The sequence below is a fragment of the Salarias fasciatus genome, chromosome 7 (assembly GCF_902148845.1).
Source record: "Salarias fasciatus chromosome 7, fSalaFa1.1, whole genome shotgun sequence".
NCBI lineage: Eukaryota > Metazoa > Chordata > Actinopteri > Blenniiformes > Blenniidae > Salarias > Salarias fasciatus.
In genome coordinates this window covers 27,686,089-27,969,511 of record NC_043751.1, presented here as the reverse complement: position 1 = coordinate 27,969,511, position 283,423 = coordinate 27,686,089, and the positions used below count along the sequence as shown (strand labels likewise).

The 283,423-nt window shown below is 44.0% G+C and overlaps 15 protein-coding genes across 26 annotated transcripts in view; 7 read left to right on the top strand and 8 right to left on the bottom strand.

Annotated features, from left to right (window-relative positions):
- Positions 1 to 2,371, top strand: part of LOC115392183 (probable polypeptide N-acetylgalactosaminyltransferase 8) — a 6,932-nt gene extending 4,561 nt beyond the window's left edge. The window contains exons 5-11 of the mRNA XM_030096720.1: positions 701 to 898; positions 990 to 1,104; positions 1,309 to 1,494; positions 1,562 to 1,699; positions 1,795 to 1,887; positions 1,978 to 2,148; positions 2,229 to 2,371. Of these exons, the coding sequence (XP_029952580.1) occupies positions 701 to 898; positions 990 to 1,104; positions 1,309 to 1,494; positions 1,562 to 1,699; positions 1,795 to 1,887; positions 1,978 to 2,148; positions 2,229 to 2,348 (1,021 nt within the window). The 3' untranslated portion in view covers positions 2,349 to 2,371. The remainder of the gene's footprint in view (positions 1 to 700; positions 899 to 989; positions 1,105 to 1,308; positions 1,495 to 1,561; positions 1,700 to 1,794; positions 1,888 to 1,977; positions 2,149 to 2,228) is intronic.
- Positions 2,372 to 3,720: 1,349 nt separating this feature from the next.
- On the top strand, positions 3,721 to 5,837 carry LOC115392185 (RIB43A-like with coiled-coils protein 2). The gene is made up of 6 exons (XM_030096725.1): positions 3,721 to 3,858; positions 4,027 to 4,347; positions 4,430 to 4,548; positions 4,622 to 4,810; positions 4,911 to 5,077; positions 5,157 to 5,837. Exons 1-6 carry the CDS (start codon positions 3,798 to 3,800, stop codon positions 5,224 to 5,226), a joined length of 927 nt encoding a protein of 308 aa, XP_029952585.1. The 5' UTR covers positions 3,721 to 3,797; the 3' UTR covers positions 5,227 to 5,837.
- Positions 5,292 to 9,726, bottom strand: LOC115392184 (adenosine deaminase 2-A-like). 3 transcript variants are annotated; one of them, XM_030096723.1, is made up of 10 exons: positions 9,495 to 9,726; positions 8,884 to 9,210; positions 8,474 to 8,693; positions 7,685 to 7,898; positions 7,464 to 7,591; positions 7,265 to 7,355; positions 6,575 to 6,683; positions 6,306 to 6,463; positions 6,029 to 6,231; positions 5,292 to 5,941 (listed from the first exon to the last, which is right to left on the bottom strand). In XM_030096723.1, the coding sequence occupies exons 2-10, from the start codon at positions 9,185 to 9,187 to the stop codon at positions 5,851 to 5,853; spliced, it is 1,518 nt and encodes a 505-aa protein (XP_029952583.1). In that variant the 5' UTR covers positions 9,188 to 9,210; positions 9,495 to 9,726; the 3' UTR covers positions 5,292 to 5,850. The 3 variants fall into 3 exon arrangements, with proteins under 3 accessions (XP_029952583.1, XP_029952581.1, XP_029952584.1); XM_030096721.1 differs by having other exon boundaries at positions 8,884 to 9,726; XM_030096724.1 differs by lacking the exon at positions 5,292 to 5,941 and having other exon boundaries at positions 6,575 to 6,679; positions 8,884 to 9,726.
- A 1,327-nt stretch (positions 9,727 to 11,053) lies between these two features.
- On the bottom strand, positions 11,054 to 47,971 carry LOC115391428 (cat eye syndrome critical region protein 2-like). 2 transcript variants are annotated; one of them, XM_030095679.1, is made up of 19 exons: positions 47,714 to 47,971; positions 28,929 to 29,023; positions 26,442 to 26,625; positions 25,948 to 26,069; positions 25,661 to 25,747; positions 25,298 to 25,365; positions 24,975 to 25,189; positions 21,464 to 21,553; positions 21,050 to 21,200; positions 19,978 to 20,107; positions 19,863 to 19,900; positions 19,682 to 19,773; positions 19,435 to 19,561; positions 18,352 to 18,731; positions 18,055 to 18,195; positions 17,078 to 17,870; positions 14,540 to 16,562; positions 14,254 to 14,317; positions 11,054 to 14,093 (listed from the first exon to the last, which is right to left on the bottom strand). In XM_030095679.1, exons 1-18 carry the CDS (start codon positions 47,831 to 47,833, stop codon positions 14,266 to 14,268), a joined length of 4,908 nt encoding a protein of 1,635 aa, XP_029951539.1. In that variant the 5' UTR covers positions 47,834 to 47,971; the 3' UTR covers positions 11,054 to 14,093; positions 14,254 to 14,265. The 2 variants fall into 2 exon arrangements, with proteins under 2 accessions (XP_029951539.1, XP_029951540.1); XM_030095680.1 differs by having other exon boundaries at positions 24,975 to 25,174.
- Positions 47,972 to 50,547: 2,576 nt separating this feature from the next.
- LOC115391429 (mitochondrial glutamate carrier 1-like) lies at positions 50,548 to 57,461 on the top strand. 2 transcript variants are annotated; one of them, XM_030095682.1, is made up of 10 exons: positions 50,548 to 50,680; positions 51,749 to 52,102; positions 52,285 to 52,407; positions 53,223 to 53,278; positions 53,520 to 53,610; positions 53,700 to 53,815; positions 54,433 to 54,622; positions 55,014 to 55,186; positions 55,874 to 55,949; positions 56,058 to 57,461. In XM_030095682.1, exons 2-10 carry the CDS (start codon positions 52,083 to 52,085, stop codon positions 56,197 to 56,199), a joined length of 987 nt encoding a protein of 328 aa, XP_029951542.1. In that variant the 5' UTR covers positions 50,548 to 50,680; positions 51,749 to 52,082; the 3' UTR covers positions 56,200 to 57,461. The 2 variants fall into 2 exon arrangements, with proteins under 2 accessions (XP_029951542.1, XP_029951543.1); XM_030095683.1 differs by lacking the exons at positions 50,548 to 50,680; positions 51,749 to 52,102 and adding an exon at positions 52,157 to 52,176.
- Positions 57,462 to 57,482: 21 nt separating this feature from the next.
- On the bottom strand, positions 57,483 to 61,571 carry LOC115391430 (V-type proton ATPase subunit E 1-like). Its single transcript, XM_030095684.1, has 9 exons — positions 61,392 to 61,571; positions 61,074 to 61,139; positions 60,880 to 60,989; positions 59,880 to 59,946; positions 59,462 to 59,551; positions 59,303 to 59,371; positions 59,099 to 59,193; positions 58,872 to 58,959; positions 57,483 to 57,868 (listed from the first exon to the last, which is right to left on the bottom strand). The coding sequence occupies exons 1-9, from the start codon at positions 61,422 to 61,424 to the stop codon at positions 57,806 to 57,808; spliced, it is 681 nt and encodes a 226-aa protein (XP_029951544.1). The 5' UTR covers positions 61,425 to 61,571; the 3' UTR covers positions 57,483 to 57,805.
- Positions 61,572 to 67,644: 6,073 nt separating this feature from the next.
- On the top strand, positions 67,645 to 80,885 carry LOC115391702 (bcl-2-like protein 13). Of its 2 annotated transcripts, none has more exons than XM_030096033.1 (7): positions 67,645 to 67,769; positions 69,092 to 69,296; positions 70,975 to 71,061; positions 71,419 to 71,575; positions 72,287 to 72,359; positions 72,447 to 72,575; positions 78,027 to 80,885. In XM_030096033.1, the coding sequence occupies exons 2-7, from the start codon at positions 69,155 to 69,157 to the stop codon at positions 79,041 to 79,043; spliced, it is 1,605 nt and encodes a 534-aa protein (XP_029951893.1). In that variant the 5' UTR covers positions 67,645 to 67,769; positions 69,092 to 69,154; the 3' UTR covers positions 79,044 to 80,885. The 2 variants fall into 2 exon arrangements, with proteins under 2 accessions (XP_029951893.1, XP_029951892.1); XM_030096032.1 differs by having other exon boundaries at positions 70,972 to 71,061.
- A 3,837-nt stretch (positions 80,886 to 84,722) lies between these two features.
- On the bottom strand, positions 84,723 to 91,048 carry LOC115392350 (wee1-like protein kinase 2). The gene is made up of 12 exons (XM_030096945.1): positions 90,971 to 91,048; positions 88,386 to 88,676; positions 88,043 to 88,251; positions 87,518 to 87,575; positions 86,969 to 87,138; positions 86,738 to 86,859; positions 86,503 to 86,649; positions 86,330 to 86,431; positions 85,971 to 86,056; positions 85,703 to 85,873; positions 85,457 to 85,605; positions 84,723 to 85,039 (listed from the first exon to the last, which is right to left on the bottom strand). The coding sequence occupies exons 1-12, from the start codon at positions 91,046 to 91,048 to the stop codon at positions 84,874 to 84,876; spliced, it is 1,749 nt and encodes a 582-aa protein (XP_029952805.1). The 3' UTR covers positions 84,723 to 84,873.
- LOC115391703 (protein LCHN-like) lies at positions 90,842 to 97,264 on the top strand. The gene is made up of 9 exons (XM_030096034.1): positions 90,842 to 91,440; positions 92,510 to 92,609; positions 92,705 to 92,863; positions 93,646 to 93,799; positions 93,903 to 94,041; positions 94,214 to 94,345; positions 94,435 to 94,585; positions 94,717 to 94,785; positions 94,938 to 97,264. Exons 1-9 carry the CDS (start codon positions 91,047 to 91,049, stop codon positions 95,131 to 95,133), a joined length of 1,494 nt encoding a protein of 497 aa, XP_029951894.1. The 5' UTR covers positions 90,842 to 91,046; the 3' UTR covers positions 95,134 to 97,264.
- A 645-nt stretch (positions 97,265 to 97,909) lies between these two features.
- On the bottom strand, positions 97,910 to 102,476 carry LOC115391761 (acylglycerol kinase, mitochondrial-like). Its single transcript, XM_030096103.1, has 14 exons — positions 102,250 to 102,476; positions 102,126 to 102,165; positions 101,970 to 102,049; positions 101,812 to 101,887; positions 101,602 to 101,727; positions 101,291 to 101,385; positions 101,105 to 101,174; positions 100,760 to 100,839; positions 100,614 to 100,671; positions 99,641 to 99,788; positions 99,460 to 99,557; positions 99,312 to 99,382; positions 99,129 to 99,213; positions 97,910 to 98,976 (listed from the first exon to the last, which is right to left on the bottom strand). Exons 1-14 carry the CDS (start codon positions 102,357 to 102,359, stop codon positions 98,842 to 98,844), a joined length of 1,272 nt encoding a protein of 423 aa, XP_029951963.1. The 5' UTR covers positions 102,360 to 102,476; the 3' UTR covers positions 97,910 to 98,841.
- Positions 102,477 to 102,777: 301 nt separating this feature from the next.
- Positions 102,778 to 115,833, top strand: LOC115391970 (nuclear pore complex protein Nup205-like). Its single transcript, XM_030096405.1, has 42 exons — positions 102,778 to 102,966; positions 103,505 to 103,647; positions 103,813 to 103,984; positions 104,124 to 104,268; positions 104,406 to 104,565; positions 104,673 to 104,901; positions 105,007 to 105,171; positions 105,300 to 105,475; positions 105,577 to 105,693; positions 105,836 to 105,973; positions 106,094 to 106,244; positions 106,871 to 107,076; positions 107,163 to 107,345; positions 107,770 to 107,820; positions 108,246 to 108,455; positions 108,539 to 108,776; positions 108,865 to 109,054; positions 109,165 to 109,285; positions 109,366 to 109,447; positions 109,554 to 109,718; positions 109,797 to 109,921; positions 110,001 to 110,115; positions 110,339 to 110,488; positions 110,628 to 110,702; positions 110,849 to 111,006; positions 111,116 to 111,196; positions 111,273 to 111,464; positions 111,594 to 111,795; positions 111,885 to 111,983; positions 112,222 to 112,367; positions 112,531 to 112,722; positions 112,818 to 112,939; positions 113,055 to 113,187; positions 113,379 to 113,505; positions 113,628 to 113,701; positions 113,801 to 113,929; positions 114,069 to 114,195; positions 114,419 to 114,591; positions 114,787 to 114,916; positions 115,056 to 115,184; positions 115,255 to 115,331; positions 115,418 to 115,833. Exons 1-42 carry the CDS (start codon positions 102,939 to 102,941, stop codon positions 115,568 to 115,570), a joined length of 5,979 nt encoding a protein of 1,992 aa, XP_029952265.1. The 5' UTR covers positions 102,778 to 102,938; the 3' UTR covers positions 115,571 to 115,833.
- Positions 115,834 to 119,298: 3,465 nt separating this feature from the next.
- On the bottom strand, positions 119,299 to 166,071 carry LOC115391826 (FYVE, RhoGEF and PH domain-containing protein 4-like). 3 transcript variants are annotated; one of them, XM_030096192.1, is made up of 18 exons: positions 143,522 to 143,676; positions 139,160 to 139,243; positions 131,167 to 131,319; positions 130,322 to 130,538; positions 127,615 to 127,993; positions 124,683 to 124,772; positions 124,450 to 124,595; positions 124,205 to 124,361; positions 123,936 to 124,074; positions 123,796 to 123,854; positions 123,569 to 123,715; positions 123,037 to 123,209; positions 122,890 to 122,920; positions 122,728 to 122,808; positions 122,521 to 122,646; positions 121,260 to 121,397; positions 121,025 to 121,165; positions 119,299 to 120,943 (listed from the first exon to the last, which is right to left on the bottom strand). In XM_030096192.1, exons 1-18 carry the CDS (start codon positions 143,673 to 143,675, stop codon positions 120,674 to 120,676), a joined length of 2,685 nt encoding a protein of 894 aa, XP_029952052.1. In that variant the 5' UTR covers position 143,676; the 3' UTR covers positions 119,299 to 120,673. The 3 variants fall into 3 exon arrangements, with proteins under 3 accessions (XP_029952052.1, XP_029952054.1, XP_029952055.1); XM_030096194.1 differs by lacking the exon at positions 143,522 to 143,676 and adding an exon at positions 165,729 to 166,071 and having other exon boundaries at positions 120,674 to 120,943; XM_030096195.1 differs by lacking the exon at positions 143,522 to 143,676 and adding an exon at positions 161,343 to 161,401 and having other exon boundaries at positions 120,674 to 120,943.
- A 3,682-nt stretch (positions 166,072 to 169,753) lies between these two features.
- Positions 169,754 to 199,186, bottom strand: bicd1a (bicaudal D homolog 1a). Of its 5 annotated transcripts, none has more exons than XM_030096432.1 (10): positions 198,945 to 199,186; positions 180,132 to 180,344; positions 176,586 to 176,738; positions 175,968 to 176,459; positions 173,742 to 174,134; positions 172,691 to 173,452; positions 172,457 to 172,608; positions 172,156 to 172,366; positions 170,958 to 171,043; positions 169,754 to 169,893 (listed from the first exon to the last, which is right to left on the bottom strand). In XM_030096432.1, the coding sequence occupies exons 1-10, from the start codon at positions 199,158 to 199,160 to the stop codon at positions 169,770 to 169,772; spliced, it is 2,802 nt and encodes a 933-aa protein (XP_029952292.1). In that variant the 5' UTR covers positions 199,161 to 199,186; the 3' UTR covers positions 169,754 to 169,769. The 5 variants fall into 5 exon arrangements, with proteins under 5 accessions (XP_029952292.1, XP_029952293.1, XP_029952295.1 ...); XM_030096433.1 differs by having other exon boundaries at positions 172,691 to 173,449; XM_030096434.1 differs by having other exon boundaries at positions 169,803 to 169,893; positions 170,958 to 171,033.
- Positions 199,187 to 212,012: 12,826 nt separating this feature from the next.
- On the top strand, positions 212,013 to 220,491 carry slc23a4 (solute carrier family 23 member 4). The gene is made up of 11 exons (XM_030096332.1): positions 212,013 to 212,126; positions 213,297 to 213,454; positions 214,734 to 214,893; positions 216,268 to 216,449; positions 216,795 to 216,915; positions 217,003 to 217,159; positions 218,008 to 218,261; positions 218,868 to 219,032; positions 219,123 to 219,231; positions 219,321 to 219,416; positions 220,070 to 220,491. Exons 1-11 carry the CDS (start codon positions 212,013 to 212,015, stop codon positions 220,336 to 220,338), a joined length of 1,785 nt encoding a protein of 594 aa, XP_029952192.1. The 3' UTR covers positions 220,339 to 220,491.
- Positions 220,492 to 220,763: 272 nt separating this feature from the next.
- LOC115392266 (protein FAM180A-like) lies at positions 220,764 to 223,662 on the bottom strand. Its single transcript, XM_030096834.1, has 3 exons — positions 223,510 to 223,662; positions 221,458 to 221,555; positions 220,764 to 221,378 (listed from the first exon to the last, which is right to left on the bottom strand). The coding sequence occupies exons 1-3, from the start codon at positions 223,586 to 223,588 to the stop codon at positions 221,052 to 221,054; spliced, it is 504 nt and encodes a 167-aa protein (XP_029952694.1). The 5' UTR covers positions 223,589 to 223,662; the 3' UTR covers positions 220,764 to 221,051.
- Positions 223,663 to 283,423: the final 59,761 nt, after the last annotated feature.

Below are 283,423 nucleotides of genomic sequence, written 5' to 3'. Positions count from 1 at the left end.
TGAAGCAGTGAGGCAAGCTGACTTGGAAAATCTTAAAACGCATTAACAAGCTGGCTGATCCTGTTGCATTTGTGTTGACTGAATTTGTCCAAACTCTAAAGATATTTCGTGAAACTGACTCCAGACAGAAATGCAGAGACAGAAAAATGAGGATCTATTCATCTAATTCATCACTGTCGAGGACAGTCTTTAACATTTAGCTTGAAAAATGTTTCAAGATGAACAATAACAACAATAGTGTTCTCCAGAGTGTCATGACCGTTGGTCCATATTCTCCTCAGATTTGGTTGTCTTATAGTTGAGTCTCCTCTAATGGCAGTTCAGCTTGGTCGTCTGTCCATACCAATGTCTGTGAACTCGGCATTATCATTTATGTCCTCTGCATGTGTGTGGGGTTTCATTGCAAAACCAAACAGGGCCATCTACTGGTCCAACATAAAAACTACACTGCTTTAAGTGTTTCTGCCATTGCCATGTAAACACAAAACCTTCGTGAAATGAAAACACAAAAGCAATGCCTTTTGAAAGTTGAATTGCTGTCATGTAAGCAGGGTCGAAGTCCCTCAGATTCATACGTACTGATGCGGAAACTCTTGTGTTGTCTCTGTTTTATTACATTCGGTAAAGTTGATTTATGTTGTGATTATTTGGCTCATACACTGAAAGATCTGAATCGAACTTCCTGTTTCCGCTCTCGCAGGGCAGAACCGCTGCTGACTCAGATCCAGGCCGACCGGACAGTGGTGGTCTCGCCCGTGTTTGACAAAGTCAACTTCGACGATCTGGAAATCGTTCAGTACTTCCCTGCAGCTCACGCCTTCGACTGGGCTCTGTGGTGCATGTATGAGAGTTTCAGCCCAGAGTATTATCTGAAGAACGACGGGTCGCTACCCGGGAAGTGAGTTCAGTTGACATCAACAAGGACTGCTGGCAGTAAAACAGTAGAGGGGGACGTTAAATGTGTCTGTGGTCGCTGCTGTCATCTTCAGGAGTCCGTCCGTCATGGGGATCCTAGTTGCCAACAGGGAGTTTCTTGGAGAAATTGGAGTCCTGGACGAAGGAATGAAGGTGTACGGCGGAGAAAATGTTGAACTGGGAATTCGTGTGAGTGAAGCTCCAAATTCATACTTTCAGATCTTAGAAATCATCACAACCTTGGTAAAACTAGTAAATTATCCAAAATACTGCAGAAACTCCTTCAATTTCTGCAGTTAAGGTTCATTTTAAGAATTCTTGCTGTAAGTCGACTCTAATTTTCCTGCCAATACAAAGTAACAAAGTTAAACGTGTGCATTATTGCTGGTGTAGGTGTGGACATGCGGCGGCAGTGTCGAGGTCGTTCCCTGCTCCAAGATTGCCCACATTGAGAGGGAGCACAAGCCGTACATGCTGGACCTGAGCAGCGCCATGAAGAGAAATGCCCTGAGGGTCGCGGAAGTCTGGATGGACGAATACAAGCACAACGTCAACCTGGCCTGGAACATCCCTTTTGAGGTAAAGGAGTCAGGAGGTCCAGCAGGAACATAAAACAATGATCGAACTTCTTTTTCTGTCTCCGTAGAATCATGGAATCGATATCGGAGATGTTTCAGAGAGGAAGAAACTGAGAGAAAGATTGAAATGTAAACCTTTCAAATGGTACCTGGAGAACATCTATCCTAAACTGGATCCCTGGCACAACATACTGGCTTTTGGAGGAGTGAGTTTTCTTTAAAAAAAAAAACAAACAAAAAAAACAAAAAACTTAGATATGTTTGATAGAGTGAGAAACACGCCCATGTTTGTTCCTGACAGTTGAAGAATCTTGACTCTGGCTTGTGCGTAGACCAGGGTAGAGTACCCGGGCACACCCCGGTGGCCTACCTGTGCCACTACTACGGACCGCAGGTGAGTGAAGCACCTCCGAGAGCCAAGTGTCACCTGATGGCGTATCTGCTCAGTTTAATTAGCATTTTCTCCTTTCTTTTACCGCTCAAGATGACATATTACAGAGGAAATGGTGAGTTGTACATTGGTGGCATCAAGTCCCACAAATACAACGACAATCGGTGCTTAGCTGATGTGGGCAAAAATACAACCGAGCCCGGCCTGTACGACTGCAAAGAGGCTGCACAGAAAGGAATGGGAATACACTGGAACTTCACTCAGGTATTACATGACAAAGTACTGCGCTCTGAGAAATGATTAGAAATGTTGGTGTTTTTATCCTCTTTGGTTTTCCTTTGCAGGGCCAAGAAATCAGAAACAACAAAACAATGAGATGCCTAGAAATCAATCAAGGGCTACTCTTAATAACTGAATGCTCTGGCCAAAAATGGGAAATCCAAAATATAATCAAACCATTTTAAATAAATATATATTTGAATGTATGTGGTCCTTGAGGTTTGCAATTTTATACTCATAAGGAATGATCAGTGCAGGGGATTTTTGCAGAAGTTTCTTCACCAGTGTGGTCTATTTTTCAATTTTGGAGAAGACAAACCAACAAAATAAAAATATTTATTTTTAAAAAAAATCACTTTTTTCCAGTTTTTTCTGCCTGTACATTGGCTGCCTCTGATTTGCAATCCATATCTCATTGTGTCATGATCATCTTAATTCTTTTATCATTTGCCGCTACACTCTCACACACATACATACGTATATAAACACATTAAAAATGAGTGATATATGACCTACTCTTCTACACGTACGTGCATGACCTCACATATTTATGGACTTATGCACTCATTCACATTTTAGTTAATACAGCCAAAATCCATGAGTAAGTTGCAATATGTTTGTCTTAGAAGGCATTTGAAACGAAGTGTGAACGTTCAACAGACAGTAGAAATATTCATTAGGCTATATCGGTACTTTATATTTAGCCAAAATTGCATTTTTTTAAATTTACTTCTGTAATTGTTTTTGTAAAATCTGGGGTTCAACTCAAGGTTTGAATTTTTGGAGTTTGAATGTTTTGTTTTTATTGTGTCACGTGATGTTATGAACTCGCAGTCTTTTAGCCATCAGGACTCGTCTGATAAAATATTAAATATGGTATTTAATTATTTAAAACTAGGCCTACACCTTAGGTCTTCAGTTAAATCATGGATTTAAAAATAGATGGATTTAAAAATACAAACAAACGTGTATCTCAAACTGATAACACGCGGAAGAGTTTTAGTGGATTTTAGAAGTGTGAAAACGAGCCAATCAGAGTCCTCAAACCATTTTCCCGGAAAAGGCCGACACGTTCCGAAAGCTTACGAACACTCCGGTTTCCTAGCAACCGCTGTGTTTGAAAGTGGTTCGCCTGGGTCTGGGGAGTCAAGTCTCAATTAACTTAATCTGTTAGTCAAAATGTTTAATGCTGAATTGCTGTCGGACCGCCTCGCCCGAGCTAAACTGGAGAGAAGCCGAAACCGAGAGACTGAAAGACAGCAAAGGATTTTTGACTACAAATTCAGAACGATTGGGGTAAGTTTCCTTAGTCTTTTTTTTTCCTGGATGCAATTAACGTAGAAAAATGATACTATTTCAAGCGATTCATCCCGCTTGTTCATAGGTGATGTCTGACCTGGTAGTGAGGTTACATTAAATGCTATGAATAATATAATTAAGCATAAGTTGATTTTAAAACTTAAGACATATCTGATGCAATAATTTCCTCATAAATTGTAATAAATGATGTAGGAGAAAATGATTACATCAAATTGAGTTACTATCTTGTCAAGCGAATATGTATTGTGCTTAAATATTTATATTTTTAACTGCAACGTGTACTTGCTGGCCAGGTTGACAAGGAAGCCCTCGATATGCAAGTCAAGGAGAAAAAGAAAAAAGAAGATGAAGCAAAAAAGGAGCAAAAGGCGTATGGTGAGTGGCTTGAATGTTTTATCTGACTGGGGACCCTTCAGAACAAAAGTGCCACATTGCCTCCGTGTGTACTATAAATAGTTGCACTCTGCTGTACAGTGTAAAACTTTAAGGAAGATGTGGGTAAGATACTGAATGCCATGTGTCCGGCCTGGTTTTTCCTTCCAGATGCTGATGTGCTCCACAACACGAGAGCAGCCTGCATCCTCCACAACAGGCTGGAGAAAGAGAAGCGCGCAGCGGAGAAGGCCATCGTCACGTACAGGCAGCAGCAGCAGCAGCCCTGGCACAGGCGGGAGTATGATCTGAACGACTCAGACCGCTGGAAGAAAACACACCAGGACGACGCCCAGATGATTCTGCCCGGCCTGGTGGGCGAGGACCCCGAGAGTCAGAGCAGACAGCAGAGGCAGAGGCAGCAGCTCCGAGACTGGCTCATCCAGCAGCAGGTTGAGCGAGATGCAGAGAAGCGCCAGCAGGAGCTGGAAGGTACAAGGTCTCGCTTGTCACCACTCAAGTTCACCCCGACAAACACAAGCTCGCTTGTTCATGTTTTTCTCCTGCATTTCAGAGCAGCGCTACAACCAGAGCGTAGAGAAAATGAACAGCGAGGCACTGCGACTTCAAAACCTGGAGACGGAAAGGAAAAAAGCAGCTGCTGTTGCTACTAAAGACTACAATCTGGCGAAGGTACGTCTAACAGAGGTAAACTTCAAATCACTGTTCAGAGTATCGCGACCATTACATTTCTGGGTCTGCAAAGATTGAAGAAAAGCGGCGCCATGAGTTGGAAAACGACAAGGATGAAAACACACAAGGAAAGCAGATGGGCTCAGATCCAGCTGCATGTGTTGGGGTGCCCGGCATGTGTCCCAGCAGTGACAGGAGAGCCCCCCCTGAGAGCCCCCGGCAGGTCACTCAGTTCCAGAAACACCAAATGGAAGAAAGACGGGTAAAAAAAAACAAAAATAAAAAAAAACACTTCCATTATAGATATAGCGATCATCCCCCGTGGATTCCAGCTGCTTGTGACTGTCGTGTGTCGCATGCAGAGGGCTGAATCTGAGCGGAAGCAGGAGGAGGACCACCTGGATCGAGTCCGCCTGCTCTCGGCCCGCACGGCTCTGCTCGCTGAGAGGCAGCAGGCTCGACTGGACAAGCAGCTGAGGAGACGCCTGGACAGCACCAACGCTCAGCTGGCCCGAACACACAAACAACAGTCAGTAACGCTTCCGCAACAAGGCACAGTGGGTTTGTTTTCTCAACAGACTGTAACATATCTGTTTCTGAACTTTCAGGAAGCCAGACATTGAAAAAGGATCGATTGATGAGAGCTTCTTCTCCCAGTTCAACACCTGCAGCAGATGATGGGCGACAGATCATAGGAATGAGTGAAATTAAATGAATTACTGTGACACCACACCAGGTTTTGTTTTTTTTATATGTCAACATTTTCACATTGGGAGTGGTTACAGTTTTAGAAATAGCATTGGTTTGTTTTCCCTGCCTTTTTACATTACACACAAGCCTGCATGTAGATTATTCAATTTCAAGAATCATCCGTGATCAATAAAAATCTTAGTGGCATTCAAGTAGAAACTGTATGAAATCAAACAGCCTGTCTTTGAAAAACATTTAAAAAAACACATTAAAAAAAATACTGTAATAGTTTTCTACAAACCAAAATCAAACCAGAAGCACACTTCACACGCTGCCAATACAAATGCTGCATATCATCCTACAGAAAGAGGCAAAACACAGTCATAAAGTGCAAATGTCTCAAAATTCCTCATTTAAAAAAAAAAGCCTGTTTTGCCTTGGAAATTTGCAGTCTTCGTGTTAGGCAATGTAAACGATATTTATTACGTTAAATGCTGTATTTCCTTTAAAGAGCAACACTGTCAGGCTGAGATCTGAGGCTGTTTTCAAGTCGTTTTGTGTTCCTTGTGAACAATAAAGGCACTGCTCATGTTTGAACGTGCTGACTTCTCTCTAAAAGGCATTTTCAGAGACAAACTTATTCCACTTCGTATTCCACAGAACAAGAGCCTTCTCCTGTTGCACCGGACTCAAAGAGCTGTACCTGAAAGACAAAAGCAACTGTCAGAGCAGTTCGTTCAAAACGAAATACATCAACTTTAACGCAGAATTAACCGCAGCTAAAGCTCACCTGATTGAGTTTATGGCCAGCTGTTTGAGGGAACCTAAACGGGATTTAAAGCCTCCAAATCCGACAAACGCTTCATAGAAGTCAAAAGAAAGGCCGAAAGCGCCGAATACAGCGGGGTCGTCGGAGCTGATGACCATTGGGTGATTTTCCGACAGCAGTACAGCTGCTGGATGGTTTCGCAGGTCTTTCACCAACTTCAACACCTGAAACCAAGTTCAGACGGTTGAGTATACGAAGACATGCGGCGGCGGTTTGGCGCTTTGTGGAGACAGCATACCTGGTTGGAGATGGGACACACTTCCACCGCCACCTTGCTCTTCCTGGACAGATCTTTGGCCACCGGATGGCGAAGGAGGGCAAATCCGTGGCCGATGCGGGACGTGTTGAAGAGAAGAGAGTCCAGCAAGTTCTGATCCACGTCTGTCCCCTCAAGATCTGCGGACAGCAGAGACGAACCAGTGGAAAAGACAAAGCATTTTTAAAAAAGAAGCTGGAATTCTATCATCATCATCATTATCCCTGCAGATGGTGTCATTCACAGCTCACCTGTTTCTCCTGCATGAAAGAAGAAAGGGAGGTTGATGCCTCTCTCCTGAGGCAGCGACAGGGCCTCTCTGAAGTACCACAGCGGTCTGCCCTTATCCTCACGGCCTACCTGTGCAAGCAGAGAGAGAGAGGAGACAAAACACTGTGGACATTTTCTGGACACGTGTATGAAAATCTGCATATACGACATACAATGAGACAAATCACAGTTCAACTGGTTTCATGGTTTTTAGTCAGATTTTTTTTTTTTACTCAAAAAAAATTAAAATGAAATGTTGGCCTTCAAGCCTTCTTGACATGACTTGGTCATTTTTAAATTAAATCTGCAACTTTTGCAGAGTCTGTCAGCTGCTTTTGATCATGTATCTCTGGATCGTCACTGAACAGTTTTAAGATTATAAAACGTACCGGTAATTTTGCTCAACGGTAGTGACAAAAAGCAAAAAATCTTAAATTACAGATTCATAATTAAGTCTACAAATATACAATTTCATAAGTGTCAATGAAAAGACATGAAGCATTTACACTTTGTTACAGCAATTAACAAAATGTGAATTTGACAGAAATTCAATAAATGGCTCATTGCAGACATTACGTTGACTCTTACTTAGTTTCCAGTGTTTGGTTTCGAGGGTTGTTTATACCTTTTGTTATTTTACAGTATTAATAAAAAGCACTGGAGTCTCTCACCATGTCGAAACCAGCCATGATATGTGGGAAGTCTTTCTGTAGCTTCATGGCCTCCTCCACCGCTTCAGTCATCACCGACACATTTACTGCCCTGAAACATCCAGGAACACATGAGAACAGCGATTATATCTGTATCGTCTTCAGCTCTTCACAATCACTAGTGCAATACATATTTTTTTTTTTTTTTTTTTTTTTTTACCTTGGAACAGACGAAATGAATCTCACTCCAAAGAAGTCTGGGTATTTGGCAGTGAACTGCTCAGTGACGTCCTGGTAAACCTTCAGGGTGAAGGTTTTGTCATGAGTGCTGCCGTCCAACTCGTACAGCTGAAAAACAATCAATCATAGACAATAAACAACAGTGCATGTGGGACTTTATTTTATGACTGTTTGCCTTGAAATGGCACGGATGTTCTGTACCTCTGGCAGTAGCACCCGCACTTCCAGATACATGACGTTGTCCGCGTAGAACAGGCCGAGGCCTCTGTAGAAATAATCCCTGAACACGGGAACGTACGTGACCAGACCCCAGACTGCCTGGAAGGTCTGCTCGAACCTGTCCCAGACCACATCCTGACTGGGATACACCGCCTCGGGGTCCTCGTCCGTGAACAGCGTCAGGTTGTTCATGATGCTGGAAGCAAGCAAGACAGGAGGGGAAGGAGTCAAACATGCGTCGACGCCATTTAGCATACTTTCGTCCGTTTGTCGACACTTGTCAGCGAAAAGTGAAGGCGTGAGCACACACACCCAGAGAAAATCACACTTTGAGATGACAAAATTCATTAAAAGCAACTTTTTTTTTTCAAATCTGTCTGTTCAAAACTTATTTTAACAGGGAAGACATAGAGTTTTATTAAAGAATTTAAAATTAAACTGCAAAAGGGATGTCTCCTTTTCTCCTCTATAATCCACCGACTTAAAGCCACTCAGATCTGGTAATAAAATACAGATACTGTTTGAAAGCCTCAGAAGTCTTGGACATAAAATTGTTAAAACTTAAGGGAAAGCCAAACCAGATTGTTATCTGTGCGTTTTCATTTCAAAATAATAAATCAGACATGAACTCAAAGCTTTAGGCGTAAACAGGTGCCAAATATTTGTAGTACAATAGAGTACGGCTAGACACAGCCAGATGAGCCTGGGGGTGTGCTCATATAAAACATTTATCACTTGCGTTTTGTTCTCTGCAGCATTATTTCACGTCACCTGTTGTCGAGCTCGGTGGTGTTCCCCGTCTTGGCTCGGAGGTTTTCCAGCAGGACCCACGGAGAACACTGAGGCCGAGGTTTGGGCCACTGCGATGAGAATATGAATCTGACGGACTGTTTGTCAGTGAAGCACATGTAGCAGTTTGGCCGATACGTCACGTTCTTCACCAGCCACTCCACATCCACGATGGAGAAGTCGTGGAGATGGAGAGCTCCGCCTGCAACAGTGGATGATAGAGTTAGGCTGAAATCAAGAGGAAATCCAGCAGTCATTCCAAACGGTATAATTCTGAAGATAACCAAGACACTCCCAAGAAAGCGGTGATTCTGTGTTCAATGTATTGGTGACTAAATTTGCCTGTTGAATGTATGGCGGTGCAGTGGAGCAGTGAAAAGTGCCCACTGTACCTTTAGGCATCTTCTGCAGCACACTGAAGATGGGGCTGGCCCTGATCAGGTCCCTGGCCTTGAAGAAGTGCATGGCTGGGAGGAAATCCGGCCTCCCCATCTCCTCCTGCTTCATTTTGAAGAGCTGGTCGTCCAGCCGCTTCTCGGCATCTGTCAGCTTTATCTTCCCCCCGGCCTGCATGCCGTCCTCCAGCTGGATGAGGGCCTCTCTCAGCCGGGGGTCCGGGATGGAGAGAGACCCGCTCAGGCAGGACACCAGCAGCAGGAGCACGGCCGCAGGGGGGCGCTGTGGAGACGCCGGCATTGTCCGGAGAAGGAGGGCTGCGACTGGAATAAACATCAACTGTGGTCCGTCTGACACTTTATTTTAAGGAAGCGAAAACTAAAGTATCGGTATCAGTTTACTTAAAATGAGAAAAGTACATTTACAGATCGGTTTTTGTGAACAGCGGTATCACTTCCTCTTAAACTACTTCCACCATGTTTACACGACCTATATGAAGTACAAGGTGGACAACACACAACACACAAATATAAATGTTCGTTATCGTGAAAGGAGAGGGGTTTTTTTTATTTTAAAAAGACAGTAACAAGCATTTTTCTTGACTTACGTTGACAGCTGCCGTCTGTTGAACGTAAAGACTGAATTTTGAGGCACAAAGCTCTGGCGGAGCCCTGACAGCTGACGACGGTTTTCGCAATAACCCGACCGAGATTCCGTTTCAACACGAACTACTGGAAGTATATCTGTGCTTATTGGAAAATAGCACACTTTATTGCAGTTCCGTAAACAAATAAATCGCAGTAAAAACACAGCGCTCGTCAGCGGAACCTGTCAGTGAGGTTTGGGCATGTTTTTGTCAGATGAGCTGCCTCGCAGGCAACTAAGTCCCGCCTTCTTCACTATGATTGGCTGAAAGGGTACAATGGGGACCCGCCTTCTTCAACGATTGGCTAAGGCTTGGTCCCGCCTTCTTCACTCTGACTGGCTGAAACGGTACCTGAGGTCCCGCCTTCTTCGCGTTGATTGGTTAAATCCAAAGGAGAAGAGGAAGAAGAAGAGTGCTGGGACATAAACACAAAATCACATGTGCGATTGAGAACAGTGTCAAACATTAGGTTCGTGGATCAAAACAAGTGTTCTCAAGAGTTTACAATCCGGTCTTGTGCTGAGAAATGACAGCACCATGAGATCAAAAAGAAAGAAAAACAGCTTCAAAACCATTTAATTCTTACCTACTCATGCAACTCACCCATCAGCCTGATTGGCTGCAAGTTGTCATCCAGCTTTATTTCTGTCAATGAATGTTAAATCATTTGAGCAACCACTACAGTGTTTTACAGTGTTGACCACATTAACCCAGTCACACACAAGTGGAAGTGGCTGCCATGTTTGGGGTTCAGTGCCACGCTCAAGGAGACTTCTACATTTATAGATGGCAAATCAAACCTCCAACCACCTTCCAGTAGAGACAACCACTCTTACCAACTGAGTCACCCCACAAACTTTATAAAGCCCCCCGCCCCCCCCCAAAGTTTTTTCACTTTAGCCTTTGTTCTACTGTGGAAAAAAGAATTGTTTACAAGAACTGTATGCCATTTGTTCATATTTACATTTAACACATGTCCCAACTTTTGTGGAATTGAGGTCGTAGTTCCACAACAGCTTGCTGTGCGAGCCTCGAGTATCTTAATTACATGCCTCATCTGCATTTTCCCTCCCAATTTTGCCCTCATTAGCCCTGGACAAAAGAATATATTACTAGTTCATTTACAAGGAGCATCCCCAAAAAGAAGACTGGAAAGAGCCACGCTGCGTCATGTTGGACCGGCGTCACTTCACATCACTGACTCCTGCAAACAGGAGGGGTCAGATGCAGCAGCATTCAGTCCGCAGAGGGGGCCTGTCAAAAGGATCAGCACTAATTGAAGCTGACAACGTGAAGCGCTCCAACAGATTAATGTATTGTCTTGCATTAGGCCTTGCCTTGCTTGTTTACATTTCATTACTTTCAGTCTTTCTGTTTATTTACCAGATTGTAGAGATACAGCATTTAGAAGAAAGTGGTATAATCTTTTTCCCCTCCCATTCAAAACTACTTTACCGATGTGCTATCAAAGCCATTAGGTTCATATTTTCACACAGAAGTGACTCAGAATCATTTGAAAACTTTGTTTCAGAAAAAGTCATTTATTTCTAAGAAATGTACAGTATAGAAAATACTCAGTTCCATTTCCAAAATAATCTATATCAGTCAGATAAGAACTTGTAAACGTCACTTAAAAATGAAAGTAGCAGGGTCTTCTCTTTTCAGTGGCACCACTATACTGAAGTAAAAGTCAACTGCTTAAACACACCAAAAACATCCAGGAGGAATAAAAGAAACACCAAATTTATATTAAAACAAGTCCAAAAATGTACAAAAATTCTTGAAAGAACAAATAAATATGATTCACATTTAATCACGCCTAAATGTTTGTCACTAGTGCAGAGAGATGACAGCAGACGAAAAGTGAGAGTTGAACCCACTTCAAATCATCTCGTGTCCATTCTGCACACCACAAACACACACACACGCACGCGCACACACGTATGTACAACAAGGGACAATATCACAACCTTACACTTTCAAAACAGCCCTGTCCTTCATACATAACACGGCACAAATGAACACACCAATGAATTTAGTGGTTCTAATAGGCTCACTAAATATTGAGACAGTTCCCTATTTCAACAAAACAACAAGACAAGCCATGTGTGACAAATTTACAAAATAGTCTCACAGCTCCAACTTTATATCGACTCCACTTTCACTTCTCAAATTCTTCCTAACAATGCCCTTAGTATCTGTCATGAGGACTTTATGATGCTGCCAAACTCTGCTGCCTTTTACAGATTGTAAACTGTATTCCTGCAGACTGCAGGAACTCACGCAATCTGCACAATTCATGGGGTCAACTTAGGAGTCCCGCTACAAAAGTATGAAGTATATATTGTCCATCAATGCTTCTAACATTAAAACATCGAAACCAACCCCTAAATATTCGCTTCTCCTCTAAGCGGTCAGTCAGTTTCGTGCCTTGTGCACTGAAAACTGACAGTCGTAGAGAGTATTGTTGAGGCCACGCTCAGTTCTGTCATTCAGAAACTCAAAGGTGGTGCTAAAGTGTTCAGCTGGTCATAAAATGTTTACCCACAGGAGTCTGGCAGAGCAAGGGAGCCGAGTGGAGGGGCTTTGTGGAAGCCACAGAATGGCTTGCTGAGGTAGATTCTGTTTATCTTTTTTTTGTTTTTGCTAAACTGCACTAGAGGGGCTCACACACAACACAAAGCCTCCAGAAATTACACCAGCAGTGTGAAAACAGTGTTATCAGAAGGTAAAAGGGAGGGAAAAATACAATTTTGATGGCAAAAATGTTGTCATCAAAATAAGAGGAATGTAGGAAACACGTGAGAACCAACTGGCTTTACACTGATGCCATCAAAGTCAGGCCGGCAGTGTGCTAATCCAATTAAAAGATCCTTAACAGCTTCTTCATGGGAGTTGATTTGCCACAGCTGCAGTCGTATTTCCCCCCAATGCCATTACTCCTTCAAATAAGTCAGAACAATACCCGTATATATAGAAACTGTAAACCCTGAGGAAACACTTGGCATTGACAGGGGAGAAAGGAAGCACTCAAAGAAGCAACCACGCACATGTGGCAGGGCCACCAATTATTACAAGCAACAAACAAGCAGGCGGAATGTAATTTCACTCTGGGAAAAATACAAACGGGAAGGTTTGCGCTCAAGAGACACCATTAACTCCACCTGCACCATCAATTCTGTAACGGCTCCGCCATAAATTCTGTCTTTACCACCGTAAGAACAGTATTGATTGACATCATCTGAGAGTTTTGGATTAAACTGCACTCCAGTTTTTGGTGTTATGGTTGGCAGTGCTGCCGAGGTTGGAGCGCGTCATCATGAGAGGTGTTTGTCATAGAATGACATACAGCTCCGCCCCTCCGCAAACCACAACAATAAATTCATGCCAAAAAACTGAACAGGATCGGCAGCGGAAAGGCAGAATCCAGGGCTCACCTGCTGAGTGTGTGTTTACTTTAAGCATGTGTGCAGATACCGCCATGTTGCTGTGTGAGTAATTTAGATTATCCTCATCTGAGGCGTCTCTGGTGAAGGGCTGCAATTAATATATTTATATATATGTATTTACTTTACTTATACATGTGTTAGGAGCCATTGACTAAAATATGACTATCCAAGGCCACTCAGTTTCTGGATGTCAGGACTAGCAAAGTTCATAGTGCATAATCGGGTACAGTCTGATACATGGAGCACCATCCTTACCAGTCTCTCTCTCTGTTAGTCGAGACATTCTTATCGATGAAGGCAGCTTTGAATGATGCATATACTGTGTGTAACTCCAGATGTAGAGAATTATTGTCAGAGTTGTGGGTGCAAATGGACATTATAGCTCGGCTGGGCGGTTCATTCTTTAAATGGATGGTCGACGTTGTTTGTCCTGTCACATGCAACTACTGTGCTGCACTTATCTACACATTCATTCTTACATTCACAAAGGAAACCAAGGCAATTGCAAGGGGTCTCTGAGTTTGCTGGGTTAGCACGACAGCCTCACAGTACCTCCTTTTCTACACCTGAGTTTAGAGATATGGTCGGAATAGAAAACATTAGTAGAAACAACAGTTCCAAATCTTTTGTCACAGTCTCGTCAGTAGCTCCCATCCAGCCTCGTAGTCAGCGGGCGAGACATATGGGCTATGACCAGTGTTCATTAATCCACAGAGAAGAGTTGGGTCCAGTGTTCTTGAAGGCAGTGTCCCCTACGCTCGTGCAGGCTGGCCTAGTGGTTAAGAAGGTTGTCCTCCTGCTCACGGATCAAAGCTCAAACGTTCGAGTTGGGGAGCAGCAGCTGGACTGAGATGTCAGAGCAAGACGTTCAACCTCTGCCAGCTTCACAGAGCTTTTCTGTGATTGGCCACTTTGAGCTCTGTGGTGGCGGCGGGACGCTGGCAGAGAACTGTTCTCCAGGGCTCAATAACATTTCACATTATACTAATATGAGTAATGCCAGCAGTTTGGATGGACTCCAGTGTAAGAATAGTGTGACTCTGTGTAGCCCCGCATTCACAAATGCACCTGGCTCATTACTTTCTCCAGGCGTTTCTTGATGGTAAAGTTCCTGCAGAAAAAAAACAAGACCAAAATAAAACAATCAGCTGTTAATCACACTAATACGTCTTTCTGGTGGTGGATCCTTGTTTTGAAGACCATAAACCTGAAATAGAAGCAAACACCATACATCAGGATACTGTGAAATTGTAATTGATGGTTATACTTACTTTTATAGAAGGTTACAATCCTTTCTTACTGCCAGGACCACCTGGAGTGGCCATCATCTGCTGCCTGCAAATGTAAAATAGGTCATTTTAACTCTGCTATTTCTCCTTTTGTTGCATTCAGTTTATCTTTTCGTATGTGAAAATCTGATTTTGACAATTGTGGCAGTTAAAAAACAAAAAAAAATGAAGTCATAATTTAAATTTTGACATTCAATCTAACAGAGCAATCAAAACACGCACTGACATGACCAATGAAATATGCTTAAAATTAGCAAAAGCTTTTTACCCTGGATGTAATAAGCGCTCTGATCCAAGGCCTCCTTGCTGGATCATCATGCCCTGGAAGTGCCACCCGGGTCTTGGGTGTCTGTACATGGCCATGCGTGTTTGCCCCGGGGAGTAGGGCAGCTGCTGGGGTCGCTGCAGAGCCTCCATCAGGTGTGGGTGAGGTCTTTGGGCTACGTAGCGCCCTGGGTCTGGGTATCCCTGGCCCGGGTACGGCTGGGAACTCCCAACCCCCCGATTCTGAGACATCATGGGTGGTGGAGGGACACCACCTTGCTGCATGCCTGGGTGCAAAGCTCGAGGGTCGTACATCAGGCCAGAATGCATATGTGCAGCAGAGGGATGTCGCTGTTGAAGCGGCTGGTTGCTGCGATGGCGGGCAGCAGCGTTATGGCTGTCCAGGTCCAGGATTTCTTTGGGGCTGTCAGGTCGCTCTGAGCTGTCATTTTGAGTCTGCCTTGCCTGACTGCTCCCCTGCTCCCTGCTGTCAGACTTCCCGTCCTCTGTGCCTCCAGAATGAGCTCCGACTTCCTGCATGGGGCCAGGGGAAACCAAACTGGCGCTACTGGAGCCTTCCGAGCCCAGCGGTGACATACTGCTTTCCTTTGATTGACCGTTGGCCCTGGCACCCGCTGCTGCTGGGTAGGCACTGGGTGGCATTGGCTGAGGCTGATAATGAGGCCGGTGCCAGTTCTCTGGAGGGTAAGCCCCTTGACCATTGGCTTGGTTGTGAGCCTGAGCTTGGTGGTGAGGCTGAGGATAGTAGGTCTGCTGCTGGTACTGATGGGGTGGGTACATATTGCCGTGGGCCTGAGGGTGCTGTTGACCCGTCATGTGGTAAGAGTACGCAGCCCCTCCCTGCTGGTGGTAGGTGGGCTGGTGAGCAGGATTGTGGAGGACACTGATGGCCTGGTTGTTGTACGAGTGTTGAGCCGATGGAGGCACGGGCCTGCCCATGCTTGCCTGATTGTAGTGTGGATGTGGAGGGTTTCCCATTCCATGAGGACCCATCGCTCCATTGATGTGGCCTTGGGAATGAGGGGGCATGGCGGGATTTTGACCATGTTGTAATGCTCTCTGGGGCTGCACACCCATGTTACTGCCCATCAGTTGGGTTTGATGATGATTAGGGCTAAAAGACGGATGTTTATAAGCATTACTTGGTGGCCCAGATGTCATCATGGTTTGCTGTGGAGAAATGGCAGATCCCTTTGTGTCTGGCCTACTTGGGGGCTCACTTGGCCGCTGATCTCCATGGTCTGCTGGGCTAGGCTGGGAGGGTAATAGCGGGGTCGGGTGACTAGGTGGCAAAGAAGTGAGAGGGGCTGGCTGAGGGCGTCCGGGCTGGGTGCCTTGGATTGCACTTGGTGGCATCCCATGACTGGGGCTGTTCTGGGTGGGGCATTGGGGCAAAGTGTTTTGGGGGGCATGATGAGACGGTAGCAGCTGTTTGTTTTGGGTCAGTGGCTGTGGAAAGCTCTGAGGGAGGCTTTGAGGAGGTGCAATAACGGCCTGAGAGTGTTCCTGTTTTGGGATGTTTTGCTGGGGTTCATCTTGCTGTTGCGCATTCTGCATGTCGTTTAGGCTGATTTCTGACTTGCGCTGACTTGAACTCTGAGATGCTCCATGTGGTGTCAAGTTTTGAGAATCAACTGCAGGACTCTGCGTGTTTTGCTGTGGACTGGTTGGTGTATGCTGAACTGGGTTTGGTGGAGACGCAACAGCTGAGCTGCTGTCACCCGTGCTGACGTTTGGTGAAACGGTGTTGGTGCTGCTGCACCGAGTCAGACATGGATCCCTCTCCTGTTTGTGGCTCCCGGCTTGTGCTAGCCAAGGTTCGGAGGGAGTTTCCTGTGGAAGGCTTACAGAGTCTGGGGGGGACCGCAGTTTATCTTCTCGCCCATTGAAATGTCCTGTGGGGCTCTGGATAGGTGGGTGCTCACGGTTAACTGGAAAAATGCTTTTTTGTGCAGAAGATTCTTCAGAAATGTTACTGGCAGCCATCTTGTTCTCTGAAGTTGCACCTGTTAAGATATAGAGTAATAAAAGAAAGGTTAGCATGAAATAATGCTGTAAATGTAACGAGCCTTAGATGGTGAATAATAGATGAACAGAGCTGTCAAAGTAAATGAATTAAAGGAAAAATATTTATTTTATTCATAGTATTTATCCGAGGAGATCGAGATAAAGAAAAAATTTGAAATGCGGCAACAGAGCCTGTTCTATCTCTTCATGATGGAAAACACATTTAAGAAAAATGACCTGATGGCATGACATCTCATTTATGCCTCAAAGACATCAGTGAATTCAAGTGATGAATATTCAGTTTGCCTCTTACTGTGGCAAATGATTAAAGTCAAATTGTAAAAAGCGCGAGCCAACAGAATAGCAAGGGGGGGGGGGGCGCTGTGCTCAAAAACACATCAAAATACTACAATCTACAAATGTAATTTATGGAGAGAAAGGTTGCATTGTATTTAAGTTCCATCATGCAGAATAAAGAGGCCTGTGACACACTGCAAGAGAAGGTCAGGTCTACCTTTGGGGTGCAAGTCTGTCTGTTGGGAAGGCTGGCTGTCTGGCCCTTTGTCTCTAGCAGGACGGAGCAGCTGAACCTCAGGGGCAGAGGGGGGCTGTTGTGAGGGGTGAGCTGGGATGCTGCCAATTCCTGATGGGGGTCCGGGCTGCTGAAAGTTGCCGATGTGCTGATGAGGGGCACCAGCAGGGGGTCCAGAGGAGGCTGACAGCTGCTGCAGGGCCAGCATCTCTGGGCTTTCTAGCATGGAAGCCAAGCGTGTCCTGCCAGAGGAGTCGGGATGAGGCACTGGGGGACGGGAGGACATGGGTGTCTGGGAGCTGGCTGCTGCAGACATTTGATATTGAGCATTGGGAGGGTGGTGGGGGTATCCAGCAGCTTCCGGCCATGGTTTATGGCCTGCCGGAGGAGGTATTCCACCATAGTTAAAGCTGCGTTGGTTGACCATGTTAGGATCCTGCATGTGCATGCCGTTGGGCCTTTCCATGCCTTGGTGATTCATGCTAGTCCACATGTTCATACCAGGAGGCCTTAAGGCTGGGTGGTTGTGCTGAGGTGGTCCTTCTGGCCCTGAGAATCGATTCCCCATGGGATTCATGGTGTGGCCCTCTGGACGGTGGTGGGTTGGGTACATGCTGGCTTCGTGAGGAGGCCCAGGCTGGAGACCCATTGGACGTGGGCCCAAGGACGGGCCATGAGTTGGGCCCATGTAAGGGTGCTGTTGAGGATGTTGCTGATTAGGATCTGGGCCTAATGGGTATCTGGGGCCCATGTGATGCCCTTCAATCATGCGATGCTGTGGGGAAAAAATGTTTTGAATCAATATAAATGTATGGTAGTTTTACTTGAGTCAAAATGTCAAGAATATGTCAAGAATTAGAAGTCAAAAAGAGCTCTAATTTAAAATACCAGGCACATGGGTAATGATCAAGTTTAAACACAGATTTAGAAAACAGAAACTAGCGGTGAGTGTGACATACCTGCATATTGAAATTGCTAGGCATGTGGTTGAAGTTGGGGTCTCCATGTCTGGGAATGCGAACCTGGTAGGCAAAGCGGGGATCCATGGGCATTCTTTGGCCGTACATATGTGGCCCATGAGGACCAGGAGGACGACAAAGCTGGCGGGACAAGAAGAGAGCAAAGACTTGCAGTAAAATTAAGGAAAAACATCTGGCACAAAAAAAAGATTCAGAGTTGATTGATGATGAATATGACAAATGGATTACATAATGTTTTGGAAATACGGAGACACTTTAAAGAGAAAAGGTGAGTACCTGTTGTCTTGGGTGGTACATGCCTCTGAGGTCCCCGTCGTGGATGGGTTGCTGTCTTGTCGGCAGGCCGTGGGGGTAAGGGGGGCCGTTAGCCCAGTGGGGCGGGGGAGGTGGCCGTGTCAGCTTGCTGTCCTCTTCCTCTGAGAGTACTGTGCCCTTGCCCCCCTGAGAGTTTCTCTTGCGCTGAACTTGCTCAGTCGCCCTCATCAGACTTTCAGGTCCCAAATGTTTATTGCCACGATTGCGCTTTTTGTCCTTGCGCTCCTTGTCTTCTTTGCTGACGTGGAACTCCTCGTCTGTATCGCCATCCTCAGATGGAAAATGTTTCAAAAGGGCTCGGCTAAAGCATCGTTCCAGAGACTCTGCCATGATAGTGTACTCTGGGGACAGACAGAAATCAACATCAGCTCTGCACAAAAACGTTAATTTGATGTGACATTAATTTTTTTTTTTTTTAAATCACACACTTGTAGCACAAAAAAACCTGCTGTAAGCCAGTCACTTCCTCCCCTGTACACAACACCCTCACACATCAGGCAGTAAGCATGCCACATACCCAGATAATACAAAACTGATTCTCTGTTCTCAGCCCAGAGTTAGCTAACTGACCAGGTCAGAGGGCGTAAAATGACCCCTGCTCCTCCAACCTCTCGGCTCTCCTCCTTCTGCTCCACCCCAGGCCTCCTTACCACTCTCCTCCCCCCCTGTCCCCGGGGAGAGCATTCAGTTGGATGGATGGCTCCAGACAGGGGGCTTAGGGGCTGGAATGTTTCTCTGGCACTGCAGGCCTAGGATCCCCCTGAGCACTGGAGCACAACTCAATCACTCCCCATTAATCACTGTCAAGGCTGCCCTGGCCCCGGCCCCAACACAGCACCAAGTCCGGCCCCCCTTTCTTTAGCGGTCTCTCCCACTCCCACCCCCTGCTTCTCACCCTATCAATGCATATGCACACCTCTCTCTCTCTCACAACATACACACAGTACAATCCCAGAATGTTTTGATACAGCAAGACCCAAACACTGAGACCCAAAACATATTGAAAGGTTTTTTGTGATCTGTAATGCCGAAGTGTTAATTTACCACTGTCTTCTCCATTATATTCCATGCAGTTTTCAAACATGAGCTTCACGTCACTGACAAATTCCTCCTTGGTGATATAATCCCCGTCATTGAGCTTCTTCTCGATGGTGGACAGATCCATGGGAGTCTGAGGAGAACGGGGAACCAGTCAGTGAAGCAGGTATGAATGAATCAGCTGGCATGTGAACCACCAACTCCCACACAAGTACAAATTCAATATTACATCAACGGTGACAGCATTTTGTACCTGGATGATCTCGTGGTAATTGGGGGCATACGAGTCGTCAACAGGCTCCAAGAAAGGCCAAGCATCTTTATGGGACTTGAGGGCCTCGAGCACTGGAAATCAGGCATTACCACATCAGGTCATTCATCAAAGCAGACTGCAATAAAGTAACAGGTGTCTGTTCAGCACTGTGTGAGCATACCTTTATATAGAGCAGTGTAGTCGTCATCAATTTCATAACTGAAATGTCAAACATAGATCATGTTAATGTGCCAATTGAAAAGCTCATTTCATGAGGAATGTTAACAGCAACTTACAATTCTTTGTTCTTTCGTGTTCGGTGTACAGGAGAAGAAGGCTCTAGATTCATGAGTTCGGGTGGAAGGTCTTTTCCTTGTGACAACAACCAGGCTTTCTCCTCTCTCATCTTCCGCCTCTTTGCTCGTTCTTTAAAAAGAAAAAAAAAAAAAAAGAATGAGCACAGGAGCAATTAGAAGTACAAACAATAAAAACAGTCCCAGGAGTCTACATTCAAACAATGTTTTCATAGGGATTAGAGTTACAGTTTAAATTGCACTTGCAGCCCACTGAGTCAATGAAAACTAGGATTTAGCTGCCAGGGCCCACAGCAGCCCAGTTAGGCAGAAAGAGAAGGATTCACGGGCCATCTTTTCTTAGGCCCGGCGGATCAAAAGAGCAGAAAAGAGCCCAGCGAGTGCATATGTATCACTGCTTTATCTTTCAACATGAAAGGCAGGGAGGCCTGCCAGCTCTCCTGCTGTGTGGATTAAAGACGTTGGAGGGAGGATTCCACATATGCAATCCACACAGAGCGTAGGCCAGGTCCTGCTGTTCATCTATAATACATTAATGAGGCTCCTCCACTGAAGCACAATCAGCAGTTCATTAACCCTTGACAGATGACATCAGAGGGAGGGAGGAAAAAGAGAAGTGATCCTGTGATTAAAGGCCCTGAACATTCCCTCTCGCAGTCTCTGTGTACCACACATAAATCACACGGCTTGGAGTGCTGCTACGCTACTGCAGATTTCTCAGCCGTCAAGATCCTCAGCGAGGCAATGAAGAGGTGGAAGCCTGCGTCTGGGGTGTCCTTCACAATCCGTTTTGCCCTTGATCGAGCCTCCTACCTGCTGCTGACAGTTCACTGATGAAAGAGTGTGAAATTACTGCTGCTTCTGGATATTTGACTTTTGACACCAGGCTTCATTTATATTTTGTAACGTCTCTCAACATAATACCAGCTTCACAGGAATGTCAGCCCCTGTAAGGCCAACCTCGGGCATATTTTACACATTTCAAAAATAAGTGCTTGTTTTTCACTCAGCTTCTCGATCACACTTCAGCTGTTCAAGTATTTCTCCATCTTACCTTCCACAGCTTTGATTTTCTCCATCTTCTCTCTCTGCCGCTCTTCCTGCAGCAGCCTTTCTTCTTCTCGTCGCTGCTCGGCCAACAGAACCTGCCTGTCGAGCTCTTCATCTTTCCTCTTCTCCTCCTCTGTTAAAGCCTTGAGATGTTCCTGAGTGCACACACACATATCCATTAGTCCTTCCTGTAGGTAGACAAGCCATAAATATGTGCAAGTTTCAAAGCTTAAGAAGTCACAAATGAATGACTTGTGAGCATAAAACAACGACAGAAACAACCGGATCGACTGATGATTGAATTGTTCAAGTGAACACTGAACTCTATAAGACCTGTGGTGATGCTGATTCATTTACTTTTATTTTTTTTTCGCACATAATCTATACTGTATGAAAGCAGACGAAGACATGAACCCACCTCATCATCATGTCTAACGTGATGCTCAGAGAATCGTTGGGACATGCGCACTGGAGCTGGATCCAGTAACTTCTGTTTCTGCTCACGCTCCTATAGAAACAAATCAAGATGAAAATGGAGAGATTGAGTGTTTGTTATACCAACACATACAAAGACAATCCAGAATCCGATTCCAGAGGCCGGTGATTGTTGTGGCAATTAAAGATTTGATCAGAATTGGTCTTAAAATAAAATTATTATTGGCAACTTCTTGAAAATATCTTTATATGAATCAATGTTGATTTAAAAGTCCAATGTTTTGTTTTTAATTTTAGCCTTCTGGGCAGATCCACAATCCTCACACAGAGCCAAACACCCTGACAGGCCCCGAGGTGTTGTGAAAAGGGCGAGAGTATTGAGAGGTCACTGATTCTGCTCTCCCCTCCCCCAAGTCATCCTGCCGACAGGCTCCCAGCACTGCTTGGTCAGTTAGACAAGAAAAGAAATCCGATCAATGAAAGCACACCGTCCACAGACTCTGTTACATAATGCAATAGCCTGCTCAGCCAGTTTCCCTCAATACAGAAGGAATATTTTGATCATCATCCCAATATAATCAACTGTATGCATGAAACGCCATCATTAAGGCCGTTCGGCTGACGTAAAGGGTCGAGGTGCTGCTGACTGTGAACGAGGAAAACACCGGCCAGCCCAAAGCTCTAAGCAGATCCTCTGAAAGCCTGTCTATATCCAGCCTGTGAAGCTCATGTCAGAGTTCATCTGGGAAGCAGGACTGAAGACTAACAGCACGGAGAGGTCGGTCGGCACAGTCGGTCAATATGGACAAACAAAAAAAAATTAAAAAAAAAAGAAAGAGGCCAAATTACAACATCGCTTCAACACCTTCCTTAGCTAATGTTACGATCTCATGGAAGACAGAGAGTTGTAGAGAGAAGACAAGAGCAAAGGAAGATAGATTCACATGATCTAATGTTCGGCAGTGCCCTCCTCAAGTCTTGTGTTCCTCCTTCATCTCTGCCTCGTCAGAGTGGGAAACACTGACACGTCCCCAGGCTCCACGGCTCCTCCATACATTACCACCAGCACATCCCCACCCCACCGTCCAACACACACCCACACCCACACACACACACACAAGATGGAGTGCCTCTGGTGTCACCACTTAGAGAGGTCGACGAAATCCTGCAGCACAGCAGAGCTGTCACTCAAGAGGCTCCATCCTGCCTCAAGGTGAGCTCCTGCCGACTGTCAGCGCCCCACGAGATGGCTGGCGACAGCAGCGCAACACGCACGTGCACACTGATCAGCTCGCTTGAGCAAACACAGAATATCTACAAACACTGAACAAAAAAGCTTGAGAAAAAAAGTCTGAAATGAGCTGTAGGTGCAACACAATGGCAAACAGCTTTGTCACAGAGGAGGTCAAAGGTCAGAAAACTGACCAAGAATGTATTATTACATTGCTACTTATTTATTACATGATTGGTTCTCTAATGAGATGAGATGCTTTTTTTTTTTTTGAGAACTGGTTTTACAATTTTGGTCACAACAGAAAATTTAAATATTTGGGTCTCTGATTCCCTTCATAGCAGGTTGTCACACGAAGAAGTGGATTAAAATAGGTTCAGTCCTTCCTGCAAAAAACAGAAGCATCTTTTATTGTGAAATTCAGAAGTTTTTCCTCCCAGGAAGCAGTTCTCCGATTCTATTTTCTTGCCAATACTAAGAATCTCATTTGCCACGCTGGTAAAACTTGTCTTTGTTTCCTTAATAGAGTCGAGGTGTTTTGATTCTGGAACTAAAAATTAAATCTGCACAAAACCTTTAAGTCTGTTTCCTCAAATAATAGGATTTTCAGATAATGAATTTGTCCCACTGGGAAGTCCTGCTGTGTGCCATCAGTGGCATTAAACTGCATATAAAGAGCACATTAGTGTTAATTTGATTCTTTGAACAAGTGTGAACCAATTGGAGCTTTTCTCACGTTGCGACCATGATTAACCTAGATGAAACCCTTCTGAAAAATATTTGTCTTTTGTGCACAAGCTTTAAGAAATAAAAGCAGATTAATTTCTTACATGCAAATGGTGCACTGAGGAAGCTACACTTTAAATGCCAGATGAAACAGTGCGTGGATATGAGTAGTACATGAGTGCTGAGTGTTTAACAGATGAAGGACGACACTACGTTCATCTACTGGCCATTTGCAATTGGAAAGTGACCCCTCTGCCGACATCCGACTGCCAACAGGATTTTTGACTTCACTGCTGATGATGATGATGGAAACCAGGCTTAGTGGGTTTCCATAGCAACAGCAAGAGCTGGTTATATATGACAGGAGCTGAAAGCCTCCATCTTTGTCCAAACAGGTAGAATGAAAAACCAACACTGGCTTTGTATAGCTGAAGCAATCAGTGACTAACTAGAGGGGAAAAGGAGGCATTTTGGCTTTGACGTGCTTCAACAAGGCGTAAAATATGTGTGTGTAATCTCCCCTTGAGCTACGCAGCGCCAGGTTCTGAGGTTTATATACGATAGACACATGAACATGGCCCACTGCACAGCATACATCAAACAAAACTACACAATTTAGGACTTTATTCTTCAAAACTAGGTTAAAAACACATACTTGCTGGCTCTGTATACGTTTCCAATACAATGTAAACTGTTATATCACCTTTGTTTTGGATCTTTGGCAAGGTTTAAATATCAAATTAGGTTTTTTTGTGAAGTTTTGGTGTGCTGTGCTGTTGTGCAACAAAGGTGTCATGTGATCTTCCCTTCCCTGTTTATATAAAAACAGAGTGCTTGCAAGATTAGAAAAATGTGTTAATGTGGTTGCTGTCAAGGTCCATGTCATTTTCAAAATTACTGCTGGTTGAGGGAAAACTTTCTTATTACATGGTACAACAGTTTGTGTGAAGCAAAGCCAGGCTATAGGCTCTTCAATGCAATTGCATTAGGAGTACAATGAGCATAGTGTCCGTTTCAGAGCTTAATAATATGAGCAGAAACTGGAAAACTGCATCTAATTTCCAGAATGGAGACTGACTGAAAAATGATGAAGCTTTATAAGACAGCTATGATGTCAACAGTGAGCACAAAGGCAAAGAGACACTTAATTTAGAGTAGAAGAGCTTCCTGGTATTAGTCATATTTCCTTTAAACGAGTCGCTCATTCTATTCAAACAATAACTGTCTAATTCAAATGACACAGGTGTACGTCAGTATCCACCTTTACAAAAACATTTCACTGCAGAAAAAGTCATGATGGCCTCTCTCTACCCACATTCACACGATGTTTTTCACAGAACCAAGAAATGATGCCATAAAGCAACGCGAAAAACAGCAACGAGTCTCTCATTCTCAGAGGCAAAACAACTAACAGAAGAACTGTTCAGAGAGAGGTAACCCCATATAAAAACAAACAACTCTTCCACTATCCACACCACAGCAGAACACAGAGGACGTGCAGCAGACTTGACCAACCGCTTTCACTTTGTCGTCTGACCTTGTGCTCGATCATGCTGCTGATCTCCGGCAGGAAGTTCTGGCTGATGACACGGTAGAGGTGGCGGTCCTGCGGGGAGGTTTTGTCCTTGATGCTTTCTGCCAGACTGACCCACTGCTCCTCGGTATCGCACACCAGGGACCAAGCGCCTCGCTGACGGCTCGGCGGAGACAGAGCCGAGCAACATTCGGTCGCAGAGTCTGAGGGGGAGGAAACTGGTGTGAGCAAAACTACTGGTCAGAACATGGATTCAACACGCCTTCAAACATTATTGTCAGTGTGATTCATGTAAAAATGATTGATATCGTAATAGAATACTTTACTTGTGCTTGGGGAAAGGTCTTCATGTCCATTTTCTGTATTTCCATCAGTTACTTCACTTTCTACCTCACTGAAAAAGACAAACAAATTATGAATATCAAATACATTCAGATATTCAGACAAACGTGAGTAAAAAGCTGAGCTTTTAGAATGATGTAGTTGAAAACTTCTAGAATCACGTTTTGGTATTTCTTAAAATTCGTATTTAAAGGCCAGATCACAAACAGAAAAAGCAGCTGCTGTTTGACATTTAAAGACTTCTCTTGGTTTTACAGAATGACACATCTGTGCGACACATGCACAGCTTCACATCAGCAGTGATCCACACTGCTGCGGCGCCGCCAACAAAAGAAATGTGTTTTCACCTCAGCTGAGGGTCTTCATACTTCCTCTTCTTTGGTGGTCTTCCTCTTCTCTTTTTCTCTCGTAATGTCAGGTCAGATGTTTCCCCACTGCAAAAAAAAATAAATAAATAAATGAATTAATAAATAAACAGTGGGTTATCCCAAATGAAGTATACTGATAGTTACCACTGAGGAGTCTATAAACAAGTTTTAAACATGTTAGTTCACTAAGAACGCTCGACTGTATTGATATCAACTTCTTATGAGAACAGCAGAAAGCCGGTAGCACAGAATCCAGCAGTGTTTACCTGAGCCTTCTTCTGTGGCTCGGCTCCTCTTTGTACATGCGAGTGCCGTAAAAGTACCAGTAGAGGGCACCATTTCCGTCTTGCCCCAGAGGTTCTACCCTCAAGCTGTCAGCATCCAGACCCTGCAAGATCAGACGGTACTGTTATCACGTCCCTCTCATGAAACACTGTGTAAACTGTAAAAACAAAAACAAAAACAAACAAACAAACAAACAAACCCTGACCTCATTCAGCAAACTGTGGATGTGAAATTGCAGCCACATAGGACACATTAGATTAAAGATATGTTGTATAATCGATTCTGGACCTTATCAGGTAACAGTTTACATAACTATGGAGATAGAGAGATACACAGAGAGATTCAGTGGCTCCTATTTAAATCTTGTGGAATCCTGAAACTCAGTACTGATTAAAATGCTTAAACTAACTTTGTACAATCTGCCCATAAAGGTACTTCTGCCTTATTCAGCTGCTGATTTCCACAGCAGGTGTACCTTCAGCAGGTCAAAGACATCGGCGGCATCCAGACGGTAGTCACAGAGTCGGTGCAGCAGCTCCACCTGCGTGCGGGGTGGCAGATTCTCAAAGGGCCCCTCGTGGAGTGGGTTGGGCTTCCCTTCCTCCAGCTCCCAGCGGTAGCTGATGATGTCGTCCAGGTAACTGCTGAAGGCCTGGGGGCTGAGAGAGCAGTCCGCCGTCACGAGCAGTTCACGAGTCTCACACCACTCCGACTCCTCAAAGTGTTGTCTCTTTCAGACCCTGCCTGCTACGACACCGTCAGGAGTCAGGGAAAACTTAGGCTTTTTTTTGTTTACAATCTAAAACAGACCTCATAAAGTGTCCATTGATCTTATTTTTAAGGCTCCTGCGTTTGCATGTTCGTTATACTGGGTGTGTCCACAACCATTTCACTTCACTGTAATGTTTTGGTAAGTGAGAGATCAGAGAGGGGGGCTGCAGCATTCTCAGAGCCATCTGGACAGGCTGTGGAGGTGAAGAATGAACGAGGGAACCATCAGTCATGATTCATTTCACATTAAGTCTTCAATGAACAAGTGTTTAAGCTACAGTTTATCTGACAATCTTCTTTCTAACTTAATGAAATTATTAAGACTTAAATTATTACTTGAACATGGTTTCTTTAGTCTACTATTTGTCTTTGTCTGTCCGAATAAATGCACTCTGTTCAATCGCCATGAGATGCGTAAAGCCAGCCCCGCATGTTTCAAAATAAAAGGTGGATACCTTTGTAATACATAGTTTAAAGGAAAAAGCAAAGTTCAAACTACCGTAGCGAGTGGAAAGACACTGGAGGAGGGACTAGGAAAAGAGACCAGTTGCTTTGAATTGGGTTCCGTCTTGCTATGAGTGGTAAATAAATGTTGGTTCCGGTTCAGAATTAATGTGCACCTTTCAGTTCCAGCTCAGATGAACAGAACAAGAGGTTTGGGGCAGGGGTGAGCATCGAGGCAGCAGCACACAGGGGAGAGGGGCTGGGAAAAAAAATGGCTTATCTTGAAAGAGCAGAGTGCACTTTTCACACAGCTGCAGGCTGCCCCCTCCTTACTACCCCATCTCTCTCCTCCTTTCTGTCCCCTATTTTCTACAACATCCTCCCTCCCTCCTTCCCCCTGCTCCGGCAGAGCGTTTAACGCGTGCTGATGAAAAGGGCAGCTCAGTGAAAGGCCGGAGCTGAGCAGCCACCCCCAGGATGCCAGCGCCTGTCCAGTCCAATAAAGCAGGCTGTCCTCCTGTTACCGGCTGCCTGGGTGGAAAAACTGGATCATTCCTGCCTGTGTTCTTATCAGTTTACTGTATTGCTGTGCTACTATACTCCTCTCTAAAGGTGGGCTAACACAGAAGGTGAATAAAAGGGGAAACCCCTGAAAGGAACGAGGACGTGTAGATTTAAATAAATACCCGGCTCTGCTTCAAACTCACTTTCTCCCATCATTAGATCATAGGGCAGAGAGGTTTCTGTGGCTGTGCTGCTGTCATACGTCGCAACAGGAGTAAAGCATGATTTCACCGCACTACCTTTCAGAGCCATAACTCACCATCTAGTGAGGGAGTTCTGACTCCATCCGCCACTGACTCACACTTTCTGTGAGGGTTCCTCGGTCCAATGTCTCACTTCAACAAAATGGAAATACAGCCACAGATCTGGCAAAGTGTTCATTGATCGTTTCCACTGTGGCTCTGATTATTTTGAAACTGTAGGAGATGCTTCCACTTCCTCTTCATGTGATTATATACTAAGCTCTAGATAATAACCACTAAGTCATCACAGTTTTAGTCAGTGAGACGAGGTTATTACGGCTCATAACAAATATTAAAATACCTACACGTAATTCTGATTTTGAATCGACAGTGTTAACACGTCCATAACCCCATTGGTGTTGTCTTTGAACTTTCTCCTCACAGCAGATTTCCCCACTTTGAATCTTCTGAGGCTTTACAGTGCATAGTTTGTTCCGCTTGTGCTCAGATTTTCTGTGATGTTCATTCCACTCAGTAAACAGCATGAGACTGCGGTTAAGAAGTGGCTCAGAACTTCACCCATAAGTCAATGTGTGTATTTGATTGGTTTTTTTTAGAAGTTCTTCTATTGTATTATATCTGCTTTAAAAACCTCAAGACATTGGCCTCCATCTGTTCAATACACATTTATTTTCCACAATGTATAAAACAAGGGCAAGGACTTCCATCATAGTCAGTGGTGCTATTTTTTTACACTCAATCACAGAAAGTTTGTCAGTGAACCCAAGAAGGTTCCTTTCAGTTCCTGACGTACCGATCATGGTGTTGTGATCCCATAATTTTCAAAGAGTTCAGTGTTATATGCCGTTACTTTTGGAATGAAGCTCTGAAGAGTGAATAACAGTAAATTCTACATCAAGGACTTTACATTACATTATTGTTCAATCGATACCATACCAAGGTAGCGTTGCACTCTTACTTGAAATCAAAGTTCCACTTACGTGATGTCGGTGCGCTGATAGCATCCCTGCAAAAGACAGGCAATAAGGTCTCCGAGGAAGTCGAAATCCTGTTCAGACAAGGCTTTCTCCAGTTCCTAGACACAGCAAAAGAAGACACACTTAATGCAAGCATAAAGACCACTCGGCACAGCTGTTTCATGCCCGTGAAGCAGAACTCATTCGATTCAGGGTAGTTTGGTTCATTTTCACTCATACTTTACTGACTGTGCTCTAAATGCTGCTCCGACTGCTAGTTTCCATGAATACTGACGGTGAGGGGTGCCATGTTTACGTGAGGACAGTGGAGTTTCTCTTAAGTATTTTGTGTAGCTCAGAAAACCATCACTCCCCATTTTGTCAAAGAAAACACACACCAGGACACATTGCACACACTATCGTCTTTTATGCTGTGCTCTTGCACAGTGAAACTGAAGCCCTTTCCTAAGAGGAGTTTCAGCTGTTAGCAGGATTTAGCACAGAATAAGTCACAATACTAAACTGCTTGAGCTCTTTTAGTTCAAAGTAGCGAGCACACGAGGCTGGCAGCGTGAACGTGATCAGGGTTTCTTTCACACCACATTCGCACTGCACGTGAGAGTGACTCCAACCGCATCAAGACCGTCTTTCTGAGCTGGTTTTGGTGCAGCTGTTCTGGTTTGCAACAGAGTGTGAGTGTCATGTTCACACCTACAGTGTCACACAATTTCAAATCTCAACTGGGGAGATCTAAAGTTGTCATGTGTCCACTGTTAAACTTCGTCATACATGACAACTTTTCATGTGAAAATGCATAGTTTTTCAAAACCTTGGCATGTAAACGTGAAACTTTACTAAAGCGAAAATGCAAAAAAATGTGTTTGCACAGTAACGGCAAAAACACTGAAAACAACGCAGTTTTAGTGTCCTGTGGGTACTGTTGATTGTTTTTGGTTGAGAAACCACTCAAACATGCATGCAGAGAACAAAACGCTCCAAACATTAATAATAGAGAGTGCGTGGACAGACGACCAAGTTGAACTGCAATTACAGGTGAATCCCACCTATAAAACTACCAAGTCAAATAGGAATATGGACTGGGAGTTACGACACTCTGGGGGTCGCCATTCAGTCGACTCATGCATGTGCACAACTATTTACGACAGCTGTGCTTCACTTGCAGAGTAGCAGCGTTTCCACCGTGCTTGTGCACTCACCATACATTTCAGTGTATGGTAAGCTGGCAGGTATCAGGAAGAAGTGATGATTAATGTTTACAACTTTTAATATGACGTCTTGGTCTGCCAGCGGTTGGTGGGCTGCATATAAGGTTCAAGTTCAGCCATGACCCCTCGCCTGCCTGGCATTGTGTTTCAGCTATTGAGGTTTTATGAAGCGGCAGTAAACGCCAGTGCAAACTCCAAAAGACCTGAAAGCGCAGAGGAAAGATGGCAGGCAGCAGGGGCCGAGAGCTGAGACCAAACCACGGCCCCTCCTTCCCTCTCTCCTGACCAACCGAGACACAGCACCCCACACAGCTTCCCAGCATGCACTGCTCTCCCCAATGATACCCAAAAACTGTGGAGTGGAGAGAAAGCCATAGAGAATGAGAGGCTGATCGGGCAGAAATGCACGTTTTAAGATTTCAATCAACCAGGTGTCCATTACACCTAAATCCTTTCATAAAGGTTGCAAAGTCTGACCAGTCCCTCTTCAAATCAAGAGCACACATGCTTACATCTAACCACTCCCAACCCTTCATGGAGTGGCCATTGTATTCTCATCGTCCACAGATCTAGACATATCCACTTCTGTCAATCTGCCTGTCTCATTCACCATTATTTCACTGGTTTGAGTGATGCAGCCTCATCCCAGATCCAAGCAAAAACAAAAGGGTTCAAAATGATCTCACTGACATCGACGCATGTTTAGCTTCTTTGTGCTCTTCTTTTCTCAGTCCACCTCTCTCTAGAGGAACCTGGCTGGGCCCAGAGTTCACCAAAGGTCAATCTACACACCTCCTGGCCATGGAAGATGACGGAAACCAGGAGCCAACGAGTCAGCACGATGAAAACCAGGAGAGGAGGAGGGGAGCAGGAACAAGGAGGTCCAGAAAGAAGTTGAAAAACAAGATAAGATAAATGGTTCTACTGGAGGTAACAAAAGAAATGGATGAAACCTAACAGCACGCTTCTGTTTCTCACCGTAACGTAACCAGCCAAAGGGCGTTTGCTGACAGAAAAGTACGATGAACGTACAGATCATTGCAGGAATACTGATGGCAAAAACTGTTAGACAGCAAGGATTATACATGAAGGTACATGTGAGTGAGTGACACGCTGCCAAGAGCAGTCAGACATCGAAAATAAAAATTCATTGCTACTGTTGTCATTTACCTGTGATACAGAATGAAAAACAAAAAGAGTTTTGGGTTACTTTTATTGATCACCTTCAGGAAATTATTACTCTGTCTGAATCTAATCCTTCGATTTTACAGTTAACTACCCATACTGAAACTAAAAAGCAGAGGGCTGCTGCACTGAAGCAGCCGGGAAAATGTAGGGGAGCTACGGTGGTAAACTGTCAGCAGTGGGATGTGCACTAGCAAATTTCCAGCTCTAACTTCTAAACCGGGGGGGGGGGGGGTCATGCTGAAATAGTCTATAATGTTGAAAAAACTGAAAAAGTTGAATATTTTAGATAAAGATCAGAGCAATTTCAACATAAGCCAAGTTTACTGTGTACAAAACAGTGATAAGGCACGCCCGCAGTTTGTGACAGTGTGCACTTAAAAAAAACAACAACAAAAATTCACATCCATAGCGTGGTTTTGATAGTAACGCTTCTTCAAGAGGAGTAAGGTAACTTTCAGTACTGCATCACTGATCTCTGCTTCATGCCATGTGAGTTTGCTAATACGGCACTAATATAGTGCAAGCAGCAGTGACTAATTCAGTTGCCTTATTTGTAATTACATGAACTGGAATTGAACGTCTGACAGGGCCAACACTGTCCTGCCAGCAGTTTGACACTCCTGAAACTATCAGACACAACATGGACTTTATCTTTTTCGGGTTGGTCACACTAGGAGCTTTAAATGCATTGAGCATGGGTACATTTTTCTGGGCTGAGGTAACTGAAACCTGGCTGCATCAATGAAGTCTTATTTATGGTAGTGGTCCCATTCAAAAGTACTGACAGGCGCCAAACGAGGACGAGACAATCCACAAAGCAGCGATCAGTCTGCTTCCACACAAACTCTGGTGCCATTTCAGTGAAATTTGATTGAAGTCTAAAGGCAGAATGGACCAAAGCCCTCTAAACAAACCACACACAAGATGATGGGCTTTGGATTTTATATCCGTGAAGCAAATTATGTCAAGAAATTACAATTGTAAATACTGAGTCTTCTGAAAGTTCTAAAAGGTGTTGGTGTTCTTACCAAATGAGAATGCACCAACATCACATCTCCACAAGTTTATTATGGTTCATAGCTCAGTCCATCACGTTGTAGCACAGCTCATGAAGTTACGTCAAATGCTATATTTCACAACAGCTGCACAGCATGCATTCTGTTTTTATAACTTTTTTGTCTGATTTAAAAAATTGCCAGCGAGACCACAAAGTGAACTGAATTATAGAGCAAACTCTATTCTGTTGTCAACTTTGGTCCAAACCAGAGAACTGCAAAATGATGGAAAAAAGTAGCACTCAAACATACATCCACAGTTTATCTGTGACCATAAGAGACACCCTTTGGGTGTTGAAGCCCTACTCCGTTATGCACGAACAATTCAACCTTTCCTACTGATATCAATGAGAAGGGTTTGGCGGTAGTGCCGTCTAATAATCTGTTTTTTTTCCCCCCAACGCCACCACAACATAGATTTAGCAAACAACACTTTACATGCTCTCAGCATACAAGCGTTTGACCTCCCAGGGTAATCTCCAGCTCAGAGTCAGTGGTTCTGATAATCTGATATCTATTTGGTGAAGCGTCACATTTCAGGGAGTGAAATGTTGTTGAGCATGTGGTGGGAAAAAAAGCACTCACAACTCTACAAAGCCAGTATTTCACTTAGCCTTAAAAGTGAGAGAAAAAAAGTATAATCATGCATAATTGCAAATAATACCAACCTGGAGTACACCTATTCTGTTTAATTTTCTAAACAACGCATTCACTAAGTAAACGAAAACGGTGAGTGGGATTGTTAAAGTTTTTTTTGTTTTTTTTTCTAAACCGGATGTGTGGATATGAATGAAGTGAGCCACCTTCATATTTCACTTATAGTAGAAAAAATTGATGTTTATTAGTGAAATAAGTTAACTTGGACTAATCTTGGAACCAAAGTATGAGTATGTATACAGATTAATAAATTATATTATTACTACTTGACCATTTTGTTCTTTGCTCAAATCTATTTTTGAATGTTTGTTTATTTTAATTGCGTATTCATGTAAGCCTGGGGGGAAAGTCGGCATTTATCTCTGAAACTTCAACACAAACATTCTCATGTTTACTGGCATTATCTTCGTCACAACACTGATAAAACAGCACGCTGACAGTAAAGATAGTGGAGGCCTAGTTGATATACCTGCCAATAATGTAACGGTGCTGAGGCCAGTAGTAGTTTGGTCACACCCATGTCTGTCAGACAGCTGAAGATCCTTTCCTCGCCACAAGTTCTGATCACAAAGAGAATGTAATGTCCCTTCGGTGTGTCTCTCTGCTAGCGTACGTGCATATCATGAAAAGAGACTCCATAGCATGTTCTCTTCCCCTTCCAGGTCCCCACCAGGCATCCTCCTGGCCACAGCAAGCCCATCCATCAGAGAAAAACTGCACTTTGATCACACTTTGAAAAACTTGGGGCCACGGCTGGGGAGCGGGAGGAAGGCTGAATATCGCACAGCAGAGCGGTGGGCTCATGCAGCCCCTGGATTAACGGCACCCTTCCCAACTTTGAAGTGAACCACACACCACCTGAGATAGCAAAATAAAGGGGAATTACTGCTACGTGTGGACCCTTTCTTCCATCACGCATCCATCTGCTCGGCCAATCCCTGAGCAGACGGTGCTAAGAACACTCAACTTGATGAAGGTCTGCAGAGAACACCCTGCTGTGATGTTACAACCTTTCCTCTCAATGAATCCCCACATGACACATTTTGAGCTTGAAGGGCCTTTACCATCATCAAAAGTACTTTGGAGAGCGTTAGCCCTTCAGTTTTTTTATTTCTTTATTAATTTTTGCTCCGAGGTGTAACCAGGAATCTTTCGTACACCAAAACTGCAACTTGACAAATTTTATAGTGCCGAGTTTAGAGTATATCTTGTACACTACCTCACAAAATGGGAACTTATGTGGGATGGAATGATTGTGGTAGAAAAGTTGAATAAAGTATTGATTATCACCGTTTATAATCTCACCTGGGATACTAAAAATGTGATTTGCCAACATGGAGAATTCACATCAAAACTTATCACATATCTCATAGACAACATGTAGTATATATATATATATATATATATATATATATATATATATATATATATATATATATATATATATATATATATATATATATTATGAACAAACACCTTTTATTGTTCGATATGTTTGCACATGTCAAGCATTTGAGCACACAGTCAGCTTTCTTATGTGTATCGTGATTGTTGTCTAAGCAGAACACAAAACTTCGGGAATGAAAATGGAAAAAACTTCCAGAGGATTTTCCTCGTGTAGACGGGGCCTGAGAGCAGAAAGAAGTTACATCACTCCGTCTCCCTCCCAGCAAATCCCTGGATGAACGTAATGAGGCCAAAATTCAACAAAAAGAAAGACAAGTCTCTGTAAACATCTCAATAAGCTCTGCTAAACTTGCATCTCATCTTTTTGCATGAAGACAAAAAGATGAGAGAACCTTGACATCTGGATAAATGATGTAATTGTAGGATACTTCCCCTGGAAATGTCCCAGGAACTAACCAGTATTAAGTATATCTGTCACATGGAAAACATCCACAAACTTACTCAAAGACAGACACAAACACACATTTACCAAACACCACTGTGCACGCCTCGGCAGACCAAACAGTGAACTGCAGTACTTTGACTGCCTCAAATTAATGATCAATGGGATTCAAAGATAAGAACGCTGGTTCAGTGATTATCTTTAAAGAATATAAATCTCAGAACTAAACTGTCAGATTTATCACAGAGCTACTGCTGTGAACAAAACAGGCGATTCATTTCACAAACTGGGACAAGGATTGGAGGGTGAGTCAAGGCTTACTCAAAAGGTGTGTCATCACTTCAGTCCCTCTGTGGGCCCGGCTCGCAATCAGCAATTCACCCTGAAGGTATTTGCCACTTCTCTCACCACACTCCCCTGCTGTTTCTCTCTCTCTCTGCATCTCTTGCTGGCTTAACCTCTTATTCCTCTCTCTGCCACACCATTTTCCTCCCCCTGCCTTGCTGCCCAGGGCCTGCGAGGGCCTCAGAGGCATTCTATTATTCCCCTGACAACACCCTTACTTCTCTCTCCACCCCAGTCTTTTCCTTTCTCTGTCTTCCTTATCTCTGCTCTCCCTCCACACATTGTCCCCACTCCACCCGATTGTAGGGTTCACTGTAGCTGTGGACAACAATATGGTGAGGTAGTGATTTTGAACTACTGTTAAGTAGGGAAAAATCTGAAGAAACCAGATTTGGATAGTTCCGTTTGATGTCTCATCTGTCCGTGTGAGAGGCAACACCTGTGGCGACAACGTGTTTTACCACTTGTCCCTTTTCTCTTTTTCACAAGGTCCTGTTATGTACCTTCACAGACATCAGCATCATAAAATGCAAGAACTACTTATGATGGCCGTGGTGCACATGAGCAAAGGCAATGTTTCTGCCATTTACAGTGATGAAGCACAAGATTTTTCAGAAAAGCTGCATTTTCACTCATTCAGTTTTCAAAAATCTGTGTTTCCAGTAGCTCCAAACACCGTTGTTGTGTAAACAGACACCCAAAACACAACAAAAGTTTTTCGTTTTCACTTGAAAATGTTGCCGTTTAAATGAGCCCTGACAGAACTTTCTTCCCCTGGAGTCAACAACTTCTATTGAAATACTGAAAGCTTCCCCTGAATGCTCAGTTCCTCCACAGATAAAACCTGAAATACTCATGACAAAAAGGGACATGCTCACACCTCCAATGCTTTGATCCTCTTCCAGTCAACTCCTAATTCAGACATACATTGTGACAACTTCTGACTGAGTCAACGGGTGTCAGTCAAACTCAAACTGCGACCCCCTGCCAGCCTTTGTTAAACATGGATCACAGGCTGAGCTGAAGTGCCTGGCTTTGATGGCTTACGATTCGCTGTTGGGACTGGAAGTGACTTTGTGATTGACATTTCACTGTCATTTAACTGACCACAAAACGGCAGGGAAATAAAGTAAAGAAAGATAAGCTGGTGAGACAACATGCCCAAGAGGGTAAAACAAAGAAATATGTAACACCGGAGAAGTTAAACCTACTTCATGCTTTGTTTAGTTTAATTACATATTATGCGGTTTGGAAGTAAAACATTTACTGGTACACTGCAGACTGGTGTTGAGGCTAAAGGGAACAACCAGAGATTAAGCATTCACTGCTGTGCTATAAGAAATGTTCCAACAGGGGTTGACTGTGTATTCATTAAACCTGCATCTGCTGTATGGTATGGTTCTTATGATACTATTGGAACAAAACGCACAGTCTATGTTTTCTATGAAAACGACAGTGATAAATATTATGAGACACATTAATCAAGTGAGAAGAGCAAAAGTTTAGAGAGCTGAAGCTTAAAAAATAAGACAACAGACTTCTTGCATGAAGGAGAGCATCTGCAGTAGCAGATAAACATAAATTTTGCTTTCTTAGTGGACACTAATGGGGACATCATGTGACCCAATCCATATCTGCAGAGAGAGAAAAAAATACAAGATAAAACAAAAATTTCGTGTTTGGCTAACACTACTGAGAGAAAGAGACAGAGCGAAAGGGAGAATGCAAATGGACTGCAACCACAAGTGGAGCAGCGATCCTATCAGCAGCTTCAAGGTTGTAGCAGATCCACAGAGCCTGTAGTATCATGGGGTTGGCCTCTATGGCTACCCTCATCGCAGACACTTTCCATACCACTGCCGTTAACAGCCCCTTTGGGGTCTATATCACCAACAGTTGGAGGATGTGTGCATGGATAGCTTGAGGGGGAAGGGAGGCCTGTTTGTTGTGTAAAAGGCTCTTCTCTTCCTCTCATATGCTTCTTTCTTTATTTCTTCCTCCCCCACCCCCTCCCACTTTCAGCTCACACATGGTTCCTCCAGGAGCCATCATCTGACAACACCCTCCACCCCCACACGTAACCACCTCCTGCCACATGACAAACATACACACACAGTCGTAAAACCACAGGAAAACGCCTTCGCATCCTCAGGATGTACGGTTCATCTGATCAGAGGAAAGCATCAGCGTCTCCGACTTGTTGCCAGATGCATCAAAACAAGAACTTGTTGGCTGATTTGCCTGCTCAGTAAGCCCTGATTTACAAACTGTGTGCTGCGGCCACAGTGAAAAGTTGTGTCCTCGACGTCAACGTTCCTACTCTGGCCTTTGGAGGCATTCAAATAAAAGGAGCCTGTAGGCAAAGACAATTTGTTCATGAAAATGTGCAAACAGCAAAAAGACTATAGGTGGTTCCACATAGGCCGAGGCACAATATGAGCTCAGTGACAAACACTAAATATAGCTCATACTCTCCACAAGTGTCAGGTTTGTTTCAACTTTCAGCTCAGTTTTATTGTAGTGTCACAGTCAGGGCCAGGTGGAACAGGTGGCTGGGGAAGAGGAGGAGGTGAGGGATGACCATAGGACAGATCCTTCCGGAGCCAGGCACATCCCAGACAGATGGAGACCCTTTGCCTTGGACTGGCTCATTGACCATGTGGGTGAGGAACATTAAGCACAGGGAGATGGGAGGCCACCCAGCGCAGCAGAGCCTCACACACTTTCACAGTCAGCTTTTAGGAAACTAAATCATCGACTTCCTTGTATAAAGCTGAGCTTCCTGATTCAGCTAACATCCCAGTGGACGCACATAGTCATGCTCATGTTTACACACAGAGGGACTGGAGAGCGTGACTGTAAAAGGCAAGGGAAGTCTGAATTAAAGCTAAACTTACGATTGATGACCCCCCCACCCCCAATCAAATATTTTATAGCCATTGATTATAAATCTAGCATTGTTTTGAAATGTCATATGTAACAAAAGACATCAGGGGACACAGCACCTAACCTCTTTGAAGTCAGCTGGCGGTGTCAAGGTCCTGACATTGTGAAACAACATAGCAATGGCACCCAAGGCACTTTGACCATGTTCACACCAACACTGGCACTTGGATGAGATAACCCAGCCCTCTAATCATTTAAATGCAGCCAGCCTGGAAACAACAGCAGTGAGCAAGGCAGTGGGTGGATTTATGGTTGTTTATGCATGTGGATGGAGCATGTGCATGTGTGGTAGATGACAGTAGGGGGAATAATTAACTGTCAATTAGATGTACAACTGTGTTAAGGTTATTATGTTAAGTGTCACAATATCTTCAGCTTATAATTGGAAACTATTGTAATTGGTGAAACGTGTGCTTTGGTAGTTGACAAGTACTTTTACACACCACTGGCCTTCCTGGATTGTAAATTAATTTTCACTGATTGGATACGCCCAAACTGATGAAACCTGTTGCATTTTTAATAAGGGGTAAAACACTAACCATGTAAAGTTTTACACGGGGGGTTTAAATGCTCAGGCAGAAATCTTAATTTAATTTTTGGCCTCCTGCAATCCATGTTGGTCCGGCCAGAGTGCCAGTTTGCACCTCGGGAAAGCCCACAGATGAAAGTCTATCCCCTCTGTGTTTTTCCTTTTGCCAACTCAGTATTGTCCCAAAAATGTTTTCTGATTTTTGGAAGAAAATCCCTAAAGTTAACATGCACCTTTTATAGTCCATGGTGCTTTCCTCGCCTAGCGTATTTATCACCATTATGTTTCAACCTACACCCTCCATAAAGTTACATCACACTCAATCACTCATAAACACACACACAGCAGCACAACAGAGACTTTCAAGCTACACACATGCATCCCAATGGAATGAATGAGTCCTGTTTTGGTGACGTTCTCATCACGTAGTCTCCTTGTGAATTTTCTCATCCCTGCTTCACAACAACCGCAAGGATACAGAGCAAAAAAAGCAAAACTGAAGGGATGCAGAACCCAGACTGGAGACAGAGAGAAGGAACCATGGGGAGCTTCAACAATGGAGCTGGCAGAAAAAAAACAGTGTATGTGCCCCTCTACCTCCCCCCTGAGCACACACTCCCCATGTGAAACCATCTGATGCATGTACTGCTGCTCTCACTTGTCAATCACAACTGGGGGAGGGGCAGCTGCCTCTTACAAAGCCCCCCTCGCAGTGCATTCTAGAGAGGGCATTAAAAAAGACGTGCAAAAGGGTTCTTGATCTCTGAGTGGTACTCATGGAGTGTGAAAAAGTTTTGAAGGCATTATGTGTCGCCTGATCTGGAAAGGAAAATGTCAGAGGTTGCTGTGTGCAAGGATGTAAGAAGGGCTGAGCTAGGGATGTGCCAGTGGGTGGGACGGGGACTAGAAAGGAAAAGGGATGTGAGGGATAAATCAACGGTATAGATTTGGAGTGAGAATGGATCATTGTTGATTTGTGTGGTGGATGAAATCATCTCCTTGGAAATGACAAAGAAGGAAAATCAGCTTGAGGTTGACAATCAACACTGTCACCAGTCTGTGATCTCTGCTCATGACCACAGCAAAAACACTTCTACTCCTGGAAAAATCCACTATTTTCCTCCTTCATTTGCTTGTTCCAGTGATGTCCTGCCACACTTCAGTCTAAACATGTTTGTCACTAATATACAAGCAGCTCCTTCGATGCCAGATTGGCAACATTATTGGCACACATTTGCAGTTGCACTGTAGAAAAAGTGGAAATCAGGGGGGTGTGCGTCTATCTGAAGTTGGGCCATGATGAAGCGACACTTAAGCCTCCATCCGATCCCCCTCCCCCGTTAATCCATTTGCTTTCAAGACAACAGAAACAAGGACATGCTTACAGGCAGTCTGCTCTCACTTATTTACCAGATCTAATAGGACTAAATCTTGTTTTACAATCACAGTGGGCGCTTTTCAAAAAACACTGGAGCCCCCTCCACAAAACGACTGCGGTGGCAGCAACTAGCACCCAGCCTGAGTGAAGAGCCTCCACCCTCCAGGGGGAACGGAAAGAAAGAACCACCATCTGGGGTTTAGTCATGGTGATGCCAGGGGCTGGGGCGCCGTGACAGGGAGACTACTGGGGCTCGAGAAGGGGATGGGGCAGAGGGGCTGCTGCTGGGTACGTGACAGAGGTACAAGTGATGGCAATCACAAAGGCAGACGTGGAAAGGTGAAGAGACGACAGATGCATAATTGGAGAGGTTGTTATGGCAAGAAGCTGCCTGAAATAAGTAGAGGATGAAATGGATGATAATTCCTAATGAAAAGACAGCAAATCTGAGAGACTGAATTGCAATCAGTCAGTATTTTATCTCATGAAAGAGCAGAATGTACTACAATCAGATCCTTTATGCCACCTCAAAACTTAAAAGCTCATTCACTGAGGACCAGTTCTTCATTTCCAAAAGATTCTCATCATACGAGCAACAAAACTGCTAACATGCGGATTTGTTTGGTACCGCTTAACAGTTTGAACAACACATCCAGGAAAGCAGCAGATAGAACGTTTTTGTGTCCATGCGGGGTGTGTTCAGGGACACGAGGTGACTGTAGGTCACTGCCTTTTGGAAATGCTCAGTGCCCGGTGGCTTCCGTTGTGTATGTAAAATAGAGAAAAATAGACTCAGTGGCTGACAGGTTGGGTTGTGGCTTAACCCATGCAAAAACACCATGAAGAAATGACATGAGCTGAACAATGTGCTCAGATGGAAGTCAGTCTGGCTTTAAGGTGGACGCCAGGATATTAACGTCAAGATGCCTGGGTAGAACACATTTTGATGTCAAGAGTAAAAGGATGAAAGCTTGGTGAGACATTTGATGCACACCCACAGAGGCTATTAAGACATCCATTCACGTCGATGTTAGGTGTGGTCATGTTGGCAAATACGTGATGACATGAACTTCTCAAGCTATTAGCAATAACCGGTGCAACAAAACAAACTGGAAAGCGCGGTAGGTGTACGGTTTGTGCACACCTACATCGGCTTCAAAAGAAATTTAATTTGAAGGGAAAACACCTATGCAGGAAGACTGTAGGCAAGACGGAGTAAAAACGCCAGGTTACACGGAGAAACACAGCAATTTTTAAAGCAAAAAAATACTTTAGATTAATGAAAACAGACATACTGGCAGAGATGGACACATCATAAACAAAAGTGGGTTTATAGCTGTAAACCTCAAACATCAGTGTTTTGCTTATTGTTCAGAAGCTAGAGGTCACAGAGATGGAGGAGAGTCAGAAGTTGAAGTGAGTGTGTCAAGCAAAGCAATTCAAATATAGGCTACCAATGAAAAAAAAAAAAAAAAAAGTACACAGTGCTGCACAACTCTCCAGCTAATCAGGCCCTGAAGTGAGTATGAATGTTGGATCATTGGTTCAATGCACAGACATAACTGGAAGTCGTGAACCCTCTGCCTCCATGCCTTCGCCATGGCAGTCATCATAGAGGCGTGGAGCGAGTGGGTTCTGATGAAATCTACCTACTGAACACAGCACAAGCTTTTTGTGTGTTCGAAAGACAATCAGTAGATGTACTTCAATGAAGCTCTTTGCTTCGAGCCATCATCCAGACAGCAAAACCAAAGAAACGATCAAACTCAAACCATATGGAAACAAAAATAATAATAATAATAATATTATGTCCACTGACACGACAAAGCGGCAGCCTACCTGCACTGGAAGATCTGCAAGGAATACAACATGAAGACAGCTGATAAGTGGTACGAACACCAACCCAACACCGTCACCGAGAACAACGAGATCACCATCCTATGGGACATGCCCATCCAGACAGACAGAGAGATCAAAGCGAATAGGCCAGATATCATCATCAAGCATAAAATGAAGAAGGAATGCATCCTCATAGACATGGCCATACCATCTGAAAGCAACACCTCTGTCAAGGTAACAGAAAAGCTGTCGAAATACAAGGACCTGGAAATCGAGATCAATAGGATGTGGGGAACAAAGACCACAACAATACCAGTGGTCATCGGAGCTCTTGGACTTGTGAAGAAGGTATTAGAGAAATACACCGACAAGATCCCTGGCAACATCAACGTCCAAGAAGTCCAGAAGATAGCCCTCCTCGGAACAGCACACATACTACGGAGGGTTCTATCAATCAAGTAGAAAGTAACAGCTACCCTTTAGCGCCTCAGGACCATTGTTTGGACCCGGCTCTCTAGGATGTAAAGAAGGATGCATAAAGAACATATAATAATAATATTTATAATGAAGCAACACTGTAATCATCATCATTAAAAGCCTATCTGGTTCAAAACAAGTTAAACTAAGTGATATAAAGTATTATTTAAAAAGCTGTAACTGTTGTATACGTGGAACAGCAACCAATACAGCTTGAAGTGTGGGCAATTAAGACAAGGCTGTCAAGTGGTGATAAATTACCCACTTAATGTTTTGATAATATAAATCAATTCATATGACAGGTGAATCTTGCTTGGGTGCTGCACCTCTTTGAATCAGGACAAACAGGTCTACTCTGCAATCTTTTGACACGGTGGCAGAGTATTTCTGCAAAATTGTTCAAATGATTGAACAAAATTTGATTTGGAACATCTAATGCTACAACGTAACCTTTTTCTTTCAATAGTTTCACAATTTAACAAGAATCTAGTGATAGTTACTAAAAATTGGAGATGAAAAGGTACACTAAAACATGTGAGAGTAATTGATTAACTTGGAAGAGCAATACCATGTCATTTATTTTGTACAATGATGGAAAAAAAAACCACAGTATGGAAAATACAAGATCAAATTCATGAATACAGTGACAGGCCACTGATAAAGATACATGAAATAAAGGCATGACAAAGTGCCAAACAGGCTGCCAGCAGAGCACGGACTGACAAGAGAACGAGAACAGAGGTCTTTGGCATGGACGACCATGTCTGGCAATGAGGATGGAGGAACAGAAGCCTGCGGTGTCTGCTGGCTGTAGGATTTCAGGCATCACTTCACAGATACGAAGCCAAGAAACTCGGCATAAGCCACAGAGACAAAAAGCCAGGCAAAGTGGACAGCCATGTTGACCCTGGGCTGCCTTTAGTGCACGTCCTACTAATGCACTTTTGCTTCCACGCCGTCTTGCGCTCCATCTCGAGGACACTTTTCTCTACTTCCCCTCTTTTCCCCTTTTCCCTCCCACTCAAGCTCTCCATCTCTCCCACTCAACTCCCTCGTCCACACACACGTATACACACAGCCTTTTCTTTCCAGCTTGCTTCCTGTAACAGAGGAAAGTGGAAACCAGTGACAGTGAAGTGTATCAGCCCAGGAACAATGCGCAAGGGGCTGTTTTGTAAGGCTAGCCAAGGAAACAGGGGGTAGACTCCATTATCACTGACCAGCACCATAGAAAGAAAAGAGCTGCCACAGCTGAACTGCAGCAGCGCTATCCAAGTGGACCACAGAGTTTGTTAGTATCGGGCGTTTCACAAGGAGCCCACAACACTGAGATTCCATATGTGGGATTTATTACTGAACTATCTACTTTGACCAAAAGAAACAGGTGTTTCAGCAACAGCATAGAGCAGAACTTATGTATCAGGTGTTCGGATAGGGCTGGCTGCATTCATTTTCATAGCATGAGATTCTCACACATTTCACATTCATCAAGTGTTTAGAGGTGAAAGAGTGGAAAGGCTTGACACTGATCTATTCCAGCTCCTAACTAAATATAAAAAAATATGTCACTTTCGATGCTCAAAATCCAATAGTGAGCTGTCAATGAAAGGTCTCCTTGGCATTAACTAATTTGTCAAAAAAAAAAAAAGAAAAACTGATATGAATTCAGAGAGAGAAAACTTCAATTTCCATGCGTTTTCCGGGGGTGTATCCGAGACATAACAAAACCTGTGAAAAATTAAAGTTGTTTCACTATTTTCTTTCTGCGTGTGTTGATCGTCAAAGGCCTGAACAATATTCTGTAAGATGATCACAGACTTTGGATTCTGTACAGCAGTGACCAGTCTTGTCATTCATATTACAAAGAGGCATGAAAGATTTTTTTTCCAAAGGAAATACTTAACAGAGCCACAAAGTGGTGAACTGGTCAAAGCGTGAACGATCCCAGGACAACCTAATTCAAGCCTTGTGCATTTAAATATAGTTAGCAACTCTGGCTTGTAGGTGTGTGTGTGTGTGTGTGTGTGTGTGTGTGTGTGTGTGTGTGTGTGTGTGTGTGTGTGTGTGTGTGTTAAGGGTAAAGAAAATAGATATGGATAACACAGATCTGTCAAGATGGGACGGGCGGATCAATACCTAAAAGCAGTGTCATGCAGAGGTGCTCAGGTCATACTGACCCCTGCTCACTGGAGGCACGCAGTAGCAAAGATGGACACAGGATAACGGCAGCTATGTCCACAGTGAATGACTGATAGGGTTAAGAAAGTAAAGAACGGAATTGAGTAAGCTCACTCAACACACCGCACTCCATCATGTCCGATGACACTGCAGAGACTGGCTGCCCCCTTATTCACCCACCCCTTTAGTACTTGGGTAATTCAACCCTTATATCCAGGGATAGGATCGCAAGTTAAGCTGACTCAGATCACAAAATCAAATGCTCACACGCAGTGAAAAGCGTCACGAAGGAGGGGGGGGGGTCGTTTTTAGATAATTACCCACAATTAGGTTTAATGTTTTGCCAAAAGTCAAATGTAATTGTTATTTATGCAACCATAAGTGGGTCATTAATTTTCAGCACCCCTGACAAAAAAACAAGTCCAGACAGAGGGGAGAGGCAAATGATAATGTGTCCAAATGCCTACATGTGCTGAGAGTGCCCTGGCCAGCTTGTCTTGTTGCTGCAATGTAGCGTTAAGCAAAACAAGCCTGTCTGCATGACAAGTTTCCTCTTATTTCGACAACACAAAGTCCTCAGAGAGCAAACACAGTGGAACCAAAGGTCCAAACAGCAGAAGTCAGTCTGAATATTTCAGTTTGCAGCACCACAGTAGCAAAATAACATGAACCAGCCCGATAAGCAAGGACTGTGCTAATTGAATTTCTAGGGATCTCATCTTCAAAGTGCAGTAACTTTGTAAAGAACCTTTTTGCTAGTATTTCCAACAGTTGAATCGTTTTGATTTAGCCAGAATAATTATTTGTAATTTGTGAAAATGGCATCTACCCATAAGCTCACTTTAAATACTAAATGGTAGGGTGCAAACGGAGGTCAACCTTTACACAAGGCTAAGTGCTCCACAGACTTGAGATGAGCAGCTGTGAGCTTTGAAAAATGCCATGAAAAGATGAAAATAATCACCCACAATGTGAGCACAAATAGGCTAATTCAACAATAAATTCCAAGAAAAACTTCTGATTATATACTACTAACAAGCATTAATTTTAACAGGTTAGAATAGGTGAAGAGTTGTTAAAGATTTTTAATTGTGTATACACTATCAAAATTCAAGCACAACAAATAAACTGTGCATAAAAAATATAACTAGACATTACTCTTTCCATGTGGCTGTCTCAAGATTCAAATAAATAAATAAAAAGTGTAATGATATTCAATATGTGTTCCTAGCTGTAGTTTGTGATAAAGACATTGAGTTCTAAGTAGGTTTTGTTTAATAAACAATCACTAGCTTAAAACACAGAACAAACTGTTGGTGTTTTTGTCAAGTTGAAGATGGGACCCAGCATTCAGAATAACTTCATGTTACAGTAGAATGAACAGGGGTTAGATAAAAAAAGCATCTGACACACACAAGAAGAGAGCACTCAGCAACATGAGGTTTACTTTCAGTTCTCATAATTAAAAAAAAAGTTAATGTTGCAGATTCAGCACACATAATGGTGCTATGTTTTCATTTAAGGACACATACAGTGAACTAGCTTTGAATCCAGAACCAAATATTACCATTCTTATAAATGCATCTGCAGACAATTAGTATGAAATTGTAATCCAAACATTTATTTAAATTGATCTGAGGGGTGTAGCAGGATATCTGAGCTGCTCTGTGGTGTGTTTCAATACAACGACACCATTCACCCAGGGTTACAACAGCACCATCCTCCTGTTCAAGCTGAAAGGCTCGGGCCACGTTTAGTCCGCAGGAGCACTTGTAAAGTTAAAATTAGACGGCTCAACCTGTGAAATCCCTGGATCTACATAACTTCTCGTTAGCTTCGTGGTAATAATGAAACAAACAGCCCCGGTCTCCGGGCGGGCCGAAGGAACAAAGCAAGCAGCAGCACAACATTTTCAACTTTCATGTAAACTGGGCGCAACGCGATCCCCCATCTGGCTCGCACTTCGTTTAACAACAAAGCCCGATGCGTACGTGTTTCTCTCCCCGGAGGGGGTGGGGATGGGCGGCTGGCTGCCTGGATGGCTGACTGATGGAGGCTGTTGATGCGTGATGTTGACCCCACCAGTTTCTTTAAAGTCCCATCATTCCTCGACAAGCTGAGCCATCTTCATCAAACCCGGTGTGGGGTTGATACGGTGGGGCAATATTTGACTTTGCAGTGTTTTCAAACCATAAGAGCCGGCTCGAATCGAGTGATAAAGTTCAATTATGTAATAGTGGTGTAATAAATTTGAGTCGGATATCACGTTGAGGCTGGGTTTCCACCTTGGCGGTGTACTGTAGCCGATTTTCTGTGTAAACAAACGTTTAAATCCTCGTTTTTTGAAGCAATATGGGACTTGGGCGAGCAAACAATGCCTCCACAGCATCTGCGTCCCTATGGCTACCCAAGCCAGATGGCTTTCCAAGACAATAAACTCAAACCTCACGCCGTGAACTTAACTTCATGTGACAGAAAAAACATGAAAAAACATACACGGTGGCACGGCTCACATCAAAACAATATACTACTGCACGACTTCAGCCCAAAAGACTGAATATTAGCCAGTTAAGTGTAATCCAAACAATGTTTTATGGGAATATAAACGCCATTCAATGATGTAATCCGAACAGACTACCTCAGATTAAGTTATTTTTTGAGGGGTGGGCGGAGGGGAGGTAAATAATCTGGCACACAGTCGCTCGCAAACATAAACACGACCCCGGGCAAAATGAAAACAAACGAGAGAGGCACATGGTGGAAGAGGAGCTCCGTTCTAAAGTTACCACGGTTCAAGAGAGCATCACCGCACGCGCAGCAACACGTACAAAATACACCTGGCCGCTCGACCGGCTGGAAGTTTCTATCAGTCAGTTTTAAACTTTTGTCGGAACGGCAATTAGCCCCCACAGCTAACTTTAGCTTAGCTAACGAGCTCGCTGGGTGGTTACCTAACAGGATTGCCTTAGTAACCGTACAGCACGAGAACTTCACGGAACAGCGTTAAGCTGGTTAACCGCATAACTAGTTCCACCGGCTGCGCGAGACACACGCCGCACACGAAAAAGCTGACACAAACAACTTTTCATTTCCGCAAGCAAACACATTCAAGCCACTTTCGAGAGTCGTGATTTTAGTTTACCTCTATTTCAAAGTCGGGAAGGTTGAACGCGGTCCTGAACAGCGAGCAGAAGTGGGCTATGGCGGGGACTTCCCACCAGGACTGGATCTCTTCCACAGAAACTGTACATCCCCGGGACATTTTCGGGCCGGAAGACTTGTGTAGCGTTTTGTTCTCACATTAGAAAGTAGTTTCTTCAGCGACTTATAACGCCTCCGTAACATTACAAAGAGGGAAAAAGTTGTGACCGCAGTCCTGTCGGGATAGTTGCCATTGCGATCCGGGGAGCGTTACAATCTGTTTCAATCAGAGTCTCACCGGAGCTGAACAGATGGGGAGGGTCATACCATTCCGTCACAAAATGGGGTGGCCTAGATTACCTAGCGCGATGTTTAGGGCAATATTTCAATACAAATCATCCATACACTATCAAAATATAATTATTTACACTAATAATAAATAATTCCAGTCGACGCTTGACATTTTTGTTTTATATTTATTGTTTTGGCAAAAGGTATATTTTCAAAATCACCCATCTCCATAACAATGCGCCCGGTGTTTAAAGGGAACTACTGTGACCGATAAATGAGTGAAAACTACAGTAAAAGCAGGCATGAGTCAGGAAAAGTTTGATTTCATCCCGAATTTAGTAATCACTATTTGATACATTTTTTTTCGTTCTTATTGCTGAGTAAAGGGGCGAGTTGCTCATTGCTTAGTTTTATTTTATTTTTTTTCCATCACACTTAATTTACTTTAATGACCATATTTGAAAATCCCCTGAAGTATCACTCAGATCTTTATCAAGAGATACAGTGACCTCCCTGGTGTGTTGATCTCTCGTAAACAACACTACAGTGGTAGTTTAAATAGACAACACTGGGGCTCCCCCCATCGTAATGCTTGAAACAGTGCAGGCGACAGTGTGGGAACACACACTTTTCAGTATACACTGCGCAACCTCTTGCACAACTCAACTTTTTTGAGTTCTTATTTGCTGCAAGAGGAAATGCAGGAAGTGAAATGCTTATCTCACAGCGTCAGCATTTATCAGTATAAGAGATTTTTGAAAAATTTACTCAGAGTGCAAACGTGAAAAAAATTGTCTGCAATGTCGCACTTTGGCCTAAAGATGGTGCAAGAGGAACACTTTGAATTGTCCAATGTTCAGAATGTCCCTAGGTTTGCAGGACCCGTTTGAGGCAGTGTTGAGTGTCCAGGTTTGTTCCTCATCCTGATGCAGAGACACATGCACATATGCATATGACACATAATGCACAGTACACACATCACCTGAATGAATCCCGCTGGGAGGGAAGTCTTGTGCTCCAACTGGGAGGGAAGTCTTTTGCTCCAACTGGGAGGGAAGTCTTTTGCTCCAACACACAAAAACTTTCACTCCGTTATAACATTAAGCTCATCCCCATTGTTTCACAGTACAACCGATGCTGCAATAAATGCTGGAAACAATAAAACTTGGAAAAAAGGTGTTTCTTTGGCAGCATAATTTCAGTGAAACAGTGTAATAGTGTACAGGAAATAATGGCAGGATACAACTACAAATATGTTTGAAATTTTAATCTGTCAAGAACCAAAAGTATTAAGAGCAGGTTTACATCTGGTAACTAAAGACAATTTACAACTTTGAGTCCAGTGCAAACAGCATGAAAATTTGCTGTTGGCAAAAGTCAGACCGAGCAACATTATAAAGATGAAGCTCTACACGGAATGGGACAAAAAATGGCTCGAAATAAATACATCTGCTAATAAAATCTCTGCATGAAAATAGAAATGATTTTTTTTATCATTACAGTGTTTATTTAAACATATATAAACAGACAGTATTACCTTTAATTACAAGACCTGTGACATGTCATACAACCAAAATAGATATTCAACAATTATGCTGGTATCAATACGGTCCATTCGATCACCACAGTGTCACAGCAGTGCAACAAACAAGAAAGCAGTCCCATGACCTCTTAAAGTTCTCAGCATCATTATTGATCTTCGCCAGCACATGTTCACATGATACGATCTCTAATGCTGATTCCATCTAATTCTTAATATCTGGAGTGGATGCACTTTTCCACAGTCTGAAGATCACTCAGGTCGAAGTGATATCTCATATCTTTATCACTGTCAGGTCATATTTTGATATATTGGGAATTTTGAAACAGAATTTTTTTTTTTTAAGTCAGGTTCATGCTACGGCGTCACCAACATCAAGGGCAAAAAGTTTTCCATCCCCATCGCACACAGTGGTAAAGAACTATCTAAAAAAAGTATTAATTATTAACCCATGTAAGAAACTACGATCTGTGCTGATGGTTTTTCACTGCTGACAAGTGAAAGGGTCATTGATGGTAATTGCTTTTCCATCAAGATCAATATATATGTCAATCGATCCCCGTGAAAAACATAGTTTAAGGGTAATGAGTAGTTACTGCAGTGGTCACATGTTCCTTTTGTGTATGTGGATGTCCTTACATAATAGTTTGTACTTCATTTCAATCTTTATATTCTTTCCAAACACAACACTGGATACTCTACTACCAGTAGTAATTGGAAGTCTGAGAACATTTCCGGCATTAAGCGAGTGTGGAGGTATTATGTAATACTAGGGATGTTGAATAGGGAGCTCATTACTGATGGGAGAATTCTTCCTTCTTCTTTTTATAGTATTAAAAAATAAAACACACTGGTCATAACTGTGCAGTATTTGTCATGCATATGCTAGAATTCTCAAGAAAGAGCTGATGCAGAGTTGTTTTAGTGCAGATCTAAGTTGCTGGGGCTGTGTCTACAGAGAGTCACCGGGAGAGGGAGGGACTTAGGCTGCAGGACAATGCTGGTGTTTGTGCAACGGCCCCTGAGTGGCGGCTGGCTCTCTCAGATCGCTCTCGCTTGGCTACCAGTGCTGCATGCATTGTTGAAGTGAAAGGAAAGTGGACAGCTTGATCCTGCCTGTGGGATGCATCGACAGAGGTAAGACTGCTGTTCCCCACCGCTACGTCTCTGTGATGTGTTAAAAGAAATATTTTTTCTCTAAGCCGCCTCATGAGGCTTGTGCTGTGCGAACTCTTATGTGCAGTTTTGGGGGAAGCCGGAGGTGGCTTTGGGGTGAGACACTCTTCTCTGTGTTTTGGCAGGGTCACTACAGTGTGTCAATGGAGCTGAAAGAGAGTTTCTCAGAAAGGGGCTCAGTGAAAGGCATGTGTAGAATGTGTGGTAGGCTCCAGCATTGGAAAAGACAGAGTTTAGAAACAAAAAAATAAAGACACTTTGATATGAAAGTATCCCTAAGGATACAACGTCCAAATCAGAAAGGACGGACAAGGAAAAAAACTGATTGTTTCAGTTACAGTCAACGGGGAAGACAGGCAAGGACAGAGTGAAGCTTTACAGTGGTAAAAATAGAGACGAGAATGGAGGTGGAGAGATTAAGAGAGAGATTAATTAGGGAGCTGAGGGAAGAGGGAAGTCAGGAAGGGAAAAGGCAGGAAAAGAAAGGACAAAACAGGACATAGTCACGGAAAACAGGAGCTCAATGTTTGTGGACCGTTTCTGGGAAAAATTGCATCATCTTTTATACTTCTTGATACAAACTGCTATAAGTCCAGAATCAAAGGAAATTCATCAGAGGGTTTTTCATCCCTCTTTCAGTTCTCTTTATCAATTCTTAGTAATTGCTGGATAGAAAATGCATAAAAAGAACACAGATAAGCTCCTAATTTTCAGTTCGGCCCTCCTTGCTAGATCAAATGCTCTTATCCCTTTTAGCTGACAGATTAGAGAGACTCAAGATGTTCTGTGTCAGTGTGGTAGCCCCCGGATATTCTGCTATTCACGTTTATGAATGACTACATCTGGACTTTATGAAAACTTGAGATTCAGTGAAAGGTGTGCCAATCCCTCATCACAAAACAAATCCTCTCACTACGATACCAAAGCTTTGTAAATGTCTGTTGTGCGGAACAAAAAAAGAAAATAAAACAGAGAAGCTCTCACTTGTGTGCTTAATCCAGGCTAACTGCGTGTGTTTTGTGTTTTCAGACAGTGGGAGAGAGATCAGGTTTTGACGTGAAGCACAACAAAGCAGAAAGGCTGGCCACAGGACACAGACCCAACAGCGGTGGTTTTGGCCCCAGCAGAAACCAGGGCGTCCACCCCCGCCGCGCCGGAGAGGAGGCGGGTCGTCTCCACCATATTAGAAGAAGCGGCCGTGAGCTGCATTTGTGGCGTGGGTGGGCAGGTGAGGGCTGAGCCGTGGTGACAACCTGTGGCGTCCAGCCGGCGCGTGGTGGGAGAGAGGAGGACGAGAAAGGTGGGGAGGAGTGGGAGGAGCAGGAGGCGGAGGGCCTGAGCGTGGAGCCCGGACACCAGCAGGATGGGGGAGAAGAAAGTTAGGTGAGTGTCTTCGTCCCGTTTGTTCAGCTGAATCATGAGCAGCTGTGTCGATGTTGGTCTTTCACCTTCTCATTGTGAGTTAAAGCTGCTCTTCATGCGCACAATTTATTGACCTCTTTGTCCACGAATGTGATGTGAATGCGTAAATGGGTCTGTGCGTGTCTATGTTGATCCCTTCGCAGTCTCCCCGCTAAGCTGATTAATGGGGGCGTGGCAGGCCTGGTTGGTGTGACATGTGTATTTCCTATTGACCTGGCCAAGACCCGCCTACAGAACCAGCAGGGCATCCAAGTCTACAAAGGAATGTGAGCGAGACCTCCCTGAGCACAGCGAATATGCTACTGTGATTGATCTGTCATGTATAACAACTTTATATTGACAAACGTCAAGAGCAGTTAGAGTAAATACAAAAGTTTTCCAAATACACGAGTCTCCCTGGTTATAGAGAGTCTCTTGGTTAGAGACACTGCCTTACCACAGTTCACATATTTTTCTTCTGAATCAGAGGGTGGTGATCAAAACAAGATTTTACCATACTTGGGTTCATGTGATTTCATGAAAAACTCAGCCGTGGGTGTATGTTTACACGGGCAGCAATAGAAACTGTCCACCAACAAAACCGACTCACTCAAAACCTCACAAAGTTTCAGATTATTCCTCTGAAATACTTTTATATTCTATGAGGGCATTTAGCGACAAAGTTTAGATGATGAGACCTGCGTTCTGTGTCCTTAAAGGACACCATGACTCTCAAGTTGGAACTGCTCACATCTGGTTTGAATCGGTTTTCCTGGATTATTTGGGTGCAGCCAAACAGCTCAGAAGCTTGTGGTTTTTCCACTGCCAGTTTAAAACAGAAAAAAAAAAGAAAACTCTGGAAAACCCAGCCCTTCAAGGCACAGTAACAAGCTTAGGTTTTTTTTCCTTTTACACACTGGCCTGTATGTAGTTCATCATAGGAATAACAGGATGATGGTTGCTAACAGAAATGTAGCTTATTGTGATCCAACCCTGTTAGAGGAGTTAAAGTTGAGAGATAAATTTGGTATCATTAATGACATGACTAAATGAGAACTTTTTAAGTAAAAATATTCTGTTTTTTGTATTGCTGTCTTTAAAGGCTTGATTGTCTGGCAAAAACAGTCCGCTCCGAGGGCTATTTTGGATGCTACAGAGGTAATCTTTGCATTTCTAATCTCTGTGAACAGCAACTCTACCACTGCAAATGTAATCTCACCACCTACGCTGTTGTTTTCCTCCCCGTGAGCCTTAAATCTTTTTATCATGATAACTCGTGTCTACTACTATTAGTCAGTGGTGGGGGTGAGCCCTAAGCTGCCGTTTAGGTTAGTTCTATTTGCGGGCCTGGGTGGAAACAGTTGTGTGTCAGTCTCATTAGCCTGTTTGTCCTCCTCAGGTGCAGCAGTGAACCTCACGCTAGTCACACCAGAGAAAGCCATTAAACTCGCAGCCAATGACGTGTTCCGGCAGAAGCTCTCCAAGGATGGGTAATCACATTTTAGCCCTCGCAAAAACAACCAAACAAAAAAAAAAAAACCCTGCAGCAGGTTGACTGTGCGTCTGCTCCTGTGTCCAGGCATTTGCCCCTGTGGGGGGAGGTCCTGGCTGGCTGTGGGGCTGGAACTTGTCAGGTAGTCGTCACCACGCCCATGGAGATGCTCAAGATCCAGCTGCAGGATGCAGGAAGACTCGGTGAGTCGTCCGCCGGGATCGATGTGTTGATCACGAAGTTTTTTCTGAATATTTTGTGTAAATCGATATGTAATAGTAACCCGAGAAGGTCATCTAGATGGAGCTCCAGAATTTGCAGCATAGATTAATTAAGGCCAAAACCGGGCAACAAGAAGCTCCAATTCTGCCTGCCACACCACCAAATTGTACAAATTTAAAAGACGACATAGATTTGTGGAAATCTAAATTCTTTAGAGGAGTAATAAGACAACACTGAAAAGTGAGCTGAGACATCAGTGGCACTGCTGCAAAAGATAACGACATAGCATTAGCCTGAAGAGAGCAGGATGAGTTTATAAAAACATGTATATGCAACTATTTTTAGGATATTTCACACCAGAACGTATCAATAAAATTTGTCATATGAGGTAATTGTGAGTTTCTGACATAATTGTTTGGTTTTTCAAAAGAAAAAAAAAAATTCTCATGCACACTCAAGGTAGGTTTACATAGTTTACATAAATTATGAAATGAATGAGAAACTCAATATCTGACAGCTAAATTTCCTTTCATAATCAGAAATATTTGCAGGATTCTGTTCATGTAACATTGTGAGACCGCTTGTCTTTCTCCGCCAGCTGCACAGAGGCCTGTTCCGGCTCCAGCTCAGGCTGCAGCTCCCGGTCCGGCACCGTCATTGGTGGCTCCGCCCCCTCGAGCCCGGGCGACGCCCCCACAGCGGCCCTCAGCCACAGGCATCACTGTGGAGCTGCTGAAAACTCGCGGCCTGGCTGGCCTCTACAGAGGGGCCGGGGCCACCTTAATGAGGTGGGCGGAAAAAAAAATGCACACTCACCCACTGTCCTACAACACGAGACAGAGTTTTTACGTCTTGTTCTGAACTGCTTTGGTCCTTCCATGTAAACAAACAGAAACATACTTTAATTTTTTTCCAGAATTTCATTTTCATTCAATCAGAAAACCATCAGCTCCAGAGCTATTCATGACTGAGCCTGGTCTGTGTTTCTTTAACGAGCTGGATGCAGATTGCATAACATACTGTACATATTGCATTTCCTGACGCCTCTGCTAATCAACGCTGATCAATAGATTCCTGCAGCCATGTCTGGCTTCTGTCCTGCACTGCATCCGGTCGATGTCTCAATCCTAATCTAACCTGTGATGGAAAGTATTCATGATATTGTTTTGCATTTTGCAGAGATGTCCCTTTCTCGATGATTTACTTCCCGCTGTTTGCCAACCTCAACGCGCTGGGCCGGGAGAGCGCCGGCGGCCAGGCGGACGTGCAGGCCCAGGCGCCGTTCTGGCAGTCTTTCATTGCAGGCTGCTCTGCCGGGTCGGTGGCGGCTGTGGCAGTGACGCCGCTGGACGGTGAGTGGACCAACCACACTGAGGAGATGTGAACGACTCCTTCATGCAACTCCAACTCAGACACAGTCTTCTAACGCTTCATTCTGATTCATTCATTCGAGTTTAAGCCAGAAAATGAGTGAAATTTACTACTTATGAGAAAAAGCCAAAGGGAAATTATTCTATATGTAAAATGCACAAGTTACATGTTTTTCCTTCACTTTTATCTAATAATGTACCCAATAATATCAATATAATACTGTATTACTCAGTATATCTGAATACTACCAAATCAATTTAAGATAATAACATAACATCTGAGTTATACAGGCACAATTATTTCAAAATCAAACAATTCAATTAACTAGAATAGCAAGACATTTTTAAATCAACACATGAAGCACGATATATGAAACATTTACTTTTGGATCCACAAAAGCTTCTTTTATCTCATTGCATTGTGTTTACTAGTATTTTCATGAAGACAGGTTTTCTGTCTTCCTCATTTGGGCCATTATCACTTTAGTGACCAGAAGTTCAGAATTTCTAAACTAAATCCAACTGTCCAACATATGAAAGTCACTAATTTACCAAAGAGTCAGTTATTTAAGTGTTGAAGTACTTGTGATTAAATTAGAAAGTTAGACTCATTAGTTTCTAAGTGGAAGTGAAGTAATGACTGTGTCTCCTTGTCTTGAACACTCACAGTAATAAAGACCCGCCTGCAGACCTTGCAGAAAGGTGAGGGTGAAGACACATACAGAGGAATCATTGACTGCACAAGGTGAGACCACAGCCCACCACTGAAGCCGTTCCTCCATTCACCAGAGTAAAGAGCTTCGTAACACTTCCTTTTCCTGTGTCTTTGCATTGTTGTGTCTGTGCTTTGCAGGCGCATCATGACGCGGGAGGGCCCATCAGCATTCCTGAAGGGTGCAACGTGTCGCGCTTTAGTCATCGCGCCTCTTTTTGGCATTGCACAGGGTGTCTACTTCCTCGGGGTCGGGGAGATGGTGCTGGGTTTCATGGGATAGCGGCGCTTCTGGCACCGGCGGCAGCGGCTGCATTGCTTCTGTACAGATATTATGCTGCTTTATTCTGCAGTGAGTGAATGAATGAGACAACTGAGTGAGCAGTGAATACAGAGCGAGGGGAAATAATGGGGCCACAATCCACTAACCAAAGGAAGAGCACTGCTCCCAGTTAATGAAGAGGCTCTATTTACTAACATGTGGACCACTGGGTTCACACTAATCATGTTTCTCTAGGTGACAGCAGGGTGCTTTAGGTTAAACAAGGTCCTGTAAATGCGTGTGATTAGTCTGTGGGTATGAGTCCCAAGCTGTCGCGGCGATCCGAGGGTGTTTGTTTCATTCTGCTCAGAGATCGATGCACGTTGTTTGAGGCTACTCAGGAAAACGGCTCCTGATTCGACTGAGCGGGAAACATCTCCGGTCCTCTCTTCATCTCATGCTGCCTGATCGAGTCAATGCTGGGCGTTCTGTCTCCACTCCATGAGCCCATCATTCAGGCTTCTTGACTTCCTTTCCGCCGACGCATCTCTCCAACCACATCTCAGAGGTTTGAGTTGTAATCCTAAATTCTTTCAGTGAACCGGGTGGCGCTGCCTGTCACTGCCTCTAAGGTTAAAGTTAATCTGATGGTAATGCTTTAATCCCTGTATTAGCATACAATATACCCTAATGCACAGCTCGCTTCCTGCTCAGAGGCTACAGGTGAGGCTGTTACTATCTCTCAGACTTCCGTTTCTCCACAGCTTAGCAGGGTTTAGAGAAAAAAAAACAAAAACAAAAAAAATAAACTGTGAGATGCCTTGGGATGATTTCACTGCTTTGGAACGGTTTTAGAATATGTTGCTTCAAACTGTGTGCGCACAATAACTAAAACATACGCTATTAAAGCCTTATCACTGCTGATAGTCTCCAAGGCATCAAAACTGTAAGTCTTACATGGATCCGGTGGAACTGCGGAGGTGAAATATTGTTTTGGTACTTCAGTCCAACGTAGCGAGGACAGATATGTTTGACCCATGAGGGAGTATGGCACTTTGTACTGCCAATATGTTTTGCCATTACTGGAGCCCACTGGGTGGCACAAAAAAAAAGAAAGGACAAAAAAACTTTTTGCTTTTGTTCTTTGTATTTTTTACATTTTTGATGCAAGACACATTTTTATGTGGTTAGCGTTCTAGGCTACTACTTTCTTCTCATTGTAGAGTGAACATAGCCTGAGTAAACGGTTTGTTTACAAGCTGTAAATAAAAAAAAAAATCCAATGCTGATTTTCCTGTGTTGTGTTTTTTTTTGGTTTGTTTATTGCTTTAAACACTTGCTCAGCATAATTTTCAACACACACAAACACACTCAGTGTATTTGTTTGTAACAACAAAAGGCATCTTTGGCACAATAAAATGTAACAGTTGACCTGAAACTGTTGAAAACAGAAAAAAAAAAGAAATGCCCCTGAGATATAAAGAAGGCTTCATAAAATGTGAAGAGTGGTTAAAAAAAAAAAAAAAAGATGTCCATTGTCTCTCATATCCACAAACCCACTGTTGTGATGCCCGACGGTCACCTTAATGTTCCACCCGTGGCGTTTCCCGTCTCTTCGAGTCCAACACTAATCCAGAAACTTGCGGTTGGTGTTGGCTCCGAACAAGCTCACCCTGATTTCAGGCATCATCTGCAAGTGGGAAGGTGAGAACACAAAAAGGTACAAGTACAGTAAACACAGGCAAACATATCAAAGAGCAATTATGCACTCAATGGACTATTTTTTTTCCAAGCATACGTAGAAATAACTTGCCTTTTTATTAAATCTCAGATTTATTGGTAGAACATGAAACATTGAGACCCCTGAGGTTCTCAGGAGGAAGAGGTTCACTAAAGTGCTCCCAGAATCAGAAAGATTAAGGTGAAGCAGCTTTTAGTTCCAGTGCTCCTGTGGAACAAACTTACTGACACACTCACTTCTTTTAAATCAGGCCTTAAAACTTTATCATTTGCTCAGTTTTTTCAGTCAACAATAGATTTAACTTTTTATTTCTTCATCTTTGCCTGACTAAAGCTTTTCCTTTATTTATGCCTTTCTTGAAAGTCCTGTTTTACTGTATTCCCTTTCTTTCCTTGTAAAGCACTGTGAATGGCCTTGTGTCTGAATGCTGCTTTAGAGATCAATTTGCCTTGCCTTCAGTATCTACTGCTTTGTATATAAAAGGATAAAAATGCTCAAAGAAAAATCCTAAACAAGTACATAATTATTTGAAATGAGATTCTGCCTCCTTATTTAATCACGGTTATGCAACGGGACCAATGCCACCAGATATAAATCGAGTAAATAACTGGAAATGCTCTCTCGTTTCTTCTTTTGGCTGTTGCTTTCCGGCGTCTCCACAGAAGATCATGTGCATGTTTGCCTTGGCACGGCCTTAACTTGGTTGCCAGCCTTGCTCAGGGACTCACGGCAGAGAACAGTCAGCCGTGAGAATCAAACCAGTAAATAACCAATCACAAGCTCTGCTCAAAGCAAGGCACTCTGGCCTGAGAAAATCATTTCACTCCTCACTTCCAGCTCTACATCATTGATCTCATTATGCTTGAGGAGAGGATGGAAAAAAAAAACCCACGTGGGCTGTACTGCCCTCTACAGGCAAAGAGAAGAAACTGCAGCAGAAATGATGAACTACCTGCTGTGCTATAAGCTCCAGCCTGCTCTCCAAAGTGTTGCAGACCTTGATCTTCCCATTGTCGTTGTACAGTTCAACCCCTCCACACCTGTTATAACAAAGGAAGCACAGGAAGAACACATAAGAAAAGCAAAGTCAGCTCAAGTTCACCTTTTTTTATATGCTATAATGACAATATGTTTGTGACAGAAGAGTAAAAGTTGATGAGAAAGCCCATTAAATCTTACACTCCAGATGGGAGAAAACGTTCCTGGTCAATTTTGACAACGATGTTGCTTTTCACTGCGTCTTTGTAGATGGGAATGCTCTTATCGACTGCAGCCTGCCGGGTGATAAAAGCAGTCACGCCAAGCAGTCAGCAATAGAGCAAGAAACAGAAGAGGCAGACTTTCCTTGAATGAGCTGTTGGTTCAATCAGAATTCAGCTTCACCTGGACAACATCTACATCCTGCTGTCGGCACCGGATGGTAACTTTCGGTTCCAGGAGTCGGTAAAATCCCTTCAAAGTAAATTATAAAGCACATTTTTAAAAACACCAAGAAACCAGTCAAGTGTTGAGTGACTTTGTCAACAGCGGAGCGCGTCTCACCTGAAGCACCAGACCCTCTAAAAGCGTAGAGTACTCAGCAGGGTCCTGAGCAACTTCTGCAAGTCTCTGCCGAGCGTCATTTAACAGCTCCTGAGACAGAAACAGAAAGAAAAGTTTAAACATTTGCATATTTTTCTGTTTGGAGCCATACATTCTGTCTAATGGTTATTCATGCTCGTTTGTGAAACATACAAAAGAGAGACAGTTACATGAATAATATTTGTTTTGCCTGAGGAACTATTGCATAAGTAAATGTGGGTTAACTTCTACTGCAGTGGGAGAGAAATGCAACTGAAAAGGAAGAACCTTTAAAGTGTGGCTATGACAAACCAGTGCAATTACCTGATTATACCTGATGCAATCTAAAATTAAAAGGAGCAAAATTTTAATGCATGAAAATTATGTGCAGCTCTCCAACCTTGATCATGTCATCTCGGGCCTTCAGCACCTTCAGCCTCGCTTGGTTCATCAGGTTGGACATCTGACTGTAAGAAGGGAATTATTTGCATAGGTATTTTGTGCATTTTGTGCTACTTTATCGTAAGAATTTTTTTAATTCATTAGAAATTGAATGGAAAAAAATTATAGATGCAGAATTTCCAACCTCAACTCTGTAAATATTGAGCAATAAAAAGAGTCAATAAAGGTCAACAGTTAAATCCAAAGTATTTAAGCAGACATAACACTTGATGACAATATATAAATTAAAAATATCCCCATATCTGAATGTTAGGTGTGACACAATCTTTCCACCTCAGATCCAAGAGACAACATATTAGGTTTACAAAATAAACTATAGTCAAGTTCCCATGTAAAATATGTACACTGGCAATAACATCTGTGAAGCCAGAAAGTTTTTCCCACAGGATCAATAGCTCAATTTAATGTGATTTCTATAGCACCAAAAGCAGCACAGCCGTTTTAAGAATAAAAACACAAAATTCCACAAGTGTTAGCAGAGGAGGTGGTGGGAAAGAAAAACTCTCTTTAACAGGAAGAAACCTCCAGAGCAAGACCTAGAGGAACAGACTTTCTGCAGAACCACATGTGGATGTGATGGCTTTCTGCTGTCTCAGTTTGGGTTAACGGACAGAAGCTGAGGGGTTCTGTTTGTTGGACAGTTTGCAATTTATGCTGCTCATTCTGGGAAAATACTATTTTTCTTTCATATGTGTGATTGAATTTCATTGAAAAAAAAAACAAATCAAAACAAAACAATCTTTATGAAAAAGGGTTAGAGGATAGAGGGAGAGAAAAGGACAGGATGGACAGATAGATTGTGGTAGGGATTCAAACCTTGTTTTGGGTCAGGGGTGGGGATTCTTTGTTCAATTCAGACATAAATCCACTCTCTGTTGTTGAAGTTGCATTTTGTCGTGTGACATGTTTTGCCTCCATCACTAGCAAAAACAACTCACATTTTCTTATGCTGTTCAATCTGCTTCTCCTTCTTCTCGAAGTACTCCATGATCTTGACCCTCTGAGTCTGAACCAGGCGTCCTTTCTCAATGTTGAACTCTTCTTCTGCCTGTAAACAAGTAAAGACCATCAGTCCATCACTAATCAATGAAGGCGGGGTCACGAGACTGGTTGACAGACAGGCTCCAGTTACCTTAGCATGAATCTCTTCCACTTTCTCACTGGCCTCTTGCTCAATGAAGGCCATCATGTGTTTAATCTGTCACAAGAGACAAACAGGAAGGGCTCTGTCAAAACATGTCCCACCACCCTAGTTTATAGTTTCAGGTTATTCACACCCAAATGCACAAATATGGAAGTTTAGTTTACTGTCGAGCGCTAAAACGTGAAGAAGTAAGAAAACAGCTGGAGGTTTTTGGTCCTTTAGCCAGAGATAAGAAGTGTTGACATGAGGTGAAAAAGTCACAGACATACACACAGTCGTGCTAAAAGTGAACTCCGTCGACTTTACCTGTTTCTGTACGTCTGCGTCGGTGAGCGCCATGTCGACTGTTATAACAACAACAACAACAACAGCAACAACAAAAGTCTTCTTTAACCACTCGAAAAGTTCGCAAGAGACCCAGAAATGCAACCGCTAGAGAAGGAAACGCACACACTTTCGAAAAACACACTTCTGACTTTCTGGTCGAGCTCGTAAGCGGCAGCGCAACTCGGAATTCAACTTCCGGTTGTGACTTTCAAAATAACACACCTGTTTTTTTTAAGAAAAATAATTAAAATGAAAACAAAAACTGTTTTGTGTAGTTTCGTGTTTTATAGGAACACAGGTGAGTACTAGGTTCTTCTGTTTATCACCAGTAAGATATTTAGACCATTCTTAACAATATGAGGATTTTTTTTCCAGAGCCGGAAACACATTTCAACTTCAAAGTAAAGCCGACACACCTCAGTGTATCCAAATGTGTAAAACGTTTTATTATTTTATTAACAGTCTTAACCATGTGGTAGTGTTAGTCCTTGACTAGGGCCACGTGTTGGAGCAGTGGCTAGCACTCCTGCCTCACAGTGACAATTTCATGGGTTGAAGTACTAATTGGGCCTTTTTGTGAAGCCTTTGCATGTTCTCATGCATGCATAGGTTTCCTCTGGTTACTCCAGTTTCCTTCCAAAATGCAAAACATGCATACGAGATTAACCGGTGACCTTAAATTGCCTATGTGTAAATGCAAGTGTGTGTGTGTGTGTGTATGTGTGTGTGTGTGTGTGTGTGTGTGTGTGTGTGTGTGTGTGTGTGTGTGTGTTTGTCCTGTGATTGAGATGTATCCAGGGTGTGTCCTGCCATCACCCATCATTAGCTGGGATTGAACACAATAACACGAATAGAAGATGGAATTCGACTTCTTCTCAATTTTCTCCTCAGACTGAGCAGGTTCAACTTGTATCGGGGCACTGGCTCAGGTTTTACTGTCAACAAATAATGCCGAGTCACACGTGTGTTTGTTTGGAGTATTTACACTCTGTTTAAAGTCACAACCACCAAGTCATGCTGCTCCGATTCAATCAAATACAGTATATGATTTATAACCTAGTTCAAAAAAATTGAAAAGATGTTTTATTATGTTTTTATCTGTAACATAAGAAAAACATAAGAGCAAGCATGATCTGCAAAAAGTAATAATGCTTTTGAGGCAACAATCTTACATGACTACTGGTTTTTGAAGTTCCTCTGCAGACCTGCACCGATGTCACCTGAGCCGATGGGTCATGCTGGATTTTCACATTCAACTGTGGCTGCAGAAGGAAAATTTATAAATATTTATATATTCTGGAGACGTTGAGGAATGTCACACAAAGAAGAAAGTGCAAATGTGGCAGTAACTCATGTATCCAGTATTATTCTAGTGAGCAGCACATCATCGACATGCTATGTTAAATATTACTGGACTCTGCTGAGTTGAGCTCAGCCTCCATTTGACATTCTTGTGAAACTTTGTACTTTATCTTTTATCTTCAGGACTTCAATAGTGGACTTGCTAATTTCCATTTCCTTCTCAGACAGAGCAGGTCTGGCTGGCATTGGAGTCACTGGCGGGTCCTGCTGGTTCTGATTTCCTGATTGTTGCTGCAGAAGTAAGACAGATACATATTTGTTGATTGGATTATATTGGATATGAATACACTTGAACATAGCCAACATTTTAGACTCATCTCTACTGACTGTGAGCAACATGTGTGTGTTTCTTTATGTGGGACAAGATTTCATTTCATCTTCCACATATTGTTTTGCAGATTATAGTATATTGCATTGAAATGCATTTAGGAAAGCAGTGAAAAGTCATTAGCTTCCATCCAGCAGATGAAGCTCACCTCGCCTGCAGTGTGTCCCAGCTTGGAGATGTTTCAACCCACTGGGTTTGGCCTCTCATTGAGGATGAGGGTCCTGTTGCTCTTCGTCGCAGGAACAGTGATCCTCATTTGGCTTCTGTGATCACCAGAAGTGAAGAAGGTACTTGCTCAGATTCCAAGTAGATGGGCAATCAAAATGTGACCAGTACACAAATATTCTGAATCAAGGGGTTAAGGGGTTTGGTGGGCCAAAGCATGAGCCTGGTATGGGCCAAACACTCACCCGTGTCAACTCCATGAGGTCCTGCAACAATCAATCAAATCTGAGGCGATCTTGTGCTCCTTTACCATCTTCCCCATCCATCTGAAAATTGATGCATTTGAGGGCGATGAAAAAAAAGCATAGAAAAGGTGAGATGTTTTATTTTCATTTCTCGGTTTCCTTACAACGAAAAAAAGTTCTTAGGAATATGCATTTTATTATACTGTACTTTTCAGTTTCTTGCTCAAAATGAAATAGGATTACAGGGTCTGATTGAAGGCCTCGATTTGTCAGATCAAGGTTTTCTTGTTTCCAGCCTTTAAGATAAGCTATGCAAGTTAGAATTTGACATACGGATTCCCTTATAATTGAGAGCAAGATTTCCAGTAAATGTCCTGAAAGTAGCTTTGTATTTGAGAAAAATAATGTAATATCAGCCTTGGTGAGTTATTCAGACATATCTTTCCAAGAATCTGATGTTGTAATACAAAGGTTTTGCCACCAAAGGGCGCTTGAGCTCCATGGTCCAGGAATACCAACAGATCAGCCCCATCTTTTTTTTTATCCTGGCATTATCAAATGAAGAAAATTAAATTAAAAAAACACTCACATTCGTTTTTTTTGTCTGTTTTTTTTTTTTGGTTTGTTTTTTATCAAACTCGTTATTATCACCAGTGTGCTCACACTCCAAATAGCCACTCTTGTTCTTGACTTCTCTTGGTGTGGAAGTGTCTTCACAGCTCCATCTCAGCATTACACTTCAGCAAACATGTTTTGGGAACATACAGAGGTGAACAAGTGAGTACAGTGCAAATAAACAGGGACGCTCAGTGTCAATGTTCTTCCCTTTACTACTGCCCCAGCAGGAGCAGCGAAGTGGAGATCTCACCTACAAAGAGAGACTCTGACAGATACTGAGGTCAGTGGTTAGACCCAGGTATTGACCTCCACTGGTGAAAATGAAGCCAATGCAGACATGGAGAAAAACTGTAATTCTGGGGAAAACCAGACTTCCTTTTTTCAAACTCAAGCCATATCAGGAAGTCATCCAACAACACGCCGTTGTGGGGAAAAAACTTCATTCATCAATACCATCAATCAAACCAACACCAAGGCTCTCATTGCACTCACCACAGGCTTTATTCACCTTCAGATAATGAGTGTAGCAGGAAGAGATTTGCTCCAGGCCTGCAGTAATCAACCATCCCTCGAGGGAGAGCTGTCTATAAAGACAGTCCTGTCACTTGTGCTCCCTCCTCGAGGTAGCGGGTAAGAGGTAGAGATCATCTTCCTCCAGAGTTGTCCCAAAGTGACACCTAGGATGAAGAATTCAATGGTTTCAGTGATGTGGAAGGACATGGGGAGCTTGGTGAACTTGGCTGATGTGTTAAATTGGCCTGTCAGTCTCTCGGGCTCATTTTTAATGCTATTTTGTTACTGAAGAACTGTTAATGTGTTCCATGAACATTCTGGACAGCTTGCTGCTCTGTTTGCTGTTGTGTAGTGGAATAACTTGCCTTTTTTGAGCTTGGATTTTGTGATATTACTTACTAAATAAATTTGACTTATGATAGATGTTTCTTGGCACATTCAGAGTAATGAGAGAATTTAAGACAGTAGCAAAAGGTAAACATTTCAGGGTACCATATGGGTTTATTCAGGAGCGTATAATGATATTCGCTTGACTGACCGTCTGTGTCGATAGCTGTAATAAAATGACAAGATGTCTGTGAGTAAGCATTGAGTATTATTTAAGGACATTGCTCAGAGACCCTCAGTGGTGACTGTTGGCAGTGGTGGAAGAAGTACTCATTTTTTTTTACTTAAGTAAAAGTACAGATATTGGGGCAAAAAAATACTTAAGTAAAAGTCAAAGTACCCAAGGAATAATTTACTTCAGTAAAAGTACAAAAGTACTTGCTTTAAAATTTACTTTGCAAGTAAAAAGTAAAAGTATTTATTTCGGATGAAAAAATGCAAAAATGTAAAATATTGAACGTGAATTGTGAATGTAGTAAATATTCAAAATAAGAACCAGGCAAAACACTGTCTGCTCAAATTTATTTAGAACAGAGCATTGTCAACAAAAGCTTTACAAGCTCAAAAATTGTGAATTATTTACAATTCTGACATAATATTTAACAAGACAGACAATTCTCTTGGCAAGTATTTTACAGATGTTTGTGGTACAACTTCAAAAGAAGTTGATTTTCAAAGTTTTTCGAATGGAGACGTGCTCTTTTAGGAGAGAAGATCAATCCAGCTGTACTGAACAGTCTCTCGCATGCTGCAGATGCAGGTAAAGGTGTGTTTAACTCGAGAGACAGACTGCACACAATGGGGAACGACTTCAAAACGTCGAATGCTGTGCTTGTGCTGGTTAGGTAGGCATCTTGCTGCTTTGTACTTCCCTGGACGTTGGCCTTCATGGAGCCAAAGAAGTCCTCATCATCTGATGATGGAGAGCTGCTGCCAAACCTTTGTGTTGGTACCTGGTCCAGATGTATCTTGTTGTAATCCAAACCTATACAAAAAACACACATTTGCAATGATTTGGTGACTTATCATTTTATAATAACTCATATTAAAGAAAGTGGCTGAATGGCAATTGTTTAAAAACATACCTGCTTTCAGCACATCCTCATTACTTGTCCATGATGTTCAGAACTTTGGGAGCAGGATAGCAGCAGCGATCATTTCAGGATCAGCTAATATTTCTGAAAATCTCTGCTCACTCGAAGCCTGGAGTGCGTTGATCAGGGGCTGACACAGCTTTGATGACAGCTGGAGGCGCTCAGGCTTCTGGGTAAGAACTGTAATGGTTGGTACCAGCCATCCCATGTGCACACCTGCTTCAGTCTGCAATATGTTGAGATCCTTCGCGGCTGGGGTCATAACTGCAACATATTCAGTCAGGAACGAGAGCTCGACTGGAATAAACCTGCAAGATAGATATTGCAAACAATATTATAGATTAAATTTACTGCTCAAAGACATTTCATATTACAAGTACAGTTATTGTACAATGTAAATGAAAAATAGAATTAATAGATTAAGTAGAAAAGTAGTAAGTAAGTAATACATTGTGACTTACATTGGAACTTTGAGGGGAAATTACATTAAACACACAAAGTATACCGTAATAATTTCAGTTGTTTAGTATTCGTGAATTATTTATCTCATATCATGACCATTGATTTATCACACTAAACCATTGGCCATTAGTGTGCAAATTTAGTTGATCATTAATTGTTTTCTATGATCTGCTTTGACCAATAAATAGGGTTTTAAAAATGAAAACAGATTATTGGACTTATGAAAGACTCAAAACGAAATGTAGAGGAGATCTTTCACCAGTCAGCTGATCTTGGACCTAAGGGTAATACCATAACTCAGAGTGGATAACAATAATGTAAAAAACATGGGGTTCCATTTGTGTCAAAAAAAGCACATGTGATATGTGTCGATGTTGTTGGTCTATGCTGTTGCTATGTGTATTTGGCTGATGTCTATGGGATTAATGTTTTTGCCAAGTGTTGTTGCTTTATGTATATGTTTATGGTGCATGTGTGTTTGCTGCATATGTGAATTTTGTAAATGTGTTTGTTGCATATGTTGCGCTTGTATGTGTTGTGGTCTTTACTCACTGATTTTGCCCTGTTAAAAAAAAATCCGTGTTAAAACTTTTTGTTTTTTTCTAATATTTCACAATTTTCCTGGTTGGTTTGTGGGCCTGATTTGAGTTTCTTGCGGGCTGAATTTTTGTCCACGGTCCTTATGTTTGACATCGCTGGATCTATGGATGGCACGAGCAGCTGTAGAGGAGAAATCAGAGCAGGGACTTCCGCGTGCCAAGTGTCAGGTGCGCTTTGTTGCTAGGATACGATACACATAGGAGTTTGTGTGAAAACGCCGCCGCAGTGCCATTCATTACGTTAAGAGCTGCTTTACGACGCGGAGGAGCTGCGCGTGCGTCTTCTCCACCAAAAATGAACGCGTTACTTTGAAGGCTGCGACAGGAAAGGTCTGCCGTGAAACTCTGCAGCTTGTGTAACGTCGCGAGCACACGGTGTACTGTGTGTGCTCTGTGTGTGTGTGTGTGTGTGTGTGTGTGTGTGTGTGTGTGTGTGTGTGTGTGTGTGCCGCCGCTGCCGCTGCTGCTGCCTTTCAGTGGTGGTGTGTGTGTGTGTGTGTGCTCCGCTCCCCTCCAGCTCCTGAAGACCCCTAATACCCCTCGGCCGGCCGCTTTCTGCCCCTGGCTGCCCCCGGACAAGGACGGTAAGAGGAGCGAAGGCTCGCTTTTTGTTTCTGCTGCTGTTAAAATGGAAGTTTCCTCTCATGAAAATAGGATCTGGGCGCTAGGAGCTAGCTAACAATAGCGCCCATGTGAGCTGGTACTGCAGGCGCGTGGTCAGAAAATAGATGTACATTTTTAAATGAATTGCATCAAAAATGTAATTCAGATCTTTCTGGTGTTTATTCTCGCTAAGCACAGTTTGATAATTGTAGAATAACGGTGTGAATTGAAATACTTATTGGATTTGTTGCAATATATATATATAAATATATGCATTGATGCATTTAAAGCTGGTTTATTTCCAATTTTAGAATTCTTAGCGTTAATTGTTTTTGTTTTATTTCCAATAACCTTAATGTGGTATTTATCCTGACAACCCAAGCCCCGGAAGCGTTTAGTTAGTTGATTCATACTTGACATCAGTATGAAGTTGAGATCCACATGGTGTAATGTGATCTGTAAAAAAGTCAAGACCAACAGTAAATAACAGCATTTCTTTAAGAAAAAAAAAACTCTTGCTGAGCGTTTTTCTTGGTAAAAAGGTCGTTCTTCAAGACAGTTTTGATTGACCTTGTCTGTCCACCACGTGTGTTATGTAAGTTGTATTGTGTCAGGATGTACAATTCGAATTGTTGAGGTTAACTCACCATTCTTTAACAGCTAGTACCTTGGAATGGGATCACTGTTTTTTGTCATTTAGAAGATGGCACTTTTGAGTCCACTGGGAGAGTACAGTTACACATTTTGGTTAACACACATTAATTAGATTATCTGCTGTTCTTCAGTCAGTCTGTATGGAAGTCAGCATGTCCGTCAATAGAGCAAGATGTGAGGCGTAAGTAATTAGAAAGAAAGAAAGTGTACTTTATCGATCCCCTTGGGAAAGTAGGTCACTGCATTTGACCCGACTCTGACTACATACTTACAGCTGGTTGGAGACGTGAGTCCCAAGTCTGCCTCATTAACTTATGGGCCACAAATTAGGAATTGATCATACTATATTTATGTGAATGCAAAGCACGCCAGGAGCAGTTTTAAAAGTCTCCGGTGTATGCTATGCATTTTATTGATTTAACTTTTTCTGTTTGCATATGTGAAAGTCATAAGGGCCTATATTTCTGTAATAATCATATTATAATGATAATAACCTCTGTGATATGAATTCAGGAAACACAGAATGATCTGTTTCCTTCATATTTTCACTGTTTCACTTTATTTGTATTTAAACTGTAATGATTTTCACGACGGCCATACTCTTTCATCCTCCCGGCTGTAACTTTCCTTTCTTTTCTTTTTTAAACAGGTGAATCGTCCAGCTTTGACTGTAAGAATTAATGTGCCTGAGAGTCTGACACACGTCTTTCCGATGGCTGCCTCGGGCTCCACCTCCTCTGCCTCTCTCACTGCCGCTGTGCCTGAGGGTTTCCATTATGAGACCAAATATATTGTGCTTAACTACCTGGGAATGCTGCCTGTCGGCCGATCGCAAGCAGCGACAACGGCTCAAGGTGAGAGGAAAGGGGGCCAGTCTGTTCAGTTTTATTGATGTTGTGCAACCTGAGTTGAACCTTTTGTCCGTTTTACAGTCCACATGCGCAATTCAGCCCTTAAACAAGCACTAAAGGAGCTGTGCAGACGTGCACTTGTGTCTGCTACTTGTAATATTTGAGGAATGAAGACACGTAGCCACCTGTTTACCAGCTGAATTTAGCTCCCTCTGAGTTTAGCATGAGAACACAAGACTTCAGCCTGACAGATAGAACAGCCAGGGCTTGTAAACAAAGACATGTCATGTAAGGATCTTCATAAGCCCAGCTGCAATCCTATTAATACCTAAAGACTGGTGCCTTTTTCTTTTTTCTTTTTTTATTGTCGGCTTATACAGCAACACTGTGCCATGATTGCAGGCTGGCAGCATCTTATGTTTCAGACATTTAGGGACATAACCAGCATGATTTCTTTTCATCAGTGTTTTCCTATCTGTAGAGCACTGATTTGTAATTCTGATCAGAGCCATTTAATAAAAGTTCAGGCTATTCTGAGACAGCAAAATAGAAGGAGCGACAGCTGACGGAAGGAGCAAGGGGAAGTTCTCTTAATTTCCTGTCCGCGTTATTGTGTGCATGCTTGGGATGGGCGGAGAAGGGCAGACGAGTGGCTGATCCCTGCTTTCCGCTTGACCCGGTCCAATTTGTGACAGCCTGTCAAGTGTAATCATTGTAGGATTACTCACACACCAATTGACCAAAGCAAAATAGTTGTCTGGCTAGCTTTCTGACTGAATGCTGAAACAGCACCAACCCCAGGAAAAACCAACACGGGTCCTCAGGGCGTGCACATGTGAGCTGCAGGGAGGAGGGAACAGCCTGGATAAATGCTCCCTTACTTCCTGTTTTCATATCTGTGAGAATGACATGAATAGGTTTTTGTTGTGGAATGAGTGACTTGTATTAATTATATTAAGAATAGTTGATTATTTACAGCTGAGAGCAGTTCATGAAGAACAATACATGAAGGTTCTTGGTATTTTATTTCCCTTAGTAAGAAGTCATTACTTAAGCTGCGCTGTTGGTTCAGGGCGAAGACAACAACCGCATGGCTGCAGTTTATTTTCCCTTCGTCCACACCGTCTTTGTGTCATATGGAGTGGTTCGTCACAGCCCCAGCAGTGCAGACTCAGCCTCGTCAATAATGAACGAGCTTTGCGTTGGTGCCTTTCATGCACGCGATGAGAGAGCGTCTCTCTTGGCTGCTCTTGCTTCGGCTCAGCAGAGTCACACTGAGGCTGACTGCAGAGTACACAACTTCAGTATGGGCCACACCTGAACCTGCATAATGCTCTGTCCTCCAGTAAAGTTTCCGTTTATGTACTCAAAACTGGTTTCTTGACAAACCGGATGCAGTTATTCATATTTTATGCAAGCATTGCTAGTTTATCATTGAAGTTTTTTTTTTCTTGATAAAAACTAAGTTTTATCAGATCATCATGTAACCAGGTAAAATCACTGTCATTAATATTAAAAGAAGCTGTCTATGAAGCATTAACATGATTTTACCTGTGCAGTAGACGCTTCATAAGTGCTTTTGTTGGTGGGATTTTAGTATATATTACTATGTAACAGAAGGAAATGGTGAGGTGGATGATTTCTCTGAATACACTGTATGTTTTCTTTTTTCTTCCAGCAGATTCCCAGGAAGAGAGAGAAAGAACCACCTTAATCAAAGAGCAGGTAGAGGAAGAGCTGAGAAACCTTGAAGATGAAATTGCTGCCTGTGAGTGGTCTCTCTTTCTCACACACACACACACACACACACACACACACACACACACACACACACACACACACACACACACACACACACACACACACACACACACACACACACACACACACAGTCAGCCTGTTTTTCTCTGTCAGAATGTTTGTGGTCAGCCGTCCAGTCATAAAATGTGAGGGAAGCTAAACAGAGTCAAATTTCACCCGGGTTCAGGTAGCGGGACAACCTGGTGCAACGTGGCTCTTTATGGGAATCTGTAGTGCAAACAGAGTTAGGAAAGACAGCGATCACTCTCAATTAAAATGCTTCACTGTTTTAAAGCTTTTGTCCTGCACGTCCTGTGTTTCACAGCGTCCTCCAGCACAGGGTTCGACCGCCGCTCCTCACTTGTGTTCTGTCCGGCCGACCCGGCAAGCTCTATTGAAGACTGTCTCGCTGTGATGGGGGACAATGTCGCCAGAGACCTCCACGCACATCTGGATGCAGCTGTGGACAAGCTACTCGCAGGGTGAGTTGGCAGAGCTGGGACGAACTCTCATGGAGGAATCCCATTGGCTGATCGCTTTAAAGGAGTACAACTGAACCAGCTCCCTGTTTTCTTTTCACAGTATTCAAACAGCTTGTGGAAAATGTCACAATCTCAAAAAGAGTGACAAAGTCAATGTGAATATATTCTGCCCGTATTGTTCGCTTTTGACTGAGCGAACTGTTGAACTTTACCTCTTTGCAGGGTGACGATAATGAAAAGAGCTGATTAGGGAGTTTGCATGACCTAAAAGTCCTAGAAAATTATGAATGTGCTTTATGGCATGTTCACTGAACTCACAGACCTGCACTTCAGCTTTAGCATTTAAGAGATGAATCATTTTAATGTGCATTTTAAGGCACTCACATTTGCACTTGTTTTTTTTTTTTTTTTTTTTTTTTTTTTTTTAATTTGTATAAACATTTCACAACACAGTATCACATGCAGCACATTGTGTTGGTGTTTCTCATAAAATCCCAATAAAATACATTTAAATTTGTGTCCGTATTGTGGAAAAGTTAAAGGCGTGTGAATGCTTCTGCAAAACCACTGTAAATACAAAGCTTTATTTCCCTTGAATCGAAGTTACACTTCAGTAGCTTGACTAGAACAAGGACTAAAGGTACACTGTCAAACTCCTTAAATATGTAAACTGTGTCTGACACAGCTCATGATGTCCTGTGTGTGTTTCAGACCTCTGGACTACCAGAGTTTCAAAGGCACGGCGCTGGACCTCTCGAGACACACACAGGGAGCCTGGAGTCATGTGAGTTCGTCGCTCCAGACATGTAAGAAATGCAACACCTCCAGACTTCTACCTCACCGACGTGTTGTTTTGTCTCCACTACAACAGGTGCTCGCACCTTTGGTGCTTCTCCAGGCTTTGCAGAGTAAAGGCCAGTCCGTGACGACTCTGTTGCATCTCGGGACGAGGTTCCTCGAAGAGAACGAGGCTGAATATATCACGCAGCAAGGCGGATGGGTGAGTTCCAGTAACGGAACAGTTTTTACATGAACATTTGAATGCCTGGAAAGACTCACAGATTTTCTATTGCTACGATTATGGTGATTATCAAAAATGTGCTTGTCATAATTCAGAACAGCAACTACTTTCTTTTGTAGTTCAGTCGAGACTAAATGTAAAACGTTGCATTATGCAGGAAGATAACTGCGATGTGAACACTCAGTTTCCACTATACACATGAATATGGTCCAGGCGTGGCCAGAGGAGGGCACTAGTGAGCTACAGCAAGCTCACTAGAAGATGGAGAGAACATTTTCAGCAGATGATCAGTATGAATACACAGAATGTGTTCATACTGCTGTGCTTTAATAACTCGGCTCATCCTGAACTCACCTCAGTGGAAACCAGTATTTTCTAAATGCTTGTTGCCTTCTGCTTGGTGCTTCCAAATATTTGTAAATAGTTCTAGTTAGATTATTTACACACTTAGACATGAGGAAAAGCTGAAGTGCATTAGAGCTCGTTCAGTGATACAAGTCCTGACTGATACAACCTCGGGTGAGAATAAAAAAGCCAGCAGTCATAAATCTTTCCATGTCACTCTCTCTCCATGAATGAGGTCACGCTGACGAAGGGCCACGTGACTTGACATGTTAAGTGTTGCTTTGCTCGCCGTTCCCCCGCCGTCACGATGCCCTGCCCGGTTTTATGCAGTGTGATGTGAACACAGTGCATTGGCTCAAAACAAAGCTGCATTCTCTGCTTGGTGTTATGTCATGAGGGACGAACAGATGATCGGCGCTGGCAGGGTCACCGACGGAGGGATGAAGAGAGGGGAGGAGGGACAGAAAGAGAGAGTGCACAGAGACCTTGATAGGAAGGGAGGGGACATGAGGGGGGAGGAGGAGGAGGAGGAGGAGGAGGAGGAGATGGGAGAGCGATGAGGGATGGGCACAGAGAGCCAGCCGGAGCTGCGTGCACACTCAACTTTCTACCTCCGCTCCATCTCCACGACTTGCTCGTCTTTGTGACCGCCCTGAGCTTTGACTGCTCCGCTTCGAGTAGGAACTTTCAGGACTTCGCACGGAGGTAGGACGGTTTATGACGTAACCACTCGGCGGACCCCCCTGGTGTCAGTGTACACGGCGTCCGAGAGCGAGCGACGATGTAGTTGTCACGCTAACAGAGATGGTCTCGACTGTCACCTCATGTTTATGTTAAAGTGCTGCGGCATGTAAACAGTTATGTCGCGTTTCTTTACAGCATCATGGACTGTGACGGAACAGAAAGTGGTGATTGATACAAGTTTCGTGTTAAATTTTTCCATGAGATGATTTAAAATGAAATATCTGTCTGTCTGTCCGGCCTTCTTTCACATCATTGCGGTGGTTTAAGTGTAAGTGGCACAGTAGGGTATACATGGTTGGGGTGCCTCTAATAATTCCTTTGTTGGTTACTTCGGCACACAATAAGGTTAGTTATGACCCCGATGTGATGCACACTTCATTTGGCAGGAACAAAACCAGCAGCCCTCAGACGGAGCGCAGCCGGGGGGGGTTACTGAGAGCAGGGGGAGGCGGGGAAGATGAACAGAAAAAATGGTGGAAGAGCTCATCTGCGTGTTTGCGTGCGTGGCGTTGAGCCGTGCTCCTGTGGGATCAAACCGCTGTCCCCCCTGACAGTGAAAACTGCTGCATCAGACCCGCGTGTGCACATCAGCCATTTTATATTGCCGTCTCCGTGAATGTGATGTAATGTGACGCTCGAGATTGGAAAGTGTCACACCTGACCTCTCGACAATGACAGAGAGAGGATGGAGGCGTGCATCACGCTAACTGCAGGATGCAGCGGAATGATTGTGGGAGGAAACTTCTGATTAAAAGAATGAGACGTTGCAGATGACTGCAGCTTCTTGGAAGCAGCGGCGCTGCAGTGGTGGTGTTTAGAAATGGAGCGCTGCACAGGTTCCCAGCTGGGCCTTGTCAGGGAACATCGCGCTATACCCTGTACAGTATCACAGCGCTGCCCGCGTTACGTAAGAAACTCCGTTCAGCTCCAGGGTTCAACATGTGCAGCACTGAGCCACTGCATCTGAATGAAACCGGACTAGATAAGAGCGCCTCTGCAGGCTGAGGTTGCCCCCAGAATAACTCTAATAATCCTCTAAAAGCATCCCCACCAGGGGCTCGACTGACCCACTTGTGGCTCCCGTTAAAAACTTGCTACGGCAGCGACGCTTTGGCTGACGGCCACCGTTGAAAGAAGGCAGTCATCCAGTCATCTGCTCCGTCCTCTCAGTCCCACCGCTGCCGAAGGATGTCTGCCTGAAAACCAATATGTACCGATGCGGATTGTTCAGCTGTGCACAACACTGGAGCATCAATACAGAAGCTAACACTGAACGTTCTCCCACAAGATCTTTTGATTGATTGCAGTTCAAGTTGCTCAAAGCCTAAAATACCAGAAGCACTTTCACACTGCAGGCAGATAAATGCTTTTTTGTTAGTTTACATGCAATCTAGTGCAATTTTGAATTGTAAAAACCGGCTGTATTGTAAAAAAAAAAAATTGTAAAAAAATACGGCTCAATATCATTTAAAATGTAAAAAAACGTAAGTTGCCTTGGTAGTGAATGTGTGTTGTGCTTTTCAACTGCTTTAACTTTGATCTTTGATCTGTCTTGGGGTATTCCTGCTGGTATTAAAGACTGAACAGCTATTCTGAGCTGTAATCTTTTAATTCAAACAGAAATGACCTGAAATCCAGACACTTTGTGTCTCTAACCTGTTTTTTTGGGGGGGGAGTGGTGGGTGAATATTTGCTGATTTGCAGTTGAATATATCTGTCGGCTTTCAGTTTACACCAAGTCAGCTGTTGTTTGACCTCTATCAATGACATGATTTATCAAAAGTGCACGTCAGCAAATTACCTCAGTCAGTATTAGAATTATGTCATCTGATTAGGGCCATTTTCTGTTTTTTGACAGATCATACATGTTAAAGATTCCTTCTTGTTTTGTTGCAATCCAGACCCGCAGAATGGATTTACACTCAGTAGTGTAGCAGCCATGTGTCAATTTAGCAAGTACTTGTCAAAACCACATTTTGTACTCACAGAAAACTCAGGTTTTAACAGGTTCTGAAGGCAGCAGCTATGTGCTTCTCGGGTTTATTGTCTTTCAGTTCTCACCATTAAAAAAGAAGCACTTGTTAATCAGTGAAAATTAAGAAGCAGTTTGTTGACGGGTAGGACGAACGCCCTTGGCTCCGGAACAGGAATGTGCACTTGTTTTATATAGTTTGTCTTGAGGCGAGGGTGGAGAGCTGAACCCGACAACAAAACGTTCACTGCTGTTTCTCACTTTGACGAGCGCTGAAGGACATTAAAGACAGGACCCATTCGAGGTGAGAGAACTTGGAACAAAGTAAGATGAACTGTCCTTACAGGTATACTTTACATTGTTTTATTTAGATTAATATTAATAGAATGTACCAGATCTGGTCAGATAGTTGATTTTTCTCTTTGAATTTCACACACCGTTTCTGTCTTTATGACGTTCAGCACCATAGTGCATAAAAGGTGAAGTTATGGCTCATGATTTTTGTTCTCCATTCCCCGAACATTTTGATGTCGTCCTCTCTTGACAGCATAAAGTACATTATGTTCTGTAGCATTCAGTCTGACCTCCTCTGAAGTTCAGCCTCAGTTCACATTCTAGATGTCTTGACAACAGAAGAAGCTGCAGCCGTTTGAGAAGGACGACTTTTGCTGAGAATTTATATTTCACATGGCCGTCTTGTCCTGTGGAGTTGAGTCCGTGGAGAGGCTACATCCTGAAGGGAGAGGATTTTACGACACACTCCTCTCACACACACACATACACACACACTCTTGTCCATGAAAATCAGCTTATGTAGAAAGCAAATGTTGGATAATGATGGAACGCCGTCAGATTTAATCTCCTTCCTGCCGTACGCAGCTGCCATGCCACGATTCTGAGTGACCTCCTGAGAGAAATGACCTTCAGGTCGAAGGTCATTTATGTTTACACAGATCAATACTGCTTTACATGCTTCAGAGTTCAGTTAGCGTGTGGATCAGATGCAGTAGTGAGGCACACTGAACGACAGAATGACATGTATGGAGCATGTGGATTTGGTTTGAGCTGGTCTGTGTCGTCAGAATCTTCCTGTCTGTCGCTGCTCGCTCAGAAAGTCCACCTCCCTGTTCACCAAACACCTCTGAGCCCGCCGTCTCTTCGAATATCGTCAGTTCAGGTCACACCTCTGTGACATGCCACACAGCCGAGACCAGACTTTAAAGTCAGATCTAATCTATTATAACTGTGTGGATCAATCCCGTGCCTTAGCTTTTTTTTTCTTCTTTCTTTTTTTTTGTGGATGTAAATTGAAACATTGCGTTCACTACTGAAAATATTACATTAACTTATTTAAAATACTTTTCTATGTTAGAAATATAATGGAGTATAAATGTATTAGAATTGATATTATTTTGTACATGTAGTTCAGGACTGTCAAACTCATTTTTCTTCAGGCAACTCTTTTGGAATAAAAAAAAAAATTGCATAACAATCTATAAATAGGGATAACTTCGAATGTTTCCCATTTGTTTCAATGCAAACATGCATGTTTTTTCAAACTCATCCTCTCCATATGGCTTTGGGTCCAGCCTGCTGCATGGCTGATCACTTGGCTGTGAGCACTGCTGCCATCTGCTGTTCACTTCTGAATGGCATTCTGTGATATAACTGTGGTGATTCTCCATAAGGAAGTTCTCGGGAAAGGAAGGCTGTTACAGGCTGGACCGACCCTCTTTCTGGCTGGCTTTGTATAACTGACACTGCTGATGTGGTAATTCGTGGTTTTAGTTCCACCTGTTTGGTATAGGTGATGTAGGATAGCCACATATCTCAGAGTGATTTGGTGCTACTTGGAGCAGCAGTGGATCTTGGAACTGCTCTGCTGACATGTTGGATTTGGCTGCTTCACTCAGTAATCATGATGCGGTTTTTCTGGATTATATTGAGTCACGTCATGTATGAAAAGCCTCGCGTCACTGCAGGCTCAATTTTAGGATCTATCTAGAAGGATCTCAGTCATACTCCAGTGTCCGGTGCCTCCATCATCACGGGGAAACCAGCTTTTAATAATGAGTTTGACCTTTTAATATTTCAGGGGTCAAATATGTGTTCAGCTTCCTGGTGAGATTTACTTGCACGTATTCTGCTTCTGCTCCCCTCCGTTATTCGTTCCCACATGATTACATGATGCACTGTTACATAACAGAGACTCTCAGAGGTTCGCCGTCCGGCCACTAATGCTCTACCATTGGTCACTAGATGGCATAAAAGGCCGACTGGAGGTGTAAAGCTGTGCAGTGTCAACTTATTTCTCTTTGTGTTTGAGATTAATAATTTTTTTCCTTTCTGTCCCCCCCACCCCCATCCAGGGTGAAATATTCAGTCTTGTGACCGAAGAGGAGCGAGGTGTGACCATCGCCGAGGACAGCAACGACATCTACATCCTCTCAGGCGACCAGCACCCCGACCAGCTGAGCCCCCCCTCGCCTCTGCTCTGCGCCGGAGAGAACAGCAGCGGGCAGAGCTCCTGGCAGACGGAGAGCCTACCCGTCTCCCTGGCCGGCCACGAGTCCTGGGCACAGGTCGGCGCCATGGACCCCGAAGACGTCAAGAGCCTGGACAGCAACGAAGGCGTGGAGAACAACTCCTCCAACTCGGACATCGTCCACGTGGAGCGCGAGGAGGCCGAGCTGCTGGAGGAGGGCGGCGAGGGCGGCGTGATCGACGACAGCATGATGAGTGTGTTAGGGACGGAGAGCGAGCTGGCCGAGCTCAGGGAAGAATTCAAGGACCAGACTCCGCCCGTTTCAGCCCCGGACAAGGCGGCGTCCACTCCGCCGGCGTCCCTCGTGTCTCTGGAGGAGCCGGTGGTGATTGAAACGCCTGAATGCCTGTCCGCCGAGCCTTCCTTCGTCTCCTCGGAGCCAGAGCTGCTCCCCCCCGCCCCTCTTCCCGATGAGCCGGAGCCCGCAGCACCTTCGCCTGTTCCTGCAGCAGAGCCTGAGCCAGAACCAGCTGCGACCGCCGCCTCAGTGCCTGCTGAGGTGGAGCCCCCACCTCCAGTCAAGGACGCCCCGACCCCACCAGCAGAGGTCTGCGCCTCACCAGAGCCCGAGCCGGAACCGGAGCCCGACACAGTGCCTCAGCAGTCCCAGGAACCGCAGCCACAAGCAGAGACCGCTGCAGAGCCCGACGCCGCGCTCACCCTCGCCACAGCCCCGCCCCCGCCCCCGCCCGCCGTGGAGCCCCCAGTAGAAGCCGCGGCCGAGGAGGCCCCGCTGGAGACGGAGCCGCCGTGCGAGGTCCCGGCCGGCCTGCTGTACGGAGGCGCCGCCGTGATCGCCGCCGTTTTGATATACGGCCTCATGAGGTACAGGAGGAGATAGAGAAGAGCCGGGCCGCGGGCGGAGGAGACCGCAGATCCTCCAGACGTCGGGCTAGAAAGAAACGCATCTGTAAACACAGAGACCCCCCTTTCAAATTGTACCGGATTTAAATGTGAAATGGATTTTGCTTTGATTAAACCTGGTAAAGTTCTGAAAGTGTGGAAGTTGTGGAAGTGACCCCGGTAAAACCAAAATCTAACCTCGTCCACAACCTCACTGCTGTGTCCCGCGGCGACTTCAGGAAGACCGTGCACTCCGCTCTACTCCCATCGGTTTTACCCTGTTTTTGGGGTTGCCTGCAATTTTTTTTTTCTTTGAATTTCACTCGGCTCCAACCTTTTACCTCTTAGAATGAATGTCTGTGGTAGTTTCACCCAACTCTTATTTTTTTTTTTAAAAATCTTTTCAGTCAGTAAATTCACAGCAGTCCACATGAAGATTCCTGTGCGTGTTGGCTTTTTAACTCTTTCTATGCAGCAAAGCCACATATTTTCCACCGTTAACTGTGACGGGGGTTTTTTTTCCCAATACTTCCTCGTTTAGACAAACCAAATGAAATGAGTCATTTTCTGTTTTTGAGTCAGTTCAAAAGAACTTCTGCCACAAACAAGGAATACGTTTAAATACGTTCTAAACTTCTCCACATTTACCACGCATCAAAAACAGCTTACCCACAGATCGATAAATCACTGTTAGCTGAGTTATTAACTCACAGGGGAATTCATGCTGCCAGCAGTGTGTGGAATTAAAATTCACTGTGAAGATGAAGAGAGGCTTTGGTCCTGGACTTGGTAGTTTTGGTGTTGAGAGTCCATATGAATGTCTCGTGTTGTCGCCGTCGTTCATATTTATAGCATGTTCTCTGCAAACTTTTGGCCCAACATGAAAACTACTCCGTTTTCAAAACGCTGCCTGTAAACGAGCCCTCAAGATTTTGAGTCTCAGTCCAATGCAGTGTAGTTTTTTTAATCTAATGTGATAGTCTCTTAAGAAACTGGATTTTTATGCTGTGAACTGATTTTTTTTTTTTTTTTTTTTTGTGTTAAAACTGACAGCTTACTTCTCACGCCACTTTTGCAGTTACGTCTTCACAATTACTTCAGTTTTCCCATTGATTCAATAATATTTCAGTGTCCCTCCACTTCCACTGCTTCACCCTGAACCAGTATTATTGTTGCTGCAGCCTTTTGAGGCTGGTTGGTCAGAAGGGAGCCTGATGCAGTGACTGGAGAACCACGTCAACAGTGGAGCAGCAGGGGAGCATTAAAAGCACCAATAAGTCAATTGGTTTCTAAACTGCGAAGAAAACAGACTTATTTAAACAAATTTCTTAACATTAGTAGATACAACTCAGCTCGAAGACCTGAGATCATTGTGAGCAGTCTCCAAGCCATGCTGTCAGGCTGAGTTTTTAAAAAGTTCTGTAATGCAGGTTTGTTTTTTAAATTTCATTATTTTGCCACAATGCATAGTTTAAAAGTTCTCTGCAACTAAATGCATCAAGGTCTGCAGAAATGTGTGAGAAAGGATAAAATCAAAACAACCTTTGAAATTTATCCCAATAGCTGAAATCTCAGCAAACACACTGTAGGAAGAAAAACTGTTCAGATGTTTTGGGATGAAAAAGAAAAAAAAAGAAAACAAGGGGGTGTTGTGTGTTTCAGCGTTGCACTCGGTAATGCTCATCAGCTCAAACTATGCCAGCTTACAGGGGGAAACTGTCCACAGTAAAGAGGATGGATGGATATCAACACGTCTCCAACGTGGCACTCGTACCTTTAGTTTCCTACAATATGCTGTTTGAAATGAAAAAAAAAAAAGTAAAATATTTGACAATCTTTCTGCAGTGGTGTTTTATTTATGTGCATGTATATAAAATACACTCAACGCATTTGTTTCAAGGTTGAAAATAACGAGAAACCCTGAAAAAACATAATTCACATCATGACCAAAAGCAAAGGAATTCAAAAATAATCAAACGTTCAAGTATAAAATGAAGACAGTTGCAAGAAAAGACAGTTTGATGCTCAAAGTCATGAAAAAATATTCAAGTGTCACAAATATGTTTGTATTTCTTCTCAATAGTATGAGGAACTGAAAAGATCCCTTTATCGTTGCGCTTCTCTTCAACTGCTGCTTTCACAGTCCACTGGGCCGTGAGCAGCAGACGCTCAGTTCAAGTCCAACAGCCTTCCTCTCAGGAGTCACCTGGCCGGGCTGATCAACTGCAGCGCGGCGGCGAACAGGCCCCTGACCAGCCGCGGCGCCTGCACGCACACGCCCCGCACCAGCGTGAGCGTGAGCGCCATGAGGACTCGCTCCTGGGGGAGATGCTCCAGGCCCACGCCCTGCCTCATCGCCCGCTCCACCTCATAGGCCAGGTGATGCCTCCACTGCTGGAAAGGAGAGACACAAGGACTTCCAGTTCTTCCAGTAGGCGGGGCCAGTGGAGCCTGTCAGGTGGTTTCACAGTTTCAGGGACTTACTTCGGAGGGGGAGACGGATACGTGGCTGTTCAGGTTCTGGATGCCACGAGCCACGACGTCCTGCTCCAGCTGGGCTGCGATTTCCCTCAGCCCCTCTGCCACCTGCCAAAAGGCTGCTGCTTCCACGTGACCCCCTGTGCCAAAAAAAAGACCCCCATATCAATGTAGTGTATTACAGTAAAATATTTTAGTCCTCCTAAATGGATAAACTGAATATTAATCTAAAGATAAGACAATAAAAAAACATTTCTCCCCATTGTCCAAAACACTGATTGCATTTTACTCAAGTGAATGTGTTTAAGGATTTGAGAAAATTTTTACTGGTTTTTCTTTTTCCAAGGCAAGTATGTCAAATGTTATTCAAACGTAGCGTCGTGTATTGGGTTTCTTTCTTCCTTTATGCATCACCTGTGTTAGTCGGTTGGCTTTCATGTGTGTTGCTACGAGTTCTCGCTTTCAAAATCACATCAGCATGCAAAGTTTCTAAACTGTCAAGATTTCCTCAACTTCCTCTTTCATGTCCGAGCGTCTTCATAAAGAAAAACAAAAACAAAGCTCCTAATGTGATCTTGGAATAAAATCAAGGTGACAATTGTTCTGGGGGAGGCTTCACATAGGAGGGAGGAGAGGAGTCATAAGACACCAACTGATGAGCAAAAAAACTTTCCACCTCGGCTCTTCAGTCGAGACAAGATCTGTGATTTCTAGATTCAGTAGGAAGGGCAGTGAATGGAAACGTTGCCATGTTAACACATTTTAAAGTTTTGAAAGCACCTCTGTGTCACAAACCGCAAGACAGAGAGATGGACGTGGGTGTAAATAAACACCAACTCAGACACTTGGGAGTTTTCACTTTAATTCACAAACTCCTTTCCCGAGTGTGACACAAGTAAACAGATCTTAAAGTTTTTTATCTCCAGCTTTGCTTGGAGGAATCTGTAGCAAAGGTCAATGGCTGATGCGTGTGTGTGCTTTCAAAATGAAAGAGTTCCTGGTTAAATTAAAACATACTTCAAAGTGAATGACGAGGAGAGAGCTGACCAGTTGGTGAGACATTCCTTTCCCTTCGATGCAGCATGAACTCTTCTCAGCACATTTTCACACCAAGATTGTTGAACTATACAAATATGTGTGGATGCAGCCTGTTTCAGATCCATCTGTCTCTTCATATACATGCAGACAGACTTTATGTTGAGACTGGAGCTCTGTGGGAGGCACTGTACCACGACTTCCTGCTGTTTGTGACACGGTAGAAATTTCTACTGAAGTACTGACTGCGCGCTTGTGGTTATTTGCTCATTTGTAGAATGAACTCAGAGTCAATCCGATACCTTACTCCTGGAAATATATAACACATTAGTATTACACTACAGTGTAGCATATCTTGCTTGACAGTAAACTCGCATCAACATACAAGGTCAGACTTACCAAAACAAATCCTCCTTTACATGTTCCGCCAAACAACTTCTGCTTAAAATTCCACTTCTCTGAATGTTAGATTATGGTGATGCAATCTGCAGATCTTAAGATGGATGTTATTTCCAAAGCTGTTTACTGCATGATTGGAGCTCCATGCAGCCATGATACCCTGGATACACTCACTGGTTTCGTTTCATTTACTAAACTCCCATATCTACAATTCCTTCTCAATATTCTCAACACAAATCTCAGGATAACTTCTCATAGATTAATCTGTCTGGCCATACCTACAGTCTGTACTTCATTTCGTAGCTCCTCATTTCACTTATTTACTGTAAATGACAGTAATCTTCTGCAAACAGTCTTCTAACTCTACATTAACTCTACAAATACCATCCAAACATGAATATCACTGTCAATGCTACTTTAAGATTGTGTGACAGTTTTTATGTGTATGTATAAGTTTGTTTCCGTTTTGTCGTACTTCCTTGCTAACGCTTGTAAATGAGTATCGGCCTACTTGGTGAAATAAATAAATACCCAGGAGGAGCAGGAACACATGTCAGATCTTGTTTGTTTGAAAAGCAGCATCGTGTGATACTCACTGGGCCACTGATCCACCGAGGGCAGGATGTCATCCAGAGAGACCGCGATGCCGCCGGGCAGATGGCCATCCGTCTCCAGGGTACCATCGTCCGTGTAGTCGATCCTGGACCCATTGCTCTTGAGGTCCTGGTAAAGATTCAGTTCCCCGGCCAGGGAGAGAAGCTCCTTTTCATAGTCCGAGTCAGCGCAGTCTGCTTGAAGGAAGGCGAAAACCAGGGCGGCTTTCTGGCCCCTCGTCAGACCATGCAGGTCGTCCATCGGAGACTCTCCTGGCCTTTAATTCAACACGTCGACGCAAAAAAAAGTTAGCCAAGCTTCACGCCGCCGACTACTTTCAAAATTCATTTAAACTCACACATGAACTCACGCAGCAGTCTGAAAATGAACAATAAATCTACTTGGAGAAACTTTTTTTTTATCGAGTTGGCGTCAAGCTAACGCTAACGAGATTATCTATCAAGCTAGCGGAACATAAACACCGTCACGCGGTTAAAACAAAACTCGCTTCATTTCGTCTTGTTTTACTCACAATCGCTTCTCGATTTGCTAAATTAATTGATTATCTACTTACAGACTGACTTACGGTAGTGGTGCGCCAGAGAAAGACGACCTGCTGCGGCTTTTCTGGTGCTCCTGCTCGTACTGCCGCCGCCAGTGCGCCGAAACAACAGAGACAGCCTTTATTATGACGCGGCGAAGGCCAAAGTTCAGAGTGGAAGCAGTGACCTGAACGCCGCATGATGCCTTCACGCTCCATCGTTCCTTTAGCTGAACTTTTACTTTCGCTGCAGTGAGCTTAAACGCCTCATAATCAAATCGGAAGATGTGGCCCCTGAAAAGCAGTTTATGTATTTTTTTTTTTTAAACACGGTTTCAAGAGACCTAAGACTGTGCCCGAGAGTGTCTCATTTTCACTTTACCCGTGGCTCCTTGTAAAACTGTGATAAACAATGAAGGCACGTGACTCACAGTTAACTGCAGCCACTGATAAGCAAAGGCACCCTCTGGAAAGTCCCTGGGAAGTTGTTTTTGCAAGACTCTACTGTGACACACATTATTAGAAACACATTTGATAAAAACTTTAAAATGTTTATTTACAGTTAAAAAAAAAAAAGAATGGAACAATTGGACGTGTCTTGTCAAGCACTCTAACAGATGTTGAGGATATCACTTGAGGCAGGTGTTGGAAGTTACATTAATAATTCAAAATCAGTATTATCCAAATACCATCAGTCCATTCAGGAGACAAATCCCTCTAACGTCCGCTACAATCTTCACATCAACAGCGAAAACACATGAGGAGGCTTCACTTCGTGGCATCAGATGTAGGAACCAGGGCAGCCAAAGCTCACAGAGCGCCTTTCCTTCCTCCCAACAAGCCTCCTCCCAGCTCTGGGCACAGAACCCTCTCTGGCAGGAGGTTTTAGGCCAGGAGACAGGTTCTGCATGGGGGACAACGCAGCCTGACGAGCCTCCTGAAGCTCTCTGTGGAGGGAGGGACACTGAAATGTGAATATATTCATACATTACTGTGTGACAGTTGAGGTTAGTTGTCATGAGATTTCTTGACTCACTCTGATAAACAGGACAGAGCATTCAATTAAATATGAAATTACACCATCTGCTGGCCCTATTTATGAAGTTCAGTGTCTTACAGGCTCAGAAATAAGAAGTTCAAGTGTTTTAGATTCAACCATAATCCTCTCTAGTTACTTCAGTACTTCTCATTTCATAATCATGCCAACATTTCCTGGAAGGTCTTATATAATCAAAATTGTCCATCATAGTTTTCCCAAAATAACAATACATCACTTGAATATTAACACTTTAAAGATTGCTGTGGGGCTCAAAACAAATTATAAGCTGTATCTGTAGAGATAGAGGGCAGATTTCATTTTATACTTTTCAAGCATGGCTGTCCTGAACTTCTCCACGTTGAGCTCTCGACGCAGTTGAGCAGCCAGTCTCTCCGTCCTCTTTTCGCTTAAGATTGTGTGCCTGCAAAGGTCCTTGGCAGACGGACGCTTTGTAGGGTCTGGATGCAGCATAGACTGACAAAGAATAAAAACATTTTTTTAATTTGTCCATTTCTGTCAGATATACAAAACAAGACATAAAAAAAGGGGTTTACAGACACATCCCCTGTACCTGAAGCAAAGCTTTAAAGGGAAGTGAAAGCTTCTGTGGCAGTTCAGGAAGTTTCTCCTGTCTAAGATGGTGCCACTGATCTCCATTTCGCGGTAGAGGAGGAGCGCCAGCTGCCAGCAGCACGGTGAGACCCAGAGCAAATATGTCTGCCTTGTGGAGGTGGCTGTAATCCTGGAGAGATCCAAGTAAACACAAGAAACAAAAAACACCAAAGGATCTATTTTTCTTTCCCATTACTGTCAGTTACAGTTGCATATATACGTTTTACCTCGGCCAAAATCTCACTGGCGAGAAAGCGACTGTCCCCCTCCTCAACTTGAGGATTGATCGTGGATGTCACATGACCAAGGTCGCCTGTAGGAAAAGAGAAGTATGAACTTTAAAAAAAAAAGCAGCAACACACGTATGTAGAAATCATTTATCCTCACCAAATTACCCGAGGCCTTTCTGTGTGAACGCAGGATGGGTCACCACACCAAGACAATCACCCACACACAGAATTAAATGACAAAATATTCTAAAAAGAATGTTTCTGCCCTACTGGAGGAAACTGAACTATCCATCACCCGGATGTCCAACTCTCCTCGTCGGAGTTTATCCAACACAGAGTAGAAAAAAAAAAAATACCAATTTTGTAAATGACGCCAGCTGTCGCGCTTCCATCTTCCTCTTCACTCTCCCCCTCACCCACAGCACTCGTGCTGCTACGCTGGCAGATGAATATATTGCCTGAAATGAAATCACAAATTTTAAGCACAAAAGGTTTTCAGGTGAAAACGTTTACAGAGAAAAAGACATACTTGGTTTGATATCTAGGTGCACAAGTCCTGAGCTGTGGATGTACTTCAGACCCATGGACACCTGCAAAAGCAGATCTTTCAACTCGGCCTCTGTGAAAAGATCACCCTGGACCTCCCTCTTCACGATGGCATCGCCGAGGCTCCCACCTGAAACAAACATCCACAACGGCAGCGTCAAACCACAGAAATCTAATATGTCTCTCAGGCGAGGTCATTTCATGTGCGTCACACCTACCATCACAGAATTCATTCTGAATAAGCATGTGGTCATCCTCTGCCCATGCTGAATAATAGCGAACAACATGTGGGTGGTGCCCAAGAACAGCATGTGCATACACCTCCTTGAGGGCCAGCTGCCTGATGGGCCATAAAGCACAGTCACTAATAAGTCCCATAAACAATGACATAAAAATCAAAAGATCAACGCAACTGTCTTTAGCAGAGCCCGGATTAATGACCCACTTACTCGTCATAAGAGCCTGCCAGAGGTCGGCGGGATTGTTTTATGGCGTACAAGCAGCCGTCCAGCCTCTTAACGCATTTGTAAACTGCCCCAAACTCGCCCACGCCGATGCACTCGAGCTGCAGGAACTCGCTCTCATATCGTGACAGCATGCAGGCTTGAACAGCTCGCCTCTGCCAGACAAACAGACGGAGGCCTTTCTGATGAAATCCAAGACATTTCTAAAGGGAGGAGCCCGCGTTACACCGTCATCGATGAGCTCCACAGAGGACAGTCAGGATTTTCTTTGATGTGTCACCAAATATGGTAAAACTTCCACAAGGAAATTGTTTTATATAGAGTCTGACGGCAGCTTCTGTTGTTTTTGTTTTTTTTCACTTTTGGAGATTCCTTCAGAGGAATCCCGGAAGAAGACTTGGCAGCATGTAATTTTGTACATAACAAGAAGTGAGGAGGCAGCTGCATATGACAAAGACTGATGATGAAAGCCTATCAGCTTCATCTGAGAGGGAGGGTTACGTCTACCACCAGCGCTGATAAAAATAGTTGTACCTTTGGTGGGAGAAAGGCTTCGTCATCCTCTTCAGATGATGTGAGGCTGTGTTTCAGACTGAAAGATGGAAAAGGCCAGTTAGACATTTTTATGCTGGAAACAGAAGAGCCAAAGTAAAGCCTGTGTGTAGGGTAACTTAATATCAAAAGGTAAAGACGATTTCAATATTTACTCCAACATCATATGGTCGTTTTTAACCAACGGTTGACACCAATTCTACAATTTTAAAATGTATGATAAAAGGATTGTCCTCTGATTTCAGTTCCCGTCTCAAAATATTACAAAGGACTGACTAAACTTATAAATGATGTGTGGAGGTCATTCACACTGTGTGGAAACCTAATTGTTTTATCATGTGTTACTGTATGGATAACCCTAAGATTCTAAAAACATCCACTTTCATGCTTTCATTTATATCATTATTATCAAAAACAATATCTCCTGTTCATTGTATCCATCTTCTAGTTCTCCTTCTCATCCAAGGTTTTTTTTTTTTTAAACCACTCGGAGTAGGGTGGAGTTACCCAGGAACGTAATCGTCCTCATCATCGCTCATACAACTCTTGGTCCAGTACTGCTCGCTGTTCCTGCGCACGGTGTCAGGAGTGAAAGGATTCACGTTGACAGAAGGTGCCTGCATTAAGTTTGCAGTGGCTAAGGTGAAGCACAGTCTCCTCTGGCGGTGAGGGATCTTAATGTTGGAGACTGGCTGAGACGACTTTGACAGCAAACTCTACATGCAGAGAGGCAGAGAGGGAGAGAGGGAGAGGAATTTATTCAGCTGAAGGAAAACTAGTCTGACATCTGAAGTCGTACTCTTTCAAGTCAGCGAAGGAGAAGAAACTCAGAGTTGAAAATATTCCTAACCTTGGGAGTGTTTGGAGAGCTGCAGAGTCTCAGTTTCTTCCAGGAAGCGTACGGTATCGGGCTGGTGCACAGCATAGGGGAGGATGAAGCATTGAATCTGCTGCGGTGGCGTTGCACTCTGGGCGTCCCGCAGGCGGAGCTGGGCGTGCGGATCCGAGGACTGCGAGTCCTGGACGTGCAGTTGTCCGAGGTGTCACTGCTGCTGCTGCTGCTGCTGCTTCCATCCTCTCCACAGCTGGAAAATTCCAGCTGCTGGCTGGTCCCGGTAAACAACGCTGCCATGCTCAGGGCCTGAGGTTTGGGACAAATGTTCTCAGAAATGTTAACAACAATGTTAAGTAAGTTGTTTCTATTCAACACTCTTAGGGCCAAGAGGACAACAGTCACTGATGGTTTGGGATGACAATCAGCTGTGCTTTCAGACCAACTTTAAGTAATTTATTCAATTAAGCCAAAAAAAAAAAATCTTGTTATTTTATGTGCCCATCAATTTGAGATCAAACTGCAAACTGCTTTTCTAAAGGGTAAAAACCCAAGAAAATCTGTATTACTTTTACCCAACCATTTAAGTCAACACAAATTAAAATTGTGATAATTGATCAGGTTAAAGAATATTGAGGTCAATCACCTGACAAACCAACTTTAGATGACGAATTGTTTAGGTTTATCGAGCTTTGTGTAAAGAAGTGTGCAACCTCGCTTTTCCCCGTCCTGTACATGGAGCTTGCAGCTAATTTGAGGCCACATGGTGACCTTTGCTTTTGTTAACCTGGATTTAAGGAGTAGTGAACGGTACCCACTGAGCATACACACTCCGTTCTCTCACCGAGTTGGTTTAATTCGAAAAATAATGTGTTTAACTTACGAAAGAGTCGATTTCAGCATCACCACCACAACCACAGTTGGATTTCGCGCCACGTATGTATAATACTTCCTGTTTATTTAAATTGGGTCACCATGGGACTCGCTGATTGGTTGAAGTTGCAGGTGACTTATAAAACACCTTTGTACAGTGTCAGGGTGGGAAAATGTTTCTCTTACATCAATATAAAGCGTGGGTTTACTGGAATAATATATATGTTTAAGAAATTGAGTAGATTTCGTTGAATAAAGGACAGCTATATTTTATCAGTAAATGTTAGCTAATAAATGTAACAATCTTGGATAGCACAAGCAAACAACAAAAAAGTAACAGAGTTGAAAATAATAAGTGTGTAAACAGTAATATGGGATCGTTTATGCAAAATTACAATATTGGTTGAATGTCTCCAATGTGAAATATTACATAAGATTGCTTTAAGGTTGGTGGGATTTTTTCCCCTTTCATTTATGCAGAGTGACCTGTAAAGTTTGGCAGTGCAAAACTTAAGATATGTCTTCTTTCCATAATAGCTGTGCTTTGTTTGGGTTTTATTATTTCATTTTATTTATTGCACGAGTGTGTGTGTGTGTGTGTAACTGTGATTTGCTTCAATGCTGTTCCGTTTCATTTTATTTTTATTGAATTTCTTCACTTCCATTTAAAAACAAACAAACTGCCTTTGTACAATCGTAATAATTGACTGAATCCAAGCCAACATGCGTCTATGGGCCCTTCATGGTATGTTACTTGGGTACTGGGGTCCCAAATGGAAAATTCAAGAGGGATGCATACAGATCCACTTTCGCAGGCTTACTTTATGGGTCAATTGTTGGAAATGTTCACATGAACTCAGTAACCCATATCAGGTGCCTCATGGGTGGACTAAATAAATACTGCATTGAGCTCACATGGGAGTTTGTACTTTTAATAGTCTTATTAATACTTTTGTTAAATGAAGTTACGTGAAGTTAAATAAAATTTAAAATAAATACAAAATTTGATAAATACACTTTTTTCTTTCACCCTGTAAAGCACTTTGTGCTGCATTTCCTTGCATAAAAAGTCCTTTATGGATAATATTTTTTTATTGTGCTGATATTACTAACTGTAAACCCTGTCCATATCAACATTTAATATTACTGTTCGTTTTTAAGAGATCTTAAGACACATGTTTCCTCTGACGTTTTCACCCAGTTTGAGACTCTGCTCCTGTTTCAGTGTCCCCATTTTATTGTTTTATTGTATCTTTATTTGCCTTTAGATTTTCGTGATTATTTATGTTTAGCACTTTGTTGCTACAATGGTTGTTTTAAAGTGCTTTAAATAAAGTTGAGTTGAGTTCAGTACTTATTTGATTTATACCATGTCCGATGTGTCACTTTTTCGTGGAGCAATGTCTTTAAATATTTTCTCTGCTCTATTCTTTTGATTGATTAAAACGGTAAATTGAAAATAAATTGTGGCCTGATGATCAGAGCGATGCCTTCAGTGTTATTATATGTAAAATAAACATGCGGAGGAACAATTAGGTCATTGTGGAGCGAGAGAGACACGTGGGCGGAAGTCCGCTACGTCATCACAACAGAGCGACGGGAGGAGGCGAAGCGCTCCGAGCCGCCGCTGATGTGACACGCTTACAAATACACAGAAAACCACCGAGCGGGCGACAGGACACCATGATCCGGCTCCAGCGGCGTGTTTAGTCCGCCCGACCCGTCCGCACCTCGGAGCGCTGTGTTGTTCGTCTCCCTCCGCCTTCACGGTAGTCCTCTCGGAGCAGCGGCAGCGGCAGCGGCAGCATGGTGGAACAGTCGGATCGAGCCCCGCTGCTGGACTGGGAGGAGATCCCACCGCCCGATCCCAACCAGGCGGCCCAGCCGCCGCCTCAGCCGCCGCCGGGAGCGGAGGAAGCCGCCACGCAGAAAAGTTCGCAGCCGCAGACTGGCACTGCGGCTGGCACTGGGTGGAGCAGCGGCAGCACCCCCTCCATCATCACCTGCAGCCCGACGCGGAGCCTGACCACCGTGGTGCTCAGCGAGGACGGCGGCCGGCCGCGGACCGAGCTCTTCGGACACGGGTGGGACCGCACGGCTTTCGGTCCCGTCTGCTTCCCCGGGCTGTCCGCGAGGGACCAGTGGGAGGAAAAGGACCAGATCGTGGCCGTGTTCGTGGTTACATTTGACACCAGATCGGGTAAGACGGACAAGAAATCCCATTTTTATCACCTGTGAAATAAACATCATGTGATGTTTTCATCATCCTCAGTAGAGTTCAAATAGAGACACAGTCCAACATCAATAAACTCACTCAATACTGATAGTTATCTCCACATTCATTACACATAAACTCAAATGATTCAAGCATTTATGAAATGTGCTTACATGTTGTGACCCTTTTTTATGTAAATAATAAATTAATATTTTAGTTTTTGTGTCACGAATGGAGGTTTCACCGTTTCTAAATAGGATAAAACCAAACCTTATTATACCTAATATCTTATGAAAATCAACGTGAATGAAGATGATCATAAAAGGAAAATACATCCTATCACATTATATTTTGATTGAACAACCAAGAGGCACATGCAGTAGTTCATCAATCATAACAAAGTATGAGACCTTGATGTCAATATTTAAATCTCATAGTCAAGGGGTGACTGATTAGATGCATCTCAAACGAGTACAACTGAAATGTTCATTTTGTTCTCAGTTTTTTCTACACATAACAAATAAACAGTTTTTAAAATTATAATTGTGATCATCAGTATTTGTTGTTATGAAATACTTAAATATGTAAATTGTTGAATTTATGGCTTATAAGAAAATTACGAATCAGTTTTGTGTATTAAATATATGCAATTACAGAAAAAAATCACTTTCCCTTTGTGTGTGTCTGTGTTTTTTTAATCTGTCCCTGTCAATTCACAGTATTTATCCCTCATCTGAGAGCAGGGTCCATCCTGTCTGGTTTAGTTGGGACTTGTTGTGGGTCAGTATTGATTAAGCAGACCACACTGAAAGGCAATGGTTAATAAAAACATAATTAAGCATGAGGCCAAGATGTCAGTGCTTCAAACTCAGATGCAAGAGGTGAGAAGTTCAATCCCTGCTGTCGCTGAGTCGGAGCTTCCTCACCGTCCCTGACTTCTCCTCTTCACATGACATACATGAAGAATTAGAGGAAGTGGTCAGAATGAAAGTAGACTGTACAGGAAGTGACCCTGGGCTTTCTGTTTCTGTGTGAATGTGTGCGTGAACCGTAGGGAACATGGTGGAGTGGTGTCTGCCTCAGGACGTCAACCTGGACGGGGTTGAGTTCAAGTCGATGGCCAGCGGCTCTCACCGGATCACCAGTGATTTCATGTATGTGGATTCACCGGGTTTTCCTCCATCCCTGACTGAAGTCAAACAAGCCCTGGTTTTCACTGCGGCTCTCTCTTTGTTTGGCTTCTGGCTAGATATTTCCGTAAAGGCTGTTACTTCGGGCTGGCCTGTTTCGCTAACATGCCTGTGGAGAGTGAGCTGGAGCGAGGAGCCCGGATGAAGTCAGTGGGAATCCTGTCTCCCTCCTACACTCTGCTGTACCGATACATGCACTTCTTGGAGAACCAAGTCAGGTAGGACATGCTGTGTGTGACTGTGTGTGTGTGTGAGAGAGCCTTCTGTCTCTCCTCATTCGAACTCGCTGCCACTCTGTTTGTTTTCTGTTTACCTTGTTTATTTCTCCCCCAACTGTTTTTACAGGTTCCTCTTCATGGTTCTCCGTCCCTCCCTCGCCTCTTTGTATCAGATGTTCTCATCTATTAAACATGAACCTCGAGTTGCCGTTAAAGCTTTTGTGACAAGAAACCCACTGACATTCAGTTTTTCTCTTAGCAAAGAAGTGAAAGAAACCATGACAGCTGCTTCTTTTTCTTTTTTTTTTTTTCCTCCCTCATTTTCTGCATTGCTGCGACTCGGCTTTAGTTTTTTTCATCAAAATCTGACTTTCGTAGTTCCAAGTTATCCTTGACTGCGTCTCAATATGTTTCTCCAAACATTTTCAGTTTGCATAAAGAAGTTAATCCGCTCTGATCTCAGTCAGTGTGTTATAAGGTCTCAGTTTTTGTGAAACAGCAGGCGGTTGGTGTAAGAAAGTCACTCAGCATGGGTCCTACAGTGGTTGAAGTGGTGCAATCACTGCATTTGTGAAATGCTGCTGGCCTCAGATGATCCCAGAGTGTAATTTTAGAACGAGTGATGTCTGCTAACCTGAACGCCGTCTTATATTGACATTTCATTTTCATGCACGTCATGGCGTTTGGACATACTTGACGGTGATTCATTGCGGAGCAAGCAGTGATGTTAATGTTCATCCACAGGATGGAAGGGAGATGCTTTACTGCCTTTTGCTCTGCAGACACCAGCTGCAGTGCCCGGGCCAGTACTCCCCACTGGAGGCCTTCTACGAGGACAAGAAGGCAGTTCTCCCGCCGACGGGGAACGGCCTCGTCAACGCCTGTCCCACCTGGAGCGTCACCACCATCAACCGCTGCATGCACCCGGAGATGAAGGTCAGCCGAGCAACAGAACGATGCTGGAACTGCATCTGCACTGGAAACAGTTTGAAATAATGCTAATAATGATGTGATATCCGTCGCTACTTGCTCGATGCAGATCACCCACCCGGCTGGCTGCATGTCCCAGTTCATCCAGTTTTTCGGGGAGCAGATCATGGTGCTGTGGAAGTTTGCGCTGCTGCGGAAACGTCTCCTCATCTTCTCCCCTCCTCCCGTGGGTGTGGTCTGCTACAGAGGTGAGAAGCTTGAACACACACGCTTGCACAAACACGCTCAGCCCCTTTGAGGTGGTGTATAGTTAACCTAATGAGGGGTGATTAAAAACTTTGAAGCAGATACTTGTATCCAAATAAATTAATAATTGCCTGTTTTCAGAGTTTCACTCAGTGTGTTCTTGCATTCCCTCAGTGTATTGCTGCTGCTGCCTGGCCAACATTTCTTTACCTGGAATCGGAGTGTCTGTGCCTGAGTTACGGCCTTTCTTCTACATCAACATTGCAGACATCACTGCTCTGGAGACGGAGCTGTCGTACGTGGCCTGTGAGTAAACCGCCAAACTGTAAATATTTAACCGTCCACATGTATCCGAATGACTCCCTGCTTGAACGTATGTTGCTGTGCGTGTCAAGGCACCACAGAGAAGATTTTCGAGGAGAAGAAGGAGCTGTATGACGTCTACATCGACAACCAGATTGTGAAAACTCACAGAAGCCATTTGCAGCCGCTTCTGAGACTGAATGCGGCCGATAAGGAGAAGTACAGGAAGCTGACAGAGCAGAGGTACGCTGAAACTCAGCCGCAGCGTTAAGAGATATCTGCTGAAAACACGAGGATCTGTGCTACTGCAGAAACTACTGGCCATGCTGTAAGATTTTTGCAGATTTCTAGTAACTGACGGTTTGTTTCCTCAGGCAATTGTTGCTTTACTCTCAGGAGGTGGAAGAAGACTGCACTGCAAACGAGGAAGATCTTTTTATTCTGTGAGTCCCTAACAACCGTCCTCATCGTCAGCAGTCGTTGCAGCGCAGCGCCACCCTCACAGCTGCTTGTTTATTTATTCTTTTCCCAGTGACTCACTGTGTGATCTCCATTCGCGTCGAAATTGATTCAGCCGTCACTCATCCTGTTGCAGGTTCTTCATGGAGATGAACAACCGCATCTTCCAGACGCTGTCGGAGGTGGCGGGCAGCAACGACCCCACCCTGACCGCCGAGCACGTGAGGGCCATGGGGCTGGATCCTCAGTGCGACCGCTCCTTCCTGGTGGACCTGCTGGAGGTGTACGGCATCGACGTCACGCTGGTCATAGACAACCTCTGCTGTCCCTGAAGCCCGGACGCCACTGGATCGTCTGAGGCCGCCCTACACCTACACACACACACCTACACGCACACACACATACACACACAGAAACTAAAGACACTGCCGCCACCTGGGGACACCATGTTATCCTCTGTGTGTGTGTGTGTGAGAGACTGATCAGTGGCGACTGTTTAAACCACCGGGTGATAAGGACGCTCTCCATGGCGGCTGATAAACTCCTGCCTGGCAGCTGCAGCCGCTCCAGTCCCGCGTCACTCACTCCGTCCTGCTCCCGTCCAGCACCCAACTCTCTTGTACATGTTTGCCTGTTGGGCTTCTGACTGTTGATTAAGACGCCCAGGCCGAAGCACTGGATGGATATTTCTCACTGCAGAGCGACGGACTGCTCTCCGCTGCACTCACTATACCGAAGTCACCACATTTCAACAATCCCTGCAGCTTCTGTCGTGCGGTTTAAATCCCGGAAAGCCAAACGGACTTTTCATCCATATTCATGGATGCTCTTCTTCTTCTTCTTCTTCTTCTGGTAATTGTACATTGTAAAATGAAAGCTTTGTAACCACTTTATTTGCCTTCATAAAGGAAAGCAATAGGAGCCTGTGTGTTGAAAGTTTAGTTTTTACTATTTCTTCACAACTGAGAGGTGAGAACAAGGAAATGTGTTGAGTGCAATCCTCTTTTTTTTCAACAAAGAGGGGTGAGTATAATTAAGATGGAAGATTATTATATGGATTATCTGTTGACCTTAATGCACCTTTCACATCATGTTCGTCGTGTGTGTCTGACAGAAGTAACCAATGCGACTCGCTTTCTTACACAGTGTAGCCTTTTCTTTGGTGGAGGAATTTTCAATGAATGTGACTTTCTAACACTAATGTTGTGGCGAATGCTGCACCGGTTCCACCGCTGGACTCCCTCCTGATGCACGGAGCCATGCTCGACTCTACTGATGTGCTCTGTTTATGCGAAAAGTCTTCAACTGATCTGTTCACGCGTCACTCGGCTTCAAAGAGATCCTCTCCGCTTGTCTGTTTTCATGACAAAGATCTCTTTGTGTACTTCCTTCTTCTTCTTCTTCTTTTTTTTGTTTGCGGGGGAGATCTGTTGACGTCCTGACGGGAGCCGAGGCGAAGCTTTAACTCCTCCTCCTCCTCCCGTCTGTTTCCAGCCGAGGGTTTCTCCCAGTCCTTTCCATCAGCGGCTCGTTGACTGAGTCCAGCTTTAGAGGAGGGCCGAATGTGTGTGTTGAACAGTGCTGGCAGAGCGCGCTCACTCCATCCACCCCATTGCCAATCACAGTAATAATTTGTTCCATGTTGGAACACACGATGTTGATGTTTGCCTTGTTTGAATTTGAGGCGGCGGTTCCTCAACCCTTCTCCGGCACCCCCTCCCCTCCCGCGATGCAAGCTAACACACCAAGTATTTTTAAAATGTCTTTGTTTTTTGTTTTTTTTCACAGTCAAATTCACATATAGAAATTGGGGCATGGAGGGGTTTGACTTACTGACCTCCTCGAAATGTTTTCTGGGTTGGATAAATTATGAAGAGACATATATGGAAGAAATGAACAGCTTAGCTCTTTTTTTTTTTTTTTTCCTTTCAATGGGGCCTTAATGATGTGACTTTTTCCAGCTTCTTACAACAAAGTGACCGACTGGTTTCTGGATGTGCGTCAACCTTGTTTGCTCACCAGATTAGGATCATGTCTCCAGTCGACTCCACCTGATCTGTGCAACTGCGTTTGTTTTACAGATGTGTGTGAAACATGAATGTGAATGTACACCCCACACAGAGAAACACACACACACACACCACTGTATAAAAATGCCTTCTTTGTGGAGCCGCTCACAGGTGTGTACCAGCATTAGCTCAACGAACTGTTTGTACAGCGTGTCACTCTACTGAATGTCAAAGACAGCAGAAGTATTGCGCACACACACACACACACATCACGTCTGAGTAGTGTAACCGTTTTCCTTTTGGTTGTGAATCCAGAGAATTCACCTTTTCCTCATGTGAAACACTGTAAGAGATGTCAGTAATATACACAAGAACCCAATAGCATGAGCAACTGTCAGTTTCACTATACTGCCACTGTAAAACAATAAAACACTGATGAAGTTTAAGTGTCATCCAGTCTTCTAACGCCGCATAGCTTGTTCTTCTTTTAAGGCACCGCTCTGTAACTTCTCATTCCAACCATAATACGAATGTAACTAATCAGCCCCTGGAAATAAGCAAAGGGTGTTTAACTTCACGTTGTGCAAATTTTCATCATAAAAATTACACTTCACGTAGCAGACGAGTTCAAATAACTCTTAAATGGCAGATATTTGAGGTCTGCCAAGCAATTACACTGAGATTAAGGTCATTTTAGTGTAACTGCAGCCTATTACTTCTCTCATTCAGAGCAAAGCATATTCATCATGAGGATGATAATTAACTTGTGGCTCAGGAAAAATTAAATAACTTTAAAAAATATATATATTTCACAGATTGATAATCTGATTCTCAGTTTATTCTTTGCAATCAATAAATCATAACAATCAAAAATACAACACCTGAAATGATTGTAAGTTCATAAGATCACATCATATTTTTTTTTTTTTTTTTTTAAATTTAGAGCCTCAAATGATGACAATTCTTTGAAAATGAAATTAAGCTGTTCCGGTTTGAATGTAGAAACAACTGCCACTGCATAGTGGAACCTGCCGAGGAGGATGTTTCACACGTCCTGTGGATCTGGGAGAACAGGAAAAACTACTGATGGCACATGAAGCATGGGTAGTAGACTTTATTAGAAAATAAAGGCCGGCTGCATGAGGAAAATTATCACTGTGAAGCAAAAAGTAAAACAATAACATCAATTTCAGGAAGATGGTGTCATATAATACTGATCCCTCAGCATTATGGCACCAAGTCTGGAATTAAGGAAAATGTCTAAAGTATTGCATGAAAGTAAACAGCCAGTATTTTAAAGTACTCAAGATGAGACATTTGCCTTTGAAATTTTCCCTCAATCTAGAAAACCAAGACGACACCTTGTGCATCCTTTTGTCTTTTTCCAAGCAGCTCAACATGTGCAGCCGCCATCTTAATCCCGGAGATTTGCTTTCTGCACCATCTGTCAGATCAGACCCAGACTCTCTGAGCGCAGAGCCAAGAGCCCGGATCACAAGACGGAGGCGCATCCAGACGCCTCGCGCACAGGCTTCTTTATTTACTCGCCGATATCCACACAACCCCTCCGCACGCCATTGTTCTCCTTCAAGGTTTCACCACTAGCGGAAGCGAGGGCGACTTTTTTCTCAACAGATATGCCGCTTGCTCAGTATTCCCTGTCAAAATCAGGCTTCGCGTGGCCACAGACGTCAAAACGGCCTGCACTGAACCGGACAGACACCAGGTTTATTCACCGGCTGTCATTATTAAACTGGTAAAGGTAAACATACTGTAAAACAACCTGCACTGGCTTAGAAAATGAGCCTTGGTCCATTGATGTATGGTAGTCTATAGCATAATCTTCTCAGTAACTGTTTAACATGAATAAATGCCATGTATATATGTAATTATGTAGCTTGCTTAAACAATTTGAACTTCATGATAAAGAGCGATGTGTTCGGCAGCAGCTCGTCCAGCGTTTGTTGTTTTCTCTCTCAAATCAGTTCTTGTCCCGCTGTTCTTCGTCTTCCCGGGGTTTCCGTCTCCTCATTACTGTGTCTGTGTGAGGAGCTGCTCTCGGCGCTCGGCGCTGATGAAGAAGCGGAGTTTCCGTGGCAACAGCCTTACCTCTACAGGCATGGCCTCGTACTCCTCGTTGTCGATGTTGTAGAAGCCAGAGGTGCCCTGTAGGATCGAAGCACAAAGTTAAATGTCACAGCAGAAGCTCCCAATTTGGAAACGAGTCTGGTGAGGACTGTCACGATCCTGAAAATAGACTCCGTTTGTGCTGCTGAGACACAGTCAGACGTGAAATCATTTAAAGACAACTCAGTTACCTCTGGTAACTGCAGCCGACAAGCACCAGCTTCCAGTTTTGTGGCGGCTTTCGTGAATAAAGTTGGGTCTTCGTCTTTTTTCTTACTGCAAAGAAGAAAAAAGTTCTTTAATTAACAACTTAAACTCTGAATGTAAAAAACAAAAAAAAAAAGAAAAAAGAAAAGAAAAGGGCGTCTACCTACCCGACTGTGATGAATTCACCCACGCTTAAGTCATCAGGCTCTGCACAGATCATCAGGGAGTCATTCACACGCTGCAAATCACAGAAATAACAGCGTGAGCACAAGGGAATGATCTGATGTGAAAGGTTTCTTATCACGGCACACTGACCCTCTGCACGGGGTTCTTGTTGTGCGTCTGAATAAACAGCTCCAACGTCGACAGCTGCTGATCCTCCCACTTCTCCGGCTCTTCCACTTTTGGAGGCTCTGATCGAAAACGTGAGGAATTAAAGAGATTCTCCTAACACAGCGATGCTGTGATTAATGTGTCACAACACTCAAACACTCACCCTCCACCGGTGGACTCCAGTAGTTCTTCAGCCGGCGGATGATGCGGTGGAGCAGATTCGGCCTGGGGGGCTTCTGGGGAGGAAGGTCAGGGGGTCGGAGCGTTGGAGCCAAGTAGGATACGGAGGCTTCCCGGATGAGAGGCCACTCCTGGGAACATTTACAACAGAGATGGAATTACATCACCGGCCACATAAATAAAGGTTGAACTTCTACTAAAACTAATTCGTATCAACAATTCAATAAAGAACACGCATGATAGAAAATTCATAACTGACAATTACAACGTGTGTGAACAAGCTTTGTGGTCGTCATCCGACATGTGCAATATGTTTACCACTTCAGCCTCTCAGCGTGCACGCTCTTTAGTGTGCATGTGCACGTAACTCCTATTGATTTTGGTGCTCTGTGTGCTGTGGTGGGTTACCACTCTGTCTGCTGCAGCTGGGAAGAACTCAGGATAAATCTCCCCAAGGGGGCAATAAACTAGATCTCATCTCATCTCATCTTAGAAAAATTCTTTCAGTAGAAAAAAAATGAATACATAAAATATGCCAATATAACATTTATTGATCTTTTGGTACAAATTACTTTCTAGTTGATCAAAGTGACATCGTTTTACATTTATTCACTGTATTGCAAAAAAAAAAATAAACATCTGTGAAGACAGCAAACTATTTGAATAAAAATGGGACTGTTTTTTTCTGTCGTCAGGTTCACAGCTCTACAAGTGTTGTACGCTGTAATGAAGGTCTTCTGTTCTACCTCATTAGTACATATTTTTATTTTCAATTGAGTGAACGTCAGGCAAAGTAACAACAGCTAAATCTGAGAACAAGTTTTCAGGACTGTGATCGAACTAATAACTGTATTTTTTCCCCAAGAAAACACACAAGCTGGAGCTCAGGAGGCTTTATATTTGCAGTTTAACATAATAAATAATCTCGTATTTTCAGGCAACCAAAGCAACCATACCCTTAGAGTACTGAGCCAATGTGCTGCGCTCGTCTTCAGTGGTCCGAGGTACCAGAATCTGTGGGGAGACATTAAGAGTCAGTACTCTTATGTTTGGTCGGGTTGTGCACGTTTTGATGCCTGGAGTTATGAGCAGTGACTCTTACTTGCTGATCGTTGCAGCCACGTCTCTAAAAGCGCCCCAACGCAGCCCCATCAGAGCAAAGACTGGCTGCTCTTTCTCTCCCTACAAAACAGAAAACAAAAGAATAAACATATGCAGTTCAAACTCAGTCTTCTGTAAAAGTGCTAACACATAACTAAATTTACTGAGTTATGACATAGTGAGTCAAAAAAAAAAAATCCTTAATCTGACTTCAAATGAAATCATCTTCTATGACCACTGTGCTGAAGTTACTGGTAGGAACTGCATCTAAACTGACAATAAGCAAGCATAAATCTTTGAATTTAATCAGATGAATCTATACAGAGCAAGGAAAACAGTTTCTCACTTTTATTTGTAGGACATCCAGAGGTACAGTTTCTCCTTTCAGAATGGACAGTGTTGCTGATGTGATGTCTCTGGAAAATGAATAAGACAGACATGTATTCTCTTCGTTCTCTGAGTGTAACAGGAATTAGAACAGCTGACGATGTTAGTGTGTAATGACAAAATGTGGATATTGAAGGTCACTTACCTGACCTTGTTGTCAGCGAGGAGATGAAGGCTTGGACTCAATGAGTTCCGAGAACCAAGTGGAATAAATCCGATGGGTGTGTTACTGAAGACCTCCTATTGTCAGAAAACATACACTTATTTTATATTTGGAAACAGCAATAGTAATAAATCAGACAGTGGCAGGAGTTTATAATTGAGGAAAAAAGCTGGGCAAGACAGAAATCCAGTGAGTAAATTATTTTTGAATCAAGTGATGTAATGAGTCGGTTTGTCAGTTTAATAGTAAATAATGACAAAGAAACATTAATACCATAAGTACAATCCACCTACTTGATCAGGTCGCCGAAGTAAACCTGTGATGACTTCTTGTAATGTACCGTCTCCACCGGCCACGATCAGAATGTCTGTTTGCTCCATAAGTTCCATCAGTTTTTTAGCCTGGCCTTCATAGTCAGTCTGCAGAGGAACATGTCAACAACATGAAATCGTGACTATAGCTGAGACTAATACGTGTCAGGATGAAACACAAAATTACATTACCTTGACTATAGTAACTTCTACACCTGCCAGCTGTAGAATGGGAGCAGCGTTTTTCTCAAACAGATTGTTGGCTTTCCTGAAAAGACAACGAGGCAGATCAGTTGTCTAGAGTTCAGATGGAGTTTTCACGTGTAGAGAGGTCTGAGTGTTGTTCTCACCCACTGCAGGCTGCAGGGTTTAAAATCACAGTTGCTTTCCCGAGTCGCTCCTGTGGTCCTATCAGTTGACGTCCATACTCCTAAACGAGACCACAAGAGGTTAGAAAGTGCAGTCAATGACTGAAAGAAATCTTAAGAAAATACATGATGCCTCACCCTGGCCTCAAGACAAGCCTCTCTGCGCAGAACATTGTCACTGATAAGATATAAGAGACACGAGTGAGTAAAAAAAATAAACAGCTGTCAGATCAGTAGATATTTAATGATCTTGGATACCGACCAGTGTTTACCATACAGCCAGTAGCCCCCGTAAGACAGGACGCCCACAGCAAACGTGGACTTCTTCCAGTGATTCCGCAACGTACGGAACACTTTCACAACCCGAGCCATGCTGAACGTTAAAATTTCATCAGACCTTATATTTCTCTACTTTAAGATGGTGGCTTTAGGTAATAAACTGCCATTTTTCGTGACAGCGGTCATAATCTCAGCACATTAGCATGGACATCTTGGTGTACCCTTAAAACAGTACCGACAGAAACCTGGTTTACCTCACCATAGTGCCGCTTGTTTTGAATAATTTGTTTCGGCTCTGACAATGTCGTTTTCATTGTGAAAATACAAAATATATTTTGAGTGCACATTCTTGATATATTATGTACAACTTTAATAGACAGAATTACTTTATATTACTTTTTAAAAGTAATTTGAACCAGAAAACTACAATTCCCATTGAATCAACAAGCTTGCGTCGGGTCCTTTGGTCGTCTAAAAATATTGCCTGAAAATATTAAACAGAGTGCAGTAATGTTTTAGTTCTCCTCTGGACTTAGATACCAATTATTCGGTTTTAACGCATGGCTGGCGTTTTTTTCACCCAGAATAAAAAACAAGTTATAAGGAGTCAGTCATTTTAAATTTTACACCGGCAAAAACTCGGAAGCTATGTCACAGTTTTCCGAATGAATCATGGCGACACAGATGGCGGTAAATTCGGGTAACTACGATTTTATTGTCTATAACTGTCCAATTCATGTTCATTTTATCACTCGGTAATTTACAATCAAGTCCGGATATGTCTGTTTGATTACTGAGGATTTAGTTTATTACCTTGTTTCTTGAACCACATGGAGCTGTGCGGCTAAGTTAGCCTAGCCCAGCCCATGCCATGGAAACGTTAGGTCACAGATTCAGCTGCTTGCTGACTTGCAGTTAAAACAGTTTCACCAGCTTTTCGTCTTTAAACCTCAAGTCTGGGTACACGGTGGCTCCTAATCTCCCACCTACTTTCACATACCTGGAAACGAAACCGAAACCTTTTATGTACAACCAATTAATGGGATCAGGTTTGCAAACCCCGTCTCACGTCTTATGTGGTTTTATTATTTACGTCTTAGTCCTCCCTTCACTTGGCTAATGTTAAGGAATTATGCATGCAGAACTCATGAAAGGATGTGAAAGTTGTTTCGTACATGGTATAGCGTAATAATAGCATCAGTCATGGATGAGAACTTAAAAAGTTGTTTACTCTCCAGGAGCCAGTCTGTGGGGGCCACTGAAAGAGCTATGGGAAACTGTGGAGGGAGCGGTGGTGAGGAGACAGCCGGAGAGTGTCCACCTGCTGGACCTGCAACTGAAGAAACACAAACCGCACTTTCTGTCACTCTTTAAAAACCCGGTGAGGCATGATGCTGGGCACAACGCTTTTGTGAACATCTGGCCATGTGAAAAATGTCACTCTGTTATCATTTCTTCTTTGTGATGTTGGAAAAACAATGCACCAGTGTATATTTTACCCCTTTAAGACGCACATCAATAACATTGAACCTCCTCTTCAATACAGCCTAAAAGTGCAGAACAAAGAGAAAAAGTGCGCAAAGCCAGCACAGACGGCATCGCCATCCAAGGTCAGCAGGGGTCACGGCTCCTTCCAGAGCAGCTTCTGACAGAAGCCTTTATCCTCAGTGATCTGTTTGACATTGGAGAATTGTCAGCCTTGGAGCTCCTACTAGCAGGTAAAATAAACATAAGGGAAATCATTGATTTGTAATCAGTTTTAAAATTCATAATTGCTGTTTTATTTCAGGGTTAGGTTCATTTTAATCTGCACGTTCGACTTGTATTTGACAATGAGTTGTTCTCGTATTTCTCCAGGTGAACAACAGCAGCCATATTTTCCTGGTCTTACTCGAGGTTTAGTTGCTGTTTTACTCTACTGGGATGGGAAGCTTTGTATGGCCAGCTCTCTACGGTCACTCATCCAGTCACGCCAAGGCAAAACCTTCACCCTTGATCTAAGGTAATTTCGTCATGTATGTTATTCACAAAATGACCTGTACTTGAGAATATCCTCCTCACATAAATGTAACTGTCCTGTTTTTTTTTACCTCATGAATTTAATGCTGATGTGTGCTGTCATTTGTTTTCCTCATTTAGTGCAGAGCTGGTGGCATTGACAACACGTTTTACAGATGAGCTGATGAACCAGGGTCTGACTAAACGCATCCTCACCCTGGTGTCAGAAATAAGTGTGACGCGTGAGTTTGAACGGCTGCAGAAGGAGCGTGGCCTGGGCAATGAAAAGCACAGGAAGGAGGTGGGAGCAAGAAAAATCAAAACAAAAATGTGAAATTACATTTTATTCTGGTGGTTCGGCTCCACAAATCTGAGTCTTCTGGATCTGAATTCCTTCTGTCTCTCTAGGTTTCTGACCTTATCAAAGAATGCCGACAAGCACTAGCAGACAGTCTGTTTTCATGGACCTGCCAATCACCCTTGAGTAAAGACGATACCCTGGCTCTCATCGGGCATCTGGAGACGGTGACGGCTCAAGCTGACGGCTCCCTGGACAGCGTGAACCTGGCTCTGGTTATGTCACTGCTCTACTGCTTAGATGTCAGCTTTATAGAGCAAGGGACTGAAGATAGGGAAGGTGAGTGCATGTTAAACAGTGTAGCAGGTTGATAAACATGTATTTCTAGTTGCTTCTAGTCTCAGTATGACAGATACTCAGAGATAGTTTCTTGTCCTGTGTCAGATCTGCTCCAAGCGCTGCCGCTGCTGACTGAGAGGCAGTATGTGTCTGCAATACACAGTCGTCTGATGGACGGTCAACCGTGGAAGCTTCCAGGACTCCAGGCTGTGTGTCGACTGGCTTGGGCTCTGTCCTTGAGAGTTCTTTCTCAGCTACCACAAGGCTCCGGTAAGGGATGTTGATATTAGACCTGCGTTAGATATTCCTTTCTACATTAAAAAAAAATACTAATTATGAACAGAATATTTAGACACAGAATATAAAGAAGTGCTTGTTTGTGCTGGTGTACTTTGCAGCCCTGGTTGAGTTCACAGAGGCAGATGAGTCTCTGGCCGACCAGGCTCTCCTTGGCGATGTCTTCCTGTTCATGAAGGAGGGCATCCTGGGATGTGAGAGTTTTTCCCAAGAAGAGTTTTACATCCGACGCCTCCATTCGCTCATCACAGACTTTTTGGCACTGATGCCAATGAAGGTGAGATATTAGTCAAGATAAGTCATTCAGTGCGTCACCTGTTGGACTTATCAAGTCTCGTTTGTTTGTCTTTTGCATCTTTTGTTGCCACACTCACGCAGGTGAAGCAGCTTCGTAACCGAGCGGATGAAGACGCCCGACTGGTGCACATGTCCCTACAGATGGGCAGTGAGCTTCCATCATCACTGCGCAAGGACTTGGACCATCTCATGATCCTGGTCAGTATTTTAATCAACATATGTGCTAACATAGTCCTCCTAACTTTGAAGGTTACATTTTAGTAGCAAACATGCTCAGAAAAACACTGCAATGCCTGACAACCTAATTGAAGTGATTTGTTTTTTGTCTTTTTTTTTTCAGATTGGAGAATTTTACAGTAAAGACCCCTTTGGACTGGAGCTGGGTGTTGAATTCTGGTGTCCCACAGAGTCGCTCCAACACACCTCCCTGCAGGGGTCCTACCTGGGAATGGCCCTACAGCGACCGCCACATAAACAAGTGAGGGTCACGATTTCTCACCGCAGGAAAGACTTGAAATGGACTTTCGCGATGTCAATAGTGTCAGCAAACCTTTTTTTCCCTCATTTCAAATGTTTTCCTCTGTGTGCTCTGATGCAGGTGGTTCTGTCCAAGTTTGTTCGTCAGATGGGCGACCTTCTGCCCTCCACCCTCTACATCTCCTACCTTCGGATGTTAAAAGGCCTCGCTAATGGCCCTCAGTGTGCTCACTACTGCTTCAGTCTCCTGAAAACCAATGGAGCCACACACAGTAAGATCTCATCAGTGCTTTAAAGCTCACTCTCTAAATCTGGACTGATTAAAGCTCAGTCTGCATTTTTGACTGACATATGTTAATGAGGCTATTATAAGTTTTCAGTTGAACATTTTTTATATCGATACCTGCTAAGCTGTAAACACTGACGCATCAGGTCTTTTATGGCATCATGTGTTTTAACTCCTCATAGACTTCTCATTTAGATACTTAAATCTCAACAGAATTCATAAAAATGTTGTGATTTATCTCAGAGATTAATTTCTCTCTTGATTTCTGTGAAAAAAGTTGAAAATACTGTGAAAAGATCTGCATATCTGAGTACTGCTCTCCCACATAGTAATGAAGTGGTAACAAAAACTGGATATAAGAATTCAGCATCAAAGAAAAGTGGCGACCACAGCCTTGTTTATGGTACCTTGATTTCTGCTTCCAAGCCATTGTTGACCATAACTCGTGTGTCATATTATTGTGTGGATAATTGTGTGGACTTTAGTTGGTTTGGAAGAACTTTGGACATTTGTAATCACTTGTCATTTATTTGTAAATTTAAATTTTTATGATCTAGGTATTTCTAAGTGTTTCTAATCAAACCTCTACTAACCTCCTTTTCACATGTGCAGGTGACAACATCCAGGGCGTTTCCGGAAGTCCAGTTTCTTGGGAGCATTTTTTCCAGTCCCTCATGCTTTACCACGAGAACCTGCGACGAGACTTCCCAAACCCGGACGCAGCCCAGTACCGCCACCCGCCTCTCCGGGGCATCACCCAAAGAGAGCTGGAGGGACTAACTTCCTTTTTGGAGTTGCTCACCGTCATCATCACATGGGTGAGACACCGTAGGGGTAGTTCTTCCCACTCGGGGTGTGAAATATAAAATCACAGTGAAGTGTTGACCGGCTTCTGTCTGTCCAGAGTGAAAATGCTCGGCTGGCCTTGTGCGAACACCCGCAGTGGGCCCCGGTTGTGGTGATGCTGGGTCTGCTGCAGTGCAGCGTTCCTCCCATCCTGAAGGCCGAGCTCCTGCTCTGCCTGGCGGCCTTTGGGAAGTCACCAGAGATCGCCGCTTCGCTCTGGCAGTCGCTGGAGTACACACAGGTACAGGACGGTCATTTTACCTATTTATTAAGTAAAATACAGCAAAATATACATGAACCACAGACTTTCTGTTTGCTACCTGATTAATGGGCATGGTGAATTAATTTTGTGATAAATTATTCTGATGATTTCTTGTATATGATAGCTTTAATCTCAGCTTTTGATGTTTTCCTGTTTGGTTCTTTTTTTTTAAATTAAATATAACAGTCACACTAATACTCTTCACTGAAATGAATATAAGATTTTATGAACTGAAATGAAATTTTAGACGAGCATCGCCATTTTCCCCTAAATCTATAATAAATATGAGCTCTTAACTGATGCTTTGGATCAATAGTTTGTAGTGTATTTGCATTATGTGTTGACGATTGTTTTGTTTGAGGCTTAAGTTTTATTTATTTCTGTATTTTTTTTTATACCACAGATCCTTCAGACAGTGCGAGCCTCTGGACAAAGACAAGCAGCAGGAATCGAGGTGAGTTTGTTTTATTTGTTGGATGCTGAATCCAGCTTTTTTTCCCCAATATGTCCCACTTCTGTCTTCCTCCCTTCACTCTTTTCCAGAATGACTCATTAGTTATAAAAGCTTCCTAAAGTATTATTGTTAAGCACTCAAATTAAATTTCAGTGATTTTTAGGGGATGAAGTTTGTTGTTTTTAATTAGTAATCAGAACTAATGCAGACAGGAATGTAGTTGGATTTGTGTTTAAATGTTTTGCTGTAGAAAAATGTAGCACTCTTCACTGGATCATCAATTATCTGGAGCTTCTTGTACCGATGTATAATAAACCTGTAATGTTCAGTACTGTTCTAACATGTGTAACGGTGCTGTCTGCCTGATGTAGTATAAGTGAAGAAAAACCCACATGATGAGCGCTGGTTGTTTTTCTTGTGGCCAGGTCGAGCTGAATGAGATCGAGTCGAGCTGTGAGGAGTATCCGCTGACGCGAGGCTTCTGTCATCTGATCAGCACGCTGGTCGAGAGCAGTCTGCCAGTCAATCTGGGGGCGGGGCTCCGAGTTCCCGGCTTCCAGCCCTACCTCAACTTCCTGCGAGACTCCGTGTTCCTGCCGTTCCCCACCAGAGCCTACCGCCGCCCGGCGGAGAAGGTTCCGTCCTCTCCTCTCCCCGCGCCGAGACGCAGTCGCGTGCCGGAAGCGTGTGTTTACTCAGCTGTCCTGTCGTCTCTCAGTGGGAGGTCGCCGACTCGGTGCTGGAGGTGTTCCACAAGCTGCTGCGGGACTACGAGCCGCAGCCGTCAGACTTCATCCAGGAGATGGTGGAGCTGCAGGGGGAGCAGGTCCCGGCCCACAAGCCCCCCGGCCACAGCATCATGTTCCACCTGCTCAACGACTCGCCCATGCTGGCGCTCTGCCTCAGCCTGCTGGAGGAGGGCGTGCGCCAGCTGGACACCTATGCACCCTTCCCTGGTGAGCGAGCATACGCTTCTGTCACAAACAGACGGTTTGTGTGTGTGTGTCTGCTCTGATAACAGGCTCCACCCTCCCTCTCTTACAGGTAAAAAGCACTTGGAGTCGGCAGTGCTGCACTGCCTGTGCCTCCTGGACTTGGCTTTGCAGAAGGAGGTGATGTTTATGGACCTTCTGAGGGAGAGCCAGTCCTCCCTACTGGTTTCTCCGCTGGAGCAGCTCCTCCAGGGCGTCAGTCCTCAAACCCGAAGGGCCGATCACATCGTCAATATCGCCAGGTAGGTGGCAGAAAACCATACATGTTAAGTCAGTGTGAGTTGTTTTGACTTTTTGGAACATTTGAAATGCTCTGACTACCTTTGATGGGACTCTTGCTTGTCTCTTGCAGATATCTGTACCACAGCAGCTCAAACCCGGAGGCTGGTTTCCAGAGTGCCAAGATCCTGCGTCGCATTGCCAACTACCCCAACATTCAAACTCGACTGGTGGGAGACTTCACACACGACCAGGTACTGAGATTTGTTTCACTAACTTGTCCCGGTTGGGATCAGTATTGCGTGGTATATCATTCTGTCTCTCGGTCCAACAGACTGTGAGTGACAAGCTTATGGCCGGTTTTGTGGAGTGTCTGGATAACGAGGAGGCAGAAGAAGGAACCGAGAAAGGAGATGGTGAGAAAAGCGTCTTTTCAGCTGAAAGCTTTGATTCTGTGCTGGTGAAATCTTCATCACACTCAGACTTGGCTTCTCTTTTTACACCAAACTGTGGATTTTTCAGAGTTGGAGCAACCGAAGAAGGTGGCAAGGATCCGACACGAGACTCAGATCCACATCCTCAACCTGCTCATCACCTCTTTGGAATTGAAGGCGCCTAATCTGGCACTTTACCTTCTGGGCTACGAAGTTAAGAAGTCCGTGTCCTCAACCAATCTCCAGGACCCAGGTAGGAGCTTTACCAGCGTTTATTAATCAATGGTTTGAGTTAAAAAATGGAGCTCCTGACTGTGCCTGTGCGTCCCAGGCGTGTTGGGGTGTCCACGGAGCTGCCTGCATGCAATCCTGAGTCTGCTGCAGAGAGGAACTGAGAAGAGGTCCGGGCCTGCACTGACACAGAAGGCCCCCCACCTGGCTGAGCTCTGTTATCAGGTAATGATAAGTGAGACACGACTGTGAGTTTAGATTCAGTGAGAACCTCATTTAAGTGCCTTTTGGCTTCCTCTCGTAGGTGATCTACCAGCTGTGCGCCTGCCCAGACACATCTGGACCCACCATGCGCTATTTGAGGACCAGCCAGGACTTCCTGTTTTCTCACTTGCAACACCTACCCTTCCTTCTGAGCGGTGAGCGAAGAAATCCCTGCTCAGCTCTTTGCTTTCACTGTAGAAATCCCTCGCATTGCAATGAAAAGCAGAAAACAAACGTTGCAGTATAATAATTGGGGATTTCTGTATTGCATCCTAAAGATGCTTCAGATTTTACAAAACAAAATAAAATACTTTTGGAAGTCACTCCCAAAAAATGTTTTCCTTGTCTTTGACTGATTCAAATCTTGGATTTCCTCAGGTAACCAGATTGCCGCCTTGTCCCAGATGTCTTGGCTCATGAAAACAGCTGCAATCGAGCTGCGAGTGACTTCGCTGAACCGTCAGCGCTCACACACACAGCGGCTCGTCAGCCTCCTGCTGGACGACCAGCCACACGCTCAGCATGCAGGTGCCTGATGTGGTCTTGTTTTTACTTCGCTAAAGCATTCTGTAACTATATTAAATGTATTAAATCATATTTTATAGTCTGAGTAACCATGATTTCCTGATACGTCTGTGCTTAAAAACCTCCTAATTCATCTCCTCAGTGGACGGGGAGTCAGGCATAGAAGAAGAGACCAGATCAGTCAGCGGATTTCTGCATTTCGACACAGTTTCTAAAGGTTTGCGACGCTTCAGTCTGCATTCAGTTCAGATAATATTATCAGAATCGTGTTTTAAGATCTACTTTGAGACTGATGCAAGCTGACATGCGAGGAGCTCAAAATTCTACAGAATTAAATCAGATTGTCTTTACTTGCCCCAACAGTGCGCAGGAAGTTGCTGAGTGTGCTGGACGCCATTGACTTCAGTCAGGACATGCCTGAGTTGCTGCAGCTGGACTTCTTTGAGCGCACTCAGATAGAACAGGTGATCTCCAACTGCGAGCACGTCAACGAGCAGGGACACACTGTCTGCAACGTCAAGGTGGGTGTGGAGCTCAAGCATGCCGCTTCCTCTTTCTGTTGTTATTTTTGCTACTTTGCAGTCCTACACTGATTCTTGTTAAATTAGTTTTTTTTTATCATCTTACCAGTTGCTTCACAGAGTGTTGGTTGCTGAGGTGAACGCACTTCAAGGAATGGCAGCCATTGGACAGAGACCCTTATTAATGGAGGTGAGTGTACCACTGTTGTCGGCTGGTTCTTTAGTTTGTAGCAAAATGCAGACTCGGTGTCTGAACGTGTTTGCAGGAGGTGAACTCCATCCTGCAGCAAGTGGTGGAGCGTAACCACGTCCGCCGGAGCCTGAGCGCCAAGCGTCAAGCGTTGCAGTCCTGGAGGAGCCTGGTGGAGACTCTGCTCACCGCCTGCCCCGCCGACCTGATTCCAGCTGACGACAGGCAGCTCATCATCAGAGACCTCCTGCTGGACCTGCATGACAAGGTCCAGAAAGACTCCATCATATTCTGTATATCGGGGGGGGGGGGGTTGGAGTGAAACGATGCACCCAGCAAGCCTCCGTGCTTCAGGGAGTCGTCGGGGAGTTGTTCTGAGTGGCTGTCGGTTCTGCAGGTGCTGTCCGAGGATGCGGCAGGAGAACTGATGCCCATAGTTGCGGGGGCCGTCTTCACTCTGACGGCCCACCTCAGTCAGTCGGTGCTGTCGGAGCAGCAGCAGGGGGAGGGGCTAGAAGCCTCCTCCGGCTTCGCCTCCATCGCCAACTCTGCCCTGCACCTGATTCTCCGCAAGCTGCTCGACTTCATCCTCTGTACTGGTCAGTGGTTCCTTAAAAGCCCCTTTAATTCATAACAGATGGTTTTTATGGTATGTTTGAAGGATTATATTGTCTTTTTGCATTTTCAGGAGGTGGATACCAGCGTCTGCGTGCTCACCTGTACGGCTCTCTGCTGTACTACCTTCAGATCGCCCAGAAACCTGAAGAACCAGACACTCTACAGACAGGTACAACATAGCAATTATAATGAAAACAGTCTGTTAATTTAGAAATTCACAGGAGCTTTGATTTTTATTTGAAGCTGTTACTATCTTAAAAGTTATGGTATTGATCCCAGTATAAGAAAATGTTTTTTTTTTTTTTTTTGTTTCACAAAATGTGGGGTCGTCTTGTATCGGTGGTGTTGAATGTATTCAGCAGTTTGCACAGTTTTGAGTTGCCGCCTGAGCAGGTTTCTTTCCGCAGGGAAAGCGATGTGGGAGCGTCTCACTGCCCCTGAAGACGGTTTCTCCAAACTGCAGAGAGAGAACCTGGCCATCATCGAGAGCTACGGCAAAGCTCTGATGGAGGTTGTGTGTCGGGACGCCTGCGATGGCCATGAGATCAGCCGGGTAAGATCCAGACTTTGAGACCTGATGTTGATTACGGTTTGTTTTCCACTCTCACTACTGTTCTACCTTTTTTTCCTGGTTCAGTGAGAGGATTCTTTTCATCATACAATATTCACACTTCATGTGCCTCTTGCCGTCGTCTCCGTCTCTCCCGGTCTATCAGATGCTGGCGCTGGCCGTTCTGGACCGGATCCTGTCGATAGACCGCCAGAACCAGTGGCTGCTGTATGTGTGCAACAGCGGCTACCTGCGCTCGCTGGTGGAGAGCCTGAGACAAGACGATGCCGCCCTGCAGACGATGCTCACGCCTCAGCCGCCGCTCCTCAAGCCGCTCTACATCTACGAGAGCAAAATGGTGAGGCGGTGGTTAAAGATTCATGCTCAGTGCTCATGATGAATGTCTGCCAGAGGGAGTGCAGGATTCTGAAACACTTGACTGTGTTTCTTCAGGCTCTGTTGACTCGCGTGGCGAAGACGGGCGAGGGAGCTGTGGAGCTGCTGCGCTGCGGTCTGGTGGCTCAGCTCATGGAGTGTCAGGTGTTTGACATGGTTCCTGACAGCGACGCACACCGGTACGCAGAAAACGATATATTTTAGAATATTTTTTGTTGCTTTCTGGTGCATTTAGCTGAGTCTCTTTTCAAACTAGTGTCCTAAGTGTTCGTTGCGTTCCTCTGTGTGCTGCAGGGTGATGAGGGACCCGTCAGGCTTCATCCCCAGTCCTCTGGATCGCTACCGGCAGATCCTGCTGCCGACCTTAAGGCTCTTTCAAGTGATCCTGACGTCTACCTCCATAAACCACCAGCAGGGGGCAGCACAGGTAAACGCAACAACTCTGGAACTGATATTTCTACTAATAGATCATATTTTGATCATGTAAATGCTAATCTTTGCCTTGACTATGGTTGTATTCTGTAAGGTTGTTTTGTTGTGTATCTGTCTTTCCAGGAAACATAAGTGAGGATTTGGAAGTAGGTGGTTTTAACGCAGCGTCTGTTTGTCTGAACTCAGGTTCTCCAGTGGCTGATTGTCCATGCAGACACCATCCAGTCCCTGCTGCGATGCCAGGAGCTCAGTATGGGAGCTCTGCAGGAACTCTCCCTGCTCACTGGGATCATTAGTAAGACTGCTCTGCCAGGTATGGAAAAGCAGCAATCACACCGAGCTGAAAGCAATCAGATTCATTTACTTGATTGTTCCATGTTTACTGTTTCCCTCTTGTTAAAATTAGTATATGAATCATAATGCCTCCCCTCTCAGGTGCTCTTGAAATGGGTGGAGAAGTGAACAGTGCAGCTCTGATGGAGTTCCAGGGACACATTAACAGATTCCAGGTGGGACCTTCTCTCTGTGTGATTACATATCGAGGGTCTCACCTCTTCTGTCTTCAGCTTAATAACTGCACAGTCATATAAAACGTTCCTCTCTTCCAGCGCCTGTGTCTGTCTCTGCTCGGCCGCCTGGCAGGAAGTGAGCGTGAGAGGCTGCTGAAGCAGGCGGAGATCTCTGCTCCCGGGGAATCTGCAGAGCGGCGAGAAGAGATGGAGGTGGCCATGCAGCAGGTTCGATGATAATCCTTCACTACATCAGGATTGTCTTCCACACCGGCAGAGGGAGGATACAGAGCGTAAACGTTGAGTACTGAAACACTGACATGAGTGCCCCGTCTGGGTGTTCTGAGCCGTGCTGTCTTCCTTCTAGGTGTGCGCTAACATCATGGAGTACTGCCAGACCCTCCTCCTGCAGAGCTCCACCCAGGCTCAGTTCAGCATCTGCCTCTTCAGCCCGTCTGGCAGCGAGCCAGCGTCCCGGGACGGAGGACGAACAGGTCAGTGATATTCTGCCCATACTTTAAAAGGAGGGGGATTTGACTCATGTCTCTGTTAAGCCGACTGTTCCTTCCTCCTTTACAGTATTTGTCCTTCTCAGCTTGTAAAATGTCCTTCTGATACCGGTGCTGAAGTCCAGGCCCTCAGGATGTCATTTTCTCTTCTCTTGAGCGTCTCTCAGCCACTTCAGCAGACGTCCGACTGTTTCTCTCTCTCTGTCAGATCTCCCCTCCGCTCTGCCGTCGATGGCTTACTCCCGAGTCCCGAGCTTGGGTCTGATCCTGTACCTGCTCAAGAACAGCGCCGCTGATTTCTTCCGATTCCACCAAAGTCACCGACAGAGCCTGGGCAAACTGCAGAGCCTGGATCAGCTGCCTCCGGAGGAGCTCAAGGAGGTAACCAGCCCATAAATCAGCTTTATTTCTTAGCTATGAGATATGATAACGCTGATTGGTCCATTGTGATTTAGTGGTTTCATGAAAGAGGATTCTTCTGACAGTTCTGCTGCCGTACTCATGCATTCTTTGTCTTAAGCACTCTCCCCTTGCTTTGTCTTCAGCCTTAACAGCAGACTTGTTTCTTGTCTGTAGCTGTGCCAGGGCCTGGTGTCCGGCCCGGGAGGCGTGGAGAAAATCTCCTCCGTCCAGAGGAGCCTGCTGGCCAAGAGACGGCTGGTCCAGCTCATCAACAACAGAGCCAAGCTGCTGGCGCTCTGCTCCTGTATCCTTCATTCTTCACAGGAGAATTACACTAAATATGTCGCTTTTCAGCACATTAATCCACAGACTGATTGTCTGTGAGTTAAACTAACGCCACGTCACGAACTGCTGTGAAATTCCTTGACCGGTTTCTTCCTCAGACGTCATCGAGACGTGTTTGTTCGTTTTGTGGCGTCATCTGGAGTATTACCTCCTGCACTGTACGCCCTCCGACCCCAAAGACTCTCTGCTGCCCGGAGCCAGTTTATACCGATCTCGACTAGCCAACGGTGAGTCGTGTTGTCTTTTAAGTCAGTTTCCTGTCCGACCCCGCCCGATTCAACGTCTGTTTTTCTTCAGATGCTTTCGGCGGGTTGCAAGCAAGCGGGAGCCGAGGACTCGGCCTGTCGAGAGTCAGCCAGCAAGACCTGGACGTGGTAAGAACCGGCAGTAGGCCGCCTGTGCACGTCGGCGCGTTGTTTTTTTATCAGCACGTCCACATCGTTCCGTTTGCTGTGTGCAGCTGAAGAGCGACATGGCGGCGGGATTCGGCGAGGCTCTGCAGAGGAAGCTGCTGGAGGTGGAGGGCCTGTACAGCCAGGTCCGCTCTCGCTACACCTTCATCCAGGCTCTGGTGCGCCGGATCCGCGGCCTGCTCCGGCAGTCCAAAGGCTGAGACGGACAAACAAAGACGCTCTTTTTTCCCCTGTGATGAGACTTCAGCCACACGTCGATGGAGACCCAGCAAACTTCTCTAAAAGACTCGAAACTTTTCCTCACTTTGGCTGAATGAGATAAAATATCCTGAATATTTCCACTGACTGGAAGATGTGAGGCAAAAAAAATCACGTTTTTAATTGTAAGAAACATTTGATATTTTTGTTTGATCTCACTTTTTTTTTGGGGGGGGGGGGGGCTTTTTTTTGTGAAAATAAACGTTTTCTAAATCTGTTATTTCTCTGGTTGTCTTACGGAAACTGCAGGATTAATTAGCAGTCCACCTTTTAATAATAAAGTCTGCTGAATCAAATTTGGTGGTGTTTACAGTGTGTTTGGATTTATTTACTGTCATAGTGACTATAAATGCACCAAAGCACCAGATATACAGACGTGGACAAAACTGTTGGTACCCTTCGCTTAATGAAAGAAAAAAATCACAGTGGTCAGCGAAATAACTTCAATCTGATGAAGGTGTGGTAATAAAAAAAAAGAAATTCTATGAAATTTAACTAATGAAGGCCAGACATTGCCTTTCAACCATGCTTGAACAGAATTATTTAAAGAAATAAACTCAAACAGGCCTGGACAAAAATGATGGTGCCCCTAGAAAAGACTGAAAATGATGTGACCAGAGGGACATGTCTGTCCAAGGTGTGTCCACTAATGAGCATCACAGGTGTCTGCAATCTTGTAATCAGTCAGTGGCTCATATAGAGGGCGACAGGTGGTCACATGCAGTGTACTACACCCAACATGGACCAGAGGAAGCAAAGGAGAGCGTTGTCTCAGGAGATTAGAAAGACAATTATAGACAAGCATGTCAAAGGTAAAGGCTGTAAGACCATCTCCAAGCAGTTAGATGTTCCTGTCACTGCAGTTGTGCATATTATTCATCCATCCATCCATCTTCAGCCGCTTATCCGGGGCCGGGTCGCGGGGGCAGCAGTCTCAGCAGGGATGCCCAGACTTCCCTGTCCCCAGACACTTCCTCCAGCTCTTCCGGGAGGATCCCAAGGCGTTCCCAGGCCAGCCGAGAGACATAGTCTCTCCAGCGTGTCCTGGGTCTTCCCCGGGGTCTCCTCCCGGTGGGACATGCCCGGAAAACCTCCCCAGGGAGGCGTCCAGGAGGCATCCTGAACAGATGCCCGAGCCACCTCAGCTGGCCCCTCTCGATGTGGAGGAGAAGCGGCTCTACTCTGAGCTCCTCCCTGGTGACTGAGCTCCTCACCCTATCTCTAAGGGAGCGCCCAGCCACCCTACGGAGGAAGCTCATTTCGGCCGCTTGTATCCGGGATCTTGTCCTTTCGGTCATGACCCAAAGCTCATGACCATAGGTGAGGGTGGGAACGTAGATTGACCGGTAAATCGAGAGCTTCGCCTTTCGGCTCAGCTCCCTCTTCACCACAACGGACCGATACAACGACCGCATCACTGCAGACGCTGCACCGATCCGCCTGTCAATCTCACGCTCCATCTGTCCCCCACTCGTGAACAAGACCCCAAGATACTTAAACTCCTCCACCTGGGCTAGGGTCTCTCCACCTACCTGGAGAGGGCAAGCCACCTTGTTCCGGTCGAGGACCATGGCCTCGGATTTGGAGGTGCTGATCCTCATTCCTGTCGCTTCACACTCGGCTGCGAACCGCCCCAGTGCATGCTGTAGGTCCTGGTTCGATGAAGCCAACAGGACAACATCATCTGCAAAAAGCAGAGATGAAATCCTGTGGTCCCCGAACCGGACCCCCTCCGACCCCTGGCTGCACCTAGAAATTCTGTCCATAAAAATGATGAACAAAACCGGTGACAAAGGGCAGCCCTGCCGGAGTCCAACATGCACCGGGAACAGGTCCGACTTACTGCCGGCAATGCGGACCAGACTCCTACTCCGGTCATACAAAGACCGGACGGCCCTTAACAAGGGGCCCCGGACTCCGTATTCCCGGAGCACCCCCCACAAGACACCACGAGGGACGCGGTCGAATGCCTTCTCCAAATCCACAAAACACATGTGGACTGGTTGGACAAATTATTCAGAAATTCAAAATTCATGGGACTGTAGCCAACCTTCCTGGACGCAGCCACAGGAGGAAAATGGGGTATTTTCACAGCTTCACTACTTCCTGAAAATAGCTGTGCACATTCATTTCCTGTCTTGCATTATTGGCCAAACTGATTAATCCAGGTGTGTCTGGTTTAGACCGCTGCAACAAGACACACCTGGATTAATCATTTTGGCCAATAATGCAAGACAGGAAATGAATGTGCACAGCTATTTTCAGGAAGTGGTGGAGCTGTGAAAATGGCCCATTGATGAAAAATCAAAGAGACGAACAATAGGAATGGTAACTAAAGAGCCCAGAAAAACTTCTTAAGAGATTAAAGGTGAACTTCTAGCTAAAGAAACATCAGTGTCGGATCGCACCACCCGCCGCTGTTTGAACCAAAGTGGACTTAATGGGAGACGACCAAGGAGGACACCACTGTTAAAAAGAAAAAGCCAGACTGGAATTTGCCAGACTACATGTTGACAAGCCACAAGTTTTTGTCAAGGCACATCAGCTCTATGTTCACAGAAGGAAACAAGCACATGAAGAAAAGAACACTGTCCCTACTGTGAGACACGGAGGAGGCTCTGCTATGTTCTGGAGCTGCAGTGCAGGGTACAATGAAATCTCAAGATGATCAAGGGATTCTAGAGATAAAATGTGCTGCCAGTGTCAGAAAGCTTGGTCTCAGTCGCAGGTCATGAGTCTCACAACAGGACAACAACCCAAAACACAGCTAGAAACACCCAAGAATGGCTGAGAGGAAAACATTGGACTGTTCTCAAGTGGCTTTCTATGAGCCCTGACCTAAATCCTATCCAACATCTTTGGAAGGAGCTGAAACCTGCCGTCTGGAAAAGGCAACTGGAGCAGTTTTCTCATGAGGAGTGGCCAAAATACCTGCTGAAAGGCGCAGAAGTCTCAGTGACAGTTACAGGAATCGTTTGATTGCAGTGATTGCCTCAAAAGATTGTGCAACATTTTTGTCCAGGCCTGCATCATGAGTTTATCTTTTTTTTTTATAATAATTCTGTTGAAGCATGGTTGAAAAGCAATGCCTGACTTTCTTTGGTTAAATTTCATAGAATTTTTATTTATTACTACTTTTGTCAGATTCAAGTTGTTTCTCTGACTACCGTGAATTTTTCTTTCATTAAACGAAGGGTACCAACAATTTTGTCCACGTCTGTAGATGCCGTTTTATTAATGCTTCAGCCTCTTCAGAAATGAAGTAGCTTTTAGGAGGTGAAACAGATTTAGAACCTTTTAAGACATTTAATGTAAATTTCAGCCCACAGCGCTTCGGATACTGGAAGGTGAGTAAAAATGTAAGATTTTTAAAATGAGCAGCTGAAAGCCGGATTGACTCATTGTGCAACCAAGAAGCAAAACCAGGAACAAAAAAGTAAGGTCCCCTGTGAAACTTGGATCAAATAATGAAATGAAAGATCAGTCTTTTACCGAATAATCCACATTCACAGAAATCACTGGGTTTTATTTTTATTTGAAGGTACACTTTCTTTAGGCCATAAAGTGCATTATTTTCCTTAAAAATTTGGAGAGGACTTCAGGAGGATGGAGGGGGGAAAAAAGGATGTATATTCAGATCTAGCAGACTGAACTTTTGTGCTCTTCTTTGTTTTTATTAGTTTGAATTCTGGGAGGGGGACGAGTTGAAAGGTGACTGTGGTGAAGCACCAGCGTTGAGCACACATTGGAAAATATAGGCACGCCCCCCCCCCCCCCCCCCCCCCCCCCCCCCCCCCCCCCAACAGTCCTTACAGTACTACAGCTGGACTCTGTGACGCTTCACAGGTTAGTGGATTAAAAAAAAAAAAAAAAAAAAAAGAAATTGTTGGCTCTCAGAAAACAACAACAAAAAAAAAGCGATCTAACAAAAGCACTTCTTGACAGCGAGGAACGAATTTGTGCTACGTTTCAACAGGTCATGCTCGTCATTCTCTATAAATTACTTTTAAATAAGAAAATTAATTACAGCATTAAAAACACATTTACATTGGTCGCACCGGCTTGCTTTGCCTGATTGTGCTGCTTTTTGCATCTGAACAGAAAATCCTGCCACCAAACACGACGATGATCCTCGCTCGACTCTCTCTCCAGAAACCCGGACGGCAAACTGCTGTTCTCCCTCATCCTGACACCGTGGCTTCGCAACAGTTAATCTCATTTTATTTAGTATTTTCGCCAAGAAAATGACGTTTCACAGTAACCACCAACTGATTGTCATGGTGGCGTGTTTTTTTTCCCCCCCAGGGTTCATTTGGCACAAGTTTCAATTTGAATTCATCCATCAATTAAACCAAGTAAAGAGGGCATTTTAAGGGAGAACGAACATTCCGCCAGATGAATTTCTCATTTTAGAAAGAGAGGAGCAGATGAGACCATCATCACTCGATTTCAGAACCTTCCTCTCAAGCAAAGAAAACAGGGAATACTGTAAATACTTTATATTATACTTAGATGTTTTCTATTTTATAGAAACCAAGCTTGTGACTAATTTCTGTACATAAAAACAACAGTTCCTTTTAAGAAAACAAAACAAAACAAAACAAAGAAAAAAGGTCCTATACAGGTAGGCGGCATTGGAGACCCAGCAGCCTTGGTTGGAATGATTCACATCATGATCGGGGAGCTGCGCGACAGTCTGGGCTCCGGCTCTGCTCTGATCCGTGGAGACGGACGTTCGCTCATTAGTGGGAGGTCGATGTTCTGTGAGACTCCTCTGCTCTAGTGTTGATTGTACCAGAAATGTCTGTTAGTAATCCAGCACAGCTCTAGCAGAGACTCTCACCGAAGGAAATCCAGGCAACAAACAAAAAAAAAAAAAAAAAAAAAAAAGGAGAGAAGAAAAAGCAGCTTATCCAGCACAAAAAGTTTCCACATTGTCCTTAAGAGATTTGGCTTGGAGGTCAGACGGGAGGGTTTGGATCTTATGTACAACACAACAGCAGTTTCCGTGTAGAAAAATCCAACAGCTGGCGGCGAGCGCGGCCTTATGTGCCGTTGGTGCCGGCCTCGTGTTCGTTGTTGTTGTCCGACACGCCGGGGTTGGCGCCGTCGGTCTGGGGGCGCTCCGGCCTCTCTCCCAGCACGGCCACTCGGATCACCTTCAGCCAGCGCAGCTTCAGCTCCTCCGAGTCGGCGGCGAAGCCGTGCACGGACTTGGACTGCGAGAGGCGGAAGGCGGCGGGCGGGTCGGCGGGCCGGGCGCTGTCCTCCACGGTGTAGCCCAGGAGGGGGATGGTGCTTTGGGCCTTCACATCCTGAGGGGGGGGGGGGACAATGTGATCAGCATGAAGCGTCTCCAGAGCATCTCGTCGGCTCGGCCGGCCGCTCGGCTTTACCTGCGGGGCGCCGTAGAGGTAGAGCACCAGGCACTCCGTCTCCGGGATGACGCACCAGACCTTCTGCCAGGGCTTGCTCCTCTCCGAGTACTGCAGGAAGCCGCACATGATGCTGCTGTCCGTGAACTGCCCCGCCTCGATCTGCACAGGGAGAACATGCAGGAGTCACGGCGCCGGGTCCGGCCTCCCGTCTGGGTGGAGGCTCGGAGGCATCACGCAGGCGTTGAACCCTCACCTCCAGAATGCCCTTCTTCTTGCCCTCGGTCACGCTCTCGCCCTTCAGGATGGCGTAGCAGTCTTTACAGACCTTGTTCAGCTTGTTGGCGTCGTATTCAAGCGCCACTTTATTGTCTGAGCATTTCCAGCAAACCACCTGCAAGAAGCCAGAATGTGAAAAGAATTTGTTTTTTTTGCATTTTAGGTACTAAAAGTTTCAGAATTATATGTTAATATATTCCTGCAACTGTTTCCTTTTTTGATTGCAGAGATCTTGAAATACGTCTGCAAAATGTCTGCATGAAACACAGCTCTGACGTTCCTGTAGTCACTGCTCATGCTGCACCAGATGGTGGATATAAGGAAAAAAGCTTTCATATACCAGCAAAAGTAGGCATAACAGATGTTTTAAAATAATTATTGCATGTTTATTAGTCGTAAGTTACATAAGTTGATTTTTTTTTTCCTTTTTTTTTTTTTACAGGGAGTAACATTTTTTTTGCCCTTTTTCTTAAAAATCAATTTTCTGGAACATCTGAAGGGGAAAAAATATACAGAAAATTCTTGAGTATTTAAAAAAAATTCTAACATTTAATTGTGATTACATTTTGGAGATACTGCAGCAACTGTATAATGTATAAGCTGCAGTTTCAAAAGGAAAATATGATCAAACAAATCATTGCGAAGGAATCAATCAATCACATTGTTTCATAAAATGTTCAGCATGTTTTTTTGTATCTAAATTAATTTGTGTAATTACTTTGTAGTAGCAAAATCTCTGCATTTGGTGATTGATTAATGGACAGATGATCAGAAAAGTTGCAGATATATTTTGTATATATAAACTAGTAAAGCTGATGGTTTATAATTCTATGACATTTGAACATTGTAGACTAATCTCTTCTTAAAAAATATGACATTGTTAGGCATGAATCTTAAATTTGTTGTTAAATATAGAAACTATAGTGAGGAAAATGCATCATATTGCAAATAATACAAACAATAATCTGATTGAAACAAAGTTTGAATTCACATTTTGTTGAAAATGTACGGAAAACCTGTAACGGTGCATAAAGCATAAAAGTGACAGTTCTGCTTAAATATGACTGTAAAGTTATTTATGTGATGTTTCTTGGTGGTTTTTCTTCAGAGATGATTTTTATCCCACTGAGCAGCGGGTTGAGCAGAATGTGAGGCTCTTGAACCCGTATCCTGCCCGCATCTCTAACCCAAACCCGCCGCCGCTGCCAGGTCCTTCCTCCCACATCAAGACGACTCACGTAGCCGCAGGCTCTGCAGTGGTGCCTCCGCCGGGTGATGGCGTTGAACGGCTCCTTGCACTTCATGCACATGGTCACCTCGTTGTCGCGGATCCACCGGGGGGCTCGCTTCCCGAGCTCGGCTTTCTGCGGAGGGAAACAGGCTCAGAACGACGGCTCGGGCAGGCGGACGCGATCACCTCTAACTGATCTGGATGAGACGCTGACCGAGACTTCCTCCACGTCTTTCAGCGCGTTCTTAAAGGACTCGTTCTTCTGATTGAAGATGTCGATGGTCTCCTGGATCGCCTGTGAAACAAGAACAACATCGAAACTGAATTTCTATCAAAATAAGTCAGTCAAAGGGAATAATATTGTGGATTAACGTACCTTAATCCAGCCTGCCTTGTCTTGCTCTGAGCTGCATGAGAGAGGACGATTAAAAAAAAAAAAAAAAAAATTAAAACAGAGAATATAGTTGTGTTATTACATGAGTTATTACACTACAGTTACTTTAGCCACAGCTCCTGGGAATACCTGGCCTGGAGCTCTAACGTCCGCTCCTTCCCCGACACCTGGAAGGTGAACGGGTAGTCCTCGTTGTTGGATTCGCGCACCGTCATGCCGTCGATGCCGATCCGCGTCCTCACCGTGTACTTGGGCCCGCCCAGGCTGAACTTGGGGACGCAGTACAGCAGCATGTTGTTGAACTGGTGGGAACAGAAGAGAGACGTTCTGCAGCTGAGCCGCGCGAGGCTTGGATAGCGGTGGATCAGCGGCGCTGCGGCGGATCGGGCTTTCAGCACGCTGCGGGCGCAACATTCAACTCTGCAGGTAGCCTCAACGACACGGCCGGGAAGCATTTCGCGCGCGACTAATGAGAAACAGCCGCGGCGTAATCACATCAGCCTGCAATCTTCATAATTTAAAGATGGGTTCATGAGCCCCCGATGTGTTTTCACACAGGAGGTGTTCCCGGCACGAAGTGATTCACTTGTTTTGATTGAACAGCGCCGCAGACGTTCGGCCTCGGCAGGTTTTCAGAGAGGACGCCTTCGCTCGTTCTCACCAGGAAGAGATGTCGCTCCATCGCCGAGGCGTTCCTGGCCGCCAGTTTGAGGAGGTTGCCCTCCTTGATGAACTCGTTGGAGGCGTGCACGATGTCCTCCTCCTCTCCCAGCATCTCGTAAATCTCCATCAGTTTCTTCAGATTCTCCTGAGAGGTTAAGAGCCGTCTGTTTAGTCAGGGGCGAGCGACGCCGTTTGAGAGATTCTGCATCGATCAGCGTCACTCACAGACTTTCTGATGGCAGAGTTGGAGTGAGTCGCTGCCGTAGCGATGATTTCTAATGATTCTGAAAACAAACCGAACAGATTTAAATAAAAAGCAGAAGCGGCCTGTCACGGCGCGATGGTTTGGAGCCGCTTCCTCTTACTTTCTGCGTCCCGTCGGTCCGGGTCGTCCTGAGGCAGCTTCTTCAGGTAGTCCTTCAGCAGCATCTCGTACCGGGGGACCCGCTGCACCGGCTCCAGCATGTGGTGCTGGAGCGTTAAACTGCCACACGCCTCCTGACTCTGTGCAGAAATGACAAAAACAAAAGAAGAAGTTTTATGCTGCAAAAATCTAAAAAAACTTAGGACAAAAATATTCTTTACAGTAAAAGAAGCAAACAGCAAACCGGAGAGGATTTTATCTCACAGATACCTGAATGTCCTGAATTATGGCCTTGAACTGAGGCGAGCGGTCGGTCCAGTGCTTGAGCAGCTCCATGGCCTTGTCGAAATTCTTCACATACTCGGCGTACATTTTGAGGAAGGGCGTGAGTTTCTGCAGGATGTCCCCAATACGAGGCGTGGATGCCCTGTGAGGAAGGGGAGAGCATTTTAGTTTTGCGGGAAAAAAACCTTCACCGGGATCAGCGATCTCTCGGTCTCTGAGCTGGAGCTCACCATTCTCCCATGCGCTTCTCCAGGTCCGGCAGCAAAAAATCCCTGTGGAACGTTGTGATGGAGGAGATGTTGGAGAAGATGTTTTTCACCACATCCACAGGGAACGTCCCTTTGTTTGCCTCCTCCATGAGCTTTGCATAAAACTCCTGGAAAAAGGCACAGGTACAGGAAATGGGAGTTACTTTGACTTCCATTAAAAACAGAGGAGCTGAGGCGTTCGGTGAGTTCCTCACCTGGTCCAGCAGCTTTAGCCGAGTCACGTACGCCTTCTCCGTGTTCAGGAGCTCGCTGGCAATGTTAAACAGCTTCTGGTCGTTCGTCTCCTGCAAAAAAAAAAACGTTGCAGTCATGGGATTATGTCTTTATTCTGACTCCCTGAGGGGATACACGAGTGCTTTGTACTCCAGCCTCGCAGTAGGAGGCTATAATGCACCAACATCTGTCTCTCCTATAGTCTCTCTCTCGCTCTCTTCCTGCAGGATCTCTCACGGTGGAAGTGGAAGTGTGTGGTCGGAGCCTCCTGCCCCCATCTGTCTGCAGCCAGTAGATTTATGTCTGCTGCTTTCTGCTCTGTCTCTGCTCAATCCTTTCCTCCACCTCTGATTCTGCAGGGTTCTTCCGACCCTATAACTTGCTCATGTGGAATTGGAATAGAGTGGAAGTCTTTATTAAAAATGCCTTTCAGTGATTGTGTCGTATAGAAGTAAACTTTAATGGAATTGTGTTTGTGTGGAGTTTGCATGTTCTTCTCCACCTCTAAAACAAAACTGCTTATTGGTAATTCTAAATTCACCTCAACTGTCTGGTATTTTTCGGATCATGCTGATCTGAATCTTAGAGGGATTCGTCGGCTGCTAAATGCAGAAGTGGAGCAAATCGTCTGGGCTGCAGAATTACAGTTCGACTTCATTCACATGTTGTTGTCGTTTGAAAAAAAATGCAGCTTCTCTCTGCAAGTTCCTGTTTGTTTCATGGCTGAATTCACACCGAACGTCAACGTGTTAGCAAAATGAAATCAGCCAAGCGGCCGAGGGACGGGTTCAGAGCTAACGGTGTAGCGACGACGCTAACAGGACTCCAGAGTTCAGGCGTTTCAGCCTCGTGTTGTTGATTTTTACAGAATCAAGTTGCACTGGTGTGTGTGTGTGTGTGTGTGTGTGTGTGTGTGTGTGTGTGTGTGTGTGTGTGTGTGTGTGTGTGTGTGTGTGGGCCATTAGCATCGAGCTGACAGCAGTCTGGCCTGCGGTGTCAGCGGAGGCTATCAGAACAGGAAATGAAAATATGGAAGAAGGGAAATGACACCACCTGAAACAAAGACACAAATCCCCAACTAAGCCTCGGCCGAGAGTCCGGTCGCAGCCGTCAGACAATAGGTGAAGAACAAAGCTATAATTAATTAACGTGATGTTTTTCTTGCACGCCAGCACATTTTACTGGCAGTACAGATTTGATCAGTAAAGCACTGTCGAGGTCTCAAATGCTAAATGGCTTCATGAGTCCAGCGCACTGATCAATTTACAGTTAACTCTTCAGAGTTTGACACAACAATCCCGAAACATTATCAGAGATCTACCCCACAAATACATCCATGGCTAAACTCACCATGTAGAGTTTGAAACACAACTCCACAGCATAAAACACAACAAGCAGAATCACTCTTAAGTTATCGAACAGACGGGATCTGATTCATCTCTCCAGTTCCATCCATTTATCTTCTCCACTGTTTGATCCCGTTCAGGGTCAAAGGGCGCTGGAGCCGATTCCAGCTGGTTATTGGTGGAGGCAGGTTACGTCACGCGACGGAGAGGCAGACAACAACAACAACAAAAACAGCGACACACTGCCTATTACAGGGACTATTATTCACCTCACAGGCTTGTTTTTGGACTGTGGGAAGACAGTGTGTTGGAGAAAAACACACACACACACACACACACACACACACACACACACACACACACACACACACACACACACACACACACACAAGCAAACATCACACAAAAAGCCTCCAGGTGGAAAAAAAAATCATAATCCTTTTTGGGATTTAATTTCAACATCCTTCTTTTTCTTCTGTATCTACTTTTCAAATTAAGAATAAAGAAACAATTCACACAATTAAATCGGTATTAAGTTTAACAATGTAAAGTTTCCAGGTAAAGACAGTGGGCGGATGGTGGAGGAGTACACCACGTGGCAGCTTCCTGATCGCAAACGTTTTTACATGTCACGGTGGATGAAACACACACTTCTATTAGGCGAGTCAGACAGAACTGTGAAGCAGCATTTAAAGCAAAACTCAATGATCACTTTAATGTGCTTTTATAGCTACTGTTAATAAAGAAGTCTCACAATGCAAAGCTGCACTTAAATCAGCAACAAAGTGAACTTTATTACTTCTCAGCTCAAGCAAACAGAACAAACAAGCTGCTTAAGAATCCAATAAAGTCACTCAGAGTGAATTTATCAGTTTAAATTAAGTAATGAAATCAATCGTCAAAGTTCACCTTAAACTTGACTTGTCTGCCTCCCGGGCTGACGACACCACTGAAAATAAGAGCTGTTTTGACTGAGCAGGATGGAGAGTTAAATATGGGGCATCTAGAGTGACTGAAGCACTATAATCTTCGGCGCTGCCTGTGGCTCCTGCTCTCCCGCAGCGCCGAGGCTGTGTGCTTGTTTTCACCGCCGCAGAAGAAAAGAGACTGATCTAAACCTGAGAGATATTTATAAATGGAGGACGGCAGCCGGCATCATGGTTTCCCAAGCGGGAGGCTGCTGAGGCACGAACTCAGCTGCTCCGATGTTTGACATCTGCTCAGTCTTCACAGAAAATAACCCCTCTGAGACGGACATGGATGCCATGAATATAACACACACACACACACACACACACACACACACACACACACACACACACACACACACACAGACACTTCTTCCCTAGTAACTCTACCCTGACAATGTTAGCGTGACCCCCGAGGAGAAGTGGTTCAGATGATTTAATTAGACTGAAAGCTAAGAAAGTAAATACGTGCCAGAGACCGACGAGTCGGCGCAACAACAGAGAAGCCCTGAGAGTCCGTCGGTGTGTGACACAAAGTGTGTATTTTTGGCAGATCTCAACACTGGGAGGGATGAAGCTGTAGGAGTGTGTGTACCTACCTTCTGCCCCGTGCTCCCTGCTTCGCTGTCCGCCGGCGTCCGGCCGTCCTCGCTCTCCGCCCGGCTTCCTGCGTCCGTCCTGTCCGAGTGCGGCGGTGAGTGACCGTCGCTCTGCTCCGCGCCGCCCATGTCTCCATTAACCAGCTTCACGCCCTCGCCCGTTCCATTCCTGCTCTCCTTCGGGTCCTCTTTCTCCATCTGCCCTAGCACCCCGTTGGCCGGCCTGGGCGCATCCTGCGCCGCCGTCACGGGGGCGGAGTGGTTCTCCTGGACCCTGCCGGGCTCCGCCTGCTTGGGGAAGGCGCGGAGAGCCGGGCTGCCGTTGGACGCCTTGCCGACGTGTTTGACCGGCGAGCCGTCTCTCTTGCTCTCTGGGTTGCTGGAGGAACAGTGGAAAAGGCAAAAGGAGGAAGCGGGTCAGCTGGGCAAGAGCGCACAACGAGTTAACCGACGCACTTCCTAAAAAAGAAGGAGACGGGGGAAAAGAGCTGGAAAAAAAATAAAAGAAGACAGATTGCAGGAGGCTATTCAGCAGCTGCTCGCCGTGGCATGCTGACGGAGAGTGCGGGGATCCACGGTAAGCAGAGAGCTTTTACACGTGAGTGTGAGAGTTAAAAATAAACTTGTAGAGATGCACAAACTTCCTGCTGTCTAAAGAGGCTGCTGAACGCTGCTGTAATGCAGAGGAAGTGTGAGCAGAGCCGAGCAGGACTGGAGCTACAGTAATGAGGAAGACAGAGGAGGAGGAGGAGGAGGAGAGGTACAACTACACTCCCGAGAGGTGGGTGCTGTCCTACTTCCACACACACACACACACACACACACACACACATACATCCACCCTGCTTGATATATGGTGCAGTGAGATCTCGCTTCTCTACTTGGACATGAATGAAAATGAAAAACCAGCTTGCTTGAGTTTGAAAAAAAAACCCAAACCTAACAGCCTGGTTAAAAAAAGAAAAACAAAAACACACATGCATGTACAATGTCACCATTCAGCTGCCTGACATCCTGTACCAGCAGCCAGTGCAGCTGTTTCCCCACAGATGACCCCCCCCCACCTCCGGCGCTCCAACAAGCGGCGAGGTTAGTAACAGCTAAACTTCACCCCGGAGCAGATTTGATCTAACATACAGTGATGCAGAAACAGGAAGTAGGTGTAAACAGGGGAAAGAAACAGCAGGCTGGCGAAAGACTCCACAGATGAATCAGTTCTGAGGTTTGTGTGCCGTTCACCTCGCACAGGAAGGCTGAATAATACTAACATTAGCTGGCCACATACACCACTTCGGCCTCCTTTAAGAAAAACACCCACACTTCACTACGTCAACACACACACACACCAGTTCCTCTTTGAATATAAATAACATAGAAAGTGTTGCGGTGCAGAACAGCGTTTCACACTCAAGCCTCCACTTCGCCGTGCGGCTGTTCAGCCGAGCAGCATGTGAACCAGATTAGTATATTAGTAGGCTAATTCTGTTCTCACAGGCTGTGGGCCTTTCTCTGCTCTCCGCTGCGAGGCCGCTAGAGGGATAATCCCCTGCGGCCCGGCTGGGTCTGAATGAGAAAAGAAGCACCCGCTTGCTCTGATTAACCTCATTTCACACCGGAGAGTGCGATGAAAAGGTGCTGCTTTAGGTTCTGCCCGTGTGTTTTTGGGGATTCAGGCTGCAGGACACGACCTGGGAGTGTAAAGATAACAATATTAATGAGACTGCGGGGAAATTTCCCTGCCTCTGCTGCAGTCTGAACATTTCTTTTGGGGGGCAAACTGTACGAGCGAGCAGGCAGGACAAGGGCACCATTGTTGTGTCTCTCATCAGTTTTAAAAGGGCCTCAATCACAGAAACAAGGCTGCAGCTAAAACCTGCATAGTTTATGAAAAAGTTTTTTTTACCTTTTAATGGTTTCGTCACTGTAGAATGATCAAAACTTAAAAGATGCTTGAAAAGGTTTTAGTTGTGAAACATTTATCTGTGTCATGAGTGCATAAAAAGTGAGATCTTTCTCCTACGTGACATTCCAGACAACTCAACGTTAGAAAATCCAGTTTCATCACCAGATCTACAGACAGGAGGAGTAACTCAAACAGATCCTACCTGGTCCTCCTGGGCTTCATCTCACCACGCTGAGCGGCGTCCCACAGCGGAATGAGGCCCTGTGTTTCCACTCGCCTGTACAAATCTCCTCTCATCCCCCCTCCTCGCCACACTACCGGCCGCTTCGCCAGACTAATCTCCGCCTGCTCCGTCCACGGCTCTCCTCTGAGCTGCAGCCGGCCGGCCGGCGACAGCGACGGCAAACGACTTTAATCAAGACACTTCTGCTTTTCATCCCTGAAATAGCCGCCCCACGAAAGGTTGGGAAAGACGACGTTTTCCGTCACTGTTATGATGACAGCCTGGCCGAGGCTGTTTTATTACAAAACAACGAGGTGACACAGATGGAGCTATTCAACCACAACCAATCTGCACGGCTGGAAATTGCTTTACTGGTGACGGACTGAGAGAAAGTGATTTCAATCAACAAAACAGCCTCTTGCCATGAATAATATTGAACAGAGTGAACAATTCCCAAGACAAATCTTCCAATTACCCATTTTTTGTGTGTTTTATGGCAGTATCAAATTTCTATTTGAATTCTTTAGAGGGAAACACACCGGCAGCGACAGAGACAGAGGGAGGAGGTGAAGAGCGCATACCTGTTCTCCTCAAAACGGCTGATGAGGTCTGAGACTTTGGAGTGTTTCTCCTTCACTCTGTCCCGGTTCACAGCTGCTCCTCCTCCTCCTCCTCTTCCTCCTCCTCCTCCTCCTCCTCCCTCCTCCATGATGAATCCGAGTGACGGCTTGTGGAAGCGGCTCAGGGGAGTCTGGACCTCCGTCACTGGGCTCAGGAGGTGCAGGGGCTTCGGGGGCACTGGAGAGGCGACATGGGAACAGTGTGAGCGCCGGCCTTGAATGCTGATGACCTGCCCTGATGGTTTTCACATTGGTCAACACGCCGCTGTAATGTCACTTGAAAGCTGAAGAGGGCGGTGTGAGACATCCTAACAGACAGCACTCCACACTGAGCTGGTTTTCACACACAAAGTAACCGAACTAAGCCTAAAGTACCAGAAAAGATTAACCATCTTCTCAAATCAGTGTTTTCTGAATCAATTCCTTGCTTGATTTACAGCCAGGGGGGCGGGGAGGGTAAAAACAGAGCTTTGTCCCCCGTCTTATCTGTGTGAAATGATTTACTTAGCTCAAATAAAAGAGGAACGAGTCTCCGGACTCACTGATCCCATTCCAGTTTACATAACTCGATTCCTGTTTTAACTGTTTCGTGAACATGACCACAATCACGTAGCGTACGCAAAGTCCTCACAAACCGTAGAGACGATCCAGCCCACCGTGGCTGTTCTACGATTATATCAGTAGGAGAGTCAGGGTCAGAGTGTGTGTGTGTCCATACTTTCTCACACCGATGACTCAGTGTGACTCTCACATTGTGTGACCTTCCCGCCGTGCGGCGTGGTTTACTCGCTCGCTCGCCGATGTACCTTGTGGTTTAGACGGCAGCCGGGCCCTGCCGCCGGAGCTGGTTCCATTGACCCCTGCCCGGGTCTTGTCGCCGCTGAGTCCACTGGCACGGTTCAGACAGGCCTGGACGCTGGGCACGCTGCTCTGGGAGAGCGCCGGGCTGCTGCCTAAAGCTGGAGGAACACACACGGAACACACACGTTACAGTCAGGCCAAAGGGTTCAGAGACTGGACACTGTGCTGCAGAGATGATGGAAATCAAACATGACAAATACAAAGAAAATATTACAAGCAGGATAAAAAAGACGGAATACAATTCGAATCATTTTAGCAAAGATATCTGTTCCTTTATTTTGATCTGACGAGGAAGCAAGTCTTCATCTGCATCAGGTCAGGCTTTTCTGACCTGGAACTGAAAGCCACTTCTGCTGAGGCACCTCGTTTCAAACGAGAAAACTGTTTTTACTTTCACAACAATAGTTTGGAATCGTTGATATATTTTGTTGCATCACATCACACACATGCATCTCACTGGTCTATAGCAATACATTAATAATAAGAGATCATTCAAAAATTCTTAATTTGCTCCAGACGCCAAATACAATCACGTTCATGTGCCATAAAATAAATGTATCTACCTAAATACACGTGCACACACACACACCTATATAACCTTTGCAAATAAATGCATATAAATAGATAAATCTTTATTTAATGAACATAAATATGAATATATATTTAATGTACACTCACCTATGCAGACATACATAGTGATTTACCTACACATAGAAATACACATAAACTGTCTAGTATCTTAAACTTATTCTGACTGAATTAAAAAAAACTGTTTGGAAACCAGTTTTCACAGTGAAGCTTTGCAAAAAAGAAAAGACAAAACGGAGATGCATTATAAAAATAATGGCATCAATGTTCAATTTTGTTTCCATACACGTTTCAGAATAATGTTAGACGCTGAAACAAACACGCTTAAAATGCAAGAAATCAGTTTTTACAGTGAGCCGTGAAAGATTCTGCAAAGATTGGACTCTGCTAAATCTCCTCGGTTCCTTTGCAGCCGTCTCCTGCAGTGTTTTCCAAGGTTTCCTGCAGCTGGAGTGTTTCTGCATCTTTCCAGAAACAACTCGCACCAGACCGACGGTGTTCTTTATGTCCCACACAGCAGCAGATAACTCCTATCAAATATTCATTGTTCCAAATATGACTAAGATAAACAGCTGAAGAGTAAATATTAGAGGAGCGTCACACACTTCAGTTGATTATCCAGCTAATGATCCAGTTGATGATCCGCTCCAGCGAGACGTTTTCCCCACAACCAGCTGTCCACAGATGGCACCGCTGCTGCATTTGGACTGAGCAGACAGACTAATTTAATACGGACACACACTGACAGTGTTTACAGCAGTGTAATCTACCCCTCTCTGACCCCACAGTGAACACACACACACACTGGTCTATGAGAAGCAGCCCACTAAGGCAAATGTCCATTTATGGGGCTTTGCTGCCAGAAGCGAGTCGGCACTCCCATTATTTTACAAGCTATCGGAGCATTAGTTTCCATTTGAGGTGGTCACTTAAGCAGGTGTGTGCGATTTAACAGAAGACACTGATGTATCGGCCGAATGGAAGAAATCAATGCAGTTCTCTAATCGCGCAGATAAACGGCGAGCGCAGAGCCACAGCCGCAGAGCAGGAAGGGGACATGTTTAGATTTCTGTATGTTCTGTCTGCAGTGAGAGGCGGCCTGCAGCACGGAGAGCGACGAACACTCCTCGTCTGTTTGGCTCTCAGTCACGCTAATAAGGAGAAAGAGAAACTTTCCATCCCGGTACCATGAATCATTGAGAGGAGGTCTTAATTTCTTGATGGACTCCGTCTCCTCTCGTCTCAAAGTGCAGCTGGTTGGTCTATTTATAGCGGAGGACGTCGTCACACACATCAACTTCACATTTTATTTCTGAAAAGGATCTTCCACCCGAGCTGATAGAAGAAGTGTCTGCTCTCTTTGGAAACATTCTCAAGATTATTTTCCTGATTTCAGTTAAATATTGATAAATGACACTAATCAATAAAAAAAACAATCTGTGGTTCAATGCCGTTTAACACATTGTGCATTCCCTATATTTTAGTTTAGTTAGTTTTGACAAGGAAGCCTCCATCGTAAATGGTTCGTCTTCGCATAAGCGAGTAGATGGAAAATAACATTTTCATATGAAACGCTGCCGTGGAAACAGGACCCAAGACTTCGTTTTTAAGGCAGACCTGGTTTATACAGCAGCCATTACAAAACCACAAGCAAAAACCGAAACAGACAAACAAAGTAAGCCTCCGTCTCAATGAAAACCAGCAGATATATATGGAAAGTCATTAAGTGAAAGGTTAATTCCACTGTTTATGCAAAGTGAGTATCGGTCAGTTCTGAGGTAACGCGAACTCGACTTTGGACTATAAACGTGAGAGAGCAGAATATAACAGGCAGGAAGCCTCCGTATGCACTGATATAGTCTGCTCAAAGGTTATTAGGCCCGAGCTGACGCACCAGAGAGCTCGACGGGTCACAAGCAAATTAGATGAGTCAATTTCTTCAGACATCAAACTCCGGAAATTGTAAAGTACAGCCTGGGCCGGGCGCCATTCATGACACCTCTAGAGTTAACACGTAATCTCAAACTGTGGGACCCTCATGAGTGATTTTATAAGTACAAGTTCCATTGTGGTCCCGGTATGGTCCGGCATGGCAGCTGTGTGTTTACTACTTCGGTGCTCTGGTTCCCAAAATGGATTCTTCTGAAATGTACACACTAAACTATGCATTTACGCCTTCGGAGGCATTTTGTTTACAAAAACTGTCGCCTTTACTACGTGCCTAAACGGTGCTTGAAGCCTCACATTACTTTCTAAAGTGATCTTTATCGTACCAACCCCGAAACAGAAAGGAAAAAAAGAAAGAAAAAAAAAAGAACACCACAGAATCATATAGTCACAGTTTCTACTTTTACAGACCGGCCGTAATTAAAGGCAACAGCTTAAAGCGGCGGTCTGACTGGAAACAATCCCACGCTGTGTTTGGGAGTGAAGACTTTCTAAACGTGGGCATAAAATTACCAATCGTTCATGAAGGCTGCCCAAGGAGTTTCTCTGGGCGAGATGCTTCACTTCCCTTTTTGGACACATTAGGTGTGAAAATGAAAACATTCAGCCTCACGTTATGCATCAGATTATAAATATATCACCCAAAATGGAGGCAGGGTCATGGTTACTGCCCGTAACATCCTGTAAACACCACATCTTCATCTTTAATATTCTCCAATACCCTGGACAGATTTTTATTCTGTTCCAACCTGCCATATAGCATCTTCATGAAGAACAATAGTAAATACAAACTACTATTCCACTAAATCAAACTGACCTTTGCTGTTTTCTGTGCTGCAGGATGACGCCTGTTTGACTGATGTCTGCAACAAGCTGAAGCCGTCAACACCACGTATTCCTTGTTTGTTTTCATGACTGAAGCAGAGCTGAGCGAAAACCGCCTCACAGAGACAGAGAGACACGGCTCACCTGAGCTGAGTGAGTGAGTTCAGCTCGTTTCTATTTACATGTTCGTATGACTGGTCAGTCCTGAGGCAGTAAACTCACGGCTCCTACCGCCGATCCACAGCCCTCCAGCTCGGACATACGAAAATGTACCACCAGCTCATGGAAACAGCGGAGGAATGCTTCAGTCAGGAGCAAAAATGCTTCAGTGTAACTAATAAACAAGCAGTGACCGAAAACCATGAATCATCCAAACGAGAGTCTGAAACAGACAAAATGAGGTCCGTCAGACGACAGATCCAATAACTGCATCATGCAAATTTTAATATCTGTGCAAATGAGCTGACATTTATCATGTTTACCTTCTCGTTTTATACTGGTTCAATGTAAGAGGGACTATTTTGCAGAAGGAAAACCAAGAACTTGTGCTTGACAGAACAGCTAAAACTGCGTACATCCGTTTTCAATACTGCTTCATCCAACTGCAGCTACCTTGCACAGGTGGCCACAGGAAAAACACACACACCCTAAACCCTAAAATTAAAAAAACAAAAAAATTAAAAATTAAAAGAAGGGAAAAAAAAGACAAAAAAAAATACACACAGAGTGTTCGAGTGGGAGGAAACTGGAGACAAAGAGACGAAATGCAAAAACCACAAAAAAAGGTCCATGAGCCCAGATTCAAACCAGGGACTGTCTTACTGTGAGGTGTGAGTGCTAAACACTACACAGTTCGAGGCCTTTACCTGTGATCATTATAGGCAGTTTGATTTTACATTTTTCAAAGTTAGATCCAGTTTTATAAAACTCAGAGCAGCCATGTGGTTTCAGAAACGCTGAACTCCGTCCGCCTGTAAGTAAACGGATCATTCGGTCTGAACCGGAGCTGGATCGCTCGAGCTACGTCAGTCAAGAGGCAGGAACATGAGACCCTTATATCAAAAGGTGAAGGATAATTTCTTACACTGACAAGGAAGTGCGGAGACAAACACAGTCCTTTTGTCCCTGCATGTGGCCACACGCAGCGGCTGGTTAATCGTCACTCAGACGATCAGTCACAGTCATTTCTGTTCCCGAAGTCTCCGCCTGACAGCGGCTTATCCGGCCTGCTCTCAATAAGTTCCTCGTTCCACCGTCAATCTCCTTCCAGTAAAGCAGATGCCAGCGCATTAAGGTGACAGTTTCAGGTATGCAGAGAAAAGACACACCTGTTTGTGCGCCGCACTGTGTCGCCGCCCTGGAAATCGATCGACACGGCGTGAAAACACGGATCTGGAGGGTGTGACACATGGAATCATCGGGACCGACTGAGAGCGCTCTGCATCGTTTCTGTTTCGTCTTATTAAACGGGGCAGTATATAAAAACAAGATAACCGGAGTGAAGATAGCAGCGAGCCAAAGGTGAAAGGAGCAACTATCTGAAGAACAGCTTATCAAACAACAGTATATAAGGTCGTAAAGCCATGTGTGAGTGTTACAATGACGTGTCCACACCTGTTTACAGTCACTATATTAAAGACCTGGACGGCTGTGGAGAAACAATATCGCATAAATCAACACAAATGGTGGAAGCTCCAGCAGACCAGAGAACAGACAGAAGCTTCACACAGTCATCCAGACATCAAGCACTCCCTTCAGGAAATCTCAAACTCACCTGGAGCTTGAGAGGAAATCAGCTGTGGAGCTGAAGCTCGGCGTGGCGTGTGTGTGTGTGTGTTGAGCGTGTGTGTTGAGTGTGTTTGGTCAAAGAGGAACACTGACGTTAAGTTCCACGCAGTCCTCCCCGGGCAGCGCTGCTGTGAGCGATACGGCTGAGACGAAGACTTGCTGTACAAGTCACAGCTCCTCCCTCACTCTCGATCACACACACACTCCAGAGAGCCACACACACACTCACAAAAGCTGGCATAACACACGCCTGCTCTCCTGAACTGATATAATTCACAAAATCACAATAACGACTGAACAGGTAGACTCTCTGATCGCTAACATGTACAAATTATCATATATTATAAATAAATCTAACACTGGGATTAACTGCAAAACAAATCCACCTGTATGCGTGAAGTCTAATATAAATAAAGTGCATCAAACTCATTGATTTTGTTTGTTCGGATTGAATCGTAAAGAGTGAAAGTCAAAGACGCAGAGGACACACGGTGTACCTCTTTATGTGTGTGCGTGTGTGTGTGTGTGTTCCTGGTCTGTCCAATAGTCTAATCAATGATTGACGAGCACACACAGTCGACATTGTTTCACATCAGGGCAGCTAAAATCAAAACGAAGCCTCGCACACTGCGATTATCCCATTGACCTCTTTACCCCAGGCACAGCGTGGGAGCGAATATTCAAAGCAGCAATCGAGAGAAAGTTAGTCACCAAACCAAACAACTTCAAGCTGTATGTGTCAAAAACGACGTGAAAATGAAACAACGATCGGAGGAGCAGATGATTCACACACTGTACCTTCTCCAGACGCCAGTGTGTGGAACTGCAGCTGCAGGCCGTCCATGTTCAGTGTGTGTGATGTTCTGCGTTGGACTGCAGGCGCTCTGCAGCTCCGCCCTCAATATATGTGAACTCCGAAGCGTCGCATGCTTAAAAAAGAGGCGAACCACAGAGATGGCCTTCATTTCTATGGTAAATGTGGCTCCTGTCAGCTTTGTGTGAGAAGATGCACAAATGAGCGCACACAGTGAAACACACACATACACACACCTGAGGTTTGTGGCTACAGAGCAGAACGACGAGCAATGGCAAGAATTTTTTTTAATATTCTTTTGTGCTTCAGTGAACGAGTTGAACCAGCAGAAATTCCATTTTCTAAAAGATCTTCACTGATAAAGTTGCAGCTGTTTGGGATTTTAAAAGAAAGAGAACAAAAGGGTAAAAAATGTACAGTTTATGTGTAGAAATTTAAAATACACGGAAGTTGGACTGTTAGAAAACAAAGGAAATAAGTCATGTAATTCAAATTTGCTGAGTTGCACCTATACTTGCCTGATCATTAAGAAGCTTTTAACAGTTACTCAGCAGTGACGATCGGAGCTGCACGCTCATGCTAACACCTCACGTGTGAAATGTTACATATGAACCAAAAACTTACTTCCTCTTAGCAGACCGATAACTTTAGAAGTGCAAACACGATGAAGCACTGCTACCGAATCTCTGAACCAAGACGGACACCGAACTAAAGCCAGGTCGTTTCAGCAGGTTCCGGTCTCGGGCTCAGTCAGTATCGTTCTCGTGTGTGTATTCACTATCTCTTATCCAAATATCCATACAAATAAAACACCAAATAGTGTGAAAAGTAAAAGTATTTGTAGAAATTAACTACAGTTTCCCACCTTGACGTAAACAGACACACACATTAATCCAGCCGCCCTACATCACCCAATGAGATTAGAGAGTGCCGTTAAAGTGGATGTCTGGGTGAGGCATTGTGCCCATCGTGTGTGAGTGTGTGTGTGTGTGTGTGTGATAACCATCTTAACATTAGGCATGAGATAAAGGGGATTAGCCGTGTCTATTCAACCACCCAGACTTTCTTCAGATTAACCCCACCTCTAATCCACAGACCGGTCCAGTATCTGGACCCCAATCTGCCCCGGGGTAACAGAGGGGGCAACAACTGAAAGGACAACGCGTCCAAGGAGAGGATGGCGGGGTGCAGAGGTCACACCGACGGGGGAAGAGTGAGCTTGAAAACGGAGAGACGAAGACAAACGGCGAGACGATGAAAACAGACGGGAAGAGAGAAACAGACAGGAAGCCAGATGGAGGAGAGGTGAAGGCATGGAGGGATTTACAGGGAGAATTAAAAGGATGAAAAAAGGAGGTAAAAAAAAAAAAGCAAAAAAAAAAAAAAAGCAAAAAATAGGAATACCAGTGGGGCTCAAGCACCCATTCGTCAAACAGAGTCACACACACTTGCACGCACATGCGTAAGTTCGAGATAGAAAAATAGAGAAGAGAGCTGCAGCGTTCACACCCCTGCATGGCGTAAAGCTGCACAGACGCCTGTTCGTAGTTCACAGAGTCTCCCCACATCCTCACTGCTGCAGAGCAACGTCAGTGGCGGGTTCGCTCCGAAGCCCTGAAGGATCTCTATCCACTCAGTTAACTTTCACTAAGGCTTGAAACTCTCCTGTGATTCTAAATGCAAATAGCTGCAAGTCTCCTGCTGTGAGTCAGAGGAAGTAACCCACAAATAACAAAGCTTTGCATCTTAACGGGGCTGCCGGCGGCGCCATACCTCCCACACTTTACAAGATGAGGATCAAGAAACGGAGCGTCTAATCACTGCGCCAACGTTTCACTGCAGGAATTCTGCTCTACGTTTACAGGTGAACCTTGAATGAAAAGCACTACTTTCTTGGGAGCAAACGAGAGCAAGACAAAAAAAAAAAAAATCACAATAATGCATTGGAGTGGAGGGGATGGAGAGCGGCCGCCTACCTTGGGACTGTTCGATCTTCACAGCCACGCAGGCCTGGTCGTCAGCGCTCCGGGTCTGGCAGCACGGCGTTTTGCCTTTCCTCTCTGCAAGGAAACCACAGGAAGTTTGGATCAATCGTCCCGCACCCGAGCTCCAAACATAAAGTGTCAGATTTAAGAGTTCAAAATGAAGATTGGAGACGGAAGAATCAGCCGTTAGCACTTGATCCTCCCATTGACCGTCTGACCCAAACGGCGACTCAGCCGATAGCTGGCGATGCATGAAGGAAACCCGATCGTCTGGAAGCTGCGTTTATCAAGACGTAGACTCCCGTTTTGAAAATGAAAGGGATACACAGCTCCTCGGAGGGAGAACCTCTAATTAGTCTGTCTGTGATATGTAGGGCAGAGTCTGTGGGGAAGGCGAACGCCCTTTCAACACAGCCGTTTAATATGCACATAAAAGATTAAAGAGAAAACAGCAACACTCATAAAAACAATGATGGGCTCGCCAGTGTTAGCGCACACACACACACACACACACACACTGAACTTTGCTCCAAAAGTCTGCTAATATAAAACATCAAACGTGCGCGAGCATCAGTGCCGTTGTTGACATGTGGACGGAACGCACAGCGCAGGTCCTGGAGACGTAGAAATCATGACAATAACACCAAAGAAAGCACACAAGCAATAAAATCTGCCTCAGATTTCTTTGAGAGTGAGAAGAGCAGTGAAAATATATTCTTATGAATGAAAAACACTGTGCCAAGACGAATCTTCGGGCTAGAAATGGGAAATATTCAGGCGTCACTACGAACCGAAAGGCTCCACACACTGATCATTCTGACGTTTTGAGTGCTTTTACTTTAATCCAGCTCCGAAGTGGTCAGTTCCTGATTTGTTAACCCTTCATTGTGCAGATATAGAATCGAGAAAAGACCATATTCTATAACTTCCACATTTCCTTCGTGCTAATGAGTTTGATGCTTCTCAAATAACACAGAGAGAAACAGGTATAAAACAGAGACTGGAGCTGTCCGGTGTTTGTGAGGATTAAAGACTTGGCCAGATTTCTTCTCTTGAAATGTCCCTGATTGGAGAAGTTGATATTCTGATATATAAATGAGTTCAAGACGTTACTGTTAATTTGAAAGAAGCAATAATTTACTTGACAATGGGAAGAAAAAACAGAAAATTATGAGCTAAAAAGTAACAAGATCATTCAACTTTGCAGTTATTTAGTAGTTAAGAAACCAAGCTATGAAGGACACTTTCACCACCCTACCCCTTTCCTAACCCCAACCCAAAGACATCAAAGTCTATTAAAAATAAAGCAGTCAACAGAAGGCAGCATGAAAGTGAGCTAATATGAATCTACTTACAGTCTGGTCAATAAATGCATCTGTCAGCATGGATCGCTCCTCATTGTTTCCCAATCTGCATTTTGCATCAAGCACTTAGCGCTCGGCGAGTGGAAGGAAAACGCCGGCGGGCAGAGCCGCGGCGAGGCGACATAATGGAGAGCAGATAATGACACGTAAAAAGAAAAGTGGACAAGCTCAGCGGGAGGCCGTGCACGCCGTCAGGAGGAAGTCCAGCTGACGTGAGCCGGTGTGTGTGTGTTTGTGTGTGTGTGTGTGTGTGTGTGTGTGTGTGTGTGTGTGTGTGTGTGTGTGTGTGTGTGTGCGAAGGGCGTGCGTGCGTGCGTGTGTGTGTGTGTGTAGACAGAGAGGTGGAAAGGGGTGGTATGATGTCCTGGCTCAGGGATTAAAGGAGGGTTTTCTCCACCCACCATCTGGACTCCTCATGACGGGCCTGCCTGCTGTTCTCACACACTCACACTCACACTCACACACACACACACACACACACACACACACACACACACACACACACAAAAACTTATTCCATAGCGGAGCCCCAATCCGCTGTATAAGTTCCTTATTGAGAATATAACTCGTGTAAGCAGCTTATCAAAGCAGCGTTATGATACACACACAGACACACACACACACACACACACATCAGACAGCATGCGGAGATTCCCCTGTGCAGCGGGGCGATCCTCAGTCTGGTAACCACCATCGTCTTACGCCTATTATTTCCTGAAGTGGGGGATGTGTCACTGTGCCAGAACAGAAAACACACACCGACAGGGCGAAATGCCACGAACCGCGACCCACACATGACAACAACACACTGCGACGTAAAGGTCAAGCGAAAGGGTTTTCAACATGTTCATGTAGGAGAAACACACTCAGAGTACGAGAGTCAGTTCGCCTGTTCATCTGAAGGCTCAACCTCAAGAACTTCCTCTTTTCTTATGTCAGCTTCTTCTTTTTTTATGTTCTATAAACCGGTGTCTCAACCAGACGTTGAAAACCGCAGTGTATAGTTCACAAGGAGGATTTGAGACGGTTTAGCACATGAGAGACCATAAAATACTGAACTACAGTCGTCACACTCCCGACTCCATTGTGTCAACAACGGTATTATCATTTCTTGTTCACCTTTTATAAAAATGTATACCTCTCTATGTTTTAGAAGAGAAACCCACTGGAACTCAAGCTATGGATATAATACCGTCCTATATTCCCCCATCCAAGCGTGCGCCACTGCAAAGACATCCTCAGATCATTTTCTTTTTGGTTGAATTTAAATATATGTTTGGTTTTTATTTAATTTATTCCCCTTTTTTAATTTGCTGGATTTGTGGATTTTAGAAGATAACTCAAAAAAAAAAAAAAAAAAATCAGCAGAAGGCATAGCCCACTATCCCACCCTCCCCTCCAGGTAAATTTCACTCTGGTAATACTTGGAAATCATAGAAAAATGTCCAGCCAAAAGCAAAGAAAATCAACTGAACTGCTTTGCAATCAAAGCTAATTTTTTCCCTGCTTATACTAAATGCTCGTTGTTTCAGTTGTACCAAAGGTAAACAGAGATAATGACTACCGGGAACAATGCTAACAGGTTTCACACATTATGTAATGACAAACACTGTAAAACTTTGAGGTTGTGCAACGCCTCGTCTATTTCTGTCTCTACAATGGAATCAAGGAAGCGTCCCAGATACACCTTATTTTAGTGACTTGCCTTTGATTCATGTGAACATTTACAGATCAGAGGTGTTCTTCTTGTTCTGAGACGCTGCTGTCCATCAGTGTTTGTGTGAAAACGCGGTATCTCCTTATGAGACGGGTCTGCGTCCGGACTGTTTCTGTCTGCGTGTGGGAGCTGCAAAGCAAACACAGGCCTCACGCCGACATCTCAAATGCTGAATGACAGAATGAGCTTCGACTGGATCCCGACCCTCAGTCAACACAGAAAGTGACACTTGGTCTGTTTCCTTTCGCCACGCGCTCGTCTGCGACTCGTGTAGCTGTTTGACTGTTGACATGGAAAACAGCAGACAAGCCCGGGATGTTTTGGACTAAACGGAGAAACATGAGCTTCCTAAGGTGTGAGCCAAGATTTACATTTATATCATTTTGAGCGGAGTTTAAACAATAACAGGTGATTCAGGAGGACATGGGTTCAAATCTTTCTGAAAGGAGTTTGCATGTTATTCAATAAACGGCATTGTGGGATTCTCGATGTGAGAAGTATTCTCAGTTTGCTGACCTCTCCAGAAAGTATCCTGCTTTAACCCATGGTAAACTGGAATTCTGTCACGAGACTGTTGAAATTGCCAGAATGTGATTAAATCAGAAAACTTTTAAAGTGCAGCTTGAAAACAAAGAATCTGATTGAGGATGGACTATTGAACCATTCACAAATTAATAACAAAAAACACATCTGAACACAAAGACAGTATTTTCACTGACTGGTCTTAATCCCTTTATGAATCCTGTGAGACGACCAAAGAAAACTAATATTTGATCGTACTAGCGAGCAACAAGTTTCCAAACACTAACTAATAATCGCACAATCTGTGGCGTAAAACTGTGTCATTGGTGAAAGACTCTGCGGTAAACACACGGATGTTTTCCGTGGTGTAAAGTAATTGGTTTCATCTCACCTAATCAGACAGATTACCTCTGCTGTGACAAGCTGCATGTTTAAAATGCTTTTAATGTGACTGCACCCACACTTACAGACACTTACAGACACCCATATGAGTGACAGCACCTGAGTGTGTGTGTGTGTGTGTGTGTGTGTGTGTGTGTGTGTGTGTGTGTGTGTGTCAGCATTAAAAGCTGATTTTGCTCTAATATTTTGTTTATATCGACAGTTTAAACAGAAAAATTCCCCTCCAGACTCTTTACTCAAAGCAAATTATGTATTTTTTGAGTTTGCTTCGTCGGTTGTCTCACACACACACACACACACGCGCGCGCGCACACACACACGCACTCAAAAAACAAAGAACATCTTTACCTCCGCCCATGATAATCCCCTTCCAGTACAACTTTGTTGTCTCGAAAAGATTTCTATCCATCTTTAAATATCGCCCGTCTGTATTATCAGCACCGATAAGGAAAGCCAAGTCCCTCCGTCGCTGGCTGTTCAGCTCATCCCTGTATTTACCCATCAAACCTTTAGAGTATCCGAGCGTCACTGCACAAACCGGTTTCCTAGAAACCAGAGTCACCAGGTGAGAGCAGGAAAGAAGGAATGCATGCATGAAGGGCGGGAGGGAAGGAGGGCGGGAGGGAGAAGTCGTCCTTCAAGGTGTTGATTCACACCCCTGTATTATTGTTTTGAGTGTTTTCCAGTATCAAGGGCAGAGTCGCCCCTGGGTGGGAGGAGAGGAGGCGGACAGGAGGAAAACGCCCCAGAGGGAGGCCAAACGCTGCAGATCGCTGGCGATGATGACGGAGGGACGGCAAGGAAGTGAGGCGGAATGAAGACATGGGAGAGTGAGAATTAACCAGCTCTAGCTGTTTAAATTCAACTGCATGCAGTCGTTCCAGATAACCCCGAAAGCGCATTTCCTTTTAAAGCCTCAGTGGCTCCGCACTCACAATGCATGTTCATCACCAGAAGCCCCCAAAGCACCATCTGAACCTCATCTCAGCCCTGATAGCAGACAACAGAAGGACTCTGAAAATTACAGAAACATGAATAGAAACCATCAAATATAAATGACGGGCAATAGATGTCATTAATTTTGAAAAAGGCTGCTTTTTTTTTTTCTTTTTTTTTTTGCTCATAAGGACACAAGAATGCAAAGTAACCTCCAGCTTCATCTGCATGTCTGCATGGCTGCCCTAGATTGAGATAACTGCCATTCAGATGTAGCTCATAAATAATGGAGAGGGGAGAAGACATTAACATGCCAAGTCACACCCCTTTAATCATATGTTCATGCTGGTGATAATATGTGTGTCGGTGAGAGAGAGAGAGAGAGAGAGAGAGAGAGATCTGAGGTTTTCCTGCTTGACACAGTGGAGACTGGCTCCTGAAAGAGAGCAGATGCGTCTGTCTGCGTCCTTCCATAATGGACAATTACCAAGGAGTGATGGCTTTCTGTCACCGGCATAATAGACTGAAAATTAAAAGACCTTGTAAAGCTTTTTATGTGGCCAACACAGCCAGATGAGACCCCTGCTTCAAGCTCACGGTTCAAACAGAGAAACACGATGTAGTTTATTCTCCCGACAACATTTTCATTCTCTCGGGCAAAGAATCAACTCGCCGGCAAATTCCACTGTATGCAGCACATTTCTGATGTTTTACTGCGGCGCTTCAACCTGTCAGGCTTAAAACCACCAATCAGGTCTTCATTAACCCTTTATAAACTACAATCTTAGCTCAACAGCATGTCTTGACTGTAACTTGACTTAATAAGTGAAACGGTTTCCGCTTAATGGAGCTGTCATTAGTCCATCCAGGCTGCTTATTTTGTAAAAACCAAACTATAAATCTGATCCTGTAGCTTACTAAGATCTATGTTCTGTTTTAGTCCAAAAGTCAAAGCGGCTGGCTGCCATCGTGTTGCCATGACGACTAAGTGCAGCGACATTTGCCCCTGAGGAAAAGTTAACAGTGGAGACAGAAATATGCCAATTTTTTTTTCTCATTCTGCTTCTATGAACTACGCTGTTTGTGTGATTCCTTTAATGTGAGAGCTGGAGTTAGACCAAAACAATGGAGACGCCGAATGCCGATATGAACACAGAGGTGGAACAGACTAATCCTCCTCCACTGTGATGTCTGTCTCATTCCAGTAAATTAGCCTGAATTACTAATAACCTGCATGAAGCGTGCCAATACAAATAAAAGCGCTTTCAGTTAGCAGCATTTTTGGATGAAAACCGACTAAATAATTTTAACTTGTATGGCACTTTAGCACTGATTCAATGCATAAAATGCTTTACATTGTTAATCATGTTCACCCGTTCAGACACACATGGTGGCGGCAGTCATGGAAGGTCGTCAACACATCCGACGGCAGACATTTGAGGGAGATGGGGAATGAAACCGGCAACCCTGCCAGTGAAAGATGACACACTGCACTGAGTGGTGTTGTGCATGAACAGGTGTATTCAAATGAGGACTTTGCCTAATTAATCCAGGCATGGTGAAAGCGTGGGAGGATGAAAAGCCTTCACAGAGATACAGAACTGACGAGCTGAACGCTGGATTCCTGATCATTATCATACGATTAGATAATTACAGAGAGGACTGTTGAAATAAACTAGTATTAAAAAAAAAAACCAATACTCTCTTCATGCTTGTTGGGAGACTACTGAAGCATAATTTATGGTTTTGATTAATCTCCATTAACAAATCAAATTACGCTTTAGTTTTGTTTAAATCTGATTCGTGTCTCGGCCCGCGTTCTGAACCAGCCCAGAAAGTTTCAGCTACGAAACAACACATTTCTTTCCAGTCACTTCTCCTTCACATTCCACGAACTCAAACATGTGCCTCATAAAATGTGTACAACGTCGTCCATCATCTCTGTTTCCCAGCATGCTCTCCCGGCAGCCCCAGCATGTGAAGATAAGCTTTTAGCATGATCTGAACACGCTCCGTGGCCCATGTCTAATGAGGTCAGGCCAGCTGGGCGTCTGGGTCCGCTGCGGACAAGACGGAAACCACGGCTTTCTTGGTTGGCACTGCAGGGATAATCATCCTTCATACAAAGAAGACCATAATTGAATATTTGCACATGGTCTGTATGTTTGATCTCAGACGTATCGGCTCCATAATTGATCCAAGCAGTGTGCGTGATGTATTCAGGGCGTTCCCTGCCTTCAGACGGGGGGGATCGGCTCCCGCTCACCACAGCTCTGAACTGGTAAAACAGCATAAAAGACAGATAGAAGGAATGAAAACGGCGGCGCCAGTAACAGAGAGGGAGAGATTGAAGCTGCAGTGTGGATAGAGCAGACTGATCACTGGATACTGAGAAACGAATTGATCGCTGGAGTGAGAGTTTGTGATAGCATCGACACGCCACGTTCATTCACTCATTTAATCGCTCCAAGTTCCGTTTTTTTGTTTTTTTTTTTTGCTGTAGTTCTTCTCTTTCCATTATCAATCCTTTTCTTTATCACCTTCAGTCCTCTCGTCTCTTCCACTCCCATCACAACCTGCCTTTTTTCTTCTTCTTCTTCTTTTTTTTTTTTTTACCTTGGAAAAAAGATCACAGCTGCTGGGCCGGAGCTACCAAATATGTCAATCAATAGCCTGTCTGCCCAATTACCACGTCTGACTGAGTCCCGGCGGACCGGTGCGCTCATAAATGAACAACAATGCTTATTCACAGCAGGCTCCTCTATGATAACGGAGAACCAACCGGACTTGAAAGGTCTCGCTGATTATGTGCAGATATGCGAGTTTGACCTATACGACGCTTTCAGACCAGGTTTATGGGAAGAAAAGGCATCAACATGCGAAATAAAATAAAGCTGCACTCAAAAGAATGTGTACCCTGCAGGGCCAGATGCCCCCGGGTGTATTTCTTACTACCAGCGAGCTGTTTTTAGTCAAAGGACCTCACAGAACATTTCTGAGCAAAATGCTCACAAAAATAAACTTTCCATCAGATCAGTAAAAGTAATGGACTTCCTGGACTTAAAATACAGCCCCAACTCCAAAAATAACTCCATGAGAAATTCCCACAAACGGACTCTGATGACGGACCTATTGCTCAGTGGAGGCTGCAGTTCACAACGATCAAAGCGGCGAAAAGCTCTATTATCCCAGTGCGTTGAGTAAGAGGGAATACAACCACAACAAATGTTTCGAAACTGAAGGACGACATGACGAGACATCTCAGAATACTGATCTGGTGGATAGAGTCTTAGCTGACATGGATTTCCAACAATGATGCAACGAATGAGATTTGATCTGCTGCGTCGATGTAAAAAGAACTTTAAATTAAAGTGAGACAATTTGCAACAATGATTCCTGCTAAAGTTCCCAAGATGTAACCAATAACCAAATATTTATCACAGAGAGCTGCTGGTTGAAGGAGGTCAGCTTACTTCCACCTGGTGAGATCTGATCAGGAGGAATGCAAAGTTGATAGATAATTACAGGCAATAAGAAGAAAACTTTTATCATGTCAAGTTCTACGTGACTGACCAAAAAAAACCAATCAAATCTGGAGCGATTAATGTCCCACGTTTATCTTTGTAAACTGCAGAATGCTGAGTGGGAATGAAAAGCCCGAGAGGCAGCAACTGAATGAACCGGAGCTTAACAGAGGTTCAATTATTTTAACACAATTTGAATGAAAATACTCCAGATAAATACTTCCATCTTGATCTGTCGTCACTGCTTCCCTGTTTATCTTCTTCTGTTGATACCAGAGTATTGAAGAAGCAGTAAACAAGAGAGATTCATTAATTCTAAACAGATTTGACTGAATGTATAATGGATGAAGTAAATAGACGCTGAACATAATGCCAATCAAACAGTGTGGGGAAAGACTTGCGTCTCAAACGGGATCATTGTGCTCGGCATGAATGAGGCCCTCTGACTGGAAGCATCGGAGCCCATGTTCTCAGCTCGGAGCTGGAATGCAAAGAAAACCCTGACAGCAAGCCAGCAGCCTCCAGTCTGTGCCTCAAGACCAATAATGCAAAAAAAAAAAAAAAAAAAAACAGAAGCCAAAAACTATCACTGATGTGACACAAGCTTCCGTCTTTTGCTGACATGGCTTTTACTAAATGCAAAAAAATCTTTCTTCCTCATTTCTGAAACCAAAGTTGTCAACAAGCCTTCCTTCAAACAGCTCTGCGTATTTCTTGTGAAAGCTCGGTGTATTCAGGGAACGCATGCAGCACTTGATCTGCTGGAATAAAGTGAGTCAAACAGGATCAGTATTTCTTCTCACGATAGACTCTCTCCGCACAGCCGGGACGAAAAGACAAACGGCTGCCAGACACCGAAGGGGTGATGGATCTGCTGGGCAATGACACAGCGGTTTACATTAGGCCAGGAACGAGGGGAGGGGGGTGGCGGATAAAGCCCCAAGGTGAGGGGCATGAATCCAGCTGCTGACGGAGCACTTCACACTGCGAGATACAGGTCAGAGGGACGTAAGTCACACACACACCGGCGCATACCTGAGGAGATGGAAAACAGGCCATGACAGGAATACACAAGGCTCCCAGCTCCTCGCCGTCTTCTTCACACATGAATTATTTTTCCCTGTGATACTGCTGATATGACAATCCTCTCACACTCAAAACAACACACACACACTCCTTTTCCGTCCTGTTTTTGCTCACATTTGATTTGGTTGTGGTCTCTGCAGCTGTGAGGAAAGCTTTAATGTCTGTCGTTGTTTCTGGGTTCATCGTACATGAGCGTTAAAAAACAGGAGGCGGAGAATGACAGGTACAGAAAGTGTGATCTTAGGATTCCTGAAAGCCATAAAATTTGCATGTCTTCTCTCGCTGTCTGTCCCAGCAGCTTCCTACCTGAACGTTGAGCAGGACTGCAGCTCAGGGGGGTTTCATACGTGGATTGGTTACATCAGTGTGTGAAACACTCATGATTTCCCCTCACAAAAGCTCTCAAACGTGACACAGGACGCGCACGCCTTTTGAGAAATCAGACCCGTCAGTCTTGTTAATGCAACATCAAAGAACAGCTCTTCACGGAAACCTTTCATCACGACAGCCGTAGAGTGTTTCCCCCTGAAAGAAGCTCCATTCATTTTGACTATAGCTTTAAGATTTGTAGCAGGGACCCCTCTGAGCCTGAAGGAACCCCCTCCAAGCAGGATCACACACACACCCAGCAAGGAGCCTTGTCACCATGAGGACTGCTCAATGGCTGCCTCCATTGCTGCACAAGAAAATAGATCTGATAAACCTCCTGCTACCATCTGCCTGTTTGGGAAGCCAGGATTTGGCAGGAAGAGAAAGTACAGAAAATGTATTGATGCTGATTAACTCAATGCTTTCAGCTGCAGATACAGCTAAAGCCAAAGGAGTTACAGTGGACAGAGAGACTGGGCTCAGCAGTTTTTATGTATAGCAATGCAAAAGCCACAATCATAGCAATTATATTCCCGTATAAAAGTATTTCATGAGCCTTTATTGATCGGCGATTGGTGGCTAGAAATCATCTGTCATTAAGAGACTGCATGACAGACGTCACATCATAGAGTGTTTGCATACAGTTCAGAGCAGCCCACCATATTTACACACACATGCACTGGACCACATGCAAGCAATATCTGGTACGCGCACGCACACACACACACACACACACACACACACACACACACACACACACACACACACACACACACACACACACACACACACACACACACACACACACACACACACACACTCAGTCTTTTTTTTTTCCCACAGCTCAGTCTGGACAGCTGAGGCCGATTACGCCAATCATGGCAAACAGAGTTAACTAAAATCCACAGCCTTGTGAGCACAGACCCGTGTGTGTGTGTGTGTGTGTGTGTGTGTGTGTTTGTGGCAGATATCTCTAGACAGGCAGCAGCTGAGCGGCTCAGTCAACACCGCCTTAAAGAAAATTAATAGTCCCCTCCAGCCAATACAGCTCCTACTGCTTAGAGTACCCACAGCTCACACACACACACACACACACACACACACACACACACACACACACACACACACATGGATTCAGCAACCGCCTGAGGAACATCCTGTGGCGAGATCTCGGGTTTGTCTTTTGTGATGTGAGCTCCTCCCTTTGTTAACCATCACCCTTGGTGGTCGATTCCTGTGTATGTGTGTGTGTGTGTGTGGGTGTGTGTGCAGAATAGCAAACGGTGTCTCTGAGCTCCCCAACCACACCACATTTTTGGCCATCGGCTCCGTTAACCCGACGCCCCGGCGTGGAGGCTGCATTGTGCATGCGCTGGATGCGGCGCGGCGACGCCGGCTGATGGGTTAACCGGTCTGGAAGCAGAGAGAAGCACTGACCTGCGGGGAGGCTGAGAGTGCAGCGAGGTGGAGTCCAGGCAAGAAATTGAAATCCACTGTCAGGCTGAAGTGAAAGGACCTCTCCCTCCTCTGTCTCTCCCGCTCTCTCTGCGCTCTGTCGCTCGCTCTGGCAGGTTCAGGCTTGTGTTAAACTGCTGCCTCGCTGCATTGGTTGCATCCTCCCTTCCTCCTCTCTCTCTCGCTCTCGCTCTCTCACTCACACACACACACACACACATATATATACTTCAGCGGTCAGTGACAGACCGACTCACCCTTTAGCTCAAGCTCCTGCTGCTGGTCTTTCTTCTCTCAGCCCGTCCTCACTGCTTGGTCTTCCTCCCCAGAGCGAGAGAAAATCACATTCCAGCGGAGACGGGGCATATGGCGGGGGAGCGACACTCAGCCCCGGAGTAAAGCCCCCTCTGTGTGCGTGTGTGCGTGTGTGTGTGGCTGCGGATGTGTGTCGCATGGACAAGCGGTCCCATTGTTTTGGACGAGGGGAGGGCTGAGGGGAAGAAGCCAATGGCCGTACTCAGCCGCCGTCCCCCGCGGCTCGCTGGTGGCCGAGGCAGATATAGGTGCCGAGTGTGACACGCAGCGAACCTCCCCCCCAGCCAGGAGGAAAACAGGGTGTGGTGTGCCTGGTGACAGAGGAGAGGCGAAGCATCTGGACGGGGAGACGACAATGAGCAACTGATGTCCGTGTTAGAAAGTGGACGCTTGGTTTCCTGCAGTTTTCAGTCCTAATCTGTCGCCACCAGAGGTTCCAGAAGCAGCGTGGCGTTTTCATCACAGCTCACTGCGACTGGCAAAATGCAAAAAGGTGGCGGGAAAAGGGGAAATGCAGGCCACCCACTCTTTTCACATGGTAGCCAAATCATGAGGAACACACTCCCATGACGAGACACATGGGGCACAGGTCTCACACACACACAAAACCCCACTCAATGTAAATATTTGTTTATGATTTTGATGGAAAGAAAAGGGAAAAAATGTTGAAAAGGCACCATGAATGCATATCTGAGTTGGCTTTAAAGCAATGACTATGTAAAAAAAAAACTCTCTGGGATGGTGGAGATGTGCAAATTCAGGAAAAAACACACCTGAGTGTGTTCCAAAGGGGAGTTTCCCATTGATAAAGTGGGACGTTAATGAGAGGCAGGTCTGCCGTCTCTGAACTGAACGAGTAAAAGATGAGACAGACACGTTGTTATCCTGTCCTGCATCGATACATGCCAACAGTTCCTCCAGGAAACAAATAAATAACAAACCAGGACCTGAGCTGCTCCAGCGGAATGCACCTGAAGGGAACGACACCTCAGGAAAGCTGATGGAGACTGTGGAAGGGGTGAGCGTTTTACCTCCTTGGGAATCTGCTAACTATTGTTTTGGTGCAGTGCAGGTGTCGCTTTGATCGCTGCATCAGGCTTTTTTTCTTTTTCTGCTGCATCTCTTTGGGTTGTTGGCAGCAGGAGTCACACTGTGCTGGATTTCTGATTCCGTCAGAAAATGATTTTAGGCGACGCACCGATCAGCCATGATTGAATATATAGAGAATCATATTGTACAACCATCTTTAGGAATGCCAAAGTTTCCCGGAGCTTTGAATTGGTTACAAGCAGACAAACGCCATCAACAAGACAAACAAAAGAATTTCTTCTAAACATATTTCTGAAGTTTGATTACAATCGTTCCACAAACAAATGCCGCAGTTGCCCTGTAATTAGAGTTTTGTGCTCCAGAGACCGCCGCTGCTGCCAGCTCTGCTGTTCAGCGCTACAGACTGCAGAGCAGATATATTGTAGTGGTCGTCTGAGCTTTCAGTGTTGACTTGGTGCCAGAATTAACTTTCCTAAGCTGTCAAGCCCGTCGAAGAAAATGACCTGCAGGCACAGATGAGCGCTGCAGCGGCGTCAAAAACAACATCTGATGCACAGAATAAATGCAGACAGTCACGTCTTCAGTGCCAGGCTGACAATAATCTGCTCTGATGTCAAAGCATCTTCACTCTATTGTTTTTTTTTTATTATTATTGAAAAGGGCAGTCATCGCAGTACTAACCAGTTTCCTTCTTTATGGTTCAGTAGAGCTCAGCTGATTTTACTGATGTCTGAGCCACATTTTAAAACTGCTGCTCTTGTTTTGCTTCAGTCAAGCTCTGGCGTTAATTTGCATGATTTGTGGGTAAATAATGGGTGAATGAGCTGGATAAATGAAGGGTTTATCTTCAAAGTACAAATAATCAGGAGCAGCCACATGATGCCCAGGTCTAGTATAGATTCATATATACTACCTTTTTTCTCCACCTAACTTGTATTTCTTCTTCAACTAAATCAGATCAAATCACAGATCAAAATCTTTTGCCTTGTTCTTTCAATTTCTCATGATCTAATATTTCACGACTCCTGCAAATCCAACAAGAAGCCAGTGATTCAACACAAGCTTTATGAGTTTGGCCTTCACAGCCACTGCCGGACATGCACAGCTTTTAAAATTACTTTGAGCAGCTCCACAAAATGACCTGTTCGCACTCATAATCTCTCTCTCACACACACACACACACACACACCTTAAAGCACTCTGTGAGTCTGGCCAGACCTGATTATACTGCACGGTAATTATTCACAGGAAGGTCGAGAGAGCAATAACTGTAACCAGCAGCCACGGTCGGCAGCGAGCAGGGCTTCCTGCATGTCTCCGGGTGCGCCATGTGCAGGAAATCAGGATGCCACAGAAATACGTGTGTGCTCCTGGCTTGGCTGTTACCACAAACAGGTCAGCGCTGCAGCACCAGGGTCACGCAGCCTGCGGCCGAGCAGACATGCGAGCGGCGACTGGTTCAGATTCAAGGGCAGGCCAGTCTGCGCTCGGTGGCTTGGAAGCCGTAAAACAGCATTAATAAGTAATGGATGCATGAAAATAAAGGCAGAAGAGTCGGAAAATGCTGCAACAAGGTGCAACTACAGTGTTAAGAATGTCTGTGCTCTGAGCATGCATGTCGAACACGGTTCTTCATTAAACCGCTTTACAAGTCAATTAAAACTGTAATCAGTTATTAGCCACAAATTGAAACCACCTATAATATTGATGCACATAAGAATCCTGAGATGATATGATCATAATCAAGAAGAGGGCTGAGGAGTGTTTTCATGTATGGAGGTAGAATAAAACACTCAAGTCCTCATAAGACCTCAGACCGAGCCAATCCAAAAGCCAGAAGTGCACTTTGCTTTACTGAAAATGATACCGCTATTAAGAAACCGTAAATGCTTCAGCTCTGCCAGAACGAGCTCATAATATGGTAATTTAGTCTCATCAAGCCTGTCTTCTCTTTCCCATTCAAATTATTTTCACATCCCAAAATGTTTATATAGCATAAAACTGGGGTTGGTTGAAGTAATTTTTGTCAATTTTTTCTCCATCTCCATTTGTCAACTGAAGGGCTTAATGGAGGTTAGATGAACAACAACCTAAAATTAGAACGAGCGCAGCATCCAACGCTCGCTCAGTGCTTCGGGGCCTGATTAAGCACTGTGGTTAATGTCCTAAGCACAAGTGACGCGCTCACACATTGAAACTTAGCACTACATTTACCCCGATGCTCCGTCCCCATCAGCCTGCAGCCTAATTAGACGCTATCCTTTCATAAACTCTCAGAGTCTGTGAGAATCAGCAAAACAACGGCAATGCTCAGTCTCGTCTGGACAATTAGGGGGAAATATGCTAGATGTATCATGAAAAGTGTTGGAATTAATGAGAAAATTAGCAGCTTCTGCCTCTCCCGTCACTGATTATCTGCGGAGAGAGGAGCAGCGTTTCACGAAGAAAAGCCTTTCATGGAAATGTCAGACGTCTAGAATATTTGAATAATTTGTTGGGGAAATTTGACCTCTGACGAACCCCACATTCATTGATTATTATCAGAGAGGTGGCCTGTTGTTTCCATGGTGACACCTAACATCGTCATTGTCTTTCAAACGGTGAGTAATGGGCCTATTTGAGCATTCAGCGTCCAACCTGGAGCGCGATGTGAGCAGGAATTACTGTCATGCAGGACCGAGCGTGTTCAAACGACAAGCCACAAATCCACGGATCTTAATTCCACCTTGTTCATGGAGAGTGTACACACACACACACACACACACAAGGAGAGGCTCGCCAGCGAGCGCAGGAACATCCCCACTAACTCAGAAACATACCGGCTCATTTGAGAAATGCCATCAAAGCGACACTGTGGGGCGGCGGATAAGCGCCTCCTTGCTGCTTTGCAACCACAGATCAATCTGTCGTCACAAACTGTGAATGTCAGCTTGAAAAATCCTCCGAGAATAGTTTTTTTTCCCTCTTCTCTTCACACACAAACACACGCCACAAGCTACCGATTCGAAGCTTCCTTTGTTGGCGACCCATTGAAATTCGGGAGTAATAAAATCTATAATGAAAGGTTTTTACTGCACGCAGAACTTCTGCCGGCAGCGTCAAAGACTCCTTAACAGCGACTATAAAAATCCTGCTTGGTGCGATTTAGGCAAAGAATATTAAAGTTCGGCTCAGGTTATCTGTTAGATTTTCAGAAAACTTTGACACAGACAGACTTTTTCCAGCTGTATTTGATCTCATCACTGTTTTCCACATTCAGACTGTCGACATCTTTTATAGTCTGATGTAGAAAAAGGGGAGGAGGGCGTTCTATTTGGCCTTTTTCTTATATTTCCAAGCGTGAAACATAATTCATTATGTGCATAAATTCCCTTCTGTCTGATGCTCCACCACCTCCCGCCCACTCCTCACACGCTGCCCACCTCACACTTTTTTCAGCCTCTTCACAGCTGCGGCCGGCATTTTCTTATCGCCGCCACATCTCCCCTGTCACATCCACCTACCTCTCCATTACTACATTCACTGTCTCTCTCTCTCTCTCTCTCTCTCTCTCTCTGTCTCTCTCTCCCTCTCTCACACCAGAGTCTATGTCTTTTTTTCTCTGCTTGGCCTCAGAAGAAAGGAGGAGGCAGGAGAGCAGCATGGCTCCAGGCCATTAGCCACCACAGCTCTATAAGCAGAGGACCGGGGGCCTCCCACACACACACACCATTAATTAAACCCACATCACTTTAGAATGCATGCACACATGCATGTTTACTGACACACACACACACACACACTCTGCATTTGAGCCCCTTGTCGTTTTCATTGACCCGTTCCTCCTCCAGAGCTCACCACGCACATTATGAAGGTCAACGATGAACGATGTGCGTTGTCTGCACACGCTTACAGACACACACACACACACACACACACAAGTACACGTGTGTGAGAAAAACAAAAGCTACAAAGACACGTCAAACGAGGTAGACGGGCCAAGTCCCTGTGTGTGCAGCAGCAGGGCACATCTGTCACGACAGCATGACAGGCGACGGGTCGGCGTCTGCCCCCGCCTCGCAGCCCGGCCTGGATGGGTTCCCGCTATCAGCAGCCTGGCACACTCATCATCAGGCCTGCTGTCAGTCAGTGCCCAAAAACACAATAAAAAAAAAACAAAAAAACAAGGACCTGGTAAAGTGGAGCAGTGTGGATCACACTGAGAGATATTAAGTAAGTTTATCTAGGCAGCAAATTGATTAAATAACGAGTTCCCTGAGAGTGGGAAACACATTCCAGCCTTGAAGAAGCTCCTGTTATTCACCTTATCTCACTCATCTCTCCTCGCGGTAAACACACAGAATAAATCCCCCGATAATCCTCCCTGAATCGAGAAGAGGAGTTTAAAGGAATCAGTTGAAGCAATTAGTACGCCGCGATTTTCATGTTTGTTATCTCAACACCGACTGTGTGCCTTCAGACAACACATCCATACTTATTGACCTCACAGAGAGATCCGTGCTCGTTTCCAGCGCCTATTGTCGACGTGCTTCCCTGAACGCAGCAGGTACAGGTAAAACATTAAAGAAGAGTTCACCGAGTGCTCCAGAAAATCACATGTGGGCGAACAGGATCTGCCACGTTCCCCTCCACATCGTGTAACGCTGCACAGATCAGGTCCGACCCACCCAGACATCCGAGGTTCCCTTCAGAGCACACACAATTTGTATGTGACAACACACTCACACACACACACACACACAAAGTGCAGATGCACACAATAAAGTTAATGACGGCTGCATTTCAATTATCTGCCTCAGTTTCAGGCTCGTGTTGTTTTACGAGCCGGCTCGCACTCAAACTTTCTGGACTCATTAAAAGTAGATTCTGCTGTTGTCAGTAACACCTGTGCTGTTTTTGAGATGAGACTGTCCCACAGGTTCAGCACAGTTCAGATGTTCGAGCCCACCATCACTGTTGAAAGAAAGCCCTCTAGTGGCCAACAGCAAAACTGCACCTGAAACCCCTGGATTTCAGAGCAGCTTGAGAGCATCCAGATGTTTACTCACTTTCACTGCTAAAGTTACTTATATGAACAGGTAAAACCAACAGGAAATACTCCTGCTAAATTACCTTACTCTTAATTTCTCTTATATTGTTGATTCCCTTATATTGCAGCTCACTCCAATCAAAAACATCACGTCGCACTTCTACAGCAAATTATTCACCTGAAAAATTTCAGGCACCAATAGAATCGCATGTTTATTGGATCATATGTTTATAAGAGCTGGATTTGGGGAACAACTGTGGGGTAACTGGTAAGTTGTTTTAATGAGGCGGGTTCTTATATACATTGCAGCCATAGTTGCCTCATTATCAGCTGTAACAGGCGCAGAGGTTACAGGCAGAGGTTACAGGCTACGTGAAGATTCGTCATGCTGAAGGTCAGTGGTGTGCGGCGGCGTTTCAGTCAGGAACAGCAGAAACAGAATCCACGCCACTGCTCAAAGTAAAAACGTTCGGAGCTGTAACACTAATGAACTGATTCAAGGCTGCAGTCTTCACCACAAACAAACCCCAAAGCCAAGCCGGTGTATTATTCCCAGAAATGCATTATGTTTGAACGTTGACTTGAAGTCACTCATGCAAGGTGACGTTTTACTTGGGCTTATTGTGTGGGAACTAAAGTTGCTGCCAAACGCGGCAGTGATGAAGCCCATGAAGGCACAACAGGCCGTGCAGACGCTGCACTGCCTCATTTAACACACTGAACTGCTTTAAGGCCCATAATCAAGCAGACATCAGGCAGAGCAGGCGTGGCCCGAGCGAGTGAATCCAGGATCAACAGTGAGAAATTCCCTCTTAATTATTTCCCTTCAGATCACACGGCTGAAAATAAAAGCTGCCTCATTACATTTTGGCTTACCACAAACAACTATATAATTAGAGACACTGACTACCAAACGGAATGTGTGGCACTCCGAGCAGGAAGAGGAGAATGATTTGCATTAATAATCACGAATGCAGAAGAGCATACCTTCCAGGAACTGGCATTCATGACTCATTGCGTCTGGATGTGTCCAGCTGAAAAACACAGGACAAGTGGCTCCTGTTCACCTGTCAGAATATAAACCTACAGCTGGAATAATGCAGGAGTGTTCGCTCGAGGTGCATCAAAGTGACGGTTTGTGTCAAAAACATTCTGAGCATCACTTTATGACTCCAGCGAGCCAGAGAACCAACAGGGAAATAAAAAAGTCAGACGACGGGAGAAGAACTGGAGGTCTGTGAGTGATAAAGAATGAATGCCAGGAACAGGTTAACAACCACGCTCACAAGACGGCAACACACTGCATAACTAAATTTAGATCGTCTTGGTTATAACCTCCACATGACGACCCGATACTGGTTTTCCCCGAGACGCAGATTTCAACCCTCAACTCAGAACACAGCGTCTCAGTAAAGACGATTACATCTCTGTTTGGCTCACACAATCAAGAAAAAATGAGGAAGAAATTCTTAAAAAAAAAATAATGGGCAACCTGCAACGGTGTTGATACAACGCAGACTATAAAGGAAAATGGTAGAAATATGAGGTTTATAGGAACATAATCCAAATAGAGAAGTAACAGGCGCATCCTCTTGGGGGTTTGAACGCCTCTGGCTAATTTGCATGCATTTCCCGTTAAGTATCGTATATATTTTAATTCTGTGCATGGGTGGAAGATTTAGTCTGCCGTTGCCTTTAGGAAATGTTGCATTAATTTTTTTTTTTTTATTCATAAAAATATCCAACCAAATGACACACCAAACAATGCAGATCATCATCATTATACTGATGTGGAACCATTTAAAATGGGAATAATCAGCTTTTCCAGTGGGAGAAGATTTTCTGCCAAGGAACAATGCTACGAGAAAGAAAGAGGGATAAACCCACAGGGGAGATCAATTGTCGACAAAAAGTCTAAACACTATACAAACACTTAACACCAACAAACACACACAACAGGACGGGGCTGTAATGTGATTTATCTCTCCAAGCCTTTTGAGTGCAAGTGAAAATAAAAGAGCTTGGCTTCAAACGAAACTATCGTCACATTTATTTAACAAAGCTATCAACCGGGACCGTAATCATTAACACACACTCATACACACAGATTATGTGATCATGCCTTGTGGGAACCATTTCATTGGTTTACAATCATTTCCTGAAGATCTGAAAGATTCCAAAGTCAAACTGAACTTGTATAACCGGGACTTATGTCCTGCAGCTTATCACAGCATTGAACTACATTTTACTTCACCTTATCACAACATCAAACTTTAATCTCATCCTCGTTTCATTTGTGTGGATGACGTGCAGAAATAGTTTCTCTTTCACTTAACTTTGTCTTAATAAAAGGGATTTTTCATATTTAAAGTCACAAACATCAACCTGTAGATGTGATTCTCCAGAATTTCAATCAGAACAAAATCCTTAAAAATGATTATTTTTGTAATAAAATATAACTTGACATAACATGTTTTAGGTAAAATAAAAAAAAAACAAAAAAACAACAAAAAAAAAAACATTACATTACATCCTCATCATCTCATCTTTAATAATTCAAGTCCCAAAAAAATGAAGTATATTTCGGCGGTCGTCAAGTCCAAAAATCCAAAACCTCATAAGTCAAAATTTCCTCATCTTAATGTCAAAAATGTTGAACACAGATCGGTAAGTTGCTATTCTGAGCTCCATATAGTATTTCTGTTGTTATAAATGGCATGAAATCCTCAATTTTATAGGCCTAAAACTTTATGAACTGGGGATGCACACTATATCAGTGTTTATTTCAGTACCAGCTGATATTGATCATTTTTTTAAACATATCGGTATCAGTCTGATTACTAAAACTGATATCAACAGCTGAAATTTATTTGGGTTACTTTAAGTTTGGGAATGTGGAAAAACAATTTACAGTTCAGTCCTGGTTCTGATATTTTGCATTTCGTTAAAGTAAAAAAAATAAATAAATAAAAAATGGAGTCCAGCTATAGGTTAATGCTGAGATGCCGACAGGTTGCGTTTCTACGGCGTCTCCCACGTAGAAACAATGAGCGTGGTGAAAGCCGCCCGGCCTGCTGCTGTTCCCAGCCCGTTCCTTCCTGCCAGAGAGAATGAAAGCAGAAAGCCTCACACTGTTTCCTCTGGCGGAACCAGAGTGACTCAACCCAAACTCAGCAACAGGATCCCGAGGAAGCCGAGCGGGGCAGCGGAGTTTCAACACACACACACTCATTTCCAGTGCTCAACAGTGGGGTGATGGGCCGTCGGGGACGCTTGCCAAGAGGACCGAGTGGTTGGACGAGGGTCTTAAGAGGGGGAAGCGGTTCCCAGGCCTCTGAGAACAAAACGGCCTCTTTTTTTCCACCGTGGCGGATTTAAATGCCCCCTCACTCACTGCTGCTGCTCCACAGCGGCAGGCCGGTCCGCATGGAGACCGGCGCGGCCGCCCCGTTAATCAGCCGCTGGACACGACAAGCAAAACACTCAGCATGCAGACACTCATGTCCCCGAACCACCGGCTGCCAACAAAGCCCTCGTGAAATGAAGAATTACAGCTGTAACTGCAGAGGGGACGCAGCTTTTAAGGTAATTTGTTTTGCACGGCATTGATGTTTTCACTGAGGACATGGTCAGAGGGAGCAGGTCTGCAGGCCAGAGCAAAGGCACGATCACATTAGCAACCGGATCCCCACGCCTGCAGAAACCAGAGATAAGCTCCAAAACAGCTGGATGCCAGTCAAACGGCGATAACACACCAGCAGGAAATGAATCATGGCCGGACTGGGTTGGAAAAAAGTGAGTCACAGGTGGTTTTGGGATGAAGATGGGCAAAGAAACTTTTAAAAGAGGGGTGTCAAACATAAGGCCTGTGGACCAAAAGAGGCTTTTTCCCCCCCTTCAAACAAGTTTCTGAAGAGTAGCAGACACAACACAACACAACACAACACAACACAACACAACACAACACAACACAACACAACACAACACAACACAACACTGAGACCTGAGTTGAGGTATCAGAATGAAAGATGACTCCCTCTTTGTAAACAAACCAGTCTCACAGTCATGCTGTCAGGGTGAATTTGTGAAAACATGCATAAGGCAGCAGCTTCAGGAGACGTTTTTTGGAAAATTTCACCATACTTTGCACCAAAAGGTTTTATTAAAATTGCCTTTATGTTGACATTGTAGTCATTTTTCTTGGTAATTGCGTGATTTGAGGAAAACGTCATTTTCACCATGTATACTTTGAGGCACAACAGAGAAACACTTTAGTTTCAATTTAGATGTTATTAAATCGCACTATTTCACCAGTCCAGTGTTTGACACCCCCGCTTTAAAAACTCGACTCATCCTGATGACAGGTGTATTTTTCTACGTATATCCAAATGAATCCAGATCTTACCATAACAGCAGAGCAGACACATCTTTGAGTTTTTACCTTTCCGACTCCAAAACCAGTACTTGCGGCGCCGTTTCATTATCAGTCCACTTTCTTTAATTTGGAAAAAAATTAAAAAAAATAAAATAAAGACAAAGAATCTTTTGCCGAATGTATCTAGATCATGTTGATCCTCTCTAGTGTTATCCGGCCTGCGCGGAGCACCTACCCGAGGAAACAAGTCTCACATGGGACCTCCGCTGACCCCTGGAGAAGGAGTCCATGCTGCGTCCCAGAACGCCGCAGTCTCAAGTCGTGTGTGGGAATCCAAAAATACACCTTTGTTTAGAACTTTCTCTCCTTCCTTCCTCTTCCTGTGGACAGCGAGAGGCAGAGGAGACCTCCTGACAGGACGCTGACCTTCGCCGTCCTGCTCAGCTGAAGACAGACGCCGATCCTCCTGTCATCACACACCTCGCCTCCGCCTGGGCTCCGGCCGAGGGGATGTACTAGATTTCACAAAAAGGTGAGAACAAGACGCCGTTTGCACAACTTTTCCCACATCTTCCTCTTTGTAAAATTCCGTCCTCAGAGTTTTGGCCCCCGTCTTGATGGTTCTGAAAGTCTTCGTTCCTGATCTCGCTCGGTACCTTTCTGGGAAGAACCTCTCGGGCTAACAATGCCAGTGAAGAGAGGGAAACGAGTCACGCCGCAGTCAGGAAGCGCCGGCCAGAGCGTGCAAAGGAAAACTGTATCCTGGCTGAAACTCTGCAGATATTCCAGATTTTTGGGGGGGTAGAAATGGGATTCGAAGTGGAGAGCGGTGACGGCGTGTTGTGTTTAGGTCGTGACGTTTGGAGGTGAAATAATAAAAGATTCACAAAGAAGTAGAAATTCCACAAAAGATCAAGCTGACCTCGAAGGAAATGCATGATGAAAAAGTTCATATATAGAAGTACACGGTTCCAATATGGGAAAATGTCACAAGCCCTTATTTGCCATCATCTTGCAACACAAACAGTCTAAAAGTAGCTCATTGTTCACTTCCTTCTACACCCTGGTTTCTCCTGCAGGAATGTCCAGCTGGGTTGATGGAATAATGGGAACTGTGTTGGTATGTATTCAAATTAAACATATAAGATCACTGCAAATAATAGTAAAAAACATATATATTGTGAACTGGAAGCTTGACGATGATTATTTTCCTGATTCATCAGGGATCAGCACCACAGGGTCAGGTGTACATGGAGGTTTGATTTGTTGTGAGGGAGCATATTTATCTGCAGGTTGACTTTCACGCTGAACAGCCATTTGCTTAGAGGCCAAACATTAATGTGGGTGCAGCGCCCCCTGCTGGGACCTCTGCAAACTGCAACAGCACTTCAGGCCTGCTCCTAAAGTCCATGTTTGAGAGAGACTGTTCAGAGGAGTGTGACACAGACAGACCTGAATGAGCCATTTCCTGCTGAGACACACACACACACACACACACACACACACACACACACACACACACACACACTGTGACCTGTATGCAAACACCAGGAGAGTCATTCCAATAAGCAAGAAAAGGAATCTGGCAATCCCCGTCTCGACATGAAGTCATGTTTTGATCAATAACTGAGGAGGAGAGATTTGACCTTTGATCACTGCAGAACAAATAAGTCAATAAAGTTCCCAGAACTTGCTAATTTTTGACTCATTTACTGGAAATACCCGGATGTTCTCGACACCGAATTAGATGACAAGGGGTAAAAAATGGATAATAAGTAAAGCTGTATTTTATATTCTCCTTTTAGTCCTGGTTATCATCAACTTGCATCATGTTGTCCACCAGCTGGTTCCTAAATTTGTCTGAAATCTGCAGGCAAACATGACTTGTTTACATGAAACTTGGCGGCCGAGAGGTCAGAGGAGCAGGTTTATTGGACGTTTTTGGGTTCAAATCCCCAAGCAGGAGCCTTTAGCTCCCTGGTGCATTGCAGCCAGACAGCCCACTGCTCTGCTTTTAGGTTAACTATGAATAGGACGGGTTAAAAGCAGAGAAGGAATTTCACCAGAAAAAAAAAAAAGCTTTCTTTCTTTCTTCTTGACGACTTGCTGCAACTGAAAGAATAGTGAGAGATGTTCAGTTCACTTAAATAACTCACGAGTTAAAGGCTCTTGGAAGTAAAACAGTGAGCTGCTGGATTTTTAAGAGAACTACAGGATATTGCAGATTTTATGAAAATATATATGAAATTCTGACGAGGACGTTTCTGTGAGATTAAACTGTAGTTTAGGAAAAAACAAAACCGAAGCTGATCCTTTTGGCTTGACGCAGCTCGACATAAGCACATGCAAATTCTTCATCCCTTCCAACAAATTCCATTCACAGAGAAAACAGTGCCTTTCCAAAGCCGGAGACGCAGTCTAGTTTGCAGTGATGTGGTTCAGTGGAGCAATCATCCTTGAACCACCATGAACTGCGCTGCACAAGTGAGGCACTGCTGTCTGCAGTGAGCTGAAGCTTGAGCTGGACAGTGAGGCGGTTCAGCGCTGGATGAATGGGCATCAGTACAGCACAACAATATCAGCAACAGCAGGCGAGCAAGCTACACAGCCTCTGATTCATACAGTCCCACTGCCCTCACCTCAGCACACAAAGAAACAATCAGCTCCATTGTCGCTGCACTGATGCAGCTGTCCACGCAGTAACATCAGCAAAAACCTACACACTCCGAAGCTCCTCCGGCCCCAGATCAGTTCAGCTCGGACACACAGAGAACGATACTTTCTGGAAATCTGTTTCATGCCTCTGTTAGAGCAAAATGTTCACCTCCTCTGCATGTCTGGAAAGTGCTTTACGTTTAAATGCACTCACACACTAATGGAGGCCGCTGCCAAGCTGCTCCATCTCCACTGGGAGCAGTTTGGGGTTCGGTGTCTCACCCCAAGGACATTATAACATATGGACCGGGTAAGAAGGGGGACCGGACCACCGACCTTGGGGCTGAAAGACTCCTCTTATAAAACAAAGTCAGCAGGAGTATGAAATGGAACAATATAATGGTTAACAGGCAGAAAACTGCCATTATGTAAACTGTTATCTATCCAGCAGAAAAATCAAACCAGGGATGAACTGAAGTAACCGGCTCAGGATAGATAATGGCTTAAAGGCTCATTTTAAAGCACTTCTCCTCAAACTGACCCAAGCAGACTGGCTCATTATACGTCTGGAGGCTCATATAATCTGTGGCCCATGAAAGGCAGAAATCAGCTGGGCACGGTGAAATTATGGGACTATAAAGAGTCTCAGTGAGTCAAATGTAAGAAATGAGGGAATGAAAACGTTCAAAGTTCAGGTGGATGGCAGTTTCACCTTTACAGAGCCATTAAAGAAGAGTACGGGTTCCCAAGAAGCATGACAGGACAAAGTCTTGACAGCAGCAATGATAACTCTTTATCAAGGCTGACAGGCAGCAGAGGTCAGGAGAACCAAGCAGCACAGAAAAATAAAAGCAACTGATATATTTTTTTTTAGCTTACATAAACCTGTCAGATCACATTGACCAGTTCACATGGACATCAGTACTCAGCTTCAGTTATCTCTGCTTATCTATTTTTATAAAAGAATACGTGCATGTGGAGGGAGCAGGCTGTTATGCAATGCAGGGAACAACAGTGATGGTGAATCTGACCTGTATGATCCGACTGCAGGGTTATTATAACAGGCTGTGACTCACTGGAGGCTCAGGTCTGTGGATCACTTCCTGACCCTCAGTTCACTGACTGGAGCTGACTGTGAGTGGGAACCATCGCTGTGCTCTGAACAAAGTTCACATTAATCTGCAGGCACAGCACCTTATCCTCAGCTGCGTGTTTCTACAAGCAGTCTGCACAGTTGCAAGATAACACCGAGTCTCGCAAGACCTCCTGTTCGATCATGTCCTGATCACTCAGTGATCACTGCTTCTGAGGAAAAATAACCTGCAAAACTGAAATCTGTGAAAACTTTCACCAGTCCACTGACAATCAGTGCTGAGATGGAAAACAAACTGATTTTTTGTCTTCATTTCCCCCCACATGTAAGAGTTGAGTTCAGTGAATTCCTCTAAACTGAGGATGAAAACATGCAGCCTGCTGATGGTTAAACAACAAGTAGGGGCTTGCCTTTTGAAACCCTTCATACCTGCTGGTGGTGTGTAAACACGGGCTGTAATGCTGAAGGTGTGTGTGTGTGTGTTGGTGTTTGGCAGTCTCGCAATTCCAGGTTTTCCCAACCGCACTGACAAAAACACCGAGAGGCTGAATTACAAGTAAAACACCCAAACACTTCTACCAAATACACGATAGGTGGAGAGATAATACACAAATAATGTTATCATTCATACAAATATTAGATTAGCAGGAGAACCATCTAAAACGCACCTTCATCTTCATCCACAGTGTCCAAACTTCGTTGTTTCCGACGGAAAGCGACTCTGTTGAAGTCCGTTTTCCCGGGAGACTCTGGTCGTTCAATCATTTGGACACCGAGGCGAAAGTCCAGCAAAAGAAAAATAAAACAACGTTTTTTTTTTTAGAGAAAACGAAACGCGCCCCTCTCCTTCTTCACCGTGTCCAGCCGCGCCGCCGTAAAGGCTCCTTTACGCACAGACCGGAGCGCGAGCGATCTGTGCGTCATAAATCAATCCTCTGCAGTCACATTGCAGGTCATTAAAGTTGAATCACGATGCAGTAATCCGCCTCCAAATGTCACCTTCGGCTCGGCTGCCTTCCCGGAGCAGCGCCTGCCTCTAACCTCTGTGCGTCCTGACGCGGCACACCTCCACACACACACACACACTGCTGCGTACGCGCGCGCGCCTGTGTTCGAATGAAGAAATAGACATGTTTGTGTACTTTTTTTTGACCTTTTAACACTTTGTTCCAGAAGTAACAAGAGCCACTGCTGCTGAGGTTCCATCAAATCATCTTGAGCATCATCAGCTTGAGCACATAATGAAAGTTTCCTTTTTCTAATTTGCATGTGCGTGATTGACTTCTTTCTGCAAATAATCCACCATGTATAAAGACAATGCACTCGGTTTACTTATTTTTTAATTTAATTCACAACACATACTGTTCTACAAAGGATTTAAAGTCTGTTTTCTTGAACTACTATCTCAATGAAATACTATCAGTTATAAATAATTAAAAGTAAGAGTGGTTAACGGAGGATTTTCAAAAACAGTTTGTAATAAAAATGTTGGAGACCTTTGATCATCAGGGAGGCTGAGGAGGCGACACACTGCTACAAATCATTCTGGGTAGTCTTGCATTAAAGGCAGCAGCCACCAGTTTATTTCATAATTTAGCTTATTAATGTGTTTGAAGATAAAGTAACAATCTGTGATAAATTTTAATATTAAATATTAAACATTAATGACCTTTGCCTTCTCCTGGTGTGGACGGCCCCACTGGTAGTGTTTTCCCATGATGCTTAGTGCCATGCCATGTCTCCTCTGTTTTGCTGTGAGCAAAAAAAAAAAAGGGAGTATGTCTGTTTGTGTGTGTGTGTGTGTGTGTGGTGTATACTTATTGATGGTGCGGTTTTCATTCTTTTGTTTTTATTATTGTTTTTTATTGTTCAGCACTTTGCGTTGTTTTTATTAATTTGAAAAAGTGCTATACAAATAAAGTTTGATTGATTGATTGATTGAAATAGAAGCTATTTATAACCACCAAATTTCTTAAATCATTCCTTTTTTGGTTTCTTTATAAGGTCACTCTGAGCCCTAAGAACCCTCCCGACCTCATCAATAACTAAATCAGTCTCAATCTGAACTCTTTTCAGAAGTTGAGAACCCTGTCCTGTATGGAAGGGCAAGGAGAACGTATGTGACTGAGAATATACTGTACGTATGAGAGAGGACCAGAATGAATTATGGCTTAAAGGCCCCTAATAAATATGTGTTCGTGTTTGTCCACTGATAGAACTCAGTGAGTGTGAGAAGGACTGAAGCCAGACGACTGCTGAGCAGTTAGTTTTAGTCAGTGTTTGTGCTCTGTTGGTGGAGAACTGGATTTGTGGAAACTCTTTTTACATGTGTTGGCATGCGTTTGCTTCATTTGTTTTCTAGTTTTTGCAGTTCTAGCTTCTTCAGGAAGGAATTTAATGCATCAATAAAACTTTCATTAAACATTTTTCTTGTTGTCCTTTCGGTTATTTTCCTATTGCATTTAACTTTACCCATGAAACACACTTGTGATAAATAATCACCTAAACATCCTTCTTCCTTGTTGCTTTATCAAACTTACTGTTGTAGGGGTACGGCACCTAGTCCCAGCTGACTGTGGGTGAAGACAGAGGACGCACTGGACGGACCTCCAGTCCATCACTGGACCAGCACAGAGAGAAACAAAACACTCATACACATGGAGAACATGAAAACTCCACATACAGAGGGGATATTCATGTTTTAAGGCAACAGTACAAACCCATTTCTCTTCTTTTTTTTTTTACAGTCTAAATTTCTGTTTGCGTTGTTTTAAGAACAAAGAGATTAATTCTTCCTCTTTAGCGTTTTAGAGTTTGAGACAGAGGAACAGAGAAGCACAGAGTCACATTTAAATCCAAGGACAAGTCTTTTATTCACATCTGAAACCAATTGAACGCTGTTCAGAGTGATGGAGAAACCGTAAAACCCACTGTAGTACAGCAAGCATTTTCCTTTTAAAACCGTGCTTTTCTTTTCTTTGTCACTCTTCAGATTAGTCTCTCTCCATCCATCCACAGCTTTGTTGTGCAAAACAACCCCAGAGAGTTAGATCACCAGCGAGCCCGCGTGGATTCAGAAGCTACTTTCGGACCACAGAAAAGTCTCTCGTCACTCTCCAGCCGCAGAAGTAACAACCTACACAGCTAACAATGACACAGGCACAGACGCACGGAGAGAGTGGACTCATTCAGCGCAGCTGGAACAGAAAAGCTGTCATCACAACACTAATACTGGCTATTTAGTTCCACGTTATCTGTTTCATGTCCTTCTTCAGTGCAGCGAGGAGAACGTTCACATTGGAGAGAGTATGAGGGCATGAAAAACCGTACATGAAGACGGGAACTATGCAACAAATCGTGTCAATGTCAGCGTTTGAAAAAGAAACACTCGGTCAGCGTGGCGACATTGTTCCCTCTGATCAAGAAAAGCGGGAACACTCCTGCTCTTGTTCGGCTCACGACGTTAGAAATGGTGGAAAGATGAGGTAAACTACCCAGATCAGTCCATGACCGGTGCTACTGTATTGCTCTACAATGCATAGTGCGTATTTGTGCTTGTCTGGTGGAAGCATGTGGACACAGCGAAAAACAAGGAGATGTTACGATAAACAGCTACCAGATGTGGAGAATCTCTGATCGATGGTCAGTGGGGGAGAAAATGTAACGACAGTACAGTCACTCAAAACCCTCTCGTCATCTCACTCCAGGCATTAAAATCTGTGCAACTCAAAAGGCAAAAAAATAAAATAAAATAAAAGTTCCAGGCCAGCAGTCCTAATCCTGATCTCAAACACTCAGCCTCTCAGCTACAGAACGGACACAAACACGTCGCCAGAGCCTGCTGTAAAAATAAATATAAGTAAAAATGAAAAAGGGAGGTATAAAATAGTCTGGATGCACTTGCAAAAAAAAGAAATATTTAAGTTAAAAAAAAAACAACGTTAGGAAGGTAGTTGAAATTCACTCGTTGCCACCAAAACTCCTGCTTACCTTCATTAGTCTGTTTACAAATCCAAACTCACCGTATTCCATCTGCACTACGTAAAAACGGTAGTTATGTTTAGTTGTAATTATTATCCTGACAAAATGTAATATTTTAAATATTGTATAGTATGCTTATGCAATGTCTTCATTATTTGCAGTTCTTTTTTTTTTTTTGTTTAAATTGTTGTTTGTTTTTTTTTTTTTGTTCTGAGAAGAAGTAAAATCTTCCATGAAGAACAGTGAATGTGTGAAATCTCCTGCCACCACAGCAGGAATCGATTTCCATCTCGCAGAGAGACACGAAAAAAAAAAACCCCACAAGAAGTTCACAAGTAAATAAATATTTCAGATATAAATTATGAACGGAGTAAATAAATTATAAATAAATAGGAATAAGAAAGAAAGGATTCCAGTGCGTCGCGACTGGATTTCAGTTCAGTCTGTTTCCTCTTTCCAGGAGATCAAGTCGCTTCCAGAGGAGGAGTGAGCGTCCTGCTCCTCTTCAACCACCCGGGTAACCAGGGGGCCTGCCGGGGCCGGGGCTGGGGCTGGGGGGCCCGAGGGGCCGAGGGGGGGTCACAGAGTCCAGGGAACACTGGGTGGGACCTGTGGTTTGAGGGGAGTTACCCCCCCTATCCAGAGTGCTCCTGTCTCTGACTCCTTCAGACCTCGGCGGGGGGGCCGGGGGGCCTGGGGGCCGGGGGGGGGCCAGGCCATCGGGGGGGCTAGGTGTCGGGGGAGCAGGGCTGGTGGTGGGCCAGGCAGTTACGAGGGTCGCAGGGGGACAGAAGGCCACTGCTGCTGGACAGGACTGATCGCTGCTCCTGGAGGGCCGCCGCAAACTTAGGACTGAAAAGAGGAAGAGACACAGCGGGGAGGGAGGGGGGGTAAATGAGCGTGGCGTGAACAAATAGTGATGGATGAGTTATAAAAGAGCGGGAAGCTACTGGCAGGAGAATGAGGGCTTTACTGAATACTGAAGATAACACAATGAGAGGTGAGGAGAGCAGAAAGTCTCACGTGGCTTTCTTTAGGAAAAGTTAGACAATTTGAAAATGACACTTTGATGAAGAAGATCGACACACACAAAGGTAATTCGATCTTTGCACAGTTTTGATCTACATACTGGAGTTTCGGGGCGCAGGCGATTTGTTTTAAATGGTCGTGGTTGCAGCCCGGTTCAGCTTCATTCTAAGTTTTTTACACAGATGGTCATCAGGAAATGAGGCGGGTTTCTCTATAAACACATTGGTGTGATGCAGATCTTCCCATTTAAGTGTATTTTTCAGAAACATAGTCAAACTGTTCCTTAAAACCCATCCAGAAATGAGGGAAGATCTTCTCATTGGGACAAAAATGGTGAAAACAGGGTTGGAAAGAAATGTATCTAGAACAAAAGAGCCAAATACAAAAATGAACTTCAAATAAATCACATAATCCAGTAGCCTGGTAGATTCCCTGTAAACACACACGTGAGGGCAAAATGTCTGCTCAAGGAGAAAACCACCCATTTATGGTTCAGCTTCAGCTCTGAGTGTAACGTGAACTCTCATCACAATAATAACCCTCTGCAATAAATGATAAAGAGACGCCAAATAAATCAGAAAGAATTCCCAACTGCCATGCAAAACTAGACATGCAAGTTTAAAATCAGCAATGTGATCACTCCCTCTTCCAGTGAAAGGTGTTCATTCTTCAATAATGTTAGTGCCTTGGTCAAAAATCACTACTTATTGTTCATGCAGGGTCGACTGTCTTGTTGCAGGTGTTCCACTCCAAAGGAAATAGAAAAGAGAAAAAAGGACGTGACAGGCTGCAACTACTAGTCTACGCTTTGTGCAGATAGATAGATAGATAGATAGATAGATAGATAGATAGAAAGCCCACTACTAGCAGGTTCTACATCTGGTTACCTGCGGGCTAGGGAGGCTCTCCCTCGCCTCAGTTGTGGGGAGAGTGACGGTACTGAGGCAGCAGGCTGCTGACAATCTACAAGAAACTGATAAATTAGACAGATATACACAGTGATGACACAAGAGGACAGAGCAGACGGGGTGGACAAGACTGGGGGCGGGGTCTGGTCAGAGACAGAGACTGGAACAGTGCTGGATCCCGGTGGATGTGCAGCAGTTTCTCATTCTGTAACTAAATATTGTGAACCAGCCTCATGTGAGCACACTGACAGGACCGGATACTGGACGGATGGAAAAACTTAAAACCCCCTCAGAGAGCAAACACACAGACACACTGATCTGCAAAAACACAAAGACAGAAGGACGAAAAACAGAAGCTCCAGTTCTGCTGGAACTGAAAACATCAGTGCTGCCTGAAGCTTTGGAGTCTGACATGATTCAACTGCTGCTACATTAATATTCACTCTGCAGCGTTTCACTTAGGATATACAGAATTATCTATTTAGAAAGGAAAAGGGAGTAAACAGAAATGTGGTTCAACACTGCCACCTAGTGTGCATAACTGGATGGATTTGTTTCTCGAATGAATAAAGTGGAAGTTCTTTCCTTCAGATGATAGATAGATAGACGAGGCACAGTGAGGAGACTGGACTGGTCTCAAATAAATTAATCAGGTCATATACTTTAAAGTTTCTGTAAAACAATAACATAATTTACCAAGTAAGACATGCATCAATCAGGTAAAACCTTCAATCCTGAGGTGTCATTTGTTGATCCTGTCACAGGGAGGCGCTGCCAGACACTGAAATCACAGCAGATGCTGCAGTCTTTTTTGCTTAGTTGTCTTAAAAACACTTCCTCTGTAGGACTGAAGTCACATTTTAAGGTTGCAGCAACGGTGAATTATCGATTTAAATCTTATGTAATCTGCTGGCATCAGATGCTTCTAAGAACTGAATGTTTTCTGTTCATGTAAATCTGTGTATCACAACAAATCAAGACGCTTCTGGGACCAGCGGTCGGTTTCGATCACTGTCCTCTCTGAAGATGACACTGAGGTAGGGAGATGAATGAATGAGCTGGACAGTGACAGACGTGGACAGACACGTGAGCGGTTCCATGGAGGGACGTTCACTGAGGTTCTGGGAGGTTTTCAGGGCGATGGCGGATCCACTGTGGACCCCGAACGGTAACTTACTTTGGGCGGGCTGCTTTTGATCTTGGGTACTTTAGCGCCGCGTCCGCGGTGAGTCTGCTCGTGGTCAAACTCCAGGTCCTCCAGGCGCTGGGTCAAGGCCAGCTTCTGCTGGATGGCCATCCGCAGGAGGGAGTTCAGCGTCTTCTTCTCGTCCTCGGCGGCGGCGAGCTGCCGCTGCATCTCATCCAGCTGGGTGACGTACTCGTCGCACCTGCAGGAGGAGAGAGCGAGAGCGTCGGTTTAGAGGAAGACGCTGCTGTTTGTGGAGGGTCTACACTCGCTGCACTGCTCTGCCTCTGACCGCGTTGCGAACATGGCCCGCAGGGACGAGAACGTGGCGGCGTCTTCCTTCAGCGCCTTCAGCTCGTTCCTCAGCTTCATCATGGTGTCCGTCACCATCGCCTTCTCGTTCTCGTACTTGCTCTTCAAGTTAGCCAGCGCACCTTCTGCTGTCTGCAGCGGAGAACATTTGGATTCAGTTTCCATGGAAACACGTTTTCACTTTTTTTGTACAGAGACAAATAAATCTCTTCACCTGTTTGTTGGCCTTGAGCACCAGTCGGAGCGTGGCTATCTGCTCCCTCTTGGTGCTGAGCAGGGACTTGAGCTTGAGAATCTCCTCCATGCAGGACTCCTTGTCCTTGTCGAGCATCGGCGCCAGCTCCCTGGCCGCGGCGCGCTGCCGGGACAGCTGCAGCGAGCGGTCCACGGCCCTCTGGAGGTGCTTGATCTGGTCTCTGATGATGGCGTTCAGGTTGTAGATGTTCATCGGCTCCTTCCGCAGGTCTCCGCCTGCGTCCGACGGCACCGGAGACGGGCAGGGCGACGCGCCGGCGGCCGGGGAGCCCGTGTGGTTGCGGGTGGGGCTGCTGTGGCAGGATGGAGGGTCCGCTGAGTTGCTGGCTGCCTCGCCGTGGTGGGCGTCTTTGGATGGGGAGTCCATGGGACTCCGGGGGGAATCGGAGGAGCAGGCCGCGGACGCGGCGGCCAGGCGGCGCGCCAGGCGGGGCGAGAGCAGGGCGCGCGGGTCGTCGCCGCCCTTGAGGCTGCCGCTGCGCGTGATGCGGCTCTGGCGGTAGTAGTCCAGCATGACGCGGTTGGGCGTCTCGTTGTTGCACAGACAGACGTGGTGGTAGAGCTGAGCCAGCTCCTCGCTGAAGGTCACCAGCTCGTCCTGCGCCGCGTTCAGCATGCCCTGGCTCTCCGTGGCCGTGCTGGTGGACGCCCGCAGCTCCGCCTCCAGGCTCGCCACCCGCTCTCGGCTCTCACGATAGCTCCGCTCCAGATGTGTCACCTGCTTGGAAGAAATCAGACATATTTGTGACTTCATATTGTGTAATATAGGAGCATTTTTGCTTGGTTGTTTAGAGGGCCGGATTGGAGCCTCTCGAAGGCCGGTTTTGGCTGACGGGCCTTATGTTTGACACCTCTGGTGCAAAGGATGTGGTAACAGCAGCTTCTACAGAGATTTGGAGAAAAATTTATCTCATTTAAAGACATGAATAAACTACTGACCTTGTCAAAAGTGACTTTAAAAACTCAGAAGTGTGAAACGTAACGGTGAAGCGGCGTTTCCTGTGACACACCTGCTCGCTCAGCGCTTGCACCCTGTCGTCGTTGTGGCCGTCCCCCTGCCCCTCCACCGCCTGGTTGTACTTCTCCTTCAGCGCCTTGAGCTCCGCCTTCAGGTCGATCACCTCCGTCACCGCCACCTTGTACTTGCACTCCAGGATCTCGAACCCGTGGATGTCCGGGTCGCGGCGGCCGTTGGCCGGCGGTGAGAAGGAGCCCCCGTCGGGCTTCTCGGTCTCCTGCGGGTCGTCCAGCTCTTTGTCTCCGTTGAGCTGCTTCATGGTGTTGACGCGCTCCGTGAGGCGGTGGACCCGCTCGCTCTGCTCGCTCAGCGCGCCTTGCGTGTGCTGTAACTGAGTCTGTGATTCCTGCAGGTTCATGAGCAGCGTCGCCTTCTCACGTTCCACCTGCAGGAAGGACACAGAAAGCAAAATGTGCGTCAGACGTTTCATCTGGCGAGATTCAGCCGGCCTTTCCTAAAACCCGTGGGTAAGCACAATGGAAATCCCTGTTTATTTGCTTCTTGATCAGCCGAGCTTTCAGCAGAGGGAGAGTTCTTTGCTCCCTCACTAACAGGCTGAACTCTTATTGATTTATCTTTCAACAACCTCAGAGGAAAGCAGATGAACGGAGTAACAGTCGCAAACTGTAAGGATAATTTGTGCAGAAGTCAATTCAGAGAATAAAACAATGAATTAAATCCAGAATGAAACATGTAAAAGCGATTTGACAGACTTCATCTGTCAGTTATCTGCCTGATGCTGCTGGGGTTTACATCTTTCCCCTCGCTAATCAACTTGAAAAAGAAAATTGATTTGGGGGTAATTGTGTTTACAGAGAAAGGCACACCACTAATATGGAAACCACTAATCTAATTTTCTGAATCCCACTGGAGCCCATCAAGGGAAAGATGTAGAGTAATGACTTTATTAGATTTTAACATGAATCTAATCCATCTGTAATTCCATATCATTTATCATTCTATGTGTAATCTTCGACAACGCTGTGCTGCACTCGCGTGACTCAGCCTGCAATCATGTGTAGAGGAAAGCCGTGCTACATTACATAAGCCCAGCATTCATACTTAATGTTTATGTGGATATAGCTTATTGCAACGGAAGCCTGGAACCAATTGTTCTGTTCTTTTCTGTGTTGCTGTCCCCTGAACTGCAGCGAAGAGCTGCCACCACGGAGTGTGGTTTCGCAGTGGTTTCTTCCAAAAATCAGCATTTTTGCTAAACTGCGTAAACGGTCTTTATGTCTGACATCATGTCTCCAAAGCAGAAGCAGAAGTCGTGTTTGCTTCCTGCCTCAGCAGGTTTGAAAGAGCGCATAACGGACGACGAGGCGAGACATGGACACCGCGCTGTGCATCAGCACGCTGCCACGCTCATATAATGTCTATTCAGCCGGAGCATGTCGGATGTGTCCCTGTTGAAACACTGTTAATCTTAAATTTCAGTGGAGCGTGCAGTATGTATGATAGCGCATCCATCCGTCTTCTGTATCGCTTCATCCAACGCAGGGTGGTGGAGTCGCTGCCGGCTGGCTATGGCGGCAGGGAGGAAGGGAGGAAAACACACTTAAATTCACACCTACAAGCAATTTAGAGTCACCAATTGACCTCAAAAGCATGTTTTAGGATGGTAGATGATAATGTGTCATTTAGTCAAATACAGATTTAAAAAATTTCTATTCAAAAGTGGCGGCAAGACAAAGATGAATCGGTTAAAAGGAAAAAGAGAGGAATATGGCTTCATAGAAACAAAGGGCAAAATTGGAGCTGTTTGCATCTTTAGAAGTGAAAACCTGGTGAATGAGATCAATCAAGCTGGACGCCTTGAGACGTGTGGAGAATCTAAAGAGTTTATCCTTAGAAAATCCACCTCATAGATAGAGAATATTACATTACATTCCCATTAAAATCAGTTATTTGAGTCATTTATCACTTTTTTCTTATCTTTCTTTCTTTCATCTGTCGATGGTTCTAGTTTCAAACCTCATCAGGTTTTATACTAAAAACTGAAACACACTGTGGGATGGAGAATCAATACGGCTGCCTCCTCATCTGCTGTGCTGCTGGTTTCGACGTCCTCGGCAGCATATTGTTATCTGTAGCCGCAGCAGCAGACGTGTTACAGCCGGCGTCCTTGAAAATGAGCGCTAACTGACTTGAATAAAGAAAACGTCTAACCCTGGCGATGGTGGCGGACGTGTGTTGTGGCGATCTAACTACCCACCTGCAGCAGCTGCTGTTTGAGCTTCTGCATCTCCGACAGGTTGAGCTCACTGAACAGGTCGGGCACGGGGTGCAGGCCCTCCCCTTTCCGGCCCGGCCGGTAGTCCCCGTTCATCTTGGCCAGCCCTGTGCCCGAGTGGAGGTGGCCGTTGCACCGGTTGCTGTCCTCGTTGTTGCCGTTGGCGGCGGGGACGGCGGCGCTGCCGTTGGTCCCGTTGGTCTCCTCGGGGAACTTGAGGCCCTCGACGCCGGTGACGGTGAGCGCCAGGTGGGCCCCCGCGCCGTACACGCTGTCGCTCAGGCTGATGTGGTGCGCCAGCTCCTTCCGCAGGTTGTTCTTCTGCTCGCGCTCGGTCTTCAGGGCGTCCAGGGCCTCCTCCAGCTGGCTCTCGGAGATTTCCTTCAGGCGTAGCGCGTCTTCCAGCTGACTGTTGAGAAGGACGGTCTCCTCCTCCAGCACCTTGATTTCATGCTTCAGGCCTTCGTACTCCACCTGGAGGGGGCCAAAAAGAGCAGGAACTCAGAAGAAATTTAATTTATTGAGCTGATTATCTGCTTAATGCTGGTAAATGATCACATCAAGGCAAACACATGGACTGGTGTGGGTCTCCGGACTCACCTGGCTCTGCTTCAGCGTCGACACCAGCTTCTGCAGGGTGATGTTCTCCTCCTCCAGCTCAGTGTAGTCCTGAAGCAGCCTGGTCTCTCTGAACTTGTACTCTTTTATTTCCTCCCTCATCCTGCTCCGCTGCAGCTCCAGCATCTCGTTACTCTGCAGACCGAGAAACAAACACATGGAAATAGTTCAGCAGGAAGGAGAAATGTGCAGAAATCCTAAATTCATATGCAGCACAGATACAACCTGACTGACGACGACATCAGACACAATTCAGCACACTGGGGATTTATTTCTCACCCAGACTGTTAATATTTGACTTCTTGCAACACTAGGGTAGGTCCATGAAGCTATTTAATCGACCTAAATGCAGTGAGTCAGCACCCCAGGCTCCCTAAAAGGCCATCATGTCAGGTAACCTGCTGTGCAGTGACAGAAACCTCAGCATGAGCTCAACCGGGCAAACTGTTGGCAAGCCATGAACCTGCATACAGTGGAGTTACTCGGTAGCGGTGGGAATATCCCGAGTCTTCCGGAAAATCACATGCACATAAAACAATGGACAATATAAATGATAATCTCGTTATTTAATTAAAAAAAAAACAAAAAAAACAGGATTTCACATTCAAGGCAGCTTGAAAAAAGTCATACATCCCTAAACCACATCAAATTCTATTGAGAAACAAAGAGCAAAACAGAAATGAGTTTTAATGAAGCAATGATTTTACTGGAAAACTGTCTCAAATGTAGAGAATACTGAATCATGAAACATTTACAGCACGTGTGCATTTCTCTTTGCTGCAGAACCGCCTGCAGCTTCCCTGCAGTTCCCTCCACATATGGCAGAAATGCTGACCCACAGATCAGGAGTGGGTGGAAACACACAGAGGAGGGAGCATCTGTGTGTGTGTGTGCGTGCGTGCGTACGTGCGTGTGTATTTGTGAGTGTTTTGAGGAGCTGATTCTATGGTACACACTCCTATTGTAGGGACACGTCATCCTTGAGGAAACATCCTTTGTGGGATTAATGTTCTATTATTAAGTAAAATTGCTTTAAGAACAACTAAGGTTAGGGTACGCGCGTGTGTGTGTGTGTGTGTGTGTGTGTGTGTGTGTGTGTGTGTGTGTGTGTGTGTGTGTGTACTCTACTTTTAGAAATGGCCACTAGACTGAAACCGAAGACCGTTATGATACAATCCTCTGAGTGCACAGCGGCTGACAGCATCTCCTGTAATCTTGAAGCTAATGGGGGAAAATAGAATCTGAAAAAAATCTCAGAGGAGTTGCTTCTGTGCACTGAAAACACTTACAGATTAATCGATGATTAACATTGCTAACCTTCAGAGAAAAACAAGCGTGCGAAAGCCCAACAGCTGTTTAGTTGCTGTGTTATTAATTATATATAATGAGCAACTCATGTCAACATGTTGTCTAATTCCATTAAAATTACAGTGGGGGGGGGGATTATATTGAGCAGGGTGTGAAGTGCGCAGGATTACAGGCCAATTATTGGACAGCGAGGCTCTGTGAAAGGGCAGCCAATCAGGGGTGAGAGCAGCTGGGGTCAGGGACAGTGCGGCACACCAGGCTGGCACCGAGGCCCGACAGAGCTGGTCGGAGCTGAACCTTCGACCCGGAGCTCAGCGCAGCGATAGAAACACACCAGCCGCACCGACGCCTCGCTTTCAGTCATCAGCAGCACTGCTGGTGATGCTGAGTGGAAGCATGTAGAAAAATGGATTATAAAGACTGTTAATGTGCTTGATCCTCTAAGGGTGTTGTAGAAAATGTAATTAATTACACCTCAGAGAATTAAATAGAAATTATGTTGTGAGCAATTCATTAACTGTTTCTACAAAATTTGCTTTTGTTCTTTGAATTTCGTCTAATATTCCAATTTTCATATCTTTCATGCAATATGGAGCTGCTGTGATATTTCAATTTCCCCTATGTCAAAAGAATAAAAAAGAGCTCTGGTCTGATCTTTCTATAAAACCGTGAGCTTCAAATTTTCACTCTGAAAAAAAATTGTGTGCCCCTAGAAAGTGACAGCCGAAGAAAAAATATTTTTCCCCTCAGTCAAATAAAAAAAAAAAAAAAAAAAAAAGCTGATCACAATTATTTTAACCATCTGAAACGCCAAAGAACAAATAAATTGAGAAACTTTGACAGAAATCTATATGGTTTCAAAGTGTAAGATAAATATTTAAATCAATCTGAATGAATCCAAGTTGAGTCATCTGCATTCATCTTAAATGTTTCTTAACAATATTGTTGTTGGAATTTGATTCTAAACTGACGTGAGCTAAAGAAAACATTCCCCATAAGAATTTGAATTTCTGTCAGTGCTGACGGTGTTTCTGAAAGCTTTCTTGGATTCTGTTGAAACCTTTTGATTAGACGGGGCCCGTGCCAAATAAAGCCCCACCCAGCGATCCCTCGGCACCTGCCGCTCACCATGAGAGAGCCTCGGCCTTTCATTAATGAAGCATCACATGTGAAAATGAGGGTTTCCCAGAGAGGCAGAAGGCACTTCATAAACACCTTATCAAAGGGCCTCCATCAGACAGGTGACATTTGTGCACGGGAGCGACTCTTTAGTGTATTGACTGGGATTAACATGTAATTAGCTTTCTAATTAGATATTGACTTTCCTGAATAAGATCCAGCGCGTGAAGAGAATTCTGTTTACACTCAGTCACATAAGACATGCAGAGAGCGGCAACCTCACAACTGAACAGTTTAGTGAATGAGAGAGAGAGAGAGAGAGAGTGTGTGTGTGTGTGTGTGTGTGTGCGTGTGTGTGTGTGTGTGTGTGTGTGTGTGTGTGTGTCCTATGTGGATGTAGTGTTGGATGTGTAGATGAGCGAGCTCACTCCGCTCCAACACATGTGCCGAGCTCAGGGCATTTCACTTATTCCCCAGCTTAGCACCGGATTTGGCGTCCACAATGGGGTCGTGGCCGCTGTGTCTGACCCCGACTCGAACTCCGGGTCCGGCCGACACGGCGGCTGCAGACACACACTGTACGCTTGCATAAATGTGCAATGTGCACACAAGCACAAATATACTGTTTTCTTCATGTTACGTATGAACGTTTTCTGACTTTTCATATCAGATCACATGTATCACACATTGAGAGAGACAGATTAAAAAAAAACAAAGAAACTGCAATGATGACACAGCAGAAAAGGGATCTCTGGGTTCTTTTTGAGTGAAAAAAACAATTACATCAATCTGGGACTGTGCTTGAATGCACATTTTATTGAGAGCACACTGTAAATGCGATTTCTAGACACCTCAACAGATAGCTTTGCATATCTTACATTTAAATAAAATTCCAAATGTGCATTCATAACAAATGTAACTGAATGAAATGCTGTTTGGAATGTGCTACCAGTGGAATGCTTATGCAATATACTACAGTTAGGTGTCGCATAGAAGATAAACACATGATAAATAATATATAGAGAAACTATGTTTGTGCAGTAAAGCTGTTTTGTTGTGAACACCATGTGCTTTCCTCGTCTAACAGTTCCACATTCTCACCTCTCGAAGCTCCTGCACCAGAGCGTTGAGCCTCTCATTCTCTGCCTGGGCGTTGGACGCCACCGAGCGGCTCAGCGTCACCTCGGTCTGCAGCTCCAGCAGCCGGCCCATGTAGTAGGCCTCCTTGGAGGCCGACTCCTGCAGCAGCGTCTCCTCATTGGTCTCCCCGTCCTCCGCCACCTTACGCTGGTTGGTGTAGGCCTGGCCGAACGCCTGTGGGAGGACAGGCAGGAGCGTTTAGAGGACAGAGGGAGGGAGGAAAGCTTGTTTTTTTTTTTTGAAATTCAAAATTATACTGACACTGATCCAAATCCTGTCATCAAGCATCAACATCCTAATCCATGCGGGGGATTTACAGCCACCGCCATGAGAATCTGATGTTCACAGTCATGGCGGCGTGGCGTGTTCCTGCTGCTGACCACAGACAGCACGCCTGCAGGGGCTGCCCCTGAAGGATACCTCCTGTCGGCCCATGTGGGTGATGTTTCACTGTGATCAATAGACACAGTGTTCCCATTTTCCTGACACAGGTTTTCACAGCACTGAAAGCTGACTGGTCACGATAAAGGAGCTGAGGCTTGATTGAGGAAATGAAAGCAGCTATCAACAGAAGAAAAAAAAGAAAAAAAAAACCCACCAAGCATTGTATCAAACACCTGCTCCAATCAGACAAGTTCTAAAAGCACAAAAACCCCTAACACCGCATGAAGTCAGGAGAAAATCCCTGCATTTGTATTTCTCTTCTCTGAATGGAGCGTTCTGAATGGTGACTGAACAGTCTCCCACATCCAAACATGCTTTTCTGGTTTAAGAAATACCAAGAACAATTTATTCATTTTGTCCACATATCAGCAGGACAAAACAAATATTCTGCCAGCAGCGACTTCAGAATCAATGCACTAACGTCTGATCGATATCTCATGGTCGACATCTGCAACATAAAAATGTAAACAATGCTTCATGTGTGGGCATTACACTCCGAATTCACAATGCCTTTCCACCAAATTGACTCTATAACCTAAATAATAAAAGAGTGGTGCATTCTGAACTGGATGTATTAATAATTCACACACATGCCTCCCAATCCCATTACACAATCACAACAACCGCGTCTCTGTTCACGATGAATCATTTATAAGGAACAAGTATCAATTATTTGGAAAAGACGCAAGCTAGCTTTTTCCTTCCTATCAAACTAGTGTATTTTTAATATGCAAGTTAATTTAAGAGAGCATTCTATTTATTTTAGTAAGAAATCTACTTTATAAAAGATCTTCTAAAAATTCTTAGAAATTTAATGCTGTGATTGAGCTCTTGGTTTTGTCCGTTTGAACCTAAATAGCAGTAAAATTAACACAAAGTCAAAGATGCTGTTAGCAGCAGGTTAAAAGCCTGATAAAACATGTGATAGCGAAGTGGCAGTGGCACGGACTTTCTTGACAGGTTGAGCTGAATTTCATTGACAGAGCAGTAAAACAGAAGATCAAGTTTTCCGGGAAAGCAGATGGCGGATGACTAGTAGAGGACCGAGCTCTGAGCCTTGGGGAACTCCTGGGGGCAGAGAAACACTGGACTCAGTGCAGGCATTGATTTTCATGTCTCTTTGTGTGGTCGGAGCAGTGTCAGTGACGTTGAGGGAGAATTCAAGCTGCGAGAGATGATCATTTTAGACTTATTTAAACAGGTTCTTTACATCTTTTTTTCCCTTGCATGATAATGACAGTATTCTTGCTGTCAGATTGTTTAGTGGGTAACTCCTGAAGCCACGTGGCCGAGGTGGTGCTGCGCCAACTACGAGATCTGAACACCATCCAATTACCCTTATTTACTGCCGTTACATTGGACTTGCCGTTTTAACAAAAGGATCATCAAGGGACCAGCAAACATGCAGTGAAGGCTCCTTAAATAACCGACCCAGTGCCCGTCAACGCTCTCGTATTATTATGGACAAAGAGCTCCACTAAATTCAACTAATAGATACAAATTTACTTTCAGTCAGTAGGAAGTGACATTTCATCTGCACGCTGTAAATCAGGTGAATAAAAATGGAAAAGACTTCAGTCACAACTTCCTCATTCAAATGCAATGAACCATTTAAACGAAAATTCCTTTTGAATTACAAATGTCACCAGTTAGCATATGAATGAGCACAAGCAATAACCACTACTGTAAAATGTCTCTGAATATTTGGGACATTAAGTCATTCAGCTGCAAAATTGTCCACTTGCTTCATACTGCCTAAAAAAAAAAAAAAACACTCATGCAAAAAAAAAAAAAAAAAAAAATCTTCCTCCAATTCCCTCAAAGGCCTTTTCATCTCCATCTTCTTTTATTTGTCCCTCTCTTTCAGACTCTTCTTTACTCGCCCTCGGTGCCCTCGCTCTCTCTCTGGGGAGGCACAGTGATTGTAGTGAATGATTAAGAGAGGGAGAAACGGCCCCAGGAACAAAACAGCTGATTAATTCCAGGCACAGTGTGACTGAATGAGCTGAGAGGTTCTCCACGTCCGAGCCGTCTTTCCAGCAACAGCTGAGTCCTGCGGGGGGCAAAGTGGAAATCCCGGGCCCCCGATCGGGGCAGGTTTTCTTTTTGTTTCGCAAAAACATGCAGAATTTATTCTGAATAACGACTGAATTTCCGACAGTTTGTCATAACCAGACTGCAGTATGAGACTACAGTCTGGAAATCGGAGGAAACAGATGAAATGAGGTGAAAAATTGACAAATTTGGAGAGTTATGGGGCTTGACTATTCTCTGGTCTCCTCTGGCAATCTGACAACACTTCACAATGCTGTTGTTCCCAGTCTAAGAGCTATCACTTCATCATTTTCACATGTGGTGTGGGTTAAATAAAGGAAAGTCTGGGTGTGATCACAGACAAGCCAGCTGTCGGTCTTAATTGTGCTACATAAAGCAAAGCTCAAGGTTACTTTATACTTGACATTTCATCATCCGACCATGATTATTTTGGTAAAATTTTCTATGCACTAACGCCATGTTTTCCAGTGAAAATGCAAAGCTTTCGTTGCATTGTGGGTGTCCGTTCGAAGCCACTGAAAACACAGCTTTTTGAAAATGGCTTTCAAGGTGGAACTTTTCAGAAAAAGCTCAGACTCCATCTCTGTGGAAACAGAGGGAAAACAAAACTTTGTTTAAAATGCTCGGACGCTGTCTCCATCAGAGACAGTTTACTACGACAGCAGAGTGTATACACAGTGAAAGCATTTCAACAGTTTCTCTGCACATGTATGAGTAGAGGGACAATAACATGCATGGTGGCCTCCGTAACAACGCCAATTAACACATCCACAAAGTGAATGATTCCCGCTGTTTGTGTTGAACAGATACCTCCCAGCATGTCAGAACCTCACACTACCAAGACGTACAGATTCCTCCGCGCAGGAGATGATTCAGACATTGTTCATCCACACGGGGTCGGTGATTCCTGGAAGCGTAACGAGAAGCAGATGGCTTCATCGCAGCGTTCCTTTATGGAGGTGAGCCATGCTTCTCCAAGTGCTCTCGCTCCATCTGTGTGCCCCTCCTCCCTCTGAGGAGGACGTTACAGTGGATGACACTGATGGGTGTGACCGGTGCTAACGCACAGTGTGCTCCGGCCCGCTTGTTGCTGCTTCCCCGTATAGCTTCTGTTGGGTTAAAAATAACACGGCGACAGGACGGCATCTTTCATCCTAATTACACAAACAGCACTGACATTGCTGAGTGCTGTATAATTACAATGATGGATCTATAATTCCCCCTGTATCTGTGTCCTAATTGGCACCCTGACGTGAAGAACAGCAGAGAAGATTAAAGTTTAAAACCATTTCCTCAGGATGATATTAATGGCAGCCACTCACTGGCAGTCTGTTTGGATCTGTGCACTGCAAAAACCAAATAATGTATTCAGTCCTGGGGCTCCTTATCCTCGTGTGCCTCAATGGTTAAAGGTCCAGACAATAGAGTCCCTGCAGATAGAGTTTCATCCCCGAGGCCATAGAGGGAGGAGCAGGAAAAGGGAGAAAAAAGAAAAAAAAATGCTGCAGCAATGTGAGAGGAGTGTGTCTCACCCTGAAATCCTTCCCTGTCTTGTGCAGTCCTTAATGAGGAGTCAGGGGGGTGATCTGCATGTGTGATCCTGTGTTTGTGAGTGTAGATACAGTAGGAATCTATTTTTACACTATTCTTGCTACAGCAATTAATCTTCACCCTGCTTCCTTAATTAGGAGTCAGGCATGCAGACCCAAGAAGTTTGTCTACATTTTAATAGTTAGCCGAGGGTCAATGGATGGAATTGAAATTTCAAGCTAAGACAGAAAAATATGCAACAGCGTTCTGCTGATAAAACCACAAAGGAGCTCTGTCTATTCATACCCCATCACGCTCGAATCGCTGCTGGGAAGGTGAAAAGTAGATAAGTCAACAGAGCCAGTTGTAATGAGTTACCGTGGTGGCCCATGTATAAAATCAGCTGAATCGAAGCTCTCCTATTCATATCAGTGTGTGTATACAAACTTCAATCAATGTGGATCATAATACAATCCAACCGTCTCATTGTGGCCTTCAGAATGCAAATCCAGGCAAACCAAAATGGAAACAACTGTGCTTCCAGCATTTACAGTTCTCATGTAAATAAGGCCTAATGCATGCAAAACCCTTACTTCAATACTCCTCTGCACATGTTGTATAAACAAAGAAAATGCTCGCACAAAAAGAGAGTTGGAATGCAATTTGGTACAATTTATGCAAACATAGAAGTAAGTCAGACCCTATAATGTGACAAAAAGGAAAAAAATAAGAAAAGGACAGATCATATGTATCAATATACTAAAAATGTGTGATTGTGAAGTGGAGGAAATTTTAACGCCAAACTTTAGTCTCTGTTACTGCAAAAATCTGATGAGTTACACAATCCCAGAAATACTGCTATTAGTCAAATCAGAAGAAGGAAAAACTCTTATGAATACACACAGATAAGAGACACATTCTCCACATTGTGTTTTGTCCAGATGGTTGGCTCAGCCGGCCACAACAGGGATTTCAGAACCATGGAGAGAGACATGCAGGACCGCTGCTGCTGCTGCTGCTGCTGCTGCTGCTGCTGGGAAGCTACATAAACACTGTGAGGAAGCGCACAACACTGGACTAGAACACAGTAGAAAAGAGAGAAGAGGTACAGTATGTGCAACTGAAGCTCAGAGCTTCACGGCTGATTTTAGTTAGGTGAGAATTCTACCATAGCATTGTTGCAGCTGTTTGAAATTGAGCCAAGGTATTCATTTGTTACATAAAAAAAAGTAAAAATAAAAATAAAAACTTATGTTAGATATTTAACATAAGATCCTCATGAATATTCACAGAGCCCGAAACACGAGCTGGACCTCATGTATAAAAGCAACAGCCTGTTTGGTATAAGTGTTTACCAACAGGTATTCAGAGTGTGCCATGCAGTTTGATTGAAGTTCAAGTTAAATGCATCTCCTGAGGAAATGCTGAAGGGTTTGAGGGAATCGTTGCTCCAGCTGTCCTTTGACAAGGACACAGAGACATCCCCATGTGCATCTCTTCTTCTCCGCTACGAGGAAAAGCGCCAAGTCAAGAGATCTGTCATCTATAAAAACACACAAGCACATTTCCACAAGCGAGAGGAAGCTGTATAATCACACCCCAGCAACAATGGGGGTCAGACACATGGAGGAAACAAACAAACAAACACATCACAACAAAAGACACAAAATAATCTAAAGCTGCAACAACAAATCGACAAAATCGATTCAAATCGTCGATTCGTCGTGTCGCGTGTTTTGTGCGTCACACGCTATGTCGCTTCGCCGTGACGTCACAGGTGGCGCTTTATGAATGCTGTGTTAAAAACACACACCTGCAGAGTCAGTCAACACAGCGAGGCGGAGGGAGCTGGAGCCACGAAAATATCCGACGTTTTTCCATTTTAAAGTGAGGAAACGTAACACTGCTGTCTAATGCTAATGACTGTGTGTGTGTGTGTGTATGTGTGCGCGCAGACCGCGAAGACACTTTTTTCTTCTAGTCTAATCCTCCTAAGCAGGGCTTATAATGTTAACTTAACCACGTGGGTGGTAAGAAATTAATTCTTTAATTTTCTGACAACCTGCGTGAAGACACTGGTCTGAAGAACTGCCTTCATGGTCGTCCAAAACTTTTACCTTCGGCTCGGCAGGGCGCACGGTCCGGAGCGTGCGCGGTGCGCGCCACACGAGCGGAGCGCGAGACGCACTTGATGCCCTGCAGGTTTGAAGCATCATAATCTGTCCAAAATCAAGTCTCCCAAACCAGCAGCCTGATGTTACCGATTAAATTGTGTGTAATCACTCTGAAAGAGCCGACAATCAAACTGCTGTCACGTGATTAATCAATGATTTCTCCTCAGCAACCAGTGAGCATATTAACAGAATATTCAAGGAGCAATCTTTTCCTTTATTCAAACGTAGAAAATCTGGACTGACAGCAAATAAGTACAGAGAGAGAAATTACAGATATGTTTGTTTTTATTTTTTTATTGTTTGATTAATCGGAAAATTGATCGAGTGATTATTAAAATAGTTGCATGCCTAAAGTGACCACATTCTGAAAATTCACCCCAAACTGTATTTTCAATATGTCAATGCATACACACACACACACATCTAAAATGAAAATTTCACAGTGCTAATGTTCCTTTGTGTGCGTTAATGTGCTCTGGGCCACCAGACCTCCTCCACTGAATCAGCAGGGACGTGTTTACTTTATTATTCTGCCACTGAGTGGCCAGGCATGCTCCACTGCACCATTTAAGTCCTTTAGTTTAATTTCCCTCACTGGGACCTCAGTCGTTCCTCTATTCATGAATTACTGTCCACATAAACAGTGAGGTAGCATGACATGAGTGCTTTATGGATAGCAGAACGGGAGGATTTGCCCTCTTTTCTGGTGCTTCTTCCTGAACTGGCTTTTAGTGCTCCGAAGCCTATTATCCCTCCGATAACAATATGCTATTATGCCGACACTTTGGCATTATAATAAAAAATAATAGCAGAAAAAAGGCTTTAATGCCACTTCAGAGTGGAAAATCCCTGCGATTTGCAGGAAATCCACAGTGGTGTCACATCTGCCGCTCGCTCGCTGACTCAATGTGCAGAAGACATGCTGGGTGACGCTGAGAGGTCTGCCAGCGGACACACTGTGTTTGGTTCAAAAGAGGCTGCTTGTTCAAGTGATTCAACTTGGCGCAAGACTGCTGGCGATAAGAAAGGTGTTTGGATTATTTCCCAGAATGCCTATCACTTTTGTGTGCTCAGTCTGTGCCGTGCTGAGCGGACAGTGAACTGGTGAAGATGCAGCTGTGAGGAAGATTTGTCTCCCAGATCCCAAATGAGTAGGTTTTTACGATCATTTCGGCTCAATCTGAGCTCAAACCAAAGTATTTTTAAACAGGGGATAGTTAATTGTTAATGCAAATGCTTTTAAGGCAAATGATTTCTCTGCAAGGTGAACAAACAGGAATTTGTGACATTAAATAAGAAGCTGTAGCCAGTGAGAGCCACTGATGCACGAGCAAACTGCACAGACTGTACCAGCTGCAACTGTGTCACTCTCTTTGCTTGGTAATGTGCCCTGCAGGAGATCATGAGCTAGCCAAGCACAAAAACACACGGCTCAACCTTCCAGCCGTTCTACCACACTAATTCATGTTCAAAAATACACACGGCTACAGGCACACTCAGACATCCACTTCACTGGCATTCACGTCCGACTCCTGCCGTTCACTTGAATAGAGCGCCAGAGCCAGCAGGCTGATGTAATAGATAAAAAAAAAAAAACAAAGTGAAAGAGGAGCAGAGGCTTTACAACAGGAATAGCCATGAAAATGGAACAGCTGGAAAGAAAGATTTAACTAAATAACATAAAAAAATATCTCGAAAATGTAGAAAAATATAAATATATGCATCCACTGGCTTGTTCTTTAATCATAATGAATCTGAGTCAAAAACCAAGTTGAGGTTAATGAACCTGTCAATTAATTGTATAAAACATCCAGAGAGATAATTGAACTATCAATCAATCTTCACCTGTAACAAACAAATAATGATGTAATTAGTTCTTGTGTGTTCTGGGACTCCATTGGAGTAGCTATTAATGGTTAAAAATATTTTTAAGAACCTTAAATGTAGTCGTCAGTCCTGATTCAACCTTAGTGGCAAACGGCAGCCTTCTCTGTGTGGAGTTTGCATGTTCTCTTTGGTCTTGTGCACACTCTCAATACTTCATAAATTTTTTCCAATTTTTTTTTTTAGGTGCTTTCTCATCATATTTGGTCCAGAATGGAACAAAGGAGCATTTCCATCATGAGCCCTCAGGGCTGAGTCTCCACGGTGCTGATGGGTGAGTTTTCACAGTGAAGAAGAATTACAGCCGTAATGTGGGATCGACCCACTCTGTCTTCTTGGCGCTACACTTCACCTCCCTCCCTCCCTCCCTCCCTCCCTCCCACAGCTCTTTATGTCTTCTTTAGCCACATGGTGGAAGAAGGAAGATTAAGAAAAAAAAAAGAAAAAAAAAGGTAAATCAATAAAAACAACACTTAAAAAATTGAAGGGAGCAGGAGAAATGAGCCGAGGCTCGCGGAGATAGTGTGGAGGAATAAAAAGACACACAGGGTGTCTGGAGATGCTCGGGCTGATTGATATTCTGCATTAGTGCCAGTAGACACACCCAGACGGTCCGCCAGAGGCACGAGGGAGAGAGACAGAGCAGATCCCTCCGATAAAACAGTCTCCGTTCTCCGCAGTGGGTCTCCCGCCGATGACGCCAGACAAACACAGAGTACAATGGAGAGGCCAGCGAGCCACCCCGACCCCGCTGGTATTGACACACGGGGCCTCTGGGTGACTCAGAGCTTTAGTGCAGCCACATCAGAGCCTCCGCAGCAGCGCCGCAGAACCGCCCGAATCCTTTCAGGCTGCTGTAGAAGCAGGTTAATAGAGACACAACATCAGCAAGGGACAGTGAGAGAAATGCATTTTTACTTGAAACGTTGTCGTGTAAACAAAGCCATACAGTCGAACACCTGAAGTTCTTTACTTTATCTCAAAATTACTATTCTTGGCCCCTTTTTGCTTTTTGGACATGTTGTCTTCTATATCACAGGAAGAATATTTCCTGTTCGATTCTGAGCCTTTCTACATTTGTTTTGCATGTTCTCCCTCTGCATTAGTGGGTTTTCTGACGGTGTTCCAGCTTCCTAACACAGTTCAAAACTGTTGACATTATTTACAGACTATAAATTGGCTGTAGATGCAAGGATTTTAAAACTGAGCCGTTACACTGATAAAATAAACAGCGGATTTGCCTTTATGTGTCATTTATGTACTTGGTATTTTTATTAACTTTATCACAGATTAAAAAAGGTAAAAAAAAAACAGATCATAAAAAGAGTGATGTGAAAACACACAATAGAGAACTGCAATATAGGTAATGACAAAGGGCGGGAATAAAGGTCATTGGAGGGATAAGTGATATAAGGATAATAACTATAAGGATAATACAATGATGTAACATTTTATATGGCTTACTGGGATCTGCTATAGGTCCATAGTTCACATATTATATGAAAATCAAAGATCAAAATTAGCAACAATTCAGTGAATATAGAAAATAAATAATAAACACTTAAAACTAATGAATCAACAAACGTGTGTGGCACTTCGGTCAAATTTGTTCCAGATACTCCAATTTCGTCTTTCATAAGACTTCTTTTTAAAAAGTAAAACCTTAACAGACCCACTGAATGTCTTTAGTCTCTGCTCCTTCATTTTCATGACCTACTTTCAAACAGAAAGTGCTGCGATGGGGAGTGCAGTAATTAAACAGGTTAACTAGGAGATGATTTATGTGTCTAACCCGATAACCCCTCCAACAGACAGATCTCTGACCCTGTTCTGTGTGTCACACGCCAATCGTGAGTGCGTGTTTTGTGCTCCCACATGCCTGTGTGTGTGTGCGCGTGTGTGTGTGTGATGGTGACGAGGGAGACGACAGGCGGGATCATGCTCGCTCCCGAGCTCACTGTGCTGGACATAATGGCCTCTGGTCACCGAGATAGGAGACTTCCTTTTCCCGGGCAGTCCAAGAAGATAAGAAGTGAACACGACTCTGCAGGAGAAGAAACTAAATTGCTCTGTCTAGACCCAAAAAAAAAAAAAAAAAATCACTGGAGTCAGTGATGTTTTCAGATCTGATTTGACAAAATCAAATAATAGGAATGCATTTAAAAGTCATCATACAAACAAGGAATACATGTAGCATATGAATGCAAAAGTTTTTTTCGTGCAAGGACAGGCTGATTTTCCGCTTTGCTTTCAGAGTTTGCAGCCGACACAGCTAAAGTAGACGACTAATCAATACAGCAGCCTGCAGGCAGGGGAGTCCTGTTCCTTCTTACTATATTTCACTGCAGCAAAAAGGAGGCTTTCTAAAAAAAAAAAATAAAAAAAAGGAAAAAGAAGAAAAAAAAAACCCACCACAGAGTTTATACAATCCTAGACGGTCTCTGCAGATTCATCCCAGCTATTTTCCCTTCATGTGAAGATCGTGAGATTTCAAAAAAGCCAAGGACAAAAGAAAATATAGGTCAGATTGAAAACAAGTGAAGTAAATGATGCTGTATCCTGCGCGGCGTTCTGCTGACGGCCGCACTTCCTCTCCATTAGGTCAACACGGCCATAAAAACCTGAAACAACAAAGACACTCGGCAGATGGGCCTGGGTCGGCCATCGCTGCCCCTACAGCCTGCAGACACAATCACAACATCGCTAGAGAGACAGAAGCCACACACACACACACACACACACACACACACACACACACACACACACACACACACACACACACACACACACACACACACACGCACGCACGCACTAAAAATGTTCTGACTCAAACACAAAGAGGCGACCTTCCCTTTAGGTGCTCACCCAAAAACCTCCCTCCACATAAAATCCTGAACACAAGGGCAGACAGGTCCTTATCTACATGCTCAACAGCATCCATGTTCCTGTTGCTGAGGTCAGAGGTCAGCCATGATTTATTGGACCATCACATCAACAGACCTCCCCTTCCTGAAAACAGCAGCGCAGCACATGAAAACTTAAATGTGACTGAAATGAAGATGAGTAGCTGTTTCCACGGCGCCTCGCGTTGATAGCAGCTCCGTACGTGACTGATTCGACAGCTGATCAATCTGATAACAGGATGTGATAGATGGGGAGGTGGGGGTGGGGGAGGGGGTGGTGGTGGGGGGGCATCAGGTGTGTTTGACCAACATCCACCCAGCATCACGGTTCAGACTCCACACGTTTTCGACACACAAAGCAGAAATCGATGCATAATTCCACCTTCACTCCGGGAGGGACCGTAGGGGATTGTGGGAGGGGGAGGGGGGCAGGGGGTAACAGGAGATGAGGAGGGGGCATGTTGGGGTGAGGGTAGTTGAAGGAGGGGAATAACGCCATCTCAGGAAGCACCGATTCAGCCCTTCCATCCATGTTTACGACCCTCCTAATGTAAAAGGAGAAAAAACAAAGGAGAGGGGGCAAAAATTATCCTTTCTCTCCTGAAAAGACAGATAAATTTACAACCGCAGCTGCTCTCTCTTCTTCAACTGTTCCAAACACACCGAGAGTTTTAGATAAGTGGAGAAATGTTAATTAGTAATTAGATTTCTGTGAATCCCCAACGGTCTGACTTTCTGAATAATAATTAGCCCGACGCACAGAGGAGGGTCGAGTCTTCTGCTTAACTCTGATGCTCTGGAGTCGTGTCAGCAACTTTTCTCATCCAGCTGCAGAGTGAAATGTTAATCACCTCCTAAAAGGTGATGTTTCATCACTGATACATTAACACTGTTGGGCTCTGTGCCGCAGGACACTGAAGGTTCAGGAGGAACAGCATGTCCCGTCACAAGTTTCACAAATGTATCTGTAGTTCTTTCTATAGTCCCAGTTCTTCCTTTAGTTTCCACATAGGTTTTCCATCATGTGTCAGCAGCCTTTTTGAAGCAGGATTTTGTTTTACTGTTTTTTTCCTGTCCTGAGGCCGAGGTGAAAAATCCTGGTTGGCAATACATTAAAATCAAATCTATTTTGAGATGACTCAATCATCCATTTCTTGAAAATCAATCATTAGATGTGTCTTTTATATTTCAAGTTCTCATTTTCAATCTGCAGAACTTGATCACAAAAGCGCATGAAAACATAATGTACCTAATTCAGTCAGCCTCTGTATGTACTGTCTGCATCCTGTGCATGTTGGTATTATAATAATCAATGTTATATATCGATTTGAACTAGTCCAGTTTTTGCGGCAGCTGGTGTGTGTCCACTACCTTTCCTCTCCTGTCTGCTGTCTTGTTGCTCTGTCATGGGATTTTCCCAAATGGTAAATCTCCAAATTCACAATTGCATGAACTCAGCTTAGATCTGAGTCTGTTGGTTTGTTCCAGCTTGTTGTCCAGATTCCAATATAACTCTGTTCTTTTTAAAATCCCTGCAAATGTTCTTTGTTGCTCATTTGATTCATTTTTGACATTCATATTAATGCAGTTTTAGAATGAATATGTAGTTTTTCTTCCATCTGTATTTAGGTTCTGTACACTTACACTTGACATGTTTTATCTCAGTAACTGATTATTGACAATTTGACGAGTGAAGTGTTCAACTAGAATCAAACTCGGGACACTTTTGAACTGGAGCTTTAAACTAAATTCAAAATAAAACTCATTACTTTTATTCAGATTCATTGGATGCATCCAGGAAGTCACTGCTCCTGTTCCAGGAATCACAAGATCTCCATGAAAGATCACTCATGAAAAAAACATGAAGACCAGCAGACTCCCACTGCAGGGAACTCAAACTCAACACCATCTTCAACTTTTCCTTTTGCAAAGGCCTTGCAGACAAAAATTATGCATTGTACAAACTGTTGGCATGACTTTCTGTTAGAGAAAAAGATCATGCTGACATGATGAAACATGACTGAATCTTCCCTCTTTTTGGTATTAAATGTGAAGTCTGACGCAGATCTCAGCTGGCATTTTCCTCAGCCTAAAGCCTTCGGAACAGAACTGACCTGTGAACTACTTGCTCCCAGCCTATCACAAATGCCAATTCTTCTGAAGGTCTGTTGTTCCAAAGAACCACGAGATGAGCTCAGACACTACAGTGGCTGAAAAAGACTAAGTTCATCTCCACACATCTCTGGAGATGACTGGCTACAATCCAAACAGAAGGAACAGGATGGTCCTCAGGTAAAAGTCAAATGACAGAGGAGGCAACTCCAGCGTCTGTACCACGACGTCTTGAGGACGAATTCCAGTGTTGTTGGCAACGTGATGAAAGAAAATCACTAGAAAGTTACATAAACACACTTCTCAGACCATAGGGCTGCTCTGCAGCAATGGCACCTCAATGTGGCCAATCCAAGGATGATCTGCCCGGAGACAGCACTAACAAGCCAGAAGCACTGGGTAGTCGTGCCGCCGTCACCACTCCGGCATCTATCCAGAGACTTGCAGTACACACACACACACACACACTGAGACACGCGGCGATCCAAGGAATGAGAGTGTGATTGGACCGTGAGGCAGAGAGGAGGATGAGGAGGGAGACAGAGAGGCAAAGAGGGAATTCATCGCAGAGGAGAGGGCGGGACGGGGCAAGAAGAAAACACTTTGTGCTTTCAGCACCAAAACATGCCTGGAGCATCTTCTTCCTGTTTGGGCCCAGCAAACAGCAAAGAAATCCATGCAGATGCTTCTGAAGAAAAACAACTTATTAAAAAAAAAAAACCCTTATGTGATGACTGCTTCAACAAAATACTGTAGGATCCTTAAGACAGCTTTTATGTGCCGTATTAGCCTGAAGGCTGTTGGTCTCGTGTCACTGTGACCGTCTGTTATCATTCTGTTGTGGCTTTCAATAAATATAAACAGATAAAGATTCAGAAGGTTTTCTCTAGGAAGGCCAGGTTAGCCTTGTGTTACAGCAGCTGAGTCACGCTGTCATGCATAAATTTGTATCTGTTTATTTGGTGATGTGTGTTTACAAGCTGTGTTCTTGTCATTTTCTCTCAATCAGCCGAAATTTGGACATGAAGCAAAGTCCCACAGCAAATAGGACATATGTGCAGACACAGGACAGGCAAATATAGCTGGCCTGTACATCAATACACCTGCAATCACGGTCGCTGAGGCTACATACAGTATCCACACCTGTATGTATGAAAGCTAAACTTAAAACGACCACAGAGGTCGATACTGTTTTTACAGGCCTGAAAAAAAGGATAATGATTGCTAAAATTTGACTTTTAATGTAAATGTATGCACGGTAGCTAGACTGTCATCAACATTTTAAAGTCTGATGAACAAACACAGATGACTGATCGAATATCAAGCATATACTGGAAACCACACAGCAAGTAAGAAAGTAAACAAGAGTCCAAACAGAAGAAGTCTGCTGACTGCAAACAAAACCTGGTGGAGTTTGTTCTTGGAAGTCTACAGCGACGCACATCCTGCCGCTTCACTTTATTATATTTATGTGACGTAACATCGCAGAATGATTCCGAAACGGCCCAAAACTGACAAACTTAGAGCTTGTGGCTGCAGAAGAATGTATCCGTTACACCGACATGCAGGTGCACAGGGACAAAGGCAACGGTACAACTGAACAGCTTAGTCCAGCTTCAATCACAGCTCCGCTTTGCTGTGCATGTAGTGACTGTAGAAACTACAGTATCTGAATGGATGAACTTCATTCCTCCAATCATCCATCTCCAATCTGCTCCATCCAGCACAGGGTCATGGGGGACGGGATCCAGCTTACAGTGGGTGAGATGCAGCTTACAGGTCATCAGTTCATCTCACTGAATGAAATACTAAATCTAATTTACTCTCACACAACAAAGAGGGATGGTGCAATTTCTTATTGAATTTTCACTCTTCTTTCACTAAAGGAGTCAACGGAGAATCCATTCGGTCGCAGAAGCAATTCCAGTTTCCATCTGCCGCCTCCTGCCCTTCTATAAAAACACCTCCGAGTACAGACAGAGCAGCAGTGATGTTATTGTGGTGGCAGGTTTGGACTCGGTCTCATCCGTTCTCATGAGCACAGACGTGTAGGACAGTCAGATAGGAACCAGAGGGTGTGTGTGTGTGTGTGTGTGTGTGTGTGCGTGTGTGTATTGGCCTCACAGAAGTAACATCACGTATTCAAAATGTTTCCCCGTCAGGCGAGGGTGCAGAGACGAAGACAGTTATTCGAGTGAAGACAAAGGACAGAGACAGAAACAGCTCACAGATGTAGATGAGGAAAATGTTAGCTCGTCTGCACTGATCTACGGCCGTGAACATTTATGAATTATTGCTGGATTGTCAATAAGCTGACAGCAGTCACGATTTTCCAGTTTTAAAAATGTAGCCAGCTACATCTGGGGGAAAAAAATACTGTTTCTTTCTCTGTGATCATGCAGTCATTTGTAAAGCAATCTAAAGGATGAAGTACTGATACCAAGGGTATGATTTTCTGGGGCGGTTTTTAGGGTTGCAGAATGGAAAAAACACGTCAGTAAAGTAGTTTATTTGTTTGGCTTTTACTTCTGACACCTTAGGGTGAAATTGATACCATTACCTCAAAGCCGTCAGTCACGCTGCACACCTTCCTGCTACTGTAAAACAACTGAGGTTTTTGTCTGTTTACATGACAACAGTGCTCAAAGCCAGTGAAAACACAACTTTTTGAGAACAGTACAACTCCAACTCCATGTAAACAGAGGAAAACACAGCTTTTCTGAAACGCTTCTACTGTGCATGTGCACCTTGGCCTCAGTAAATATAGCTCTTCCATACATGCATGAGTAGATCAACAATAACAATGACGGCCTGGAAACTGGAAAAGTTAAAGCCTTCATTCCATTAATCATCATTGGAGGATGGCATGTGAAGCACTTGTGTGTAAATAAATTTTACACGGGCTGCATGATATTTGGTTAACAGACGATATGGGATAATTTAACGGAGTGTCATTAATACTTTAGAATGTGATGATAATGTTGAGCTTTGAGAGTTGTTCTTCCCAAGAACAATGCTATTTTTCTTCTCATTTGAAGTCACATCAGTGAGTGTTTTTTTTCCCCCTGTTTAATGCATCTGCAGTTCCAAATATTCTCACTTTTTTCCCCTCAGCATGAATGCACAGTGCACGGGAACATAATCCATTCAGTCAGTCAGTCTTTTGTAATGTGTACATTGGCATGAGATTACACTTCGAGAGCCTTGCTATCTGACGCTCTTTAATGTGATATCTATCTCCTCCAGATCGTCATGTCTAAATACTATTATGGGCTTGGGTTTTCTTGTAATTGCAATTTCATCCCAGTTTTCTGATGGCTTCATATCAAAGGGAGGCTTTCTGATATAAAAGTGAAAAAAAAAAGCTTTCTTGGCAGAGCTCTCACTGACTGTTGCTTGTTATTAGCGTTTCCCATCCTTTCCCCTCTGCTCTCCTCGTCCACACAGCCAGCGTCTCACTGCTCCTTTCTCGTCTCCGTCTTATCACGTCCTCAGACATCATCTCCCACATCAGACGTGATCCGATAATCCATAGGAGTGAGTTATCAGTCGGACAGAGCTGTGCTGCTGGCCGTATTAGGCTGTCTCTTCAGCTTAAACTTGTTTTTTTTTTGCGCTCTGATCATTCAGATTCTGCACGCGAGTTAAAACATAATGTTCCGCTAAGCAGTGGAATGAAAGGGCAGGAGAACAAGAGTGTAAATATATAACCAGCCATGCATAATGTAAGCTGTTGAGTGCTGCCTGAAATACTGTACCAGCTTGGGATGCCATCTCATCATGATTTTTTTATTTTGCTATATTTAGTGAGTCAACTGTACAAGAAAAGACCCACAGATGGAGCATTTCCAACATGACTCACACACCGAAAATAGTGTGACTCGTTTTTTTTTTGAGCACTTATGCCAGATAGTTAGATCTTCACTGGTCCTGTGTTGTCCATTTAGTATGACAAGGATCAATAAAGGTTGTACAGTATTGAGCTGTTAAAATAAATGAAAACACTTCAGTAGGACCAGCAATATTATCTACAGAGCATCTGATAAAATTTTGACTTCCTTGCTTCTCCTACCCTCTCATTTTCTATGATTAAGGATGGCACCTTATAAATAAAGAATAGGTTTCACAAGTTGTCAGCTAAAATTGTGAACCCCCCCGTAAACCAGCCTTCAGCTGCGCCTCCGCCTGGCCTCTGGGCTCCAGCGGCTCCAAAAGCGACCTTGAGCTGCGAGGCTCCGTCAGCATCCTCCTCTTGTTGCTACATGTGTGCATTAATGAGTGGATGTATAAGCACGCCCTGCATTCATTATTCAAGCATCCCTCAGCACAGGATGATAGAGCCAAGGCCTGTGTTCAGACAGTGCTCAGGAGTATGTGGCTGCATTCGAAGAACTTTTAAGTGTGCTTTAAACACACAGCATCGTTGTATGTTATTTAAAGATTGTGGTTGTAGTGAAATAATGTTAGTGAGTGTGTCTTTGCATATTATATGTATCAAGAGACTCAGCAAACTGGTGAACCTTTCCCAACAAGGGAAGGATAAAACAAACACTGAACAGCTTTGCCTAATTTTCACTCGGCTGTTGGAGACTTGATCTGTATAGTTTTAGAGCAGGAGTGTCAAAATCATTTGAATTCAGGGGGCCATATAGAGATCAATTTCATCTTGAGTGGGTCAGAATGGTAAAATAATGCTATAATAACCTTTAAATTTGAAATTTAAAGTTCTTCTTTGTTGTGGTCCAGAGGAGGTGATGAAAATTTTTATATTTCTACTTAAAATGACTATAATATCAGCATAAAGCCAATTTTAATGACATCTGCACAATACAGTGAAATGTAAAGAATAAAGTTCTATAACTGTTTCATTATGCATGTATTTACAAATCCACCCCGACAACACGACTTTGAGATGTGCTAGTTTGATTGCAATGAGGCAGATGTCTTGGGTTGTGTTCATTACTCTTTAGAAAACAATGGGTTCTTTGAGATTTTCGCCATGTGCTTGGTGGCTCACTGGGTCAGATTGGAGCCTCTTGCGGGCTGGTTTTGGTCCACAGGCCTTATGTTTGGCACTCTTTTTCTGTGTACACACAGATGCTTCCAGCTCTTATGATTATATAGTTTAAAATCAAACATCCATTCATCTTTGAGATTGCATGATCCAAATGCATGTTTTTGGAGAACGGGAGGAAAACATGAAAACTCTGGACACAGGATATCCCAGAATACTCTCTCCACGTTCTCTCTCCAATCCACTGCCACCAAAATAATTTAGTACCTGAATGATATATTGAGAAGGACACTTGTCTCTTCTTTCAAAAGGGGGTTGGGGTTTGTATTCACTGTCCTCCCTGTGATTTCCGCCTGTGGTTTCCTGACAGAACGACTTTCCTCTGCAGGGCAGGAACCTTAAAACAATGCATTCTTCTGGACTCTCATTGTTTTCCTGCAGAATCCTAAACATCACATATGCATCACTGAAATGACAACTTACTCATGCACAGTGCATCACACACACCCTGCAGTTGGAGGACTTTCGGTTGCTGTGAATTGAAGTGATTCTGAACCCTGATGGCTCTTTGAGGTTTGAGACACAGGGTGGATGCAGATGATCCAGCGCACCTGTCCGCAGTGCGTGTGTGTGTGAGAGAGTGTGTGTTCCCCCTCACCTCCTGTAGCTGCTCCAGCTCCTTCCGGAGGGTCTCCTGCTCGGTCTCCAGCTCCACATACTTGAGCTTCAGCGCCTGGTTCTCCTCCAGGACCACCAGCCCGCACTCCGCAGCCCGGATCTTCTCCCGGTTCGCCTCGGCCAGCTCCAGCGTCAGCCGCTCCACCTCGGCCCGGCACTCATCCGCCGATTCTCCGCATCCTCTGCCGGCGGCCATCGCCCCTCTCTGGCTGGGTCTGTGTTCACGTCCTCCCCCTCCACCTCCACCTCCTCCTCCTCCTCCTCCTCCACCACCACCACCACGGCGGGTCTGCGGTCCTCCCCTCCGCCTCTCTCCTCCCCGGACGGAGGCAGAGCCAGGCTGGGAGGCGGACGGCTCCTCGGTCTCCGCCCTCCGCTCCGGAGGCAGCGGCGGGAGCTGAGGCCTCAAAGTAGCTTTAGAACATCCCGGTTCCTCTTTGTGCGCCGCTCCGGACTCATAAATGTCAGCAGACACGCACGACAGGTGCAGGTTGACGGTTTAAAGTCTGCTCGGCGAGGCTTTCTGGACACACTCAGCAACACAGCGCCGTTTCTGCTTATTCATTAGTAGCGAGGGCGCCCCCTGGCGGACACCCGCTGGAACTGCACCCAGGCTTTCTGACCTCAAGTCAGCGTTCTCAAACATAAGGTGATAAACATAAGGCCCGCGGGCCAAAGCCAGCCCACAAGAGGCTACAATCCGGCCCACGGACCCACCAAGGAAACTGAAAATTGAAAAGAGAGCATTGCATTTTTTTTTTCGAGGACTTAAGGTTGTTTTTAAGAGTAGCGAACATAAACGCAATACTGAGGACTCATTTACATGACAACGAAAAACTTTGATTGTGTTTTGGGTGTTTCTGACCATGATAATGGGGCATAAAGTCACTAAAATGCAACTTTTTGAAAACAGCTCCCCAGGTTTAACTTTTTGAAAACACCATGACTCCACTTCTGTGGTAATCCAACTTTCTGAGAAGGCTCTTGGCATGCACAGCACAGCTTTAGGAAATAGTTCTTCTGCACTTGCATGAGTACATGGACAATAGCAACACTGGTAGCCTCCAGAGTGTCGTGACTCCCAGTCCGTTTTCTCCTGGGACTGAAGGTTTAATAGTTGAGTCACTCAGTCACCCCACAACAGTCCAACTATGGCGTCTGTTCATGTCTATAGTGTGTTGTGCTCTGTGTACTTGTACGTGTGTGGTTTCAATAACAATGAGTAACAACAATTCAACTTCGTTGTTTGTCAATTCACATGTCATTGCCAATGTTTATAGCGGATTGTTCCTGCTTGCATGTGTGTGTGGCTTCATCACAAAATAAAACAGCACCCAGGAGAGATGTGGCATGAAAACACTCTTCAGCATTTCAAAACAGACATCGTTTTAAACATGTTGCTGTGTAACTGCACAACTTTTCTGAAATGAAAATGCAAAAGAAGTGCATTTTTGCTTTCTGAAACCTAACCTTAACCTCACAGCCATGCTGTCTGTGTGAGTTTGTAAAAATATGCATGCAAAAGGCTGCAATATGCAATAGTTAGAGATGTTGGTAACACTTTACTTGAAGCCCCCCTGCATAACACATTATAAATACATTCATAAAGCATTATAATGCCATTATAACATGTGTAGCTATAGTTATAAACATTCATAGATGATCACAATGCCAGGACCTAACCCTAACCCTAACCCTAACCTTAATCCTATGCTGTATACTGCTGTATAGTGAGTTATAAAGCATTGTGATCATGTATTAGTGTTTATAACTACTTATAATGTGTTATAAAGAGGGGCTTCAAGTAAAGTGTTACCGAGATGTTTATTTTGGATATTTAGCATCACTTAAATTGGCTTTATATTGAGATAGCAGTGGCGGCGGTTCTGTGGGTAGAGCAGTTGTCCCACAATCTGGAGGTTGTGAGTTTGATTCCTGTCTCCCACTGTCTGCATGTCGAAGTGTCCTTGGGGAAGACACTGAACCCTGAATTGCCCCCACTGTTGTATGTTGCTTTGGACAGAAGCGTCTGCTAAGAAAATTGTAAATTTTTGGTTGTAATTGTTCAGATTTGGAAAAATATAGACTTTTTAAAGGCATAGTTTATTCCACAAAGAAACATTATTTTTTTAAAATCTAGAGGTTATCGTGGCACTATTTCACCAGTCACACACACTCAAGATGAAACTGGGCCACAGACTGAGCCATGCCAGTGAATTCAAACATCTGAAGTCCGCCTTCTTAGCCTTTGACCTAATGAAACTGTCCTACCTTCAATGCAAAAACAAACGTTTAGAGGGGGTTGTGGTCCCAATAACTGTCCACCAACCCACCCAGACAACCATTTTATGACTGCTTTGGTAAACAAACATTTTTCAGAATTTGATCCTCTGGTAGTTTTTGTGATTCAGATGAAATTTAAAAACTGAACCTTCTTGTATGTCTTCAGGAATTCACATTGTTATAAGATCTCAAAAAAAAAAAACCCAACATTATCTGTCAGTATAACATCACGAGGAGAACCCTACATAATGTGTAGATTCCTTTCTGTCTTCACAAACCAGTGAAGTTAATGAATTATATGAAAAACAACGAGTGTTGGTCTTTTGAAGTGAGAGCGCTGGTGAGGTTTATGGGCAATGCTTCACCAGAAAACCTGAATGAAAGCGAGAAAGAGAGCACATAAAATAATAAAATGTGATAAAAGGCCAAATGGTAAGCACACATTCTAAGAAAAGACATTTACAACAGCTCTATTTGAGTGCTTTGCAGAGTCTGTCTCGTCCTTTTGAAGCATTTACAGGAGCAGTTTTCAGCATTTCCACATCTAACATCCAGAGCACATTAACCTGGAGTAAACCAAACTTTGTGTGCATTAAACACAGTTTACTGTCCTATCCAGTCCACAATCACACTCATTATGATAAAACGGGAGTATTACAGTTATAAAAGCCTGTTCAAGGCCATTCAGTTGTTCTTGACCACATTTTTTGTGTAACACCACCTATACAACCAGAAGTGCAGTTTATCTTACTGCAAACACTCGCAATAAAAAAGATACGAGAGGGGTGAAAAGTTTAACTCGACTCAGTCTGGTTCAGTGTAATCAGTTATGGCGCTGTTGTGTCAGTTATTAGATTGATAGTCAAGGTAGTGCTCTATTATCTTTCCGAGAATTAGTGATTTATCTGTGAAAAGAAGGTGTGAATGGCTTTAATGCAAGATGTGACGGGGCGTTCTTGTAATGGGACCCCCATACATACACTCACACACACTCAGGAAAAATGTACCAATTAAATTAAGAGGAAGCAAGAAATGATGGGAATGAATTTAAGGAAACAAAGTTTCAGCGGTGAACAGCAGGCTGGCGGCTCCTCCTCACGGTGGTTGGAAGCCGTTTTCACACTCTTCTTTCAGCGGCGTTTGTCATCAGTCAGCCAGCAAGGTTCTGCTGAAGCTTTTTCCCACATTGAGGTTGTGCCTGACTCTGGGTGTAGTCTCTAATAAACCTCAATCTGTGGCGTTCTGAGCAGCCATGTTATCACAGAGAACAGAGTTTGGTCTCAGACTGAGTAAATACGTGATGAATGACTGGTTGCACAATTTCACCCTGATATGTCTTCACTTTGAGACACCTGTTTGTGAGCAGCGGAGGGGTCGAAGAAGCAAAAAACAAGAGTCAGTAGCAACAGCAAAGAGAAGCTGTTTGGTATTGGCAGGGGAGATTTTGGTAAATGTCCAGCTCCACAGCTCATCCCACAAATGCATTTAAATGTTTCCCATTTTAGAGAGGAAAATTAATCGACTTTACCACTATGACGAAGAATCAGTTTAATTTATGTGTTATTGACTTAGTAGACAAACATAAGTGAACCATTAACATGCACTGAAATCTTTCTGCTTTTTAAAAAATCCAAGGCATCATTTTTTGCACGTATCTCCGCAGCCTAAATATAGCGAGGAAGGCACAGCGGGTTCTCTCCCTTTGATGTGATTCAACAAGTTCTCTGAATTTCTCAGCTGACCTGACATTAACCTCGGTTTACAAGCCCGAATTAAGATAAGGAAAGGTTGCCAGAAAGTCAAACAGTTCATTGTGACAATATATCTTATCTCAGACAAGGAAGTGTGGTGTCATGAAAAAATAAAAACGAAATGCTCTCCTGCACAATATCACTGCACTGGAGTATAAAGCAGAGCTCTTCACAAGATCTGTTCAACCACATTCTATTCTGTTCTAGGTAAATCCAAGACCTGCTAATGCTATCAATATTAAAAAAAAAAAATATTGTAATTGAGAGAATTTAAAATTATCTGGTCAAACCTTTGATGCAGTTACAACACTGTTACAAAAAGATATGCTAAAATGTACCTTCAGTTATTCATAGTGTCACCTTCCACTCATTTGTTTTATCATTTCCTCCTCAAAAATAAATTGGTAAAAATAGCAGAGAAGGTCGGATTTTTCCTCTTGCTTCAAAAGCTAAAACCGACTCTCTCTGCACACGTTAAAAGTCTCTGACTTGGATAAAATCTTTACTTACATCGAATTTCAAATGAATGTGTTAAATTGTCAGATTTAGGAAATAAAAATATCCCATCGGTAAAAAGTAATCTCATTTCGACAAATCAACAAACAACAAGGCACATTTTCCATAGAATAAATAATTAACTGATTTTATTTACAGATTACAAATAGTACAAGTTTGAGACGAAACCCGGCGATGATCTGTTGCACCATAGTTACTTTAAAAAGAATGGATCTGAAGGCGCTACCGCACGGTTTCTCTCATGTCAAAATACAGAGTCCTTTGGTGTGAGGGATGCGTGTTGGTCAGCAGGGACGGGGCTGATGGGAAATACAGACTGGACTGAAGAGGTTTGGGCAGGTAGTATGGCAGCCAGCAGACGGGGCGCAGCAGAGGCTTCTGTGAGGGCCGACAGATGGTCCAGATTCAAAATGCAATGTTTCATCGTCAAACTGTGTAAACTGTTCTCATCAGTATTATTTGAGACAATGAACCAGGAGCGGTTTTACCTCGTTCGGATAAAGGCCGTAACCGGATGCATGCAGGCGCTGTCTCGTCATCAGCTCAATGTCCTTCATCGTTTCGGTCTTTCTCCACTTGGCTCTGCGGTTTTGAAACCAAATCTGAAAAAACAAACAAGATACATATAGTCACATGGTTCTTTTCTTTTCTTTTCTTTTTTTACAGAATATAGAGAAAGACCTTATTTCTTATCACTCATCTTGAGCAAACCGCATAATAAATTAAAATCTCGTCAAGCTAAAGCAAGTAACATTAAAAAAAGACCAAATTACAAAAGACAAATATGTTTTAATGTGTGTTCAAGCGTTTAATAGAAGAGAGCCACTGCTACTTTGGACCGGAATGTTTCTGTTGTTTTATCCGTTTTTATTTCTGCTTGTGTAACATATGAATAATTACACATTGCATAATTCTTTCTTTATAATACATATATATATCACAATGTGGTCTTCAGGAGGTAATGTACACTAAATTTAAAGAGCAGGTAGCTTTAAAAAAGTAAGAATAAATTCTAATCGGTCCAGCAACTATAATATCTTTGAGTGAAAGCTAAACATGGTTGATCATACGTTGACTCATAATTGCAAGATTGCTGTTTTAGCTCAATTAACTTCTTTTAGTTTTTAAAAATCAATCTCTAGTGAACATTGTAATCTTGTCTGATCTTATTAATGATACTTTAGGAGGTAATGCTTCAAGGGAGTATTCCTCCAAAGACCTTTTCTGTTGTTCTCTTAAGGATCTCGTGGTCTGAAGCTTCTTGGGCCACATTTTTCAAATTCCATTATTCATCCATATCTTGAAGACAGTTGTGGTTCCATAAGAATCCAGTAAATCAGTGAAGCTGTAAGTATCCGATGAATCGGTTTCTAAATTTGTTCAGTTTCAGTTTTTCAGATTTAAAGATACACTTGATGACTGTATTTGATGGAACCAACCACAAAGGCCTGAAACGAAGCCCGACATGTCCCACCTGGATCCGTCCCTCGGTGAGGAGCAGACGAGACGCCAGCTGGTCTCTGGTGAGGACGTCTGGGTAGTGGGTCTGCTGGAAGACCTTCTCCAGCTCCTGCACCTGCCGCGGTGTGAAAGTCACCCGGGTCTGCCTCTTTTTTCTCTGACCTGCAAACAAATCACCGTCATTTTGATCGTCAGGATGTTCTGAACACCAGCGAGCTCGGCCGGTTCCTCCTCTTTGAGACTCACTCTTGAAGACTGTGGTGGCTTTTGAAGACTCCTCAAGTATCTGAATCTGCGAAGTTTCTGTTGATAGAGGGAACATAAATGCATTTGTGTCCATCTTTGTATTTGCATGTGGCATGAGAATTAGAAAACATACCTGAACGTGGATGATGGTTTGAGAGTTGGCTGTTTTCTTTGATGACAGAACGGCTGTGATGAACTCCGCTCTCTTTTCTGACACATGATGGCCGTCTGAGAATCTCCTCAATGGAATGAGATATTCTAACTGGCGGCTGAGATTCCCTCTCAACATCCACAGAGAATTCCTTTTCAATGTCTTCTGCTGTCCTCAGGTGTTTGTCCTCTGCCATCATTCCATATAAGCCTCAAAATGTAGATTTTATTTCTTAATATTCCAAACCCGCCAGCGTTCTGTCATGAAGGGCTAACAGGGCGAGAAAGCTCTCCTCTGACTGACTTCTCCTCTGTGGGATCTTTATTGCCATCTGTTCCAGGTGAGGCTATGTGTCCAGCCTCTCATTCATGTCAGCCTCTGTATGACCTGCATCACATGGTTCAGACGAGGGAGGAGCAAACAGAAGCACCGTCCTTCTAGGAAATCTCCCCTCGTCAAAGTTTCCCTCCGTGACTGACTCAAGATGTGTTTACTTTAAGGTGTGACGGCGTCAAAATCAGACTTCATACACTTTATTGAAAGGGTTAAATTTCTTCACTGGTGCAAGCATGAGAAAAAAAATACTGCTTCAAAGGAGTAGTCCCATAAAAAAATACCTGTGCTTCTGTAGCTTCATTAGCGCTGGGAAAATATTCAACGATAAAGGATATCTAAATTGCCGCTCCTCTTTATGATCAGCTGATTTATTGAGCAGCTAATCTTCATCTCTTTATCACTGTGGCCCCACTGTGCTCCCTCACACTTTGGTTCACCTCTCAGAGGCTTCTGACACACCAGTGGTGAGTCCTGCTTGATGGGTTTGTCTCCATCTACTGGTGCTACATCACATCAGACTTTTCGCCTGTTCTGTGCAGATTAAGCTTCAGTGAATTATTGTGCAGGACTTAATTGGCTCATTTCACCTGAACACACTGAATTGTCCTCATGCAACTTCCTTGGTTCGTTGTTGCTGAAGTTCCTGAATCTCAGTTTGTCTTTGAGAGCCACATCCTGAAGCTGGACATGTCCGTCTCCATCAGAGAAAGGCCAGCACAGCTCACTGAGCCCTGGAAAACCCACCAGTGAGTCTCAACACCCATCGAAACACCAGGTAAAACAGTTTTTCACTCTATGCTCTGGAAATGTGTTCATTCTGAGTGCTACAACTCCAAAATGACCAATCAAAGCAAGAAATGTCATGTTTCAGTCCTCAAACTTGTGACTTGTGTCACTGATTTTCAATCCCTTCAAGGTAACTTTATTACTAATCTAATAAATTAGTAGATTTCAGATCTTTTGCTTTTATTGAGAGCAAAATATTCAGTGAAACAACAGGTGACTTCTGCATTTCAATATGGTTGATTAATTCTAAGCTAATTCTGTTTGGGTTTTTGGTTGTTCTTTAGAGAATCACCCTGAAATAATCTGCTGCTCTAAGTCTACTCACTGAATGACATGCAGTCTGAGATAATGGCTTGAAGCTCCAAGGTTGAATCATTTTTATCAGTGAAGATAGAAGAAAGAAGAAGATCTCTGACCTGCAAACATCTTCTTCTTCTTCTTTGGAGCGGGTGGTGACCAACAACTTAGGTGCACAGCGCCACCTACTGTGTCTCTTGGTGAATGTACTTCAGTTTACATCTGGATCACCGTATTCACTTCAGAGATCTGTAAAACCGCAACAGCATGTATTTTGCGACACCGGGCTGTCATGGAGGAGTGGTGTGAGCGGATCATGAGGAAATATTGGTGAAACTAATGAGTTTTAGGACAATTAAAGCCGTTTTGGGAGCCGGCGCCACACATGCCCCATTGGCTAACAGTATACGGATGTCTGCAGCTCGACTTTGGATCTAAATTTCTCTCGAACCGCCTATTGGTTCAGAAAACCCTTTTGGGTAGGTATATTGTTCTACTTCGTTCTATAAACAATGTGAAAACTGTTTAAACTGAACTTGTCCTTTAAGTTACTCGGTACGTTTTCTTCTCTTGTAGGCTGAGAATGTTGTTATATCTGTTTACTGATTACTGCTGTCTGTCTTTTCACAGGAGAACCAATAAAGCAGCATTTTTTAATATACTGTCTGACTTCTCTTTCAGGGCATCAAACCAACCCAAAAGTCCTTCAAGGTCAGGTTACAACTCCTGCTTCTAGAAAAAAGATGAGATACTTATCTTCAATACTGAACAGGATCCTGGGTACTCCTGATCCCAGAAATGATTTCTGGAAGTTCAGATTTTAATTTGATTAAAGAGCAACGCAGCAAATAACCACTGATTTACATTAACTCTAAAGAAGGAAAGGGTGTCGTTTTGTTCTCTGGAGATTTGAATCTTCCAGACTGGAGCAGAAGTTACCAGCAGCCATACGATGTCTTGATGTTTATTTTTTTGCTGTTTTTTTTTTTTTTTCTACTTTGAACTTATAGCATTCCAACTAAATTTAACGTCATAGAATTCAGATGTTAAGTTCTTTGTTTTTGGAGCTGAGGACAGAGCTCTCTCTCTCTCTCTCTCTCTCTCTCTCTCTCTCTCTCTCTCCAGGAGCCCAGACTGCTCCTCGGTTAGGATGCTCGGGACGCTTTGAAGAGGATCCCATTAAGACGGCTAAAGACAGGATGGCCAAAGCATCAACTGGTGTCATTCACCACTCAATCTGGTACTTTTTTTAAAAACTTTTACATTTTTTTTTATTCATATATATTTTTAACCATAAACCAACATACAGAAGGATATCTCCAGAATGTGTGGTTTTCTTTCCCAGTCCATTAAATTAGCTCCTAGTGTCACGTTCTCTGCAGGCGTTCATTTCTTCCACGTCTTGCCAAATATATTCTATGACCCTTAAGGGTTTATTTGATAAGTCATCTTTCCCATTGAATGAATATCCTGGATGATCTCGATTTTGTTCCACTGCTGGTTCTGAGTTCCTACCTTTTTACTTGCTATAAATAATATATGTATTTTTTTTAAGGAGGCTGTGTGGGACCCAAACAGGGAACCATACACATCTTCTGGTGCTATTGTAAATTAAAACCTATTGTAAATACGATTAATGAGGTATACCAAATATGAAAAAGTTTTCAAAGCAAACTTCCTCCATGTGTGTGAGTGAGTGATAGTTCATTGTGTCATGCACATTTTGTACCAATCATCATCCAGAATGTCAATATTCAACTCTGATTCCTATTTGTTGTTAAGGTAAACTTCTGAGCCTTATTCTCCTCTAAGTTTTATAAAATGCTGAGATTTACTCTGATTACATTCAGGCGCTACAGTGTGGATGATTCCATTTGGTTTAACAATCAGTTGTAGTCTTTCTTAATGTAATCTCAAATGTGGAGATATCTGAAATCTTGTTTTGATAATCCAAATTCCTCTCATTCTTGTAATTAATCATTTTTAGTGAAAATGTTATTATTGGATCTATTGTCCTTTTTTTTATCATCATCATTTCAGCTTTTTTTTTTTTTTTTTTTTTTACACTCAAGAAAATTGGAATTTTTAAATCCATGGTTTCGATTTCCTCATCTTTCCACCTTGCTTCATACTCAGACGCTCCCCAGCATGCGAGAGGTCTTGCAGATTTGGTAAGGACATTCTCCTCTTCGTTTTTCTGCCATTCCAAATGATCCTCGATCTGGTTTTGCCCCAGTAGATTAATTTGTGTTGAGGTATCATGATGGCTAAAAATTGAAAAACGGTATGAAAACCTTGGTTGATCCATATTCATCTGGACAGCCTTAATCCTGGAGCTAGTGTCGGAGGGTTTATAAATCAGCCACCTCCCTCTTCCAGAGTCCAGTTGAAGGATATGTACATTTAAACTTTTGATCCCCTTCAGAGGGAAATCCATCTCTACCAGGTGATTTATTAGCCTTTAATCTACTGAGTCATCCTGTATTTCTTCCTCTGCTCTTTCAGCAGTGAGGTTTATTTCACATTTCGCCAATAGATGGCAGATCGAAGTGTCTTCATCTGCTGACCAAGGTTTTGAATTCAGCTTTTTGTAGAAATCCTCAAATACATTTCAAATTTTTTCTAGGTCCTCAAAATAGTTGAGAAACAATCTCCGCATTTCACTTCAGTAGTCTCAAATCGTACATGACTATGTAACTCATTTGCCTATTTTCATTGAGCGATAGTCCTTTCTTTCCAATATTTTAAAACCTGCTCTGTCTCTGCGACTTACTTGTGTTTACCATGAAACGACTGACACGATAACCTCTTTATTCTGCACAAAACTGAATTACTATGATTCTCTGTGATTTAGTGAGTGCTGCAGTGTTTGGATTCGTGAATGACAACAAGGTCTCACCGTTCTGCACAGTTCAGTCAATCACAGTCAAAATCAAATAAATGTAAATCCTGTCACATTTAATTCTTTTTTAAATTCATTTATAATTTATTTTTCACGATTCTGCCTTTTACGGCTTGTGAAATGTTTTTCTTTTACAATCGCCCTGTCTTCAGTTCCAGGATTTGCTACCTGACATGTGATGAGTCCGTATAGACCAGAGGCACAAGTCACATGCAGCCAGAGCGGACCTCATGATGTCCCGGTGCTGCTGCTCTCCCTGATTTGCAAGCTTCATGTGAGCCTAATTTCCTTTTACTATTCTATTTGGTGCAAAATAAGTAAAAAAACCTACTATTTGAAAATCCCACAACAGTCAAAAGAGGTTTTATTTCCCCATACATTTTCAAATCAATGCTTCATGGAAGACATAATAAAAAGCTTTTTTCGTTTAAAAAAAAAAAAAAAAAAAAAAAAAGAATTTTCTAAAACAAGAAAATGAACTGTCTATGCTATGTTTGATTTAAGAAAAAGTTGCAGAGGTTAAAATGAAAAACAAGTTGATCATTGTATCAATAATTATTTATATTACACTTTTTATGCAGGTTGGTACAATTGAATTTGCTTCACTGGGAAATTAATAGAATGGCAAAAATAAAACCGAACAAGGATTCAAGACAAGAATGGTTGAAATAGATATTTAAAGATAATTAATTCAAATCTAAAAATATGAGTATAGAATTTTGGAGAAGGTGAAGGAATCCAGATGTCAAATTCCCGAACCATTGTTACTGTTTCCCCTTCTCTGGATTTGTGATGTTTGTAGAGTTCAGATGAGGAAAACTCTTGAATTCAGTGGCAGAAGAAACATCCTCCTCCTCCTCCGCCTCCTCTCACGCGTTAACTCTCCTCATTTGACCATCTTAACCAAGGAGATGTGGGCAACTATCAAACTCTTGAATTGGACTAATACCGTCGTTTAATCTAATATCATTCTGGGTGAACTAGAGCCATACGGTTAACTGGAAAATCACTTTATTAGCCTTTCCAGGCTTTTTACAAGTCTCCCATCAATAAAGCCTTTGTTCTCTGATGTCAACACGTGATAGTCATGAAGCATTTTTCCCTCTAAAACAAACATTTGGTGTTAAAATTAGGGGGGAAAAGTTTGACGTAGGAAGACTTCACCCCAGCTGGAGACTGTACTTCTGTTGGATAATTCTGAAGACCAAGAACCCAGTGGACTGAGGCAGTAACGGTCTGTTCAAGAAGCCTCTCAGAAAATGACACCTTTTGATGCTTTCTCCGGTTCCCAGTGTTTCAGTGGGAGAGAAACAGAGTATTTCCTGCTTGCCGAACTCTGGTTGGTCAGCTGCTGTTACTGGTGTAATTCGGTTCACATGAGCTGCTCATTTCTATCAACAAGAGCTGCAGTCTCATGTCTGAACTCTGCTGTTTCTCTCTCTCTCTCTCTCTCTCTCTCTCTCTCTCTCTCTCTCTCTCTCTCTCTCTCTCTCTCTCTCTCTCTCTCTCTCTCTCTCTCTCTCTCTTTCAGCGCTGTCCACCCCACCCCGGGAATACTCCCACCTCTCTGCCTTCCTTATCAAACGCTCCGGTCCTCTTCATCCCTCCCCTCTGATCAATGCTTTTTCCAGTTTTCTCCTGGTTCTCTGGCTCTGTAGACGATCACCTGAAGCTGCAGTGTGAGGCGACGCCGACATGGCTCCAGAGAAGCAAAGCAATGGACTAGACAACTATGCGTTTGCTGTGAGTATAACTTTATTTAACTTTTTTACCAGGGTAGTTTGAGTAATTCATTCTGTAGAGTGTACTTTAAGATGCATCTCATTTATTGAGAGCCTGACACTTTCATTCCGTTAGTGCCATGCAGCTTATGAATGCTTTTACTTTTATTTTAAATATATATTAATACTCCCTTTCTGTCTGTCAGTGCCACAGCAAAAAGAAAAAAGACACACATCACTGGAGTTTGATAAGAGACGAAAGGGTTGTGTCATGGCCACACCGGAATGTACTTGTTTACATTCTTGCTCCTCCACGCTCAGTATCACATTATTGGAAGGACAAATGCAACACTGTTTGATGAGAGGAATAGAAGCAGCTTTTTTTTCAACCTGGTTATTTTAGTTTTATCCTCACTTGTCTCTTTCTCATATTTGCTTTATCATGGAAATGATTGTGACTACAAATCTGACATGAAGTCTGTAATCTGTCATGGCTGCTGATACTAATGTATGGCCACTCTGCTGTTGTCCGGCTTGAAATTCCCTTTTCCCTTAAAATGCTCGTCTCTGCATCAAGCTGGAAGGACGCTTCTGCGACATGACTGACGCCGGAGAGGAGCTGCAGTCCTCGCTGGACGAAGACACCAACAAGCTGGCGTACTGCGTGACCGACGTTCCTCCCTGGTATCTCTGCATCATCCTGGGCATCCAGGTACGCCGGCGGGAGGACGACCGGGGCTCGTCGGGCCTCCGCCCTCCTTCCCTTTGTGCTGAGATGAAGAGGCTCCTGAGCACGGCGGCTGTTGTTGCAGCACAACGCTGTCATGTCCACAGCGTCACATGACAGCTTCTGTTTGGCTTCGTGGCGTTTTGTTTATGAAGGTGTAAGACACGGGCTGAGGAAGTAATGTGTTCCTGTAACATTCATCAATAACATGCTTCAATTTAGTAAAACTGGCATATTTATATTCCATGAAATCTGCAGGAGAAAATCTACTTCTGTTGTCTTTCTCTGCTCCTGTTCACCTGAGGACAATGATGATATAATGATAATGAGAAAAATATTGATTTGCATGGAGACTTTTATACAATAAAAGTAACTCACAACAAATTACAGTGAATATATACATCAAATACACGTAAATCAGGGTTGTTAAAGTCATTTTCCTTTCAGGGGCCACATGCAGCACAATCTGATCTCAAGTGGCTCAGACGAGTAAATAACAGCATGATAATATTTCAATAAATACAAGTCTGAATAGCTTTGTTTTAGTGCAACAAAGTATTAATATATCATTAAGAAGTTCACATTTAGTGAACAATCCTTTAACAACATGTGACAAACCTGAAATTTGAATGAAAGAACAGTATTTTGAACAGTAGTTTTCACTATTTACAATATTTACACATGAATGTAGAAGGATGGTTCATATTATGAGCAGAATAAGTTGTCACTTCCGGGAAATAATCCTTAACGCTGACACATTTTACATGTGTGGTAACCCTGATCACCTGAACCGTCTCACCACATACTAGAAACTCAAGTGCGCCCCTGTTGGTCAAATAACTGTATTGCAGTTGATGTCATAATTTCTCACTGCTGGAAAATTTCATTTTTCTGGCCAGATTGGACTCTCTGGCGGCCACTTCTGGCCCGTGGGCCATATGTTTGACACCCCAGTCTTAGATAGTGTATATTACAGTTCCAGATGTTCCAATGTCTGGACATCTTCCTCCAGCTAACTGAAAAAAAATCTGTATTTCAGCTCCACACCACCTTCACCTGCTTTTTCAATCTTTCAGCCTGTTTTACTTTACTTTGCTTTACTGTCAGTTGTTTGGGCCATGCCCATGGATGAACGTGATCCCTCTGTGTTCGCAGCACTGCTTGACAGCGTTCGGAGGCATCATCGCCATCCCTCTGATCCTGTCTCAGGGTTTGTGTCTGCAGCACGACGGCCTCACTCAAAGCCACCTCATCAGCACTATCTTCTTCGTTTCTGGGATCTGCACCTTGTTGCAGGTGACCTTCGGCGTCAGGTGAGCGACTGCAGCACGGCGGTTAGTAAACGAGCAGCGTGACTGCTGTAATCAGCCGGGTTCCTGTTTGGTTGGAGTCTCTGTAATTGCAGGATGCTTTACATTAATTCACAGTTACTCGCTCCCTCCTTGTTTTTTGTGCTGCATTAATCCGGCGGTACTGGAGGGTGCATTAATGAGGAATTAACCATGCTGCTGCTTCTTGTTAAACAAGCGGAACAGACCAACCTTTGAGCTTTCCTTCTTAACCTGCTATGAACTCTGCAGGCTGCCAAAATTTGCATGCATGACGAACAGTGAAATATTTTACTGTGCTACTGAACACGTTTTCTCTATTAACGGAGACACAACATATCCAGAAACTGTTACATTCTGATTGTTTATGTGGAAATTTCAGTCTTGTTTCGTGTTTATACTGTATTCTAACTCAATGCCTCAATGCCAAGTCATTGTTCCCAGGACTGTTTTCACCTCTCTTCCCCTCGGGGCAGTAACTCATCGCTTGCTCACTGTTTACAAAACAAGTGGCAATTGTGAGTCTTGACACACACATGACGTAAGGGCTGTTGTTTTGGGGGGAAAGTACAAACTTGAACGTGGTTTTGCAGCTCGTCGTAGCATCAGCCTTCTTGAATATTGGTGTCACGGCTGGATTAGCAGAGGAATTTCCATCTTATTATGTTTGGAATCTGGCTCTTGCTAAATCCACATTCTCCTGGCTTAGCACCACTGATGCTTTTTTGTCTTGCACCAAATACCTGGATCAACAATTGCTGTGTGCTACTCCACACACAATCAAAAATAAACAATGCCGATTATTTGTGTACATTACCAGCTTCCATCAAAACCTAAATGAATAGCAATGAGATGCTAGTGTCAGCGTGAAGACTGCTGGAGACTCTTGTTTATGATGTGATGCAGAGTTTCAGCTCAGCTCCAGTCTGACGTGAACTGTTGACAGTAGAGCGAGCCGAGTAATAAGGATCACTACATGGTAGATTACCATAACTGACTTAACTTTCAGTCTAACAGTACATCTTAATGAGAGAGCATCCCTCCGTCTCCACATGATTTAGATCAACTCTTTTCCAACGTATGATTTAAATGAATGAAGCCTGCAGAGAGCAGTTCAGGCTCTCTCACCGTTCTCTACAACGGGGGTGTCAAACATAAGGCATATGAGCCAAAAATGGGCCTGAAATTATATATTGAAGTGAGTTTGACATTTTTGAACACTATCTTCTACCTGACATAAAATATGTCTTCTCTTCATCTCCAGACTGCCGATTCTCCAGGGTGGTACGTTCACCTTGCTGGCCCCCTCCATGGCCATGCTGTCCATGCCAGAGTGGACGTGTCCTGCTTGGACTCAGAATGCCTCTTTAGTCAACACTTCCTCCGCAGACTTCACAGACGTGTGGCAGAGTCGCCTGAGAGCAGTAAGTTAATCTTCACAACATCCAGCATGCTGCGCTCAGCTGGAGCCTGGAGAAAATACTCTTAATGTCAGTTTTTGAGACATATTTCTTGTCAGATTATAATGATGCTTTATAAAAAGGTTTACAAAGGAAATGTAATGTGTGCATATTTCATACTTGCCTGAATAATTGCTTTTTTCCTCCGCTTATTAATACCATTCTCGTTATTCTAGCTGGGGCTTTAGTTAGAATTATATCAAATATACTGTCAGAAGAAAACAGTTTTTTCATAATTTTTTGCTTCATTTAATGCTGGTTTGTCCACTGATTTACTTCATACAACATGGAATGTGTTGTCAGTGTGTGAGTCTCTGTTGACATACTGGAGTCCACCACTGTTTGGAATTTGGAAAGTTGCATTTGTTTAATTATATTTTTCAGTTTAATTGCCCAGATGTTCCCATATCTTTTGCTGCCAAGCTTTTGTCTGTTCGTCTGCTCATGGCGTCTTTTTTCCCTTGTTATTTATATTTATTGTGGCACTATCTGTCCATTTGTTTGAGAGCAATAAAAATCTCAGGTTTAGCAGCTGTTTGCAGGTACAGAACTTTACCAGTGGTGCAGCTGTTGGTGCTCCAGTAAAAGTTATGGGGCTTGAATGTTTTTCCTGTGCACTCTTACAGGCCAAATACATGTTTTTGAATTTAACCGGTGACTCTCAGTTGCCCCTAGATCTGAATCTAATTGTGTGTGGAGGCCTGTCTCTCTTTGCTGACCCTTTAATAGACCGGCGACATTTCCAAGTAGAACACAGCCTTCGTCCAGAGTTATCTGGGATCATTTCCAGCCCTCTGGGACACAGCAGTGTAGAAGCTGAATTTTGTGGATGTCCTGTTAATTAATGTTAAATAAAATGCTATTTGCAGGCGATCAGAATGCTGTCAAGTCATAAAAAGACACAAACGCACCAAGCAAATTGTGAAAATTGCAAATAAAGCATTGCATTTTTAACACAGCTGACAAGCAGCATTTAGCCCAAAGCTATACTGTCAGTGTGACTTTGTTCAGAACATGCATGCAGAAGGCTGCAACAGTTACAAATGTTTCTTGACCATTCCACTGTATTTTGTATCATTAAAACTGGCTTCATGTTGAGGTTGCAGTGGTTTTTGTAACTTATTGTTCAGATTTAGAATAAAGTGTAAATTTAATGATTATTATGCCACTTTTTCACCAGTCTGTTCCACTCAGGATGAAATTGGGCGGCGTGTGGCCTCTGAACTAAAATGAGTTTGGCACCACTGTCATACCAGAAGGCTCTTCAGCCAGTGTGAAATTAGCTTTTTGCTGCTTAATACTCTGCTAATATTCCGACTGTTCCCGGTGTGTCTCCAGCTGCAGGGCTCCATCATCGTGGGCTCCCTCTTCCAGATGTTCGTCGGGTTCTCGGGGCTCATCGGGCTCTTCATGCGCTTCATCGGGCCTCTCACCATCGCTCCCACCATCTCCCTCATCGGCCTGTCCCTGTTCGACTCGGCTGGAGGAAGTGCTGGAAACCACTGGGGCATCTCTTCAATGTGGGTGACAGTCTGTTCACAGGCTCTTTCAGGGTGGAGAATAATATACTGCAAGAATATATACGCACAATTTTCTCCCCAGATCACTGTGGGAAATACTTTAGGCTATTTTAATACATATTTTCTACTTCAATAATGTGTTATAAGTTCTATTTAATCTGCTTTCACCTTTTCAAGTTTGTACCAAAAAAATTATTCCCTTGAAATCTGTAAACTTTTAATCTCACTGCCAGGGAGGAAAGCCTATTAAAGGGTTCTTGCCCAATAACTTGCATAGTTGCTGTACTTTGCTGTGAGAAGTTGACTCAGCTGTTTTTTTTTTTTTTCCGTTCTTGTTTGGCGCAGGACCACGGCGCTGATCATCCTGTTCTCACAGTACCTCCGTCACATATCGGTGCCCTTTCCAACTTACAGCAAGGATAAGAAACTGCACACCTCCAGAGTCTACGTCTTTCAAATCCTCCCTGTATGTAAGAATAATAAAAAAAAAAAAAAAAAAAATACAGTTTTATTTGCAGTATTTGGGTAAAATACTTTTTGTGTGTCCCTTCAGGTCCTGCTCGGAATCACCCTGTCCTGGCTCATCTGTTACATTCTCACCACCTTTGACGTACTTCCTGCTCAACCGGACATGTACGGTTACCTGGCTCGCACCGATCTGAAAGGAGACGTTATCGGCCAAGCTCCCTGGTTCACCTTCCCGTACCCAGGTACGAGGCTGCAAAACCATTTTGAGGCATATCTTTACTTTTAAAGTGTCACCTTTAGTTGGTTCAGTTGATTTATGTGGTGCTGAATGCAACACGTCGTCACATGGCACTTTGTAAAAAGAAAAAAAATGGAGTAAAACTCACAATTCCACATGAGCCAGCACTGGCAGCAGTGGAAGGGGAAACTCCGTTTTACAAGGAAGAAAACCCCGAGTGTACCCAGACCCAGAGGTGGCAGCGTTTTCAGGTTATGGCATGGCAGGAAAGGAATGGAAAGAACTAAAAACAGAGAGCAACAAACACAAGACAGTCAGGCATCACGGTTAGTGGAAATGCTGCAGGCTTGATGAGAGCAGGAGGTAAAGGTCAAAAACTTTCCGTTTTAGTTTCACACATCTTGCAGGAAAGTACAGAGAGAGGACAGACGTGCAGCAGCGAGGTTCTGAGAGAAGCTCAGAGCTTTTAAAAAAAAGATCCCCCAGGAATCCTCGATTAGGAAAATGCCCAAGGTGATGTGAAGCAGCCCTAACGATAATCTTTATTTAATAGGAATGGTTTTAAGCCTGATCTCAAAAGTCGAGACTGTGTTGACCCTTCGAACTGAAACCGGAAACCGGCGCCACGAGAAAGGAGCTGCTAACTGAAAGCTCTGCCACCGAGTTCTACTTTAGGAAACTCGACCGGCTCTCTGGCCGGAACAAAGTGTTCCAGCTCCTTCGATCATGTTCAGTAAATATGTATTTATCAGCATAACGCTGTGTGGAACAGCGTGGCTCTGCGGATGCATGCAGTGCTGGTTAGACGAACACTTTCCCGGTTTGACTTCCTGTTTCTTTGTGGGGCTTCAGGACAGTGGGGGATGCCGACCGTCAGCTTGGCGGGCGTCGTGGGAATCCTGGCCGGCGTCATTTCCTCCATGATAGAGTCGGTTGGGGACTACCACGCCTGTGCCAGGCTATCTGGAGCTCCGCCCCCGCCCAAGCACGCCATCAACAGGGGCATCGGCATCGAGGGGCTGGGCTGCCTCCTGGCCGGCGCCTGGGGAACCGGCAATGGAACCACGTCGTACAGCGAGAACGTGGGAGCCCTCGGCATTACGAAGGTAAATCTGACCCTGGATCTGCCTTTTAATAACCTCCTCACACACACAACTCCCTCCAGGGTCAGACGTTTTTATAATATTATCATAATAATGAGGAAATGAAACCATTTATAGATTAGGGAGGTGTTATATAAATGACACTTTTGCGGATCATTAATTCATAATGGCGAGCAGGAAAAGTGACCCCCTGTGGTTTCACAGGCAGTATAAGTCATATTCTGTGAGGAAACTTATTTTTGGGGGAATTTATTTTACGGCAATAATGTGAGCAACCACTGGAAGAAGTTAGCAGCGAGTGTGAGTGGCAGCTCTGGATCCAGCATGACTGATCCTCAAGAAACCACATGGAAAAACGAAACACTGCAAACACAGCCCAATACAGAAGCAGCCTCAAAACAAACAAAGACGGGTCTGTGCTCAGCGCTCGGTTGTGTTTTCTCAGTTTATAGCAACTCATTTTCCAGATTGGTGATGATGTTTCCTTGGCTTGTTTGTCGTTTTATTCACTCGCCCGTTTCTTTCAAAGCCCCGACCTTCCAGACCCTCCACGTCTGCAGCAGTGGCGTGTATTTGCAGTGGAGTATCTTCTGTATTGCTGCTGTGCAGGTGGGGAGCCGCATGGTGATCGTGGCCGGCGGGGCGTTGATGGTGATCATGGGAGTTTTTGGTAAAGTGGGGGCTGTTTTCACCACCATCCCGTCGCCTGTGATGGGAGGGATGTTCATGGTCATGTTTGGCGTCATCTCAGCTGCAGGGGTTTCTAATCTGCAGGTACACACTTCCTCCATCTCAGTATGATCCATCGTTATAGTGACCAAAGCATGTTATTTGATAATGGTTGTGTTTTTGTTCTGTATTCAGTACGCAGACATGAATTCATCCCGAAACATCTTCATTTTTGGCTTCTCCATGTTCTCCGGTCTGGTCATCCCTAACTGGATTTTAAAGAACCCCAATGCTATCGCTACAGGTGCATAAATACAACAGAAAGTTAGAATGTTTTTTACTGAACAGGCTGATCTAATGTTTTCTTTTCTTCTGCTTACATTATGTGTCCAGGCGTGATCGAACTTGACCAGGTGTTCCAGGTACTTTTGACAACCAGCATGTTTGTAGGAGGGTTTTTCGGCTTCGTACTGGACAACACAATTCCAGGTATTCTTGAAATGGATTTTCTTTTTAAGTGTTAAAACTGTTTAAATACTCCATAATGACTCATTGTAATATTGTGGTATCAAAGCCATAACAAGACTTTCAGTGTTCTGATTGGTTGTTTTTTTTTCATGCTGTGGAGCGGGTCTAAGGTTGAGGGTGAGAAAAGGAGGCTTTTTCCCCTGTAGCATAGTAAATCTGTGGACCAGTTGAGGCCTTTTCCCAACATTTTGTGCCTTTTACGTTTTGAGAAGACGCCATGATGATAAGAAACAAGCGTGGAGAGAAATGAGGTTCAAGCTAATCCAGAAAACCTCTGGATTGCAATTTGAATATAGAAGAGTCGGTACGGGTTCTTCTTATGTTCTTATTCCCATAAAACATCAAGTACAGTAATATGTGATCTTATTACAGTCGGTCTACGATACAACAGCTTCATTCATCACTTCTTTCATCATGCAGCCAAGTAGAAAAAAAAGAATAAAACCTCCATTAAGTAATCATTTGATAGTTTTACTAGACGAGGTATTTAAAGACATTATGACTAAAGATGATTCAGCATCTCCAAGCTTTATGAAAGGCAAGCAAGAGAGCAAAGCCCCAGAATAGCACGAGGGCGGATTCAGGGCTTAACGCGTTTCACACGTGTCCAACAGGGTCAAAGCATGAACGAGGCATCCTGGCCTGGAACAAGGCTCACAAGGACGACTCCAGCAACACGCTGGAGAGCGAGGAGGTCTACAACCTTCCCTTCGGCATCAGCGCCGCCTTGTCGTCCTCCGCCTGGCTGCGGTACGTCCCGTTCTGCCCCGGCGGCAGGCCCGGATCCCTGGACGGGAGCGGGGCCGACACCAACTCGCTGGAGCCCAAACTGTTCCCGGGACGTCCCGAACCCGCGCAGATCATTGTGGGAGTCGGTCTGTGAGCGGTGCTCTCGTGCCAGCCTGCCATTTTTGGGGATTGTCCAGAAACGGTGCCATCAACGGCAGCTCGGTTTGGACCTTGCGTACTAAAGACACTGTACTGTAACAACATGGCACAGGGTGCTTCAGTCTCCCTTCAGAGGGACTTTCTCTGTCTTTGATTCCAATGTGGACTCTCAATAGACAGACGGACTTTCTACACTGTGTAGGTATCGGTTTGTGCTGCCTCTAGAAGGCCTATGGTGTATGAATCTATATATACACCATATATATATGAAAGTTAGATCTTTTTTACATGCAGTTCTTTTGAATGTGATGTGATGTTGCGAGCAATTTTTAATTGCTTGAGTTTTTATTTCTTTCCAAACAGGTGCTAATGAACAAACACTGGAAGGACATGTGAATGTAGATCATGTTTAAGGCCACAAGCAATATATAGATCCCACCTAAAGTTTCATTTATATAGAGTACAGTACCTCATGTATAAATGAACTTTTAACAGTCAACATTCTGATTGCTTCCTTATCTTTATGTATTTTATCACTTTTTAAGAGGACTTTTCCACCATCCTTTAAGCCTTCATGCATTCAATATGTAACATTGTCTCAATCAGCACGACTGACTCATATTCGTTATTTTTATTTAATTTTTTTTTAATGAATGTGCATATTAAATTCCAACATGGATCCTTATGGTCAACAGCACCAGTGTTCCCTCATTCTGTTGTTAGATCCTTCTTTATGGCTTTGTATAACTGAACAAACGACTGCGCCCAGGCGTCTCTTTGGTGCTCGCCGCTGGACCCGGCCACCTGCTGGGCGGCGTACACCAGGGTCAGCAGGGTGCGCTCAAAATCCTCCTGACGCAGGCGGCAGGCGTAGTTTGAAAGGTCAGATATGAGCCTGAATATGTCCGTTATCTTCTTGGGAATTATCTCCTCGCAAATGACGTCCAGGTTCTTGGTCTTGCGGAGAGAAGCCAGCTCGGCGTCCTTGACTGAAAACGCGCCGCTGCTGTCAAACTGTATCCCGGCCATCAGGATCTGTGTGGCAAACAAAAAAGATGAAAGTGAATCAGTTGTCGATTTTTGTTTCAGGGTTTTCTACTGGGTCAAATTTCACCTCAAATAATAGATGTACGTCACTGAAGGAGCTGTGGAAAGTGGGGTTCATCGGTTCGTCCGCTGCTCTTTTCGTCCTCCTCGCTGCTGGGAATAAGGCTAGTCGGTGAAAAAGAAACAGACGAAACTGATAAATAACAGAAAACATGTTTTCCTTTCAAGTCTCATGACTCGTGACTCATGTGTCTCATCAATTAACCCAAAATTGTCTGTCAGCCGTTCAAAGAGCAGATCTGTGTGACGGGAAAAAACAACAGGATTCGCTGAAGCGATCGTCTGACTCGGGTTCATTCGACCCACAGTCGGAAACGCTGCGGCTGATCTACGACTTCTGAACCCCGCCGTCTCTGACCTGACAGGTGATTTCTATCAGCAGACAACGATACGTGACTCCGAGCTTCAAAGGCGGAGGAGGAATCAAAGGCGGAGCAACACATGGAGGAAACAACCGGCTCCAGATGAGTCTCACATGCAGTGTATGGTCTCAGTGTTTGGTTCTGTTTTTACAACATTCCTTATGCTCAGTATTTAGGACAGGATGTTAACTATGAAAAATATCTTCCAGTCGGTAATGCACTCATAAAGAACTTTCCCCTGAACTTCTTTATAATCTTACGATAAATGGCTGATCTCAGCCAAGTAACAACTTGCCCACATTCAAAGAAAAACTGTGAAACTTCATGGTCGACCAAACTTGTAGAACTCCTTCCACAGCGTGCTTGACTGACGTAGAAACTAAACCGCGGTAGTTTCACCACGTGCATTCAGAATAACCCTGAAATGTCCCATTGTGTATTGGCTTGAAAAAAAAAAAAAACTGATAACACAATAATATTGTGAAGGGATACAATCAGAGACATCATCTGCATGCTGTTTCCTGAGATTGTGGTTTAATAACAATATGATTTTCTGTTCTGGATCTGGAAATGAATGCATAGAGCAGATGAACAGAAACCTTCTCTGTCATTTGAAAAGTGCGTCACTATGAGGCTAGCAGCAATAACTACAATATATATCCTCTATCATGACCTCACACTGTATGCATTATTCATACTGAGTGTATTTTAGTAAAAAACAGCCAAGAACTCACAGGAAAGTAGAGAAAAAATACGGAAACTCTGAAAAGACTTGCGTAAAATGAGTCATCCAGTCAGACGTCAGCTCCTTCAGGTCCTGCCCTCCATGTGTTTATGTCAGACTCAACACGTGGAACCAGAGTTTCAATGAACCTCTGCTGAATCAGATCTTCCATACAGTCAGAATGATTTCTATGAACCTGCACTGTACTGCTTATTTACACATATACGTCCATCTCCAATTACAATTCCACAGCTCATAAAATATGGGCAAAATGAGTGTGAATGCTCTGTAAAGATTTAATAATGCTTCTAGATTTCTGCTGGAAAACACCTGGCAGCAGCAGCTGGCAGCAAAACATTCAGTAAATTGCACAACACTATTAATGTGTCTAACAGATGAGCTTTGAAGAACAATCTAATGCTTAGAATTCCATTTTTATAATGAGGTGCTTCTTTCCTTTTCAAATTCCAGCTTTGAAAGTTGACATCCTGTCTGTGGTGAAGAATCCATAACCAAGACCAGATCGTTAACCAGACCCAGATCTTTAACCAGAACCAAGCAGAACAGTTATTTTTAGACTGAAAGTCTCCTCGAGTTGGAGTAAAAATAAACACTTATCAGATAACTGAGAAATCTCATCTGAATAATGTGAACATTTTTAGCAAAATGCTGTTTATTGATGGAACAAGGGTTTCCTATTTCGATTAAGGCCTTTGTTTTTCTATTAGAAGCAGGTGCAGATGATATTTGCACCAGCTGTAAATGACATTTAAACCTATAAATCATTACAGGTTTTGCAGCAGAGACAAGAACCTGGGATCACTTTGTGAGAGTTTGGATTTTCGTGGGGAAAACACAAATCACATTTATGCTCTTTCAGGTTTAATCTGATAGAAAAACAGAGAAAAGAAAACACAGGTACCTCTGCAAGGGTCATGCAACAACTGAACCACTGGAAGTAACTGAGCTTTACCTTTCCTCTGGCATCGTGCGACCCCTGTCCTGATCCAGCAGTACAGAAGACCAACGATAACCATCTTCCTCGGCAGCATGTCGGCTGATTTACCTTCTTCCACTGCTGTGCCGGCGCTTCTCTGGCATCTCTATCCTCCTCTATGCATGGACAGCCTCATCTACCGTGGCACTACTCTCTTTCTGCATCACTCACACCCTCTGACTCAGGCTGTTTTCAGAAGTCTGTTTCCTCTCCCCCTCCCCTCCTCATTCATTCGCTCTCTCTTTCTGTACCTCTCTTCGGCAGACACTTTCATCTGGTTGTCATCAAACTCACATCTTTGCTTCTCTCTGACCTTTGTCAGGCCCATGTGAGAGGACTTTGAGTCTATTTTTAACCTAATCTTTATCTTCAGCATCGGTATTTTCAAGCATAGTCGACTAATTTTCTCTTTGTTGCCTCTGAAAACTGTTCATTGTCTGCAGATTTATAAAAGTTACAATAAGGTTTACAGTTACTAGTTACATTCATACAAATAAGTGACGTTTCTTAACTCGTTGCTTCTAGAAGTATGTGAAGCAATTACTCTTAAATCTCTTTTTTTTGGGGAGTTTCCTATTAATACAGTGTTTATTGTTAAGTATGTTAAGTATTAACAGTACTTGATGAATAGGTTAGCAGTGGGTCAGTCTGTGGACCGATTCAACGATGAGGTACAGCTAAAGTTTGACCACTTTGCTGTGTCTTTCGGAAGACGGTACACTTGACTTTTACAGATTTGAAAAACTTGGCATAACAATTTTACATAGAAGAAAGACATAAAGGGAAGAATAATGATGATGACAAAGAGCTTGATAACCTTCAAAAGGAAAACTACAAGGGCGGCGTCCTTAATGGACTCAATGAGTGGCGGCTTGAGTTTGAATGTCTCCCTGATAACTGAGCTCCTCATTCTGCCGCCCTGCAGCGAAAACCCATTTCAGCTGCTTGAATCCACGGCGTCATTCTTTGACTGTATCTGCAGTCCATCCCTCAATCCCTCGTAACCTGACCTGTGATAAAAAGCTGAAGACATGTGAACTCCTCCACCTGGGGAGGGTTTTCCTCCACCTGGGGAAACTTTTCCTCCTGTTTTCAATTCAATCCCAGACGATGAGCACACCGTGTCAGAGGGAATATTCAAGGCGATGCAGAGAAAAGGCAGCAGCAGATCAACCGTCACTTCAATTTAAAAGTTTATTATGTGAAACCTGATGAAGCGTAACTGCTGATGACAAAACAGATACATAAACCTTCATTCTTTTGTAGTCAAACACCTGCTGTCGTTCCTCCTCTGCAGGCGTAGCTCGTCAGGCCTTAATGACTGCCTGCTGCTCAGACACAGACAGAGTAAAGCATTATCCAATCAAATCGATCCTTCTCTGTAGTTTCTGCAAACAAATTCACAGATTAAGAGCAAACATATATGTTGATTCAATTAAACTTCATTTGGCCGATGTGGAGAAGCTGTACTTACAGTGAGGGAAACACAGAGTCAGACTTGGAGGTGCTGATCTGCTTCCCGACCACTTGACGGACTGCTCCAGTGAACGCTGGAGGGCCTCATGTGATGGCACCGATAAGGACGACACCATCACCATCACCATCATCATCATCATCATCAAAAAGATCAAAGTAAGCTGATGGTTTAGAGAGAGAGACTCCTTTCTTAAAACTCACAATCTGTTAAAAATTAACTGTCATTTTGCACAGAATGTTATCGTGCGTTGTTGTGTGACATGATTGCGCTCGAAAACAACTGAAGCAGCGTTATTGACCAGGTTGGGACAAACTGAATACCGGCATGTGAAACATAAGGAGGGCTTCTATAAGCAGCATCTGTCTGAAGAGTAGCTGAAGACCTCGATGCTCAGACATGGAAGGCGCTTCGGGAATTCATACTGAGAAACACATAACAGCTACAGGGCCATGAGTTGTACTGATAGCTTGCTTGGAAAAAAAAAAAAGAATAAATAAAGACCCGTTCTATCAATATAGTCATAATATTCAGTAACTTTTAATCTAATTTGTCAAGAGTTGAGGACACAACACACACATCTGAGCTGCCATATCTGTGTTTCTGCCATGAAAGCTATCAAGCTAGCATTAGCCTAAAAGAATCGAGTTGAGTTTATAAAAACATGCATAACGCAACAACTATAGGAGAAGATTTCTGGATATTTCACAGTATTTTGCAACAGAATGTATCATGAAAATTGGATTTATGTGAAGACAGTTATTTTTGGAAGTAATTGTTGATTTCTGTGAAAATATGGACACTTTCATCACATTTAAACTTTGAGACCCCAGCTGTAGATCAATGAGCTTACGGAAATAACTGCAAATATGTAATCATTATCATAAAAGCATGCCACTGCCAAAAGTTACAGCAATGTAACAACTTTTGCAAGGTGTTCCTTCATATGCAAAATTATTTTTCAGATATCCTTCAATAGTTCATTGTGTTCTATTTTTTCATAGCAGCCAGTGAAGCAGTGGTTCAGGATGTCAAGAACATTTTGAGGACAAACTCTTATGTACCTTGAGTTCTTTTCATTTGCTTGGAAACTGGATGATTAGGAAATTATTGTAACTTTCCTCCAGCAGTTTTATTTCTGTACTTTACCTACATGTAAGGTCAGGCCTGAGTTCTGTTTTTAGCCGCAGCTGGGTGGAGCGCAGGCGGCGATGCCAGGGTTTGACCGCTGAGCGCAGGCTATGTTCTTCAGGAGGAAAAATGTGGAAAGTTCACACTTCATGAACAAGAAACTCACTATTTCTAATTGCACAATGCATGCACCGTGAGCACAGGACTGAAAACATCTGCACCAACCACAAAGAAAGACTTTGTTCACTGCTTGGCGCTCCTCACTTTCTCCACAAGCCTGTGAGGAATACCCAGCAACGGCACAACCATATAAAATGTAGTTTTATTTGTTTTTAGTACGACAGCATAAAGTTATTCCACCCAGGAAGCCAGAGTGATGCCAACCAGTGTGCAAAACACACAGTGATCACTTCTCAAGATTGTGTAAGTGTGAGTGTTTCAGTGGCGTCACGAGAGTGGCAGCGGTGCAGCTGCAGAGGAATGCACACACAGGCTCTGAGGCTGGCAAGCGATCTGTGGCCTCTGTGAAGCCTCCAACAACTACAGCTCAACAACTCGTGCACACGCGTCACGCTGCGAACAGACAGTTTCAGCAAAAATGTTATTCTGGGCTGCACAGCATCCTGATTGATTTCCTTTCTTAACCTGGTTTGATTGAGTGACTTGAGGAAAGACAGAGCGTCGTGTGAGGCCTGGAGCTGGATTTCACGATGTTGCTCGCTGTTCGGTCATTCTGGGTTGTGATTAATAAAGCATAGCCAGAGTTTCCGTGGCAACAACAGGCGACCATGAAGAAGCATTTCTTATTATTTAACTTGAAAACATTGTGACTTGCATTATGCTTTAAAGAAACTCAAAACAGCCAGTGTGTTTTTTTTTTTTTTTTCCCTCCTGAAACTGAAAACTGGTATTCTAGGTCCAGAACAATCCCTGCTTTGATCTGACAGCCGTACCGTGTCTGGTATGAGGCAGCTTGAGCTCTTGTTTTGGTGGGACTGCTGAACTGCTGTGTGTCTCGCATGGTTCGATTAAGTTGCTTTTCCTCGACGTGCTTCCTGTGTCAGGGAGGTCACGTCTGATACGGCTGTTCTCCTGTCTGTCGGTGGTGTGTGTGTGTGTGTGTGTGTTTTTTTTTTTTCAGTGGACTGTCAGTACCAATGGGTTACATGATTTAGCAGAAAATAGCATCTTGATGAAACAAATATCAGGAAACTATTGACAGGAGAACATTTTCAGCACAACTACCATTTCAAATTCTATTTATCAATCACAGTTGCAGATAACTATTTCACTCTGCATTCATTCCAGGCAGTATTTTTCAGATCTGAACCATAACTTGCACACTGAAGGAGAACATCTAAATGTGTTTTGTTCCACGGAACAGAAGTTCTCATATCAGACCTCTGACTGTTGTTTGCCCCACTCAGGTGTAACTAATAACATCAACCGTGTAGCATTCCAGCGTCCGAGGTTCCCGCTCCGCATGCTGCTTCACACATGACATGCAGCTCTCATGTGAAACTGAGCCATCAGCACTTATTATCAGACGCTTTTCACCCAGATCACACTCTAAAGAAACACTGGATCTCATCACAATGGAGTTGTTTCTCTGTTAACTCTACATTTTTTGAAGGATTTATGAAGTAGTTACAGGATATATTGAGTTTTACTTCTTTCTACCACCGTTCACACATGTTAAGTTTGATAAATGTATTATATCTGTAGTTTTTTCAGCTTGATGAACAACATCGTAGCCAGACTACGATTTCTTTGTTGGTGGTTGGTACAGTTGCTACTGATGGAATAATCAATTTTTTTTAAACATTAAAAAAGGAATCATCTTAATTTTCTGATATAATACATACATGCAGACAAACAGAAAGACTGAATAATTTATTGATCGATTTACAACAGAAGAGGAACAAAGTTGTTGCAGCAGTATGTAGACACAAATCTGAATTTTAAAAAAAGAATATTATTTTGAGAAACAAAGAGAAGTCATGTTTTTAATGCACATAAATCTATTTGTGGAAAAATGTAATTAGTTTAAAACCAGCAACTTGCTCCCTGAAATCGTGCTCATCAGGCTGAAGGAATATGCGCCAAAATGAATACACTACGGCTCGTGTACATCAGGGGCGTCCAAAGTCGGTCCTGGAGGGCCGCAGCCCTGCATGCTTTCCACGTCTCCCTGCTTCAACACACCTGAATCTCATGAAGAATCATGGCCAAGTCCAGCAGAAAGCCTGATAACGAGCCTCATTGCAATCAGCTGTGTTCAATCAAACAATCAACCAATCAATCAATCTCTTTGTTTGAGCAACAACAATGGCAATAAATTTATGGGAATAAAGTGGACATTTATCACTAAAAAAAGTCTTAAAAATGAAGGTAAGTCTTATAACTATCTTGAAATACAGTATTTTCCACCGAAAATAGAAGAGACGTCCGCCGTGTTTTCCATCAGAACAGGCAGAGAGACGGCAGTCACTTCACCTGAAGGTATGTCCATAAGAAAGACTGGGATGATCAAACGTGCCATTGTAACATTCTCGGCCTTTTTTCCTGACAGTATGTGCTGTGGACCAATGTAGCTATTACATAACTTCTGGAAAGTCCATTCTCAACCTCGTGTATAACTTCATCCAGTTCTGAAAACAGCAAATAAATGATTAAATAAATGACATTTACTGTTGTGATTCCGGGGGATTAGTTTCTCAGCCACTGAGATACAAATAGAGTGATCAAAACGGTAAGAAATTAGTTTTGTAGCCTGTTTGTCCAGCGCCTGGACATGAGGGATCTACGTCCAGAAAGAAGCAACTGAATCCATCTTCCATTCTGCTTCATCCAGCTCAGGGTCATGCTGCGTTATGATCTGTCCCAGCTCAATACAGGTGAAGGCAGGGAACACCAGAAACAGGAAAAAACAGACAAAGATAGAGAGCCTCAAACATATAGTTTTGGACAGTGTGAGGGAAAACCAGAGAAGACCCACAGCATGGTATAATGCATATGTGACTTCATATTTTAGGATTTGAGTAAATATAATCCTTTAATCCAGGTTTGGCATGTTTGGTAATGTTTTGTAGCGTAGAACATGAATTATATATTAGATATAGTAAATCTCACAGGTTTAATTGGTCACTATACATGTAATAACTGTATTTGACCACTAGAGGGCAGCACTGTCCTATGTTGTTTTTAACTACTGCTGAGAGTAGCACCGCTCAGTCAAGGCCATTCAACCTTTGGAGGAGAGTTTCTAATTTTTCCTGAGAAATGTGTGACAGATGTGAACACAAAGTGTAAATGTGAGTTTCATTCTCTGCTGTTGGTGGATTTCAAGTGAAGCTCCATTCGTTCCTGGGAAGAGCTGAATACTGACATTTAAATCTTGGCCAATTATTTGGAAAAAAATTCTCAGTGAAACTATCGGATATTTCTTTGCGAGCGTGAAGATACTGAACCCAGCACAGTGTCTGCGGTGGCCGGTTCCCAGCCTGGCACTGCAGAGATCCCAGCTTTTTCACAGACCATCTGTCATCACTGTGCACTTGCACTGTACGCCGCTGTCTCCATGCCAGGCCCGCTTTATGATCCATTCAGCCGGCCTCCCGTTTTTAAAGTGATACTAACTCCTCGTCATCTGTGACTTGGAGGACACTCTCCTCGCTCTGGTCTTTTTGCCGGGGCGAGCACACACACACACACACACACACACACACACACACACACACACACACACACACACACACTTCACCACTCATTCAGCATCCATCTGTTCCTCATAGACAGAAAGCACAGCCATGACTGTAATTATCTGAATGGAGAAGTTCAGAATCCCTGCAGAAAGCAGGCGAGACGTGACATTCTGGGACAGTCCGCGCTCCAAATCGCAACCAAATATAGCGATGTGGGAACGGAAAAGTCTCGGGATTCTGGCACAAACACAATTACCGTACTTTGACAAATGGCCTGTGTTTTTGCATTTCGGGTTTGGGAGGCAACAAATATCCAAACCCTTCAGGACGCGAGAACAACAGCTGCTTTGTCTCAGAGCGGGGAGGATAAATCTAAACGAGTTTCTTCTCCTGGGTCTTCAAAAGACACAAAGGCAGATCGGATTCTTATGACAGATTCGGTTTAACTGTTCTTTGTTGTGGAATTAATTACAGATGGTGGAAATCCAGGGGATTAAAGTGTCTTTTAACTCAGCGGAAGCTATAATTATTATTAATATGATTATTATTATTACTTCTATACCTGCTTTATCCAGACCAGGGAAAGCTTTAACTCATCCCAGCTCTGCAAACTTTACGATTAAACGAGACATTTTCGCTGCAGTCAAAGGACCCCTGGACCCCCTGTTCACATTTAACTGAACTCCAGTTCTTCTTTTTGTGTATGCTCCAGTCTTTTGGACGAAATGTTCGCTAAACATCACATGAGTCACCTTGAAATGCAAGAGTTCCCTTTAAAAATAGCTTCAGAGCAACAACAATGATGGAGGGAAAAAAAAAAAAGGTTTATTTACATGTACATTTACATTTGTGGGCAGCGGCGGTTTGCAGGTTAGAGCAGCAGTCTGGGGACTGAAGACTGAGGTTTGATTTCCCGCTGAGGGTTGATTCAGGAGGAGCATCCAGTGCAAAGCTCACAAAGCCAAGTCAAACATGTCGTTCCTGCTCCGCTGGAGTGTCGCAGCCAGAAGATTTTCACATGTATGGAAGCTTCACTGGACCGCTCCAGGCAGGAGAAACACGACCAACACAAACACACCGAAACTGTACAAAACAACATCTACGTCCAGTTTAGTGTCTCTGATTGATCTCAACAGTATCAGCTTTGTCCGGGAAAATAGAGATAAACCGATGCAGATGTAGTAGAAGGCGAGATCATGCAACCTGCTAGCAGATTTGAACCTGGATTCTTCTTACTTTGTGCATAGAAATATATAAATAACTTGTCATACATGTGAAACCATACATGTGAAATAAAACGGCGTGATCCAAAGTACCCAGTTCCTTATTTCAAATGCTATCAAAGTTCACATATTTCATTGTTAGTGAGCAGAAACTTCAGGTCGGAGCTGATCTCATCCAAACGTAAAGCTGAAAACGCTTCTTCAGGTCAGAATAACTTGTTCTGATGTACAATTCAAGGGTCTCACAGAGGACAGACATTCCACAAAATCTTCAAAACAAAGCAAAGATTGAGATCTTGAATTATTTTTTGCCAGTAAAGATGTCCCCTACACAATAATTCGATCCAGTAAGCACATTAAATAATAGATATATTATTAAGTATAGAAATTAAAAATTAAAAAAGAGCAATTTTACTAAAGTAATAAAAATTGATCAGTTTGCTGAATTATTGTCAGTGCTGTTTAATTTCAACCTTTTCATATTGATCCTAATTACAGTGAAAGAACGACAAAAGATAATATAAGTATTTTTTTATGAACAGTACAAAAACAAAAAATTTAATTAAGATTTAAATCCTAACCTGCCATTTTTCCAGGAGTCCAAGGACAAAATAACGAGAAGTGCCATTCTTGACTAATGCTTTTGCATATTATTCTGTTTCATACAAAACAGTTTCAGAGATTTCAATCTGAAACGCTTCCCCTGCAGGAAGAGACAGTCTGGATCCTCCCTGAATCCTCGCTTATCTCCGAGGGAGACGAATGAGCTGTCTGCAGGGGCAACACCTTCACTTTACCCCTTATTGCTCACATTCGGCTCTTTGAATCTTCCTCTAAGTTTGCGGATGCGTCCTTGCCGGTACACTTTTATTAGAACACTGTGTGTGTGTGTGTGTCTGTGTGTGTGTGTGTGTGTGTGTGTGTCTGCTACATCTACAGAAGCTCCTGTGTGAGTCCAAGGTCTTTTGGCTCTTTGTTCGCATGTCTCCCGTCTTAAACGTCCTCTTTTGTTCTTTTTGTGGCGCTTCCCCTCGTCTCGTCTTGACCTTTGACCTCTATCGTCATCATCTTCCTTCCTTTAAGATCAGAGCGAGACTCCATACATGCAGAGCGGTAACAGTTATGTAAAATCACACACAAAAAGAATAATTCATATTTGGTAGCATTCAGGGACGGCTCCGGTTTAGAGCCGGGCTCAAACGCGACTCTTTGAAGCGCGTTTGGTTCCACGTTATGCTCCTCGCTAAGCTGTGGTAATGTCTGGGCGATCCGAGCGAGTGACCAAAGGGCCGTGTGTGTTCAAACGGCGCACACACACACACTCGCAGTTCAAGGCCATTACCTCAGTTAGAGCTGCAGGTCCTGCTGGGAGCTGGGACTCAAGCCGGCCAAAGCCGAAATCTTTCCTTTCATCATTCTTTTATGCTTTAAAGAGCTCATAAAATAGAAATATCACCATCAGGAAGCAGAGGGAACTGGGAATCAATAAACACCGAGGTGGTTATTTACATGTACACACATTTACAGTGTTTGAGAGCAGATGTGCAACAGTAGTGTAGTGGTTCGCACTCACTGTGATCAGGTGCCGTGGTTCGACTCCATGTTTGCTGTGTGTGTGTGTGTGTGTGTGTGTGTGTGGTGGGTGTGTATTGCCTCCACCTCGTCCAGCTGGGACTGACTCCTGCCCTCTGTGAGTCTGTGTAAAGCCGTGTAGGAGATGGATGGATGGATGGATGGATGGATGAGCTCGCTCTCTCACACTCAATCAAACGTCAATAAGAGCTCGGCTGACTTTATGAAGCAGATTTGTGTATCGGCGGTTTGGTCAACACAGCGGTCGATACACTAATGGGCTGTGATTCCATTGAAACTACGATTAAGGATTCTGTCTTCCTGTGCGCTTCTTCAGCTTTTCTGACCTTTATACGTCTCAGTTATTCCTTCTCTTTATTTTCACTGTCTGGATCCAGTGTTTAGTGACACAGCTCCATGGATGATGAAGTTTGATGCACAACCAGAAAAAAAAAAGAAAAGGAAGAAAGAAAATGTTAAAAAGCATCAATCTAAAATGTTAATTTCATTCCAAACCTTAAATAAAGAGCATGTATTATATGTGTTGGCATTTTGATTGAGGATTCACCAAAGATTTAAACTAACTTTTACTTTGCCTTACATCCTTGAAGAAACAGTTCTTTCAGTTCAGCTTGTATACGTGTGTATGAACATTAAGAGATCCCTCCAACATAAACAAATCTCCTGCAATATGAAGTAAATGTGATGAACAGTAAATTGTTTACCACAGCTCCAAGATCTGCTGTCACTGAAACACACTACAGTGTACGTCATCTAAAGCAGTTATTAACCAGTTTCTACCAGACTGACTGGAATAAAGTTGCACCTCATTAGCCAATAAATCCGCTCCCGAAGGACAATAAACCTTATTCGGAATTGAAATTCATTCCGAATAAAGATTGCAGGTGTATACATTGTCATTTCAGAGAGGAATTAACTTTTGTTTGAATTTAAAGAGGAATAAAACGTCTCATATGAACGCACTAAATGTGTTTGCAAAAATATCCATAACACAACAACTATAAAATATATATTTTTTTCTTCTAAGCATTTTTCAATTGTAATTGCTTAGTTTTGTGAAGATATAGACATTTTCATTAAATATACTCTGCGGCACAACAAAGGAAAACCAAGTTTAAATTCAGAGGTTATTAAAGCAGTATTTTCTGGCCTGGCCCTCTCCAGATGAAATTAGTCTTTATCTCCCCTGAACTAAAATAGATTTGTAATCCCTGGTTTCAAGAGATGGTTTTAAAATGCTGTATTTGAAGAAATTTTTAATTGATTTTATTGAAAATAACAACTGTCATGTGAATTTTGTCCACGTATCACTGCACCTCTCAGGAAAACTTAAGTCTGATTTAATCCGATCCTGTTCTTAGATCAGCATCAAGGGTTTTTCCAAACATTGTCACTGTAAAATCTCTGCAGGCTAATAATGATGTTTCAGTCGGTAAAGTCACGGGCTTGCTCGTTGTTTTTTGATGTTTTCTTCCATTTCCTGCGCCTCCGTCTGAACATCTTTTCGCGCCAGCGTGACAAATACCCCACGGTGTGACCTTGGGGCTTCAGCAGAGCGGCAGCGTCTTGCCAGTCTGATGACTTTCATTCTCCTCCTCACGCAGTTCAAAAGGGCGCAGTGTGAGTGTCGCCCCGCTCGCGTGGGAACAAAGATTGAAACAGCGAGCCCAAACAAAATTTCGGGCCAACAGACTTGTGAAAAACACGCGAAATGATTGTTTTCACAGCTGTGCCCTTGGCACCGATGCCTCACGCTGGAGCGGGAGGCTCGTATCAGACGATCTGACGCTCAGAATCTGAAAACAGAGACCTCTGCTCGTGTTGTTCCAGCCGGCAGCGCAGGTTGAGCGGAGGTGTGGAGGGAGGATGAGATGAAGGTTGCTTGGAGATGATTGATGGCGTTGCCTGCAGCGGTGTCATTGAGTAATTGACCTACAGTCATGCGAGTTGTTAGGATTGAATTAAGGACGTGTAACGAAATCACGGGAGTGCTAAATGTGGAGATCCAGCGCCGGCGCAGCAGGAGCGATGAGCGTTCCGCCGCTCCCACGTTTCAGGTTCCTCTGTCTGGGTACACTGATTGGACTACAATGCTAAACACACAAAAAAAAAAAATGCTGTGTAATCAATCACTGAATGTCATTTTTTATGTTTATTTAGGGCTGCTTTCCTTTGTGTAAACCTTCATACATGAGAATGCCATGCAGAGAGAAGTAGCAGACTGCAGCTTATAAACTGTACATGTTTTACAAACATTGCATAAACAGTGAATTCTGTACACTCATGCTTCGAGGCAGACGACGAAAACACGGCGCGTGGATGACTAAACCGGCCTCACGGCACGATGCATTCACTGTCTTACTGGAATCAGGTTTAGCGGAGTCTGGGATAATTCCTCTGTCACATGCAACGCAGCTTCAATCAAAACAACTTCTCCGTCCATGGGAATGTTTGGTGGGTGGCTCACTCTCTTTCTGGTCAGACCTCTGACTGTGTCACGCACTTCAGGGAGACTCTGCTGCAGTTTGCAGACAGGTATTTAGTTCTTTGGTGTACTTATCCAAAATTACCCTCTTGAGCGAGGCTCCAAATTTCGTAACCCTCAGGGGGCGAACTGCGGCACTTTCCCTCTGCGCTCTATTGTCTGCTGCTGTGTTTACACACACGCAGTATATGCAGGGACTCATAGGAAATCATATACAGGGACATATCGCAGATGATTTACTCAAGCAAGTGAACTTTTTTTTAAAGATAGTGAAAAACAAATAGACAGCAGAGACAGTGAGACTCCCCCTGAACGGTCAGCGGGATGACGAATGGCTTGTCGAGGGTGAAAACAAGGATGTGAGTAATTCTCCGGTCAGAGCAGGATCTGGGGCCTCTGGTTACAATCTTCAGGCTCATATCTCACTTGGCTGTGACCGTTTTCTCTGGACTGTCCGGAGACTCAAAAATACGGAGAAAATTAGAGAAGTGGTGAGGATTTGTTCTGGGATTCACACAGAATCAGCATTCAGTAGATGTTTGACATGAATGTTTTAGGAAACACACACAAGATCCTGGAGCCAAATGAAATTTAGACTGCGCATAAGAACATATGAGGATGAAGCAAAGCAGGAAATATTGTTTGGTGCATTGAATGTTCAGAGGAAAGATGCCGTATAAAAACACAAACAAAGAATAGTGGAAGGTTTATTTTTTCCTCGTCATGCAGGCAGCCGTCTTCATCGGGTCTCACTCACCTGCCGGTCTCAGTGGTTCATGCAGAGGCTGAGCGACGCGGCGGCAAAAATGACTCCACACCCCGGTATTGTTCAAGTGTTTCTACAAACGGCATGACACAAGCTTCATTGTCTGCTGGGAGGAAAGAAAGAGAAAAGGAAAATGCAAAGCAATGACTTCTTTGTGCAACAGCCCCATCTGCCTCGGTATCTCATTAATCAGCACACTTGGACAGGTTGTTAGTTACAGTTTCAAGTGGGAGGAATTTAAAGTGGGATAATGATTTCAAAACAGAAATGCAATGCAAAAATGAACGCCAGATTGCCGAGGTTGCAGTAATCACCACGATTATATTATTAGAATATGTTGCCGCCGCGGATGAAAATGAACAAATGAAGCCAATTACACAGTCTTTCTCTTCCTGCGCACAATGGCAAATTGAGGCGTCTATGCAATGCAATTACATTTTTTTCCCGTCTTCTGTGTGTTATTTCATTATTTTCATAATCTGAATGGGCTCACGCGTGATAAAACGGGGCTCTAATTTTCATGCGACACCATTAAAGGAGTCCTGTGTTGTTCTGGATGTTCTCGTTTGATGGGCTCGGTTATAATTCAGCGGGGAACGGAACTGACATTTCCTCTCGAGCGGCGTCTACACGGACATTAGCGGGCCCACTGAGTCTCTCTCGTGGCGTGGCGGTGAAAGGTGATACCGGCGAGCAGCTGTTTGGTCTCCACTGTGCGTCTGGACGGCCTCTCGGCAGCTGATGAATATCTGTGTGTGTGTGTGTGTGTGTATACACATGTGGGTACGTGTTACTGAGAGGCATAATCACATAAATCAAGAACTCTGCCGAGGATCACGTCGCGGTTCCTTGTTTCTTCGCACTTTCCGCCGAGATGTTCCCTATCGGGGTTGATTAAAGGGGAGGATGAGGTAAAAAAAAAAAGCTTGAATCAGTCACACATGTGCATCCGTCCGTCAGCGAACACGTGTGAAACACAACGGCTTCACATTTAATAACCATTTAGGAAGATTAAGAGACAATGTCAGTATGTGTCTCTTGTTTGAAACGCCACATAGCACTGACTGGATTTCAATAAAATTAGTCTCCAGAGGTCTGGAGAACGCTCTTCTGCTGGCTTCATCGTCTGCTCAGAGACAGACGGTAAAAATCCAGACCTCACGCTTCTTTAATCAGATTCTGCCACAACATGGCTTCTCAGAGTGTTTGCTGGGACACGGTCCAGCTCCCTTCTGCCCATAAAACAGAGTAAGTGGGTTAGAGAGCGGATAAATAAAGGGAATAAACTTAGCCACCTTTGAAAACTGACATGTTTTATGTTTTTTTTCTTTTGTCTGCGTGTTGAAACCTCAACCTCAGTGTGAGGACGTGTGAGGGCATCTGCATGGAGGACGACCACTGAAACTCTAAAGACTTCTAGCTTTTATACAGTGCTTCATGAAACACAGTGCAGTTATGGCTGTGGAGAGTGTAAACCAGTGTTTTTACTGCTACTTGCAGAAGTGTCTTGTGTGTTTTATTTGTGATCTTGTCACTAAAACGGCTGTTACCTCGATCTCATTTCTCCAAAAAGATATTCAAACCATCAGGACTTCCTTGTGGAATCAAAGTCAAATGAATAAAATGGATTATATACTAAATAAATAATCCTTTTATACAATTGAGTTTATACTAACTTAATCCGACAGCTCAACAGGGAGTTTCTGAGGAGCTCAATTCAGCTCAGGTTGATGAAACGGAAGGAAAAGTCTGAATAACAAACTGGATAAAAACAAAGCTGCTTACATAATGTTGATCCCAAATTAGTTTCACTAAATTCAAGTGCCTGACCACCAGATAAATGGTGCCATCCGTACTGACATTTAAATATAACCGAAAAACAAGCACACTGAAGAGGGGCGGCAGCAAAGCAGGATGATTTTTATAGTGTCAGCTGAAGCAAATGGGCCAAATCAAACCAATAAAAAAAAAATGAAACTGGAAATTAATAGCAGTAGTTTTTCCACAGTCTCATAAAACATGAGGGATATTGCTTCATCGAGGAAAAAAAAACCCCCAAAACATTTAGACAGAATTCTCTGAGATTGGTTCTCAGTCCATTATAAACAAACAAGCGAGGCCAATTCGTATTTATCTTGGTTCTCTCTTTGTTATTTTGTTGATGACCTGCAAATGTCACTGTTGCAAATGGACTTCCTTGGCGCATATTCGTAATCACTCTGATGTGAAAGGAAATGTCGAGACGAGATAAAATGAGTTCACGTCTCATAAAGGGGGGTAAAGGTTAAACGGCGAAATAAATCTGGTCATCCCCATTGTTCTTTTTTGTGCTAAAACTGAGACAAAGGAGGAGAACGCATTAGTTTGATGACATTTGCTGCTTATTTCCAGGGCAGAAGGTCGTTATGAATAACTTTCTGTTGGATAACGTCTGCAAATCATCTTAATGGAGATTGCAACTTTTGTTATTCTAACTTTCCGTTGGCTTCACTTCGTGAGATAAACACCAAATATCTGTTATGATTCAGAATTCTTATATCATGATGGAACTTTTGACTATCATTAAAAATTGTACCTAATTTACCTTACTTCTTAAATGCAAACTTACACTTCTCCAAGTTTTCCTCATTCAAATATATTTAGAAGTAAAAAAAAAAAAAAAAAAAAAAAAAAAAATCAGTTTTTATGGAAGGATCTTTTGGGTTTTTTTCCCACTATTGCAATTTGCTAAACTTTTTTTTTATCAGTATGTAATGAAAAACTGCAAAAAACTATCAACATATAGCTGTAATTGCAAGAAATGACTCCATCTTGACTCATTAGATGTATTTTAAATATAACAGTGCACAATGTTCGTCCACAGTTCAAGCAGTTTTTAGTCACAGCAGATTGGAAACAAGTCAGGGATCACAAGATCCTCAAAGCAGAAATGTATCATAAATATTTGAACCAAGCTTCACCTGTTAAAGTTACACGTTCAGTGTATGGAGGATTGAACTGTTCCATATATCATGTATCCAACGGTCGTTGGCATACTGTTGTGAGTTTTCAGGAAAAGTTAGGAAGTTACTGTTCCATAAAGGTTGAACCTGTTCTCCTCTCGAATGAAGGATCGCTTTGTCATCTACAAACGGACTACAGCATAATGAATGAAAACCACAGCCAACATGAAACCACTCCTCTCTTGATGAAAATGTTGTAATTTTAACAAAAAAATATGAAAATGCTACTTTTGTTTGTTTGTACATGAGTGATTTTATCAAAACACATCTGCTGAAACAGTGTTTTGCTCCTAATTGTCCTCCACTGCAGCGGCCTGACCTCCTCTTCCCTCTGGGTGTGGAAAAACACGATGAACGCTGCAGGTATCAAACTCTTTATTACATCCCGCCATGCTCCGTCTGCTGTGGACCTCTGCTGCGATGTTTCTCCCCCGCTGAGCTGAACTCTCCTCACTGCACCTCCTGAAACATGGTGCATCCTACCCGGAGCACATTAGTCCTAATTAAACTAAAGCAGCTCCTCTCCTTTGGATGCATCCTCCCTCTGCACCCCCCCCACCCCCACCCCCACCCACACCTCCACTCCACCCTCTCCATCTTTCCTTTGTCCCAGTCCTCCCTCGTCTCTTCTTACTGTGTTTCCTCCCCTTCTATCGTTCAAGCAAAAAAAAAAAAAAAAGTGTCATCTCATCTTATTGTCTTGGTTGTTCCCATGGGAGGAGGAACCAGTTTACATTCATTTATTCACGACTCAAGGCAATAAAACAAACTAGAACTCCGGTTTGCAAACCAGAGCTTTCCTTCCCGGACGTCTGCAGCGATTCGGATGTAAATCACCGGCTGTGTATGTAAAGCCTTCTGCAGATCTCCAGGCTCTTTGCAACACGTCTCCAGTAAACGCAGCAAACGTGTGCCGTCGTCGTGCACAGACTCATTTCCCCGAGCTGTAAGCACGTGCACGCCGCTGTTTCCCTTGTTTGACACAGTCCTCATTCACCGAGTGTGGATGCATGCAAATGACAAATGGATTTCACTTAGCGCCCGAGCGGCCCCCAAAGCGCTTTACATTGTTAATCACATTCACCCATTCACACACACATTCACACACCAGAACCGCAGCATGTTCTGTAAATATGGAGGAAAATGCAGCAATATTCTAAAGACAACAGTGCTATTTCTTATTTTTGAAGCAGCTTCTGACTTATGCCAACATGTCTCCCATTTGTTAGCATAAAGTCTGTTAATAACAATGAATTATTTATTTTATAATCATCTGTTCTTGCGTACAGTGGTGTTCTGGCTCCTGCTCATCAGGAGACGTCACTGCTTCGGTCCTGATGTCCCGTCTGCATTAAGTTTGCATGTTTACCCCTCGTGTGCACAGCTCTGAAAATCATGACTGTTGGATTAAACGCTGGCTCTGAAGTGATTGCATGAGAGGGTGTCAGTGAGCGAGGCTGATTGTCTCTCTGTGTGTTTGCCCTGTGATGAACCGGGGAAGCTGTCCAGAGCGCAGCTTATTGACAGTTTGGATGAGTTCAGCTCCCTGCAATCACAGCTGGGATGGAGGACGAGGATGACGACTGTTTCATGGAGCTTCCTCATCTTGGACAGAAGATGTCATTTTGCTCTTTGAGTAACTTTTATAGATTGAGAACAGGGGTGTCAAACGTAAGGCCTGTGGGCCCAAAACCGTCCTCAAAGAGGCTCCGATCTAAACCACAACAAGCGAATTGTAGAAAATTTTTAAAGAAAACATTGATTTATTAAGACGTTTCTTATAAGACGCAGATACAATACAACACTGAGACCGGAGCTGAGATATTGGAAGATCTCTGTGGACATTTCACTGCATTTTGCACCAGAAAGTATCATTAAAATTGTCTTTATGTTACGATTGGAGTGATTTTTGGTGGTATTTGGTTGGTTTTGTGAAAGTCTAGATATTTTCATCGTCAATATTTGAAAAAAACAAAAAAAATTAAGTTGAGGCTATTATGGCTCTATTTTGCCGTCCCAGCCATCTCAATATGAAATGTGTCTGTATGTGGTTCCATAAAGTGTTTGATACCCCTGATACATAAAATTCATCCAGGATAGACTCTGCCTCAGCTCTGATTTATCTGGGATTGGCTTGAGTTCACCCGTTCCTCTGAACTGGATGAAACCAGCGTCATGGTCCATGTCCTCTCTGGTCATTACTTAGAGAAAAAACATACATAATTCTATAAATGCTGTGATGTTGTTGTAAGCATTATGCAGAACAAAAGACGGAGTTGAAGATATTTGTGGTTTAGCCTGAATCTTACACAACTGCAGTAACAACAATTCAAAGTAAATTCATGCATTTCCAGCAGAAACACTTGGCACACTTCACACTGTTTGGAGAGTGACCCCCTTCCCTCATAAATACTGCAGAACACATGGCTTTGCCTGGATTCCTAGAACAGATAGATAGCCTGAATATAAGTACTGATTTACAATGTTCACGGATCATTTACTCTCATTGTCTGTTGTTGGTTAAGAGGAAAAATAAAACATCAGCTCCAGTTTGTCTGTGTCCTCCAGCCTCCTTCCTGTCCCTGACCCCGCAGGTCAAGGCAGCATAATGAGCTGGCTCTCCAGTTTCTCTCGCTCCCCAGTGCTGTCCTGTCACTGTGCCTCTCGCAAAATATCACGGCCTCAAAGTTGTTCCGCTTATGCTGCTTCGATATGACCCGGCGAGCGCGGCTGTTTCCCGTGTGTGTGTACGGTCACGGGGCAAAAACAGGTGTGACAGAGACTTATAGCCACAGGGAAACGGGGGGTGGCTGCAGAAATATCACTGATTATGATCAACGTAAACACACACCTCAGCGTTTAGCGGGGGCTGCTCCTGCACCGCCATGCATCAATGTCTTGCAGGTTAATGTGCGGCACAGTCAGTGTATCAGGACGGTGCAGCCGATGTGGATCCATCACACAGGTCTCCTGCAGCACACACTGGGCTTTAACACTCACACGTAGTTCGGTATTATCGAACATTTCTAAGCTACTTGGGTGACCATAATATCTTCAGGCTGGGTTTGGTAAACCTCATTAAAGTTGCCCAGATAGATTTTTTTTTTAAAGCCTCAACAAGGACTGTAAAAGAGACTGGGTCAATAAAGTCTTTATTTTTCTATACACAAGCTGTCAGCAGGTCCTCTGGGTTGTTTTCCTGAGAGTCACTTTTGATTTAACACATAATCCATTTTAATAAAGCGCTGCAAATGCAGAGCAGCGAAGCTCGCGCTCTAACTTGAAAGAAAACCATTTTCCGAGGAAATTCACGCAGTGACTCCCATTTAGTAGGACACTGTGCTCAGTCAGAGGGTTAGATGAGATTTGACAGGACTTTAGTCTGATCAGCCGCTACTGTTTTTAATATGTAGCCAGAAAAGACTTTGTTCTTCCACAGAAGTCTTACAGTGGGGAAAATTTCAGTGTCTTGAACTTTATTTACTACGTAATACATACTACGTTTACTGCATAAGGACGGACACCTCAGACTGCGTGTTTGTCATCAAAGCTGTTCAGCAGCATCACATCACATTGTTGCCTTTCCAAAAAACGAAAGAACAGCTGATTACAATTACAAGATACTTTTATAAGACCCAGTTTATGTGACATTCAAAGTGAAAATGCATGATTTGGGGTTGTTTTTGTTTCATATTTACAAAGCAACAAATGATGTTTGTTTACACGGCAGAAATGCTAAAGATGGTTCAGTTTCCATGGAGGGCCACTAGTGGGTGCTGTTGGCTGTTTTTGTAAAGAAACCACACATGCATGCAACAAATCGCATGTCCGCAGACATCTGTATGAACAGATGATGAAGTTGGATTATTATAACCCTCTACTAATATGGATGGGGAGTTTGCTCTGCAGGCAAATATTGTTGATATTGTCCAACTATTCCACATGTGCAGAAGAACTATTTACTGTGGCTGCGGTGCAAACCTGAAGTCGCAGCATTTCTTTACATTACCACAGAGACGGCATCAAACTGTTATCCAAAATTTCCACCTTGGGAACCATTTCTAAGAAGTCTTTTCAGTGGCTCTGAGGGCTGTTCTGATGTAAACAGACACCCAAACTGCAAAAGAAGGATAAGAAAAGAAGCAGAGTTACTTGGAGTGGTAAATTCAGCTGTATCGTTGGAGTTTTGGAGAGCTGTTCACCTTGAGCTGAGCTGTCTGAATTTATTAGCGAAGATGCTCTACAGTCTGGATGTTAATTTTAACGGCATTAAGATGAAGCAGCAACAACAAGCAGCAGATTGTTCTGTTTTCGTCTGAGGCCGAGGTATCATTAATATGAACTTGGTAAAAAATGTCACTCACACAGGGACATTGTCGTGGTGCTACAGTTAGTTTTTGTGTTGCTCTACTCATAAATGGGAGTTTACTGAAATAGTAACAGCATCGAGGAAAAAAACAAAATTGAGTTTGATCATTTTAACAGTCAGCTAGCGAAAGTAGCCTGATTTTACTAAATGGTTACAAAGTGATGCAGCGCTGCGCTGCCTCATTAGAAGTTAAACTGAGATGAAGACACTGAATACATTAAACAGGTCAACTGCAGTTTTTGGCTTTCCATGTCAACATAAAGCTGACCATCTGCTGCATTTGTGGTGAAGGAGCTGTTAAATGCTCACGCTGAGTGGTAACCAAAACTGTAACCTTCCGGAAAAATATAACGTCATGCGTCTCAGAGCGACGGAGCCTGCCGGTGGGCGTGCTGGGCGAGATGAAGCCGGAGTGAAGAGGAATTGACAGTTTCTATGGCAATGCTCTCGCACGTCTGGAAAGTCTCTACTTGTGCTCGAAGTCCTTCGCCGCTCCAATGTGCTTTGAAACCCCCGTGGCACAGAAACCGCTCTCGGTGGCCCTGCGGCGCTTTTGCCTATAGGCCAATTTTATTCTTTGCCCAAGTCTTTTTCTGGCAGCGCATGAAACTGCTCGCTGCGGCTGCACAGCTCATCACGGGCTGCCAACATAGGTTGCGGCCTGGTGGAAGAGAGTAGTGGCCCGGCGGTGGCTGCAGATTGTAGCTGCAGAGCGCACTGTAAATTAAACATCAGAAAAAAACCTCTATCGTCCTTTAAGACTGTGGGAATGGAGGTGCAGACGCCTTTGTCTGTCTCTGTGAATAGCCCACCAGCTGAAGTCAAAGAGGTGCAGCACATGCTGAGATGTGAAGAGGAATAAGCTCTTGATGAAAAACTGGGGATTATTCTGGAGAGGTTCAGAACAAGCGGCCGGGCCGATGAATAAATAACCTGTTTGTCGAATGTTAAATAAAGAGCTAGTGTTCTTACTTTAACCCCTCCTTGCGGAGGACGAACAGAAAACTTAATCAAAAGCAGCTCTCGGAACAGGAGCTGGCATTTTCCCCCGATCTTCAAATGATCGAATGCCACTTTCAGTTTTTTGTCTGCACTTTGTATCGCATCTCTCACCTCGGCTGGATGGAGCTCCGGGTCTGGCTCCAGACATCCTGATAATGAGGAGAAAATGAGAGGAACGGAAGCTATGAAAGGAAATATCCCTTCAAGTGCTCCCCCCACCCTCCTTCTTTCCTCCGCCCCCCCCCCTCCCTCCCTCCCTCCTCCCTGTCCCCGCTCCAGCCCCTCCACCTCCATTCCCAGGCTGCTCACCGAGCAGGAAGCCGGACTGGGAGCGGGAAGCGCCCTGTCTCCTCGCCAAGGCGAGCGGGTTTGAGACGTCTGCCCGGGAGAAGGTGGGCCACTCTGCTCGCTGTGAGCCAGAGTCAAACTGACAGCCATGTTCGGGAGACTCGGGGGAAATTACAGAGTCTGAAAAACCATGAGAGCGAGAGGGCGCTGCTTGAAAACCAGCATAATAACACACATTGTGCTCGCCGGCCTCCTCATATGGGAAATAATTAAACTAATCTCGATCTGGCATACGGACAGTCGGGGAAGAATTTTCTGGTCTTATGAGCTTTTGGGATGAAATGGTGAACCGCAGTCCAGAACCTCAGGAGTTGCTGCCAGGACAGCAGATGCACGCCATCATTTCTTGATGTCTCCTGTATGTTTCTTTCACGATGGAGTTATTTGTTGCTCATAAAAGTTGCGTTCATAAATACAAGATGTGAAATACTGCTGAGTCTCCGTCTGTGCCGAGTCATCTTCCTGACAGTGTGTCACAGTCAGGATTTCAGAATTGTTACTGTTGCATTTTCTTTTCTTGGATCCCACAAGAAATGTGCCGTTCTCGAGAGGGGAAGAACTTATTTTTGCACGGATATCCCGTAATCCAAAGTCAGTGTGATTTTCTGAAAATGGAAAACTGGCGTCAGATCCTTCCGGTTGTCTGATTAGCAGTGAGTTAACAAAGATGCTTTATTTTCTGGACTGCGATTCATTGAAAAAGAGCATCATCTCCTCCATCAGCAGCCAAATGAAGCAACCGAAGGTTGAGCCTGTCTCATGTAATTGAAAACACACTGTTTGCATTCTTGTGGCTGAGAAAAAGACTCGTTTTCAGGAGGTTGTCCTCTTCTTCTTCTTCTTCTTCTTTTTGTCTTGTGTGCGCCATTTGTGAAATATGGAGACGTACAAGTTAACATCTTCCTCTCTGTTCTCACCCAGCACAAACCCCGTTGGGCCGTTCTCGACCGCAGTGCCGCTGCAGAATGTCTCCGACATTAGTCTGATGCTCAGAAATTCTTTTTTAAGAGCCTGTGGAGAGATGCTTTTTGTTTTGGCTCCAAGGAGGTTTCATAAAATATGTTTTGGATTAGAGTTTTTACTGTAAATGTAAGCCCCGTGGGACTCTGGAGACGATTTTAGGAATAAAGCCATCAGATGCTTATTTATAACATCTGCATGTTTTGAACTAAGTCAATAAAAAATGAAAATACTTTCAAGCATTGACTAAATTAAACTAGTTACACCACAATGTTGAAAATCATAGCCTTACGGAAAGTTATAGCACAATCAAATTTCCTCTGCCTCTGAAGTTAAGTGGATAGCTTTGCTTTGCTTTTTCATGTTCATTTCTGAACTTTCCACAACAAAGAAAAAAGTGAATGAAGCCCTGCAAACGGTGAGCAGATCCTCAAAACATATAACAGGTTCATCAGCCTTGATCAGACAGACGGGATGGAAGTGACAGCTTTATTATTTTACGTATAGAGACGATAATACCATGACTTTTTCCTCCGGCGGCACAGGAGGGCTACCCACCGCATTACTGGGGGAAGTTTGCAAATAACAGACACTCCTGACATTTGGAAGAGAGGATGGGTCAAATAAAACTGGAAGATTAAAGAGCTGGAGAGAGATTGAGGGTGAAAATAACATCATTTTCATTAAAAGACAGTGCTTTACAACTGCAGCTAAATCATACCATAACTGTAATGGAGTAATACAGACAGAAATAATGCATAAATCAAGTAAAAATGTTACAGATTACCAGAAAGTAGTCCCCTTCATTTACCTGATCATCATAGAATTAACTGATTTGATCATCGGCTTTATATTTAGATTGTAGTGATTTTTGGTCGTAATTGTTTGGTTTTTATTTTTTATACTGTGCTCCACAACAAAGAAAAACTTTATACTTTGAATTTAAAGGTTACTGTGGCGCTATGGGCTGTGTGTGACCTTTGAATTAATCAATGCAACACCCCCACCAAAACAAGAAAACCGCTGATATCTTGCACATCGCTTTTTAATGTTTGAGAACTAGAAAAAACATCTCCAAATCTGGATGTACATTCATGCATACCTGTGATTCGTGCAGCTCGCAGCAGGTATTATAGGACAGATAAAGTGTATGAGCGCGCAGTGTTTCACCTCGCCCAAGCCTTCAGCTCATCAATAAGTGATGGATCGGTTCAATGTCCGGTGAGAAGTGACAGCCGCTCCCCGTGCGGCCTTGCTAACCAAAGAACTATAATCGGTTCCGACTGGACAATATCTGTAAGCGGTGCAATCCGAGGGTCACGCTGTAGCAGAGATATTAAAAAAATCTGTCTTCATTTTTATCCTCTCAGAAGGAGTGCCGGCCCTTTGTGCGCTTCCTGTCCAGAATACTGGAGGATGAAGAATATGAGAGTCTTGACACTCTCATAAAGCAAAGAGAAGATATTATCTTTTATTAATCATTATTATTACAGTATTTCAGATCTGACCCGAAGTTAATTCAATATGTGCTGAACATGAACGTTCAGGGTTCGTCCGGTGGGTCACGGCCATCACGCTCACCGTGAAGTGGAGAAAAGCTGCTTCGCGTGCTCTTTGACAACGTAAGGAGGATCATTTCGACCCAACAGCTGATAAATAACTTGTAACTTAGAGCACATTAAAAGAAAAGCTGAATAATTTTGCACAATCCACCGATCGGTGGCAGAATTCAAGGAAAAAAGGGACCAGATCTATAATTTAGTGTTCTGCACTCGTCTGCCAAGAAGAGCAACACAACAAATCTATTTCTGTCATATACTGTACTGCGCTGATGCATAATTTAACAGTTAAAGAATCGTGCATCTTCAGAACAAGAGGAAAAATTAAGTTGCATGGAGTGTAACTTATTTATTTATCATACAGAGGGAATGCCTTTTGAGAGTTTGTGACAGAGAGATGAGTCAGAAGAAATGGATTACAGCCTGATGGATCGTGGCAGGTTGATGGACTGCTGCACGTGGGATTAAACCGGGACTGGGCCTCTGGATGTGGGCTGTCAGGACCGGGGAGTTGAGCGGGACTGATGACTGACTCAAAGCTTCTTACTTCGCCAGCGTGACGACGAACAGAGACGGACGTCATGAAGGCTTCAGATGGGCTCACAGCATTAAACATACATTAACGGGGGTTTTTCCTCATCTGTGGTGGGACCGGAACCAAAAGTTAAAAAGAGCTACATGAGCAGAAGGAAGAATCAAAATGTAGATTAGCCTTCGGTCTGATTTCCCCTTTTTCAGATGATCCCTGAGAGAACATCCTGCACACACACACTTACATTCGCACGTACGTGACATTCACAGTCCCAAACTAACCTCAGATGCATGTTTTTGGACTGTGGTAGAAAATGCATACATGCACAGGGAACTGAATAAAACTGAAACCCATGACCGTCCAGCTTCGCAGTGAGAGCGTTAACCACTGCATCACATTATGCATGCTGAATTCACCTGTTCGCACGCACTGTGAAGACGGAGTTTTAATGGACTGGGTAGAAACGCCCAATGTTGTATATTCATGAAGGTAAATGTGTGAAACGGATGGTTCAGGTTTTGCATCTGTCAGAAGAAACGGTGTCCTGTTAGGAGATTTACATGTTTGCACCTGTTTTTATTCATGCAAACTTTGAGAAAATCAGGCTGCAAACGGTCGTCCTCACACTCCAGAACCCTGTTTGAGCAAAAAAAAGCAATAAAATTCCTTTAGAGTGCTGTGATAATCCCCAAGATACACCCCAAACTAACCTTGGGAAAAAATTAGGTTGCATTTTAGTAAGTGACTTTTACAGGGTAATGAAAGTAGGACAGAATTCATAATTACGTAATGTGGGGCAAGAGGAGTCATTTAAGAGAAAGCTTCTGCTGTTTCATTACCTTTCACAGCGTAATTCCCTCTGGTCATTTATTCACTGGCTTTATTTCATTTTCATTAATGAAGACTGTTTCTGGATGTTTATTCTGCCTCCCAGCAAGATGTAAAGGGAACGAAAGGTCAATACAGTAAATAAAAACTATTTTATATAATTACATTATTAACATTTTGTCTTTCTTTTGCAGAAAAATGTGTTTTCTCATTGATATTCCAATCGCTGGATAGTGAAATACCAGTAACATCATGGTAAACCACTTGACCCTTGGATGTAACTTCAGCATATGACGCATCCTCCACACCGCACAAACACTGAATCAGGATCGCGTCAGTTCTGCCAAAACCGTGCAGTTTTTCATATAGACTGAAAGTTGACTCATTTCTAAAACAGGACAATCCAAAAAAACCTCCAGAAAATGAGGCTTTGGTGAGGATATGAAATGCAATATCACTCAATGAGCTTTACGGCCGAGGTACAGCGATTTAATTAATCTAATGCCTCGTAGTCCCTTTCTTTTTTTTTTTTTGCTTTGGATTTATGTGAACCCACCGGAAAGTCGTCCAGGAGGGTCTGTACTACAAATCACATACACACACTCACACACACACACACACACACACACAGATAAATCTCTCATTGGACACAGTAACAGTATCCATGAAGGCCTTGTTTTTATGTTTGGTTCTGCTTTCGATGTGCAACATCAGGACTGAACGTGGGCGACTTTAAACATTCAGGAAGTTGAGCTTTTCAGAGTTTATGGCTGAAACCAGATGAGATGAAGGTAGCGGCGGGTTTCCAGGTGGCTGGGTCTGTGAAGAACAGGCTTCCTGTGGGCTTTACTGAATCGACATGGCGGCTTTACTGCAGTGGCGACGACCATGATTCACCATCAATATTCCAGGTAGTTTTTCTCCAGACCCAGAATTTTATTGTTCTCTACATAAATTATCTTTTTCTTATTTGATATTTCAGATTTATCACATGGACAGCGCTGCAACGTGTTGGTTCTGCCCCAGAGAAAACAGTCAAAGCGTATCAGTTTGTAGATCAAACGATTAGCGCAATCCGTACCACACATTAAAGCTGTATTTCATTTGACTTTTTTTTTCACATTGTAGCTCTCCAGAGGACACACATATATAAGCCCAAGTGCATTATTTTCACAGACTTACATTTCACTGCTAAAAATAGCGGAGAATCCAGCAGCTAGCAGGGGCCTGTCATTCTCTGGGAGAAACCATAACGTGATATATATGCTGTGGCCTACATGTGAAGACACACAGCGTCTTTTAAGACTTCGTGCGAGCTGTACGTTCCTTCTTCAGCCCCACCCTTCAGAAAATCCAATAAATTATCTGTGATCTAACTGTATTTTCCCTCCTATCGCCTCGCCTGCAGCCTGACCTTCTGCTGTTCATCTTATGCAAATGTGGCAATAAAGAGTCCAAATAAATGTGGGCTCGCTGAGTGGGAGCCTCCAGCTGTGGAGGGGAGCCAGCTCTGAGGTGCAATTACTCTGCTGGAGAGCTCCAGAGCCTCCACTTCAGTCAGGCCTTCAGATTCCCGATCAGACATCAAACATACCCCAGTCAAAACTGAGGGAAGGTGAAAATTGCTCGAAGTTTGTGTTCTCCTTTTGTCCAATCGCAAAACGGAAGAAAAGATAATAATGATTGAGACAGAACCACACAGGTAGTTCAGGCCATTTCTGTCCGACCACATCCTTCTGTCTCATTATATCCATCTGTGATCGAATTTGAAACTTTTCCAGCAGGACCAAACTTTAGCAGAAGACTTCTGTTTCGCTGTTTGCTGCTGTTTTTCTCTTTAGCTATTTTCACTACTGCAAAAAAACAAAACAAAACAAAAAAAAAAACTGCAATTGGCACAAATGTTTTCTTTATTTATGGGCTTAGAAAATGTCACAATCGGTGGAAAAGGGGATTAATGATTCACCCAGCTGCGTGTTCTCTGGAACGACCTCAGACGGAACTGATGGACTCAAATACACGACTCAAAACCCGCAGTAGATTAAAGTCTTTTACTCACAGTGTTCGAAACAGAAAGTGAGTCAAAAAATCATCTCGAGCTTGAAGAACAAACATGGAAACCTGGCGAGCAGATGATAACAATGTTTTTCTCCAGAGGATCAGAACTCACAGTCCGTTTTTCTCTGGGATTTGGTAGTTTTGGAGTTGAGCGTCACCAGAATAGAGATCCAGTCGTCTGTCCAAACGAATCCATTATTTATTATTCCAAGGACGCTTAAACGTTGTGAACCTTTCATCACTGCTGCTACAGACACTCGTTACTTTTCCCCCACTTATTAAAAAAAATGGATCTAGTGTGTGTGTGTGTGAGTGTGTGTGTGTGTGTGTGTGCGTGTGTGTGGCTGGGAGGGTGGGCGAGGGGAGTAATCTTACATGAGTGAGTGGTCTCTTTTTCTCTGTGTAATCTTGGAGCATTGTTTTCTCTTGTTGCTGATTTGATTTGAATGTCCATGTCCTCCCATTGTTGATGTTTATAGCATATTATTTTCTGCATGTGTGTTTAATTTCATAACAAAAACAAACAAACAAACAGCACCTACTAGTGGCCCCACATGAAAACTACAAGGTTTTCAAAACAATGCAGGTATACAACAATTTGTGAAAAATAAAATTCTGATGTTATGCTTTTTTTCATTTCAAGTGTTGTGTCAGTGGGGTTTTAAAATCAACTGTAAATAATTAGTTTCCATCATGAATTTCTGGCAAAAGTAAGAACTTTAACGAGATGGACTCATTTGAAATGAACTGTGTGAGTTCATTTCGCGCAGCTTCGTATTGTCCAGTGGATTTGCAGGATGTGAGATATCCCTCTATACTTTCACACAGTCTTGTAAACTCAGCACCTCTGTTTGAACCCAGAAGGAATCGGGGGAGCAATAAATGAATTAAAGGGAAATTTGCAGATATTGAAACAAGCCCACACAGTCGACCAGAGGCTCGAATAAAAATACCCCGGGGAGACACTGCGGCAGTGTTTGGAGAATCTAATATTACCGCCGCGCGCGTTGTGTGATAACACCCGCCGGCTACCCTGCGTGGCGAAGCTCATTAATCATCGACCTGCAGTCATTGGGTTTTGTGTGATACATGGCACCATGAGGCCGTCGTGCAAACGGCGAAGGTAAAGTCACGGAGGGGAGGAACTCGCTGTGCGCCCGTCCACCTGGCCACGCGTGGCTCTGTCCAGGTTTAACCCTGACAGACGATGGCGCAGTGTAACTGTGGGAGGGGCGCGCGGTGGCGGCCACCTCCGGGCAGATGGTGATCCTGTTAACATCTGTGTCACGCTGCCCCTGCTGCAGAATGAATTTCCCCTCCAGGCCGAAGACGCGGCTGTGTTCGGCCGCGTTAACACACCGTGTAATCACACTGTGTCTGCGAATGCCATTAGCCTCCCTTTGATATCTGCGAGGAAGGAGGAAGCCGCTCCTGCTTTTTAAAAACAGGTGTGTGCTCGTTTGCTTCCTATGAAAAACCTCCTCGTGGCTTTTAAAGTGGAGTCTGCAGAGCGCCCCTTCCTCTTTGTAATTCAGATTGAATCAGTCAAAGGAATAAGCCAGGATGTAGATATGGAGCTGTGAGTCCACACTGCAGCACACACACTCCAGCTACTCATAAAACACACTGCGACTGCGGATTAATGAGCTTTGAAAATGAGCACATTAAATAAAGGATTCAATCCAGTGAGTCACATGAACGCTGGAATGAATCGCTGATATGAGACACTTGATCTGACCTGGCAACACGCAGCCTTCGTCTGCCCTCTTATTCTGGCCACTTCCTGCCTTGTCATTTATTGTTTTCCACTTGTTGTTCTTTTCTCTGATGTCCGCTTCCTAATGCGTCCACCACCTGTCTCGTCCTTGTAAATTTTGTCCACTTTGTCCTTTATCCTCCTCTTTCATCCTCTCCTCCTCTTCCTCGCTCCCCCATGTCGTCCACTTCCTCTTTACCTTCTTACTTTATCTACTTTGTTTCTTTTCCAATGGAATCCGTTTTTTCTCCCTTAATGTCCTGCTTCATTCTCCTCTTCTCCTTTACCTAATGCGCCATGTCCTTGTCCATTTCGTTCACTTTCTTTCCTCTCTTTCTAGTTTTGTATTCCACAAACTTTCCTCCTCCTGCAGGTCCGGTGAATTTTGTTGGCCTGAAATTTACGATGCAGAGGTGCAGCAGGGGTATTCAATCCCCGGGTCCTGGCGGGAGGAACGGTGGAAAGGGCATTTTTGCGAGCCGTCCTCTGACACGCCACCCACACGGTCCTAAGCGGGGTGTTATCCTCCGCCATAAATCACCCGGGTCATTAAATCACACCCCAGACACTCTTCTGCCCTTTCTCATCACAGCGGTTTCTCTTCATCTTTATTCAATTAGGGAGATTAATGGCCCAGGATACAGCAGCCAGGTTGACATTCTGTTATTGGGGGGGGGGCATGACTGAAATGTCACAGAGTGAGACGGACATATTGTGAAACAATAGGCAGGCGGTGTTCATTTACCCGGGACACGCGGTGATAAGCCGCCGCGCGATCTCTTCATCCCTGCTTATTGATCCACCTGTTGGAACGAGATCAAGTTTTATGAAGATTACAAAAACAAAAATCACATTTTTTTTGTGTAGATTAAACAGCAATAGATCAAAAGAACGAGATTATTTTTGTAGTTAGCACATTTCAATATGGCTGGGAATATCTGCTTCCTCCAGCGAGACCAAGGTCACCTTCAGTACATTGAGAGAAAACGCATCGGAGTTCAGGAGCTGAGAGTTTCAATATGTCCTGCGAAGCAGGAACAGACCTGGAGACACGGAGCTCACTCAGCAAGTCAGCCGCTGCCAACACCCACAGTATTTCCCGACAATAGAGAGGGGAGATGAAGTGGGGATTGACCAGCGCTTTATCTGTCAGACAGTGGACCACATCTGAATAGGAGCCCCAGGCGAAGGCTTTGAAGGCTTCTTGTTAGTCTTTCCCGAGAACTGCCAATGAAATGTAAATTAGGCAGTCAAAGAAACCCTGTTAGGCTAAAAAAAATATGAAAACGTGAAGACAAGATGTGAAAGGAGCACACGATTTGTGATGCATTGTTCTGTTGCTAAGGAGGAGAGAGTGCCCCGGGCAGCATTTCATCATGGTTTAATCTAAATATAGATTCAAAATACATATTTAATACATGGCCAGGTCTTTCTGTGAGGCTGGATCTAAATGACATGCCACTGGGTGGAAGTGCTGCTGCGGTGGAATAAAACCTTTCATCTCCTGTCAGGTTTTTATCCAGCCGTGTCATTGTGTCAGTGTCTTTCGTGAACGCGACTCGAAGGAGAAGGCTTTATATCAGAGAAACTGACTGATGGTGACTCGTGCTAATGACAAGAATCCAGAGATGATAAGTCAGTCCAGTTGTTAATCAGTCGGTGCCTCTGCTGCGGATTAATCCTTCCTTTGAATAGAGAATCCCTACCCCCCTACTGGAACCAGGGTTTGAATCCCTACCCCTACCCAAACCAGGGTTCCCTAACCCCCTACTGGAACAGCAGAAAGTCTCTGGGTCGGGTTCTGCAGGTTTCTAATGTTCGCTCATGTGGACCAGTTGAGTTTTTCTCTGTGACAGTTCTTAGAAATGACTGTGTTGTATTTGGCGTGGTATAAATAAAGTATCGTTGAATTTGATCTGAGATGCTTGGTTTCCTACTTCATGATATCGGCTCCCTGCTTCGGCAGCTTTCTTCCTTTGCTTGCTTATGTGAAAATGCAAAAATTTCCTTTCATTTGTAGCCGTAAACGCAATTTTTTGAAAATGACTCCCAAGGTGGAACTTTCTGAAAATGTCGTCATAGAAAACTGTTTTGAATGTATTGTTCTCTGTGCATGTGTCTGTGATTTTATTACAAAAACAAACTACAGCATCTACTAGTGGCCCTGCATGAAAACTACATCATTTTCAAGATTTCTTCTGTTTTCGTGTAAAATAATGCATTTTCACTTGAAACACTGTTTAGTAAAGGAAACCTAAATTCCTCTGATGTGAGAATGAGAAGATGTTGAGGCAGATAGCAAAATATACGACACAATATAAATAGAATATACTATGGTGCAAGGTAGAAGCTTATTCTTTTAATTCATTGCACAATAAATACCTTCAACACTTTTAATGTTTATGTATTTAAAGCTACACCTGCAGCGCTTCTTTCCTTCTTCTATAAAAATGAGTTGTGTACTCAGTTTGACAAGTTTCCCAAATAATTAAACAATGATTTGCTAGAAAACAGAATCTTGCCGCTGAACCCACTTCCTGTAAAACAGATGTTGCCACACATTTTTCATTTCAGTTACAACACAAACTGTCAATGCAAGTGTTGTGCAACGTTTCGACTTCCATAATATCCCAAATAGAACATGTCATTTCGTGGGGAAAGAGAGTGATTCTGAACGTCAGCAACACTTTCTAAAATGTGCTCCGTTGCTGCTGTAGCGCGCCCAGCTAAATATTATGCTTATTATAATTTCAGCATGGTTGTTTTCATTTCATTAACTATGCTTTCAACATGAAAAAAAAAAGAAAAAAGTGAGCCATGATTAATAATAGAAACTGAAACACATGGAAACATGCAGCCATTTCAGCTATCCATGTAATGAGAGCGAAATGCTCAAAGAGTCGTCAGGATCTGTGCCGCGCCGCAAAAGCAGAAACACGACTGCTACAAGTGTTTCTCCTTTTGTCACCTTCACAGATCCTGCTTTGTGTTCTGTGGGAGTTTGGATGCACGGAGGCCGATTCCCTGCCGCGTTACTCGTCTCATCATAATCCGGAGCGCGGCTGATTGGCCTCTGTTCTCATCTGACAGGTGACTGACAAGAGCAAACAGTCAGGCAGCCATGGTATTGTTCGCGGAGGGGAAATCTCCTGGGAACCCCACGGCCGACCCCCCTCACCACCAACATTTAGAAGCTTTACAAACACAGACAGGATTGTCTACTATTAGTTAGTATTCATTTCTTCCACTGACTCGCTCTGACTTTGGCTGGCTTTTGTTGGGTTTGTGTCGTGTGGTTTTGGACGCTGTATAATGTGACAGTTATTGTTAGTGAGGCGAGGTGGAAAATGGCAGCGGGCTTGCTTAAGTGAAGATGAAATAACTCAGTAGCTGTAATGAAATGATAAGGCTTTTTAGCACAAAATGCCAATGCTGCAAGACATTATTGTGCGGTTTGTGTCGCTTTGAAAGCGTCGTCGTTTATTTCAGCCTTTTATCTGCAGCTGTCACACGGGACTCCTTTGTGCATTGCTTATATAATTAACCTTTAGTCATCCATGTAAGAAAATCACAGGGGACCAAACCAAGCACATAAATGCCTTTATGCCTACAAATACAGTCTTTTACACTGATGAAGTGAGAAAATATGTAGAAATCCTGGCATTTGTGTAATATGATTATACTGGAAGTCACAGGTGTAACGTTTACAATTACTGCTGCTCTCGGTTTAATGAGAACACAGCCACCCCCGAGTATCGCTGTTTACATGGTTATGAGTTATAGTTCTGGGGTTTTGCCACACCGTGTGGAGTTATTTTAACTCTGGGTGGTACGCTGTCAAAGACGCTGTAATAATAAGTGTTGCCTCCGCTCTGTTTCTATATGTGTGACAAAAACAACCGTTTAGCTAAGTGTCTTCTGAACGTGTTGAATTTATTTGCCCGTTAAGTAGGTGTGATTAGCAGCTCGGCGATGGCTCCTCGTATCCAAGCTGTGAGTGTTTCGGCTATCAAACATTTCAGATGAGTCGAAAGCCAAGACGGCAAACAATGGCAACTGACGGCAGCTTATGGTAATGAAGCCGAATGCTCACACAAAGAAACGCGCACGCACACACACACACAAACACATGCACACAGACACACACACACACACACACACACGTGGAAAAAGTAGTGCTGTAATACTTTTCGCTCTCCCAGTGAATTTGACATTTATATGGTGAAACTCTCCAACTGGTGTCACAGCATGACCGCCTTCATTTGACTGTTGAAATCAAGCGATGGCTGACAAGTGATGGACGTGTTGAACATTTAGGATTTACTACCACTGAACCCCGACAGCAGAAAGCTTTCAAAAGAAGGCCTAAACCTGATATAATACGAAAAAGATTACAGTTAGTTACTTCTATTACTAAAATTACAACTTATCTTTCACTTAAATTAACCTTTTTTTTGTCTTTGGCAAAGTGCAAATACATGAGAACAATTATTTGTATCTCATTTCGTATCTCATTGTTATTCGTATCTCATTTAAGAGGTGCTGATTCTCATCCCAATCGCTTCACACTGGGCTGCAAACCGCCCCAGTGTATGCTGCAGGTCCAGGTTCGATGAAGCGAAGAGGACAACGTCATCTGTATAAAGCAGAGATGAAATCCTGTGGTCCCTGAACCGAAGCCCTCCTACAATTCATTCAAGGGGCCCAGGACTTCGAATTACCAAAGCACTCCCACAAGGCACCTCCAGGGACGCGGTCAAGTGCCTTCTCCAAATCCACAACACACATGTGAACTGCTCGGGCGAACTCCCACGAGCCCTCGAGCACCCTTTAGATGGTATAGAGCTGATCCAGTGTTCCGCGACCAGGACCAAAACCGCATTGCTCCTCCTTGATCCGAGATTCGACTATCGGTCGAATCCTCTTCTCTCGTACCCTGGAAGAGACTTTTCCAGGGAGGCTGAGGAGTGTGGTCCCCCTACAGTTGGAGCACACCCTCCGGTCCCCCTTTTTAAAAAAGGGAACCACCACCCCGATCTGCCAATCCAGAGGCACCGTCCTCGACTGCCACGCGATGTTGCAGAGACGTGTCAACCAAGACCGTCCCTGCACATCCACAGACTTAAAGAGCAACTAACCCCCTTGACAGAGATTTACTCCGCCCCCCTCAGGATTTGAAAAGAGGCGGGCTCGGTGGATTGGAAGGAGGAGGGGGGGGGGGGGGGGGGGGGGGGGGGGGGGGGGGGGGGGGCTGAGTTGTTGTGACAGCACACGCTGGCCAAGCGAGTCCGAGCGGTGACGGGTGGTGCGGTGCTCACATGGAGCGGCGCAGAGCGGTGCTCACTCGGAACACGGCGCGCCCGTGGGTTTTCATTACCCACCAACCCTACGTAAATTACGCCTGTGAACTACGCTAAATGATCTAACCAACTAACTCTAATGCTAAAATGATGCTAATGCTAAAACAATGCTAATCTGATAATCGCTATGAAAAAGATGGCTCGCTCTGGTCCGACTACAACTTGTAGGGGAGGCATCTGCTTATATAGGGCTGTACTCGATGACGTACGATGGATGGAGGGGCGTGGGCGATACGTGCGTTGGATGCCATCATCCAGCCAATCACGAAATTCAAATGTAGCAAACGCTGTTAAACCACTTGGGGCGGTAGTGAGACGGTTTTTCTCACAAAAATAGGATTTTAAGCAAGTTTGCACTAAATTGTAAAAGTAATGTCAGAAACGAGTAGACAACAATATAAGACATGCATTTATACAGTTTATCAGCAAAAAAAAAAGTGATTTGGGGGTTAGTTGCTCTTTAAGGTACTCAGGGCGAATCTCGTCCACCTCTGGGGCCTTACCACTGTGGAGCTTGACAATGTGCTTCTAGTTTGCACAAAATATTAGTAGGAGTTTATGCTAAATGCTCATTTTTGTGACACACAACTTGATTTATGTCTGGAAGCATTGGATGTTTTCAGTTGCGCCCATGTTTAACACATTTATCAGTAAAGACACTGCTATCATTGTGAGGAAAGGCAGTCTTTCACCTGAATCTCCACAATTTTTATTTGCAAGTGCAAAACATCTTCTGTGTTGTACTTTTTTTTTTTTTTTAATGTCAGACTTTTTTTGTTTTAATAACTTTTTCCAATAACTGGTCGAACTGTATCACATTTAATTTTCTGCTTGTGGTATCTCAGCGCTCTGTCTGAATCACTCCAGGCCAACGGCCACAGAAAGGATAACATGGTCATTTTCATGGAAACAGGATGACAAAGTTCTAACTAGAATGCTCGTGTTTGCACGTGACTCGTGGTGTTATTTTTAGGTGATCATCTTCATAATGTACACAAATTAAAAAACTATTTCAGTAAGCATGCAATTTAGCTTTTTGATGCTACCTAAGCTCAAAACCAGAGTAACTAATGATTGCTGGTGTGTGAAATAAACTAAACTGAAGAGCAAATAAAATATTTCAATAATGCTGCAAGAAAAAAAGGGCTACAAAAAATAATGCATGAGTCTTCAGGACTCTTCAGTTGTTTCATTAAAACTTTTTATTCAAAATGTTTTAAAAGTGCAGCGAACATCACATGCCGTCTGCTGTTGCTGCTGGCTGCTGTCTCTGGAGGGTTTTTTCTTTTTTTTTTTTGTCGAAGGTTAACTAAATAGTGAACGAATTTAAATATTGGTCTTGAATGGAAAGAGAAGAATTACACTTCCCCCTCTTAACTACATGATAGTTGAAACGCCAGTGAAAACACGGGTCACTCCCTTGGTTTTCCAACAAGGCCGCTCCTGTGGTAACTTTGGGAAAAGTTGTAGTTTTATTAACTGACTAATTTGAATCTGGAATAAGACATTTTCCAGGTTAATAGTGGTAAATCTTGGACATAGTTGCCATTCCCTCAGTGCAAAAAAAGGTGACTTTTATTGTTATGGTAATTTAGCTAAAATCAAGTTTCCACTGAAATGCATTTCTCATGAAAACTCAGTCATGTGATTTAAAAAAAAAAAAAAAAAAACGCTCTTAATCTGGACTGTGATGCTTTCACTGTGCTATTATTCAACAGGATTGATACTTAGTAGGAGGGGAGGGGAAAAGAGGAGCTTGGCAACACCATTAGCATAATTGCATCATTAATTGTGAATCCCTTTCAGTCGGAGAAATAGTAGCTGGTACCATGTGTAGCTTGTAGTGAAGAGAAGGGCTGCACACACAGTGGTTTGTAACGAGCCAAAGAAATGCCTGCTGCCTCATTAGTGCTCCATCCCTGCAGGCCTCCTTCCCTGAATACAGGGGGGGTCCGACGCTTGTGAATGACAAACCCATGGTGCCGGGTAGAGTGGAGGCATTCAGGTGAAAGTTATTACACTTTTCTTCCCACACTCAGCCGCATAACTCAGCTTTAGTGTTTCCCCCACAGGGACACTCCAAGGTCGATTGTATCTCTCCAAGTAAAGCAGCTACCAAACTTGTGTTTGAAGACGTATTCCCAAACTGCTGTCTCCGCCATAATGAGGGACGCTCTCCCAGCATTCCAGGCCGCCTCGGCCGTGAAAGAGAATGGAAGAAAGACTTGTGTGAAGAGGATGAATGAGTGAGTAATTAGGAGTGTAAGGCTGATCTTGAATTAGCAAAGGAATGACAAGTGTGAAAGCCAGCTCTTTATTTTTACACACAGAGAAACTTAGTGAGTGGGCCGAGCGTGATTCACAACAGGCAGCCTCAGCCGCATTCAGGAAAGAAAGGGAAGATGTGTAAAATCACTAGAAAGGCTTCAGCGCAGGACTTGTGAGGTTGCTCTATATTAACACTTTGTGCTGTAAGGATAACAGTAAAAATCTAGAAAGCGTTTTTTCCAACTGCCAAGAAAAATAATAGTAATTTCTGTACCAAAGCCTTCAAACTCATTTTAGTTCAAGGGTCTCATGCCAGTAAAATTAGCACATAATAAAGTAATGCTAACAAGTCCAACATTTTTTATTAATTTAAGGAAAAAAAAAAATTAAGCCTCTTGTGGGCCAGCTTTGGTCCACAAGCCTTATGTTTGACACTCTGGATGTAGAAATGTGTCCCAAATGTTCACTTTACTTACATCTGATGAAATGTTTGCTTACTGTAAGAGTCATTGGCCAAGGCGGCCTTTTAATTTCATTTCACCGAGGTTCTCCATTTCCAAAAGAATAACAAGTGAGATAAGTGTGGAAGTTAATTATCCCGGTCAAGCAGCAACGGCCTGAAAACTGGTGACTTCCATATGAAAACAAGCCGGCTGTATTATTGTGACCTGGTAGAAAAGTGCTCTTAAATGGTTTCTTTCAAAAGCAATTACAGGGTACATTTCCCGAGCTTGATAATTATTCAGCAGCTCTGAGAGAAAGTGGTTAAAATGCAACATTATTCACTCGAATGCCAATTGTTTACAAGATGTGAATATTTAATTTATTGCTATTTGGGGTATTGAAGTCTTTATTTTTCTGTAATTTGTTTTTTTTTTTTTTTGAAAGCAGCCACACACAGAAGCGAAGGAGTGCACTCGTCTTCATCTGCTGGGTCGCTGTGATGTTTGCTTCATTATTCATGACCGATCAATAATGCAACAAGTGCCACAGTGGGTCGGACGGATTTCACACAACACGGGACTCTCAGTTCTTGAGCTGCCAAACGATCACACACAATCGAGAAACAAGAGATTTCTGAGTTTAATTTAAAATTCACAAATGTATTCATAATGAAGAATGTCCAGAGGGGGATGTGGTTCGACTCCACGGAAAACCAAACACACGGACGGCCTCGGCTGTGCTTGTGTTGGATGGTGGAGTCGATAATGAGCGACAAGCGAACAGGAACTGTCGCCAGCTCAGGTGTGTGTGTGTGTATGTGTGTGTGTGTGTGGGAAAACCGAAATGGATTTTATACATTTCTAAAAGTTACAGAACTGGTTTGCTTTTGTAATATGTGTCATCCAAGTAATGTAAATGTATCTGTCTCATTTCAACGGCACACTTTATCAAAGAAAAAAAAAAGGTGATGAGGCAGGTAAATTTATGGTCCATCAGCCAGCTCACAGCTACAAGCCTCTCCTCCAACTACACAAATATCAATGTTTAATTTAGGGAAATAGTGGGTAACACTTACTATGATAATATTTAATATCCCCAGCAGTTCTACTTAATGTCAGCGTGGTTTGACTTGGCTTCTCACCATGCTGTAACATCAGAACTCTCACAGAGGAAGACTAAATGTCCAGAAATGAATCCTGCTTTTGCCAAACACAGAGTGATGTTTTGATATTTTAAAGGTTTTATTGAATGAACACAGAAAACTTCAATGGTTTCTCCAAGAAAAATGTCATTATGTTTGCCTCCATTTAGTTTTATATTCATTTCATCCTCAGAGGACATCGTTGCATGAAAGACTTCCTGGAGACCAGAGTTCAGAGAAAGAGTTGATTTAAAAAAAATAATGAAGAAGTCGCAAACACATCCTGTCTTGTTCTTAAAATCCACATGAAAAGTGTCACCTAGGATTCAGAGAATATATTTATGGAGCACAGTGTGCAGTGGTTTGCAGTCTCGCCTCACTCTTGCTGGTTTGACTCCGGATGCGGGGGTTTTTCTGCAGAGTTTGCGTATTCTGCTTGAGTCAGCATGAGTTTTTCTCCAGGTAATTTCCTCCCACAAACCAAAAACATGTGCTTGAGGTTATTTGGTCACTCGAAAACTGCCCTTAGATGTGTGTGTGTGTGTGTGTGTGTGTGTGTGTGTGTGTGTGTGTGTGTGTTGGCCTGTAATGAACCAGCGACCTGTCCAGTGTACACCTTCGCCAAATGAGCGCCGCCTTCACCAACCCCACACTGATGAAGTGGTACAGGAGACAGATAATAAAGACCAGGCTGTCAAACATATGGTCCGCAGGCCACACGAGGCTCACCAGAGAATCTAATCAGGCCTGCAAGACGAAATTTACCAGCTGTGAAAAACTATGACAGTATATGCTGTAAAGATATTTGACCACCAGGGGCGCTCTTCAGCCTGTATCATGTGGCGAACCGGTTCAGGTGATCAGGATTGCTACTCACATGTCTGTAATAAAGATGGCTTCCAGGATTTGACAGGTTATTCTGATCAGAATATGAAGTTGTTTTCAATATTTTTGAGTTCCAGCTACAGGTATCCAAATGTTTTCTGCTTTCAAAAATGTAAATAGATTAATATAAATCCATGATCTGATCCGTCAGTTGTAAAGCAACTGAGGCATGATATTGTTGAAATTGTGGTTCTGCAATTCAAATTTCAGGTTTCCTGAAGTAAAATGAGTTTGAGAACCCTGACATAGACCATGAACGCTGGGTTTTGTGATTTATCTGAACTTCAGGGTTTCAACACACGTCACTTTTTCACTCTTTCACGTCGAGAACTCAATGTAAGTTTCATTATAGGAATTTGAATATGACCAATTTAAATTTTTAATTTAATTTTCGAGACACGAGTGCAGAGCTTGATAAAAACAGACCAATCCTGTCAACAGTATGAAAATATTCTATCCTGTCTTCCATTTTTCTTTGGGTATTTTGCTCTGGAGTAACCTCTGCTGCCATTGAAAGCAGCTCTTCCTCTCTTGAATATATTCACCACCCAGTGAAGGAAAATCCCAGTCAGGGTCAAAGTGATGAGAAACGAGAGATCCATCACATGAACAGTATGGCTGCCGACCGCTCTGTCATATCACGGCATGATGGATGGAACCTTTTCTGCAATGAAAACTGGTTCCACTCTTTCATGTCCCTAACGAACAGAGCGTCCTGCCCTCTGGGAGCTTTTTGACTGATAAGCTGAATTTATTTCCCAAATGCTGTTCATGGACTCATTTCTTGTGTTATTTTGAGATTCTGACTCAGGCTCCCCTCCTCATGTCTGGTTGCCCTGATGCATTTCACCTGTGTCTGAGTGTGTGATCGTTCTCACCTGGTGGCTGTGGTATACATATCGGGGTTTTTCTCCTACATTCTGTTTTGTCTCTGCTGGAGCCTGTAACTTTAAGGATCGGAGTCTTTCTTAATCAGTAATTCCTGACAATGCTGTTCTTTTCTGGTGCAAAGCGGCTGATTACAAAGCCCGGCATTTTTTTTAAAATATATTCCACCCTTTTTTGTTGACCTTTGGGTTTGTTTACTGAACAAATGATGAGCAGTGAAAGCAGTTACCAGGAGAGAGGATGCATTTGATCAAACACAGATGGTGATGCAACTTGCTTGAGGGTATTAGAATGTGTGCTGCATGAGGAATTATGGGGGAAACTAATACTTCCAAAGGGCCAATCTGGAAAAACAAAGACTAATGTGGAGGGTCTGAGCCATCACTTTTACTTAATTCTTCCCAGTTTGAATATGCAGACATTTTTAATCAGCTGGGTCTTTGTACTGATAGTAGTGATCCAGATTGTAATCTTACAACTCCGCTGCAGGTGTCTGTGTGCCGGTATGGTCTGTACCAAAATTCAGGCGCAAGCGATCAAATATCTACGAATAACATCTCAGTTTGCTGTCAAAAGGACCAGACCAGCAAAACGTTCACACCATAGCCTATAAATAAAGATGAATCAAAGATTTTTTTTAAATTGGAAATCTGAGTTGCTGCAGTGTTTCATGTCAGAAATGTGTTTCTTGTAATTGTTCCATGTTGTTACATTGTCCTGCATTTTATCTCTGATTCAAAAATGTTGGAGACTTTGTCTGAAGGGACTTTGTGGTAAAATAAAAGTAAAAAAAGTTGACCAAGCATCTTGCCTGTAAGTCTTGATGTATGACTCATATCTCCTCTGCTGTCGACTGAGGCAATAAGAAAATGCAAAAATGATGCATTGTCGTGAAAACTGGGCCTAATTTTCTATTGCTTTGTAATGTCACATGGATCACACAAGGGGGACAGCCTAGGTTCCAGTTATCAACAGGTTTTAAAACACAGAGGTCTGCTGGCTCTGATAATAGTCACATTTAAGGGTCAGGTCAGTACGTTGTATGTTTTCTTTGCCAGTAAATATTTTCACAGAAAGTATGAACATATAGAGTGCATGAGAACATGAATTCTTGGAAAAAGGCACAAATAATGTTCTTTTTTTTCTCCCACATCATTGGTGCAAATATCAGTTTCTGGCATTTCTCTCTGTGTTTACGTTCAAGTATGAGAAAATGATTTCACAACTGAAAATTACATAGGCTTTGTTTTTCTTGGGTCTTTTCATGAAGCACAAATTCCAAAACCACAAGTGCCTTCTGCTGATATTTACTCCTCCGTCTGAAGTGCAGACTGCTTTTTCATCTGGAGGAAGGTTTAGATGCTTCTGCAATATATAAACAAAAGGAAAGATCAGATTTCTTCGAAGTGGGAATTTTACACTTTCACCGAGAGGATAAAAAGTGACAGAACGTTCAATCCTATGATGATAAAAGATGGTGGTAGATGACCCTCCTTAAAGCTCCTGGATGGTCTGAGCAACAGAAGTGCTCTATTTTGGCTCAGTCTGGAACATTTAAACAATCTCAAACTGCCCCATGTTAACCAAAACAAAGCTTCCCGGATCTGTCTTGAGTTTCCCGTGCCACTCAGTGCTCAGTTACTGGACAGCGATTTGTATTCCAGAACAGGTGAAGGTCTTGCAGATGAGGCAGACGATTGAGGAAGATCAGTGCAAACCTTGCAAACTCCATGCAATCTTTTATTTTTTTTCTCCATCTGCGGTTTTTACCCTGAAGCGACCATGCGCTCGAGCCAACAACACTAAGACAGCAGGCCCTGCCTGAATGTTTGTTTACCTTCCAGATTTAAACTGGAGTCTGCTCGACAAAAGTTCAACAGTTTCAGTCAGATTGTGAAGAGAGGCTGTTTGGATCTTGTTTTACCGATTGCAGTGTTTTCCGTCCATGAAAGCAAACGGTGAAGTTTGTGCTGCTCTCGAGCAGCACGTTCCGCTCACTTCGAACATGCACGAGCTCCCACTTGGCTGAAACGTCAGGGTCCACGTCTGATCGCTACGGCACCTCGTTGGCACTTTTTTAAAAAAAAAAAAAACTGGCTCTTTGCCATTGGCAGCTGCAGGCAGACACAAATTAAAATTTCTTCAAAATTTTCTAGCTTAAAGATGCTGCCCCAGTCCTCCCAGCGACTGGAGCAATCAGAGAGGAGGGAGCTGTTGAGGGAAGTTGACACTCACTGACCTTGTGTTTGAAATTATTTCACTTTTGTTCCTATTCATACAGGTATTTCCGTTAGTGTGGTATTGTAGAAACACCTTTCTGTGTAATGGCTTTTTACACTCTGACTTCAAATTATTGTAGAAATAAATCAAGCCACCCGCAGACTGTTTCAGTAAAGCCTGAGCATCAACAGTTTCACAAAAGGAAGTCTGACTATTGAGCTGTTCAAATTTTATCATTATGAATTTTAATCTTTAGATTTTCTAGTGATTTCTATGTTGAAATAAGTGATTGATTCTATCATCTTGAGATCATTGTCAGGGCTTGGCTCTGGAGCCCCGACAGGAAAAGACGAGGAAGCACCGATGAGCGATTTAACGCCATTTATTACTGCAAATAAAAAGGCCTTGGACGAGGAGGCTGCAGAGAGACGAGGGAGCCGAGGAGACATGGCAGTGCAGGGCAGGCAGCGTCCACAGGTGAGACTCGTCAGCTTAAATAGCCGAAGGAGGAGCGAGGCAGGACACAGACAGGAGGAGGAGGACCACAGGACAGGGACCGTCACACCCCCACCCATCAATGACGGGACCCGCAGGGGACCGGAGCCAGACGTCGGGACACCTGAACAGGAGCAAAGCAGCAGGAACAGGCCACACAGGACGGGACCACACTGAGACCCAACACAATTACCTGGACACCGGTGAGCAAGCCCACCGATGTACACCAGAACAGCGCGATGAGGACCGTACGAGGCGTGATCCCCGGCGCACCAGTCTTCAGCTGGCAGAAGGATGAAGAAGCCGAGCCAAAGAACTTGTCGAGTTTGGGCACTAAAATACAGGGAGAAGCCCAACTGGAAGCAGATGGAATCGCAACACCATTATCGACCATATAACGGACCTCCGTGTCCAGCATCCAGAGCTTCTCTGGGGACATCCGATAAAAGCACTCCTTAATCGGTCGTGCCTCCCCCACATCGATGTCATGCACCACCCAAGTAGTGCGAGAAGGAACGTCACCAAACAATGACTCTTGAGTTTTCCCAACCGGCCAGTCAGCACCCTGTCGTCCGGACCTGGAACATCATCGCATTCAGACGCCACCACGCACGCATCCAATGCAAGCGCCGGACCCACGTCACCCCCAGCCGAACGTTGGTAATAAGGCTTTAGCAGGTTAACGTGGACGAGCTGCGTAGGCTTCCGACGCCCTGGAGTAAACGGCACATAATTCAGGTCAGACACCCTCTCCTTCACAGTGAATGGCCCCGAGTACCTCGCCTGAAAAGGAGAAGTCACAAGAGGAGTTAACACCAGAACCTGATCTCCAGAACTAAACACACGACGCTCCGCATGCCGATTGTACTGAACCTTCATATTCTGCTGGGCTGATCGAAGCTTCTCTCGTGCCAAGCACCCAGCCATGTACAGTCGGTGACGAAAACCGTTCACGTAGTCTATCAAATTAGCTGGCGCCTCAGCTGAAATAAGGCCACTCTTAAGCACAGTCAATGGCCCCTGCACCGAATGCCCAAACAAGATCATTAGCACTAAATCCTGTGCTGTCCTGTACAGCTTCACGTGCAGCTAACATTAACCATGGCAGACCTTCCTCCCAGTCCTGAGCCATCTCCACACAAAATGCCCGCAACAGTGACTTCAGGGACTGATGGAAGCGCTCCAGCGCACCCTGGCTCTGGGCGTGATATGGCGTGGACAAATTATGCTTCACTCCCAGCACTTTCAGGACCTGAGCAAAAACATGAGATGTAAAATTAATTCCACAATCACTTTGAATGACTTTAGGGATGCCAAAAATCGAGATGAACTGTGACAGAGCCTTCACAACCGCCTTGGTTGTAATTGAACACAAAGGAAACACTGCCAGATATCGTGTAGTCTGACACATGACTGTTAGCAAAAATTTGCAACCCGATTTTGAGACCGGCAATGGCCCCACACAGTCAATCAACAAATGCTCAAAGGGCTCGTTGGACACAGCAATCGACTGGAGCGGAGCTGGCTTAATCTTCTGATTAGGTTTACCAGTCAGCTGGCACACATGACACGACCTAATGTACGCGCCCACATCCTTTTTCATTCGTGGCCAGAAAAAATGCTTGAGAACTCCCAAATACGTTTTCCGCACCCCAAAACATCCACCCTGATCATGTGCTGCCTTTAACACCTGTGCCCGAAATGCTTCAGGGACCACCAGCTGAAAAGTTGGAGCGCACACGACATCACCCTGGCAACCAGACCATTTACACACCAGTAGTGAATTCTGCTCAAAGTAACCATGCGCCATGCTACATATTTCATCCTCTGACACGGCCGACTCAAACAACGGAGCAAGTGTAAGATCAGCCTTCAGTGCTTTAACCCAGTCGTCCCTGTTCACAGTACCAGGTAACAAAGGCGACTGCACTGGCGCGACCACCGCCTGCTCAGTGTCGCCACCCAGCTGAGCCCGAGCACGTGTCACTGCGCAAACTGGGAAAACCCCATCTGGGTCAGTTAAGCTGGGTAGAACTGGCTCCTCCTCTGCCACCGGGAGAGGCGGTCCAGAAGCCCACACAGTGCTTCCACAAATGTCATTACCCAAAATCATAGCGATTCCCTCCAAGGGCAACCCAGGGCGCACAGCGACGGGAAACACCAGACACAAACTTGCACTCCAGCCGCACATTATGTCGGGGAACCGGCACATGTCCCAACTCCATACCGCGCATAACTATGAAATCACCGGTCTGGGACTCGTTCGAAAAAGGCAGCACGGACTCCACAATAAAAGAGTGCTTGGCGCCCGTGTCACGGAGCACCCTCACACCAACTCACTCCGCACCCCCCGCCAAGAAACACGCGCTGAGGTTATGAACGGCTCAAACCCGGAACAGCCACCACGGTTCACAGGCTTCTCCGCGACCTGCTCAGACGCCAAAGCACAGCACAAAGCCGGGGACCCACCATCACGTCTTAAGAGAGGACATTCTCTCTTCCAGTGGCACGTCTCTGCCTTTCCAGAACGCCTTGACTGCCCCGTGCTCTTATGCCCAGCTTCCAACTTCCCCACCTCAGTGATCTCCTCCTTCAAACCCTCACCGGAAACAGGCCGTCCACTCGAGCCACCATACACCTGATGAGTTAGCACAAAGTCATCGGCCAGCTCTGCCGCTTTAACCACACTGTCCGGTTAACGCTCGTTCAAATAGGTAACCACACGCCCTGGCAACACATTTTTAAACTGCTCAACGATGATCAACTCAGACAGGCGCTCGAACGCGGTTACTCCCGCAGCTGTACACCATCGTTTAAAGTGCGCAGACAATTCATTCACAAATTCCACGCGAGTCTGATACTCAGCTTTGACCCACCTCTGAAACTTCTAGCGGTAAGCCTCCGCAGTCAGCTGATATGCTTTCAGCACCGCAGACTTCATCCCCTGGTAGGTTAGGTTATCCTGCGTGCACACAGCTGAAAATGCTTCCTGCGCCTTCCTAGTCAAAACACACTGAAGCAAAAGGATTCTCTCTGCGTCAGGCCAAGCCATGGCTGAGGCTACGCGCTCAAACAGAGTGAAAAAAGTGTCCGGGTCGCGCTCATTAAACTTAGGCACCAAACGCAAATTCGCAGCACCACCTTCCGTGGTCTCACGCGTGCGCGCCGAGCCCAACACCCCCGGACCAAGCGCACCGCCGCCTCGGTCCAAGACCCGGAGCCTAGTTTGCTCCACCTCTAACTGCCGCTGCAGCAACTTCTCGCTGCTCAAACGACAGCACCTCGTGCTTCACAGGCGACCGTGAATGCACACCTAATGGCTCTGCCACTGCACCCCCCGTCTCCCCGCTCAAACAATGTTAACATAACGAACGCCTTCAACTCGTCTTTTAGCATTTCCTCGTCAAAATCAATTTCATAATGCGACGCAATTTGAACCAGTTGCTCCTTACTGCAGGAACACAACGCCGAGGCGTTGGGCGCCGCAAAAAACGCTTCCAAATTCATTTCAAACAATTCACCGGTGCGTAAACTACACACTGATCAGAGACACACAGAGCACGCTACGCCCCCCGAGAAGCTCCCCCTGGCTGCCTACCCGAAGCTGATTAAACTTACCTCACTCTTCGGACACTTCGCAGTGGGACTTACGCATGTGACGGCGCAGGATGCCAGCTCTCTGCAGGCAGACCACCGGACGCTACCCCGCCAGTCGCACCCACGGCTGACTGCAGCAGCAGCCGACCTGCCGCACTTCATGCCACACTAACGCCCAACCCCCGACACCAGCCCCTATTGGGAGAATGCCGCTAGCCTATCAGGGAACCCCCGGGCAGTGCATCTCAAAATCAGTGCCACTTTTAACTCCGCGCAGTGATCAAGTAATCAAATGAAACTAAAAGCGCGCAAAAACACCGGGTTACTTACACAAAAAAAAAAGCAACGAGCCCCCACTTGTCAGGGCTTGGCTCTGGAGCCCCGACAGGAAAAGACGAGGAAGCACCAATGAGCAATTTAACGCCAATTTATTAATGCAAATAAAAAGGCCTTGGATGAGGAGGCTGCAGAGAGACGAGAGAGACATGGCAGTGCAGGGCAGGCAGCGACCACAGGTGAGACTCGTCAGCTTAAATAGCCGAAGGAGGAGGAGGAGCGAGGAGCGAGGCGGGACCCAGACAGGAGGAGGAGGACCACAGGACAGGGACCGTCACATAATGTAACAGGTGATATCAGAGACTGAGCTTCAGAGACGGACGAGGGGTTCCCGATATTAACAGGACAAACAGACAGGAAAGAGTTTATTTATAGTTGCAGTTTCCAATCTTATTAACTTTTTTTAACATTTTTAAAAATGAAACATTGGGTGCGTTTACATGCAGTCAATGACTACGTTTACATGCAGTCAATATTCGGGTTAAGGTCAATATTCCGGTTTCTGAATCATTTGGAATAACCCGTTTACATGCTTAAACAGACAGAGTTACTCCTGTTTACATGATCAGGGATCTCCCCATTCAAACCACGGCCACAGACGACGGCATGACTGCATTTGCACTTTATGCCACTAGGTGTGCTGTTTGCATGTTCAACCTTATTTTACACAGACACCACAGAAAAAGAAGGGCGCTGCAGGCTCTCTCTGCATGTTGTTAGAAAAAGAGTAAGCCAGCAAGACGTGGTAATATGTTTAATGATGCGATGCACCGTTTTTTTTTTCAGTAAAAGAGAAGAACTGAATGATCGTTTTGGCACATTTTATTTACTTGGTAGCAGCTAAAAGCTAAACTGTGTCACAAGTAGTTCCTGGACTCAAATGACCGAGATTCCTTGCGGGTAGACCATGCGCAGAGCAGTATTTCATGTCCCTTTCGACCGGGATATTCCGATGCACGTTTATATGACCAGAAATTCAGGTTAGAAAAGGAGTAACCCAGGGGTAATATTCAGGTTTTTAAAAACCGGAATATGAGCATATTCAGGTTTTTGCACGTGTTTACATGGCTGTGCGCAACCGGGTTATTGCGAATATTCTGGTTAAGAAAGGGTTATTGACTGCATGTAAACGCACCCAATAACCCTTTCTTAACCAGAATATTAGCAATAACCCGGTTGCGCACAGCCATGTAAACACGTGCAAAAACCTGAATATGCTCATATTCCGGTTTTTAAAAACCTGAATATTACCCCTGGGTTACTCCTTTTCTAACCTGAATTTCTGGTCATATAAATGCGCATCGGAATATCCCGGTCGAAAGGGACATGAAATACTGCTCTGCGCATGTTCTACCCGCAAGGAATCTCGGTCATTTGAGTCCAGGAACTACTTGTGACACAGTTTAACTGCTACTAAGTAAATAGAATGTGCCAAAACGATCGTTCAGTTCTTCTCTTTTACTGAAAAAAATGGTGCATCGCATTATTAAACATATTACCATGTCTCGCTGGCTTACTTTTTTCTAACAACATGCAGAGAGAGCCTGCAGCGCCCTTCTTCCTCTGTGGTGTCTGTGTAAAATAAGGTTGAACATGCAAACAGCACACCTAGTGGCATAAAGTGCAAATGCAGTCATGGCGTCATCTGTGCTCCGCGGTTTGAATGGGGAGATCCCTGATCATGTAAACAGGAGTAACTCTGTCTGTTTAAGCATGTAAACGGGTTATTCCAAATGATTCAGAAACCGGAATATTGACCTTAACCTGAATATTGAGTGCATGTAAACGTAGTCACTGTCAACTATTTAAGGGGGAAACCAGAGCTCCTGGAGAAAACCCCACACCAGTACCAGTAGTTTTCAAGAGTGGGCGGAAAAGCTCATCTGACTCAGGTATGACACAGCAGTGAAACCTGGCATGTATCAGGAGGTCAGTACCCTGGAGTCCCACCCCCCCATGCTGCCTGGTTGTCCATGTCAGCTCCTGTGTGCACATCATCAGTCCCACCTGTGTCTGTCTTGAACGTTGTCCCTCACCTAGTCGCCAGGCCACCTCTGCAGTCTCTCTCCTCAGGATCCCCAGGCTTCGTCATCTGGGGGCTCCTATATGCTATTTTGCTCTTTGTGGGTTTTCTGTACTATGAATTACAAAGTTTGCTTGTCTTACAGGATGATCATAGCTGCCAACGCGACAAGCGTAAGGTCAGCCAAGAACAAGACCAACAAGCACTGCAAAGGATACTACCAGGCTTCATCATCTGGGGGCTCCTATATGCTATTTTGCTCTTTGTGGGTTTTCTGTACTATGAATTACAAAGTTTGCTTGTCTTACAGGATGATCATAGCTGCCAACGCGACAAGCGTAAGGTCAGCCAAGAACAAGACCAACAAGCACTGCAAAGGATACTACCAGGCTTCACCATCTGGGGGCTCCTATATGCTATTTCGCTCTTTGTGGGTTTTCTGTACTATGAATTATAAAGTTTGCTTGTCTTACAGGATGATCATAGCTGCCAACGCGACAAGCGTAAGGTCAGCCAAGAACAAGACCTACAACGACTGCAAAGGATACTATCAGGCCAAATGTCACGATTGCAAGGGCCACGGAAACCAAGAACTGCTTGACTTTGCTTTGCTTTGGCTTCTTTTTAAGAGGGGCAATAATTGCCTTCACACTTTTCTGAAGAGAAGTAACAACTTCAGTTAAAAAACCTGGGTCTCTGGACTTTACAAGAGACTGCATCTGGTTTAAACTGTAAGTAAGCTGAAGGTCCTCCAGGACACCTTTGAAGATGTCTTTATGATATTTGGTCTTCACATAGCATAGGTCGCATGTGAAGAGCCCCTTCATCGTGTTGTCGACCAGCTGTTTGACCAGGGAGATCCACTCCTCCTGGTCTCCTGTATGGTCACAGCCAAACTTGGACAGGAATTCCATCACTGCCAATGCAACCGTCGCTCTCAGCTGGGTGGACTTCTCGCTGCATGCGTTTTCCGTCCAGTCAGCGTTTTGTGAAGGCGCTCCAACAGTTGGAATCACTTCTGTAGTCTCAGATACCATTTTGTTTGCGTGGAATTCAAACTAGTTTTAAGAACAATAGTTTAACTGGATATCCCCAAAATATTAATTATCCCGGAAATTACTAAGCTGACACTCGGCGAATCCTGCTACTCCGTTCAGTGCTCCGACAGATGTGACCTCTGCTTGCTCTCTGGTCTCACACTGCTCTTTGATAGCTGATGACATCACCACCAGGTTACTTTGATCTTGCATATTGGAGTGTTGTCATGGAAACAGCTGTTCTGACATCAGATTGTCTGTCTCCATGCACAGCAGGAAATGCTACAGGAAGTAGATCACCAGTTACCAAGGAAACCAGTCGATTCAAAACACTATATTGACCACTTTATCAACGATTAGATTTCAGCAACAGGAAACACACACACACACACACACACACACACACACACACACACACACACACACCGTAACATGAAATCTAGCAGAGTTTATGTTCTCATGCTACACCCCTAATGGAGTTTTTATTTTCTGTACTTGCAGTTTTCAGATCCCATGACTGTTGACTAAAATTGAGTCACTGATTATTTTCTAAGGCGTGTTTTTATTCTCAGCTGACTGGACCACAGTAATGCTGCCTTTAATGGCCTTTGTATGGAATTCTGTGAGACTACTGCACCTGATTCAGGTCTCATTTATGCAATGTTTTAAACATGCAACATTTAATGAACATACAAACAATGCATTGTATGTGTGAAATGGAGCCTCTTGCAGGCTGGTTTTGGCCCACGGGCCTTATGTTAGACATCTCTGCCTGAGAGAGATTATTTGCTGCCACTCCCCAGCCTCTGTTGTGCTGAACTCGGTGCTTTCTGGCACGAGGGGTCAGAGCTTAGACGCCAAACATCAACTGTAAGACTGTTTCTGTAATAAATCATCCGGTGAGACCTGGCTGATCCACTGCTGCAGCGTGCACCCTGGCAGTAGCTGAGAGGTTACATAAGTTAGGGCGTGAACAACAGGTCACTCTTTTGAGCCTTAAAACGCATTAAAGCCCCCTGGAGCCTGCTCCCACTGTGACGGAAGATGAGGTTTTACGTGGTTTTCTTCCTCTCACCTGTACCTTTTTGTTTCGCCTGCTGTGAATCACCGTCCCCGTTTGTTCACATGTGGTCTCCAGCACTTCCAGCTAATGGGCAGTCTGCTCAGTGTGGCCCACAGATGTTGATTTAAAGGGTCATTTGCTCTTGATGTTGTATTAACACAAGTGTTTTAGCTGACTGACCTGGCAGTGATTTATGATCTCTTGGGACTTCCAGGAAATTCTGATGAACGTGTAATTGGAGGGAAACATTTTTAGCACCTTGCAGGTCACTGGACATGTTGTCAGGTCAGAGTTCTGGAAGTCAAAATGGCACAGAGGTCAAACTGACTGTTAAATGATGTCATGCAAAACTTTGATTTTTTTATTTTCATTTTGATTAATCTATTGGTTTGCAGTTAGTTTACATGGTGGAAACAAACCCATGTGCTCTGGAGAAGCCATGATGGGAACAGTAAACCGTACAAAACAGGAGAGCAGAGCAGTCCTGCCTGTGCGCCACCTCCATCCTCCTGGAGTTTCTCCTCCAGGTGTTTGTCACACAAAGAGCTGCTCTGTGAGTCAAACCATACCTGGGGTCAATGAAAAGCAGCATTCCCACAATGCAGCTCTCTGTTAAGATGGTAGATGTTTTCAAAACAGCTGATCAACCTGAAATTCGATGTTTATGCATTTCGGTGTGTTTCCTGTGGAGAATAAACAGCAACAGTTAACACAGTAGAAACATTTTTTTTTTCTCGTCTGTCTCCTCCAGCCAACATTTGGCTTCCCTCCTGACGCTGGACTTCTCGGTGGACAAGATTCAATGGATCCCACTGAGATGTTAACAAGATGAATCCATGTTTCCAACTAACAGGACTGGGTTGTGTGTGGATTCAATTTCTTTTTTAACTTACATAAACCACATTTTAAGCTATAAAAGAACAAATGAAACATTTTCATTTCAGGCCCAGCTGCAGAGTATCCGCTGCTGGGAGAAAACTGCATCAAAGCAGGATTCAATTTGAAGTGGTTTAAAACACAAAGCATTGGGAGAGCAAAACAACTGCACTTCCCGTCAGCTACCAGAAAACACTTTTACTGCTTCAGACGGAAAAGTTAAAGGATGTTCGCTGACTATTTCATTTGTGGCAAACAGTAACTGTTGTGTGTAGTCACTGTTTGGGTGTTTAAGACTTTGGGAACATCATGTGAACCTTCCTATTAATTATTTTCGGTGTACTCGCCATCAGTGTATTGTTCTCAGTGCACGTGTTTGCAGTGGTTTCAGCACAGCACACTTGGGTGAACAGGTCAGGGTGTTCAGCATATTTGTAGGAATTCACGCGCCCCTCATTAAAAATGAACTCAAAGTCCAATAAAGCAGGGAAAAAAACAAAAAAAAAACAGGCGCAATGTCTGATAGCAAGCAGTCAACCAAAAGTTTGATTTAGCTTCATTTTCTGATCACCTAACTCATGAAACATCACTACATATTGATTTGTTTTTGAAGTCATCTCGCTGTAAATCAGCATTTAGCTTTGCTCTCAATGGGAACTTTGTTCATGTTCCCCCTCTGGCTGGTTTGAAACAAAGCAGAAGCGTGGGTGCGTGCTGTTCTGGGAATTTCTCCTCTCATGACGAAAGGCCACGGCCTGGTGCCGCTTACATGGCAAACTTGACACAATCAAAAGCATCAATTATGATCAGGCATGTAATGGGGGGGCTATCGGCATTATTCAGAAAAAGGGGCTGATCTGCAAAAAGTCGTGCACAGAAGAACAAAAAAACGGGGGATTTTCTGAGTGAAAGCTTGTTTGTGTTTGACTCCACATGTGGTTGCATTGAGGCTCAAATGGATGTAAATTGCAGACACATCACAACCAAAAATGCATTGAAATGTAGTGAAGCATGTTAACTGTTTTACCAGCACAGAATGTATTTTAGATGAATAAACACTTCATCATTGGTTAGTGCATCCTGAAAGCTTAAAGGTGCCAGACCCACAGGCTATTCACGGGCTGATTCTAACCAAAAAAAGGTTGGCGATAGATAACACACACACACAAAATATTGATTTCCAGTCAGGGGGGGGATCCATGACTTACATTAGATGAGTAGCATTTCCTAAAATATCTCCATAATCTTTATGTTTTGAATCTGTGGTCAGTGTCAGCGGTCTCCAGTTTCTGTGGTAAATATAGCCGTAATCGTTAGCTCAAGAGAATATTGTGTTGAAATAAAACCAGAAACGGGGGGCAAACATGCTGTTTGTATCAGAATTAACTGCCCCCAGGATTCTTCTGGAGCGCAGTCAGACCTGCTGGTCGACATCCAAACCGCTGCCTGGAGAGGTTTTCCATTGGAATTCATATCAGAGCTGTCAGGGGGCCTCAAGGCTGGAACCCTGGTGCTCTGCGTCCTGAAATCTACTTGCAAATTACCTCCTTCACCAGTGGAGTGTAGGATAACACACAGCGGCCCGCCGCCTGTCCAGGACCCGACTTCCTGGGTCAGCTACTGCAGGGAGAACAGATACGGGCCGGGGCCGCGGGGGGGGTCAAAGCTCGCTCACCAAAACCAACAGATACGAGACCTGTTGCTCCTTCCACGCTCACCCACTGGTGTCCCATTTCTGCTGTTTTGGGAGTTTTAAAAAAGGAAGTGTCTACAGTTGTTAGCAGCAGACATTTTTTATAGGTATTTGACGTGGGGGTGCAATAAAGCAGAGCGTGGTACACTTTGAGCTCGGCGTCCGCGCTCTGGATTTGCGTGATGAATGGCGGCGGTGGCTGAGCGGGACAGGTTGCCGGCTCTAATGGGTCTCAGAGGAGCTTAATCAGCCTTCCCCATTGCGCTAAAGACAAATAACATGCTGGACTTGGCTTTGGAGGGGGGGTCCAGCCAAGAAAAAGCTGACCGGCGGCACGCCTGCAATTACAAAAATATTGATGTCATAATTTTTGAGGGGTGGGAAACAAATTGAACGCTGTTCAGTCTGTAAGTCAATATTTGCAGAGTATATAAAAAGAGATCAGAGCTCGAGGGAGGACAGATTGATGTGCGCGAGGAGCGAGTGAATTTTTCCACTCTGTGTGGTCATGTGAGATAAATTCCTGACGTTGTCAAGGATATTGGCAAAGGAGGAAGACGGGCCAGACGGCCCCTGCAGGCTATCGCTGCCTGTAAATTCTCCAAAATCTGCAACATGTGCTGATAAACCGAGCAACCGAGGTAAACAAACAATATTTTGAAGGTGGTTGGCAGGTTGCTTGTTTCAGCATCTCGGAGAACATCTCATGTTGTTGAGGTCGACGCTCTGCGGCCGCAGGAGTCTTTGTTCTTCTGGTCATTGAGGATGGTTGTTTATAGCTCCGGCTGTATGTTTGGGGGGGGGTTGTTATGCTGTAGAAGGAATGTTGTGACGTCCACCTGTTGGTATGGCGTGATAGATACGAATTTAAACATCTGAAACGCTTCAACTGTTGCCGTTTGTGTATAAAAAAAAAAAAAAAGCTAAGAATCTGATAAACAATGTTGTAGACCTATCAAACTCCAGCTGTGTTTTAGAAATCACAGGAGCTCCTGGAGATAAATTATGATTTACATTCGCACTGTAAACACTCATTATTGTGACAGGAAACCCTACGTGGGATGAGAGTTTTCTACCAACAGTTCGGCTCTTGAGGGAAATAAAAGAGATGCTCAAAACGCTGAGATATTTCATTACAAAATGCTAATTTCTCATGAGTCAGCAAGTTATGCCACCATGTCGCTATTTGAATTGACAGCCTTTCTCAATAAATCCTGAAAATTTCAGATTTTTTGTATGTATTTAACGCATTAATATATACATATAATTGAAATTAAAAGCAGCCAAATGTTCCCATTTCAGTCCACTTTGGCCTTTGGCAGCTTTTTTTTCTTTATTCATTCATAGCAATTTCAAAATCCAATGTTTTCGCTCAGCATGCACTTGTGGAGATCTGGTATGTTGTATGTTTGATCCTCAGTTTATTCTTCTAATAATTTTTGTTTCAATCCTTTTTTGGGGGGGATTCACACTTAACAACATTATTGTGTAGAACAGGACACGGGAGGCTCACTGGAAAATGCAGAATCATAAGTTTCATGATAAAATAAATGAAAATAAACAAATAATGCAGATTAATTTGGCACTGAGTGAATAATTAAACTTTTTTTTACATTCAAATGACGAAAACTCAGGACAAACTCAGGCCATTTAGTCCAAATGATTTGTAAAACAACTTCTCTTGGATTTGTAGAGGAAACAACAGTCTTTCCAGGTCTGCTCACCATTCAAAAACATACATTTAAGGCTAATAGCTGAGTGATGGATCGTCTTATCGACTGAACCCATTAAGTTCAATGTACTGAGTGTTTTATATACAAACACAGACACACAGAATGTAATCTTCCTTGTCCCATTCCCATGGGGTCAGGCTCGGGCACTTGGGCAGGGTCTATTGTTCTTCATCTGGGCTCGTGGGATTGCACTTCCTGTGCAGCGTGTGAAGCCGCTGATCTGCTTTAAAGCAGCAGGATTCAATGTATGCATCAGAACTTTCAGAATATCTTGGAAACCTCAAATAAGGATAAATATTAATAGCAATTCAAAGGTAATTGCTGCTGCAATTTCTTGAATGTTTTATCACGTCCAACCAGTCCCTCTTAAAATCCGCCTCCTGGTTCAGATCCCAGCAGGTTGTCCACATCCCATCCCTTCTGTGTTCCAGTTTTTGTGTTTTTAGCTGTATTCAGAGCCATTATCCAAGAGGTGCTTAAAAAAAGGTATTTGTCAATGAACACAGTTGCAGTAGCAGCTAAAATGAACAAGAAGCACATCTGTATTCAGATTGCAGTGAGTGAAAGAGCTTGCAGTGGCCTCCGGATCAACGCAATGGAAAGTGATGTTTGTGGCGGACTGGCTGACAGTCAATCCGGCGCAGAGCGACGTGTGACTTTGTGGATCCTTCCAGAGCAAATTCTCTGCGGTTGTACCGTTCGGCTGGGCTTCAGCTGAACCCCCACTGTCAGTCAAAACAGTCACAGCGTTTCTATTTCAGCGACTTCTGTTTTGAGTTCAGGGAATCTGAAAAGTTCGTGCTGAGGAAACATATTGATTTGTTGTGACCTTTTCGCTATTAGTTAAAAACTGACGGCAGTGGGTGAAAGAACTGCAGAATCCTCAGCATTTTTCAAAAATTTAAGCAAGTAATCTGTATCAACACAATTCAATTTTTCCAAATGTTTTTGTGTCCTTGAGAAAGGGAAGATATTCTAAATGAAATCTGTGACTTCTCCGCCATTTGTAGATTCTGTTTAATCCAGGGATGCTGCATCATCTTTTTAATGTGTTTTTATTCTCTGTGTGCCCAAACATCCATTTTATTATCAGGCTTTCAGCAAAGCTGCATGATGATGCTTTCATGGGATTCCTTTGTGAGAGGAAAATGCGCGGGGCTTTGGCCTTCCAGCGCGAGGATTGGACATTGAAGCCACAGGTCAGACGTGTCTAATCCCAGCTCTGAAGGCTGCTGCCCTGCAAATTTAATACGTTTCCCTGCTCCAGCTCAGCTGGTTGTAATGATTAGCTTGTTATCAGGCTCTCATCAGAGCTTGTCCTTGACATTCCTTATCAGATTCAGGTGTGTTGGAGCAGATTAAGAGTGCAGGATTGTGGTCCTTCAGGACCAGGATTCAACACTGCCTTCCATGATCACGATTAAACAGGCTGGACTGAAATGAAAGTCTGGTTGCAGTCACCTAAGCTGTCAGACAAGAGGATTAATATCCATCAGGAGCAACTTGAGGTTTGGTGTTTTAGTAAACTCCAACATCTGCTGCTCGTCATCAAACCACCTGCTCCTGCAGAACCCGAGGCCCGATCACGTTCTTCCTAATGCTGCAAGGAAGGAAAAAAGAAAATGTCAGAAAAGACACACTTGTGTGTAATGTGCAATTATGTTAATATGGAAGACCATTTGGTAATCACTTCTTGAGTGAGTCCAACCTCCCAAGTTGAGAGTTTGAGCAATGACAGCTGATCTGCTCCTCGCCAGAGCAACGCCACATTCGGCATGCTTAAGTCCTCTGATTAAACCAAAATAGGAGAGTTCATGCAACGTGCTCCGGCGCCGTTGTTCGTACGGTTGAGGACCTCCACCATGGCTGTCAGAGTGCGTTAAATCATGAGAATCACCTCCCTGCAGGTCAGATGAGAATTTCCTTTTCATCCCTGTGTTGCATGACATTGATCTTCTTGAGGCGGCGAGCGAAGCCCACAGGAGCCCCGAGCCCGCTGCCCCTCTCACACAACCCCACCTATAAATACTGTCCCTTGGAGTCCTTCAGCCGCTAAGCATGCAAGCAGAGCCTGTGACGGTCTGAATGGAAATCCAGCTGTCTCCAGAGAAGTGTTTTGTTTTGACAATGCGCTGCTGAATCTTCACATCTCGTCTCTTTCTCTGGAACTAATCAGGCCTGACGTCTGGACACGCACCTGCTTCCTCTTGGGCTTCTACACACATGCGCACACACTCACACACATACACACGACTGTGTGTGCACCCTAATGCATGCGTTCACTCTTAAACACACGCCGTATTGTTCCAGTTCGTAAGTTTGACTGCGTCGATGAGGGCAAGAGGGAAGACAAAGTACCTTCTGTCAGTGCGGACAAAAAAAAAAAAAAAAAGGCACCATTTCCTGAGATGTTTAGGTGTGTTCATGAGGCCTCTAGGGTTTGGCTGTTAATAGTGCTCTGTAAATCCTCAGAGGTGGTCATTTTGAGGAAACGGGGATCTGGACTTTGTCTCCGACTCCTTTTTCATGTCCGCATTGTGCTCATGCACAAGCTCACCCGATCATACATAAGCATGAATGTATGTTAACGGTTGCTATGAGCGATTCTCCCAAACAGAGGAAGGTGATCGTGCAATGCGTCGCCAACAATTAGACACATCCAGTAATGACCTGGCAGTGAAACTCTGAAACTTTTGAGTTATGGGAATCACACACATCAGCAGCTTCAACCTCAGACTTTTCATAAGACGATTTCCAAACACATATTGCACTTGTCAGGAGGCTGGTGTGAAATCTGAAAACCAAATATAGAGCGCATTAGCGTGGAAGGGAAGATTTATGGTGTGGTAGACAGAGAACCACCCAATGTGTTCATTTCCTGTGGAGTGCCAGAGAGCGCTCTACATACACTAATTTCAGCGATAGTATCAAAAACCCGTTCCACTCCGTTGTTATTACATCGCACATCTACTTAAAGTCCTGAAAGCTCAGGATTTGACAGTATCATTTTGATGAATGTGCTGTCATTTTACCAGACTGACTTTCATGTGGTCAGGGTGGAAGAGAAGACACGGATTAGGAGAGAATTGCATTTTCTTGCAGTCTGTTTTGTTTTAAATGCTGAGAGTGCATGACCGGGACTGTAGATATGCACCATTTCTGCACAAAAAGATGTGAAATTATACCTCTTTGATCAAATTGGTGTGTTTTGATATTTTATTTGCTGCTCCTGCACAGTGATTTTGTGAATTTAGGTTAACCCCACTCCAAACAGCACATCAGTTCAATCCGATGCAAAGATGCAGCCACATCCGAAGTCTGTCATCATGACTTTGGTTTGTGCTTTTCTCAGGACTGCACTCGAGTTACTCTGGGAGTGAACCTGAGAACTTCTTTTAACAGATCTTCTTGGTAACAGAAGGTACAAAAGAACTGATTTTATGCAGCATTTGTATCGAAGAAGCACAAGAAGGTTATTTTGCAAATCCATTTAGAACAGGGGTGTCAAACACATTTCAATTCAGGGGCCACATCCTGAGTGGACCGGTAATATAGTGGCATAACCTCTAAATTTAAAGTTAAACATTTTTATTTGTTGTAGCATGTAGACTATTTGTGATGAAAATGACAACAAACAAACAAACAAACAAAAAATTGTATTGCATGCATGTTTTTCTTTGCTCCGATGCATATTTACTCACTGAACCTTGTACGATAATGAGGCATTTATTTAAATCGAGTACGCTGGAGCAGCATCCACGGCGCACGGTTGGCCTAAACGTGCATGCAGATTACATATCAGTCGTCCCGAGGGCATGAAATATGTTGAGAGACTCGACACAAAACTGGGCCTCAAATCTTCATGCTTGTCTGCTTTGCCATGCTTTATTTACCAATTTGCGTTTTGAAGCACGACCTCCCGTTAAACCGGGCTGCAGTAGAACCTAATGCCCTGTAACACAATGCCAGGGAAAGACAATTTCCTCCCTCGACATCAAAACACTTCAATAATGTGAGACAGAGTCTGCATCCCATGCTGGAGCTTCATCTTAATGCTGCTTCTATCAAATAATAACAGTGGGTATTGGGTCCAGAGGGAAGGACTTCTCAGCATCACGCACAGCCCGGCGCTCGAACGAAGCCCGGCTCAGGCACGCAGCATCAAAGTCATGATAGTTCATACCACAAAAAACAAAACAAAAAAACATTTGTTTGATAGCAGCGGGAATATTTTACAGATCAGACCATAATAAGACTGAATCCCAGCTCCTTTCTCAGTGCTCAGACACGAGTGAAGGGAAGAAGAGATTGATTTCCTCCGAAGATTCAAGTCATTTCAGTTCATTTCAACATCTGTGTATTTTCACAGAAAAAGTTAAATTACATTTGAGATTTCCTGTTTGGGTGCTGCTGTTAGTTTTTTGTAATGAAACTATGCAAAGAACATTATCAATTAACATTACAGTGGCGAGTACTCGGACACTGGCATTGACAAAGTCATGCCACTCTGGAGTCCGCCATTGTTATTTTCCATCTGGTCACTCGTGCAGAAGAATATTTGCCACGGCCGTGGTGTTCAGGAGCAGCGTTTCAGTGTTCAGTGACCCCGAGCTCTGTTTTCATGTAAATGACCCAAAAACACAACAAAAGTTTTCTGTTTTCACTAAAAATCATGTAAACAGGACCTGAATCACCCAAACATGAGTGAAGCCGAGCGATGACAGACACATCTCCTGTCATTAATATTAAAACTGCGGAATCCTCCAACCCACATTTAAAAAAAAAAAGAAAAAAAAAAGGTTATGTTTTAATTTTACATGTGCAGAAGAAGCATCAGGCTTTGATCTCTGCCCCCCGCCCCTCAAGGAGGCCAGGACCGCATGTTGAGAACCTCATGTTATTTCAGATCAGTGTGAATTTCTGTTGATTATTTCATTTCAGTGTTTCTTTTGTAGCATAATGACGGAGCCAGTGGGAAGCTTTTCTCCATCTTTACCACTCGGATCCAAGCTGTGCTGGGAAGAACTGTCACAATGCTCAC

What these genes read in the sequence shown, in the direction of transcription:
- LOC115392185 (XM_030096725.1), top strand. Translation starts at nt 3,798, where the DNA reads ATGCAAGTCAAGGAGAAAAAGAAAAAAGAAGATGAAGCAAAAAAGGAG. An exon ending in GCGCCAGCAGGAGCTGGAAG is followed by an intron (nt 4,348 to 4,429) that starts GTACAAGGTCTC and finishes CCTGCATTTCAG; the next exon opens with AGCAGCGCTACAACCAGAGC. An exon ending in ACCAAATGGAAGAAAGACGG is followed by an intron (nt 4,811 to 4,910) that starts GTAAAAAAAAAC and finishes TGTCGCATGCAG; the next exon opens with AGGGCTGAATCTGAGCGGAA.
- LOC115392184 (XM_030096721.1), bottom strand. Translation starts at nt 9,223, where the DNA reads ATGTTTATTCCAGTCGCAGCCCTCCTTCTCCGGACAATGCCGGCGTCT. An exon ending in GCTGCAGAAGATGCCTAAAG is followed by an intron (nt 8,694 to 8,883) that starts GTACAGTGGGCA and finishes CCACTGTTGCAG; the next exon opens with GCGGAGCTCTCCATCTCCAC. An exon ending in TGTGTCCCATCTCCAACCAG is followed by an intron (nt 6,232 to 6,305) that starts GTATGCTGTCTC and finishes ACTTGGTTTCAG; the next exon opens with GTGTTGAAGTTGGTGAAAGA.
- LOC115391428 (XM_030095679.1), bottom strand. Translation starts at nt 47,833, where the DNA reads ATGTCCCGGGGATGTACAGTTTCTGTGGAAGAGATCCAGTCCTGGTGG. An exon ending in CTAGCAATTTCAATATGCAG is followed by an intron (nt 17,871 to 18,054) that starts GTATGTCACACT and finishes TTTTCCCCACAG; the next exon opens with CATCGCATGATTGAAGGGCA. An exon ending in GAGCGCTTATTACATCCAGG is followed by an intron (nt 14,318 to 14,539) that starts GTAAAAAGCTTT and finishes TTACATTTGCAG; the next exon opens with GCAGCAGATGATGGCCACTC.
- LOC115391429 (XM_030095682.1), top strand. Translation starts at nt 52,083, where the DNA reads ATGGGGGAGAAGAAAGTTAG. An exon ending in GCAGGATGCAGGAAGACTCG is followed by an intron (nt 53,816 to 54,432) that starts GTGAGTCGTCCG and finishes TTTCTCCGCCAG; the next exon opens with CTGCACAGAGGCCTGTTCCG. An exon ending in GGAATCATTGACTGCACAAG is followed by an intron (nt 55,950 to 56,057) that starts GTGAGACCACAG and finishes TGTGCTTTGCAG; the next exon opens with GCGCATCATGACGCGGGAGG.
- LOC115391430 (XM_030095684.1), bottom strand. Translation starts at nt 61,424, where the DNA reads ATGGCGCTCACCGACGCAGACGTACAGAAACAG. An exon ending in CCCGAGATGACATGATCAAG is followed by an intron (nt 59,552 to 59,879) that starts GTTGGAGAGCTG and finishes TTTCTGTCTCAG; the next exon opens with GAGCTGTTAAATGACGCTCG. An exon ending in AGGATGTAGATGTTGTCCAG is followed by an intron (nt 59,194 to 59,302) that starts GTGAAGCTGAAT and finishes ATCACCCGGCAG; the next exon opens with GCTGCAGTCGATAAGAGCAT.
- LOC115391702 (XM_030096032.1), top strand. Translation starts at nt 69,155, where the DNA reads ATGGCTGCCTCGGGCTCCACCTCCTCTGCCTCTCTCACTGCCGCTGTG. An exon ending in GTGGACAAGCTACTCGCAGG is followed by an intron (nt 71,576 to 72,286) that starts GTGAGTTGGCAG and finishes TGTGTGTTTCAG; the next exon opens with ACCTCTGGACTACCAGAGTT. An exon ending in CACAGGGAGCCTGGAGTCAT is followed by an intron (nt 72,360 to 72,446) that starts GTGAGTTCGTCG and finishes CCACTACAACAG; the next exon opens with GTGCTCGCACCTTTGGTGCT.
- LOC115391703 (XM_030096034.1), top strand. Translation starts at nt 91,047, where the DNA reads ATGGTGGAACAGTCGGATCGAGCCCCGCTGCTGGACTGGGAGGAGATC. An exon ending in GGAGCTGTCGTACGTGGCCT is followed by an intron (nt 94,346 to 94,434) that starts GTGAGTAAACCG and finishes GTGCGTGTCAAG; the next exon opens with GCACCACAGAGAAGATTTTC. An exon ending in GAGGAAGATCTTTTTATTCT is followed by an intron (nt 94,786 to 94,937) that starts GTGAGTCCCTAA and finishes ATCCTGTTGCAG; the next exon opens with GTTCTTCATGGAGATGAACA.
- LOC115392350 (XM_030096945.1), bottom strand. Translation starts at nt 91,048, where the DNA reads ATGCTGCCGCTGCCGCTGCCGCTGCTCCGAGAGGACTACCGTGAAGGC. An exon ending in AAGCCTTTCTCCCACCAAAG is followed by an intron (nt 87,139 to 87,517) that starts GTACAACTATTT and finishes TTTGTCTGGCAG; the next exon opens with AGGCGAGCTGTTCAAGCCTG. An exon ending in GCACCTAGATATCAAACCAA is followed by an intron (nt 86,432 to 86,502) that starts GTATGTCTTTTT and finishes ATTTCATTTCAG; the next exon opens with GCAATATATTCATCTGCCAG.
- LOC115391761 (XM_030096103.1), bottom strand. Translation starts at nt 102,359, where the DNA reads ATGGCTCGGGTTGTGAAAGTGTTCCGTACGTTGCGGAATCACTGGAAG. An exon ending in TAGAAGTTACTATAGTCAAG is followed by an intron (nt 101,728 to 101,811) that starts GTAATGTAATTT and finishes GTTCCTCTGCAG; the next exon opens with ACTGACTATGAAGGCCAGGC. An exon ending in GTCGGCTGCAGTTACCAGAG is followed by an intron (nt 98,977 to 99,128) that starts GTAACTGAGTTG and finishes TCGATCCTACAG; the next exon opens with GGCACCTCTGGCTTCTACAA.
- LOC115391970 (XM_030096405.1), top strand. Translation starts at nt 102,939, where the DNA reads ATGGCGACACAGATGGCGGTAAATTCGG. An exon ending in AGCGACCGCCACATAAACAA is followed by an intron (nt 105,974 to 106,093) that starts GTGAGGGTCACG and finishes GCTCTGATGCAG; the next exon opens with GTGGTTCTGTCCAAGTTTGT. An exon ending in AACCAATCTCCAGGACCCAG is followed by an intron (nt 109,719 to 109,796) that starts GTAGGAGCTTTA and finishes TGTGCGTCCCAG; the next exon opens with GCGTGTTGGGGTGTCCACGG.
- LOC115391826 (XM_030096192.1), bottom strand. Translation starts at nt 143,675, where the DNA reads ATGGGTAAATACAGGGATGAGCTGAACAGCCAGCGACGGAGGGACTTG. An exon ending in AGCCGTTTTGAGGAGAACAG is followed by an intron (nt 127,994 to 130,321) that starts GTATGCGCTCTT and finishes CTGTTCCTCCAG; the next exon opens with CAACCCAGAGAGCAAGAGAG. An exon ending in ACGTTAGAGCTCCAGGCCAG is followed by an intron (nt 122,921 to 123,036) that starts GTATTCCCAGGA and finishes TCTCTCATGCAG; the next exon opens with CTCAGAGCAAGACAAGGCAG.
- bicd1a (XM_030096432.1), bottom strand. Translation starts at nt 199,160, where the DNA reads ATGGCCGCCGGCAGAGGATGCGGAGAATCGGCGGATGAGTGCCGGGCC. An exon ending in AGCTGGAGCAGCTACAGGAG is followed by an intron (nt 180,345 to 198,944) that starts GTGAGGGGGAAC and finishes GTCCTCCCACAG; the next exon opens with GCGTTCGGCCAGGCCTACAC. An exon ending in TCAAAAGCAGCCCGCCCAAA is followed by an intron (nt 171,044 to 172,155) that starts GTAAGTTACCGT and finishes CTAATTTATCAG; the next exon opens with TTTCTTGTAGATTGTCAGCA.
- slc23a4 (XM_030096332.1), top strand. Translation starts at nt 212,013, where the DNA reads ATGACTGACGCCGGAGAGGAGCTGCAGTCCTCGCTGGACGAAGACACC. An exon ending in CAGGGGTTTCTAATCTGCAG is followed by an intron (nt 219,033 to 219,122) that starts GTACACACTTCC and finishes TTCTGTATTCAG; the next exon opens with TACGCAGACATGAATTCATC. An exon ending in CCCCAATGCTATCGCTACAG is followed by an intron (nt 219,232 to 219,320) that starts GTGCATAAATAC and finishes TTATGTGTCCAG; the next exon opens with GCGTGATCGAACTTGACCAG.
- LOC115392266 (XM_030096834.1), bottom strand. Translation starts at nt 223,588, where the DNA reads ATGCTGCCGAGGAAGATGGTTATCGTTGGTCTTCTGTACTGCTGGATC. An exon ending in CGCACGATGCCAGAGGAAAG is followed by an intron (nt 221,556 to 223,509) that starts GTAAAGCTCAGT and finishes TTCACCGACTAG; the next exon opens with CCTTATTCCCAGCAGCGAGG. An exon ending in ACGTACATCTATTATTTGAG is followed by an intron (nt 221,379 to 221,457) that starts GTGAAATTTGAC and finishes TTTGCCACACAG; the next exon opens with ATCCTGATGGCCGGGATACA.